This window comes from Triturus cristatus, chromosome 3_1, assembly GCF_964204655.1.
Source record: "Triturus cristatus chromosome 3_1, aTriCri1.1, whole genome shotgun sequence".
NCBI classification, from domain to species: domain Eukaryota; kingdom Metazoa; phylum Chordata; class Amphibia; order Caudata; family Salamandridae; genus Triturus; species Triturus cristatus.
In genome coordinates, this window is record NC_140583.1 from 511,531,567 (window position 1) to 511,819,924 (window position 288,358).

The 288,358-nt window shown below is 43.6% G+C and overlaps 1 protein-coding gene across 1 annotated transcript; it reads left to right on the forward strand.

Annotated features, from left to right (window-relative positions):
• The first annotated feature begins 31,773 nt into the window (after window positions 1-31,773).
• On the forward strand, window positions 31,774-206,186 carry LOC146860506 (aminopeptidase Ey-like). The gene is made up of 20 exons (XM_085644418.1): window positions 31,774-32,552; window positions 50,906-51,048; window positions 62,219-62,355; window positions 62,461-62,593; window positions 67,863-68,017; window positions 68,625-68,738; window positions 80,217-80,360; window positions 97,900-97,965; window positions 102,829-102,894; window positions 108,207-108,382; window positions 108,628-108,704; window positions 114,777-114,910; window positions 117,343-117,398; window positions 140,792-140,942; window positions 153,731-153,822; window positions 176,345-176,455; window positions 185,460-185,627; window positions 186,772-186,912; window positions 197,547-197,628; window positions 204,280-206,186. The coding sequence occupies exons 1-20, from the start codon at window positions 31,864-31,866 to the stop codon at window positions 204,439-204,441; spliced, it is 2,997 nt and encodes a 998-aa protein (XP_085500544.1). The 5' UTR covers window positions 31,774-31,863; the 3' UTR covers window positions 204,442-206,186.
• The last annotated feature ends 82,172 nt before the right edge of the window (window positions 206,187-288,358 follow it).

Here is a 288,358-nt window from a genome sequence, read left to right on the forward strand (position 1 = left end):
ATGAGTAGCCTTGAAATGATGTCTCAGGCCTGCCACCGCGGTGCCTGTGCACAGTTTGTTAACTGCCATGTCGACTTGGCAACTGCACCCACTTGCCAGGCCATAACCTTCACTTTTCTTACATATAGGGCACCCCTATGGTAGGCCCAAGGTACCCCCCTGGGCAGGGTGCAGTGTATGTCAAAGGTAGGACATGTACTGGAGTGTGTAACATGTCCTGCTAGTGGAACATTGCCAATATCGATTTTCACTATTGAACAGCTATCTTGCCCCGTAGGACAGAATGGGGAATACTTTGTGACATTTTACGAGCATATCTTCCTATAGGGATAAGATGGAAAAATTGAGTTTGCTATCCCTGAACTCAGGATTTAATAACACATCTTTTTAGTAAAGATGGTTTTTAAATTGTATGTTTGAAAATAGCACTTTTAGAAAGTGGCTATTTTCTTGTTCAACCATCCTGTGTGCCTCTGCCTGTTTGTGGATTGACTGTCTGGCTTTGAAGTGACTGGGGCTGGGGAGGTGCAGTGGCTCCAGGAGTTTGGATGGGTCAGCATTAGGCTGAATAGGCCTGATCTGCATTTGGAGTGGTGGGAGTAGTAGCACCTGTACGTGAATAGGGCTGTGCCTGCCTTCCACAAAGCTGGCTCCACCCCCCTGTGGTGTGTCTGGAGCCAAGGATCACCACCTTCTCTCTCTACCTCTTTCACTACTAGGAGAAGTCTAATCACCTCCAAATGGGCCTAGCCCAGAAGTTTCTTTGAACAGCCAGCTGGCCAGCAAAGTAATAAACGTGGCCCAGCAGAGTGGTTCTAAACCCAAATTCCCTAGGCCTGGTTCAGGGAAATATTAAAAAAATCAATACAAATTAAGCAATATAAACATAACTTCTTTAACATAGAAAAAGTCATGTCAATCACTTTTCTATGTTGAGACAAAGCAAAATTATTCTTAGTTCATATTTCATTTAAAGTGTAGCATGAAACTCCCACAAGTGCACAAATTACGTCTGCATAATCTAAATTCCTTGGGGCCAATTAAATGTGATTAATTACACAAGCAAGCGAGAAATGTTTTAAGCTCCTTACTATTGAGTCTCCCCACCCCGTGCCCAGTTCTGAATCTTTTTTTGGCCAGTTGTGGCACTTTGCGCTTAAGCTTTCATACCTTTTTTTCCTACAAGAAATAACTGGGACAAATTTGCATCCTTTTTTCGCCCCATTTCTTGGGGATTTTAAAGGTACCAAGGGATGTGGATATCTTTGGAAGGAACTAAGAAAAGAGCTAATAAATGTAGGAAAAGAAGGCATCAACAAACCATATACTATGCTAAGATATTCCTCTTATCAACTTTCAGAAACAGGCAAAATTTAGAAAAAATATTTTTGAAGACAGTTATTTTTTTTTTACATAGTGGTCTATTTTTTCTATTTTTTGTGGTTTTTCATTCTTGCAGGTTGTGGTGGAAACGGGTGTGAAACCCTTGTGTGAACCCAGAAGGCTATACAATTCTGGAAAGCAGACAACATTCAGAATTCAGCAAGGGATCTTTTGTGTAGATCATTTTTGGTTTTCCTAAGGAAATTAATCTTTGCAATCTAATTTAATGAAAATTATTGATGAAAATATAAATAGGTGGCACGGTTTCCATCTGTAAATGTGTGCTCCAGTGGCTGATTTACAAAAGTAATAGAAGGTTATACTCTTCTCATCACAGAGACATATAATGTTTATTGTGTTTTTAGAAACATGCATTTCCCAGTGCCAACAACGGAGCTACAGCTTATGATAGTTTTTCATTGTTTATCCCCCATGCATCAATTCATATGGATGGCAAAATCTAATCAATGAATAAGGGATATGAATAAAAGTTATCCATTTTTAGAACATGGATAAGATAGTGCGCTTAGGAATAGTGGCTATATGTGCAACTTGAATTTGGGGTTACCCATGCTCTCATGAACAGATGAAGAGAAATTTATGAAGTGCACAGATACTCCCAGGAGTGTCCCAGTGCTGGATTCGAGGCTACCTACAAAACACAGCTCACCTGTTAAGCTTTTTGCAATAGCCATGTTTTGCATTTTTTTAAATTTGATGAATAGAAAATTTGAAACTCATGGGAGTCCCACTTCATTTTGCATAATGTGTTCTTTATTGCACACTGGATATTATTTGGAAGCCAAAAATGTGAGACACTGATTTGATAATAACAAGTGTTCTCCAATACAAATGGTACACCGCCTGTGTGAGTGGACCTATCTTCCACGGAGGGAAAATCCCCAAAATGCAACAAGTAAAGATTTTACCTTGCAACTTGACCCATTCTGATGATTAAGCTGGGTAAGCTGTGTTATTTGGTCCCGGGCTCAGCTGCCACCCAAGGAAACCTACCAAACCTGGACTTTTCTGAAACTAGATACCCAGTAGAGGTCCGGGTGGGGTGACTTGTGTGTATCCAACTACATTCCATTCCATACAGTTTCTCGTTTGGAAGTCAGTATTATTACCACCTCAGCTAAAGCCTTGGTTATTAAATGACCAATGTCCTGCTAAGTTCCTCAACTAAATAGTTAAGTTAATACTTCTGGATATTCATTGAGGGTAAGATTTCACACTCCTGGAAAGTGAATGTAGTGAAGCTATTACGAAAAAAGCCTACGTTGGACCCTGATTGTGATTATTACTGTCCCATCTCACTCTTGCCAATCTTGGTTAAAATTCTTGAAAAATTGGCATTTTAACAACTTTTTTCTTTTATAGAAAAAGAAAAGTTATTCTGCGATTTTCAGGCCGGCTTTATGTGTGATTTGAGTACAGAATCAGTGGTCACATTAGTTCTGTATGAATTATGGACATATTGCAGACCATAAAGATGTTGGTACTCTTATTTTATTAGACCTCTCTGTGCCCTTCAACACCACTGATCAGACTAGAAGGCTTTAGGCAGGATACAGCAGGGAGAAACAATGAGATATTGAAGCACTGTTAGATGACAGATTAAAGATAGTCGGTTGGAGAGTGTAAGAAAATGGGTTACTGGTTGAGGGGGGTGAAACCCTACTCAAGTAGCAACCACAATCATTGTCATGGTGCAGTCACAAGCAAACCCCACATTGACCTTTGATCAACCCTCTGGTAGCTTGGTACAAAGCAGCCAGGCTTAACTTAGAATCAATCTGTAAAGTATTTGTGCAGCACTTCAAACTGTAGAAAAATAGAGTAAAATTGGACACCAAAACGACAATTAGTAGAACCGGAGATATGAAATTTTAAAGATTTAGGTGAAAATAGCACCAAAAAGTCCAGAGTGCCACTCGCAGTTATTTAGTGGTGCGAGACCGGGTGAAAGACACAAGTTCAGGCTAATCATAATGGAGCATGGATCAGATACATGGACCAGTTTGAAAGAGTTACCTCCAAAGTCCAGCACAACGAATTCTATTTGGGATGGAAAGTCCCGTGAGGAGCAAGGAAAGCATTGCAGATGGTAGTCAATGTCGCACGAAGAGCAGGCTATGAGTCACAGACAGTCATTGCTCTAGCACAAAGTTCCGGTTGGCATCATTGATGGCCCTTACCATAGTAGTGTCCGGTCTGCCTGCACTTTGCGTTGACAGTGGCTAGAACTTGGTGTGAACATGTGTGTTCGCGTTTGCAAAGAGCCCAGAAACTTCAGAGAGCTCAACTGAAGCCACACCAAGGCTCCAGGACCTGAGGGGAACCACTTGGGGAACAGGAACTCAATTCAGTAGAGGCCAGCAAGGCCCAAGCAAGGCCAGTTGCAAGTCCAGCAGCAGGTCAGCTGGGTAGTTGCAGGGAGACTCTGGAGCTTGTTACGTCCCTATTGTGCAGAACAGGAGGTCAGCTGGCTGACTCTTGGAGCTTCTTCAGCCTGGGATGAAGGGTGCATGTCCAATATTGCTTCTCAGCAAGCAGGGCAGCAGGCAGCAGACAGCAGAGCAGCAGAGTAGCAGAGTGTCAGTCCTTCTGGTAGCAAAGCATCACAGCAGTCCTTTTGTATCCACAGGTCAAGGAGTGTACTAAAGAGTTGGTGTCTGCGGTTCAATATTTATACCATGTGCCTTCTTTAAAGTGGAAAAAACTTCTAGAGGATTCCCTTTAAGTGCCTAGGTTTCCTGCTTCTCTGCCCAGCTCCAGATAACTACAGACGGTATGCAGTTCTTTGCAGGAAGAGAGGGCGCAGCCTATCAGGTGCAAGTGGGGCTGTGCCTACCACAGCACCACATTCTGCCAATGATTGCCCATTCAGGCACACCTAGGCTCTGCATTGTGCATGGTTGTCTAGGAGGAATATACAAAGACCAACTGCCAACTAAAGCCAGTCATGTGAGCCAGAGACATGCTGTATGTACTAAATGTCTAAGGCAGGAAATTACAACTTTGTAAAAGTGGCATTTTCCAAAATTGTAACCAAAAATCCGACTTCAGCATAAGAGGATTTTCCATTTCAATTCTAAAGAAGAATCCAAATGTGAACTGTTTACCTGTTCCTGTTTGGAAGTTACAGCTTATTAAATGTAATAAGGCAACTTCAATGTTGTCTTATGGGAGAAGCAGGACATGCAGTAGTAAAAAACGAATTTAGGAGTGTTTCACTACCAGGACCAGTGATACTTAAAATGGCATATCCTACCTCATAAGTAGATTGCACCCTGCAATGTGGCTGTTTATGGCATACCCTATGGGTGACTTATATGTATTTAAAAGGCAGGTGTGAGCTTGGCAAATGGTTTATTTCTGTCGGCCCAAAATGGCAGTTTAAAACTGCACACATGGGCTTCAATGGCAGACCTGAGGCATGGTTAAAGTTTGACTTAAATGGGTGGCACAATAAGTGCTACAAGCTCACTAGTAGCATTTAATTTACAGGCCCTGGGTACATGTAGTACCACTTTACTAGGGGCTTACAAGTACCTAAATGTGCTATTTGGGTAGTGAAGTACTGGGTATTTTAGACCCAGCGGTGCAGGGGCACACACCCTATGACTTCGGGGTTTCACCCTGTTCCGGACCTACAGAAACACAGAGTCTTCTGGGTGAAGTCAAAGAATCGTTTATTGGCTGCAGACCAATGACAGATATCCTAGAAGTACAACAGCGTGTATGTTCTCAGGAGACTGCTGAAAATCATAGGAACGGACTTCTCCTTAAGTACAAAATATCATGCTCCAGGCATACATTCCTTGGTTTACGATATGGTCATATAAAGGTATACATTACAAACGAAAGAGCAGAGTCATGATGACCATCCCACATTCCAGTTCGGCCAGCCCACAATGATTTACACAGGAAGGTTCAGATCCCATGTTTGAAGTAAATAGACCCCCCAATAAATATGAGCATCTCCTGTTTTGAGAAACAAGTCATAAAGCAAGAACAAGCAGGTGTGGAAGAGATTAGCCGGGGGATTGTGTAGAATGAAAGGGTTTTATGACGGGTCAAGCCCTGATACGAATCACAGGTGGAAGGAGGAAGGGGAGCTCGTGAGACCGGTTTGACCCGGGGCAGCAGAGCCAGCTGCCCAGGTCACAGAGAAGTCAGAGGGAAAGCCCGTGTACTGTGAGGCCCGTATTAACTCCATCATAGCCTATGTGAGGGCAATGACAAGATGGCCACTGCTTCCAAAATGGAACCCGCGTAGTTGAGCAGAATACGTGTACACAGTGCATTCGTAGCTGGAACGGCACATAAAGCGCTCGTACGTGCCGCATTTACCATTTGCGGTTCGCTAATACCAAAATAGACAGAGGTAGGGCCCTGTCCCCTACGCGGTTCCGAATACCAAAGTACGACAGACCCTCCTTTTGCCCTTACATAGGCAATCACTATACTCATCTTAATCCGAGTCTAGGTCAATGTTCACGAAGTCATGGAGATGTTGCTGTAGCATCATCCTATTACTTAGCTCGTCCCTCGATACAGGTTTCCTTACACATAAGGTAGCACAGAGGCCACATATCGCAGGAGCACACTGTATGCATAGACAGAACAGGAAAAGAATGGCTAAGATCATTCCAATGACCATCAGAACTTTCCAACCCCAGGCAGATATCAATTCCCAGAACCATCCCATCAGTGACCAATCTCCCTTATCCACGTGTATGGCTTCAGATATTTTATGGAGTTTGGAGATGGCTTGATACACTGTTGGAGCATTATCTGGTATGAAAATGCAGCAACTGGATTGGATGACCTTGCATACCCCACCGCGGTCTGCAAGAATAACGTCTAGGACCATGCGGTTCTGCAAAGTCATAAGGCGATCCGCTTGGAGCTCAGCTGTCAAATTACCAAGGGCACCAGCCGTTACATTGACGGTGGATTCAACCACACGAGTCAGCTGTCTCAGGTTCCTACTATTGACCATAGGTCCCCAAAACGGCAGGAAACCCAGGAAAAAATCTCCTGCTTCCTGACCGGCAGTGTCCTCCTTACTAATCACGCCTCTCACAACTCTGGTCTTGTGATAGTCAGAGGCGGCAGTAAATGTCGGCGGTAGCAAGTTCGCAATATAACATGTGCCCGAGAAATCAGGGGGCAACCATGTATATGCTCGGTCATGACAGATGAAATATGTGCCCTTAGCAGCCAAAAACGCAGGGGAAAACTGTGACGGGAAAGTGTACGTTTCGGTACAGTCACTTCTTCCCAGTTGAGCCCTAGGGTTCTGACCATTACCCTGTAAGCAGAACCGACCCAGGTGGGGTACGACCCAGATTGGAGATGAGATTTTTCGCTGTCTTTCACCCAGACTAATACTATACCCCGTCGCGTTCCATCCTACATAAGGTCTCAGCTCTTCTTTGGGAATGGACGAGTATGCATTAATATCCCTACTCATATCGGCAACTCCTTTCATCAAAGCCTTATTATTGGTGATGGGTCTGATGGAACGCGGTGGGCGAGGGGAGTATGTATCTAGGGCGTAGAGAAACATGGTTTGGAAGGCCCATGACGATCCATTGTAACTGTACGGTAGCACCAGGTAGGGAATACCCTTGTTAGTGGTATGGGGCATTAACCCACAGACCCAGCAATTGGTCGTATTCATTACCAGTTGGTGCTGGTGCAAGAGTTGGATAAACGAGTTATTTACGAACTCTGATCGTCTGGTCTGTTCGTGCTCAGGCAAAGGGTGAAAAGAGTGAGAGGAGGCAGTAGAAAGAGATATAGGCTGTTGAGTGGGTGCAATGGGTTTTGGAGCAAAGGAAAACACACATCCTACAATAAACATCATGATACTACACAGTGTAACAAAGCACAAAAAGACAAAACATTTACTTTTTACAATTCTACACATCCTTGTTTGAGAGTTCATTTCCTCAATCGGTCTCTCCATCCTACAAAACTCCATCCTCTACTCGGGCCGCTCGCGGTGGATGAGTTTCTTCTGCTAAGGAGTACGCCTGTCAGTCCAGGGAAACGCCCTAGACCAACCAGAACCGTTGACCTAACGTCTTCGGCCTGTACTCCAAAGTCTTGGCACCGCGACCCTGCGGCAGAACCCGGATGGTGGTTCGAAAAACAAAAATCAAGAAAGTCCTTCAGATGGGAGAGCAAAAAATGTCAAAAGGGAAATAATGAGGAAATCTTTATTTGTCCATGGGCCTAGGTCTCAAGTTATAGCGGAGACGGCCAGGTGCTGTTTGGTCTTGAAACAAAAGTTCAGGCTCAGTGGTGTCCAGTCGATTTGATGGCGGCACAGCTTCCTGCAGAATATTGTCACTCTCTTGGACTGAAGCTGTGTCTCTTAAGCGGGCGTCACTGAATGGTACAAAGCGAGGTACAATGTCTGTCTCTGAGTCGGCGATACCCTCGTTGACCCACTGGTCATATGGCAGAGGCAAGGGAACTACCTTGCAGTGAGTACCATGAATCCAGTGCTTCTTCCCTTTCACTCGCACTGCTGATCTTGTCGAAAGAAGAACAAGATGGGGGCCGATCCAGCGAGGTTCGTCGTTGCCCTTACGCTGGAAATTCCGGACCAGGACCCACGAGCCAGGGTTGATGGGGTGTCCAGGAGGTTCAGAGGCTTGGGGAAGAGTATCATGTACCTGTTGGTGCAAAACACGCAGTTTAACAGTCAAATCATACAGGTAATCGAGCAGTACTGGATGCTCTATTTCACTGAACTTCGTAGGCCTTGGCACACCCCATACGTTGGCCGGGCGGCCAAAGACTACTTCATAAGGACTAAGTCCCACTCGTGAGTGTATCGTCATTCTGGTGGACAAGAGTGCTAGAGGCAGAGCGTCAGGCCATTTAAGACCAGTGCTCGCCTGGATTTTGGCCAGCTTGAGCTTTAAGGCTCCATTGTAGCGTTCAACTAGTCCAGCTGATTGGGGGTGATTTGCAGCGTGGAATTTCTGCCTTATGCCTAAACCTTCACATACATTCTTCATCACTTTACCCACAAACTCACTTCCATTATCACACCACACCATTCTCGGCATTCCAAACCTGGGGAAAAACTCCTTCACAAGGGCTTTGGCTGTGGATAGGGCAGTGTTATCTTTCAGAGGATAAGCCTCTACCCATTTTGAGAAAGTACAAACAACCACTAGTACATATTTCAGGTTGTTGCATCTTTCCATGTGAATAAAGTCCAGCTGCAAAACTTCGAATGGACATGATGGGGGTGCAAAGTGACCAGCCGGAGTTGGGGTTCCCCTACCAGGGTTGTACTTCAAGCATACTATGCAATTCTTGACCACATTCTCTGCACACTTGGGAATCCCAACATTCTGCCATACTGGAGCCAACAACTTACAAATACCTTTCGTACTGATATGCGCCATTCCATGTGCCATAGTAACCACTGGAAGCACATATGCATCAGGCAACAACCATCGCCTATGTTCTGTCAGATCAATCCAACAACCATTCTCATCCAACTTACCCATACTCTCTCTCCACTTGCTTAACTCTTCTTCTGTAGCTTCAGCCTGAAGCGACTTCACACTCTCTATTGTGTTCTCACACATTCCCACATCATTAACCCATCTTGCGGGGCCTGCAACATACATTCTAGTCTTCACATTCTGTGCTGTTTCTCTCGCGGTCTCATCAGCAAACGCATTCCCACGTCCAACATCATCTGTGACTTTCCTATGCGCACTGCATTTCATGATCGCAACTTGCAAAGGTAGGGTCAGTGACTCAAGGAGATCATTCACCAACTTGCCATTCTGAATTTTAGCTCCATGTGACGTCAGGAACCCACACTCTTTCCACAAACGCCCAAAATTATGAGCCACGCCAAAGGCGTACTGGCTATCTGTGTATATGTTCACTCTCATTCCTTCAGACAACACACATGCTCTCGTGAGGGCGATCAATTCTGCTGCTTGGGCCGAATTATGTGGCACTCGTGCAGTTTCCACGACCGTATGTAAAGTCGTGATAGCATATGCAGCAGTCGTGTCACCATTAGGGAGCTTGAAACATGACCCATCTACCCATAAAGTGCCATCACATTCAGTCAGGGGAGTATCTTTGAGATCTACTCTCCCTTTCGTCTCTTCTTCTGTCCTGAACAGACAGTCATGTTGCTCAATCTCATCTGAGTCTGCTGGAATCGGCAATAATGTGGCTGGATTCAGCGTATTGCATCTCTTTATGTGTATGTGATTAGCTAACAGTGTAAGTTCATACCCTGATAATCGCGCACTAGTCAAGTGTTGTGTCTTGGTTCTATTTAATAATGTGTCTACAGCGTGTGGAACCATGACAATCAATGTGTTGTCCATTACCAGACCAGCAGATTGTCGGATAGACATCGCTGCAGCAGCTGTCGCTCTCAGACAGCTTGGCAATGCCCTCGCTACTGGGTCCAAGGTGGATGAAAAATACGCGCATGGGCGCGGTCTGTCGCCAAAAGGCTGTGTTAACACTGACAACGCACATCCATCTTTCTCGTGAACATACAATGTAAAAGGCTTGCTATAGTCAGGGGTGCCCAACACAGGTGCTGAACACAACGCATTGCGCAATTCCACAAAACTTTTCTGGCACTCTTCAGACCATGGGATAGGATTCGGTGTGTCTTTGCATGTTAATGCTAATAAAGGTTTTGCCAACAAAGAAAAACTAGGGATCCAATGCCTACAGTATGAGGTGATTCCTAAGAAAGCACGCACTTTTCTCTGTGTCTTTGGCACACTCAACTGTGCAATGGCTTGAATTCTTTCTGGGGTCAGTCTCCTTCCCTCCTTCGATAAGAGATGACCTAAGTAGGTCACTTCTTGTCGACAATATTGCAGCTTAGAGAGAGACACTTTGTGATGGTAAGCGGATAAATGGCGCAACAGTGACAATGTGGCTTCTTTACAGATCTTTTCAGTATCCGCAGCGATCAGTAAATCGTCCACGTACTGGATCAGGATAGCGCCACTAGGTAAAACAAGTGCATCAAGCTGCGCTTTCAAAGCTTGACTGTATATGGATGGACTCTCGCAGTAGCCTTGGGGAGCGCGTTTGAAGCGGAAGCTTCGGCCTCCCAGACTAAAACCAAAAATGTCTCTGCTCTCTTCTGCAATTGGGATGCTAAAGAAAGCATTCTTTAAATCGATCACTGAAAACCATGCAGCAGAGGCTGGAATCATCGTTAACAAGGCAGTTATATCAGGGACAACCGGAAACTGAGGCACAACAATCTTATTAACCTCTCTAAGATCAATCACAAATCTGTAAACAGGTGGCTGTGAAGGGTCCGTTCGTTTTAAGACAGGCAAAATCGGACTATTGCAAACGTTGCCTCTTGTTTCTTCAACCACACCCTTATTAATCAAGTCGCTGACAATGTCTAACAATGCTTTCTGGCCTTCATTAGAGATCTTGTACTGGGGAATACGTGGCAGTCTGACATTAGCCTTCAGAGTCACCACATATGGTGGTATTTCCAAGAGGCCCACATCATTGGGACCAGTAGCCCAAAGGACATCCGGAAGGGATGACAATTCAGGTGGCATCGTGTTTTTAGACAAATACATTGGAGAAACCACTTGCTTGCCTAATGTAAGTTGTACTCCTGAAGGAGAACAATACAGTGTAGCGCGCAATCTTTTCAACAAATCTAATCCCAGCAAATTCTCACCACAACCTGTTGTCAGGATCAGGGGCGCTTTCAGCTCGCAAGGTCCAACAGAAAGTGACATGGGACTGGAAATCGGGTTCCTAACTGGGGCGCCAGAAAAACCTACTGAAACATTTATATCGCCAGACAAAGGTGCGCCAGGGAGTTTGGAATGCATGATTGAACTCTTTGCAGCACCAGTGTCTAGCAGAAAAGGCTCCGTTACATTTGCTGTAGTCACCTCAACATACGGTCCACTCTGATCCACTGGCACTGAAACAACTCCCTCTCTCTGTCTATGGCTGTCCTAGTAATCATTATTCTCTGCATCACCATCTTCTGCATAATAATCATTATTATAATACTGGGCCGTATTGCTAATCGCATTAGCTTGCTGATCAAAGCTATTAATGGCGCTTTGGGGCGGAAGAGGACGCGCGTTTTGTGGAACACTTCCACGCCCTCTGCCTCTAGGAGCTTGCTGACCACCTCTACCTCTTGCGCCATACATATTACCGTTCCGTTGCATTAATTTAGGACAACTATATTTAAAATGACCTTCCTCTTTGCAGTATGAACATTGGTTGGGACCTACAGGGACACGTGGTTGATAATACCCATTCATTTGCTGATTAGTCTGAAATTGTTGGGGTTGGTGATAGACACCTTGGGGTTGTCTATAATTATTACCGCCGCCACGTGGTGGATAGGCCTGCTGTAAAAGGACCTTTGTCTTTAGTTCCTTCGTTTTCTTCTCCGTTCTATCTTTCTCGTCTTTATCTCTGTTTTCATAATACTGTGCAGTAGCCAGTATTTGCGCTGAAGAAGAAACGGCCCAAGAACTCTCTGAATCTTTCAACTTTTTACACAGGTCAGGAAGTAAATTCTGCACAAACTTATCCACAAACAACCGTTGGCCACCCTCAGTACTCATATCTTGCCCACTGTGGTCAATAAACGTTTCCTCAAACCTAGTAAAGAAGTCTGACACTGTCTCATCTTTCTTTTGCTTACATGCAGATAACTTGTCCCAATTTACGCGCATCGCAGGCATTATTGTCTTCATATACGTGATGATTCTACCAGGCAATTCAGCTACTAAAGGTTCTGGTTTCGCACCACCCGTTTGTCTAGCATCAGCAGCAACAATGTTAGCCCAGGTATCCCCTAGTTCTGCATCGTGATCTGCATTACGAATTGACCCCCATAGAGGCTGTGGAACAACATTACCAAACAACATGTCTATGTCGGCCAGATTCATAATGCATGACCCTGCCGTCTGTGACAACTCTTTATCATAACCTGCTGGGTTTTTACGGGGATCAGGCAATGTCTGCTTAAGCGCTAACACCTCAGAGCGCTTCCATGGAACATGCACCCAAACACGTTGGAAATGCGCTGGCACAGCGGGGTTATTGCCGACAGCTGCAACTGCTTCTTTCCATACCGGGGGAACTTCTCTCATAGGGTATTGTCGCGCTTTTGCCTTTTTCCCCACAAGGACCTCGTGTTCAAACAATGACTGTTGGCAATCGTCATTCCTTAAGGACAATACAACCGCAACTGCTTTATCTACTTCGCGGTCCACAATTATACCAGTTCCAAAATCGAACCTCACTCTACACAATTCCTGCGGGTTCGGATTTCTACCACTATCCTCCAATTCTTCACAGAGAATTTCGCACATTTTCTCGAATACATATCTCTGTTTCGGGGCATCCCATTGATGGAAAGTGTTAACAACCGATTCCACATCATACAGTGAAGGAAAAACGATCCATCTACGCGCCATGTGATCTATTACCTTTTTCTCATCGGGGTTAGGCAATTGGCTGCGCAACTGCTTACGCTGTACACCAGGAGTTGCACCAGATGACCCAAAGAGAGGCGACATTAATGTAGTAACCACATTAGCTAAACGCTGTCGCGCTGAAGGAGAAGCTGAGGCGAGAACAGGGGGAAAAACAGAGGGAAGAAAAGAGGATGTAGAGACAGGTACTGGAGTGGTAGAAGGAAGAGTGTTAGGGGAGGCAGTTACTGGATTAAGCAAAGTCGCAGGAAGTGCGGGGGTAGTTGGAAGCACTACTGGAGGCGCTTGGGAAGACTGCGCTACAGGAATAGGAACTGGTTGCAAAGCAACTGACGGTTGCGGCAAGGCTTGCAGTATATGCACTGGAGGTGGCATATTTACAAGCTGGGGAGGCGCCGTGGCAGTTTGAGCATACGGGGGTGGCGAACTCAACAAATGCGACATTAAGGGATCTTTCTCCTTTTCTTCTGACTCATCCTGCTTAGAATGTGGCAAAGCTGGGTAACATTTGTCAATCCCTAACTTACGCTGCCTGTGCAATTGCTCATTCATTTGCTCCTCTTCATTATCTTTAAATTGTACAGCTGCTTGCATTACTGACATACCTCTCTCTCTCTTATTCTTTTTCGCTAGCTTAATTTCCTTCTGTTTGGCTTCCTTTCGCCATAAGCGGAAAGAGTCAAACATCGCCGGCCGGGCTTTCTTCTTAAACAATTTAATTTCCAGATTATCTAAAATATCGGTATCAAAACTACCATTTTGGGACCATTTTAAAACACCGTCTTTCCTGGTGTAGTGGATCCACACTTCGTTATATGCAATGGGGCCTACGCCATGTTTCACATAGAGCTCATAAGTTGGAGTTCCAACCGGAGGAACCGGACATGATTCTTCCAGCTGGAAATCTTTTCCACAACCCAAACAGAATAATCTACCAAATAGTCCAGAACCAGGCATCTTCGCTCACTAGTCTAGATCCAAACGTCAAAGGATTATCGATTACGATATTCTCGTGAATACACGAGTCCTCTGGCTTTGGGGTTTGCAAACACCAAATCACCAATTACCAAATCAAATCAAACGATCCCGAGGGATACCAAAACAAATGGGAGACGCTCCACTTATACTTAACTGAATATTGCTGATCGATGACGTCACCAGAAGACTCTCTCGATTGTTTCGCTCTCTCAAACTCGTCAAGGGTCCAAAACAGGTCGATTAATCAGGGCAGCAGTCCTTCGTAGCCGTCGGGACGCGGAGAACCTCGCAGAAAAGACTTTCGGACCACGTCGACATGCAGGGGTCGATGAAGTGGCGGCCTTCCTCCGGAATTTCCACACGAAGCTCCTCACGAACCTCTGGCTTGGACTGGTACCGCTGAAATCGGCCCGAGTTGGGCGCCAAACTGAAGTACTGGGTATTTTAGACCCAGCGGTGCAGGGGCACACACCCTATGACTTCGGGGTTTCACCCTGTTCCGGACCTACAGAAACACAGAGTCTTCTGGGTGAAGTCAAAGAATCGTTTATTGGCTGCAGACCAATGACAGATATCCTAGAAGTACAACAGCGTGTATGTTCTCAGGAGACTGCTGAAAATCATAGGAACGGACTTCTCCTTAAGTACAAAATATCATGCTCCAGGCATACATTCCTTGGTTTACGATATGGTCATATAAAGGTATACATTACAAACGAAAGAGCAGAGTCATGATGACCATCCCACATTCCAGTTCGGCCAGCCCACAATGATTTACACAGGAAGGTTCAGATCCCATGTTTGAAGTAAATAGACCCCCCAATAAATATGAGCATCTCCTGTTTTGAGAAACAAGTCATAAAGCAAGAACAAGCAGGTGTGGAAGAGATTAGCCGGGGGATTGTGTAGAATGAAAGGGTTTTATGACGGGTCAAGCCCTGATACGAATCACAGGTGGAAGGAGGAAGGGGAGCTCGTGAGACCGGTTTGACCCGGGGCAGCAGAGCCAGCTGCCCAGGTCACAGAGAAGTCAGAGGGAAAGCCCGTGTACTGTGAGGCCCGTATTAACTCCATCATAGCCTATGTGAGGGCAATGACAAGATGGCCACTGCTTCCAAAATGGAACCCGCGTAGTTGAGCAGAATACGTGTACACAGTGCATTCGTAGCTGGAACGGCACATAAAGCGCTCGTACGTGCCGCATTTACCATTTGCGGTTCGCTAATACCAAAATAGACAGAGGTAGGGCCCTGTCCCCTACGCGGTTCCGAATACCAAAGTACGACAGTAGACGATAATTACATTTTACCTACTTAGAGGAGAGAGCACTATAGCACTGGTTAGCAGTGGTAAAGTGCAGAGTCCAAAGGCCAACAAATATGAATTCAGCTAAAAGGTAGAGGTTAAAGGCAAACATTTGGGGTTGACCCTGCAGAGGGCCAGGTCCAACAAAGGGGGTGTCAGTTGTGCATTCATATGGATAGGATTTTCCAGTAGACTATTTTAATTAGTTGCTTAAAGGCAAAGAAAGGGGTGGGTGAGTCTATGGGTTCAAAAAGTGTTCCAAATGTTGAGGGTGTTACATTTTTTCTAAAAGAGTGAGATACAGAAAGATCTTTAATTTTTACATCATCGATTTTGTGAGTCTTCATAATTGGATAGCTTTTGTGTGAGATATCTAGGTAAGGTTTTGTGGGTATTGCATACATTTCTTATGGTGCATATGGCATCAACCGGTAGCCATTTGATGAAAACTAGAAAAGGGGTAAATAGTTTACTTTTTTGTGTTGGCTACAAATCTTGTGCAGCATATAGATCAACTCTCATAAGAGTAGTCTACCTTCGTGGTGATCACCATGGAAGGCACATCCACAGTCAAGATAATAAATTACTAGAACATCAACTGCTGATTCAGACTTTAGACAGAGAATATATGCATTCATTGTTTTTTTGTGTTGCTTTTGATGTTGAACTCTTGCAGATTAAACAATGGTTTGCATGCCAAGGAATTACTTTTCTTGGACAATGTTAAAGAGGAAGGCAAGACTAGAAATGTGGTGGTATTTCTCAACCATGGAGAATCCAAGCTATATTTTTAGGGTGTGGTTTGACACATGTAGCCTTGAGGCATTGAGGCCTCATTTTGAAGTGATACGTATAATTAGTGATACTCTCTGGTAGTCAGCTGCAATGGGCCTGAAGGCAATTGAGTTCCTAATGTACACAATGCAAACAAGTCAGTCACTCATATATGAGACAATATTGTTTAAGGAGTCTGGCAATTAGTAGCATTATTGTTTTAATGATATACAGAACTATAATTGGGTAAAAGTAAATAACAGCAATACTTTTCTACTGAGGGGCTCAAAGTGAATACCATAGACAAGAGCAAAGATGGAGTTATCTGTAATGTCACTTAAAGCCCGATTTGAAAAACAATCCAGTTAATCTCTGCTTACCCATTAAGATTGAATTCCATGGATGAGCCCCAAAAATTACCTGCCACTGCTTAAAACCCCTACACAGAGGAGGTAATTTGGGGGTGGATACCTAACATGGCCTCTCTTCGTTGTCCCTCATGTAAAAAAAACTTGCCTTCTTCAACTCAACCCCACCTCCACCGTTGTTTAAGCATTGTCTCTCCCTTTCCTCCCAAAGCTGTGTTCTCTGCTTTCCATCAGAGTGTAGGACCAGCCTTATGAAAGCATCTTGGATGTATTTTGTTTCCGACTGTTGCTACATTTTCAAAGTGAATAACTAGATTTAGAATCTGGTACGCACACTAGTGGTGCTCTGTGACAGCCATACATAACAATACAAATAATCATACGATAAACAGTAATAATAACAACAATTTCATTGTGGTAGTATTTTTATGTGCACACCTGTATGATACTCCATTCAGTTGTTTTATATTGTACTGGTATTTGTATGGCACTTTCTGTACTCCTTGGGAGGAGTAAAGCACTTTATCGAACTATTGATTAGCTAGTCAGTTCAGTAAGCTTTATTCGGATTGTGTAGCAACCATAAAAGCACAGACACAATAATCCAATTACAGATACATAAAAGCAGCAGATATACATATACAATTAATTAAATGCAATTATAAAAATGTACTCTCAGTTAATAAATACATTAAAAAAACATACTTTTTCTAGCTTGAATTGATTTTAAAATGAATGTTGCAGCATAAAAACAGATCTCGGGCTCTCTAAGTGTAAACAATAGGCTCATAGCAGCATTGGTAGTTATAACATTATATTTTTTAAATAAAGGTTTTAGGTAAACAATTCTATAGTTCCGGTACAGGTCACATAAAAGTAGAAAGTGCATGGTGCTCTGCTTAGTATGCGCATCACATGGGCATGAGGTGACTGGTCGCTCTTTCATTACGGGGAATGCTACTAGATGATGAACAAGGCTTAATCTCATCCTTGTTAAAACAAAGCAGTGAGATGGTCTTGTAACTAGTGATAGGTAACTTTGAAAGCCATCAAAATCTATATGTGAATGGTAGTGCTGATATGTAGTTTGTTTCCCCATGATTCTCATCCTGCACTCCTTCTTGTGAGACGAAAAAGTGTTCTTTATCTCCTGTTTGGACAAGCCTAATACATTAATTGGATTTTCCAAGATCATAAGCTTAAATAAATCTCTGTTAACATTTGCTATATATTTTAGCCAAGGGATCTTAAAACAATTCTCCAATCGCAGGCAGTCCTTGATAATTGATTGAGTAAATATTGCCTCCTCTTTAGACCAATCGAGCAATAGGGGTCTCAGTGCGATCAAATCTGACAAATAGTTGGGTCCCAATTCACAATGGATTAACTCAGAGGATGCTGATGCAGGCAGGCACAAAAGCTTTTTAAAAAAAGAGTTTTCCTCTACTTGTAGTACTTGACTGGAATAGTAACCCCATACACCTGCACCATATAGTGCTATGGAGGCCCATCTAGCTTTATAGATATATGTCATGTCTTTAATACGATGGTCACCTAGTTTGGACGCAAGCCTAAAGACCCCATGCGCACTTTTTGATATTTTAACCCAGACATTTGACATTTCGCGTGACCATTTACCTTCACCAGAAAAGGTTAGCCCCAGGTAACAAAAATTGTCGACAGATTCCACTCTTTTTCCGTCTATAAAAAAAGATTTCATTTTCCTGGGTTTTATACCACAAACCATTGTATATGTTTTGGCTTTGCTTATCAACAACTTCGTCCCTTTAATACAATCTGCGAACCCATCTATTAGTCACTAGAGGCCTACTGGTGTTCTACATAAAAGCACAGCATCATCTGCATAAAGCAGAACTGGTACGTCCTGGCCCTCCGCTTGGGGGGCATCCACCTGTATCAACTTAAGAACTGTGTCTACTTCGTTAATAAACAAGGTAAAAAGCAAAGGTGCTAGGACGCAGCCTTGGCGGATGCCACATTTAACCTTAAAATTGGGAGTACATTCACCCTGTTGGCCATACCAGACTCTAGTTGATAATTTCCCGTATAACCTTGCAAGAAAGTAAATAATAGGTTCTGGGGCACCAAGGTTAAGTAGAACAGGCCAGAGTATAGCATGGTTCACTAAATCAAAGGCGCTGCTAAGATCAGCGAAGCATAAAAAGAGGCCCCCTTGTTTGGCACATGTATATTTTCCAATTAAAAGCTCTAAATTAATACACTGTTCTAACGTATATAGCCTCTTTATAAAACCAAATTGAGCTTGTGATAAAATCCTGTTATCTGCGGCCCACTCTTCTAATCTTACTAATAAAACCCTACTCATCACTTTTACTGATGAGTCTAGTAGGGAAATTGGCCGGTCATTCTTGGCTTCCGATTTATTCCCCTTTTTATAAATGGGGATAATAACTGATTGACCCCAAGTCATGGGAACTCCCTCTGTAACTGCAGCATTAAAAACTCTAGTGAGTATTGGGCCCCATAGTTCTGGCACCATCTTATAGACATCTATGAGTACACCATCCGGGCCCGGTGCTTTTCCCCCTTGTCTACAACTAATTCATAGGTCAACCTAATCAAGGGTGATATTTAGGGGGATAATGGGCCATTTGCTGGGGTTTGTAAAAGCCTCAGAAACTTCATCACATGGATTAAAAATGCTAGAAAAATATATCAACCATTCCTCACAACTAACATGGCACAAAAGTTCAGGATAAGATTCTTTTTTAAGAAATGTTGAATTAACAGTTTCCCAGAACAACTTGTTAGAAGTACCCGCAGCCATCGAACATTTATCCCATGCCTCCTCTTGGAGCTCCCTCTTCCTCTGTTTTAGGGCTAGTTTGTAATCTGATATTAGGTTTAGAACTAACGCTTTGTCCCTGGGTCTGCTGGAGAGTGCTTGTTTTCACTGATTCAGCGAGTTGGTACAGGTGTGGTTAAACCAACCCCTATTCTGTGTATGCTTCCTACTCTGTGGTATGGTTAATATCTAATCTATAGTGTCATTAATTTTACTAAAATTAATGAACATCATAGCCGGTTCAACCTCCATTTCAAGACTGTCATATATGTCCTTACCACATTCTAAAACAATTTTTATTTTTATTTTACAGAATTAGTACTTTTCCACCTGATTCTGGTACTGTTTGGTCTATACGGGATAATATTATCAATAACCATTTCTTGTATCACAAATTTATTGCCCCACACAACCATTGCCATAATAATACAATTGTGGTCCCTAAGTAACAATTCGGCAATCCATGGGGTAGAACATAGATGTACAATGTTTGCAGATACTAAAACAAGATCAATTGTGGTATTATCTTTTCTACCAGTGAAGGTTGGTATCTCCCTCCAGTACCCATCATGTGCGCAATGCATTATATCGAGGTCATATTTCGCCACAACTGTATTCACCATAGATGTTATGCTGGAAGTGCATACAATCATCCCCTTCATTACTCCTAAACCCACAAACTTTAGTCATAGACAGTGTGCAAATTGGGGTATTAAAATCTCTGACCCATATTATAGCAAGGTTTGTATTTACTGCTGTAACCAAATTATCTATTTCCTTCTCTAATTCAATAACTGCATTATGACAAGTTGAGTCAAAGATATTATTATAAAAGTTTATTAGTAGGACATCCCAGCCGCCTTTATGATGCAGCCACAATATCTGCGAGTGGTGTCCAACTTTGATTACCCTTTTGACTACCAAAGGCAATTTATTTGACAGAAGGATTAACAGCCCACCCTTTGCTCTGCCACCCATAGAGGGTGTAGCTAATAGATCATAAGAAGTAAAGCCTTCAAAATAAAAATGTTCTGTATTCCAAGTTTCTTGTAGACAAATAATGTCATGTTTATTAATAAAATCGACCCAGCCCAACGTGTCCTTTTTACTTGCCAGTCCGGCTATATTCCAAGTAGCGATAATAAAGCCGTTAACTGCGAAATTCCCTGTACTTTCAATAAATTGTTCACTTATGCACTTGCTAACGTCTACCTCACTAGTAAGGGGATTCAATACGGGCAGGTTCATAACTTTTTCCGTGGATTTCCCTTTGTTTCCATCTGAATGAACCTCTGTACTGTTTTCTTTCTCCCTGTTTAATGAGTATGAAACAAGCGGGTTTATAACCTTAGGTAGAAGCTTAGGCGAGATTAAATTAGGCTCAACAATGTCAAGTACACTTTTTCCTATCAGCCCTATTCCCGCCGACCCGATTTCTTCAGGTCCCACCTCCCCAACGGGTAGACGGGTGGTACTCTGTTAATCATCATCTTCAAGAGTGCTGAGTGCTTGAAATCTGTTAAATGTAGGTAATGTGTAGTATGGCTGCGCTGACACTGCCGGGTTAGTTCTACATAACTCCTGATTTCCTCCACTATTGGGTATAGGCCTTTGGTGTCTATAAAAAAAGCCTAGAGGTAAGAGAGATACATTAGAATCATTGTGTGATGTTGCAACCGCTCTTTCCAGGGAAGTCCTAGCCCAATTGGGGTTCCTAAAGTTAATAATTACGCAATCACCCTGCGATGTCTTTCTTAAGAGTCCAATCCAGTTTACTCTTCTGGTTAAGAGTATCTGGTCAGCGTGATCCACTGGGTAACCACAATTCTTATTTAACCGGTGCACCACTTTATTTTTTAGAGTATATTCCTTCTCCTTTTGGCCAGGCTCAAGTTGGGGTACATTCACCAAAACTGCCACATATGGGCAGAATTCTGCGGGCAGGTTTATTGACACACCAGTTCTTCCCTCTGGTACCCCCTTTTCCCTTAATTTAGTAGGGACCTGGATCAACTCTGCCTTTTCAATCATGTCCCCCCACTGGGGCAGGATTGATCACTCGTAGTCGCTTTCTGTCTAGGGCCTGTTGGAATCGTGTTGGCACCTGTTTTGGGCACTTCCGGATTGCTTCCTTGGCCCCCACAGTCCCTATTATCCCTATTGTTGGTGTTTAGGGTACTGGTTAATGTGTTAGCAGCAGTTATTCCTTGTTGTAGTTGTTCATGTTGTCGTCTCTTTTTCCCATTCGCATTCTCCCTTTAGTTTTCACTAATAAATTTTAATAATCTGCAAAGTTTAACAACTTCTCCATTATGTTTGTCTAATTTATCGTGGAGTGGTTTGAATGATGCTTCTAGTTTTTGGGTTAAGAGGGCTACGATATGATTAATTTGCACATCCGGCAAAGGCCTTATATCAGGGTTTTTTTCCAGTGCCTTGACAGTAGTATTCGGTAGTGGGCCTTTTTTACTTTTACTAATAGTCCCAGTTTTTACTTGACTTTTTCTACAACCCCTTTTCCTTTTTGGTGTAGGTGAACCACTTGGTGAATGCAATCATGGCACGTCAGATGATGCAAGTAAATCTGTATCAAGGTTCCCAGGACTCACAATTATCGGGGGGGGTAATTTCTTGCTTGTTACTTGGGGCGATCTCAGCTAAATTCTGTTGCATCCCACAATCTAACCCAGCTATTTCTTCTATCACCGTACCTGCACCTAGTGAAAGGTGGCGTTCCGCCCTATCTATTTCTTCATTAATTGCGCTAACCACCCGTACTAAGTAGGAATCGATGGTGGTACATGATGGGTCAACTGCAGCTTTATGGGTTTTTTGTAGTTTGCATTTCGACATCCTGCTATTTACTACTGTATCGCCGCGTCCTCAAAATAAAAGGGACACGGGGCAAGGTGTAAAAAATGCCCAGTACAAAGTATGCAGTGTGCAAAACTGCAGAGTGCAAAACTGCAAAGTGCAAGCAATGTAAAGTGCAAATCATGCAAAAGTGCTAAAGAATGCCAAAAAAGTGCAGGATGCAAAATACAAATTCAGGTACCGTAGAACCGGGTATAATAAATGGGCTAGGTACAAATATAATCAATAAAATCAATTAAAAAGAACCATTAATTCATACTAATCGTCAAAAAATATGCATCATTTGCAAACAATTTGATACACAGGAAATCAAATATAATATGCTACACAAATCCTAGTTAAATCTTATAGTGCCTTTCTTACAGATTTATCCAGAATTAAAACTTTAAGTGTCTCAGTCAATAAAAAAGAAAGGATTAATACTGCCAGATTAAGAAGGATATGTTCCTTCACTAATTATCTGACCGCCTTTCTGCTCTTCAGTGCTATTTATACAGCGGGCATTCAGATCATTCTACAATTGTTGAATATTCTTAGCCAATATCCAGACCCAAGGGCTCCCAGTCAAAGTTTTTTTAAAGGCCAAATAGGGTGGCCCTGCCCTGCCACGGTCTGGCGCGGACGAGCGCAGATGGGCCCGCACTTGGCCCAGGCTTTGCCCAGGCGTGGCTCGGGCATGCCCATGCGAGTCCCTCGCTGCAGAAGCCCGCCAGTGGTGAAGAGCGCCTCCTGGCGCTGCTGGCGATGACGAGCATGAAGCAAGGAGCGGAGGAGCCTGGGAAGTGGAGTCCGTCCGACCCGCTGAGTGTGGCTCTCTCACCCCGTATGGCCCGGGAGCTGGAGCGTCCCGCGCTGCAGGAGCCCGCTGGTGGTTAAGAGCGCCTCCGGGCGCTACTGGCGATGACGAGCAGGAAGCAAGGAGTGGAGGAGCCTGGGAAGTGGAGTCTGTCCGACCCGCTGAGTGTGTGAGCGTGACTCTCTTACCCCGTATGGCGCGGTAGCTAGTCATTCTGCATGTATTACTGATATAGTTAGTGCTTGATGAGTTACATCATTCAACTGTAACCAATTAATCTAAGAGAGAGGTTCTCTACAAAACCCTGTTAGTGCACAAATAAATTAAAGAATAAATAGCTAACAGAAATATGCCAGTATTTGCAGGTATGTTGGCATTGATTTTCCCACATGATATTTTAAACCTGTAATCTGCAGCCTCACTAAATCCTTTTTTTTTTATTTCAAAAGAATTTTATTATTTTAAAGAAGCAAATACGGACATGAGATACAAGCAAAAGTGATACAATTGATATCAGACAAAGGCAATAAATATGTTAGAATAAAATTAAATAATAGGAAATCAAATCATTGTCATTCATTAATCCGCAGATATCAGATAAATAAATTAATTAAGGAGAGACGAAACAAATTGATATCCGGCAAAGATAATTATCAAAAGTATCACCATCAGATAGCAAAATAGGGATAAGAAGAAAGAAAAGAGAGGAAGAAAGAAAAGACGGAAAAGATAGGAAAGAGATGAAGAAAGAAAAAGAGAGACAGGGAGGAAAAAAGGAAGAGGAGAGGATTTCCAAAGGATTCACCCGACACACAAGACAACACTAACCAGACAAATCAAAGGGATATTGCTCCACCAACCCCTCGGAGGCCAACACCATGTACGAATCTAAGGCTTTCCAAACACCAGTAGATATAGAAGGAGAGAGATGAGCATGGTCAACTGAAGTATGAGCACTTCGTAGAAAGGAAACCCAAGCCCACCAAGTATGGTAAGAGACGGATGAAAAGGATTTCCACTCCATGAGAATTACTTTGACTGCAATAGTCAATAAGAGATCCAGCAACTGTAACTCCATGGGATCTAAAGGCAGAGGGACTGGGGCCGCCAACGGACCTAAAAGGATTAATGGAAAAGAAAGTTGGAATTTAATATTAAAGATGAGCATGAGGTGTTTGTGAATTAAATCCCAAAAGGGTTGGAGAAGGGAGCAATCAAGGAACATATGTTGAAAATCGCCTGGTAAAAGCCCACAACTCCAGCACAGATTGTCTTCTTTGAGATTTAGCGAATACAAATGAATGGGAGTCCAGTGAAGAAGATTAATAGAGAAAAACTTAGACTGCATTAAAGAGGGGGCGATTTTGTTACGAAGAGAAAATTTACCAATATCTTGCCAGGTATCAGAAGAGATATGATCGGTAACACTATGATCAAAATGATGTAGCCATTTTTGCTGTGCGACAGTTTGAGAAGGAAGTGAAGAGGACGATAAGAATTTGTAAATCCGAGACACAACATGACCAGTCCTGATCCATAACTGAAAAAGCGTAATCATAGGGGAAGAAGGATGAAGGTGCTTTTTAGCAAGTGCTACCTTTATCTTAAGAAAGGTATAAAAGTCTAAATTAGATAAAGAGAATTGTTGAGCTAGGGATGAGAAAGGGGAAGGGTCATTGTTGGAATCATAGAGATGTTTAACAAGTGAGACACCTTTCCCAGCCCAGTAAGACATCAACTCTGGATCAATATTAATTTTAATTTTAGAATTCCGCCAAATAGACGACCATCTAGTTTTATGCAGTGGAATTGCTACTCTTTTATCAACCTTGCGAACCGCAGCAATAGTGTCTAAAATAATAGAACGAGAGAATGGAATAAAAAGGGTATTCGTGGTTAAAAAAGAGGCAGTCGGCAGTGGGGATGCCAGTTCCTGTTCTATTGTCAACCATGCTGGAACATGAAGAGATGGAGAAGAAAACCAAAGGGCACCCTGGGACGCCAGAAAAGCAGTTTGATACTTCCCCCAATCAGGAAAATTACAGCCTCCCATATCATAAGATTTCCGTAAAAATTTATAAGCAATCCTAGCCCTTCTGTCATTCCATAGAAATTTGGAGGTAAGTAAGTCAAGTTCATGAAAGAAGGAATCAGAAAGCCTTACCGGAAGCATAGAGGAAACAAAATTAATAATAGGTGTGATCATCATTTTAAGAGTCTGCAGTCGGCCCCACCAAGAAATATGCTTCGGAGACCAAGTTTCTAAAAGACGTCTCACCTTAAGAATAGTTTGGGATTCATTATAAGTAGCCGTAGCATATAGGGTGGAACAAAAATAGATACCCAGGTATTTTAGCTGTTTAGATTGCCACTTAAATCCCGCCGAACCCATATGAGAAGAGAAACAGTAAGCATTTAAGGGGAACATCTCTGTCTTATCTTTGTTCAGAGTGTATCCTGAAACTTTTGAAAAAAGAGAAATCGTGTCCGAAATAGCAGGGATGGCCAGTGCAATATCATCAGAAAAAATGAGAACATCATCTGCATACGCAGCTGTTTTAATCTGATGAGACCCAAAAGAGAACCCCTTAATACCTGGATGTGAGTCAATCATTCTAAGAAGAGGATCAATAGATACCAAAAATAAAAGAGGAGACAAGGGACATCCCTGCCTAGTACCTTGGCGAAGGTTAAAAAAGGACGACGTAGCTCCATTCACTCTTATGTTCGCTCTAGGTTGGGAGTAAAGAGACATAACCATACGGATAAAGGAGTCACCAAGATTGTGTGCACATAGAACAGCTCGTAGAAAAGGCCAAGAGACCTTATCAAAGGCCTTTTCCGCATCAAGGGCCAAGGCCGCTGCCGGAAGCTTGGAGCGCTTGGCAGAACCGAGAATGTGACAAAAAGTGCGGATATTGTCACGTGCAAGACGACCCTTCACAAAACCTGTTTGGGAAGGATGAACCAATAGAGGAATAAAGGATTCTAGACGTTTAGCTAATATTTTAGCAAAAATCTTAGCTTCCATGTTAAGAAGAGAAATAGGACGAAAATTTTTGGGATCCGAATGATCTTTTCCTTCTTTGGGGATTACTACAATAGTAGCATCAGCAGCTGAGCCAGACACAGAGCCATCTTTAATAAAAGCATCAAAGACGGATTGAAGCTGCGGCACAATCTCAGGTATAAAGGTTTTATAAAACAAAATAGGATATCCATCAGGACCAGGAGCTTTACCAGAGCGAGTTGCTTTAATTGCAGAAATAATTTCGTCAGAGGTAATCGGGCCATTTAAAGAGATATTATCTGCCTCCGATATAGTTTTCACCGGAACTGTCTTTAAAAACTCTTGGCATTGTTCAAAAGAAGATTGAGTAGAAGGGGTATATAATTTATTATAAAAATCTCGAAAGACCTCAAGAATTTCAGTAGTCTGAAATTTTTCTTACCAAGATGATCATTAATAGCAGAGATTTGGGAAGATTTATAAGAAGAATCTTGGAACTTTAATGTAGCCGCAAGCATCTTGCCAGCCCGGTTTTTTAGCAGCAACTTCTTAGATTTCTGAGCCTGAAGACCTATATGAGCTCTCTTAGTGACTATAGTATTATATGTATATTTTAAATTCTTAATAGATTGAAGGCAAGATTTATCTTTAGATTGCCGAAAAAGAGATTCCTGAGTTTTAATTTCCGCTGCTAAGTTCGTAAGTTCCTTTCTGATGGCAGCGTTCCTCTTTGACATACATTTAATGACCTGACCACGGAAAGTGCATTTAAAAGAGTCCCAAAGAACAACAGGGGAATCAACTGAACCCACATTCTCACGGAAAAACAACTCAATATCATGGGAAAACTCTCGAACCTCGGAAACATCATGTAATATGTCTGTGTTTAGTCTCCAAGATCGAGGACTCGCCCTAGGGGTGAAGGACAAAAGTGTGAACGTCACCGCGGCATGGTCCGAAACCAAAATAGGGTGAATAAGCGGAGATGAGGAAGATTGAACAAGAGAGGAGTGAACCAAAAGAAAGTCAATACGTGAAAAGGACGAATGAGGGGACGAAAAAAAGGAGAAATCACTGCCAGTGGGATTATGAAGACGCCAGACATCCTGAAGATGGATAAGAGAGCACATATTGAGCATTTGTTTATGTGATTTAGGGGGACGAAAATTAAATGCAGAATTCCTATCTAGGATAGGATCCATTGGTAAATTAAAGTCACCACCTACAATAAGATTACCAGAATGAGGTGTGTCATTTAGCTTTTTGGTGATTACTTTCCAAAAAGAGGGATCATCCTTGTTAGGGGCATAAATGTTCATGACAAAGAGATCAGCATTACCATCAGACAACTTAGATAATAACCAACGTCCCTCTGTATCCTGTTCAGAGGAAACAATAGACAAACCAGAATGTTTAGAAACTAAAGTAATTACCCCATTTCTTTTGCCACAAGCATCTGAACAAGCAACATCAGAAACCCATTCTTTCTTCAAAAATGACGCCTCCCTAGCAGAGACCTTCGTCTCTTGAAAAAGGACTAGATCCGAAGAAAGAGATTTGCAGTAATCTAATATCTTTAACCTTTTTACTGGATGATTTAAACCTTTCCCATTAAGAGAAAGTATATTCAATCCAGACATAAAACCAATAATAGGGAAAAATGATATTCTATATTTGATAGAGGATGTACAACAACCAAAAAAACTTGAAAACAAACACTAGCCACCAACACAAAACAGGAAGAATCCAAGGAGGAAATCCGAAGAGAGAAGAGGAAAGAAGAGGAAAGAGAAAGCAGGAAAGTAGGCAGAAGAAGAAAGAGAAGAATCAACAAGGAAGGTCTGAAAAAGACCAAATTCATACCAGGGGGGACATGGGAAGATGAGCAAGGGGACCATCGCGAGGGATAAAACAATCAGCATAACCAGCCCCAAAATAGTACATAACTGATTATACTTAACTTAGAAGGAAAAATATCTGATACATGAACTAGAACTAGAATTCATTAGAGTATTCTAAAAACTATTCATCATGTAAGTCTAGATCGGAACATGTATATACCAAAGTAATAAATATGTAACCAATACATTGTAACATAAAAGAATGGAGAAAGCAGAAGAGGGAAAAATGTCCAATGTTACAAATGCGGAAATGGTGAAAAACAAGCTAATAACTATCTCAAATATGAGAAAGCATCAAAACCGATACATAACTTATGAAGAGCAGGAAAGAATAAAGAAAAAGAAACGATTTCCACAGAAGATTATAAGGTGTAGTATGAAGAGAGAAGATGAAGCATAAGAAAGTAAAGGATGAAATAACTGACCAATATAACAGTCAATGAAGCTCTATGAAAGATAAATAAGAAAGCAAGTACATAGTAAAAAATGTAACATCTAAAGAAAGTTATCTAGTAAACTGTCCGCAAATACATAAACACTTGTTATACTTAATTTAATTTAAAGAGGCAAGAGTATCTTAAATATATAACTATATAAGTAAAATAGCAGTGGAATAAAATAGAAAAACTAACTATACAGACAATAAAGTTATCTCTATATATAGCAATTAATAAGTGTCTACGAAGCAATTTATGCAGCTAAACCATAAAACAATACAGATAATAATCAATAACGTACTCCATAGCGACGAAAACACCAAAACAAAAGAAAAAATACAACACCGCAAGAGTCAGAAATTGAAACCAGGAAGAAAGGAAGAACAAGAATGAACCGGAACCTGACACATATAAAAAAACAAGCAAAAAGGAAAAAGAATAGTATGCATGAAAAAAGCGAACAGGAGTGAGACCAACCTATCAAGAAACAATATCACGAAACAATAGAAAGTACATAAAGAAGAAATATCGAAGATATCGGTCCATTTCACCATAAAGATATGAGGTAGACCTGACAAAGAAACGGAGAAAAAACACAGGCCACACTGAGCTTACACCGTCACGCACGAGAAGAACAGCAACATCACACCAACAACAGCGGACAATAAGACCACCATGCAGATCTAAAAAAGACAAACTTAATAGATCTGGATAAGAGAAAACTCATTGCAGTTATATGTAACCACGTCAGGTGCCAGAGGAACCAGGGTCCCGCGAGGCCTCCACTTGAAGTTCCATCTGCAGCTCCATCTGATTATCCAAAAATGAGGCTAAATCAGCAGGTTCATCAAAAATTCTGGAACGACCTTTGAAGGTAATGCGGAATTTTGAAGGGCCAGAAAAAGAAAAGGGAATATTCATCTCAGAGAGACGCTTCCGGAGATTAAGAAAGCCCTTCCTCCTTATTACTGTGTCCCTAGCGAAGTCCTGAGAAATTGAAATGCGATGGCCATTCCATGAGACAGTTTTAACCTTCCGCATATGAGCAAGAATTTGTTCCGTATGTTGATGGCGCAGGGGCTTAAAAATTATCGCTCTTGGTTGCGTGGCAGATTTAGAGCGAAAGGTGGGAACACGGTGTGCCCGTTCCAGCTCAAAGTCTTTTTGAAAAGAAATTTGTAGCGTAGAAGGAAGCCACTGACATAAGAACTCAATCATAGCAGGGGCATCCTTCTCAACACCCTCCGGAAGACCAAAAATGCGCAGATTGGATCTGCGGTTACGATCTTCTTGTTCAGTGAGATCTCTCCGCAATGCCGCCATTGAGCGTTCTAACTGGCAAAGAGTCCTAGATTGCTTCTGCATAGTATCCTCTGCACCACTAATGCGAGATTCTGTGGCTGATACACGAAGGGAGAGAGCCTTGAAATCATTCCTAATGGCTGCCACCTCCACTTGCAGCAAATCTGTGTTAGTCTTGGTAGACTGCGCAATGTCGTGAACCTCATTAAGGCGCGTCAGAATAGTCTCAAGCGTGGAAGTGGTGTCTTTGTGAGGATTGTCCGGAGTAGGAGATATTTGCTTGGACCTCTTAAGAGAAGCTTTAGAGTCCTTTGCGTCTTTAGCAGTTGGTGACAAGCCCATATTTGCAGCCATAGAGCACACAGCCACCGTAGGCGCAAAATACAGCACCTCAGAGAAATGAAGGGAAGGAAAAAGCCAAAGGATACTAGTATATAATATATAAAAAAGAAATGAGCAAAAAGTGGAAAGCGCACTTTCAGCAGCCAACACAGGAAAGAACTAATGGCGGGCTTACATGGCAAATGAGAGGAGTCTCATGACAAAAATATAATGTTCTCCAGGTATCAAAAGAAACGCCTTCCGAACACAAAAAGACCAAGAAGCAGGGTGTCATAGAGCAGAAAAACACCAAATAAAGGCATCTGAGGCACTCTGAGGAGAAGTATAGTTAAAGAAAGTCCAAATATTCTCACCACAGGTAGTAATGCAGCGTGGGTAATGAACGAAGTCCAATATAAACATCCAGAACTATAAAGACAATCACCAGCACCTGCTTTCCATCATTCCTGGCAAGTTCGGAGAAAAAGCGCCACCGTGTTGTGGAGAAAAAGCATCTCCGTCAGATAAGAAAAAACAAAATGGCGGCCGCTCGTAAAAGCACCGAGCACAACCACAAAACGGCAGAAAAACAGTTATGGCAGCTCCAGAGATCGAAAATCCCGCTCAGGCAACACACGGCAACATCAGGGATAAAAGGCCACCTTTCAGCATGTATGGGGCAATGTGAGGTAATAAATAAGCCTCCGACGGCCCTCGCTCGGCACGGAGCTCAAGCGCGACCCGCCATCTCGTAGCGGCACGCAAGCCACGCCCCCCAGCCTCACTAAATCCTAAAGCTGTGACATCATCTGAGGGTCAGATGCTGAGATTTTTGAACAACCTTCACTTACACTTTTGAATCCTGGTTGGTCCATGCAGTTGTTCAGCCATCCTAATAGATTACCCCGCTAACCAACATTGAGGTGGAAAGATTAAAATCTCACCAGTTATGAAGCTGCAGTATGGTTGTGGCAAGCAATCTACAAAATCCGGAACTACACCATGAAATTGCAACAAGAATGATTACCTAGAAATCACTCTGCAGCATGGACTTCCTAAATAGTCTTCCAAAAAACAACAAGAGGACAGGGTCGAATTGGGATCAGAAAATGTCCCAGACACTCCAAAAAAAGTTGCCCATATTTGCGGATAGCGTATTTTTTATCAAAACACTGCTTCAGTGTTTTAAGTGTTATAAAAAGAAGGAGAGGGGTCTCTATAAAAGAGGTATGCTTTCTAAACTTCACCAAGATAAAAAAAATGCAAATGTTGTCAGGACTCTTTGTTTACGGATTAGTTCACAATGGTGAACCACACCTGAATGTAAGCAAAGCCACTTCTGCTCAAACGCCCCCCCCCCATCAATCCCCCCACTCCTCCTCAATCTGCATACACTAGTGGGCCGGTGTTCCGGGGAGACCAAATCGACGGGAGAGATCATCTAGTTAGAACACCTGCCCAGCGAGAAACCGGTAATGAGACCTACGTCCAGTTGGTAAAAGGGGAGTAATGTAGGCCCATCTTCCTCTGGAAAGGCCGCTCAAGCTCCACGGGGCCGCTGGCGGCATCTGAACAGCACAGACAACCCAAATCGGCCGCCCCGGTGGCAAAAAAAGGCGGCCCGCAGCTGGAGCTCGGACACGGGCCCATTGCCTAAGTGCCCCGTTACCAACCCGACCCTGCCACAGGACATTTTTCAAGATGGTAACATGAGAACATGGGCATCTAGGGTGCCACTGGGGGCCCCACTAAATAAAATCCATGCACACTGACAAAAGTCTTGGTTTGTGATTTAAATGTTAATCATTTACTGGTATTAATAAATGTGGCCGTAATGACGTAGCAGCTTTTAGGGAACTGCTGTGAGCTTCTTGGACCCAAGATAAGAAGAGATAGCAGTAACATCTTCCGCCCATGCTATCTAGTTAATCATAAACCATTGATATAAGTGGCAAGTTGACCCCCTTCTGCCTTTGTCAGGCCTATAAAAGGATAGCGCTGCAGGCATCCTTGCATTTTCCCCTTTCTGCACACATTGCCATCGCCGACAACAGCGAGAATGGGGAAGGGCTTCTACGTGAGTAAGCTGCTGGCTGGGGTGGCCATCGCCTTCACCCTGGCTGCCGTGGCCACCATCATAGCCCTGGCGGTACTCTACGCTGAGGAGAAGTCCAAAAATGTCACATCCGACCCTCCTGCGCCAAGCCCTACCACGGCGCCCTCCCCTGGAACAACGCCTGCAGGCCACACAGCCACTGGAACAGGCCCCTCCACTACTTCGGAAGCAAGAACAACGCCTACAGGCCACACGGCCACTGCCACAACCGGTTCGCAACAGAACCCCCCCTGGAAACAGTACAGACTGCCCAAAACGCTGGCCCCACAGCATTATGAGGTGACGCTGCAGCCCTACCTCGAGAAGAAGGATCAGGACCTTTATATTTTTAAAGGCAAAAGCACGGTGCTGTTCTCGTGCGTAACTGAGACGAACCATATCCTCATACATAGCAAGAAACTGAACTACACGAACGACGTCTCCGCGTTTTCCCTGAAGACAGCTGATGGTTCTGCCCCGCCAGCCATAACACGAACGTGGCTCGAGGTTCTGACTGAGTACCTGGTGGTGGAGCTAGACGGAAATCTAGCGGCTGGCAAACAGTATTTATTTCACACCGAGTTCACGGGAGAGCTGGCTGATGACCTGGCCGGCTTCTACAGGAGCGAATATATGGAAGGCAACGAAACCAGGTAGGAACGGCACCAGGCTTCCCTTTGTAAACCACCAGAGCAAGGAAGCGCGTGCGAAAGTGAGAGGGAAGGGAAGGGGAAAGCGAGAAAAGATAGAGTCCGGGGAGAAGAAACGGAGGCAGAGAAGTTGAAATCGGGTCAGATAGAGAGAACAGTGCACCGTGGAATTGGGTGAAAGTAGGGAACCAATGAGCGAATAGAAAAAGTCTGCGAGGGGGACACATATAAATATAAAAACATTTGCATTTACTAACTCCTGCAGTAACTAAGTACTGTGTTCAGGGCGTTTTGAGTGGGATAAAAAAAACTGTGGGGGTCTCTCATGGGGCGTGGCCAATGTCATTAAGGGCGTGGCTTAAAGCATGTAAGCTAAAAATCTGTGCCTAGCATAGTTATCCGCCCGACTTGTATTTTGCTGTTTCTGTCATTTCATCCAGATATATGATACAACAAGTAACATCATACCTACAAGTCAGGACTATTGGCTTTGTCAATGGTTGTTGCATAAGATAATTAAGCAGCAACTATGGCTTGTATATAATATTGAAAGAGCTTCCACTTACAGCCCTGGTGACACCACGACAATGTTGAGTTTCAAAAAGAGAAGTGACATCCAGAGAGAAAATGACTCTTTAAAGGATTTCCCTTCTCCTACAACGCTCACTTGGCATGAGGTCAAGTCGCAACTTCTTCCCTAGTGAGAAGTAAGCAGTGTGAGCACGCGCACATCGATGTGCCTGCTGTCACTGCAGTCCCACAAAAACAGACCACCTTTGCCAGGGCACAAAACAGAGCCCGATAGAGACCCGCTCCTTTAAAAAAAACTGCTGGTGCCGAGCACCGACGAGACCCGGCCCACTCAAAGCCCTGACTGTGTTCATATACACGGTTACTCTATATTGTATGTGGTGTCTGACATGCAGTATATGAAAGCACCCCAAAATACTCCAGTGAACCTGGTGAAACAACTCATGAGAGCCTGAACGTTATTTCAATCACACTCCAAAAGCATTTTAAAGTGGCGCGCGTGGCTGAATGGACTACTATTACAGAGTCGAGTCACAAAGCTCTGCTTGGAAATGTTGGAAGTTTTCTCATATGCCTACTCATCAATTTGAAGCAGATATCTGACTACCTTTTGGGAATTCACAAGAAATCCCAGCAGTAGTACCAGTGAAAACTGTACTCAAATGTCTCTGTTCGTGCTCTTCCTCAATTTCAAAATGTACCTAGGTGCAATTTTCATTGGATGAAAAATCATTATGAATAAATGACTCAAAAATATGCATTGGCACACTTAAGTTACTTTTGCTTCTAAAGAGAAACTATTTTCTCTCTGTGGGGAAACCACCTTTCCTATAGTCCAGGAATTATGGAACACTCCCATCCGTTTTCTACAGTGGAGAGCTGTATTCCTGTGTTTTTCCAGGAGTTGTTTCATATAGGTTTAAAAGATGTTTTTGAATACCAAACAAATGTATGCATTACTGACAGCCCTCTGCATTTGTGGGGCACAACAGTGAAATGCCGCCTTTCACAGAGCTAACCATAAACCTGTCATAGTAGTAACATAATCCTTTTGCATGAGGACATTTATACCATTAAAGACGTTTTTGTGCACAGAAGCTACATTTAGACGCACAAAGCAACTGAGCAAATTGATACCACTAAGCTTGAGTTGATTCAATAAAACGTACAGGATGAGTCACTGCCTAAAATGGATATGAGAGTATCAATAAACCTATGAGTTTGGGTCTTAATCAGTGTTACAGAAAGGTCCCGCTAAAATGCCCGAATATTCATCCCTACCCGTAGTGCATCAAGTGACGTTTAATTGGTAAAATACAGCCAGTCCTAATTCTATGAATCCAGATTGTGAATTTGCACTTTAAAATTATGGTTTTCGCACCAAATTGATTAGAAGAGAAGAGAATCCTTCTCTCTGGAATGTACTTTGCCGTGACTATACCATAAACACATATTCAGAACATGTCAGTAATTGCCAGAAAAAAGGACCATCAGAAACAGTCTATGTATGTAGAAGGAATAATACCCAATGCTAAACTCGCACCAATGCACTCTCACTACCCCGAAATAAGAACTTGGATCATTATAATTTTGTCGATTTGAAAAAAAAGAACATTAACAATTACATATAAAGTACATATCTGATTATGCATGTCCTATGACTGTCCACTGCCTGCCCATAGAAATTGTGCAGTTGATGCCCCTAAAGTTACCTCACTAAAACCTAAGTGTAGTGTCCCCATTGTTAGCTTATTATTGTATTGAATATTTGTTCACATATCAGTTAGGTCTCTCTCTCACCCATTGCTGTACCTCTCCCTCCTGTAGTTGAATAATAGTAAAATACTATAGCAACACCTAAACTTTATTTCTGACAAATGTGTCTGTGGTCAACATCTCAAAAGAAAGGAGGAAATGTCCTGCTTGTAGGTAATTCAAGTATGGAGGGAGTTTGTAAGACAAGGATTAATAGGCAAAGGTTCAACTACTTCTTCGTGTCTATCATTCCATACTGTAGCATCTGACTTTGCTGGACAGTTGGTAAAGTAGGTTGGAGAAAGGTTTTCTAGACATTGCACTTTCTGATGCTTTGGCATGGCAAACTGGACCAGGAGATCACTGTCATCAGCAGTGGTGTCAAATGTGGCAGCCTTAACCCCTTGCGTGCTCATGACGGAACCACTCCGTCATGAGCCACGGGCGCCGTGTGCTCATGACGTAGTGGTTCCGTCATACTGCGGCCGTTGCGGCCGCTCCGCCCACGCGGCGCTGATTCCCCGCCTGTGCGGGCGAATAATGCGAGTGGGCGGAGTCGTGACGGAACCACTCCGTCATGAGCACAGCGCGCCCGTGGCTCATGACGGAGTGGTGCCGTCACGAGCATGGCGGCGCCGCACTGACCCCGAACCCCCCAGCGCCGCGGCGGAATTCGTGCCGCGGCGAAGGGGTTAACACTTACCATAATGCTGAATAGACCTGACTGAGAGTGACCTTAATCTATCGAAGTGCACAATACAGTGCAATATTATAATGTGTTCATGCAAACTATTGAAGATATTGCAAGGATGTGCATGCCTTATCATGTCCCCTTTTACAACTCGTCAAGCTGCAGCCTGGACTTTCACCTAGGTGACCTGAGGTACTGATGCACACCAATAATTTAGGATGGAGGGTCCTAGAGCTGCCGCTGGTGATTATTTTCCTGCAGAGTATTAGGTGTGTGTTTTAAAGTTAAAATCTGACAACATACATTTTTGAGCAATCGTGGTATAAGCAATATGTCCGTACCTAAGTCACTGATGATTTTAAAGGTGCGCTGCAGTGCCCACCGTCCTGATACTGCTCTTTTTAGCAGTGCACCTCCTGTGCAGAGCTGCATATGTCACAATATTCCATGTGGCAAATAACTTTAGGTGTGATTTCACCTTACAATTGTTTTTTTATTATAATACTGCTTACATTTCCATTCTTTCTCCTTATTACACGATACTATCTTGGACTGATACCAAAAGTCATATATAATATATTTTACACTTCCTTCTTCTCGAGAGAATAAGAAGGGCTCAAAGATGTGACAAAAGTCCTGGATTGCGTACTCATGGGGCTTTACTGCTTTAGACTAATGATCCACTTCCGTGGAATTTGTACTTGTGAACTTGCACATAGTTCAAATGGAACTACATTTCTATAGGCTTCTGTACCACAGAAGTACAATTCTTTTTTTTGCTTTTGCAATAGTGGCATTTCCTCTCTCCCAGCAGAGGCATTGTGAATACACATTTGGTTTCTCTGTACGAGTTCCTTTTCAGGCCCATTTAGCACTTTCAATACCAGGCCACTTGACCACCTGTTGCCCATCAGTTAAACATACAGCTTGGAATCAGCTAAAGAAGTCAATTCAGTCTAAAAGTTTCGTACCCTTTCTAAAGCAAATGTTTAGATCGGTCAACTTTAGGGTGATCCTCCCCTGCACTTTTTGACTTCCTCCTCCATCTTTCCGCTTTTGTTTTGCTGGGTTTAGGACTCTGTGCACCTCACCACTGCTAATCAGTGCTAAAGTGCATGTGCTCACTCTTTAAAACATGGGTAACATTGGGTTTTCCCCAAATGGCACATTTAATTTACTTATCAGTCCCTAATAAGGTGGTACAACGTGTAGCCAAGACTTGTAAATTAAATGCTATAAATGGGCCTGCAGCACTTATTATGCCACAAGATTAAGTAACCCCTTTGTTGTATGGTTCCTAGTAATTCAGTAAGACTGTACGTTTGGGCAACATAAGCATCAAAACAATGGGGGACTGAGTCCACTCAAGCTATCAGACTAGGTTGACCTAGTTTCAGGCTAGCTCACAGTGTACCACCTGGACCTCAAAACCTAACAAGGTACTGGGTGGTGTCTGCAACCTCAAAACATGACAACCTTTATTCCCCAAAGGAAATCATGGGAACAAATCTACCCTTTTGTTGGTAACTCAGGCACGGGAGGCACAAGGAATACACACATTGGCATTTCAACCATTTATTAAAGCAATTGGATTCTTGTGTAAAATATGTGTGCTTCAATTAAAAAACCTGCCACTGCAGCCTGTGTGTGCAGGTTGTAACTGCCATGTCGACTGAGCTATATAATCCCTTTGTCAGGCTCAAGCCTTTTCCTTTTTATACACATAGGTCACAGCAAGGATAGGCCCTGGGCAGCCCAGAGGGCAGGTTGCAATGTATTTAAAAAGTAGGACACATATTTATAAGTTTTAAATGTCCTGGTAGTGAAACACTCTTAAATTCGTTTATCACTACTGCAATGCTTACCTCTTCCACAGGATGTCATTGGAGTTACTGTGGTATCTTGCCTTCTTCTCTACTCTGTCCTTTCTTTGTGTCCTGTACTTTGCTGCTCAGCCAGTCTCTGTGATGTCATGGAATGTTCTCTCGGTGTATGTTTAAGTGTATCTGTCAGTTTATGCATGAGGCTGAGCAGCAGGGTTGCTGCTCCCGGTGGGGCTTACTATGCTGTATCTTATTACTTGAACTATTATGCTGATTATCCTGCACCAACTCCTGTAACATCTACTCAAGAATAAACCTGGAACTTGGATACAGCTACTACTGAGTCATCCTATTTTATGGAATTTCCCAGTTACCCTATTATATTAAATGTAATTTCCTAATGGGAACAGATACCCAGTTCATGTATTGTGTCTCTGGAATTGTAATTTAAAATCCTAACTTATGGTGGTCTGATTTTAAATTCAATATTTAAAATGCCACCTTCAGAAATTTGGCATTTTCTTGCCTTAGACATTTGGTGCCTGTAGCCCATTCTTGTAACAAGGTGTGGTATACTTTTGTGGTGTGTTTTCACAGTGTTACATTTTAAATTATTGCACAAACACTTTATACATTGCCTCTAAGTTAAGCCTGACTGTTCGCTACCAGGCTTCCAGGGGGTTCAGCACAGTTTAACTTAGGGTTTGCTTGTGCCTTACAAGGATTGTGGTTGCTGCATGACCAGGGCTCCCACCCCAGTCAACCAACAACCCACATTCATACAGGATCACTGACATAATATCGATGACCAAAATACCCCCATGCACAAATATTGACGCAAAAATATCGTATTGCTAAAAAATCGACATCCTATCTATATAATGTAAATGACTAAAATATGGAATAAATAATATAGATGTAAAAAATATAGATGTACACAATATCGTTTTTTAAAAATAAAAAATAAAATAAAATTAATTAAATAATAAAATTTATTTTAAAAACATTATGTAGATGTAATGTACATTTTAACAAATATAATAAATACATTTAATAAACAATGTTTAAACATACATATACAAAATTGATATATAAATGTATATTTACTTTAAAATAATTAATAAACTAATAATTGTAATTTATTTAAATTTTTTTATAAATATATAAAAATGTACATATATATATATATATATATATATACACCTATAACATAAAAGCTAATAAAAAAACATGATATTATAAATTAAAACATCAAAATCTTTAATAATTTTTAAACAAATTTTGCACTCCATTGATTGCAACAGTAGGGAAAGTGTTGGATAGCGGAGGGGAAAATATTACTATTCCCACGGCAGTGAGTGCAACAGTAGGGAATGTGTTGTATAGCAGAGGGGAAAAAATTACTATTCCCACTCCAGTGAGTGCAACAGTAGGGGAAATGTTGGATAGCGCATGGGAAAAATGTACTATTTTCACTCCAGGGAGTGCAACAGTAGAAAAAGTGTTGGATAACGGAGGGGTAAAAATTGCTTTTCTCACTCCAGTAAGTGCAATAGTAGGGAAAGTGTTGGATAGCGTTGGGGTAAAAATTACTATTCCCATTCCAATTACTGCAAAATTAGGGAAAGTGTTGGATAGCGAAGGGGTACAAATTACTATTCCCACTCCAGTGAGTGCAACAGTAGGGAAAGTGTTGGATAGCAGAGAGGTAAAAATTACTATTCGCACTCCAGTGAATGCAACAGTAGGGAAAATGTTGCATAGCGGAGGGGAAAAATTCACTATTGCCACTCCAGTGAGGGCAACAGTAGGGAAAGTGCTGGATAGCGGTGGGGTACAAATTACTATTCCCACTCCAGTGAGTGCAACAGTAGGGACAGTGTTGGATAGTGGAGGGGTACAAATTACTATTCCCACTCCAGTGAGTGCAATAGTAGGGAAAGTGTGGGATAGCGGAGGGGTAAAAATTACTATTCCCACTCCAGTGAGTGCAACAGTAGGAAAAGTGTTGGATAGCGGAGGGGTACAAATTACTATTCCCACTCCAGTGAGTGCAACAGTAGGGACAGTGTTGGATAGTGGAGGGGTAAAAATTACTATTCCCACTCCAGTGAGTGCAACAGTAGGGAAAGTGTGGGATTAGCGGAGGGGGAAAAATTACTATTCCCACTCCAGTGAGTGCAACAGTAGGGAAAGTGTTGGCTAGCGAAGAGGTACAGGTTACTATTCCAACTCCAGTGAGTGCAACAGTAGGGAAAGTGTTGGATAGCAGAGGGCTAAAAATTAATATTCCCACTGAAGTTAATACAAAATTAATAACAAAATAACAACAACAATACAAAAAATGTTAAAAACAAAAAAAATACATAGAAATAATAAAATTTACAAAAGGTAGAAACATATTATAATGTTAAGAAAATCTAAAACATTACCTACAAACATTATTTTATACAAATGTAAAAAGTATTTTCAAACACATAACTATATTTAATAGAAATTAATATTTTTTATTTCCTACCCTATAACACCACACAATTCACAACACACATCTAAACTTCTAAAAAACTGTACCACTATAATTAAAATAATTTATTAACAAATAAACTAATATTATTAATCAAAAACCAAATTAAAACAGTTAAAAAATAATTTACTCACCAAACATTACCCCTATGAAACCAAAATCCACACACAAAATAAAAGTATACATTTACCATAGATATTTATCAATCAATAAATGAATAATAATGAACAGCTAATTATTAATTAAAAAAAACTAAAATTCTTCTTTCCACCCTCTACCCCATTAAATACCACAACACACACCTAAAAATCAATCAATACATTATCAATTAGCAACAACTTCTTAATTAATTGAAAATAATTTACTTCACACCCTTTACCACTATAAACCCCACAACTCAATCTCAAATTAATTACCCAATTGCCATATTTATTTTTTAATTCATTAATTACCATTATTTAACAATTAATTATTTATTAATTTTAAATAAATTACTTCACACCCTATTCCCCTATAAACGAGACCACCTATTCCTAAAAAATGACACAATCAACATAATTAATTACCAATTAATGAATTAATAAATATTAATTAACAAACAATTGATAAATAATTAGTAATACATTAATTCCCACAATTACCACTATAAATTATACATTAAATAAATATTAATATATAAAAATTATAATTAAAATATTAAAATTAAATTACTTCCCACCCTACTGCCCTATAATCCCACAACCCGCTCCTATAAAAGTGATGCAATAAACATAATTAATTATTAATAATTAACAACCATTTAATAATTAATTATGAATACATTAATTCCGCACAATACTATAAAATCTAAATAAAAAAATACTAATAAATACAAAATATTAAACAATTTTTTATAATTAAATTTCTTCCCACCCTATTCCCCTATAAACTCCAACCAGCTCCTAAACAAATCCCAGAATTAACTTAATTACCAATTAATTAATTAATCAAAATTAACAACCAATTAATAATTAATTAATAATACATTAATTCCCACAATTGACACTATAAAATCTAAATTAAATAAATAATAAGTAACAAAATCTAATTAATTTATTATTATTAAATTACTTTCCAACCTATTCCCTTATAAACCCACAACCCGCTACAGAACTAAACGCAACATTTGATTAACATAAAATTAATCACTACTAAAAATGTAACATATATTAAAAAACACAAGCAATACTGTTACTAAAAAATAGATCACATACTTTCAAAATACATACTAAAATTGTGCGTCCCTGCGGCTCGAGGCTCGGGTCAGGAGTCAGAGCATGCAGCAGTGCCCCGTGGTGTGGCGCGGAATTGAGAGTGGCAGGTAAACCACAAGTAGGAGAGGTGCCGGCCCAGGAGAGGCTGACAGGTGCAGCCAGGGCATGGGCACGAACCACAGTTGATGCCCGGCTGCCTGTCTCTCAGCTCCTGGCCCTGCCCCTGTTTACCGGTTGGCTCCCGGTTCCTGACTTCTGGCCCCCTGCCCTCGGTGAGGCCCACAGCTCACGGCAATGAGTGTACAGAGGGGAGAAGAAGAAGGAGAGAAGGAGGAAGGAAGAAGGAGAAGGACCAGGACTACCGGTAAGGCCCCTCTGGGGGAGCAGAGGAGGAGAGCAGCCCCCCCTCTTGATAGTCATCTTCAGGCAGTGCAGGGACAGTGTAGCCAATGCCTGACATTTAGCCCAATTACAGACCATAGAGTTAAACTATGTTAGCACATAGGCCAACCAAGCACTAGAATATGAGACATCGCACAAACTGGACCAGGTAAAAGAACGAATCGAACAGCCAAGGTGTAGGAATGCCACCCTTCTACATCCAGGACTCAATTTGTGAGCCAGGAAAAGGGCAACAAAACCCACTAGAGCCAGTCAAGGCTAGGCTCCTTTTAGAACAGAGGGTGGATAGGGGGCTCCAGCAAGGTAGCCGCAGTATTAGATCCTGTTGCGCGGGCATTGACCCGGGTGAGCCCTAGATCGCGGAGGCGGCCCAGATAGGTCTGGGTGTGGCCCGTGGCCTGGATAAGCTCCCTGCCTCTGCAGCAGACACCAACCCCTGCACCCTCCCAGCAAGACCAAAGCCCTCGACACAATATAGGAACTAGGACGGCAATATTACAAATGACACCAATTCTACCTCGGAAAGACAAAGTACAAAAAAAAAACTGAGCAAAAATTCTAGTTGGAAAACAAAGTAAGGGCTTTTACTCCACCTGTAAACTGAACTCAGATTACCGGTAAAGCTACAAGATAAGAAACGCTACAAGAACTATAAAAAAGCAGTAATACAACAGAGGCAGACAATGACAAAAAAGAAATCAGAGGACAAAGGAAAAGTTATGAGCACCGTCTACCCCTTGCAAGGATTAACGAAACCCTCTTGTGCTTGTGGCTAGTTAATACCCACAGCTCCTCTAGTCCCCCATGCTGCAACAATCACCAGGAATTTTGCCCCTACTGCACGGAGAATTGCAACGAAGGGCCAGAAACAAGATAACTCAGCCCTGCCCCGAAAGAACTCAGACAAGCAAGAGGCAGTCCAGGGCTACATCAGGAAGCCGCCTATGCACAGGAAGAACCAGAGTTTATTGAAATATCATCGGATCTGTCCTCCCTACAAGCCAATTCTAACTCCAAAAATAATGAATCACATCAAGGCACTGGTAGTGGTCTCCAGGAGCCATTCCTGGTACAAACACGTTCACTATCAAAGCTTTACGACACCCACTTTTTCCCTTCCACCCTGGGTTCGAAAGCCAACCGCATGGAGGGGGTTTTGGGCTGTTCACCGCTACTGTATATAACAAAGTACACACCCGCACCCAGGTATACCCAACAAAACTCCCTCTTATCTTCAATAAATGCAACTTTGGCAGGTGCCATTAACGCCCTCACATGGCAGTCACAAAAACTGGAGCTCCAAATGGACACGATGCAGGAAATAGCAACAGTTATTACGTGGATCGCAACTAAAATGGATATATTGGAGGGAAAACGAGATTCATTAAATCGCCATCAATCAAAGACATGCTGTTGCCTCCCTATAGTGGAGAAACTCAGCTCTCTGCCAGAAGTCCTCACAACCTTGATAACCAAGTTGAAACAAAGGTAATGGCTGATGGCAGACCAGAAGAGCAATTACATAGAGGACAGGGTTCTGGTACCAGCCCCGCTAGAAGGTTACTTCAACTTTACTAGCCCCCATAATAAAAGTGCCAATATACCAGAAAGGGACTCTCCACCCACCCTGTCTCAACTAGCCACATTAGGGAGCAGCAATTGGATCAAAAAGGATCAATCAGAAACTGACAAAACGACAAAATGCCGGTAAGGCCTTTAGGACGACACCAGAAGAGACAACTGGAATCAGAAACCCTCTATCTAGGAGAGAAAAAAAAACGTCTGAAGAAGAAAAAAGAAATAACAAGCAGCGCAGATGTACACAGGAATTTCAAACAGGGCTAGAGGCCTCAGCTAAGGTCGCCACTTCCACCAAGGCGATATCAGAACCAGCCCTGCAATTAAAGACATCAATGCCACAGAAGCTAGATATCCCTCATCAACTAAAGACATAGAAGAAGCTCTTCCCACTTTTCTTGACATCAAGGCCCATCATCATCCTGTATAATAAACTATCATGGAGCAATTAGTTCCACAGATACAGCCAACACTGTCTGAATGGTGCAGTATGGAGGAGGAGGGGCAGTCTCAAGCTACACATGTTTTTACCCCTCCCTGACCTAACTTAGAAGGAACAGTGATCAGATGGAGCAAACAAGTAGGCAATCACAAGTTCAAATGGGGTCATCAGCAACAAGGAACTTCAGGGGTCATATGTCATTCAACACAACACCAGCTCCATTGAATACAAACTGTCCAAAAAAGGCCAGCTGTCCACTGATGCATGTCAGCCCAAAAATAAACAATGTACAAGAACCAAAAAGGTACACACCCAGTATAAGGACAGGAGAACATACTATAAGGAAACCAGAAAACAATATTACGACATTTACTCCAGAAAAAAATATACATATCTCAAGGTAATAAGGACATTCTAAATAGGACAAAGATATTACACATTCTTCATCATATACCACAGTTAACCCATGTTAACACAGAAGGCCTACTGCATGTACAATTTAAGGCTTCAAGTAACAAGGCCACTAGAGAATCAACGTTAGTCACATTGAAAACCAGCACAATAGTGGAAACAGTTATAACAGCTAAGGACCAACTAGCTAATTGGGAGATATATGTCCAGGAACCTGAAGCAGACAGATACCCGTACATGTTAGTAAAACATCCCGAAGTAAAAGCAACACAAACACAAAGAAAATCTATATTAAAGGGTTCGCTGCCAACAACGGCTGCAAAGCCACATTCCAACCTAAAGATTTGCCTGGCTGCGACTGAAACCCTTTGTGGGTTGGAAATATCACCACGAATCAAAGGTTTTCTACTGAGAAGATATAGCCTTGAAAAAGTCGCGGGATAACCTCCTGTATGCGACGAAACACGTGTTTGCTGTTGGAGGCTGGTTGAATATTTACGCTATTAAACAACTGAGAAGAGAGAAAAAAGAATCTTTTTTATTTTACATTAATTGTGCTAATTAAGTACACTGCTTAATTGAAAGTTTGACTTATACTCGACGTGTGCAGGGGAATGCTAGTTGTTTCTGTTGCCCAGGCCTATCTTGGGGAGGTTGGTGGTTCTCCTCACCTTGCACCGTCACGTGAACTAATCATATCCTGATACTTTACTGTGCGATTCTTCTTAGTGGCACCATTTACCTAAACATAATACCACTGTCCGGATTCTTAACATCCAGGTACTAGTTAATTCCTATAGCCCAAAGCCCAAGCCCAATGTCAATAGTGCACTGAATAAACCGATTTTAAAGCAAAGTTTAACAATCTGGCTGATGATGCTTCTAATAAAAGACATAAGCACACATTGGAAATGCCTGGAGATAGTCACTGCCTGCAGATTGTGTAAATCAAATGATGAATCCTTGGCTCAGTTTCTTTGCATCTGCCCAAGTATGATAAATGCACGCCGCACTTTACTAAAAGCTCTATTTTTAAAATATGGCACCCGTACTTGCAAAGATGCAACGGAACTTCTTTTTAACTTAAAAACTCCAATGGAATTCGCTAGGCTAGCAAAATTTGCATGCCAGTTTCAAAATCGTTTAACAGGAGGCCCGTGACTATCGATGAACATTGAAGAAACTTGATACAGCTTCAAGTTGGAAACGCAAACTTAAAGTTGGAAACGCAAACTTAAGTTACAGTGACGGCTCATGAACTCTTTCTAGCCTTTTTAGAAGCAAAATGTGGTAACTAATAATGTGTTCATTTTAGTACGATCACGGTATGGTTTTGTAACAATATTTTAATAATTGAAACAAATACATGTGTTCAATCATGGGCGTGGGATCCTTTTGTGGTGTGTTTTCACTGTTTATCAGTCTGTAAAACCCAAGAAATCACCTTTACACAGCTGTTGTGTCTTTAGTGCCTGATTTAACGTATGGCAGGTGGGCCACTATCTGTCAGGGTGTCGGAGGTCATTACCTCCTTCACCCTGGTTGGGTTCCTGCCCACTATATATAGATACCACCATTGTCCCTGCGGTGATCTCTGTGCCTTCACTGGAGCAACCACCACAGCAGCTGCTGTGGAGACACAAAAAGATTGGTGTGCATCCACCATGTTTCTGACATTCACACACAAAACGTTTTTGTTTTCAAAAACATTTATTTTCAGAAACACAAACAGCGACAACTCGCCACCGTCATTTAGCAGAGCATCTCTTCCTGTACTTGTCAGCTGGTGGATGCACGGAGCACAGACAAACAAGCATTGGCATAGCCAATAGGTCTCACCTTTGGGACCTAATAAGTGTTTAGCCATGCAACAGTTGATGTTGTTGCACCAAGGATATTGTGCTGCATAACTAAATACTTCTAAGTTCCCAAAAGCGGACCTATTGGCTATTTTGTAGAGCGCAGCGGTCACCATAATAGGGTTTCTTGGCACTGATGTCAGCTTTTTAACATTTTACGAAATAACATCAGGTTATCTAGACTAAGAGAGGACAGAAAATGGCAGAATATTCCAGTGCCTGGCTGCAGCCGCAGTAAAGACCCAGTCAGTCATGAGGTGGGCCTTTGGTAAATTAAATGTAAACCAGATTTATGGCATTAAAATTGTGGATTGCATTATAACCCACCTAGGAGGCACATAGGACTAACCACTGGGTAGTCTAAGCTGAAATTACAACCTGTTGACTGAATATCACGATGAGGACTAGAGAGGTATGACTGACGTAAGGATGTCTGGGGTGCCATAGCTAGAAAGCAAGTTTACAAACCGTCACAAAGCTCACCCCTGTGTTGTCTAATTTTAACTGTTCATGTCCTGCAGAATGCCTCAAGGAAGGTCTTGTCGTCTGCACTGCCTCCAGCTCCTAATTCCCTGCATGTGTACCAATAGGTCCCAACCCCCAGCTCGTCGCCATGGAAATGAACACAGTAACCACCAGATGACATGGAGTTGTACTAATGACATGTAATTGATAAATTAGCAGTCCGTAAATGTAAGCAGAACCTCTAAGTAGCTGTTTAAATCCGCCTCTGGGGTTCTAATGTCTCAGGAAGTCGCTGAACGTCGTGAATCAATCAGGATGAAGGTTAATGACGTCTTATTAACTTTAAAAACAGCACAGAAGAAATTAAATAGTCGTGAGGTCCTTAGGACAGAGACAGCGAGAATAAGGGACACTGGCAGCTTAGCTACAAGGATTTCAGGTAGAAGCACAGAAAAATACAGTTGCGCTTACAGGACAGAAAGAATTGGAAAACGTGAAAAGTTCCACTGCACTCCTGAATTAGGCTCCCTGACCTCCTAAATCGCCCCATGTACGTCCATGATTAATACATCTAAACACAAAGGAGAGGGCATATCGCCTTACAGCATATGAAGTATCGCCTACTTATTTATCCACAATTGGTTACCTTATCAAGTAACTAACTTAAAAATCTCACAACACTAGACAGCTATGGGGGCGAATACATTTATCACCATGCTACTGCTGTTACACAAAACGGGGTCATAGTTTTGTAATATTTCTGTGGCTAGCAGGTAGAATGGAAGGAAGGTGGGCGTGCAACTTGCTCTGATATGCTCAGCTGAATGAATATTCCCCTCAATGTATTCAGATTACTAGCATTTTAACATGGGCTGTGATGTGGTTAAAATGCGTTTTGAGGTGCATTTATTCGGTCTCCAGGATAGCCGCCAACACACCTCACTTAAAAACAGGTATTGACAAGGTCAATCGATCTGGTATTGGTTGTAAGCCTCTTTACTTTGTCAAGTCTTGTTTTGTCATGCAGTCCAATTGAAAAACTGATCTTTCATTTGGAGTGCACGACAACACAAGCATTGACATTCACTTACAGTGAAGGTAGCCAATAGCATTTTCCTTTAACCCCTAGTGCTCCACGTTATAAAATGAAAATACATAGCCAACAGATTTTAATTCACAACGTTACGTAGGACCATAGAATGTCCTCCGTGTTTTTGGTGTAGATTTAAGAGGTTTAAGAAATGTAACATTATTTGTGAGTAGGGCAAATGTGCGTTTTATTACAGGCGTGCGAATATGTGTTTATTTTACGATTTGCTATGATGTATGACTAAGGCTGGGGATCTTCCCAAACTAGTACACACGTACATCCCACGCTCGGAAAATAGTTTTTGAAAGTTTTGTAAGATTGAGCCTCATAATGGGGTTGGTTGCAGCACAGCCCTGCTGTAGTAAATACACAAGCAGGTAAAGCAGCTCAGACAGGAATGCTAAAAAGACCACCCCTCCATGACACTATTTTAACTCTGCATGACCAAGCAAGGAAGACGCCTCACCCCGGGGCTTTTTATCCCCTCACGAACAATGCATTTCACATATCACAGCTACCTTCACCATAGGTGACTGTATTTTGGTCTTTCACTTTGCCTAAAAAAAAAAAAGGACTGACAACGCAGAGAGGCTGACAGCAAAGCCAGATGGGCTGGCTTTGCCAATGCTTGTTTTTAAGGTGAGGTGCGCGAGCTGATGTCTTGGAGTTTTAAGTCCACATGACGGCCACAGCCAATGTTAAACTACCAGTACTTAGCATCGCATTTTTAAGGGATAATATGCCATGGGGCCAAGTTCTACTGCACGCAGCGCAATTCAAGGACGAGACAGTTCAACAGCTTCTCCCCACTAAAGTATCGTTCCAAATATTTGGTAGGCTCTATCCATTTAGATTAAACCAACAATTCAAATAGCGAAATAAAGCGAAACATGAATGAGTCAAATACAGTACCTTAATATTTCCTCTTTTATTATATAAATATCAGTGTATCCTTTACTGTAAGAATATAAAATGTTTTAAGAGGATCTTTTTTGTACAAATTCACAAACAAGTACAATTCGCCTGTAGGGATTTGATGTGGGGAAACTTTCAATGGTTTGTGCCGTTACGGTTTACGAACACAAGTGGTGCGCACGCAGCAGCGCTCCAAGTGAAAGTAATCAGAAAGCTGGCAGCTATGCACGTTCACGCTTGCGTAAACTCAAGCATTTGGCCAGGAAAAGACGGTGGGAAGCACTTTTAAAATCCCACTTACAAAAGATCGAGCAACAGCGCATGCGCTGCTGTAGGCTCGACCTAAAAAGGATGGGCGGGGTTGGCCAGCCTTTAGCCAGCTCTGACTTGCCTGCAGACCCCATAGGAGCCCCGCCGGGGGGCGCTTGTTTTGTTAGTTTACGCCACCGCTCGTCTGTGCATGTTTCCATTCCTGATTCCTTTTGTGCTTTTTAAAAGCCAACGTGATGTTAACTGTAAACATCTTAAAATGCCATTGTGCATTTACTGATGGGCTAAAGCATGTGCTCGCGGCTTCCCCAGGGGTGTTTCACGCTATAATAATGTACAGGAAACTGATCCTCCTCGCCTCTGCTTGCAGTGCTGCGCTCCCGAGACACATCTCTTCTACTGGGGTTGTAATAGCACTTACAAACCTCTGACTTCTGGTTGCTGCAGGTGAGCTGCGATTGAATGTGTGGTCTCTTCTTTACTGAGGTATCCTAACTGGGAGGAGAACACATTGCATCACACTACCCCCCCCCCCTCATTCCTACCCCGCCACCCTCCACCCCCGAAGGAGAAACAATGACAATGGCGAGGAGTGTAACCTAACTTGCAGCAACCTGTGTACAAAAGTAGGTGCTGTGAGGAAAAAATTCAATGAAGAACTCCTTGTTTTAAATAAGTTATCAGCTGACGTTTAAATCCTTCCCATAATTCAACTATTTGTGCCGGGGAGCCTTATGCATTTGTTGCCTCGTCCCTTCCGTGCTCAATTTCTTTTTGTTCCGCTCACCGTGCTAGAACTCTCCATGTATTGCAATTAGTCTAACTGTTCGCCTTCCCACCTCCCTAACCCACCCCATACACTTAGGCTTAGTGGTCATGTCATGCCACCATGTGACTGCTGTAGCAACACATACCTTGCTGCCGTACCCGCTGAAGTGGGTGTGAGGTTCTTTTAGATTGGCCTGTCACCCTACACAATCCTGGCATTTTTTCTTGAGCATGTGCTGTTCCCTGGCATCATCTTCTGGTGGCATAGAGGCATGTTACTCATCAATGCGTGCCGCATAGACATATATGTGTATCCGGTCCGTGACCTGGGCAGTGAGCGAAGCTTTACTCAAGGGAGTGTAACAAGAGCTCAGTGAGTACAGCCCTCTGCAAAAGAACAGAGTGAATAGCCTGGGTAGGTGTAGGAGCACAACCTGCTCTGAAATGCCCTTGAAAGAGTTTGCTCTCATGTGCACCCTTCTTTCCCCTCAGCTGGGCGCCATCAGTACGGATGGCATGCATGAAAGCAAGTCTGTACATGTTGGCACCGCCTGTCAATTGGCACTGCTACTCACACCAAGTACTTTTTTGGTAATAGAGCCCAAACTCGAACTGAGAGAATTAGAGCACTTTACATGTGCACCTGTTACATTACACAAGGACGCACTCGTTTTTGGTAGGTACGGGAGCTTAAGGAATTTGCCCAGAATCATAGCATGCTGAGCTCACACTGAGGCTTGATCCTGGTTCCCCAGGTCCAATCAGGCAGCTCCCCTTTTACACCACATCCACTCTCAACTGCCTGTGTTGCCTGCTTGCTCGGACTGTCCTTATCACAGATACAGCGGCATAGCATTAGATTGCAGCTAGCAAGTGAATGAATGTTTCTGTGTCAGGGGCATCCACGTTGATTATGCCAACTTTAAGCCCTTATAGGACATAGTCTTCTATATTCTCTTTGCAGACATGGCTATATAGACAAGCATCTTGCTGACTCTATGGTGATACCATCTTTAATCTGATAACAGAAAAAAAGGACGGGCGATTCCCAGAAAAAGGTGTCATAAAGAGAAACTTCTGTAATTAAAGTACGTTGCAATAATATGTGATAATATGCTGCATGGCCAAATACTTATAAGGTCCCAAAGGCGAGACCGAATGCATTGCAAATGCTTGTTTCTAAATGCATCCCATCTTCCTTTAAGGAAAACGGGCTGCATTAGAGAAAAAAACTGCTTAATTGACAAAGCAGTCCCAGACATGGTGGTATGCTGACCCCAGCAGGCCACCATCCCTGGGAGTGCCAGCCATTCCCAATGGCGTCGCAAATTGGGACAGCCTCATTAATATGCACGAGGCATACAATTTGTGACCCCATTGGGAATCGCAAACAGTCTCTCTGACACTGTTGTACATTGATGTATGCGACTGGCAATTTAATGCAATTTGCGAGTTGCAAACATCAATGGTCGTACATTTGGCCCTGTTTTACTTCAAAGTTGCCTTTTGCGTGCATGTCATACCTATTGAGCTTCCTGTAACAAGATAATAGTTAACATACTCATATTTTTAATTTCAGGGTCATTGCCACAACACAGATGCAGGCCCCTGATGCAAGGAAGGCGTTCCCTTGTTTTGATGAACCAGCCATGAAGGCCACATTCAATATCACTCTGATCTACAAGCCAAACTTTGTGGCGCTGTCAAACATGCCGAATATCAGTAAGTGAGTCGCTCTTTTAGGAACTGTGTCTAGTTTACTGACAATTGTGCACTGTTGTATAACTATTGATGACGAACGTTAGAAAGGCCAATGTTATTGAGTTGCCCGATTCTTGCTTGAGGTGCAGGCGACACATCTCATTCGGACAGGAAACCTTTTCATGAGTACAAGAGGCTGTTGCTATCTCAATACATCCTGCTGCTGAAGTATAACGATATTACAAAATAATGATAAGCAATTATAAATAAATATAGGAAAACGTAGATATTAGGTGCTAAATTGTAATTGAGCAAGCAGGTGCCAGAGGGCTGACATTCTGAATCTGGTATCTGTCAGATGGATGCAGTACTTCCATGAAAAATGTGTACCTTTTCTCGGTAATTAAACAACGGTACAGGTAATACAACAGTATGTGTTTAGTTGGCTATGCTAGCATCTTATCTAGGAAGGACTTCTTCAAGACAATACCGCCATTTATGTTACGAAAACACGGGAAAAGAGGATTTAAATGACCATGACCACATAAATCTTTGCACGTTTTTCTGGTATCACTAATTGAGCCAGTCTCTCACCCTCTTTTTCCGGCATGGAAATGTAAATGACTGTGGCCAGGACCAGGCTTCCCCACACGCACTTTAATCCATCAATCACAGCCCACTACTTTTATATGAACATGCAAACAAAAAGCAATGCAAAGGCTATGTTCAGATATTTGAATAGGTAATGGTGGTAGTGGGCCTTGTCAGGACAATACGTTGGGCTCTCTATTATCTTACTGTTATTTGAAAGACACGAACTTACAGTTATCAAGAAAGTCCAAACAAGCATTGGCAAAGCAATTAGGTCTGGCTTTAAAATGTTGAAACTTCTTGTTATGTCTTTGCTGAATAGGCCTGTGCTAATCAGAAAAGTATAAGGGGCCACATGTATCAAGCTTTTTTACCATCATAATGGGCTCATTTGCAGAATTGGCTCGTTTGCAACAGGAAGAAAGCATTTTGGTATGTATCAAACAAAACTGCGATTTGGTAGCATGTTACCGAATCGCCGATTCGGTATTTGACAGGGGCGTCCGCGTCCCTTCCAAATACCGAATTGGAATGGTATGTATTAATGTTTTGCAACCGAATTCCAGTGACTATACTACAATGCATTAACCTTCCACAACCCAGCTAATTCTCTACCACTCCTTTGATTGACTTTGACCCTAGACAGTGCTCTGCTGCCTTTCGGCTAGGTTCACACTGTAGAAAAACTGTATACACACATAGTATCGGTTGACTAGACATGCATGATCTGCCTCTTTCCTCTTACTGGTCAGTAGAACTGAACTAATGAGGCCTGAGCTTCATTCATCACAGAATCCAGAAAGATGGAATTGGATGTGAGTACAAAAGAGACAGTTGAAAATATAAAAAGTAATTTACCCACTTATGACCTCTTACAGAACAGCAGACATAACTCGAGCGATTATTAGGGTGTTTGTGCTAGGACACTGCCACTTTCCTCGCACAGTACCTGTATTTATCCAGGCTACACAGAGTTGATGGGCAGGTGGGGATAGGTCAGATTCTGGTGCTCAGCAGATGTCTGGTGATCAGAGGATGACATGGCCTGCTTTCAGTGACACTTAAAGTGACATTTCAAACACACTGTAACTGATGAGAATGCTTTGAGGAAAAGTGTCAGGACTGGCAGGAGCCTGCCCCCTTCCCTGCACGACAGACTTTTACTTTGCAAGCTTAAAAACAGTCCTCCTCGTGGGAAATGATTATGTTTTTTAAGTATTTCAAATGATGAAAGGGAGAGTTCACACACACAGCACATGAATTTGTAGTTTCCACTTTATATGTGTTTTTTTAAAGATGAGCTTAAGGTAGCTGGAGACGAGTGGCAAAGACACATTAGGTGAGAAAAATGCAAAGACAGCTTAATGTACCTTTTACCTCTTCCTCAATGCACTCATGTCAGTAATATATCTTATGTGATAGTGTAACAAATCTGCCTTTTATGCAGCATCACCAACTTCCCCTTTAACTCGCATGCTGTAAATTGGAACTCCCTTTTTGGCCTAGTTTGCTTCCCTATAATTCCATTGTATATGGTGCCTTAAGTTCATTTACTGCATGGAAATTTAAATACCTTATGTGGGCTATAATGGGTATTCACAACATATTCATATATGGCAAAAACAAAGTCTGCAAAGAGCACCACTGTGCTTTGGCATGGCTTTTTAAATGACACATGGCAGGAAAAAATGCCCTTTCCATGTCAGAAATGCCTATTTTTATGTAGTCAAAAGTCACCCTGAAAGTGTGTCTTGTAAGCCCACAAGGCAGTGTGCAGATATATAATAATAGGGTATGCTACATATTACAGTTAATGTTCCCACACGGTGAAATAAAACCCAAAATCTATTTTACTATGTAGACCTGACTAGACGTTTCTCATACAGGACTTGGTGGAATTCAAATATTTATTATTAGGAAATGGCTGGAAAAATGTAGCTTTAAAAAAAATGTACTTTAGCTTCTCTGCACCAGAAAGAGCTCAAAACCAGTTCTGCCGCTCATCACACCCCCAGAGCTTCAATAAACTACCTTGACTAAGAGAGTTAATGACTCTTGCTAAAAGGACAGTGATGTGTGTCTGAGCCCTTAAAAGGCTAACAGTTTAACTGGTGACAATTTACGGTGGATTAGGTATCTGGGAGCGAACAGGAATAAACAGGAGCTTTAGGACTACCTCTTTTAACTTGGAGTTGACAAGGAGGGCTTTCCGTAGTCACTCCTAGGATCCCCCCTTCCCTATATAATCAATCATCATTCGGCCTCTGAAAATGTATCTTTTTTACTTGTAGTATGGTTCCCAGTATCACAAGGTAGGGTTTAATAATCCATTCCATCCACTGATCAGTTAGCACCAAGAAACTTCGGTGATTGAGCATTTTATGAATTCATGCCCATACCCATCTTCAACTTTTGTTAATCGTTTATGGATTTGATGTTGCACGTTATACATAGAATGTAATATGAGTATTTTGTAAAGTGTGCCTCAGTCTGAGAAATTGATTAGTGGTTCAATGTCTCCTGAGGGGTTCTTTGCTTTAATAAATACATGGGTGAGTCATTACTTCTATTGTTTGGTGTGTCTTCTTTGGTAAGCGGACATCCTGATGAAGTAGGACAGGTTGGGTACAGCCTAATGGATTGGGACGAGGTATGGATGAGGAGGTAATTTCTAGATTATTTATTGGTAATCCTAATTATTCTGATTCTTCCCTTCTAGTCCAGGATTTAAAGTCAGACATCCCACCCATCTTTTTTTGATGGCTTGAGAATAAACAGAATATGATTTGGGGGGTAGTTGGCCAAGTGAGAGAAGGAATGGAAACAAAGAGAAGAATCCTCAGGGAAGGGTGCTAAATTGGGATGAGGCCTTCAGGACTCTAGACGTAACTACAGGGATGAGGAACAGAGATTCGGAGTAATGAATATAACCAGTAAGTAATCAAGGTATCATTGAGAAACGGTGGGCCTGGCAGAAGTTCTGTAGTCTGAAATGGAAGAGTTGCTATTTGGCTAAAAACACATGGGGAAATACTTACTCAAAAGACCGTTATGTGATTTGAACATTACTTGTAACTCTTCACGATTTGTCTTCAAGAAAATGTTATTAGCATTTCAGTAACTGTTTAGTCTACATTCATATTTTGTTCCTTTCAAAACTCCGGCGGCAATATCTTCATCCATGTTAGCTAGAAATCGCATTTTTTGTGAAATATACAAATGTTGCAAATATGTGACAAATGCAATAAATTCATAATTAAGTGATACACACTGCAGTCACAGAATCGCATACATCCCCTGGCCTTCACCATTGTCTATTGTATCAACAATTTATTCATGATAGACAAACTTAAACTTTGAGATTTCAATAAGGGCTAATTGTTAGCTTCATATTGAAGAAAGCAGTATTTTCAAGCTAATTAAAAATAAATATCCCAATTGTAAACAAATAGAACACATTCTCAGGAGATAAAGCCAAGTGCAGTTTAATCGGTTACGCGTTTCGACAGCGTAGCTGTCTTGCTCACGCAGTGTACAATAAAGTTTTGAAACCTTTAGTAGCCTGAGTGTTGACATAGAAAAAGGCTAGTCTCAGCAAAGATACTGACATGGAAATGTCAAACGTGGCGGCCATATTGGAAATGTAAAATATAAACAAAGTCGTTATTTTAATTCATTATGTAATCACTGTAAACGATACGTATGTGAATTTCAAAAACTGAAATGAAGATTATACTTTTTCTTTCTCAAATAGCATGAAGTAATATGATACAGATATATATCTCTATGGATTAACATGATATCGATAACGGGATATAATCACGCAATATGTATGCGGATATATGTTGATACTATCATATTCCTAGTGTACATACCTACTAGTGGTAATGTATCAACATAAATTTATTGATGATACGAGTATATATACCTAATAGTGGTAATATTGGAAGATACATGTGATTGATACGCCAAAGTGGTTGGCCACATTAAATTCGATACCAATGTTAACTAAACTGTAATATGGTGACACAGAATAAATTAATTATCATTTCAAACCCAAGTTGGTTATGACATCTGCTATTTCGAATAATATACATACATATCTAAGTTTCTAATAATCAGATGAAAAACGACCATAATTACATTAGATCCACAAGGTCTAAGTTTGACAAGGTTTCTATATAACAAATAGTGGATGAAAAAAAAAAAAAGATTAAAAAATGTAAAGAAGACATCTTATCTTAATATAGTGTAGACCCAGAAAAGGAAGAAAAAAAGGGTAGGGAACCTATATCGGAATGGCCATCCCTGGATACCGGGAATCCCTTCCTTTCTTCCTGTGATGAAAAAAGAAAAATATTTTTACAAATAGGTAAAAATTCTCTTAAATTTCTATTGTACAGTACGTATTCATGATAATAGAAACATTATTAAAATAACTTCAATTATGGATGATACAGAATATAGAGAGGACTATTATTGGTAGCATAGAAAAGGTCTTAGTCTTCATACAGATGAGTACTCAGTTCCTCGTCGAGATTATGGCCCCCTGGGTACTTAGTTTCAAGCTCTAATATCTATTTAGATTCCTGTTTTCGCAATTTAAGCACTCTGATGCCTCCTCTAGAGTTGTTGTGTACCTGTTCTATAATAAAATAACTAAGTAGAGAGCTGTTAGAAAGGTGGAATTCCTGGAAATGTCGTGCTATGGGGTAATGGACATCTTTTTTATTTATAGCACGTAGATGTTCTTGTATTCGTTTTTTGCCATGAAAGTAGTACTTCCCACATATCTAAGTTTGCATGGACATTCCAAGATATTTATGCTGAAAGGAGTGCTACAAGTGAGGAATTGATTGATGCGTCTAGATCTTTCTTTGCCAGGTACAGTAAACTCTTGTACCATATGGCTATTATGGCATGCCCTACAATGTCCACAGGGAAAGAAACCTTTAAGATTATGTTCCCCTCTAGATGGTATTTGTGTGACATCATTGTGTACAAGTATGTCCCTAAGGCTTTGGCTTTTTCTGTATTTAATACTGGGTCTTTTTTTCATACTTTGTCCAATGATAGGGTCACTTGTGAGAATATCCCATTTGTCGGCTAAGATTTTTTGTACCTGTTTGGAACTGTCATTGAAGGTCATAATGACTCTTGTTTCCTGACATGTAGGATCCCCATCGGCTGCATTGTCTTCTCTTGTCTCCAATGTGGATGACCTATCCACCTGACCGATTTTGTTCAGTGCTTTGTTAAGTACCCACCTGGGGTAACCTCTGTTGAGAAATCTTTCAATCATGGTGTTCTGTTCAATCAAAAATGCTGATTCAGTACTGCAATTTCTTCTCGCTCTCAGCAGTTCACCATATGGAATACTCCATTTTAAGTTATCAGGGTGACTGCTGAGAGCGTGAAGAAGAGTATTGCCTGCAGTAGTCTTTCGAAAAAGACTTGTGTGTAAAGTGCCACCTTGTGCTGTTATCATAAGATCTAGAAATTCTATTTGATGATGATTCATGTTCAATGTCAGACGTATGTTGTAATTATTTCTGTTAAGTTTCTCTACAAATTTTGAAGCTGTTTCTTCGGTACCTGACCAGATTATAAAAAGGTCATCAATGTACCTTAGCCAAACCTTGACTTTGGAAAATTCTAGGGTCAAATCAACATTAGATCGAATTTCCTCCTCCCATTTTCCAAGAAACAGATTAGCAAAACTTGGGGCAAAACAAGTACCCATCGCGGTACCTCGTGTTTGTCTAAAAATGGTACCATTGAACATAAAAATATTTCTTTCTAGACATTGTCTCATCATTTGTGTAATCATTTTCGTGTGTTCTAAATATCTCAAAGATCTATGTTTTAAGAAATGAAAACACGCTTCTATGCCCTGGTCATGATCAATTATAGTATACAACGAGTTGACATCAAGAGTTATCATAAGGTCGGTGTCAGTCCAAGTTGTATCACTGAGCTTGCAAAGAAAGTCTTTTGTGTCTTTGACATAAGATGGTAAGGAAGAAACATACTCTCTAAAAAAAAATGGTCAACATATTTAGATACATTTTCTAAAGTGCTTCCAATAGAAGAGACTATAGGTCTCCCTGGTGGATCAATGGGGTCTTTATGCACTTTGGGCAACAAGTATATTATTGGCAACTTAGGGTAGTCTCATTTTAGAAAACAATATTCCTGCCAGGTTAAAAGGCCATCTTGTTCCCATCTCTTTAAGTCTTCCCATGTGTCAAATATGCTTTGATTATACATATCGACGTTGATCTTCGCATAAAAGTCTGAGTCATTGAGTTGACGCAATGCTTCATGGATATATGCTTCTCGCTTCCATAGTACAATGTTTCCTCCTTTATCCGCTGGGCGGATGACAATATCAGTGTCGTGAGCCAAAGATCTGATTACTTCTTTTTCTTTTCTAGATAGATTGAACTTTGATGGTGTATATCCTGATTTTTGATGTTTAAATTTTTGTAGCGACTTAATCACTACATCATGAAAACTGTCAATACTGTCATAAGGCAAGTTCGGATAAAAAATTGATTTAGGCTTAAATTTTGTGTGTGCCGCTTGATCCGTAGTAACATCTAATTCATATATGCTTTCCTGAGAGTCTACATAGGACAGATCATTTCTTGCTAAATCATGCATGAGTCAAAGAGTTTCAGCATCTTCTACTACCAGGTCATCGTATGTATTGATATAGGAATCAGTGATAATATCTTTTCTGATATTAGATCCTTTAAGTTTGTGCCATTTTTTTAATTTGATCTTTCTAACAAATTTGTAAAGCTTTATATGAGTTTCTGAGTAGTTGAAGATCTGAGTAGGACAGAAAGTCAAACCTAAACATAATGTTTTCTTTTCAAGAAAAGAAAGTGGACGTTCTGTAAGATTAATAATTGTTTTATTTACCATTTCTGGATCCATTATTGTTTGTTTCTGGAGTCTGTCAATTTGTTTCCCACGGACTCCTTGATGTTGTCGTTTTTGTTCCTGTTGTTTCTTTCGTTTCCTCCTCTGTTTGCTCCTCCCCTGCCTCTTCCTCTGCCTCTCTGTGCTCTTCCTCGTCCCTGTACTGGAGGTGTCGGTGTTACTCTTGATGTTTGTCGGCCTCTCCTGAGGACCCGGATTTCGTCTAAAAAAGTTGCTGTTTTCGGAACTAGTGGTCTCTCAGGAATTGAACTTGCTGTATTTGTGGATATATCGCTATCAGATTTGCTTGTTTCGATTATTATAGATTCTACTCTTGTGTGGACTCTAGTATCTTCTTCATTCGATTTTGGTTGTTCCTCATACAAATAGTCATATTTGTGGCTATATGTCAAAATGCACCCTGTTTCATAATCAACACAGTCTCTGTGAAGTTTGCGCTGTTTGCGATTTTTAATGTCTTCTTCATGGTGTTTTAATTTTGGTTTTAAGTCCTCTATGAATTTTCTGATGGTATCTTGTTCTTTGCAGTTATTTAATTCATCTTCAAGTGCTGTTAACTCTGTTAACAAAATTGCTCTATCTTCCCAAGCATATTTGATGAGAATATTAAGCATATTTCTTGAGCCACTTGCAGAATTTTCTGCCCAATCATCCAACATGTGTGGATTAGGCGATTCATAAGACGGCATGATGTATATACGCAAACCTCGTGGGACCATGTTTTTGTGTACATAGTCCTGTAAAGACACTGCTTCCCACCATTTGGCAGTTTCTGATTTTTTTTAATTTCTCTAATCTTCTTAGTTTTGTGTTTAGGGAAGAATCCCGTTGTTGTAATTGTTTTATTGGACTTGTAATTTTTCCAGGTGCTCTGGCAAGTAAAGTTTGGGCAGCTGCCCTCCTCTCTGTTTCTTCATCCATATTAAGTAAGCAAAAGAGCGGGTCGATAAGATTCCACAATGTTTGATTTATTGTAGGTACATCCACTGCTGTTACCATATAGGCTGTTCTCCCCCTCTTTTTAATATGAGGTTACTGTTGCCGCTAGTGTTGTAAAGGATTATGCAAAGCCTACCAGTAACATGTGTAACTGGAGTCACATTTGATGCCGCCTAAGGCGAGCGCCATCCAGAACCGCAGGGATTCTCCCCACGCGTGCAGACAGGAAGACTGAGACGCGTCTCGTAAGAAACAAACCCCAGCCTCCCGCCTCGCACACGCCACTAGGGAGAACACCTACCCCTGGGACGCGCTCAGTCTAATGGCGGAGCCTTGCAATCAAAAGTTCGCTTCCATCAAATGGGTAGCGGCCGGCCAACGGATCATCGTTTTCAATTTCAACAGAAGTTTGCTTCTCCGGATACCCAAGCCCGTAGACAGTTGGTGCGTTATGCCGGCGAAGCCCCTGGCCGTATTAATCAATCCCAATTGTAAACAAATAGAACGCACTCTCAGGAGATAAAGCCAAGTGCAGTTTAATCGGTTACGCGTTTCGACAGCGTAGCTGTCTTGCTCACACAGTGTACAATAAAGTTTTGAAACCTTTAGTAGCCTGAGTGTTGACATAGAAAAAGGCTAGTCTCAGCAAAGATACTGACATGGAAATGTCAAACGTGGCGGCCATATTGGAAATGTAAAATATAAACAAAGTCGTTATTTTAATTCATTATGTAATCACTGTAAACGATATGTATGTGAATTTCAAAAACTGAAATGAAGATTATACTTTTTCTTTCTCAAGTAGCATGAAGTAATATGATACAGATTTATATATCTATGGATTAACATGATATCGATAACGGGATATAATCACGCAATATGTATGCGGATATATGTTGATACTATCATATTCCTAGTGTACATACCTAATAGTGGTAATGTATCAACATAAATTTATTGATGATACGAGTAATAAATATGTGATATAAATTATGGTTAACAGGTAGCGTTAATATAGTCCTATATTACCATCTTGGGGCTCAGGGGACATTTACAAACCCCTCGAACTTCATCCTCATGGTTAATTATGTCACCATAATCCCTCACATACCCGTGTAATATAGTCCTGTTTTGCCATCTTGGGGCTCTGTTGACATTTATAACCACTTTGACTTTGGCTTCGTGGTTAATGATGTCACCAGAACCCCTTGGCTGACCACTATGTATTGTGTGTTATTAAATTTGAGAAATAGAGTTTTTCAAATATACACATTTAAGGCCAGATTTACAAGAAACTAATGCAGCGTGGTGCTGCAAGTAATTTTGCTGCCCCATGCTGCTTTAGTTTCAAAGCACAGGGATCCGACATATTTACAACAATATGTTGCATCTCTGTGCTTCCCCCTGCACTGGCACACAAACTGCTGCCATGCGCTAGTGCCAGTACCCTTGCACCATGGTGCAAGGATGCCTGCATCATAGGGAGATTGATTTTATGCAGGAAGGGATGCCAATTGATGTGATTTCCTCTTCCAATGTGTGCTGTAGAATGTGGAACACATTGAAAGAGAAACAAAACGAGGAGAAATGAAAACATTTCTCCTCATTACACCACGCTACTCCACCCATAGGGTGGCGTAGCATTCTGACGCATTTCCAGATTTACGATTGCTCGTAAATCTGGAACTGCATCAGTGGACATGGGTGTTACGTGGGAACACCCACAGCAAAACCCATGTCACTTCCCCAACACGCAAAATGTTGTGTGAAATGGGGCGATATTTACAAGCACAGGTAAAGTCACGCAGGGTGGCTTTACGTGTGCTTGTAAATAACACACAGCAGGTTGCGCCGCCGGTGCGTCACCCAACGTGACACACAGGTGGCGACAGGGGCTTGTAAATCTGCCCCTCAGATTTCAACTATAATATATAAATGTTAATTACCAAAGCATTTATCATTTATATTATTTTTATCTGCTTTTTGACAGAGCTGCTCAAAATGCATAGCAGTTGCTTGCCAGGCAGTCAATCTGGTTTGTTTGCCTGTATTCATTCCCATCCCTTAGATTCAGAAATTTCTTGAACTTTCTATCAGTTGCCCTTTGGCCCTTGCATTGTGAGAACCTTGCATTAAATATAACCAATACACAAATGTATGAAAGTGCTCCCCTTGCACAGAGACTTGATACACAATTTACGGTCCCAGTTTAGCACATTTCTTTCATTGTGACTATGCCGCTTTTGAGGACATTGCTGAATGTACTCTGCATTCAGTTCAAAGGTGTAATAAGGCACATACCTCTTAATTGTGGACCTCATGCACACAAGCAGTTGAAGTGCAAAATAAGCACTTACAGAAACTATTCCATTGTGCTAGAGACAGGCACTACCATGTGAACCGGTAGCTGGAATACCTGGCTCTGTCCGATGATTAAAGCGACCTCCAGAGGTCTGCAGAACCCTTGCCCTCCCTATATGACAGAAACTGCACTGAAGGTTGGTTCTAGTGTTTAATGGAAAGGGTTGACTACATCCCAAAGTCTAACTTAAGTCAAACTGTAGGTGGTAAAGTAGCAAAAAAGATGAAAAGTAATTGTGTTACACTGATAGGAATTTCAAGGGGAATACAAATAAAACAAAATGGGAAGTAAGATCAAAAATGTGTACGATGATGTTTACTATCACAGTCTATATTAATGTTCTCATAGGCACAACAACAATTCAGGAAGCAGGGTCAACATGGAGCGTGACCACGTTTAAAGAAACTCCAAAGATGTCCACCTACCTCCTGGCCTTTATCGTGTGTGATTTTGATTACATTGAGAAAGCAGACCCTGGTCAAAAGGTAAATGGAGTTTCATGTGAAAACACCTCACTTCTTCCTAATTATGCTTTTTATGAAAACAATGCTCCAAAAGCACCCATTCATTAACGTGTTGACCTCATTTAGTTTCAGGTCCGGATATATGGTCGTGAGAAAGCGATTAAAGAAAATCAAGGAGAATATGCCTTAAATGTAACAGGACCAATTCTAGAATTCTTTCAGAGTTATTACAATGTGTCCTACCCCTTGCCAAAATCAGGTGAGCAGATCTTGTATGCATCTTATTTAGTGCTACTGCAATGATTGAGTGTGTTTGAAAAGGAGATAAAAACACCAACAAGACTAAATGCAGAAGTAGAAATCTATAACTATTGAGAATTAGACAGGTCACAACATTGTTTATTATGCCAAACAGCTCATTATTTACGTGGTCCTACAAAGGCTATAAACCATACACTGCATATGATTTGCTTCAAGTGCTGATTTAGAGATATAAACCTCTTTTCTGATCTATAACCCTGAGGATGTATATTGACTCCACACTATTTTTTGATGATTGGTCGTTGTTAGTGAGGCATTCCACTGTGAGCTCCATTGTACGTGCCTGAAAGGAGAAAATACAGTGTTAAATTTACCAACATCTCTGTTTGTCTGCAAATCCTCAGTATGACCCAAGGGATTTGGGTATCTGAGGAATTCCAAAAATAAACCTTATCCTGAATGGATAAATCCGAATATCACTCCACACCACACCGCAGAACAGCATGCAACATGAAAGATCACATTAATAGTAAATGATGCCACGTGACTAAGAACCAGACCTTAGAAGACTACACCCTATCACACCATATAATGCCAAATGATGCTAGTCCACATAATATAACAACGCTTGCCATCGCACAACCATCAACCAATACTTCGCAGCAACACATCATCTTATCCCACCACTCATTTTCTTTAAAACACTATACTATTTAACTTCACATCATACTAAGCTACAAAACATCACTGCACACCATACACAGACCATGGTGATAACTTCTCACAGGAAAAGCGTTTTTTGATTTGCCATTATCTTTGGCACTGTTTGAAGAATCTTCGCGAAATTCCAAAAACTAATGGGCCGATCTAGTCAGCTCCTGTCTTGAAAGTTTCAGGGTGATTTGTCAAGCGGGGGCCGAGAAAAAAGGGGGGGTCCCAAAGCACGTTTTCTCCATGTTAATTTCCATTGTAAATTTTGGAACAGGCTACAGGTCGAACTGCTGAACGGAATTACACCAAATTTGGCAAAAAGGTAGCTCTTGGTTCAGAAAACGCCCTTTTTTTTAAATGGTGTAAACCCCTTTCAGTAGTTGCTGATAATTAAAAAAATAAAAATAAAGATATCTGAGCACAGAGGAGGAGTCTCGACTCCTCCGGAGCATGAGCTGATTTCAGATTGGCTGCCAACACTCCAAACCAGGAAGTGTAGGCAGCCATCTTGTGACTCTGTAACTGAGTCACAATAAAACAGTGGAAAGAAAAGTTAAAAAACAATTAAAGGGGGCAGGTTAGAAACACCCTGACCCTCTAGGCCTGCTCAGGGGGTCCCACAGGGACTCTCAGGGCCAAAAAAACATTAACAAAAAATAAAAAACAGCTGAATTCGCCCTGGGTTCGTGAATCTGTGCGAGAAAAATCGAAGCGCGGGCTCCTGTGGTTTCTTGTACTTAAGCCCCCGGGTGGGCCAGGTCCGGGGGGGCAATATGTAATTAATTAGCAGGGGCCCGCGAGGGCCCCCACAGCCCCAGGAACCGCCACCTTCCCGGGGCTTAGTTAATAGTGTGCGGGGGCATGTGGCTCCCCCACTGCCCTCGGGGACCGCCACCTCCCCGGGGCTTCAACAATAAACGCGTGGGGGGATCCCAACCCACCCATGCTGCCCGGGGACTGCCACCTCCCCGGGGCTTTTATAAAATAGGGGCGGGGGGGCCTTGTGGGACCCCCAAGCCCCGGGGACCACTACCTACCTGGGGCTTCTGTTGTTAATCAGGGGGGGCCACGTGGGCCCCCAAGCCCAGGGGACCACCACATCCCCAGGGCTTTGAAATGTGGGGAGGAGGGCCACACAGCCCCCCTCCTGGAGCCCTTGATGGCCCTGGGGACCCCGAGGGCCGCTCCTGCAATGTCCCAGAGAGCCCACCTCTGGGACATTTCTGTTTGCTATGGCAGGGCAGAAGCACAGTTCCCGCCCTGTCATGGCAAACTCTGCTTTGGTTTTCAGACGCAAGATTAGGAAACCTGCTCTTGCTTCCTAAAACCAAAGCAGAATTGCTTTTGCACAAGGGGAATTGCATGTCAGCAGCTCCCCTTGTGCAAACGCAATGCCAGGTCCCGCAGGAGGAGACGAGCCAGCGGGACCGTGGGGGATTGGGGCTCCCCCCACGGGCGCCAACGGTGGGGCCGGGCCCCGGGGGATGGGGTCCCCGGGGCAAGAAGTGGCCAGAGAGGGGCCCAACTTGCCCCCCTCCCCCACAATATATATATATATATTTAGAACAAACGGAAAGGCCGGCCCCAGGGGATGGGGTCCCCGGGACCAAAATTGGCCTGGCCCCCTCCAAAGAATTAAATAAATAAAAAAAAAGACTGGCCATGCCCTGGGGGATTGGCCTCGGGAGGGGGGCCATGTGGCCCTATTCCTGTTTTTTTATGTAAATGGGTTAGGCCCTGTGGGATGGGGTCCCCAGGGCCCAAGAAATGGTAAAAGAAGAGGGGCCACACAGCCCTCCTTGTAAAAAATAAAAAAATAAAAAACCTGGCATCTCGCCGGAGGTCCCGTCCCCTCCCTGCACCACTCTGCAAACGCCCCACCTGGCTCTTTGCAAGTTGAGGAATTAATTCCTCTTGAATACTGAGGTTCACTGGGGGCCAACTAGCCCACCAGGTACCTCCAGTATGCGCCACTGAGCTGTGTTGCAGAGAGGTGGTCCGAGGCCATGCCCCTTTTTACACCACTCTGCAAACGCGCTGCTTGTTTGTAGAGTAGGTGTAGATTTCTACAAGTGTATGTGTCGAGATTCTGTTCGTCTTAGGTTCAAAGTTCTGTCACCTCCTCGCTTTTTTTGCTTCACAATTTTTATGCCAAAGTATTTTAATTGTTGGCTATCACTCAAATGAAAATCAAAAAATTGTTTGCAATCGGGTACGAAAAGTCTTTATTTTTGATGTCCCACAGGTGTTGAAGGATTATTAGTTTCAATTTATTTATCGTACTTCCTACATGTTGCTTTCTGAAAGGGCATTTTAAAATATACACCACATATTTTGACTCACAGGTGATGTGTTCTTGAATAGGCTCAATTCTCCCATTTTGAAGTCTGTACGATAATTAATTTTGTCCATGTTCACAGGCTCTACATTTTGAGCATTTCCAGAAACCAGGAGTGTTTAACCAAGATGTTGTCGTTGGTTGCTTGATTTCTAATGGCTTTGTGTCAGGATTTCTCCCAGCGAGACGGTTTTCCTGTATGTAATACTTGGATTTGGGGACAATGTTCTCTTAAAGGTCTCATCTAGGGTCAATATTTTGCAATTTCTTTGTATAATTTCTTTTAGTTCTTTATTTTCATTGCTCAAATCTATGTTCACCATGTTATCTCATCTTCTTCGTTGTTTCCTTCTGTAACTTTTCATCGTGGTGTTAAAAGATCTTTTCTTGATTTTAATCTAACTTTAGTTTTCACAGTCTCAATAACTTCTATTGAATAACCTCTTCCGAGGCAGCGGTTACTCAGTTCAATGTCAGAGACTTCAGATCAGTTCTTTATATATATATATATTATATTATCTACTGGCAGTCACTAGTACATAGTTATAGTAAGGAGCTAGTTTCCATAGGAAAATCGGTTTTTTTCCTAATAACTTTGGCGCTGTTTGACAAATCTTCACAAACTTTTTAAAACTTAGCGGTTTCTCTGCCCACACTGGCACAGGCAGGGAAACCTGACAGGAAATTTAAAAATTCTCTGGCCGGATGGGAGCAGACTTTAGATATGTTTTCCTGCCAGCAGTGATGCGGGCAGGGAAAAAGGTTCAGAGTATTGCTCCCGCCTGCAAGGAGCAGCATTTTTAGTTAGTTGCTCCCTGCGCTTGGGAGCAATGGCAGTTCCTGCTGGGTGTGGGGGGCTGGCTGGGGTTGTGGGGGCCTTGGGACTTCTCCCATTGCCCCCAACGAGGAGATGGTGGGCGGCCTGGGTGGGCACAAGGGCACCCACTTTTTCTTTGCCAGGCCCTGGGTGGTGGGGTCCCTGGGGCCAAAAACAGCCCAGTTGGGGGGCCATGCTGCCCCACTCCCCCTTTAGTTAATGCTCAGGCTCTGGGTGCTGGGGTTCCCGGGTCTGATATAGGCCCAGGGAGGGTTTCTGCATGCTCACGACTCCTTATTAACTTTGACCGGGCCCTGGGAAATTGGACACCAGGGCTGGAAGTGGCCCAGGTTGGGGGTCGTGTGCCCCCTTCCCACATTTTAATAAGGCCAGGCCCTGGGGGGAGATGGGGTTCCCGGGGGGTCAGCTTGGCCTGGGATGGGGTCTGTGTGCCCCCTTCCCCAGAAATATAATGGTGATCTGCAGGGGATGGGGTCCCTGGGGCCAAATCAGAGCAGGAAGGGAACCACATACCCCCTAAAAAATACACCTGGACCTGGGGTATGGGGGCCCCGGGACTACATTTGCCCAAAACAGTGGGACATGCACCCCTAACCCTAAAAAATGCACCGGACCCTGGGGGATGGGGTTAAGGATGGGATCACTGGGGCCAAGCATAGTCAGGGAGGGGGCCCACGGGTTGTATGCATGTGAGGGGTTGGCCACGGGGCTGCGCCGTCGCCATGCACTGCTAATTACCCCACATATTACATTACTCATAACATCTTATATGACAACATTTTCTGTAAAATTATTGACGAGACAATTGTGCATGGCAGGGGTGCAAGTAATAGTTAAATTAGGGCTATGGGTAGTGGACTATGTTTGCAAAAATATCTTTCTGTAGTCACACATTCATTTTGATATGACCAGCATCTTCACACTTGCACTATTAGACTTTATGCCTCTCAGGGTGTGATAAAAGGATAGTAGTGACTAGGAACTGCCTATTCGCATTCATGAGTAGTAACTGGAGCAAATGCAGCAAAGAGTTAATCAGGGTTTCCTTAGCTATCGAGCGACAGCATGTTAGCTTTCAGCCAAGCATAGCACAATTGTGTGCTTAATGCTTAGGATTAATGCAATGGAATATATGGATTTATGATCTGAATCATTGAGAAGGATTCCCACAGAGGACAAACACTTAGAATATTCTGCATAAGTTCTGTCAGTATTTTTTTTACGAAGATAAATTTTAGGTCAGAAGAAGCTGTTGTTTTCTCTACATTGGATTTGATGTGATTCATATTTTTATCGGCAATACTCAAATTGTGACATCTTAATAAAATTGCCATATGAGTAGTTCACCACCTTCCTAAAAATGAATAACATTTGTTTCAGACCAGATCGCTCTGCCTGACTTTAATGCAGGGGCAATGGAGAATTGGGGACTAGTTACATACAGGGAGACGGCCCTGCTGTATGACCCGTCAGTATCATCCATTGGGAACAAGGAGAGAGTGGTATCAATAATAGCTCATGAGCTTGCACATCAGGTACAGTCAGTGTCTGAATTCTATTACAAACTTCATACTGCTGTGTACTTCTCTTATTTCTTTTTCCTTTGTTATATTTAGTAATTCTAAATATATAGACACGGAACTGAAAATAGAAAACCTGTACAATTTCTCCTGAAAGCTGCAGGCCTATGCTTCTGTATTAAGATTTACATCAGAGACACATTTTGTTTAAATAACCTGTTTAGTTCTTGAATTGACAACGTTTGGGTTTTCTGTATGATATCCACCGTAAGAAAATTACAGTGGATAATCCCTGGTGCATCATGTCACTTAAACAGAAAGAGCAAGCACAAACAAGGACAGTCACAGATATCTGCAAATGTTGTTCACCCGACAGCTAAAACTATTGTCTGCTTCTCATCCAGAGTAAATGAAGAATCCTTGATCCAGTGCTGTTGTCATCTGTTATTTACTTTAACATTATTGATTAAAGGTGAAACTTGATATTACTTGTATTTTCAATTGCGTTTCATGTCAGTAGTTAAGAGATAGACCAAGTCACATTTTTAAACTTTCTATAAACAGATTATGAGAGGCAGTTTTCATACCTTGCTAATCCCTGTGTTTTGTTTTTTCACCCTAGTGGTTTGGAAATCTAGTGACAGTCAGGTGGTGGAATGACCTCTGGCTGAATGAAGGCTTTGCCTCCTATGTGGAATATCTTGGAGCTGACAATGCTGAACCATCATGGAACATTGTACGTTTTCAGAAATAAACATCTATATCCGATTTCAATAACAAATATGAAATTCAGCTAATTTGATTTGTTTTTTCTGCACGGTGGACCCCATTTCTTTATTTCACCTCTTCATGAATTCTATTTTTGCTGGTATTAAGATTATGTGCCTTGTGTCACTGCTTATCATTGCTGCAGTGTACATGTACACAAAACTAATTGAAATTGTATTGATAAAGTTGGTTTCATTCAATTGGTCTATTTGACAATCCTATGAGACCCTGATAGATGGTTCAGAAAAGGCTCTTCTGGCATGGACGTTAAATGTCATGTGTGGGCTGCAATGTGTACTTAGACCACCCACATATATGACAAAAAATATACGCCAAAAAATAGTGTGTGTGTGTATATATGTATATATATATATATATATATATATATATATATATATATATATATATATATATATATATATATATATATATATATTCACTGAAAAAACCATGGGTTTCACACACGTTATAGTTAGGAATTAGCATTTAAAAAACCTTAGAAATTCAGTGAAAAAACCATAGGTTTCACACATGTTATAGTTAGCTGGACATTTTACTCGTAAAAAACCAATGAAATTCCCCCGTTATAGTTAGTTCAGCTAACTATAACTCGCGCGCCCGCAATGCACTGCTGATGACGTCACATATTACATCACTCATGACATGGTCAGTGACATCACTCATGACATCACTGATGACATCTCAAATGACATCACTGATGACCTCACTGATGACATCATCCAGTGAATGTGTGCTTTTCTGAAAATTAAATATGTTTTATATATGTATATCTCAAGGTCGATGGAAGAATAAATGGGTATATTACTGTCTAAATGGATGATTTCTTTTTGAAAAATTGATTGTGTAACTGACTGATTAAGTGTATCATAGTGAATACATGGCTTAGTGAGTAATGTTTAAATATATAAATATCTGTATCAGTCTCTCACTTTGTGTATAAGTGGCTGCATGGGTTGGAGAGTAGCTACATGGGTGTCTATATAGGTTATTAGTTGGTTTTTTGAGTATCAGTATGAGTGTCTGCATGGTTCGGTGGGGGGTATGACGTAGTGCATAGGTGCATGAATGAGTGACTCACTGTTTGTATGTGTTGAACAGAGCATGTGTGCAGGACTGCATGGGTGGATGAGTGTGTGTATGGGTGTGTTAGTGAGTGAATGACTGTCTCAATAGTGTCTTTATGAGTAACTACATATGTTTAAAACTAGTATATGTGACTATTGGTTTATATATGTGAGTATATGTGAGAGTGAGAGATTGAAAGAGTTCCTGTATGAATAAGTATGTATTTCTATAAGTAATTGTTTAAAAGACTAAGTATGTGTAAGTTTCCGTAGAAGTAAGTGTGGTGGTGTGTGTATAACTGTATATGCAAGTAAATGTATGTTTGATTCTTTATTAGCATGAGTGACTATGTGTGTGAGTAGCTCTATGGATGAGTGGCATTGTGTAACAGGATGTATAGGTGTATGAGTACATATGATAAGTGAGTACATGTATGAGTGACTGTATTGGACTGTTGGTGAATGAGTGGATGTGTATGTGGATCTTAGAATTACTGAAGAGGTTGTTGTAACTGTTATTGGTATGTCCATTGTTTTGTAAATTTTAGTCTCTATTTTTGAATGTGTGTATCAAAGGTTTTATTAGGGGAAGAGGAGGTCTGCCACTCTATCACAAGGATGATGTCATCAGTGAGGTCATCAGTGATGTCATTTGAGATGTCATCAGTGATGTCATGAGTGATGTCACTGACCATGTCATGAGTGATGTAATATGTGACGTCATCAGCAGTGCATTGCGGGCGCGCGAGTTATAGTTAGCTGAACTAACTATAACGGGGGAATTTCATTGGTTTTTTACGAGTAAAATGTCCAGCTAACTATAACATGTGTGAAACCTATGGTTTTTTCACTGAATTTCTAAGGTTTTTTAAATGCTAATTCCTAACTATAACGTGTGTGAAACCTATGGTTTTTTCACTGAATTTCTAAGGTTTTTTAAATGCTAATTCCTAACTATAACGTGTGTGAAACCCATGGTTTTTTCAGTGAATTTGTACGGTTTTTTAAATGCTAATTCCTAACTATAACGTGTGTGAAACCCATGGTTTTTTCAGTGAATTTGCAAGGTTTTTTAAATGCTAATTTTTTTTTTCTTCTATTTTTTCTAACATATTTTTATTTTAATTTTCTTACCTTTTATAAAGACTATGATTAAATTTTTAAAATTCTTTAATATGTTTTTTTAATATATTTTTTAAAATAAACATGTAAAATTTATTTGCAGTACTTTTTTAATTTTTTTATTATTTTTTTAGTACGCGTACGTATTCTCGGTGACTGCCTACACTCCAGCAAGGGCAACCAGCCTTAGTGATGCTGAATGTATTTGCATTACAGACTGAAACCTGAAAACCCCACTCGCTTGTAAATACTGTGCATGATTATACATGGCAAGCACATGGGTGTGTGCTAAGAGTCTGCCTCTTCCCCCAAAAATTCGCTCCCCCTTTCCATCTAATGCAACTGTGAAATCACCAGAGCAATACGCAATAAATCTCTACCTATAATTCCTCTCTGCACACAGAGTCATGTTTTCACATTAGTCCCAAAACGAAATTTCTTTGCCAATTTGAAAGCACACTTACTGCTCTTTTTTTTTTCGGGGCAAGTGAAAATCACTTTTACAGACTGACACATTATGAAACCACTTTTTTTGATTTATTTAAATGCACATGTCCAAACTGTTTTTTCAGACCACCACCATGTGTATTCTCGGTGACTGCCTACACTCCAGCAAGGGCAACCAGCCTTAGTGATGCTGAATGTATTTGCATTACAGACTGAAACCTGAAAACCCCACTCGCTTGTAAATACTGTGCATGATTATACATGGCAAGCACATGGGTGTGTGCTAAGAGTCTGCCTCTTCCCCCAAAAATTCGCTCCCCCTTTCCATCTAATGCAACTGTGAAATCACCAGAGCAATACGCAATAAATCTCTGCCTATAATTCCTCTCTGCACACAGAGTCATGTTTTCACATTAGTCCCAAAACGAAATTTCTTTGCCAATTTGAAAGCACACTTACTGCTCTTTTTTTTTTCGGGGCAAGTGAAAATCACTTTTACAGACTGACACATTATGAAACCACTTTTTTTGATTTATTTAAATGCACATGTCCAAACTGTTTTTTCAGACCACCACCATGTGTATTCTCGGTGACTGCCTACACTCCAGCAAGGGCAACCAGCCTTAGTGATGCTGAATGTATTTGCATTACAGACTGAAACCTGAAAACCCCACTCGCTTGTAAATACTGTGCATGATTATACATGGCAAGCACATGGGTGTGTGCTAAGAGTCTGCTTCTTCCCCCAAAAATTCGCTCCCCCTTTCCATCTAATGCAACTGTGAAATCACCAGAGCAATACGCAATAAATCTCTGCCTATAATTCCTCTCTGCACACAGAGTCATGTTTTCACATTAGTCCCAAAACGAAATTTCTTTGCCAATTTGAAAGCACACTTACTGCTCTTTTTTTTTCGGGGCAAGTGAAAATCACTTTTACAGACTGACACATTATGAAACCACTTTTTTTGATTTATTTAAATGCACATGTCCAAACTGTTTTTTCAGACCACCACCATGTGTATTCTCGGTGACTGCCTACACTCCAGCAAGGGCAACCAGCCTTAGTGATGCTGAATGTATTTGCATTACTGAGTCCAACCTCAAACCCTTAAACTATTCTTTTTTTTTCCAGTACACCTTAATTTATTGTGAAAACATACTCCATATTATTTTACATGTTCCTCACATTTAAATTTCTCCAAAAACAGAAAATGATAAACGCAACTACAACAAAAAGAATTTCCATTTCTGTTATTCATTTCTTAAGTTACCACATACATCCCCTCTCAAACTGTAAACTCACCTTTAAAATTAGTTAGTTGTGAAAGAAATGTGACACTCAAACAGCAGATTATCAGAGCCAGGATCTCTGTTGTGTTCACCTCTCTCCTCTCAGCAGAACCAGATAATGGCAAACTTTCCCTCTATTTTTCCACACATATACATGTAAGTTTCAAATCTCAGTGCTTCCCCCTTTTTTTCAAATGTAATCACACATTTCTATTGGTTGAAAACCAACCCTTTTCCAAAAGTACCCTTCCCCCAACTTGACTTCTGCCTAGTACCCTTCCCCCAACTTGACTTCTGCCTGCTACCATAGCAACAGCTCATGGAACATTGCTGTGTTGAGTTAGGTCAGAAGTTCGCCAAACAATGTTTCAATTCCACAGAGCAAGAGTGCTTGACTTTTCAAACCTAACAGCAAATCCATAGTACTGTTCTTTGGTTACACATTTTTTTGTACCAATACAAAACATGCTTCTATTAATTTACACACACAGCCTAGTTTTTATTCTAGAATGGTATGAAACAGCCAATCAGTTCTTTTTGTTTTGAAAAAAATATGTATGCCTCCATTTCCAAACTGTCTTTCTTTTCATATTGCCATTCTACTGAAAGACACCTCCTGAGTGCATCCAGATCTCCTTTGAAGATGTTCACAGTGTGGATTGTAGGGCACAGCTATGTCTTCTGGAGTGAAAAGTTTGCAGAGAAAACAGATATGGTGAGAGACCTTGCTTTGCCAAATGTAGACATTAAATGGATTGGTCAGAGAGGGTTAAAGTGGCACCAATTGATGCCATTGGTGAAATCCTTCATGCAAATCCAACACCCTGACCTCATAATAGTGCACTGTGGTGGCAATGACCTAGGCACTTTGACTGGGGTAGGTCTGGAAATGCTTATGAAGGACACCTTTGCACAACTGTTTTCTCTTTTCCCTAAAACTGCCTTTGTGTTTTCTAACATATGCCAAAGGCAAAAATGGAACTGGTCCAATCATTTCTGTCCGCAGATTGACAAAGCAAGAAAGCACGTCAACAAATCTGTTTCTGCTTTCCTCCGTGACTATGATATGGGTGCCATTTACCACAACAACTTGCGTTATGACATGCAAGACATTTATAGAGGAGATGGTGTGCACTTCAATGATGAAGGGAACAGAGTCTTCCTTTTGAACCTTAGACTCTGCATCGGTACTTGTAGGTACCACTAAAAAAATGACTTCATAAACACAACAGCTCTTTTTAGAGCTCCCTAATATCTAAACTCTTAAATCTGCTTTTCATTTTTTTTACCGTACGCTTACCGTAAGCTTACCGTACGCGTACCCCGTGATTTTTTAAAAAATCAATAAATGTTTTTTTTGTACTTTTCTGTCCTTCTTTGACCCCCTTACAAATGTTAGGGGGTCTGTAACTTTCCTCATTGCCCCCTTTTCTTGTTTTCACTCTTTTTTTTCAGAGTGAAATACACAAAATGGCGGCCGCCGCTTCCTGGTTTCGGCCGATTCGAATGTTTACTAAGATCTAAGAGCCAATCAGAATCGCGCTCGCGCACGCCACCGTACGCTTACGGTAAGCGTACGGTAAGCGTACCGTAAGCGGGCTCAGATATATATATTGATTTAAAGGCTATTTTCTCAGAATCTACTGAACAGATTTACACCAAACCTACAAAAGGCACTTCCTTGACCTAGGGACTACCTCTCTGCCAAATTTCGAGTAATTCTGTTCAGCCGTTCGGGCTGTAGCTCGTTCTAAAGGTCCTATGGAAAAATGCATGGGAAAAACGCGTTTTGGGACCCCCCTTTTATCTCAGCCCCCGCTTGACGGATCCCCCCGAGACTTTCAGGGTAGGAGCGGAGCGTAGCGCCCCACCTATTTTGAGAAATTCGCGAGGATTCGTCAACCGGCGCCAAAGTTATTCAAAATAGAATGTTGCGGATTTCCTATGGAAAAGGGGTCCTAACTATAACTACCTACTGGCGACCGCCAGTAGGTAATATATATATATATATATATATACACAAAAAACAAGTGAGCAGCTAAGATGCCATAACTAGCCTCGCAGTGCCGGTCCGGTGCCAGTGATGGCAGCAGCAGCCATTAATTATTAACAACAAAAACGCGTTTCAGCTAAGGAGCCTTTTTCAAGTTTGCACAACATTCTCCACTCACCCTATATATTAACGTTAACGTAATGGACAACAGAAGAATACTTTTGATATTCCAGGTTAGAAAACACCTGCAACTTCATACATTGCAAATTCCACTATTGCACAATGTACAATAAAAAAAGTGCAGGTTATATATATATATATTCACTGAAAAAACCATAGGTTCCACACACGTTATAGTTACGAATTAGCATTTAAAAAACCTTGCAAATTCACTTAAAAAACCATTGGTTTCACACATGTTATAGTTAGCTGGACATTTCACTCGTAAAAAACCAATGAAATTCCCCTGTTATAGTTACTGCAGGCAACTATAACTCACGCGACCGCAATCCTCTGCTGATGACGTCAGATATTACATCACTGTATTTAGACACTTATTTACCCATGTCTTCTTCCATTAATCTTTAGCTATACATATATTACAAATATTTATTTTTCAGAAAGACACATATGTCATCAGTGATGTAATATCTGACGTCATCAGCAGAGGATTGCGGTCGCATGAGTTATAGTTGCCTGCAGTAACTATAACGGAGGAATTTCATTGGTTTTTTACGAGTGAAATGTCCAGCTAACTATAACATGTGTGAAACCTATGGTTTTTTAAGTGAATTTGCAAGGTTTTTTAAACGCTAATTCGTAACTATAACGTGTGTGAAACCTATGGTTTTTTCAGTGAATTTGTACGTTTTTTTAAATGCTAAGTTATGTATTTATTTATTTAATTTTTTTTCAGGTTTTACACCGTGCGCGCACGGTGCGCGCGTATAGATATTGATATGCTTTTAAATGCTATTTTCTCAGGAAATACTGAACAGATTTACACCAGACCTGCAAAAGGCACTTCCTTGACCTTATGGCTACCTCTCTGCCAAATTTCAAGTAATTCTGTTCAGCCGTTCGGGCCTATGGAAAAATGCATGGGGAAAACGCGTTTTGGGACCCCCATTTTTTCTCGGCCTCCACTTGACGAATCACCCCGAGACTTTCAGGGTAGGAGCTGAGCGGAGCGCCCCATAAGTTTTGAAAATTTCGCGAGGATTCGTCAACCGGCGCCAAAGGTATTCAAAATAGAATTTTGAGATTTCCTATGGAAACTAGGTTGTAACTATAACTATCTACTGGCGAGACCGCCAGTAGATAATATATATATATATATATATATATATATATATATATATATATATATATATATATATATATATATATATGTATTTAAATTACCTGCTGGCAGTCGCCAGTAGGTTAGGACCAGAGTTTCCATAGGAAAAGCATTTTTTGTTTTGCCAATATCATTGGCGACGATGGACGAATCTTCACGGAATATTGAAAAGAGTTCCTCTTTTTAGTTCAGCGCTCTGTTGAAAGTTTTGGGGTGATCCATCAAGCGGGGGCCAAGAAAAAAGGGGGTTCCCAAAAAGCTTCTTCTTTTTGTTATGTCTATGGGGATTTTTCATTTTTTGAACATGACTACAGCCCGAACTGCTGAACGAAATCCCACAAAATTTGGCAGAAAGTTAGATGTTGGCCCTGAAAGTGTGCTTTTTGTGATTTGATGTAATCCGTTCAAGAGTTTCAGAGATATTACAGTTTTAAAAATATAGATATCTGGGGGCATGAGTCCTTGCAGTGGGCTTGTGGATCCCACTAAAATTTGATTGGCTTCCACCTCTTGAACCAGGAAGTGTTGGCAGCCATCTTGGGACTCGGCTTGACATCGAACCCCACATAAAAAGTAAAAAATAATGAAAAGGGGGCAGGTTAAGAATATGGTATGGTGGGGTGGTCCCACAGGGAACCCGCTGGGGCATGAAGTCCATTTTACTCCTAAGGGATATTAGGGGCCAAGAAACCCTCCTAATACCTCCTTTAAGCCCTACACAGTGGGATTCCTGAGAGCTGGTCAGAGACCCTGCCCCCTTCCTCCACCACTCTGCAAATGTGACTACTACTAAAAAAAATATAAAACTTCACTGAAAAATACCAAAGGTTACAGGGATGTTATAGTTAGAAAATGGAATAAAAAAAATTAGAAATTCACTGAAAAAGCAAAAGGTTACAGGGACATTATAGTTAGGCTCAGGTTTCACTTGTATAAAACCAGTAAAATTCAGATGTTATAGTGAGTGAGCTAACTATAACTCGTGCCCCTGCAATGCACTGCTTATGACCTCACATATTACATCACTCATGACATGGCCAGTGACATCATTGGTGACATCACTGATGACATCTCAAATGACATCACTGATAGCATCATCCAATGACTGTGAGTGTTTTAAAAGAGTGTTAAATATATATACCATGGTGAATCAGTGGGTATATGAGTGCCTGTTTGGATGATTCAGTGGGTGCGTGACTGACTATATAAGTGAGTGATTAGGTGTCTCAGTGAATGTATGGGTGATTGACTGATTGTCTGTATAAATCTGTCAGTTCATGTCTAACTGGCTGTGGGGAGTTTTCATTTTCTTAACATGACTACAACTCGAACAGCTAAAACGAATTGCACCAAACTTGACAGATATGTTGATGTTGCTCCAGAAAGCATGCTTTTTGTGATTTGGTGTTAATCAGCTGAGTAGTTTCAGAGATATTCGAGTTTAAAAAATATAGATATCTGAGAGCCCAACACCCTACTGAAATCCTACTAAAATTTAATTGGCTGGCTGCCAACACTTCAACCAGGAAGTGATGGCAGCCATCTTGGGACTTGCTTCAACGGAGTCCCACAAAAATATTTTTAAAAAACAAAAGAAAGGGGTCAGGGTAGAAAAATTCTGATCCCCTAGGACTCTTGGTGATGCGTCCCACTGCAGGGCCCCAAAAAGCATTTTAAAACATTTCTGCAGGATCCGGCTGAAATGTTTTTTTAAAAACAAAGTGCGGACTCCCACGCTTCATTCATTATTGACCCACAGGTGGGCCAGTACCCAGGAGCATTGTGTAAACATAGGAGGGGACACATGGGGCCCCAACCAAAGGTTATTCTAAGTCCCGGGGACGACCACCTCCTTGGGGCAAAATATATAAATTTCTGGCAGGGGAGCACTGAGGCTCCTCCGCTGCTCCGGGGACTGCCACCTCCCTGGGGCAAAATATGTAAATTGCTGGTGGATGAGCTGTGCTGCTCACTCGCTGCCCCAGGGACTGACGCCTCCCTAGGTAACACATATTTCTTTTTAAGGAATGCAGGGGAGTCCCCACGGCCTCTCTCACAGCCTTGGGACCGCCACTTCCTCGGCTCCAAATATGTAAATTACTGGTGGGAGAGCTGTACTGCTTCCCAAGGGACCGACACCTCCCTAGGGCTAACTACTTGAAAGAGAAGGGCCACGTGGCTGCCCTCGTGGAGCCGTACATGGCCCTGGGGACTGTCACCCCTCAGGGCCAGCTTCAGCCTTGTCCCGGGGAGTCCACGCCTTAATTACTTATAGAGAGAGGGAGCTGTATGTTCAGGAGCTCCCGCTGTCCAATGCTGGCTCCTGCAGGATGCGAGAAGCCGGCAGGGAAAATGGGGCCCTGAGACTCCCCCCATTGTCCCCATCTGTGTCGAGTGGGTGTCCTGGGTGGGACCAGGACACCAACTGCAGAAACTGATTATGGCCCGGGAGGGGGGCCCTCAGCCCCCCTTCCTTTGATAATGAAAAAAAAAGAAAAGGCCAGTCCGCAGCAGATAGGGTCCCCGTGGCCAAAATCGGCCTGAGAGGAGCACCGTCTGGTATGACTTGTTTTTTGGGTGTGTGAGTGGACGTACAAGAGGTTGTATGGGGTGTGAGTGGGTGTGTGAGTGGTCCTGTGGATTATGTAATCAGTGATGTGATTTCAGATGTCATCAGTGATGTCACTGACCATGTTATGAGTGATGTAATAAGTGGGGTCATAAGCAGTACATTTGCAGGTGCGTAAGATATTGTTAGCTCAGGTAACTATAGCTGCTGGTTTTGTACGGGTGAAATCTGAGCCTACTTATAACGTCCCTGTAACCTTTGGTTTTTTCAGTGAATATATATATATATATATATAATTTGTGGTAATGGCATGTGTAGGAAAGCCTTTGTGTTGTAAAAGCTGCCTCCCTAAGGGCATTGGGGAATTATTTTAGTAACAAAGCCACAGTAGGCTTTGTCGCTACCATACTATTCTATTTTGGCATGGAAGATTTTATTTACTTGTTCCGAGATTTTATTACTGTCTTCACAAATTTTACTGTCTATAACATGACTTGGTTTATCTTCCTCTTTGCTTTTTGGAGATATCCCTCCAAATTGAGGTTTATGACTGTAATCAATTCAAGAAAAGAATACTTTGTGAACTCTTTCAAACACTCACCATCCTTCTCAACTGGTAATTTCTGCTATCATCATTTCAAGATAGGGATTCCTTTTGTTGGGGGGGAGGTTTATATAGCGCAAACTCAAACCAAAGGTATTAAAGAGCTTTACATGAGGACCAGTTGTGTTACAAACAGACACATTCATTTTGTTAGGCACAGGGAGATTCAGTGATTTGCCGAGAATGACAGGATGTTGAGCGCCCCTTCTGAGACTCAAACCCGGTTCCACAGCTTCGAGGTCGACCGCTTTAGCCGTTAGACCACATCGACATTCATTGCGACTTCTTCCAAACATTTGCAATCTAACATTACATTTCAAGATTTCCTTCTTTGCAGGTGATTCCTCAGGCTCATGATCTTGGATTTTTCCATTGAGTTTCAGACTATGCGTTTCACAGTGGTATTTTAGATGCTCCATTGGACCTTTTATGGATTTTGGGAAGTGCTCATTCCCAAAACAAAGAAGAATCAGTAGCTCCAAGTTCACTAGCTAGGGAAAACCTGTGAAGATGTTTTAGGTGAGCTTTCTGAGTAGCCCACAGCATTTGACAATGGTCTACATTTTTTATATTTTGCATTGTTATTTTGCATTGTTGATGAGCACATAAATTAGTTTAAGGCATCACATCTACCAAGCAAGTGTTCCAGCTTTCATTCTACTGACTTTCAAGAGGGCCTGAGTGAGAGGAGGCCATCCCACCTCCTACGTACTGCTGCTCCTGCCACCACTAGCATCCCCAAAGATGCCTGTATGCAGAAGCAGCACTCATGAAGAGTCAAATGCATGTGAAGGCCCCATTGCTTCTATATGTGGGTATCTATGTTCAGCAAGGAACTCCTCCGCTTATTGTTCCCAACTCTGCTTTTAATGGCAGACAATTGGATATTTCTCTGCTACGCTCAAATAAAATATGAAGTATGAAGAATTCAAAAAAAATGTTGTCCTATGTTATTCCTTGGGTGACACCTTAAAATGCCCATTTTTTGCAGAAAGACCTGATTGTACTAAATGATGTTCACAGAGTGATGGCAGTTGATGCTCTGGCTTCCTCACATCCTCTGACGTCAAAGGAGGAAGAAATCAACACTCCAGCTGAAATCAGTGAAGTCTTTGATACAATTTCCTACAGTAAGGTAAGGAATAATGCCGTTTTTGATCATCCAAGTCAATGACAATTAGGACAGTATTGCTGTGACTTATTGATATGTTTGGTGTGAAATATTATGAGTCAGAATACAGTATGAACTTTGGACGTATGATGTGGGACAATTAGGGCAACAAGCATTGACATAGCCAATAGGTCTCGCCCTTGGACATATAAGTGTTTAGCAATGCAGCAAATTATCCTGGGTGCAGTGCCACCAGGAAATGTAGAGGTATACAATTGCTGCACATTGTGTACTCTTTAGAAACGAGCAATCTGCAAATAGTCTGATTTACCAATGAATTTCAAGGCAGGTGGTACTTGTAGCATCATCAGACACTGAATGTCAGGAAGTGGCAATGATATCATCGCAAGACCACCACTGCCAGGAGTTGGCAAACATGACATTCACTATCAGTAAGTAGCACAGGTAATTTCCCCAGTCATTCATTGTCAGCAAATAGAACTGTGAACCCCCCAAAATCATTCACAGTCAAATAGTACCACTTGTAATATCCCCAGATACTCATTGCCAATAAGTTTAAGACGCAACATCTTCCATTGCCAGAAATGGGTACTAGTAACATCACGCAGCACTCGCTGCCAGACTGTCAGAAAATGGCACTTATAATATCAAGATAATAAAAGCCAGAGAAGAGCGCTTGTAACATTACAAGAAACAACACAGGTCCGTGGAAATGATAACATCGGAAGAAATCAATTTTTTGAAAGTGCCACGTAAAAACACCCTAACACAGAGGGACAGGCAAAGCTGGAGACATTCATTGTTAGAAATGGGCACTGGTAACATCCTCAATATCTAATTTTGGATAATGCCCTGTACAGCCTCTCAAGGCATCGAGCACGAACACTTTGCACTTCAAGCTTCCTTAACATACATGAAATTACAGAACGTTTCATTCATGGCATCTAATCACCGAAAGTGACACTTGTATCACCCCAAAGCACTCACTGCGACAAATCAAAATGTGAAAAGAAAGCTGTTAGCCAATACATCTGTACCCACGAGAGACCCTGGAGCAAATATTGTGCAGGCGTGTGAGCTTGAATCAATGCATGGCCGTGTGCGGGTTCTTTATGGTGCACCAGCAGAAACACTTTGTTGGGGAAGGAGGAGCCTGGTTACGTATGGGTGCATGAGAGGGGTTTGGGCATAGAAAGGGAGTGCAGGTGAGTGAATTGTGAGGCCGGAGCAGGTGCTGACAATTAGCCAGCTAGGTGTTAAAATATATATTTGGGTTAAAGTTGCAATTTTGGAACATGTGATGGAGGCCAGAGCAGAAGAGAATACAAGGGACTGTGGAGAACAGAAGGTAATGACAGGCAAAGATTACTGGTGAGTGGGTCGGGCACATTATTGAGGGGCATATCAACAACAACCGGCGATAATTATCTCTAAGCGCACTTAGCGCTAGGATAATTATCGCCGGCTAGCGTGAATTTTCATCGCTGAGATAGCGTGCTATTAGCAACGCTTATCTCAATAGCGATAAAAATCCTCACGCTAACAGGCTAACGAGAGATTATCTCAGCGATAATCTCACGTTACCTTGTTGATAGGGACAGGCAAACTTAGCCATGATATCCTCCTTCCATAGGATATCATGGCTAAGTCAGAAAAATACCAGACTTAAAAAAGCAGCGTTAACCACGGTTAGCGCTGCTTTTTTTGTCTCTAAAAGGATTAGCGACATTCTTGATAATAGGAGAAATGTCGCTTAGCGACATTTCTCCTATTATTGTACTCTGGAACGCCCCCTTTGCATCTCATTAGAGATGCAAGGGGAAGCGTGGAGTAAAAGGGTGCTAACATGCAAATTTGCATGTTAGCACCCTGTTGTTGATAGGGTGCTAGTTTTATCTCTGCTTTTTTGGCTTTTAAAGCCAAAAAAGCAGAGATAAAGCCCTTGTTGATATGCCCCTGAATTCTTTATTTACCTGGATCACCCCATGACAGAAAAGTTGCACGGAGCTCAGAGAAGCCAGATTCAGATGTCAGATGACTACCTCCCTAAGCTCAGCGACACCGCCTGCGCAGCCTATCTCGTGTCTCCTTCTCTGCCCATCTCTGCAGTCCAAGATCACTAGCGCTTGTCTCTTCACCAACTCGGTAGCAGTATTTTTACCGATACTGCTGTTACCACCAGTTATTATCACCCCATGAGACTGAGCGGGCACCCAGATGAGAAGAGCCGATGGCTCGGCCGTTGCACAGGTCTCCCCAGCCCCAGGGCAGCAGCGGTAAGCAGCATGGTCCCTGACATGCCAGAAGTAGGTAATAAGATAGGACTGCGGAGAGTCACTACCCATCCTTGCTTTGCTTTTAAACAAAGCAGCGGTAGCCATTGTAAAACGCTCCATTTTCAAAGGAAATAGGGGCATATTAACGAGGGCTTTAAAAGCCAAAAAAGCAGAGATAAAACTAGCACCCTATCAACAACAGGGTGCTAACATGCAAATTTGCATGTTAGCACCCTTTTACTCTACGCTTCACCTTGCATCTCTAATGAGATGAAAAGGGGGCGTTCCAGAGTAAAATATTAGGAGAAATGTCGCTAAGCGACCTTTCTCCTGTTATCAAGAATATCGCTAACCCTGTTAGAGACACAAAAAGCAGCGCTAACCGCGGTTAACGCTGCTTTTTTACGTCTGGTATTTTTCTGACTTAGCCATGATATCCTATGGAAGGAGGATATCATGGCTAAGTTTGTCTTTCCCTATTAACAAGCTAACGTGAGAATATCGCTGGGTTTCCAGCGATAATCTCACGTTAGCCACTTAGCGTGAGGATTTTTATCACTATTGAGATAAGCGTTGCTAATAGCACGCTATCTCAGCGATAAAAATCAACGCTAGCCGGCGATAATTATCCTAGCGCTAAGTGCGCTTAGCGATAATTATCGCCGGTTGTTGTTGATATGCCCCATAGATTTTAAGTTCAAACAAAATAAACAAAGTCATAAGACCATCTTCTCGCTAGGAGTTATGGTAATTTCTAAGTATTACAAAGCATACGAACAAATGGGGAAAATAATTTATGGTAATTTTTGGAGTAATACATTTAGTTTGTTTAGCCAAAAACGGCACCCAAAACCAGTGAACAATTTAAAAGAAAAAATATATATATTTTCTTTTAACAACTAGTAGTGAGGTTACTTATGTGAACAATACATTGATGTTGTACTACACATGGGCGCTACATTTTAATACCGAAAGACAATGATGTAATTTGCCTCCCGTTTATTGTTTAAATCACGTCCTTGTCCATCAGCCTTGCCTTACCTCACGCAGCCAATCTGAGGCGAAAGAGGCACTGGGAGCCCAGCAGAGCCGGCAGTCGTTAGAAATGGCTCTTTTTGAATAAGACTCCCGGCATCCCTGGCTTATTGAGAGGGAACCATTCCTCCTGCTGCAGCCGTACTAAAATAGTGTACATTAAACTTTCAGAGTTTGGTAAGTTACCAGTGGTAACACAAGCATTTGCAATGCAATAAGTCTCGCATTTGCGAGAGTTGAAGCTTTTTGCATTGTAAATGGCAATGCCTTTTATATAGGTTTTAAAAACCAACACTTAAATAAAAGGCATTGTCATTTAACAATGCCAATAGCTCAAAGTCTGGCAAAGGAGAGACCTATTGCATTGCAAATGCTTCTTGTGCTTCTGCTGCCGTCTGCCTCTCGCCTCTGCTGCTCCTCAGGTGACCGTAGATAGTGTGAGGGGGAGTGGCGGGGCTGAGCCTTCTTCCAGCACTGCTGCTCGGTTTCGGCTTCGGTTGCTCCTGAAAGCACTACGCTGAAAAGGAAAAGCAATGAACTAAATACAAGCACAGGATTGGGCGCAGAAATGATAAATAAAAAAAGCCGGGAAAGTGAAAGTACGCTTTGCGCACTGAATGGTAAAAAAGCCACGTCCTGCCTGCAGTAGGGCAAACCCCATTAAAGTAAATAGTACATACAGACGTAATAAGAGGGACCGTGTAACATCATTAGTAAAACGGGCACTCGCCATGGGAGGTTACAAAAGCAGATAAGGCGGTACTAAGGAGGGACTAACAAGGCGATGAAGGAATCAGAAGCCAGTATTTAAGAAGTACAATGATACAAACCAATTAAAAAAATGGGCGGAGATTGGGCGCCCTAACTCATTACTACATGCCTCGCAGAGCTGCGCATGTGCGCTGCCCAGGCTCGACCTGAAAATTACCTGCATTCATGAAATGTTAATGGGAGCACATGGGGCAAGGACATTGCACCCACTTCTGCAATCCTACAGCAGTATGTAATACAGAAAGATGACTTTGGCAAGTGCTTGCATCCTTGTTTGGGTGGAGACAGGCCACATAGAATGGAGGAAACCTTTTTGCCAATGACCATGAGCATGCCACAGGTCTTCAAAGCAAATGTGCTTAATGTGTGCTACCCAGACGTTGGTGCACACTTAGTGTACTTCATTTAGGGGCACATTGCCTTGGTAAGGGGAGCCCCATGGACCATTTGGGGACCACTGTATGCACAACTCTAAGTGTGTGCAGTCACAAATGGCACATCTTTTGGGGAAAGTATCCCAGGTCTAATTATGAAAGCAGGCCGATGCACTCTGATTTGCTAATAGCTGGGTCCAAACTGAGGTGACATGGTGTGCAAAATGACAATGAACTGGGAAGCAGCCTGAGTAATTACCAGTGGCTGAGATTAATTCAAGCGTTCCATCCACCACTGTTTTGTATACTTTATTTGTCATACTGAGTGGTACAGGTATGCGGAGACGCGGGTCCCGTGCACATGGTCTCACTGGAACCAAGTTGTACCTGGCTGAAGAGCCTATAAATAGGGTGAATTCAGTCCTGGGTTGGTTGTGTTCTGTTTCAGGGAGGACCTGGCTTGGCAGTTCAGGCTGGACTGTTCCGATTGGAGCAGGGTCAACTCCTATTGAGCAATGGCAGATAATTCCAAGTTTCTCATTTTTTACCTAATTTTACCTGTTTTTTTAGATTTCCACAGTTTGACATGTAGTTGTAGAGAACGCTAAAGTGATTGAAAGAAACATAAACTTATGAGTAAGAGCTGTCCTTTACATAATCTTGTTGAGGAAATTGTACTGTAGATCTTTATGACTTACAGATTTAAATATTCAATCGCTCCATTTTTTAAGAGTTGCATTAACTGCGGCTTGTAACGTACAATGATTGTTGGTAATGTAAATCTAATCATAGGCATTTTCCTTATTTATTGCTCCTTTTATTGTTTTTCAGTGGCCACCAATGTCTTTTTTATTAAGGGAGAGAAAGAAAAAAGAGGTATATTAACTTAAGGAATCTTGTGTGGTTTTTTTCTAAAAAGAATCTCAACAGATTTCTGTATACATTTTTATTATACTTCCACATTCCTGAGCAAGTTAGTTTTCAGTAAGAAGAGCACACTAATCACAACGTTAACTATCAGTATCTTTAACTCACTTCGTTCATGGTAGAAGCTGAAGCGCAGCGCCAATCCTCTGTGGTCTCAGATACTTAGGGGCATATTTACAAGACCCTATCGCCACCACAATGTCACTTTTCACTACGTTGCAGTGGCAATAGGGGCTTAGCCTTATTTACAAGGCAGCGTTAAGCCACTTAATGCTATACTTAATGCTATACTTAGCGTGAAAGGTGAGGGCAATGGGTGTTGCGGTGGGCGTTTCAATGCAACACCCATTGATTTTGATGCTGCCCCATATTTATAAGAGGGGAGCTGCCAACACCAACCGCATCAGCCGCACCAGCCAACCACACCAGTTTCACCGGAGGAGGGGGACTGCAAGCCCCAGAGTCCTCAGCGCCAAGAGGCACCGCCAGCAGTTTCCCACGCCTGGAGGTGCATTTAGTCAGCTCGACTGAAAAAAGGCTATCCATTGAGACTGAGAAACTAGCACTGGGCACTATTGGTCATGGTTTAATACAGGAGGAAATCGGGGTCTCCTCAAGTGAAATGTGTTTTACTATACTTCCACCCACATCGTTGGAAGGCCCAACAGGTGAAATGGACCTAACTATTTGTACTGTTACATCTACCTTAATAGCAGGGAATGATCTAGCTGGCCCCCCACCCAAGAGAAAATGAGCCGGTGGAAGCAGAGTCCTGAGAAAGTCACCACGGACAAAAGCAACCCTTCCACCAGCTGAATTCAATCTGGATCTACTACTGGACAGCCTCTTTGAAAGGCTAGAGACTATGACCAAAGCTTTGTTAGCACTTGTAATTTCTAAGCTGGAAGGCATTGAGTCAAAATTAAATTTGTTTGCCTCCATACATAATAATTGTCCCTCAGGGCATGACATAGTAGTTGGAGGGAGAGGGGGCTCCTGTCAGGCATCTAGCGGCCCGGCCCATGTCCCCCAGGCTAATAGCTCCCAATGTATTGGGCAGGCAGTAGTCAGGCCCCAGTGGGTGTGTCTCATCTTAATAATTCTGATACCGACCACAATTCCGGAGGGGCAGTCACTGTATTTCAGATGGCACATCAGGAAGCACACATTCCCCACGTTGCCTCTAGGGATGGGCAGAATACTGTTAATGGGGGCCCTCTCCCTACACAACACACACCCTATCCCACCACAAAATGGTCATGACTGGAAATAAATACACACTTGATCTCCCACCCCAATCAGTGCCTCTAGTAGCTGTACTACTGGGGATTCCACCGCTCAAACTGGGTTTCAAGGAAACTTCGCTGGATCTAATCCATAAGACCGTTCATTGGTGCAACAATAATGTGATCAATCACCCTAATATCTCTTCTGATATCATCATGGCCAGAAGAGTGGGCTGGATTGGTCATGGGACTAGTAAAATGTGGAGGGGGAATGTATAATTATTAATTTTAGTCATCCCGCGCAAGCTAAAGCTTTAGTAGGTTGCCAATATAAAAATGGCACCAAAACTAAAATTAGAACAGTCTCCCTACAGACTTTTTATCTTGATCCATGATTGGCAGTTACCATTTAAAATGGTCAAGCCCTCCCCAAGTCAGAAACGTGAATACTATATTGCCCTTAACAAATCGATACCTACTGCTAGCTAACCCCCAGGGCCTTGATGAAACTGACTGACTTGTGACAACAGCAGGGACAACACAGGTTAGGAAGGCCCCGAGTAAGCCAACTATATCTGCTCCTATACTACAATATACCACAATATTGCCCTTTGAGAAACGTGGGAGTCAAAGGATTGTTTTTATCTGGATGGATTTATATCATTCTGCAAATTTGCAATCCCGTCAAACATGGGTAGAGCCAGGGGGGAGGGCCTTCTTTTAATGTTTAGCCTTAAACTTTCCTATCAAGCCTAGCTGATTGACTCCCGTTCACCCCAGGTGTTAGCTGTGGAATTGTCAGGAAAAAATCTCCCCACCCTGCTAGTGGTAAAGATTTATAACTCTTTCTCTAGAGCCCATGAGACTGAACATCTTCTGGCCCTAGAGGATCTTCTGGCAAGTTATGGGGAAGGAGGACAAGCCTATTATGACACGCTAGTCCTAGGGGATTTTAATACCCGCATATGCTCCCTCATTTGCTTCTCAATGTTGGAGGAGGAAGATGGCTCACAGGAGCAAAAGCATTTTGAACTCACACCGTCAGGCACCTTTTGAGAAGGTTTTCTATCAGCCCATAACCTGAATTGTTTACAGCAACCAGTTACGTCAGCTCCGGTTCCTACTTATACAGGCCATGGTAGCCCAAGTAAAATTGATCACATTCTGCTATGCGCTCTATTAACACCGGTCGTAAAGAATTTAAGTGTAACCTGGAACTGCCTTAGCGACCACAACCCTTTAATATTGGTTCTCTTCCTTCCAACTGCTCTTAAAAGGGGGGTCACTAGCCTGGTTACTAACACAAACATCAGCACTAAAGACCAAGCATGCAGACTAAGGTGGAAAAGGATTACCCCAGAGAGTTTCCTAGATAACTAGTATACCACCTGCGCTTCGGAGTTTCAAGTTTGTATGGACCAGGCACCTCATGATAGAGCCATTCTAGATGCCTTTGATACAATCACTAAGCAGGTTGCTTCTAACTTATCCACCCCAACCAGAGTGAAGTGTTCAACACTTAAAAGGGGATTTGATGACACATGTTCGGCTGCTCATAAGGAGCTAATGCAGGCCATTAAGCAAAAACTGAGGGACGCAAAACAAATCAAGAGTAGCAGGAAGGTCTATAAACTCGCAGTTCATGAGATGGAAAAACAGTTAAGGGAGCAGGCCTGGGAGGAGCTTAGCCAAACCAGCGTGCTGCTTAATAGCTCAAAAATTTGGTCTGTGGTCAATAGTCCTTTATTTTCTGACACGCCACATTCCAGCAGAGATTATATAGTCCCTAAGTGGGTCCAGCACTTTGGTTACATCTACAGTGATGCCAATTTAGCCGAAGCCGTGGGGCAAATTGTTCCCGGATTAGTAAATTCCTCCCTCCATTTTAACATAGATGAGGTTCATAAAGCCATCATTTTAACTTCAGGTAGAAAGGCTCCTGGCCCTGATGGGGTACCAGCTGACCTTTACAAGGCAGATCCTGACATCTGGGCCAAGATTTTAACACACGTTTTTAATTCAGCATGTGCCTGTGGTTTTCCCCAGACGTGGGCAAAGGCGGTAATCATCCCAATTTTAAAAAGGGTGCCTGGGAAGACCCAGCATGCTACAGACCAATTTCGCTCCTAGACTCTGCAGCAAAAATCATGGGGAAAGTAGTCCTGGACTGACTAACAGCCTGGCTTGATCACGCTAACATCATTTCCAATCTAAAATTTGGATTCGGGCTGGTGAAAGGGACACTGGATCAAATGCCTCAATCTCCATTTGGTGATCGGGAAGTACACTGTTGCTAAAGGGGGGGGTCTTACACCTGGCCTTTATGGACCCAACCTCAGCCTTTGACTTTGTCAACAGGTCCAAGTTCTGGTTGATCCTGCATGATATGGGGCTAGATGCTGAACTGATCTCTTTCCTGCACCCTGCCCATGCAAACACAGCGGCTGCAGTATGCTATAACGAAGACGGCAGCTTGACAGACTCCTGGGTTATAGGAAGGGGGGTCCAGCAGGGGTGCATCTTGGCACCCCTGCTGTTCACGCTATATATCAACAAACTGGGGGATTCTTTAACATCTTGCTGTACGCTGATGATGCCGTCTTATTGTCCAGAACTGCAAGGAGTTTGCAACAACTTTTAAAGTGTTTCATAGATTTTATGGATTCTGAAGATTTAATTACAAATCTCGACCATTAGTTCATAAAAGGCGGCTAAGGCCAAATTGTATTGTAATGGAGTCGAGCTAACTAAAGTGTCCATGTTCCCATACCTGGGGTACTTTTTGATGACCAAGGCTCTTGGAGGACGCAAAGCACACTAAAACAGAATGATTTAGTCAGAGCCGCTGGGGCCACCCTGGACTTTGCAAAGAGATTAGGGTCAAAGCCCCTTCCAGCACTTTTGAAGGTTTATAATGCGAAATGTATCCACATGGCCACTTATGGTAGTGACATCTGGGGCTACATGGATGTGAAGGGAATCCAAGGGGCCGAGAATAACTTTATGCGCAAAATCCTAGTGGTCCCTGTTGCTACCCCGATTTTTTATCTACATGAGAAAATCGGGGGTGGGTTACATCTCGGACCAGATCGCGGTTGCCCCGCTGCTACGCTGGTTGAGAGTCTGAGCCCAACCGACCGCAAATTTAAATCAACTCATAATTTCAGTTTGTATTGCACTGGAGGGGGCTCTACGTATTCTCTGGTCGAAATACATAACGGAACAGACAATATGTCATAGCTGCTCCAAATTGCTCCCGATCCCCATACCCCTGGGTAAGACCGGCATTAGAGCCTTTGAGCAGCAGTTCATAGACAGGCGGCAAGGCCTTAGGGAGGAGACTGAATTTGCCAAACCCTCAGTGAGAAGGCTTGTCACACTTAGCTTGGGTCATCAGGTGCAACCATACTTATCTTATGAAAACAAAGCATACCATCGCTTTGATTTGACGTGATTTCGATTGAATATGGTTCCCTGATTACTAGCATTCCCCAAAGGTTATTCAAAACCTGATTTACTAAAACCCTGCCCTTGTGACAATTTCTCAGAGCAGGACACCCTCCATATAATGTTCCTCTGCGCCTATTACTATCCTCTGTGCAGGAAGTACATTCTCCCCCTACTCAGAGATTGTCAATTCATTCAAGTAATGCCGGCCTTGCTCTATCTTCAAATGCTAGCCTCACCCAGAGTTTGTCTTGGGGTGGCAAGTTTTTTAACTGGGGTCATCAGACACAGGTCCAAGCTGCTGTTGCACTGGCCATCCTGGGCACTGAGTCAGTGTAAATATGTTCTCCTGAGCTATGCAATGCAATTTTATTAAGATAATATTTATGATCTTGGCGCACCGTTTTAGCCCTGGTGCACTTTATATTATTTAACTTTTGTGGGTTTTTAACGTGATCATTGTAGTAGTAATGCTGGATGTTTTTTATATAATGTATTTTGATGAAATGTGTATTCTTAGAAAAAAAACTGTTTTGCTTTTATGGCTCTTGGCTGCCGAATAAAGTATTTTTGACTTGACTTGACTTACAAGAGTGGCTTAAATATGGGGCAGCACCAAATTAAGACTAGGAAAAACCTGGTCTAACCCTGGCGCAACGAGAAGAAATGTTTAATTTCTCCTTGTTTTTGCTGTTTCATTGTGAGCTGTGTTATGCAGCACACATGGAAGCAGCAAAACTCAATTGATTGTTTATGTGCAGGAATGAGACCCTTCCTGCACATAAACGATCATTAAAAAAAAACACTTTTTGCAACGTCTATGTGTGCTGCATCAAGCTGCACACATAGAACTTACAACACTCCATTTAAATATTGTTTATGTGCAGAAAGGGTACCTTCCTGCACATAAACAATCTTCCCCTGAAATGCGTTGGCGCTAGGCAGCTACATTTAGCACCAGCGCAGGGGGAAACGTACGGCTGCACCATATTGTTGTAAGTATGGTGCAGCCCTGTCTTTTAGAAGTGCCGGAGCGCGGCATTAAGTCAAGAAGTCTAACGTTGTGCTCCGTCACTTTTATTGTAAATATATCCCCTAATCTTGCAACAATGTTGCCTGTCAGTCTGCATACGAGAAGAAACTAAGTTTAGTTCTTAGCGGCTTTGCATATTTAACACTGTACTTGAAACTGTTACTGCATCGCTTGCTCATGTACTTATTTTTCGAAGGCTTAATGAGTATTGTCCATCTCCACTTTTTCCACAGTTCGAGGCATATCATCAAGGAGGCGATATAAAATTATCACCGCTTTTGCGTCCGTTGTCGGACGAAAAGCGGCGATAATTTTATCGCCTATTCAGCAAGGTCATGCTATCGCGTGAATCCTTGCATTATCGCCTGTTTACTGAATGCCCAGCTTTGCATCTCTAATAAGATGCAAAGTGGGCGTTCCTGCCCTGACATAACTGGAGAAATGTCACAAAGCGACATTTCTCCAATTATCAATGGGCAAGCTAACCTGCAGAGTGACAAGCAAAGTAGCGATAACCTCTGTTATCGCTACTTTCCTTACGCCTGCTTCAAGACTGAATTAGCCATGATATCCTAAGTAAGGTGGATATCATGGCTAAGTATGCCTTGCCCTATCATCGAGCTATCGCCAAACTTTGTGAGATTATCGCTGGATTTCCAGCGATAATCTCACATTTGGCAGTTAGCGCTCGCAATTTTATCGCTTTTGAGATAAGCGTTGCTAATAGCACGCTATCTCAGCGATGAAATTCCACGTTACCCGGCGATAATTATCCTAGCGCTAATTGCGCTTAGTGATAATTATCGCCGTTCCTTGATGATATGCCCCTTCTTTGGTCTCAGATTCTCCCATGTTACTGCATTTGTAGTCACCTGGTACACTGATTTGAATGTGTTTAGTTTGCTGTTTTCTCTTTCTTTATGCAGATCTGAATAGTCACTGTACTTGAAACTGTTACTGCATCGCTTGCTCATGTACTTATTTTTTGAAGGCTTAATGAGAATTGTCCATCTCCACTTTTTCCACAGTTAGTTGGTCTCCGATTCTCCCATGTTACTGCATTTGTAGTCACCTGGTACACTGATTTGAATGTGTTTAGTTTGCTGTTTTCTCTTTCTTGATGCAGATCTGAATAGTCAAATGCTCAGTTGTATCGATTGAATACTAGTCATCGTAGTTCTCCTCTCCTCTTTTTTATAGATGTTTTCTTTTTTATTAAAGAATGCACTTCTGAGTTTCTGTGATATTATGAAATGCATTTTATGCAGCTACGCTGTCTGATGAAACAATTCGTTCTTTTCAAAAATTGAATTTCCTGCATGAAATATTTTCTGGGACGAAATGTTGAGGCCCTCAAAAAATGTTGTTCAGTAATAAGCAAAAGCATTGTGTCTCCATTTGGTATTTTCTATTTGAAATTCCATCACTTCCATTGTTTGACTACATGCCACACATGTGCCACATTTATGATGTCCTTCCAACGGAGTCAGATTCCAATTTTGTCTAAGATTAGTTTTCACAGACTTTGAGGGTATGAAGGCCCTGAGTAAGTGATTTCTTATAGTCGCATTTTTCTTTATTGCAAACAGTGGACATTCAAACCCACATTTTGATTTTGAAATCAAATGACAGTTTTGCGTAATTAATTTTTTTAAGTTGTTTGTTTGAGGACGATATGTGGAATCGTATACCAATTTATTCAGCTTTTTTTTGTTTTTCTTGACCAGGAGACGCTCTTTTTGAGTATCATTCTGAAAATAATCATCTTTCAATGTACAATTTCAACTTACCCTTAAAAATTGCCAATAAGGTAGATTTTCTTTAAGGTTGCCTGGGTGGAAACTTGTAAAATGTAGGGTGTTGTTTGTATCTGTTGGCTTTCAGTAAATGGTTGTAGTTAACTGGCTTTCTGCAGCCTTGACTTGAACATCTAAAATGCAATAGTTTTGTCATGTTTATTCATGTTGAATTTAATATCTGGTATTCTGTTGTTCAACCAGATATGGAACTGATCAAGGGTTTGTTCATCTCCCGTCCATGTACACCAAATATCATCTCTGAACCTTAGCCACTTCATCATATTATTATATAAAGGATTGTTGTTCTAAACTAATTTTTGATCAAATAAGGCCATATACAGTACTTCCGTTTCCAGCACAAAAGAACAACCCATGGCAGTCCGCTTAGTTTGAAAAGAAAAATCTGCCTCAAATTTAAAATAATTTATTTTTAAGGGCCAAACTTTCCAACTTCAGTATGAATTGTGTGGGAACTCTGTGTGGCCTGAGTCTTGCCTCCAAGTACAATTCAATGGCCTCTAGACCTTAATGTTGGTGAATTTGCATGGACAAAGAAACCATATCAAATGTAAACAGCAACTGCATGTTGAAATCAAATTGGTGCACTTTAATTTCATTAATGAAGTTCATCATAATCCATAGATATGCCAGAACCTATTAATACATGGTTTTAAATAGGTGTCCACATATTGTGACATTAATTCAAGGATCAAGTTACACCTGAGACAATAGGTCGTCCTAGGGGATTGTTTTCATCTATGTGCATCTTAGGTGGAAAGTACATTATTGGAATTTGAGGATTCACTTTTTTTAGGAAGTAAAATTCTTTGGGACCAATGTAATCATTATCAAATGCCTCCTGTAAAATAAAAGAAATTTCACCCTGGATGGTTTTGGTCAGGTCGGATGGTTTTTTGCTGTAAACCTCTTGGTCAATAATTTATCTGTGGCCTTCTTTAATGTACAACTACTGTTCCTCCTTATTCCACCTGTTTGGTGACAATTGTTATGTAACGTTTAAGATCTTGCTAAGCTTTTTGTTGATTTTTTGTAACTTTTACGATCTTACAAAGCTTTTTGTTGATTTTCTGTTATATTATTTTTGCTGAAATTGTCTTTCTTTTCGAGCTGGCGATAGCAGAAAATACAACTTGTTCAAACACAAGTACTTCTTTTGGAATAATATTTAGTGGTGGTCTGAAAGATGATTTGTTTTGTAGGCCTGATGGTTCCTCTGCTTGATGGTATTGATGGTTAGAAAAAATGCTTTTAAGCTAATTTTCCTAAAGAATTCCAAAGCCCCCGTCTTTAGGCATAAAAAGTCGATGTGTATTGAGGGAATAAAGGATAGTCACAATTCAAGGAGGGAATTCTCTTCTGTGGTGACGCTCTTAGATGACAAGTTTACAATTGATGATTTTATTGGTTCTTGTAAAACTGGCATCTTGTATGCATTTCTCATGGCTAATTTGTAGCTCTGTATCTTCCCCTGATTTTTCTCTTGCTAAAAAAGAACTCTGGGGCAGATTAGCAAAACCGGCGATAAAATGATCGCCGTTTTAGCGGCAGGAAACTGTCGCTAAAACGGCGATAATGGGCTTGCTAATATGTGTTATAGAATTTCAATAGAAGCCCAGGTTAGATGTGCAGGACATCTAACCTGGGCTTCTATTGGAATTCTATAACGCACATTAGCAAGTCCATTATCACGTTTTAGCAGCAGTTTCCTGCTGCTAAAACGGCGATAATTTTATCGCCGGTTTTGCTAATATGCCCCTCTGTCTCTTTCTGTTTGAATTTTGATTTAAAGATCCTACACCACTGTCCGATGTATCAGTTGGCTGCGAAGATTACGTTTATGAGAATGGAATACATTTATTCTCATATTTTCTTTGATATCCGAGAGTGCCCTTCTTCATTCTTCTCAAGTGTAGAAATCTTCTTTTAGATAAGGATAAACTATCTCAAGATTAAATGTCTCTTATTCTCTTTTTCAAATGTTGTGTTTTTTTGATTTATAGTCTAATCCTTGAATTCATTTATTTATTTTTCAATCTTCTCAAATAGTGTTTTAACTTCTAAAATTGTTTGATTGTCTTTTATGTCTTGTTCTAGTGCAAGAATTTCATCAAGTTGTTTTTGACATAGTGTTTGTGCTTCTTCTATTGAATGAACCATCCAATCATGGCTACATTTGGTTCCTATGTAGCTAAATCCTTTCCGATATTCCGGCTCTTCAGTGAAAATGATGGGCATGTTTCACACTTGAAGGCCCTAAGGAAGCGTTGCTGATTTTCTCTCCCCTTATAAAAAAGACATAGGTGGCCGGCGAAAATCAATAAAAGGAGCAATAAATAAGGAACACGCCTATGATTAGATTTACATTGACAATAATCAGTGTACGTTTCAAGCTGCAGTGAATGCAACTCCAAAAAAACCAGAGTGATTGGACATTTAAATCTGTAAGTGATAAAGATCAGTACAACTTCCTTCAAAAGATTACATAAAACTCTGCTCCTAACCACAGTTTCATGTTTCTTTCAGTCACTTTAGCGTGTTCTACAATTTAACAGAAAACTGTGGAAATCTACAAGAGAAGTATAATTAAGTAAAAAAAAAAGGATTGGCTTGGAGTTATCTGCCCTTGTTCATAAAAGGTTCTGATTTTTTTTTCCTTCCTTTTATACTTTATGAAGCACTACCCAGTCTTGGTCCAGAAGATAACCCCAAATCAAGCGTTTTTGAAATTGTCAACCTTGATGCATTAGGGAGTGGGTGAAACTTCATCAACTTAATTCAGGCAACCCTGAAAGGCACATCAGGGACCTATGTTTTGATTGAAATAATCGGTTACTACAATGCTCTGCCTGTGTTCAATTCTTAGGGGGTTTTGATCAGTGGAATATAATAGCAAAACTCCAGCATTCAGAAGCTGTTGACTGGTATATTATTCATGTTCAGTCAAAGGAGAAATGTTTATATGTTTATTATTTAGTGTATATTTAGTGTTTAATGTGCAGTTGTGTGGGCTAAAAAGTATACACAATTCTTTGGTCATGTTGTCCAATGGATATGGAAAGTGAATATGTATAATGATTGTGAGGGAACCAGATGTCCAGTAAATCATAAATAAGGTCAAGCTAATTACAATTCTTGATCTTTTTCAAAACCATTGTTGACTAAAAAATTATCAGCAAAGGCGTTCAATTATTGTAGCAATGTTCAATTATTGTAGCAACTTTCTAATAGTGGCATTTTCAAACTTGTAATGAAAAATTTGACTTTACTATTAAAGAGGGCTTATCATTACATTTCCATAGGTTCCAAATGTGATATATGTACCAGCTCCCAATTAGGAAGTACAGATTATTAATTGTATAAGGAATCCCCAATGTTCTCCTATGGGAGGGTTAGCCTCACAGTAGTGGACAATTAATATAGGAGTTTTTCACTATCAACATATGTAAAACTTAAAAAGACATGCCCTGTATTTTAATTACATATTAGCCTGCCCTATGGGCTACCTAGGGCCTATGTTAGGGGTGACGTATATGTACCAAAAGGGGAGTTGAAGGGATGACAAGGGGGTTTACATGCCATACTGACATGGCAGTGTAAGACTGCATTCAGGTTGCCATGGCAGGCCTGAGATATGTTTTAGAGTGCTACTAGAGTGGCACAATAAGTGCTACAGGCTCACTGGTAACATTCAATTTGCAGGCCCTGGGTATATGGTATACCACTTATAAGTAAATAACAAATGCCAATTAAAAATGACAATCAAATCATCTTTAGGGGATTGAGCAAAAGCACGTTAGAACTGGTTAGCAGTGATAAAGTGCACAGAGTCCTGAGGCCACCAAAAATTAATTTCAGCAAAAATTGAGGTAAGTAGGCAAAATGTTTGGGGAAAGACCACCCTAACTCTGACAGGTCTAACACTCACCTTCTAGAACCTATGTGTATTCAAGTAAAACTGCTTGTTGGCTTCCCATTAGAAAGAAGTACAGACAATATTTATATCTATATACAATGTTTGCCTGAGAGACAGAATCCTGGATACTGATGAAGAGTGACCTTTCATAGTTGTTACAGTATGTGTATCAGTGCACTTAGTGCCCATCATTAGTGTATGGGGAATGCTAAGAAAAGAGAAACCAAGGGGTTTGCAAAGTTATAATTTCACTGGAAATGTTTTAAAAAGGTAAGAACTTCCCCGCTTTATGAAGTTGTACATGTGTATTCTTTGGAAAATGTTACCTGTGAGCAAACATTTCCACAATTTGGAAATTTGTAGAATAATGTACATGCTAATTATTGTTTTCATAAAATCTACTTCTGGAAGATGTTTTGTAACCATTTTTAAATCTTTTGGACATCTTTGTGAGTTTGGACTGCTTGCCTTGCAGAAACCCATTGACTTTACATAGGAAGGCAATATTCATATTTTATTTGCCTGGTTCATACATGATAAATGAGCATGGTACCACTACGGTGTATAGTCCTCTTTTCTCTGTAGACATACCAGAGAGTTTTCATGAGCCAAATGCTTGTAAAGAAGTTAAAACCCATTATCAGGCAACAAATCGCTCGCAAAGGTATAACCATTTCTTTACTGGCCCCTCATGCTTTGTCGTATTGGCTCTTTCCACAGGGAGCTTCGGTTATTCGAATGCTGTCAGAGTTCTTGTCAGAGGACGTGTTTGTTAAAGGACTGAACGTAAGTAAATATTGATCACTAGCCATTGAAAGCGCTCTTTGGCGTACTAACAGTATGGGCTTTGTGAATTCAACAATTATTGTAAACATTGCTACTTAATCACGTTAGACTGATCATCACGTTAGTTTCAGGTTTTAATTGTTTCACTCTGTTCCAATGCAAACTCTTCACTTTGATTTGTTTCACATTTGACCTTATAACCTTTTTCTCTAACAATATACTTTTAATGAAAACATCGTCGTTTCCACCCGTGCTTACCATTTGGTTATTCTATTCTATTCTATTCTATTCTATTCTATTCTATTCGATTCCATTCGATTCTATTCGATTCTACTCTCTTCCATTCCTCTCTTTAAGATCTCTTAAACAACTGAAAATTCTATGATGCTTTAAAGCCTAAAACGAAAATTCTTCACCTCGAGAAAAGCAAGAGTTTTACCACTGTCCTAAACTGAAAATGTTTCTGCCCCTTCCTGAGCAGGACAAGATCATTCTACAAAAATGGAGGGCACCTAAAAACAAAACAATAACCCGCTGCTTTCTGTATATGAGCCTGTGAGCTAAATACTGTGATGTGTGAGGATGCAGGGCTCTTTTGAGGTATAAAGCCGCCCCTCATGCATAGGAATGCAAGAACCCCGAATGAGCGCTCCCAAGGAGTGCTTGCATTCCAAACACCACTAGCAGGAGGAGAGAGGGTAACACTCTGTGTATATGTTAATGAATTGATAACAATAGGTCCTTTAGACAGCTGCGCTGTCCAGCCTGAGCTGCTTTCCTGGCACTGACACTTGAATGTGCAGACCAAGGCAGTCTTGATAGCAACAAAGTGATAGCTTGTTTTCTTTTCAAAGACCAGGGCAATGTCATGCATTGAATTCTGTGCCAAACTCAACATTTTAAGTGACACTTAATAAACAGTGGAGGGCACAGATATTTTGGGATATCTGTTTCGAGGTGTGGACCCCTCGCACTAGGAAGGGAGCAGTGCATGAACTGTAGTTCACACTGACGATATGCTGGCCAAGCAAGAGTCAAAGAGTTGTTCCATTCGGTGGATGAGCCGAACATGCCATAGTGGCCGTCAGCCAACCCTCGTGATTTAGAGGCAGACAGATCTGTCTGCGACTAGAAGTTGAAAATAACTGGAAGAGAAGATGGCCTTATGAGTGAGGGGTCAGCTCGACTTCAGGGCCTAATTAAATTGCGGGATGCAACACCTGTTTTATAATGGGGTATATGATCTGTTCGCAAGGCCAAAAAAACATAGTCCACTTGACTAGAGACAACACGCATACCTGAAAGCTCTTACATGAGACCCAAAGGTCACCACCTAGCCACTGGAACACTTGAGTTTCACAGTCAGAACTGTGGTGGGCAGAAGTGAATAGAAGTAAAACAACTTCCTGCAGATCATCTGCAAAATAAGATTTCATCGAAACCATGCCACTTTTTAACTCTTTACACAAATCTTCTCGAGACGCTCTGAGGGGGTTACATAGTTAATGAATGTCTTTAAGACAACAACATTCTCAATGATCTCTAGTCACATTTAAGTTCGTACAGGGGTGCTTAAAGGTAAGGTGTCTGATCCATGGGAGGCTCGTGCCAGGCTCGAGCCTAAAGCCTGGCTCTAGCTCAGCTCCAGGTCCTGTTGGAAACTCGAGCCCACGACGAGCCGAGCTTTCATGTGGCTACTCCCTGCCTCCCTCCCTCCCTCTACACAGGATGTAGCGCTTAGAATAGAGATGCCTACTTTGTAACTGAGGAATCAGCCTCGAGACTCGGTGTCGGCTAAATATCCTGTGATTCTGGGAAAATCACTTAATCTGCCAGTGCCTATAAATACTGTGTAATATAGCATGTGCTCATTTAAAGCGTTCAGCCTGTGAGTTTATTTTAAAAACTATACTATGAGGTAAAAAACACAAAGCCTTAATATAAGGACAAGACAAATACTCATTTTCTGACTGATTTGTACAAAATGAAACCGAAAAACCTGGATAAATCATGGCTTCCCCGGTTAAATTGTGTGATCTTAGGCAAATAATGTATTTAAGCAAAACTCTTTTTTCTTTATTATCGTGTATGAAAGCACTTTCAAATATGTGGGTTCAAACTTCCACTTGTACAAAACTATCACTTTTAATAAGTACTTCTAAGTGCAGTGTTAAAATGTGCTCTATTAATGTCAAAGCTTCCACATGTTAAAGCAATACACCTTTTAAAATTTTGAAGAGACTTCATCATATTTTACGTCATGCTTATTGTAGGATTTTCATACCAAATATGTTCAGGGCTCGACTAGTGGACGAGACCTAAGATCCAATCCAGGCCATAGGCTCAGCTCTGGCTTGACGCTCTTTGTTAATTTGTTGGCTCACCCATCTCTAGGGGCACTAAAACGTTCTTAATAATTATTAGGGACAATTTACTCAAAATCAAGACATTGTCAGAACTGTGTCTCTATGCTCCATGGCCTATCCATGGCTTTGTCTTGGAGGACAGTATGATTTTCCTCAATGGTCCGAAGCGCCATTGTGGAAATATGGTGGTGAAAGTAGGTCTCGTCTTCTCTGAATTTTCCAAAATGACAAGTGATGTACCCAGGACTCCTGCCAAGCTATGAATGTTTCCAATGTCTATATCGACTATTCTCAACAGATGCAGCATCAGCTACCATGTGTGCTTCGATGATAACCCATAATCCCCAAAGGAAAACTTAGGATTGGTGGAAGTGCCAAATTGTCACAAAATACTTTTTTTGCGAATGAGATGTCGTTGATACTGCTTCATTAAAGCCAAAACACTAAACATGTTTTTAGACTCTTGGGGGCATATGTATGAACTAACCATTTTGCAAGTCCTTAATAGCGATTGTTAGCGAATCGCTATTAAGGACTCGCAAAATGGAATGTATGTAGGAATCGCAATAATAATTGCGATTCCTTAAATATTACTTAATTGTGAATCGCAATTTGTGATTTGCAATCAAGGAATACCTTCCCATTCATTCATTTGGACCTGAATGGGAAGACATTCCCAAATTGCAAGTACCCATTAGGTACCCGCAAAATGTGAAATGCATTTTCAAGGGTGCACAGTTGTCAAAAGGACACCCTGTTGCACCCCTGAAATATGTATGTGAGCACATGTGGCGCACATGCATACCCTAAGGGCATGTATGTGCGCCACATGGAACTTTCAAAAATGCAAAAAAGTGCATTTTTCAAAGAAATCGCAAATTACCACCAACTTGAATTTGGGGGTAATTTGCGATTTCTTAGGGCAAAATCGCACAACTTGGGTGCTTCCTGCATTGCATTTAAGGAATCGCAATTTGCAAGTCCTTAAATGCATTTGCAAAATAGGGAATCATAAATTTTGCGATTCCCTATATTGCGAGGGCCTTTTGGGATGATACATCCCAAAAGGCTTCTTCTTGTTTGCAAACGGGACGATTTTGAGAATCGTCCCGTTTGCAAACCGGAAAACCATTGATACTTCTGGCCCCAAATGCCATAATACACACCTCTTTTACTAGACACCTCAGATGGATATTTGCCAGACAAAAATTACATCATCTAATTTATCATACAAGTAAACAATATGACTAAAACGTCTGCTTTGCGATGAATGTTGTCTTTGTGAGACATTCCCAGTCTCTTTGACTCATCACCGAATATCCCAGTTGTCATCTAATGAAAAGACTACAGCAATGAAGTCTGTAGAAGCCTGTCACTGAAACGATGAGCATATAACTCTAATGCTTACATCTTCCTTCGCATTAGAACTGACTATAACATAGCTGCATTAATGTCGCAGGCACCCAATCAGGAAGAAGATTGAATTGATTTGCCAGTCCAAGAACAAAGCCTTAAGTAGCTCAGGGTAGAAACAAGCTTTGTAATCCAGATTGCCAGGAACTGGCCAAGAAGAGATGAAGAGCTGATGTCTTCAAGAAAGTGTCAGGATATTGACTTTCTGAAGCCTTACCGATTATTGTTAAGAAAGATTTTCACCACTTTTCCCACAAAAAAAGCCTTAGCGGCAGATTACAAAGCCCCTTGTGATACTTTTGTGCCACCGTTGCATCACTTTTTGTGATGCATCGGCGGTGTACACAATGCACCAGGTTATGGCCAATATACAACGTGACGCATCTGGGGAGATGCGTCACCTTGTAAAGCCCGCACCAGCCTCGTAGAAGTGGCGCAGTGAAATCTACAAGATTTCACTGCACCACTTCTAAGATGCCACTGCGTCAAAACCTTACGCCTGCTTGGAGCAGGCATAAGGAGTGATGCTGTGTATTAAGAATAGGCCTCCCTCAAGTTGCTTCATGCTTGCGACACAACTCCAGCAATGCATGACTTTTGCGCCGACAGATGCGTCAGAATTTCTGACGCATCTGTCAATCCTTGCACCATGGTGATGGTTAAATACAACATATCCATGGTGGCGCAAGGGTTTCTTTGCTTGGCGCAAGAAAACTGACGCATCTCTGCTCTAACACATAGATACTTCATTTTCTTGTAAATAAGCCCCTAAATGTTTTTCAAAGCTATAGCCCTGGAAAATCTTTCATCGTAATTTCTATTCCATCTTTCTGCAACTGCTCACATTTTTCTTGATTATCTGTCCTTGGAAACCTAAAACCTTATTTCCAAATCTATGGGCCAAAAAAGGCAAAAGTAAACATATACATATTCAATAACTGGTTCTTTAGATATAGAGCCTTATGTCTCGAATATGTATTCATAATATACTAAAGCAGAAACTACTTTGGAAAACAATTTCAGTGATTCACGTGACTGAGAAGTGTTTGCATGAAAATAAACATATATATATTTTCTTTTACAGTCTTATCTTAACGCATTTGCATATGATAACACCGACTACAATGACCTGTGGTTCCATTTACAAAAGGTATGTGCATCACTTTTGATTGGATAGTAGTCCATGCTCTGGAACTATTGCGACATTACTTGTTTTTATCTAATCTGGAACTATTGCGACATTACTTACTTGTTACTTGGTCTGGAACTATTGCGACATTACTTACTTGTTACTTAGTCAAGACAGATTCAGTATTCCGCTTGATTAGAATATTCAACAGGCAGCATCACCAACAAAATAATTATTCAATGCCTACTGTGTGTTGCCATCTTTCTAAAGTAAAGTAGCGTTATGGCTCTTTCCTGTGCTAATTACAAACTGCGCCCTCAGCTGACTACAGATTTACTATACAGCACACACAATTATGGGCCGTGACTGTAAGTTGCACGGTTCTGGCAGTGTGCAAACTCTACAAACGAAATTAACATTAGTGTGCGGTAACACCTCAGTAGTACCTTGCAATTAGAACTTAACCTGCACCAGAATGGGGAAGAACTGTGCGGACCTGGTATGACCACCATGCCGCATTCCGCAAATGTTCCTGATCTGGGAGTGTAACTCGCACATTTATCACTTGCCCTAAGTAGTGGTGGTAAATGTTAGTTGCGAGGAAGCTGGGAGGCCATAGAGAGGGAGGGGAGTTGTGAGATTGGGAAGGATGCCCTTGTGGTGGTGAGGGGTGGGGGGGGGGGGTTACTTGCTCCCTCCTTGCCTACAAAATGCTCGGTTCAGAGCAGGGACAGAGGCTTGGCTACTGTTGCAGCCAAAGTGCCAATCGATTTTTTCAATCAATTTTACTGGCCAGTAAAATAGCGTATGGTGTAGCCACACCCCCCGCAAAATCTGGGTGCAGGAACACCAGCCTACTTATGATAGGGCCCTTCCTTAAGATTATTATTGCTGTAATTTCTCCAACATTTAGGCAATATCTTCGGTAATATTTCACTAAGCGTGCTTCATGCAAGATACCAGTGGTGACATTTCACAGGTCCATTTGCCCTGAGTTCAGTCGAGTTAGAGTGTTTAACAGCCCCACTCCAGATATTAAGCCACATTTCCAATAATATTTCCATTTCTAACATATCTCTGAGTCTATTGGCAGTTTTTTGACTAGTGATTTAAATATGAAGGAGGCAAGGTCTGATATTAGGTGTCTAATCATGGAGTCTTTCAGTATCCTACATTTCAAAGGTAGACTTGCAGTGTTAATTATACTGAGGTAATGAATTGATGTAGAATAAATACTTATTTGAGACAGCCTTTGAAAGCCAGCTGTCATAAATTACTTGGGTAATTCTTTGCCCAGTTTCATCATTAAGAGAGCAGTTTTGTGATTAAGAGAGCAAATGGGGAGAGACAGATTTATTTATGCATGTTTATGATGTTTCTATATTGCACACCTAACGAAGAGTCAGGGTAGCAGTGCAAATGGTCAAAGACAATCTAAAGGCAGAAAGCCAACAAGTAATAGGAGTGAAAGCTGGGTTGTGATGCATTGTGATGCAGTATTGTTTATAGAGGTGAGCTTTCAGAGCTTTCCTAAAGTGGAGCAGTTTTGGGGAAGTCCTAATTCATATAGTGATGCTGTTCACGATCCTGGGTGCATAGATGGAAAAGGACTGCTGTGTAGCTTTTTCTATTTAACACATTTTTGTCTGCAGTCAGATGGTGTCCTAGCTACGGGTGTGCCAAGAGCTACAAAAGGTGGTGTGCGTGCATCCAAGAAAACAGTTATACTGTTCAAGATGGCTTGGTAAATTGTGCAGCCGGTTTTGAAAATTAAGACTGTAAGGGGAGCCAATGGAGTACTACCTGGATGGGTGTGTTGTGATCATATTTCTTCAGGCCCAGATGTGCTGCTGCATGTAGGATCCCCCGAAGGGGTGCCAGTGTGGAGTATGGCATTAGCACCATCCGGATGCTGGAGTACTCATCTAGAACAGAAGTTCTGAAGTTGCTTTAGGAGGAAACAGTATCTTTCTGTAGAAAAAATAAATGGTACCAGGCTGTTTTTGATTTTTTGCAATGTAATCCTTGAGGGTGAGGTTAGGGTCCAGGTTGAATCCAAGTGACTTGGCATTCAGTAAAAGCTAATGTTAGCAGCCATCAATGCTCATGTAATTGAGCCAGGTTTCAACTGTATCTTCTTCGGTGTTACTTGCAAATAATAGGAATTCTTGGTTGGGTTGAGCTTCATATAGGTGCTGGACATCCGGGTCTGGATGATGTGCAGGCAGAGGAGACTTTCCAGTAGAGTTATATATTGTATTATTGGCACATTGGTGAATCTTGATGGTATTTTATGTGACTAGAATACTAAGCAGCTCCATGTAAAGGTTGAGGATGACAGGAGACAGACTGGAACCCTGGGGGACTTCTCAGGGAATAGGGATTTTTGTGTGAACTGGAGGTGCTCACATGTTGAACAAACTGTTGGAAAGGTAGGAGAACAACTAGTGAAGGACATTGCAGTGAATCCAATTTGAGACTCCAGGTTGAGACGAGAGTAAGGTGATCGACTGTGTTGAAGGCAGCTGAGAGGTCCATTCATACCAGTAGCTATGGGTAATTTTCATCTTTGGCCAAGAAGACATCATCTGCAATGTGTAAGGTAGCAGTCTCCTTGCTGCAGTGTGATATGAAACCCGATTGGTAATCGTGCAGGAGGAAAATAAACTAATTTTTTATTATCTTACAGATAAATGTTAGGTGAGTGATGGGCTGGTAGTTGGCGAGATCATCTGGGTCTAGAATAGGTTTCTTAAGAAGTTGGAGGATCTGGCCTCTCTGGAGATCTTCTGGGAAGAAATCTTGGGTTAGGGAGTCATTGTCAATTAAAAGTAGGGGTAAGAGAGTGTCACATTGGGAGAGCTTTGATGAAGAACGATTATAAGACACGTTCATAAAAATTGGCTTTGAGGAAGAAGGGTATGTCAACGATATCTGCGAGAGATAGGGCTTTGAAGACTGACCATTGCAGAATTCTGCAGGAATGTGCAGTGGGAAGAGATGAAGCAGGCTTGATGTTTTCGATGTGCTGTGGGATCTTATGTATTTTTTCACTAAATAAGTGGTTGATGGCATTGCACGTTTATGTGGAGTGTGGAATAATTGGGTCCGACATTAGGTTTATGCAATGCTTGATGGCATTGGACAGCATTCTGTTTCTACTATTGGCTTCATTTGTGGTGTTAGTACAGCACTTTGCAATTGATTGATTTGATGAGTGGTCTAAATGTTGCATGGAGTGGAAACCATATCAAGAGGTCTTCAAGAGTTCTATTTTTCTTCCATTTTGTTTCCAGTCTGTAGATGGATCATTTATTGTCAGCAATGTCTTTAAAGTACCAAGGTGCTGAAAGGTTTGCCTTGTAATTGCTTTGTGTAATTGAGGCGTGGATGTTCACATAGCTTTCCTAAATATTGTTGAAGGTGTTTAGTGGGATGTTGACATCAGACTTGAAGCTGATAGGGTGAGAAATGAGTAGAGGCACTGGGAAATCTATTGAAAAGTGTTTGAAAGATCTGGAGGTTTCAGCTTCTGTTTTGTATTGACCTTCATTTGTTGGTGGGACATTAAGCAGAGATATAGCGATGGCAAGGTGGTAGTTTTAGTCCAAGGATATTGGTGGTTTGCTTGTTGGTGATGTTTCGAAGACAGGACGAAAGAGAAAAAAGAATAAATTCAAAATTTGTGAAATGCAGTCTCCCAATATAATTCTGAGGGGTTGCATTTGATAAGTAAAATTGTGTTATTTGCCAAGGTTAGAGCTAGACACCCGAGCTGGACTAGTGTCCACTGTATTTTGAGATTTCTACAAGCCCTCTGGAGATTTCTGTGCCTTCAGAGGAGACGCTGTAATGGAGGCTCCTTCGAAGGCACTGAACCTTTGTAGAACAGCCAATATGTTTTAGGCGGCTGATCAGCAAACGTTTTTGTTTTTCAAAAGCAAACTCCCAAAAGAGGACCTTGTTTCTGAAAAAAAAGCACAAAAAAAACTCATGACCCTGGGAATTTTTATTTTTTCTGTTGCGGGTATCTTTGGTTGCCCCAAACTGGACAAAATAACATTAGACCATCAAATTTAAATAAGGTGGTCTGTCTGCCTCACCCACGCCAACATTTCTAGCTCTTTCAGGCATCAGTGTGTAGTTTCTGATGGCATAGCTTGCTGAGGTACTACCTTCGGAAACATGACTGTTGCCCTGACTTGAGCATGTGGATCATCAGTTTAGCAGTCTGGTACTGTCTCTGCCAAGCTTTCAATCAACACCCATGTCTGTTTCAACTCCATAGATTTTGTGTCATGACTAATTTAAACCACTCTGCTATCAGTTTTTGCTTGATCAGCTTCCAGGGAGTCTAAGGATTATCTGTTAAACAACATGTCCTGCATGATAATTGTTTGGTAGCTTTAAACTTCTTACAGCGTGTAATACGCAGTGACTTAACTTTCTTCATGTCAGGTGCTAACACATTAGATCCCCTCCAATGACTTATTTACAGACTGATGAATATATACCCCAGCGAAGAGACACAATTGATTAAATAAGTCATATTCTAATAATATATGCCTACATCAATAAACCCTTTGTATGTGCATCTGTGAGTCTCCTAATTCATTTCTTATCAAGTATTACTGGGACCAAAAATGCTTTAATTAAATTTGCTGGAGATTGATCAGACAGAACATTACATCTTCAGTATATCCATTCATACAGTCCCTGGGTGATTAGAAATTAGTACAGTGTGGAGTAGGATTCATGTGGGTTTGATCAGGATGTGAAATATTGTAGAGCATACAATTATATTAATTTCTTCCCAAATATTGTATTCCTAGAATCATTTTTTTCTCTATCCCTTAATACAAACTACATATGAAAGTTGCAATTGTTCTTCCCCAAGATTACATTACTTTTGCCCTTGTGATGGAAAGGACACTGGTCTAATCCCCTCCAAAGGTTTCTAGCAAAATAGAGGATTATCAATTATCAGCTAGCTCCTGATACAGCGGTTTGTATTTATCATACCATTAATTGGTGTGCCTTTCTGTCTCTACTCCATAGGTTATCCGGGATATACCTATATCCAGAGTATTTGCAGAAGTGTCATATATAATCTGTGGGATATTCTATTTACTGTGCAAGAGGGCGGGGATCACCATAGCCCACTCATCTATAGTCATGAAAGAACTTTAAGACTGAACTGAATTTAGAGTCCAGGTACTGAGTCAAGTCTCAGTTTTCACATTGTAATTTGGGATGATGTTGGGCAGCTGTGAACAATATGGAACTCTTGGATTAGTTTCTGAACTGTCCATTATCTTCCACTGTCTTCATAGGCTGTGAATCAGAGCTCACCAACATTACTACCTAAAACTGTCAAAGAGATCATGGATACATGGGTACTCCAGATGGGCTTCCCTGTAGTGACTGTCAACACAGCAACTGGAGAAGTTAAACAGGAACACTTCTTGCTTGACCCAGACACACCTGTGACTCGTCCATCTGAGTTCAAGTATGTACTGAAACAAATTTGCTTTCCTGAGCTCTTGCAGTTTTTGCTTTCTGTGTCTGTATAAATACTCTCACAATGCTTTGCACACACACACACACACGCACACACACATACACACGTCCAATGTCTCCACATATACATGCACCTGACCTTTTAAAATACCAGTGCCATTTTTTAGGAGTTTGATAAATGCAGAGGGGATGCTGTTATTTCAGTATTACAATGTAGTATTTTAAATGTTGCAGCTACACATGGATTATACAGATGGAGTCATTGATTTCTACTGGTGCACAGGGAAAGAACTGGCTCCTACAAAAGTCAGGTACTGTAGTTCTACATTATTTTTTTTTTTTAATAATCCTAACAATGGTATTCTAAGATATTTTGAATTTTTCAAAAATTGTCTTCAGTTAAGGTGTCTATGAAATAGATTCTCAAACATAAAAATCAATTGAATGAATATTTATTTGGTTTCTGTTTATTAGCTTCCGAGCACAAATGTTTACATCAGTCAAAGTAATACCCTGTTAATGAAGTTCAAGTGTGTTGTGGTGAATTCCTTCTTTTATAATGTCCTCAGAGAAACTGGTACTCAATTCAGTCACCAAGACTGATGTTCACCTGATCCCTGACCTGTTGAGCTCATTGACAGGCTGGGCACTGCCAAGTTATCCAATACCTTCGATCTTACATCAGGCTACTGGTAGACTGCTCTAAGTGAGGGGACAAAAGATGGGTCTGCACTCTTGTCCCCAGAGGGCCACATCCAGGTTAGGGTGCTGCCCTTTGGCTTAAAGAATGACCTTGCTCGTGGACGATGCATTAATTTATCTGCACGGAAAGAACACCGTTCTACAGGAACTAATAGAGTTACTGGATGAGCATGCCCAAATATCTTGTATATGGGTCAACTGGACCAAATCTGTAGTAATCCCAATGAAACCTCTGCCTGCAGATCAAAGGAGTGCTCTTCCCCTCACTCCACTCATCTGGACTTTTGACACTTTTCAGTATTTGGGAGTCCAAATGTATCACTCTCCGGCAGGCCTGATAAAAGGCAATCTGGGAAAAGGAATAACTACAGCCCGAGCTGCACTTCAATTCAGGACGAGCTTTGCATTATTCCCTATGGGCCGAGTCGCCAACTCCAAGATGCTCCTCCTCCCTCGACTTTTCTACTTTTTTTCGACCCTCCCATACAGACCACCACACAAATCTGTTATGGCAGTGAAGTCACTTCTTGTGTCCCTGATTTGGGGTGGTTCCAGGTTCAGGGTGGCACTCCAGAAGTTATACCTCCCTCTATCTGAAAGGGGCCTATGGGCACCTAACTATGAACATTACTACGCAGCTGCACAGCTCCAATGGCCTATGAGATGGCTTGTGAGAAGTAACCTAGCTGAACTAGACTTCTGGGCGGTGACTCTATGAAAGCCAGCTGTGATGGGATGGCTATCAAGCTCCAAAACACCATTGCAGAAAAGCAGGGCAATCTCCTGATGTCAGCGGCTAGACATGGCTGGATGAAGTACGTATTACCTAATCACCAACCCTCACCATGTGCTCCAGATCCCCTCCCTCTCGAAGTGCTCCTGGGCCTTTATACCTACCATAAGCACCTGGAACTGGAACCATGGCGGACCGTGGGACTTGTTACATGTCGACTCAAACGTTTGCGACTTCGAGAGCTTGATGGGCCTCTGTCAGGGACATTGATGCTCTACGCAACACTGACACAGCAATTCCATCAGATATGGGGTAACACGCGCTCTGAACCCACTATATCAGTAGTACTGCAAACTTTGCTAACACATTTATAATATCTTCAGACCTGACTCAATTTCTCTGTTGTCCCCACTGCACGAGTACTAGAACTCGGCACTGGCAACTAGTATTACTGACAAGCAGTGGACACAATGTATAAGTCACCCAAAGAATATATCCACGAATGTTAGATTGAAATATAAGCAATTTAACTATCTCCACCACACGTATTTAACACCGCATAGGTTAGCGTGCATATACCCTACTTCCAACGACGTCTGCCCTAGGTGCCAACCACGGATGCCACATTTCCACATATGTTCTGGACCTGCCCCCGACTCGTTTTGGATTTACATAGCTGGGACATTGACAGATGCAGCGGGTACCCCAAAAGTGGCCCAGGGCCTTCACTTTCTACTGGGAATCACAGAACGGAACCCCTGTCATAAGGGCATTAATACATTTCTAGATCTGGCACGGAGTCTGGCAAAACACATACTCGCCATGGCCTGGAAGTCGCCAGAGGGCCCTAACATGGAGACATGGCTCCTAGATCTCCGTAGAGCGCTAGTGGCAGACCACGAGACCCAATTGACTAACGCCCTGCTAATGCCCCCACCAGCTAACCCCATGGAATGGCATGCTTATTTAACCACCATAGAATCAAAATTGAACACCACAAACCCAGTTTCATCATAAATCATTGACTGTACCACACACTTAATTAGTCATGTAAACATGCCTCAGGTCTCCAATTGCAGTCTTTATGTGCGGTTTTAAATTGCAAACTCGACCTGGCAAAATAAACCTTTTGCAAGGCCTAATCTTTCCTTTTTAATACATATAAGTCACCCCTAGGGGAGGTCATAAACAATCCATAGGGCAGAGTGCTGTGAATTTACAAAGTTGGACATGTACTTATAGGTTTTACATGTCCTAGTAGTAAAACAATCTTTACATTGTTTTTCACTACTGCAAGGCCTACCTCTCCCATAGGATAACATTTGGTTAACGTATTACATTTAATAAGTGATAACTTGCAATTGGGAGCAGGTGCGAATGTTGAGTTTGGTGTCTAAAGAATTGAAATTTGAAACCCTCTTTAATGATAAAGTTGGATTTTAAGCCTAAGTTCTGAAAATGCCACTTTTAGAAAGCTGGCCTTTTCTTGTCATAACCACTTGGTGTCTACTGCCTGGGTCACATGACTAGGTTTAGCTGACAGTTGGTCTTTGTGTATTGCCCCCAGACAGTGAGACAAAGGTATGATAGATATTGGCAGAATGGGCCATATCTGACTTGATGAGGGGGTCTATCACCTACCACACTTGCATATCACAAACGCTCTGCCTGAGCACACTCACAAAGGGTTTGACACTAGTCAATTGTGACCCCAGACTATCTGGGGTCAGGGCAGAGAGGCAGGAAATTCCAAACACCTCTGGGGTGGACACCTCAAGAACCTTCTCCTACTTCTGCTACAATGCTGCCCTGCTGCCTGAGTGTAAGGACAGGACCTGCATTTTGATCCAAGGACCACCAGAGTGAACCCCAAGAGCTAGTTGGCTGGCCTCCTATCAGAGCCTCAAGGACAGAACAGGCTCCAACAGCCTCCAACCAAGCACCTGTACTCTGCCTGCTGTAAGTCCTGTCCTCTCAAGTGGTGGTGCCACCGTCTGAACCCTTGGAAGTGGGCCTGAATGTGCAATGTCAGCCCATCTGTGGTCCCAGCAGAACTGACACAGCACGATGCACTGCCTCGCAAGACTCTGCATCAGAAATGCTGCTCGACACATCACTTACACAGGATTTCACATTGCAACCCACAGTCACTCGAACTTCCACTGTGTGATGTATTTCCATGCAGGACGTCTCATCGGCACCTCAGCACCTCGCTGTACTACACGTCTCCACACACAGACCTCACATCGCCTCTGCTGCGTGATGCATCCTCATCACGCTCCGTATCCAGGATTTAAAATCCCTGTCCTTGTAGCTGGCCAATGCTCCATTTCAGTCGGCCTGAGCTTGCGACTTTATCATGGTCTGGCACAACCAGATAACCACTGTTGGCACTTTGCACTGCTAGGCACTATTTTCACTTAAATCTTTAAAATTGCACATCTCTGGTTCTACCAATGGGACTTATTGTTGTTTTGTTGTCAAATAATTTATTAAGTCTAGCTCTACATTTCTAAATTGGTGTAGTATTTCTGTTGTGTTGCATTTTCATTTTATTACTGTATGAAGTGCTGCATAAAAAATTCTTCACACATTGCCTCTAAGTTAAGCCTGACTGCTTTGTGATGCAACCAGAGGGTTAAGCGCAGGTTAATTTGAGGTTTGCTTGTGTTTCACCTTGACAGAGAAAGTGGTTTCTGCTTGGGTAGGGTTTCTAACCCTCTCAACCTGTACCCCTATTTCCAACCGTGATATATTAATTATAGCATATATTTTTCATAGCATTTAAAAAAAATTAAAGTATTCATTGTTTTTATATACATTTTGCATGTTCACAAATACTTTCAAATTTGATGCCTTTACTACATAACATGTGACTTAGGCATGCTGTAGTTTGCAAACTTCTGCATGAGGTCACAAGACCCATGATTTTAATGATCTATTATAAAGTACTCTATACTGTAAATAAGTCACATGTGCAGTATTCTTTTGTAGTTGATGTAAAAAAATGTACCCAATCATTGATTAGTGCTGGTTTGAAAATGGTTGATTTTTATAACAAATTTAGTGTAATGTTTTGTATGTCTTTAGTTGCTAATGTCTTTGATATTTTTGTTACTATTGATAAAACTCACATGTGTGTTGTGTATTCATAGTGAGTATTGTAGGTTAAAATCAGGTTTATTTTAATTGATTGTTCTATGTAGATTGTTAGTGAGGTTTTTCTTTAGGTTTTCATGACCAGATATGACAGTAAAAACTTTCATGGGCAAATTTAAATGTAATAAGTTCCAATGTGGTGTTCTCTGTACAAGGGGATTTTCATTGGATGTGGGGTCTTTCTAATCTGTACTATGGGTTAGTGAGTCAATGTGTGTGTTTATAGGGTGTTTGAGTAGGGGTGTGGGTGTGTATGTGTGTATCATACAGAATTGGGGATCAAAGAATAGATACCCACACCAGTTCTGACATCCCTATGTTTTAACCAGAAAAAAGGTGCAAAAGGGCTTTAGACACAATCCCCTAGGTCCCAATGTGGAGAAACCAGAAGTAACCTACCTGGTCTCTCCAAAACCATACAACAGTCGATATGATCTTGCAATATTGAACTTCATCCTTTATTCATTTTTCTTTTAAAAGCGTTTTTTGCAATCGTCAACGTGTTTTGTCCACAGTCGGATAAATGTGTCGGTGAATAAATGCACCCGTCTCCGCACAATCGTCTGGCTCAACAAAGTGTTCTCAGGAATGGTGAGAACACTTTTTTGAGCCAGACGAACGTGTGGAGACGGGTGCATTTATTCACCGACACACGTTTATCATTGAAATTTCTGAAGTGACACAATTTTACTGTCCCGATATATGTATTTTCAAATCAACTGGTCTAATACAATGACAATGGTCATGTGAAAACGCACAAAGCATACACTGTGAGCCCTGAAGAAGTACGATTGTGGACGAAACGCGTTGGTGGTTGCAAAAACGCTTTAAAAAGAAAAATGAGCAAAGGATGAAGTTCAATATTGCAAGATCATATCGACTCTTCTTTGGGAAAACAGTTTTTTTTTAAACCTACCTTATTGTGTATTTTACACATTCGATACTTATAAGTGTGCTTGGCTGTTTTTCTGTGTATGTGTGTGTATGGGGGATGACGTTGTGGGTGTGTGTTTTCCGTTGAGTATTCATGAACACAAGCCATGGTTCAAAGTGCTGAGGTATACATTTCTATTTTTTATGTTCAAATGTGGTTTTGTGTTGTCTCTATTTTGTGTGTTTTTGCGTGTTTTCCTATAATAGTACATATCTGTTAAATGAAAAATTGATTTCCATCGGTTCCAATGTAGTAGTGTGTGTATGATGGGATTTGTGTGTGGGATATGTGTTGTATTTATTTCATTGATTTTGTTGTTTTTTGTAATTCGGACTGTGTGTTGGTGTACATTTGTAATATGTGAATATAAATTCAATAAGTTACACTATGGTGTTGTGTATTTGGGGGGATTTGTGTTGCCTGTGAGATGTGTGTTTTTGCCCCTTGTTTGTGTGTCTTCTTTTTCCTCTCTTTTTGTGCTTTAGTGTAGCTTTGGATTTGAAGCTATTAATCAGTGGCACAACGTTCTATATTTAGCTTTTCTTATGACCACCTCTCAATAGCCTCATAATTAAGACATTCTTTTAATGAAATGTCTTTATAATGCCTAGCTGAAAGCCCTAGTAGCTAATTAGGTTATGTGTTACTTCTGCTGGGAAAGGTGGCTGTTAAGAAGTATAGTTTCGAAGATTTATAATATGTTTTCCTAAGAAATAAAGCTTATCGTCCACCATATTGGTATTTGTTTAGGCTGAAGAGGAAGATAATGTTAATTGTGGGTATATTTCTAATGTGCTCTTACCGGCCAGCAACATTTCTGTAAGCAATAATACATTTTCATTTATTTTCTAATAGATATAATTTCGGATTTTAAGGTGACCGGCAATAATTGGTTATTGGTCAACATCAATGCAGTTGGATATTACAGGGTTAACTATGATGAGGAGAATTGGCGAAAGCTTCTGGAGCAGCTAGACAAGAACCGCACTGTAAGTTTAAAGCTATCCACAATGGGACTGGTTCACAAAAGATAGACAAATAGTGGTAATAATGTTTAGATGTAAAGTATTATATCTATTTCACAAGCTGACATAAGGACTTTTAACTATTCCTAAGCAAGTATACTGACCACAAAATATAGATTACACATGCTAAGTATTGAGAAAGGTCTACTGTTTCAACCTACTTCACTGGTTGTATATTTACATTGCATGTGCTATGGTCCCATCCCTAGTGGTTCCCTTTTTAGGTCTTACTGTTAGCAGCATTAACTGTTTGGTATACCTAATGTTACCAATACTTTAAAATGCACATATAAGAAGTAGTACATACAGAGTTGGCTTTGTGTCAGCCCCCTTCAGCCTTTAGCTCCTATGTAGTTTTCTAGGTTTGCCATTGCTTGGACAGGTATTCCAGTTCATTTTGTGGAAGGTTGTTTCCCTTATTGCTGCTCCCATAAGGTTTTGCTGATAGGGCAGAGTTTCATGTATCCCATCCTCCCCGTGTCTCCCAGGCTTCACTCTTATTTCCACTCACTCTATCATTTTCACTCCCCAAGGCCAATCACTTCCAGTAAGGGATCATGTCTCTCTCTCATTCACTACCACCTCCTTAGCCCTCCATCATCATGCCATTCATCCCTTCCTCCTTGCTTCCCCATCATCCCTGCCTGGACTCCAGCATCCCCTCCAGTCATGCCAGCCTTGCCTACATGATATGCCCCCTCCCAGTTTAATCCTGCCTCTCATTATTTGCAGCTATTGCATTGCGCAGCACACATAGAAAGAGGAAAGTGCACTAGTGGATTGTTTTTGTGCAGGACTGTGTATCTTCTTGCACAAAAACAATCCTGTTAACAATGCAGACACCCTTGCACCATGGTGTGAGGGTACCTGCATTGGCCTTAAGCAGCACATTGTGCGCCAGCACTGAGAAAAGGCGGAAATGTGCTGCATTATGTTAAATATAACACATTTCTGTCCTTTCCCTGTCATGCAGTACAGTGCAGCAAAGTGGCTTGCTGCGCTGTGCTACGTGACATTTTGATAAGTATGCCCCTTAGTGGACATGTACATCTATGCAGCATAACCTTGCTACCATTTATCTTTGATGTACCTGACTTAGTACACTAGCATTACCACAAATTATTTCCAGATTAGCAGCTAATCAAGAGCGTATATTCTTTCTATGTTAGGGTATGCAAAGAAAGCCCACTCACCAATCCTAAATTGCACATGAATCTGAAGCTGCTATTTTAGGCAGCATGATAGAAACTCACATTGAAAGGCTAGCAATCAGAAAGCGTAGAAGAACATGGTTTGGTCATGCCATTGCATACAGTGCATGAATGAGCAAGGGCTGAGTACTTCATAAAACCACACTTAACGCCTGTTTTTAACTGGTGGTAAAGAACTCTAAAGAATTACTACACAACCGCCCAACTAAATTGGGTGGCTGGACCAGTAGCTATATCTCCGACGTCCCTTACTCCCCAAGGCCCTCGGAGGAGATTAATCACAACAGAGCTGGGTAGTCTCTGCCATGATTAACCTTAAGTTCTGCCCTCATGTAAATGCGATGTGCAGACCATTGTATTGGCAAAAAAGGAATTCCGTTGCAACAGCGTACCCTCTCTGCCAATATATAAATCAGGCCCTTTCTTTCCTCTCCTGTCTGATCTCTATCTTCCTTTGGCTTTAACTGTGGGACATTCAATCTATAGTAATATGAAGAGGCCTAAATGGATGTAGTCTACTTAATACTTAGCATTCTCTCTCCATAGGACAACATTGCTCAATTATTTTAATCTTAAATAAAGCACAGTAGCTAATTGGATACGTGCTAGAGTAGCACCAGATCACACCAGAGGCTTTCACCTTTCCTTTTAAGCTTATTTTAATTTTCTTGCCTTCTCATACTGTAAATAAATATCTTTCCTGTTTGTGAGATAGGGCTCTCTGTGACTGTGTGTTGAGTTTATTGTGTTATTACTATATCATCAGTATTCGAGTTCTGAAACAACTCCCATCTCTTGCGATAAGTCTTGAGTGCTCAATCACACCACCTTTGGAAAGCCAGGAGTACAAAGGGCCGCAACACCACACCCTTGGGAAATGACAGTACTAACTTGGAAACTGCCCAGTGCAATATATTATTGTAATTATTTAATGCACACTAAAATACAATGCCTTATTTCGGACATAAGTTCCATAGTTTATAATACATCTGTGAAGTGGTAATAATGACAACTGACACTTTTTGACTTCAATAAAATGTGTAACTAAATCAGATGACACACCTAACAGGCTGCAACGGTTGTAATATTTTATGTATGTATTTAGTATTTTACGGAATGGATATTGTATCTTTCTACACACCCTAATATTTCTGTCTTACAACTGTACCCATTTGATTTTTGCAGGAGATTCCACTGATTAACCGAGCACAGATCATTGATGATGCGTTTAATTTGGCAAGGTGAGAAGTCTCCTTTCTGATTATCTCACAGGAAAAACTCTACGAAGTTCATAGTTAGGCAACAGAATGTGTGTTACTCTAACTTGTGTATTTATTTGTCTCATACAATTGGAACTCCTGACTGTATATGCAAAGAACCTCTCATGACAGATGCTTCTTCGCATTCTATCAATCAATCAATCAATCAATCAATCAATCAAGGATTTGTGGAGCACACTACTCACCCTCTAGGGTCTCAAGGCAATGAGTGGGTGGGGGATTCACACAGCTTCATCTCATCCGAAGAGCCAGGTCTTGAGGCTCTTTCTGAAAACTTGTAGAGTGGGGGTTTGTCTGATGCTGAGTCGGTGTTCGTTCCAGGCTTTGGCTGCGATGTAGGAGAAGACTCGACCCCCTCTCTGGCTCTTCAGATGTGTTGGATTTTGGCTAAGCCCATATCGGTAGATCTGAGGCTTCTCTCGGGTGCGTAGAAGATTCTTTCGTTGAGGTATTGGGGTCCGATGTTGTGGAGGGATTTGTAAGCGTGGGTGAGGAGCTTGAAGGTCACTCTCTTTTCGACGGGGATCTAGTGGAGTTCTCGTTGGTCTTGGGTGATGTGGTGTTGTCGTGGGATGCCAAGGACAAGACTAGCTGCAGCGTTCTGGATTGTCTGGAGTATGAGGAGTAGCGATTTGTTTTTTCTGGTGTGGTGGGCGTTCCCATAGTCCAGTCTGCTGGTTATGAGTGTGTGGGTGACTATCCTTCTAGATTCATTGGCTGTCGATTCAATAACATTGAATGCCCTTTTGCAAAAACTAGTCCATACACAAAAATATGCTTTGAATGAATGAATGAAAAAGATTTTTCAAACACCACAAATGCCAAAGGGCATCAAGGCACTAATAGCAGTTAGTCTGTGGAGAGGAGACAAATAAGAAGAAGCTGGCAGTTACAAGATGAACAGCCAGGTTTTTAAGGCCTTACGAAATAGGGCAAGAGATTGAAGACTGGAAATTGATTGATAAATTATTACTGGTTGCCACTGAAGAAAAGACTAGTTCTCAAATCAAAGTGCATTGTACTTGGGGTTTTTAAAGATAAAGCTCCAGATTTCTGGAACAGAATCTGGTGCTATATACGAGTCTTAGGGCTTAATTATTGGTCACCCACACTGGTATTCCTGGGGGCAAATTCCGGGCCTGATGATCAGGAGGCATTGTAAGCAGAGGCAAAGTCTAGCAGCTATAAGGTCCCTGCAGCACTGCAGGAAGCTAAACATTTTACATTTTAATTTGTCTTTATCTTAGGGCCCGGAGAAGTCTGCACAGCGAAAAATCTTACAACATTCCCAGGAGTACACCTGAAAACCTGCATTTGGTGCACCTTTCCAGGTGTACTTATGGGATTGTTTGTGAATTGGCAGAAAATTATTTTATAAAAAAACACGCAGGCACTTTTCTGTTTTGTATTTGTGAATAGACACCAATGTTTTTTTTTTTAAAAGCCCTCTTTGGGTTTGGACATTATTGCTGAATTTTGGTCACTTTTAGCACTCCTGCTCTTAAATAAACTGGTTAGGGATTGTTTCTCTATCAGCTATTCCATCACATCTCGTCTAACATATCATTAGTTGAGGTTCTGGTTGGGCAGTAGCGCTGAGAAGGTCGCTCTCTAGGTTATGAATGTTGTCCTCCATACTGAATGGGTAAACACTGCCTCCTGGATTGGGTAAAGCTCCGGTGACATTCGAAACAGTTGATAACCTGGTCTTGCTTGTGATCTTGAAGGCGTGAGTGGGACTAAAGAGGATTTGTTAGGCTCAATTCTGTTGTTTCAAAGCACAAATTCTAAGATTGTTAAGGTAAGGGATTCCTCTTCCCTCTTGCCTCTGTTACTACAGCCTATTTTAAATTCTGAACCAATCCAAACTTATTTTACACCTGCTGCAGGGGTGTGTAATTTGCTTTTCAAGTTCCTAGTATATTTGTGCCATGTGCATTACGACTGGGCTTACCTGCATATCAACCTTTTCGTAGACTGTGAAAGAACTATAACAAGTCTCTTCGAAGTTACATCAAAGGCAATATAGGGTGGTACCGCCACAGAGTTAAGATATATCTGTTCACTGGGGGTGAGGGCAAAAATGGAGAGCCTGATGTGGATCAGTCTCAGCACCTGCTTTTCAAAAACTGCCAGTGCTGAGCACCGGCAAGACCCGGACCACTCAAAGCCCTGCATATCGCTCCGCAGGAAGGAGTCAGGACAACAGAAACTTCAGACCGCATCTTCCTCTTGTCTTGATTGAAGCAGCGCAAAAATGCGGCATGTGTTTCTGCTCTACAGTTCTGCACACTACTTGCTCCATAACTTACTATTCATGCGTTTGCTGCCAGGAGATGCTAGACTGCGCCAATATCTCAGGAGAGGAGCAGCGGGAGACCAGAGCCATGGACCAGCTCTTCCTAGGAGTATCAGTGCTTGCATAGTGTTTCAGTAGTTACTGCTGTTCTTGCTGTACAGCTTGCCAGTCATAATGGAGCTGCCAAGAGAAGGTCTACCACACCCACCTCTCAGCAAGAGGAGGAAATTGCAACTAGAGCACTTGACCCTCTCTTCCCCCGACCTGCATGTATGACATAGACACTCTAACTCTGATATGGCATGTCAGTGCTATGATGTCACTGTCGAAGAGCCATCTGATGGAGGGCGAGGACCCCAGCACTATGCAGAGAGTATCAAGAGTATTCAAATTCTACCCTGTTATAAATCAGCAGGCCTAACTTTAACCCCTTCAGTGCCATGCCCTTTCCCCCTCCTGTGCCGGGCGTTGCATTAGTGGGTGGGGTTCATGACGAGATAGTCTCGTCATGGGCACAGCGCAACCGTGCTCCATGACGAGACTATCTCGTCATGGGCACAGAAGAGGTTAAAGTACCCAATGAATTCAAAAGATCTGGTGATGAGAGAAGTGACCTCTGCTAACAGGGGAATTGAAAACCGAAGATGATAAACGTGTTGAGCACTATCACTATAGGTTCTATTACGAACAGATTTTGTGCTGATAAGATCTCACCAAATTGCTGGCATTCCATGTCTATTTTGAAGAGCTATAGGAATGCCCCCTATATAATCCATTCTTTTCTATACAATTACATAATTCCACAACTGCCAGGATTCACCGCTAAAGCTTTTGAGATATTTAATTTTTAAGCACCAACAATGAATTTATTTGTGCAACCACAGCCTCATCTCACCTACATGAAATCTTTCAGTGATTCAGATATAATCTCCAGACCATGAATTACAATGTATAGATTTATTAATAAATGTAATCCTGGTTGCAGACCAACTATATGAATTCACAATACACCGCCGTCAATCCAGCTGACTGTACTCCTTGTCCATCTCCCCCACTAAGTGAGAGAAGTGTATTTGATGACTGTGGACCATCTGAACAGTTCTAGACTACTGGGAGTGGGGGCGGTTGGGTGGTCTGCCTTTGCACCAAAGGAATATATTTCACGTTTTGTGACAGTAAGAATAGCATACGGTGTAGAATACTATGGGGAGGATGATAGTGGCGTGTCCCATGAGTATCCCGCAGAGACGTACTCTGGCGGTAATTGAACAGATCCTGCTTAATATGGAATGGATCTACACTACCCCGATACATTTCATTTTAGAGTGTGCAGAAATTGCCTTAACTGAGAACTTTTTCGACTTCGAAGGTACTATATACCACCAGATCTCTGGTACGTCCATGGGCAGCACATTTGCACTGAGCATGGCATGCCTGTATGTACACCAGTTTGAAGAGAATTTTATCTTCAACCAGAATAACCCCTATGTGGCACAACTTAAGACCTGGAAGCGCTACATAGATGATATACTCATCATCTGGCGGGGTACAATGGAAGAAGCAATACTATTCACAAAATGGATTAACTCTAAGGATGAACACTTGAAATTCACATACTCTATTGATAAAAACCAAGCCATCTTCTTGGACTTGGATATCTCCATGAGCCCAGAAGGGATACGTACTAAAGTACATAATAAACCAACTGATAAAAACAGCTTACTGTTACATGAGAGCTTTCATCCAAGGGCACTACGACAAAATCTCCCAGTGGGTCAATTCCTCCGGATACGAAGGAACTGCTCTGATACGGACACTTTCAAAGAACAAACTAACCAACTGGAGAAGAAACTACTGGATCGGAATTACCCCGTGACTATGGTAAAAAAAGCAAAAAAGAGGGCCAGGAATAACCACCGAGAGACTCTTAGAAACCACCAATAAAGAAAAAACCAATAGGATAGTCTGTGTTACTACCTATTCTCCAGTATCAAATCTGGTCCAAAACATCATTAGAAAGAAATTGTCTATTCTGAACAGTGCCAACCAACATTGGGAACCCCCGCTCTTTCCATTTAAACGCAGCAGAAGCCTACGTGATGATCTGGTCCAGGCACAAACACATCAAAATGAAATCACAGACCAGATCACACTCTGGGGCCAGCCAAGACCATACGGACACATCCCATGTGGTAATTGCGTAGCATGCCCCCAGACATACACAACTAAAGAAGTTGACATTGGGACAGGCAACCCCTGGAGGTTGAGAAACGTCAGTAACTGCAACACTGAGGTGGTCGTTTACCTACTGACGTGCCCATGTAATCTCAGATATGTGGGTATGACCACTAGAAAAATAAAAACCAGAGTGAACGAACATCGCAGCACCATCCGATGCGGTAGGTCCAACACTAAGCTAACCAAACACTGCCTTGAGGCAATCCATAAAGACAGTGACATAAGATGGGTGGTCCTGGAGGTCATGAACAGATGAAAAACGGATCTGACAAAAGCCCTTTTTCAACGCTGGGTATTCCGCTTACGTTCTTGGGATGTTGGTCTGAATGATGAAATCCCCTGGCTTCAAATGGGACGGTAGCAATTTCAATATGGGCTTAATAACACTTGGGTATAAAAACAAAAGGGGACACCTAATCCCTTCAGTAAGTCCTGTTATGAGTCAGGCACACCCAATGAATAATTAGCCTTTCCTTCAACTCAATTTATTTAACTCTGCACGAGGCCCCTGCATTCCTTAAATGTACATACTGGAACAGGGACCCTGTGACCCTAACGCTCTTCCTACACCAGAGGTTTTTGTATAATTACGGCATCTATACACTGTCTATTTAAACTTACCATTATTATATTTTTTTTTTGAGAAACATCATGGCACTTTCTCTTTTGTGCACTATATTTATTCTGCCTTGCCTCCAGAGTCTGACAGTGTATTTATTCGAGGGCAGCCCCGTACCCCCGTAGTACTGAACCTGCCTGACTTCCGGTGTCTCCATTTTATGGGACAGAGACTTCCTTTAGAAGCTGCGCCCCATAGAGAGTAGCGTAGATCAGGCATACCCTGCAATTTACACAGAGGACGGCACGGACACCGGATCCTCTCGTAATGCGGAGCGAAGCATTACACGCAGGGTAGATGGGACAGACATTTTCTGTAGCCGCGCACGAATCAGAGCAGCGATAATCAGGCACTCCGGGCGCACTACACAGAGGATGGATTGGATACCGGATCCCTCTGTAATACAGAGCAACGCATTACACGCAGGTCAGGCCAATGCAGGCACCAATGTGGCCGGGCGCATTTCAGACACCGGATAACACACGGATGGGTCCAATCAATGATTAAAGCTGGCCCCTCCCTGTGTTTTACCAATCAAGGGTATTACTTATATGCCCGCCCCCTCCGAACTCATTTGTCACCGGGGAGGAGAGCAGTGTACATCTAGGTGATACCACGGAGAACGCACCTTGACGAAGTAAGGCTTTGGGGTATGAATGTACGATGGATGCATGTGCAGGAGGATGTCTCTCCCTTTTTTGTCTTTTTCGGTCAAATCATGCCGCTTAATGCTGTTCTACATGTGCTTACTTCTTCAGGGTTTGACTACAGGGGCTCTCCTTTACTTCCCCTTCCCATGAAGCACATAGGGTTAAGTCTGTAGGGTACTAAAGACCCCTAGACAGCAGAAAGTGACAAAGGTCACCCCACCGCAGGTTTTTTCTAACCACAGTGTTGGTAAGAGTGGAGCCCTATATGTATTTAAGTATCTAGGTCCTGATGAATGCCGAGTACCACTGTTGACACAAGGCAGAAACATGTCGACCCAGCTCTACATGGCGAGGGGTCAATAACTTTCTCCATTTCGCCGTTCACTTATTTTTATACACCATACAGCCACATAGATCATTAAATTAAATGAGGTAACTGTAATGACTTCACTCACTCACTTCGGGCCCCCACTTAGTTAGAAGTGCATCCCTGTCGTCAGGTGTATGCCCGCCCTCTATCAAACCGAGTTTTTAAAGGGCGAGAAATGGCCAATGATGAAGCATGACACCAGGTGGTGTGTGAGGCCAGTCCTAAACTTTTTGTGAGATGTCCACACTCACATACACATAAACACTACTGAGCACCCCTTAGGTCATTCTAATAGGAGCTGCCCCATTTGTGTATAACCATGAGGAATCCCTCACAGCTTATCTACAGGTTGAGCATTCCCATAAATTCCCCAACTGGTGGTGGTAATTAGTTTGAAATTTTTGGGAATGTAGCCGGTCTTCGCCACCACATGGAGAAACGCTGAAAACCTCTATGTATTTAACCCCTTGAGTGCCCATGACGAGATGGTCTCGTCATGGGCCGCGGTTGCGCTGTGCCCATGACGAGACTATCTCGTCATGAACCCTGCCCGCTAATTCTACGCCCGGTACAGGGCGGGGAAAGGGCGGGGCACACAAGGGGTTAAACCAACACATAATTATTATGCTCCGGAAAACCTGGTCCTATTAATCTAATGATCGGTAAAAATGTACAATGTTCATAAATGAAGAAATCAATTCTGGCAGAAATCACTCCAACATTTGGGTGTTAATAGCATTAGACCTTAATGAGATGGGTGCATTTGCAATGGGATTGATTAAGACCTGTGCAGTGTTAGTAATGAGACAAGATTTAGTAAAAAATTAATTTCACGTACTACCCAACAGAGTTATTAGCACCTACCTGCACGATATTTTGATCTGCTTGGGGAATTCAATTCTAATATCTCAAATGAATGCTAGAAAATAGTGATCCTAGATACAGTCTTGTGTTTAGCTACCTCAGTGCATTACAATCTTAACATCTCAATGAGTGGAGTAGAATCAGTTGATCAGTTCATAACACCTGACTTTGAGGCATTCCAGACTCTGCCCTGAATTTTACAGTGGTGAGCACTTGGAAAGGCACCATTATCCCCAGTGCTACTTCTTATCCATGAACTGCAGGGTAAATAATGGTTTTACCCTGGAAATTAAAGATTGTTCTGAATGAACATAAAAGACACTACTTTAATTAATGAAAACATGAAAGAGGTGTTGCCTTCTTCCTGCAGTGAAAAATATAATGTGTACATGTCTCTGCAGAAAAGAGCTTATTTCTCATATGCTTTATAATGCACAGAAATACTGAATCCTAGTAAGAGCAGATCTAAGCCGGCTTGGTTGGACTGTGAAGTCTATGACATATGACATGAAATGAATAACTCTATGCAATACAAATAATTTGGAGAATGATGTTGTATGATGTTAGCTCCTGCTTTCAGCATAAACAGCTCAAAAAATATTTAAAACTATTGAAATGGAAAAGCGTAAGCATGCAGAAAAACACTCGGACAACATGCGTAAAATTATTCACTGGCACAGAAACTGAGTGTATTTCACAAAGGTAAATTTTTATGTGCATGTTTAATCACATGTAGATCTACACCTCCACCTAGTTGTAAATCTCCACTCTTTTGCTACCCACTATTTTCAACTGTAGATTACATTTTGATATAGACTTCCATGTCTCCACTCCCTCAAATCAGGGGTGTAGGCTCCTACAACAGAATGTGCAGGTGTAAAGTTACGACAAGCAACTTGTCACCTATTGATAGAGATCTCCAACCCAGGAAAGAAAATATAGTCACTTTCACAGTCAGTCACTCACCCACACAGCCACTCACTCACCTACACAGCTACTCACACACCCATAAAGGCACTCACACACACATTCACACACAGATCCACAAAAGCGGAGAAAAGGCCTTACCGGGAAATTATCGTCTGGTGGCATTGATTGAAAATGAGGCAAAATAAATTGTGGCCATCATGCTGGAGGAACTTACAGCCTGGGCAGATGAAAATTAGATAACACTAAATCAGTCGAGATTTCACAAAATGCTTGACACAACAACAAACATCATGGCAGATGCAGCACAAACCTTCCACTACATCTCTGCTTTATTGATTTCAGCGCTGCTTTCGGAAAAGGTTGTGGGGGAAGCTGACTGGATGGAGCATTTCACAAGCTCTTTTAAACATGTTGATACTTCTCCACACAGGCATTTGGGTGCAGGAGAAATCGGGAGTAGGGACTCACCTCTCCATATGAGTACTAACAACCAAAAGCCTGAAGCAGGGCTACATGCTCGCTCCCACCTTGTTTAATCTATTCAAGGCATACTTGCCGTAAGAAATTAACACCTGCCATTCCCATGTGCCCAGGCTGGGAGGCAAAACACTAACTAGCCTCCTGTACGCTGATGATGTAGTCCTGCTTAGTCACACCCAGGCGGGACTGCAACATCTCCTCAACGAAATGCAGAATTATGCAACAGAGAACAACATAAAAGTCAACTACAGGAAAACAAGAACAATGACCATGAACAACAAGAGGAAACGGCAGAGGCTCTGGCACTTTCGCGACACACAAATAGAACTAGGAGCGGACTATAAGTATCAAGGCATCAGCATAGACAAAGAAGGATGCTTAACTTGACAGAAATTAGAAGGAAAGGGCTGGCATTAGCAATAACATTAAAAAACCTCACATCAAAACTGACAGGCCCACACTAAGCCCTCTCCTGAAGGTAGCACAAGCCAAAATTCATCCTATATAAACCTTCGGCAGCAAATGAATGCGCTGTAAAGACGCCAAATTATTGGACAGCATCTTAATTAAAGCATATAGAGTCATGTTCAGTCTCCCAAACTACACCTCACCAGCCCAGATAAGGCTGGAGTTTGGCCTATTAATACAATCCTTGGCCAGGCATGGCGTCTACATCATCTGCTGGAATAAGATCAGAACCGCCACTGCAAATACATTAAATCAACTATTATGGCAAGAACTCCAGCAGAGAGACAAATCTCCCACAAGAAGTTATCTTCTGGAATCCTTGGCAACCACCGGACTCTCTGATCTCTGAAACACACGGATCCACCACTCAACCTTTAAGAAACCGGTTTAGAAATCACTAAAACATCTCTCACTGGTGAAGGACAAAGATGCCTTCTCAGCGTTGGATGATATTGAATAATTACAAATCGCTTGCACCTCACAAAATCTTGAGGCACCGTCTGGGTCTCCTGTGCGCCCTGAGCCTCTCACCCTCGAGGGTGCAGACTCAAACTCTTGCTGCTTGTGGGACAACGGAACAGAAGACATTAAGCATCTACTCTGTATCTGCAAGGAGCTGTTGAAGGTAAGAAGACAGATACTAAAGGCTTCCTTCAACCAGAAGGGTAAGATTTTTATGCTAGCTAAACAAAAAATGCCACTAGCCTCTGACTAGGGAATACGCCAGGTCACTAGTTGAAGACACACTAGGTCAACTACTGCGGGGACATTGGATACTGAGCCTACTCAAATATTGAACCAAGGCCCAATAGCCGCACACATATACTTGAGAACTCAGTATCCACCACCTAATAAGCAAAAAGATGCCCCAACTGATATTTCAAACATGTAAAAACAAATCACTCACACGCAGATACACAGAGTCACACAGCCACTCACATAATATATTGGAAATAATATCACTCATTAGTAGCACAGAAAGTATACTATTTTAACTTTTGTAGTACCTTAGTATATATGTTTAACACTCATAATCGTTTAGAGAACACTCACACTCACTGGATGATGTCATCAGTGATTTCATCAGTGATATAACTGACCATATCAGGAGTGATGTAATAAGCAGTGCATTGAGGGGGCGTAAGTTATAGTTAGCTCAGGTAACTATAACTGCCAACATGTAACTGGTTTTTTACAAGTGAAATCTGAGCCTAACTATTACAACCCGGTAACATTTGTTTTTTTCAGTAAATTTCTAAGGTTCTTCAAATTCTATTTTCTATCTATAACATCTGTGTAACCTTTGGTTTTTTAAGTGAATTTCTATATTTTTTTAACTAGTAGTCATGTTTGCAGAGTGGTGGAGAAAGGGGGCGGTACCTCCAACTAGCTGTCAAGAATCCTGCTATAAGGGACTAACTGGAGGTAAAAGGAGGGCTTTTTGGCCCCCAAGGTCCCTCAGCAGCCAAGGGAACTTCATCTCCCAAACAGTACTGCAGCAGGAGGTGCGTTTGCAGGGTAGTGGAGAAAGGGTGTGTATCTGTGGGACTTACTGGAGGTAACAATATGGGTAGTTGGTCCCAAGGACAATTTGGAGATAAGGGGACTTCATCCCCCAGCCAGCAGTGTGCCAGGTGGCACGTTTATAGAGTGGTGGGGAAAGGGGACCTGGCCTCCGAAGACCTCTCAGCTGTCCAGCTGTGTGGGACTAACTGGAGGTGACAGAAGGACTTGTTGGCCCCCAAGGATCCTCTGGAGCAAAGGGGACTTCATCCCCTAACCAGCAGTGTGCCAGGAGGCACGGGACATGGTCTCCAAAGTCCTCTCAGCAATCAGGCTGTGTGGCACTTACTGGAGGTTAACAGGCGGGCTTGTTGGCTCCCAAGGACCATCAGCATCTAAGGGGCCTTCATCGCCCAACCAGCAGTGCACCAAGAGGTGTTTTCAGAACGGTGCAGAAAGGGTGATAGCATCCAAAGACCTTTCAGTAATCCCACTGTGTGGGAATTACTGGAGGTAACAGGAGGGCTTGTTGGTCCCCCGAGGACCCTCTGGACCCAAGGGGACTTCATCCCTCAACCAGCAGTGTGCCAGGATGTGGGTCTCATGCTCTCTATACCACTGGTTTCAAGCTAGCCTGGCTGATGAGGGATGATGTCCTGAAACGGTCCCAGGATGCAGGGAGTACCTGGACTGGCAGTTCGGGCTGGATTGTTCCCATGGGGTAGAAGGTCAAGCCTGATTTGCATATGGCTGAGTCCAAACTGGAATGGTGTGGTGAGCAAAATAATGTGGATTTAACCCATATCTGTGACTGGGGGTGTATGTTTGACAATGTTCAGAATTCCAATCATCATCTTTTTGTGTTACTTTTCACCCTAAGTGGGAAGGGTATGCTCAGACGGGGGTCCTGTGCTCGCTACGCCACTGGTTTCAAGCTATCCTGGCTGATGAAGGGTGACGCCATGAAACTGGTCCCAGAATGCTTGTGTCCGGTCCAGTGAGGACCTGGCTTGGCAGTTCGGGCTGGACTTTTCCCACATGGAACAGGGTCAAGACTGATTTGCATATGGCTGGTTGCAAACTGGGGTGGGGTGGTGAGCAAAAGAATAATGGAGTAAACCCAGATCCTTGTGACTAGGGGTGAATGTTTGCATTGTCCAACATTCCATCCATCAATTGTTTATTTTGCATATGTCGCCCTAAGTTGGAAGGGTATACCCAGATGTGGGACCCGTGCTCACTACACCACTGGATTCAAGCTAGCCTGGCTGATGAGAGGTGATGCTCCTGAACCAGTCCCAGGATGCTTGTTTTCCGGCCAGGGAGGACCTGGACTGGCAGTTCGGGCTGAACTGTTCCCATGGGGTACAGGTTCAAACTTGATTTGCATATTGCTGAGTCCAAACTGGAATGGTGTGGTGAGCAAAATAACGATGGATTAAACCCAGATCTGTGACTGGGCGTGAATGTTTGACAATGATCAACATTTCGTCCATCATCTTTTTGTGTGACAGGGTAGGAATGCTCTGATTCCTTTGGCCTCTTAATGGGGTTTCTGCAAAGAACCAGCCTGGGTCGAAAAACTTTTTGAAATGTTTCAGCAAAAGTCGCGGTGGATCTGTGGCTCCCACCTACAAAGTATGAAAAAGAAGCATGGGCTCCCGCGCTTCTGTAATGTTTTGACCCCAAGTGGGCCACGTCCCAAAGGCATGAGGAATTATAAAAAGCAGAGGGGTGCTTGGGGCCCCACTCCAAGGACTGCTTTTAATGCATGTGGTGGTGCCCATATGCCACCCCACGCCTTGGGGACCACCACCCCCCCAGGGCAAATGATGCTGAAGTTTTTCAGGGGGTCGCTTTGCTCCCTCCCAGACTTGTGGACCCTCACCTCCCCAGGGCACTGCTTTTAATATATGTGAGGGTGCCTATAAACTCAAAATTAATGTGGGACCTGAACGGCCACCCCACAGCCCCGGGGACCTTCACCTCTCTGGGAAAATGTATTCAAATTAAGCGGGGCACATGGCTCTCACCAAGCAAAAGCAAACATAACTCTGCTTTCTGCATGTGGAACTGTCAAGCAGTTCCGGCTTGCAGAAAGCAGAGTTTTCATCTTTTTCTCTGCACACAAATATGCATGCAGGTAAACAGAATAAAACATTGCTCCCACATGCAGAGAGCTGCATTTCCAGCAGCTCCATGCATGCAAGAGCAATGCTGGCTCCTGCTAGAGGCGGGAAGCTGGCAGGGACCGCAGGGGCCTTGAGGCTCCCCCCCATGGTCCCCGGGGAGAACATGGAGAAAGAGGCAACAAAAGGTCAGATACGAGCAAAAAGAGGCAGAAGAAGGGTCAGAAACGAGCAGAAAGAGGCAGAATAAAGGTCAGCATTGAGCAGAAAGATGCATGATTAAGGTGAAAAACAAGCAGAAAGAGGTAGAATGAAGGCCAGCAATGAACAGAAAGGGGCAAAATAATGGATAGAAATGAGCAGAAAGAAGCAGATTACAGGACAAAAATGAGCGAAAAGAGGCGAAATTTGGATCAGAAATGAGCAGAAAGAGGCAAAATAAAGGTCAGCAACGTGCAGAAAGAGGCAAAATAGAGATCAGAAAGGAGCAGAAAGAGGCAAAATAAAGATGAGAAATGAGCAGAGCGAGGCAGAATAAAGGTCAGCAACAAGCAGAAAGAGGCAAGATAAAAGTGAGAAACAAGCAGGAAGAGACAGACTAAAGGTCAGAAAGGACCATAAAGAGGAGGAATAAAGCTCAGCAATGAGCAGAAAGAGGCAAAATAGAAATAGACAAAAATCCCACTGTGGAGAACTTATTTGTGGAAACAAAAGGGGTTCTTGGCTACCAAACGGTCCTCAGCAGCTAAGGTGACTTCATCCCCCAACCAGTAGTGTGTCAGGAGGCACATTTGCAGAGTGGTTTAAAAAGTGGACAGGGCCTCCGATGAGGTCGAGCTATCCTGCTGTTGGGGCAAATATAGGGGTTCTTAACCCAACAGCAACCCTCAGCAGCCAAGGTGGGGTTCATCCCCCACCAGTAGAGTGACAGGAAGGTGTGTTTGCATAGTGGCTGAGAAAGGGGGCCGGGCCTCCAACATGGTCTCAGCAATTCCACTGTGGGAGACTTACTTGAGGCAGCAATAGGGGTTCTTGGCCCCCAACGACATTCAGCAGCCAAGGGGAGTTCATCTCCCAGCCAGTAGAGCACCAAGAGGTGCTTTATCAGTTGGGAAATACATTTTTTAAAAACCTTAGAAATTCACAGGAATAACCAAAGGTTACAGGAACGTTATAGTTAGGAAATACAATTTAAACAACTTTAGAAATTCACTGAAAAGAAAAGAAAGGTTAATGGGACGTTATTGTTAGGGCCAGATTTAACTCATACAAAACCAATGAAATTCAGTAGTTACAGTTAACTGAGCTAACTATAACATATGTCCCTGCAATGCTCTGATTATGACTTCACAGATTACATCACTCATGCCATGGTCAGTGACATCACTGATGACTGCAGCTTATTTTCCAGATGAATATTAAAATGGCCCAATACTGAGAAGACTGATTCCTGAAATGATAATTCCAGAAGTAAACTAATTTTATCAGAAAAGGCCATTCTAGGCCCGAGTGGGCAGTAGAGAATGAGTCCATTGAATGATTGAGTCTTAGTAAGCTAAATATTATAAATCATCACTTCAAGCCCATCCACTGAGGCTAGCCTGAACCTGGGCAGGAGATTGTCACAGTAAACAACTACCTGCCCTCCACCCTTGTTTCTGGTTCAATCTAAATAATAGATAGAAAAGTCGGTAGGGACAGCTGTGATAAGCTAAGGGCCTGTGGTGTAGTTGGTCCAGGTTTCTGTAATAAAAGCTAGATCTGCTCGCTGTGCCACCAGAAACCCAGAAAATTTTAACTGGTGTTTAATCAAAGACCTAGTATTCACAAGAATGCACTTATTGATAGAGAACTTTGGTAAGATGTTTACCCTGCCCTCAAACTGCGAATCTTCACAATCTGTACCACTTTCAAAAGGGCAAACATTAATGACTCTGACACTACAGGTCGGACATGTCTCCAGAAGTGTCTCAAAAAAGATAAAGGGTTCCATAATGGGTAAATATGATCCTCACCTTGTGGGCCCTCATTAAACAGCCAGGCAGGCAGGCGCTCGGTGCAATCTAGGCTGGGACGGGCACAGGCGGACTTGCCTTTGGCATGCCTGCTGCGCTCTTGCGCAGCCCATTCACACCCCTGCCTCCATTAAGTAGGGTGGCTTGCTCAACAACTGTAGCGACACCAGAGATGTGAGCACAACAAGGTGGAAAGCACTGAAGGCGGACTACCAGTGAGGCAGGGATCGGGCAGGCACGTCCAAAAAAGGACACCAAGATTCCCTTTCCCTCAGAATGTTAGCCGCTCAAAGTACATGTGCGTGGGTAAAAGCTTTCCCTTAGATACAAATTACATATTGCGGTCCATTATCTGACAGCACCGTATTATTCAAAACCACAAAAACAATTCAAGACTTTTAAAACAGCAACTTCAATTTTAGAAATGTGTTCCTCACTCACTGTCTTCTGATGAGCGTCCATGCCCCTGCCTCCATTAAGTAGGGTGGCTTACTCAACAACTAGCTTCAGGTTCAGATCCTACCTTAGGTGTATGTTCTGCTCGATTTTCTCGGCCTTCTTGTGAGGAGAGGTGATTGAATGTGACTTCAGTCTCTTACCATTCAAGTCTAAGGGTTAGAGTAGTGAATGGAGCCTATTTACTAGGCACTTCGACATGCTCCTGTGCTCTTCCCCATAGATCAGGGCTTGCACACATAGCCTAGGGGATAGATTCGTTAGTATTAGGGATAACCTGTCCTGTAGTGAGGGTATTTCATGGAGCCGTGCTGAATTCAGGCCTGGTAGGCCTCAAACGGGAGAGACTCCATCTTTCTTTCTGCTCCGGCAGCTTGGGATGCTTCTAGGTCAAATGTAATGTTTTAGTTATGAGGTGTTATTCGCTTGGAGAGAACCGGTTCAGGCCGGCCCTTATCGAAGGATTGTATTTTTCTTCATGCCGAAGACACTACATCAGGCCGGCCGGCTGGGAACGTGTCCTTGGTACGGGGAGGTACAAGAATTTGGTGGGCGGCAGGTTACGGGCCGGAATTTTCCATGAGGAAACGCACCTCTATATTAGTGAAAGTCTGAGGCAGTTACATGTTCAGTCCGTAGGCGGCATCTAGCCGTTAGCAGTAAAGCTACTACTTATTCCAGGGAAGACAGACGCCATCTTGAAGGCGGAGAAAAACCGAGAGCCAGATACTCTCCTAGCAGAATAGCCAGAGAGGAGAGAGTAGCCGATAACGAAGAGGTCCCAGTGACTCGGAGAAGGGTGAAGGGAACAGCGCATGGTGGTGCAGACGTGTATCCGTGACTGCGGAGGTGTGACTTCCAGGCGAGCTGAGGCACAGACGAGAAGGGAACCTAGATGACCACTGAGTGCAGGCTACGCACTACTAAGGTGATGTCGACCCTTTCTTATTAGAGTGTACAACTTAATCTTTCACTTTTCTTTGCAGGTTATGTGTTATATTGTGATGTTATGTGATTGCGTATGTAATGAGTAATAAAGTACCCAGTTTGTAGTGAACCAACATGTGCTGCGTGTTCTTGTATGAGAGGGTAGCCTATTTTTCTAGTCAGCTGCGGCTACATGAACAGATGTTAACCCTGATCAGGTAAGTGGTAACTGAATAAGGGAGAGAGGAGCCCCTCGAACCGGAGAACAGGCTATGCTCGAACTGGCAGTCCTTGTGTGATCTGATGAATAGTGAGACTGATTCCCTTTTTGTATGTTATGGTGATCATAGGATGAACTGCCGTCTGGGCAGAGAGGTCTGGATTCGTATGGGATCGCGAGGCCGCCACTTGTGCTGAGACTGTCGTATGGGCAGAGAGGTCTGGATTCGTATGGGATCGCGAGGCCGCCATTTGTGCTGAGACTGCCGTCTGGGTAGAGAGGTCTGGATTCTTATGGGATCGCGAGGCCGCCATTTGTGCTGAGACTGTCGTATGGGCAGAGAGGTCTGGATTCGTATGGGATCGCGAGGCCGCCACTTGTGCTGAGACTGCCGTCTGGGCAGAGAGGTCTGGATTCGTGTGGGATCGCGAGGCCGCCACTTGTACTGAGACTGCCGTCTGGGTAGAGAGGTCTGGATTCGTATGGGATCGCGAGGCCGCCACTTGTGCTGAGACTGCCGTCTGGGTAGAGAGGTCTGGATTCGTATGGGATCGCGAGGCCGCCATTTGTGCTGAGACTGCCATCTGGGTAGAGAGGTCTGGATTCGTATGGGATCGCGAGGCCGCCATTTGTGCTGAGACTGTCGTATGGGCAGAGAGGTCTGGATTCGTATGGGATCGCGAGGCCGCCACTTGTACTGAGACTGCCGTCTGGGTAGAGAAGTCTGGATTCGTATGGGATCGCGAGGCCGCCACTTGTGCTGAGACTGCCGTCTGGGTAGAGAGGTCTGGATTCGTATGGGATCGCGAGGCCGCCATTTGTGCTGAGACTGTCGTATGGGCAGAGAGGTCTGGATTCGTATGGGATCGCGAGGCCGCCACTTGTGCTGAGACTGCCGTCTGGGCAGAGAGGTCTGGATTCGTATGGGATCGCGAGGCCGCCACTTGTGCTGAGACTGCCGTCTGGGTAGAGAGGTCTGGATTCGTATGGGATCGCGAGGCCACCACTTGTGATACTGTCGTATGGGCAGAGAGGTCTGGATTCGTATGGGATCGCGAGGCCGCCACTTGTGATACTGTCGTATGGGCAGAGAGGTCTGGATCCCTATGGGATCGCGAGGCCGCCAATTATAAGAGGTCTTGGTATGTATGAGTAGGAATTCCCTGTCCTTAGGTGGTGGATATATGTGGTTACCTATTGTAAATAGGCCCTAAGGAGGGGGTAACGTGCTGGCTGGGTTAGTGAGGCTCTGATGAGCGGGTTCTATCTGATCTGAAAACCCAAGCAGAACAGTGTATTAGTGGTGCACTGACTGGGGCATTCAAAAGTGATCTTCAAAATTTATTTTCCGTGATGTTGAATTGCGAAATGTCCCCAGAGCCCCAGATTTCTGCTCAGAACAATCCCTCTCCCAGAGCCACTGCTCTGTAAACCTTAACAGCTCGGGATACAACCGTATTGGTCAATGCTTTATGTTTCCTAACAATGGATGCTGACCTATGGGATTGTCTGGAATTACTTTTTAAGAGCTGAAGAACTGAAGTGAGCCTGCCCGGGAGCCTAGCTCTCAAATAATAAAAGCTCCTAATCTGGTCAATACTTCCATCAGCAGTCATTATATTCCTGAATGTGTCATTAAGGTTTATGGCTATAAACTTGGATTTCCCTGTGTTGATCTCCATGCCCATGTGCTTGCTGAACCCCACAAAATGATTTAACAATTCCTGCAGACCCATTGGGGTACGTGAAGGTAACAGAGGTTCATCAGCAAAGAGCAGTACTGAGATGCAGACTCTTGCTATCTTTTCAGTATCTTGCTGGTACTTGTTTAATGCTTCCACCATGCCGTACAAAAACAAGGAGAACAGTGTAGGGGCTAAAATACAGTCGTGCCTCCCCCCTTGTTTAATAGGGCTCCTATGAGACAAATCACGTTGGTCATTCCCCCTGACCTGTGTGTACGTATCTGTATGTAATCTGACTAGGAGTGAGATTATGGGGCAAGCCGATGTGGTCCAGTACCTCCCATAGAGTGTGTCTCAGCACAAGGTCAAATGCAGCCCTCCCTCGTGTCCATGAAAGCTACATACAGATGGTCTTTTTTGATAGTAATATACTTCCAGCTGATGGTCATAAAGAGGGAAATTTGATCAGTCATGCCTATGTTCACATGGAACCCTGCCTGAAGGTGCGACAAGACCTGATGTTCCTGCATCTACTTATGCAGGTGGGTTCCAACTTGCTTGCAGATGATCTTCTGTGTGTTGTCAATACGACTGATGGGGCTATAATTTGAAGGTGTATTTTTGGCACCCTTCTTATAAATTGGAACAACCATGACTCTGGGATTTCCTCCCCCTTTTCGACAGCATTACTTAACATATTCAAATAGGGGGCCCAGATGTCTGGCTCTAAATGGAATAAAACTACAGGTATGCTATGAGGGTCGGGTGCTTATGCCTTCTTCATATGGGAGAGAGCAGCCTTAGTTTGCTTCAGTGTAAATACTATTGGGGGAACATTGGAGAAAAAAGGGAAGACCAAAGATTGAGTCATTCCATCATCAACATTGGGGCAGAGACCAGGGCTAAAGATATCCTTCTCTCCATATAAAGTTTTAAAATGTTCGACCCATATGTGTACTGGAACAAATACATCTGGGGTGGTGATTTCACAGCTACTACCAACAACAATGATTTAAAAGATGATACTATTTTCCCGCTTTCTAAGGGCATCTTGGCCCATAGCTCCTCAACCCATGTTTTCTTGGAGTTAGTCATCGTTGTCTCATAGACCTTCCTGCCTGATTTCCTGCTCATTTTGGAGCCCTCTCTGACGGCCTTAATCAAACCCCCCTATGCAATCCTAAACTCTGTAGTGCTCTAAGGGCACTGCGTGGGCTTACCTTGTGTCTTTCTAAATTGTTTTCTGAATAGGTGTTTAAGGGGTTTGAAAAGCTCAGAATATTTAGAGGAAAATTTAGAGGTGCTTCAGTTGGTATATTCATAAAATTCAAAATGGACCTCTAATGATTGATAGATTTTAGCCTTGGCAGGTTAATCATTGTTAGTGTTATCCCATTTAATATTCCTACAGTTGTTTGTGAGGACTAATGGAGTTAAAAAAGTATCATTAGCATAGTCAGGGGGCCTGCAGAAGAAATCTAGACTAAACTCAGTGACATGAGCTTTAAGGTCGCTATCTGCTAGCTCCCAAATTCACTTTTCACTACTGTGAGGCCTTCCCCTCCCATAGGTTAACATTGGGGATTCATTGTTACATCTAATAAGCTGTGATTACCAATTGGAAGGAGGTAGAGCTGTATTGTTTATTACTGATGGAATTCTAATGATACATCCTCTTTAATGGATAAGTCACATTTATCATTACAATTTTAAAAATGCCTCTTTTAGACAGATAAACATTTTCTGTTCTAAGCCCTGTGTGCCTGCAGACTGTCTCCAATACATGTCTAGGGTGGGTGACATCTGGGCTTTGTGCATTTCCTGTAGAGAGCCATACACAAAGGGAGCTTAGGTGTGACTTGATGGACTATCCAACCAAGATTGGCCATCCTGGGCAGGATGGGAAGGTGGAGCTGAGCATCGCCTCACACTTACACCTGAATAGGCTGTGTCCGGTCCCCACACAAAGGACTGCTTAGCCCCCTGTAGTGAGTTTGGAGCCAGGGCAGAAAGGAAAGACCTCTCTGTACTTCAAAGCCCTTCTTTAAAGTCTCCCTCTCTTCAAAGGCACCAATGGGTATAAGTACTGGACTTTTGACCCTACAACTCCAGTACACTTGTGTACTTGTGGATTCTCCGCAGGGAAAAAGGTCTGCTGTGCTGCTCAAGGACTGCGACTCTGCTGGACTGCTGCTCTGGAAGAACTGCTTTGTTGCTGGTCTGACCTGCTGCCTGCTGCATTCCTTGCCTGGGTGAGAAGGACTGGACTCACATCACCTGAACTCAGAACCAGAGTGACTCCAAGGGCTTTCTGGCTTGCCTCCTGTCTCTGTCCCTTAGGGACATAAAAGACTTCCAAATCACCTGCCTGAACACTGGGACTCTGCCATCTGTGAGTTTGCCCTGTCAATTCAGTCTTGGGCCCTTGGAAGCGGATTAAAGTGCTGCTCCAGCAGAATTCACGCATCGCCACCTATGCAGCAGCTCAAAACAGCGCATCTCTACAACTGCGGATGCATCACCGCTGTTGCGAGGATCGAATTCGATGCATCGCTGACTGTGCGGTGCAGTGACACCATTTCCAAAGCATTCTCTGACTTTGTGCAGCTCAGAGCAGACACCTTACCTTCACTCTATAGATCGACAATGACGCATCGCCTAAATCTGTAGATAGTCAACAACGCTTTACCTCCTCTGCTTCTCACATCTCGTCCACGATGTCAATGCAAACAAGGTACTTTTTCAGCGAGCCAAGACGAGTCCCTGTGTCCAACCCGCGCCCTTTGCGGTTGCCTGAAGTTTTTTATTTGACCCGGTCTAGTGCAACCAGATAGCCCCGGATTAGCACCTTATGCTTTTAAGCACTACTTTTCTGTTTATTCTTTAAAAATGTATAACTCTGGTGCTACTTATTGGAATTTTGTCATTTTGGTCTTATTTTATTCATTACATTAGGCTTTATTTTCCTAACTGGTTGTGGTACTTTTTTGTGTGGTGTTTTCACTGTTTGAAGCGTTGCACAAATACTTTACACATTGCCTCTTATGTTAGGCTTGACTGCTCTGTGCTAAACTGCCACAGGATATGCACAGGTTAATTTAGGGTGTTTTGTGAATTAGCATGACTAGAGGTATGTGGTTCCTGCTTGGACAGGGTGCGTACCTCTAACAACCACAAGCCCAATTTTTAACATGCAGATCCTATTCCTGCTAGACTCCGAGAATTCTACTACTGGATCTCTTCTTTCCTAACCAATCAGCCAGGCAGTCTATCTCGGAAGGGAAACATTAGCTAATAATTCCACTCTTTTATCATGCTGATTGGCAAATTAATCCAGGCACATTTTGAATGTGTGTATGTATACATGTATGTATATGTACATAGCTTTAATTTTTTAATACCCTCCAACTCTGAATCTTGTTTCCTGTGAAATTACTATGCAATTACTTCATGGGCGAGAGACTGTCCTTCTCATGCAGAGTATCTTGGTACTTGTTTCCTGTAGGTCCTAGGAGGAATATTAATTAGCTCTAGGCGAATGGGCATTAGCTCCAGGACAGGTTGGATTTAATATTATTGACTTTTACAACGTCAGCAACATCAAATCTGAGTTGAAATATTTGTGTTATATGTTTTCTTAACTTATCTAACTGTACCCTGTTATTCCCTTAGTACTCTTAATGTGTCTCATACCTGAACCATTAACCCCAAAGTATCTGTTAAAACTTCCTTTCCCTAGACCCTAAGAGCTCCTTAGTACCCCTAAATGCTACCCATCCCTGGAACCCTAAAAGTCACAGCTATCTCTTAATACTTCCAATCCCTGAACCCTACAAACACTTACTAACCCTTAATGTTACTCTTCCCTGGACCCTAATAACCTCCTACCAATTCTTAATGTTACCCTTCCCTGAACCCTAAAATCCCATCCTCCCCCTAATCCTACTCTTCCCTGTACTTACAAAATGCTTACTTCCCGTTCCCCAAATCTTAAAACTTCCCTAAACCATAGAAACCATTTACTACCCTTAAGCACTACCAATCCCGAACTCTAAATACCTTCAACTACCCCCAATGCTACCCTTATCTGAACCACAAAAGCCCCTTGCCATCCCTTAAACTTCCCTTTATTGCTACCCTTTGCTGAAGTCTTCAAATCCTTTACTACCCGTTAACACTAATGAGCCTTGAAAACATCTTACTAACTTTTACATAACCATCCGTGAATCTTAAAAACCCCTAACCACCCCTTAATGTTATCTTTCCCTAAAGCCTAAATAGCCTGTACTATCCTAAAACGCATAACAATCCCCTAATGCAACCAATTCTTGAACCATACTAACCCCATTAATACCTCTTAACGCTATCATTCTCTGAACTCTAAAGAACCGTTGGTGCCCCTTTACTCACCTGCCCCTGAAGCCTAATAACCCCTTACTATCCTTAACTCTACCCTTCACTGAACCCGAAAAACCCTTACTACCCCTTAACGCTGCCCTTCCCTGAACTCTAAAAACCTGTTAGTCCCCAAGACTGCTTACAGACCCTCCAAAGCAACCTTACATGGACGCATGGGCACAACTGCTTCCTTGCATGTGTGAGACATGGGAGAAGCCAAAGCTCCAGGCTCTCAGTGGATGAGTGTGACTGCTGTATTGACTGAGGTGAAAAACAAAACTCAAGCTACAGCTTCTTTACAGTACCCGACAGGAGATTAACATAGGACCGCGTGAAACTCTCTACAAGGGTCTGCAGAGGGCTTATAAATCATGTTAAAAGATATTGATGACTTACTTTATAGAATATGTGTAATGGTTTAATGAATTCAGATGACAAGAACATTTTAATGTAAATTCTGAAATCATTATTTTTAGGGTGTTGTTCTAAAAGGTTATGTGGTATGTAGTGAACTGAAGTAAAATATGACTACATAAAACAATATATACTGCACTTCCACTGTGAGAGGTAAAAAAAAAAGTGAAACTATTCAAAATGCAAATATATTTGGTCTGACCTTGGTAGTTCGTTTTTAAACTAATATTTCTGTAGCTATTTACACCACATTTCAGCATGTCTAAGCGTTTTAAATATGAAGTGTCACAAATAACCAATGCAAGGCTTCTCAATTTACCGACCTTGTGGAGGATGAAAGGCTGAGTCAAAATTACTGGGATTAGAAACCGTGACCTGCTCTTTACCAAGTTGAGGAGAGCATTCAGCCCCATTTGCTGAACACAGTACTCAGCGAGTTATTGCAAGGGAAATAGTAGAAACAAACAAAACTGTACTGTAGAGATCCATGTGTTTAATAATTATGGGGTTTGAGACGTATTATTTTAAAGGCCTAACATGCTTGGAAAAGTAGGACTCCAAAAGTAATTCAGATCAAAAAGCATATTAAAAATGTACTTCCGTTGAAATGTAACCCTTTTATGCCTATTTAGGGGTACAGTTTTATCCATATGTATTTTAAAGAACTATGTTTCTTTGTTTTCCCTTAGAGCTCAACATATTAATACAACTTCGGCTCTGGACACCACTAAATTTCTTGTAAAGGAAACCGAGTACATGCCTTGGCAGGCGTCGCTGAACAGCTTGAGTTATTTCACCTTGATGTTTGATCGCGATACTCTTGTTTTTGGAAATATGACGGTAGGATCCTTATTCTTACACTGTTATTCAACTTTTTGTGAAAATATTACCTTGCACCAAATAATCAGAAAGGTGTATGTAAACGCACTGGAGCTTGCACAGATTGTTGACTTTGAGATTTCTTCAAAACATTGTCAAATCGTGAAAGACTCTGATAGGTGTTTGGATAGGAGTGAAATGTGGGCCAGAGATGCTACCTACCTTGTCTACACTTAGACACTGGCATCTGTCATGGACTAGAGACTTTGAGACGCTGTCCTAATCAGAGGACCACCACAGGAGTGCAGCCTTTTGAATTAGTCTAGGAGTACAGGAGTCTGACTATAGCAGTCTCACATGTGGGCTATTGTGTGCACCATCACTGACATGGAGAACTAGCCCCTACTTTACAGGGATGGAAAGAAATGATTCATTTGTTGAGCTTCTGAAATTACATTTGTTGCTTAATTCGTGGAAGATAAACCCAGTTTCTCTGCTTTATAGATACGTTCTGTAGGCCACAACCAACTTTTTATATTTTAATTTTTTGTGGAGTAGATTAAACCTAGTTTCCAGGGACTGCACATTACATTAAATTGATGTCATTTAATAGGCACCAGGGGTCACAGTTGCGACACCTGATCTTCAGCTTCCAGTCTCAGGCCATGATCCTTGCGACCCCTGGTATTTATGACAATGAGGCGAACATTTCTGGTTATCGTCCTGCAGTGCTAAAATGGAGCACGAATCTATTATCACCTGTGATACCTACTCATGCTAGTTGGTGGGGTATGCTTCTTACACATGGACTGCTTCTCGGACATCTGCTGAGCGTGAACAACGTCCGATTCATTCTGCACCTAACCTGTCTGCTCATACCATACCAGTGCTCTATTTGTACAAAAGTAAGTGACGGCCCTTTCTCAGAAGGCCACTACAACCGGCAAAATCCATTCTCTGCCAGTGGCAGTAGTAACATAACACCAAACCATCGCACTCCTACAAGTGTGACAATTCCGAATATTTCAGACCACACAAAGCTATAATAATGGCATAAGAGACTGGCATTATTCATTTTCAATGTACCTGGACTCAATAAACAGGTTTGTTGTGCTCAATATTAAAAACACAGCGCCACCATGTGGGGGACTGTGAGTAGAGCCGGTGCAGGCAATTAAGGGCCTGCGCCGAGCACCGGAAATCACATGCACAAATTAAGCACTGTGGCATACAGAAGCTGAGACCCTGGCACCAGGCCTCTGCTGCTCACAACCTTGTGTGCCTTCTCAAGACCTCATAAGAACATCCTGAAGCTGTGCCTCCTGCCAAGTCCTTGTCTGGGACTTTTGACTACAGAGCCAGCCAGTCCCGGATTAGGAACATGAATGAAACGGAATACAGGGAAATAAAGGAGAGGTACAAAGGAGCATAGTTTTGAAGGTAAAACGACAGTTTGTCTTCACAATTATTAGATTGTTTGCAGTTAAGACTTACTGGTGGTATTCATGCAGACAGCAAGTAACATGTGAAGATCGGGTTTTTAGGTTTAGCTGTGAAATCTATTATTTTCAATATAAAGTTAAAAGGAGCTTACGTCCTCTTTTTCCTGGCTTCTCATTGGTTCCTGTGCGTGTTACTTTCTTTTCTCCCATTTCTATTGGCTGTAGCATGTTTTTAACACTTTATTTACTTGCCTACCCTTACTGGAGCAAAATGCACTGGTACCAGCATGCTGCACAGAAGATGGACACATTTGTTATGAGTGTTCCATTTTGCTGTTTCTTACACATGCACCTGGTACTATTTTCATGCACAAATACTATTCACTCTTTCCTTCACACCCAGTGTGGATTAATTGTGTAGTTCTTCAATACCTGGCGGCACAGCACCCAGGATAATGTGTTGCATGGCAAAACACTAATAAGGTACAAAAAGAGAGACCTATTGGCTATGCCAAGACTTTCTTTTTTACTTCAACCATGTTACACAGCAACTCAACTACTGTGCAGCATTTAAAAAAACATTGAAAAAGCCAATAGATTTCGAATATGCGAAACCGAGTGGCTTTGCCAATGCTTGTTTTCTGTGCCGCTGCACTATTTCTGGGGTTATATGAATAATCACAAAGCTCGCATTTATCAAGCTGTTATTAAGCTGTGTCAATTTCTGCTGAGACATAGTTGTGGAAAAAACATTATTATGCATTAGAGGTGGGTGAACCAACACATTAACAGGGAAAACGGGCTAAGGGTCTAGCTTGGCTCTAAGATCCCATCCAGATGCAGAAATCTAACCATGGAAACCTTTGGCATGTATATCATGCAACACACATGTAAAAATGATTAAACACTCAAAAAAGTGTACATCTTTTACTTGCTGAAACATTTTACCTTGGTAGACATAAGATATATTCATGCAATGTGAATCATTCATTGAAAGTAATTGCATTCATTACTCACCGTCTTTCCTGATGACAATGACATTAGTGAACTAAGAAGCAAGTTGTCTATCATCTACATACAATATGTGATTTAGAATTTATTATTGGCGCAACATAACCTGCGAAAGCGAACAGAATACAGTCTTTTGCACAGGGCACATCCTGAACTCTATGAGGCCAATTCACAGACCTAATCTGAGACAAAATCCTAAACTTACTACTTCTGGTATTCACATAAGGCACTTACGATTTTTGGTATTCACAGAAATCACTTACGACTCCTGGTCCCGATTCGCAAAAGTAATCTGAGTCAAAATCCTCACTTTACGACTTTCGGTATTCACAAAAGGCATTTATGTGTACTAAAGTTAGGATTCTTCACTTTTAATACTCCTAAATGCCTTTTGTGAATACTGAAAGTTGTAAAGTTAGGATTTTTCTCTGTTTAGGAGTTGTAAAGTTAGAATCCTAACTTTAGTACTCCTAAATGCCTTCTGTGAATACCGAAAGTCGTAAAGTTAGGATTTTTCTCTGTTTAGGAGTTGTAAAGTTAGGAATCCTAACTTTAGTACTCCTAAATGCCTTCTGTGAATACCGAAAGTCGTAAAGTTAGGATTTTTCTCTGTTTAGGAGTAGTAAAGTTAGGAATCCTAACTTTAGTACTCCTAATTGCCTTCTGTGAATACCGAAAGTTTAGGAGTAGTAAAGTTAGGATACCATAATTGGGATGACGAAAAGGAAGCAATCAGCACTACCTCTGCCTGTTCTCTCTTCAGCTTTAACATTAATTTTTTAATCAACGCAAAAGGCAGAAATGCATAATTGCTGACACCTTTCCAGTACTGCATAAATGCATCCACCACCTCTGTCTCTGGATCCGGTCTCCATCTGTAAAATCTGTTCACCTGCGCATTTACCCTTTCGCAAACAAATCCACCATAAAGGGGCCCAATCTGTTGCTCACTGCCCTAAACACTTCCCTGTTTAACATCCAATCGCTGAAATCCTTCAAACTTTTGAAATTCCTATTTGCCACCCTGGTGGTCATTCCCGGTATGAACTGAGCCTGAATCATGATCTCCTTGCTTAAACAAAAGTGCCAAAACTACTTCGCTATCTGCTAAAGCCTTTGACCGTAGTCTTCCCAACTTGTTGACATACTCACAGCAGAAACATCGCCCATCCTTAATAAAACACACATTTTACCTGGTGCCTGACAAAACTCTTCACCGCAAAAGATCCTGTCAACAACTTTGGATAGCTTTTTTTTATTTTAGAGTGTCACATAGCGCAAATTAGACTCGAGACATCGGGTATCACAGCGCTTTACATAGCACCAGTTTCGTTACAGAAGGGCACATTCATTTTTGTTACACACAGGGAGATTAAGTGATTTGCCCAGAATCACAGGATGTTAAGCGTTCAAGGTCGACCGCTCTAGCCATAAGGCTACATCCTCTCCAAAGAGGATATGAACCTCCTTCGTTTGCATTGTCCACTTTCCCCCCTGTTGTCAGGGAACCGCACCTTGCTCCCCAACCCTGAAGGCTGGCATTTGATTCTATCACCATATCCAGAATGCCACCCAAAATGGCTCTTACATTCCATGCTTCAAAGTTTGCTAAGCACTATTCCAACTTCCCCATTGTCTCTGCATCCACCTGTACCTTCTGGGAATACCGCACCCCTTTCCTAAGAAACCTGGCGTTCAACCTCTGCAAAGCTCGATAATGCAACGGGGCTGGAAATACTGCCTGAATTGACCCTGATAGCAAACCCAGTATACTCACGATCTGATGTAAGGTCACCCAATCGCTGGCTAACATCCTCTTTAACTCCCTGCAGATCTTCCACACATTCTCCATGGGTAACCTCAACATACATTCCAACGTCCAAATGTGAACTACTAAAAACACCTTTTCTGAATCCTGAGCTGGTTCCATACATGACTTCTTCCTGTTCATTACAAAACCCAAGATCGTCTATCTTTTACACTACCAACTCTGTGTGCTCCTGAGCTAATCTCTTGCTCTCTGCCATTATTAAAATGTTATCTAAACACACGATTAATCTGATGCAGCTTGTTCGCAAGCACGTCACAATTGGTCTCATCACCTTCGTAAAGCACCAGTGAGCTAACGTCAATCCAAATGTGAGGCTTTTGAACTTCCACATTACCCCTTGCCACTGGAACCTGAGAAAATTTCTCTGTTCTGTGCAAACTGGAACCGTCAAGTAGGCGTCCTTTAAACCCAATCTTGTTAACCAATCTCCCTTTCTCAACAGATTTCTCAACATATGAATTCCTTCCATCTTGAAAAGATTGTATTGAACCCACGCGTTCCACTCCTTCTAAATTTATTACAGACCTTATTCCTTTGTCCACTTTCTCAACTACAAATATATTGCTTATAAACCCCAGGCTCAAATTCTCTATTTTTTTCTATTCACCTTTTTTCTCTAGTTCTTGTACTTCTTGATCCACCATTCTGTCTTCTTTCCTTGAAAAAATGAGTGGCCTTGGCCAACTGTTCTGCACTGGTACCTCTACAAAATCTATCCAGTACCCTTGTACTGTTTGCAACACCCACAGATCTGCTGTAATCTCTTTTCAATTGGCTAAAATGTGGGGCAGTCTGCCACATAGTTTTACAGGGTTACACAAAGGGCCGCCTACACAACATACCTTGTTGACCCCTCGTCCTTCTATCTCCTCTGCGTTGTCCTCTTCCCTTTTGTCTCTGGGGGTAGAAGCCAGATGCTTGATATCCATAAGGCCTGAACCCATGCAAAAAAGACATCCACGTGATCCCAAATCCAGGGCCAGAGAATCGACCCCACATTCTCCCAGCCCACCAAAAACCTTCCATATATCCTTCTGCACTTTCTGAATTGAACTTTATGCCCATGCATACTTTGCCATCTCCTTTATGAACTCCTCTCCAAACTCAGCCCCTTTGCCTCCTGAGCCGATTCCTTATTAGCGAGCTCAGCCAACTTCAAATCTATTTTCATAAGAAGACTCTTCTTGCCCTCTGTGCACAAAGCTGCATTTGAGTTTCCCAACAAATACACAACTCGCTGCACCCATTGCCACAGCTCCAAAACACCCATTGCAGTCTCCTGCAAATAAGCTTCCTCAAACATATCAAAGATCTTTGTCATATGACCAAAGACATCTAATAAACGATCCTGACATCCTTTTAAGCCCTTATCGAGAACCCTTCTACAAACTCTTCCTGACTTATTCAGGAACGTGCACATTTTAGAGTCTAGCTCATGCTTAAAAGCCACCTTATTGGCCAAAGATGGCGTTGGACACTCAGACAGAAGTCTCGTCCTCGCCTCTTTAGGCAGTGCATGCCTAATACAGCATTTCATGTACTCCGCCACATGCCGTGCTGAAACCCACTGAGGTGAAAGAGGGTGCGGAATGGAATGTGGGTCAAACATAAAATCCCCCAAGGGATCCTTCACCTGATCAACCTGATCTTTACTCTCATTCTCTCTTTTACCTTTCTTTACTTCTATCTTTTCTTCATCAGTATCTCCAAAATCTACTGAACATGTGATGACTATGTCTCCTCTACCGGAAAGTTCATCACAGGCCACCGCCCTGTGATCAATCTTGCTGGCCACTAATAGCCTTTTCACACAACTCCAACAGAGTTGCCCTTTGTCTTTCATTTGGACCGTAATGTCCTTTTGCCTTAAATCCCATCTCCTTCGGGAGATGGTTCCTTTTCTGATTCACCTTACGACTTCCATTCGACCTGTCAGCTTCAATCGTTGCCTCCTCAACAGACCAAAACTGCTCATCTTCTGCTTTTTTCCACCATATTTCTGATCTCTCCAAACATTTGTCCAACCTTTTATTCAATTGGGTTGCCAAAAAAGAAACTGCTTTGAACACACACTACTGTACCCCTTTTATCAATATTCATCTGTGAAGCTTTTTCCCTCTCCATGCTCCTACTTAAATAACAAGCGATTCAAATCTAATGACACCTCCTCAAAAAGCAAAATTAATAAGCTCCTTCACCTGTTAGACTCTAGAGATGGAGCTTAATATTTCCTCAGAGAACACCAAAACCCAGCATTCCCTGTGAAAACAGCCTTACATGGTGTGAAGAAGCTGCCTAGAAAATCAACAAACTATTTTAGCCCAAAACATGACCGCCATATATTCTCTTAATAGAAATTCCTAGTATCCCAACCTAAAATAGCCACCATCTCCACGGCAAGCATCTTAGTTCAAATCCTTTCTTGGACTCCTCCCTTCTCCACTCATTCCCGGCGCACTGCACCAGCATACCCCAATGGCCTCAAGAGACTTAGGTAAGGCCCACGGCAAGACCTGCTGATTATACCCTTTCACATGTGTCTCGTTCAGAAGGAAATCAAAGCTTATTATGCCTGTTTTTTGGTATGCTGCGCACACCTCGCACGCACCCTGCTTCAAATATTTTACGGCCCATTTCAAACCAAGTAGCGCGAGCTAGAATGCCACGCACGCTTGCAAGCACCAGGCTTAATAACTCCTCACCACGACACGCGGTTCATGAGTAATGAGGTAGAGTGTTAAAGGAAGTACTGTTGAGTACAGTACTTTGTTGGTCCGTGCTCCAAGCAAGCGCCAAGTCTTCATAGTGAAGTGTATTGTGTTAAATTGGACCAGTCAGTGTGGTTTAAACTATGCAGCAGGATAGAATGTAATGGAATCGGGATGGTGTCATCATGTTCCACCGCCAAGTGCGGATGTAGTCATGGGGGAGATACCAGTAATGAGCAAAATGGGATTGCGCATGGTCTGGAGCATTGAACCCTTCATGCGTGCATGGTAAGGTGAGCATCTTCCAGCATATTCTAGATTGCGATTTAAGCCTACTGAAGAAGTGTTATGACAGAACAATAGGTAAAATAATGAAGGTACAGGAACTTAGGTAGTATTACCATTTTCATTACAGCAACCCTGTCTGCCATAGAAAGTGGGAGACGGGACCATCTCTTCAACTGATCCTCAAGCTGTGACGCGGCTCTACCATAGTCATATTGAAGCACCAGCTCAGGGACTTTACGGATCCAGATCCCTAGATATTTCACACAATCATTACTCCACTGCACAGGCACTTCCATTTCACAAAGCTTAGTGTCTTGGGTCAGAGGAAAAATAATAATTTTGAACTAGTTTATACCCAAGACCGAATAGCTTTGAACTGTATATATTTGCATTTTATAGGTGCTAAGTGAATGGCTGGGTCTTTAACATATAATACCATATCATCCGCACAGAGCGAGATGTCTGGGGCCGCTGGGTAAATTGTAAGTTTGAAGCTTCATGTCTCTGGCAAAGGATTCACGCCAGCAGTTCCAATGTGACCACAAATATTAGCAGGGAGAGTAGATATCCTTGCCTAGTGCCTCTATGAATAGACAGTCTAGTAGAGGTGAGTCTGTTAACTCGAACACAAGCAGTTGGGTCAGTGTAGAGAAACGTAATCCACTGCAAGAAGCAGGGGGGACTCCCATTCGCTGCAAAATTGTAAACATACATTCCGACTCAATGGAATCAAATGCATTCACTGCATCTAGTAGGACTGCCACCGCTTCCATGGAGGGATTCAACTGATGTAACAATGAGAATATTGTGTGCAAGTTGTGTGTCGTGGAGCATGTCAGTGTAAATACAGATTGTTCTGAGGAAGTCAAAACTTTAAACACCATGACCCACTTTGTGTAATTGATTTGTGATCTATCTTGGATGGTCTGAAATGGCTCATAGGATCTTGTCAACCACCAAATGCAAATGTGCCTCACCTTCCTATGTTTGTGGCTGTCTAGAGGGAATGCACAAGGTGTAGCTGTCACCCAGCCCAGATGTGAAAGCACACAGTTGTAAGCACAGAGAAACATCCACTTTCTAAAAGTGGCATTTCTAAAATAGTAATGGGAATCCAACTTCACCAGTAAGGAGGATTTGTTATTACCATTCCAAATATATGAAATATGAAAAAGCTACTACTCTCTCATTGGAAATTACAGCTTAAAAGTGTATGAAGGAATTCACAATGCTAGCTTATAAGAGGGGTAGGCCTCATAGTAGTGAAACACAAAATAGTCTGTTTGTCACTACCAGGATATGCAAAACATAACAGTACATGTCCTACCTTTTACTTACATGGCACTCTGCCCTTAGAACTACCCAAGGTTTACTTTGGGGACTTAGGCCTGGCAAGTAATTTTAAATGACAAATGTGAAGTGGTAGTAACTGTACACAGGCACTGTAGTAGCAGAACTGAGACAGGTTTGAAAGGCTACTTATGTGGGTGGCACAATCAGTCCTGCAGGCCCACTAGTAGCCTATGACTTACAGGCTCTGGGTATATGTTATACCACTTTACAAGGGACTTACCAGTAAATCAAATATACCAATAAGGTATACAGCAATGTTACCATTTTTATGGGCGAAACACATGCACTTTAGCACTGGTTAGTCCTAAAGCCAATAAAAACGAGTTCAGAGAAAAAGGAGGAGGAAGGCAAAAAGTTTGGGGTGACCCTTCAGAGATGCCCAATTTCCAACACCGCCTTACCATCTGTTTTTTTCTATTTTGCACCACTTTTGAGAAGAAATTGGTTGTATTTTAGATGTCAATATTTATTAACCGTAAAAATGTGTTATGGTGTTCTAAAGTTATGTTCAAGTGTTTGTATTTTATACATTTTTTTACAGATTATTTGTCTAAATAAACAAATCTTGGTTAGTAATAGTAAAGTAAAAATTGAGAGATCTTGAACAGTCTTCCACATTTTCAGACAAAGGTCACAATAACCATTGTACAGTTTCCCAGAAATTCTAAAATATTCATATTTGACTTAGTAATTTACTTTATTCAGAATATAGTTCATCACTGTATGTGGGGCTCACAATGCTTCTTTATGGGAGTTAACATGCAGAATTAATTCATTCTTTTGTGGAAAAGGAATTCAAATGTTTCAAAATCATGTTTCACAACTGGAAATCCATGTGTATTTTTAAGCTCATCCATGTCATCAGTGGTATCTCTCAATCACATAACTTGTTGTTGAAAGCATCGCAAATCATAATGGATGACTTCTGTTTGGATTATAACTTTATGATCTCCTATTGCCTTTTTCCCTTGTTTAGTAGATGCAGTACTTAGAGGGTGTGACTTACTCATGGAAATTGTGGAGTACATAAGGACTAGGTTATACATAACAAGAGCGAGCCATTGAAAATTGAGCCACTTAAGACTTGTAAAGTTTGAAAAATACAATCATTTTGGTATTGTTGTGGATGAGGATGAGTCACAGTAAATTTTGTCAGGTCAATCCTGCCAAAACGTCTTAGGAAAAAATGCCCCAAAAATACTGGGAGATGTCGATTGTTTTATGTGGTAGGCACCAAAATGTCATGTTGTGGGCCATTTTGAAAGAGTAAACTCGGAATAGGTGTTAATGATTGCATCTGTTAAATTCTGAATCTCGGGGTGTCAGATTGCAACAGATTTGATAATCGGTGCATAGGCTGAGTTCCATACTTTTCAACTGCAGGTAGCCAAGCAGGGTCCCTTTAGCATTTGCTTCAATTATAGATGTAGATTAGTTAGATTCAAATCAAAAATACCATAGGTGCACGCGGCAGTCCAGACGCTGCAATACTTCATAGATGACAAGCTTACGCAAAGGCAGTTAAGGCACAGAATTTGTAGTCTTCCACTGCCCAAAGACAGTGGTTGGTGGACAGCAGCAAAGGTACATTTGCATTCCTTGTGAACTCTCTTTTTGTACTTCTCTACATTTTCCTTCCATACTTCTTCCCAAATAGTAATGATGTACTGTATTGTGTGAAAGGGAACGAGCAGAATCACACCATGTTTACTAAGATATAGTAAACTTAGGCTCTTCCCAGCACTGGTGTGCTTGTGGGTGCCTAGCGCCAACGCAGTCAGTCTTGCTTCATATCACACGAGTGCCAGATTTGTGGTCAGGATAGAGTATGTGCTACAATGGCAGATTCCTGCATACAAACTATTTCATAGAGATGTATTGCTCTTTGCATGTGTGCTGCATCATGCATGATGCAGCACACATGCAAAGAGAAAGTAATGAGTATTAAAGAATATATTTCTCTCCGATACACAAGATTTGGGCAGGCGCACCATTTTGGTGTAAACCTAGGTTTACTGTCTTTGAGAAATCTGGGTTTTCGTTAAGGTACATGACATGGGTCAAAAGCACGGAAACGCCCATGCTTCACCCATGTAAATCCTCGCCGTTGCAGGGTAAAGCAAGGCAGCACAACGTGCTGCCTTGCTTTGCAGGTGAAAAGCGGCACAAGACTATACAAAATTTATTTGTGTGGCTTTGTAAATGTCACTTAAATACTTGCGTCGATGTGCATGATGTAAGGACAACACAAGTGTTTAGTAAATCTGGACCTAAATTTCATACTCTCCGCTGGCCTTTCCATTCACAAAATTCATCTCTCTTCTCCTAAGGAAGAGAAATGCTCCATCCAACTTCTCCTAATGTTCCCAAATCCCCGATCTCTCAACAGGTGGTCCTTGCTTAGAAGCTTTGCATAAACAATCCTAACTATTTTTTTAAATAGTCTCTAGCTGACCAGGGTTTCCTAAGCCTGAAAATAGCTTGAAATCCCAGTCTCATGATATTAATTCCACAGTATATCAACAGTACAATCTTTGTAAGCATCAAAGACTCAAAAAGAAAGTTTGCAATGCCCATATTTTTAAGATTTAAAAAACAATTTCTCAATCATATCCTCAAGCGACTTCTGAAATCAAAAGCATACGTCGAAATAATTTAGTTAACCATTTATGAAGTTATAAAATTGTTGCTTGCGATATCTATTTATACATATTTTCTAACATGTTCACTAATACGTGTACACAAATATAATACTTTTTACAACAATGCAACTCTGATTGTGCACCAGAAGCTCTCAATTAACGTCCCAGTTGTTTAATTTCTACAACTCCTAATAATTAAATAACATTTACAAATGTTTCTCTCCAAAAGGGGTCATCTGAAACATGCATTATTTCATTTTATTCTTACTTTTCTTTATCATTATAATTATTTTTTTTTCACGAGAAACACAAGATGAAATTGGTATTTATCTATGGAAGTCTCCATGAATAAAAAGGCTTTTGTGCCCATTTCGTAGGTCAGCAAAAATGTTTCTCACTACTTGTAGTCTTTAATTTCTTAGTAAATGTTTAGCAAATCCTATTTACCTAGGGGCATATTTATGAGAGCCTTGTCACATTTGCACCACACAAAGTGGTATATGTGTGATGTAAGGCTCGGAGTCAGATTTATGAATCCAGGCAAAGTCATATTATATGGCTTGAGTGGCCTTATTAATCTTGAGTAAGGAAAAGCAGGGCAAATCGCGACATTACCTTACTCTGCGCAATTCCCAGATTCCCAGATTTACAAGGACTTGTAAACCTGGGGATTTGTCAAGATCTTACGCCTTGTCAAGATCTTACGCCTCCCCTGGGCAGACGTAACGAGGAGAAATATTGTTATTTTTCCTCTTTCCATGTGTGATGCATTTTGCAGCACACATAAAAGGAGGAGAAAGCCTCTATGTATTGTTTTCGTGCAGGAAGGTGTCTCGTTTGCACAAAAAACAATCCTACCTACAGCACAGGCACTCTTGCACCATGGTGCAAGGGCGCCTGCGTTGGCGCTAGGCTGACGAAACGCTGCCAGTGGAGAGAGAAAGGACAGGAATTCAAGTATTTGATAATTACGGTGTATTCCTGCCCTTTCACTTTGACGTAGGGCAGCACAGCAAGGTACCTTGCTGCGCTGCCCTACGCCAAAACCCCACAAGCATTGGCATAGCCAATAGGTCTCGCCTTTGGGACCTTATAAGTGTTTAGCCATGCAACAGTTGCATAACTAAATACTTATAAGGTCCCAAAAGCGAGACCTATTGGCTATGCCAAGCGGCCGTGCGGCCGTGAAAGTGATCGCAATCAAACATCAAAGCGGCCGTGCGGCCGCGAAAGTGAAAGTACTTGCGGTAAAGCGCGGCACGCGTGCCCGCGCACATGCACTGTAGCTCTAGGCTGGCCTGGTAGCACTTTTTGGAGCCCTCTCAATAAGTATCGCCAGACCAGCACATGCGCTGGGTCAGGCGAGACCTAATAAAGGAAGCCTGAGTGTTTTCCAAAGTGTCACTATACGTATGACGAATTGTGAAATCTGACTTATAAAAAGTATGTCATTTAAAGCAACTGTAATCATGTGAAATGCACAATGACTGTTTTTCGTAATAACACAGAAAATTCATTTTTTATATTAACACAGCGATATCTTCAAAAACAAGTTCGACCTTTATTCGAATATTTTAGAAACCTGACTCTCGACTGGACAGTCCTCCCAGACGGCCTTATGGAACAGTGAGTTTTCTGACAATAATATGCCTGTATGTGCTGAATATGTAGTATTCTGGCCACAATCAGTGTGCAGAAGGAGGTCACTGAATAAATAGTTAAACCCTCTACATAGAGTGAGGTCTTAAAGAAGGAACTGGAAACATACAACCCTTTTGTGCTCATAACATCGAATAAGAAGTGAAAAATGTCAATATTTTACCTTACAGAAGAACAAGGATGTCCAAGAGACTAGAGATTGCATAAGCCCAGGGTGATCTCTCAACCCCAGTGAGTTAATAGATTTACTCCATGTCAAGACTTAAACCTTGAGTCCATGCCGGCAGGTAGTTAATTTAACTCAAAACTATCGTTAACTTCATTAACTAAATGTCATTATCCAACTCGTTGATGCTTTAAATGGGAAATCACATAGAATCTTTTAAGAGCATTCTGTCTGGATCGATTGGCCGATTAAATGATTGACTGTACACTTATGGAGCATACTTATTATCCCACCACGTCCTGGATCAAAATTAACTGAAAGGTTTTATGACTAGGAAGTAAACAAAACTGCTGAGATGTTTTTAGTTTGTTTCTTTGTGGTTTTTATTCAAATCAAACTAAATAAGCTCTCAACATTTAACATGTACAAACCAATGCAGCAAACACTAAAACGGCAACTCTAAAGTGCATCTAGAGCAAGGATTTACGGAAATGTATCCCATCTATTAATCTACATATTTGGGACATGTCAGAGATTTTAAAAACTATTTTAAAATAGAAATGGAATCAAAACCTACATTTTCACATTCTAATTAACTGTCTAAAAAAATCAAAATGTGATATTTGACCAAGAACGACTGCTGAAACACCTGCACACCATCATGTCACCAGCTTATGAGTTTTGGGAACATCTGCTGCAAGCATGATAACGGCCAGACAACACAGACATCAAGTTGTAACATCTGGAGTTAGTCACAGTGATGTGAATAAGGCAAGCAATGGAGTGCTGATGGATGAAATCAAAGGGCTCATCTGCTAAGCTGTACATTTTAAATAAGAAGTAACTATAAGTCTATCACAGAAGTTAAAAAGTACTCTATGCATTCACCAACATAAAGGTAAGGGATACCTCAAATGAGCTAATCGAAATCATTGGGAATATTACAAAACTGGGGCTTCACCCCAGTTAAGAGCTGCCCCCCCTTCTTTGAAAGAAAGATGCAGATAATCTGTATGAATAACTATCATAACGAGGTTCCCTTCAAACCACATCACTGCACTCTTGTTACAAGCACCCCTTATCCCTCTTCAAACTATTGCCCCTAGTACTAGTTATCCAGGCCACAGCAAAGATGAAAGCATCAGCTCTGCATGTGAAAGTTCTAAAAATGTCCTGGAGACTGCATTGAGTCCCTAAGGCCTAAAATGCTATGATAATCTCCATGACAAAATAAAACAATGGAATGGGCGAATAGTAGTTGATTAGCTGGAGCAGTGCTATTCTACCACCTTAAGCAGTGGTAATTTGTTGCTAGTCAAGGGAATTTTAAAGCGCCTGCTGTTTTTGTTTGGAAACATAGCTACATTTGCTGACATATCTAAAGTGGACTACGAAACATAGCACAATATCATACACAAAGCAACATAATACAATTAAAAAATACCAGGGCACAAGAAATACGTAAAAACAGTCAAAACTGAAGAAATACAATAACCATAGTTCAAGACAACATCATATTGCAATAATGTAGTTGAAAAACAAAGCATTACAAAAAAGCTAAAGATACCAACACCACAAAAATATACCACCCAATAATAGGCATCAACATTCGTGTCTTACATTATCAACTACAGAAACCTGCTTTCATACGACAGTAGCAAAAGGTGTGCAAACACTAAACTCTGCTTCTACTAGATGAAATAGGGTCAGTCAAAAATGGTTTGTTATCTGGCCCTAAGGAATCTTGCCAGTACAGCTCTAAACCACAAAATCTGTTGGTTCATTTGCCATTAACTTCTCTTAAGTACTTGCAAGTCCAACATTTATTTCTGCCTAATCCTGGAAAAATGTAGTGTGCACTTAAATATATTAGCTTTTGATTTACTGTTCTCAACTTGAACTACTTCTATTGTGATTTCTGTAGCCTATATAAAGGTGATGATAAACTCTTAAGCTGCTTTATTTGTCTTGCTATATTTTGATGTTTTATTAAATACGCTTGTTCATAAGAATATGGATTTTGTCAAATGAACACTTCTATAACATAAAATCAATTTCAAAGGTATCACGATGCAAAAAAAATGCAGTCAGAATATCGTGGTCCTTTATATTAAGTTTACATACTACAATGCAAACTATAAAGATATTGGGGTATATTCACAAGAACGTGTGCTAAACATCACCCAAAAATGCTAACGCACTTTACACATCGCAGCCTATTGCGGGAAAATAACCCTGTGTCAACGTGGAATTCACAACAAGGCGGCCCCATTCGATAGTTTGCCGAAACCGCGGCCAATGTCAGCGATACAACCACCTTGACGGAGACAAAAACACAAACCTCAATGCGAAAAAACCTGCTATGGGCTAAAGCGCGATGAGGAAATCCGCGATAAGCAGCGCCAGGCCTGCAATACACACATGGCAGGTGGGAAAAATCAACATAAAAGTAGAAAAAACACCCACACACAAAATGACCAACACCCAAGCACCATGGAGGCAGCCGGAGCAGGCACAGAGGACGAGAGCAACCCCACAAGCACCCCGGATGACCATCCCGGGACCTCGGGGACAGGGAAGGGCAAGGACAAGAAGAAGAGGAAGACGAAGTTCAGTCCACAGGATCATAGTCACAGAGGTGATGGAACACCATCAACAACTATTCGTCACCTCCAACGTGTCATTGGGCACCAAAAATGGAATATGGTGGAACATCGTTGACAAGGTGAATGCCGTCGGAGAGCACAAGAGGTCAATTGGGGGGTGCCGGGGAGGGTGCATCTTGGGGGTGGTGTCGGCGGGTGTTGGTGCCCTTTCGGGCCTCCGGGCTGCATGTTCAGTTGCCTGGGTGCATGTGTTGTTCTTTAAATGTGGCTCTGGGCTGGGCTTCCTTTTGTGGTGCAGGCTGTTTCCTGGTGCTAACACGCCTTTTCGCCTGTTTTGTGTTCTTATCGCCGATCTGGCTGGTCGTTGTGAATGTTGTGGAGTGGTGTTGTCACAGCTTTGGGCATGGAAACACCTACTCTGCGTCTCATTAGCGATAGTTGCCTGGGTCATCTGTGGCGATGTTTTTTGCGGCTGCTATCGCGGGTAAACTGGTGCTGTTAACACCAGCTTGTGAATGGGGAAATGTTTTTATCGCAACTTTAGCTGCGATAATGTGCCATTAACTCGGCGATAGCTCCTTGTGAATATGCCCCATTGTCTTCAAAATATTGTGGTCCTGAAAATTGAGATTACATAGGTAAGTATGTATATTAAAATGGATTTAAAATGTTGATGACTTTACATTTTTAAACATATAATTCTTAAAAGTACATTTAAACATCTATATATCTATTTATACAAATAAATACATAAGTGAATTTATTTAAACAAGTTATAACAAATACTGATAATAACACTATATTTTGTTAATCGAGTTTTATTTTAACACAAAGGAGGAACGTACACAGCGATATTTGTTTAGTAGTCCTTATCCCAATTGTATCACATCCTGTAGCTCTCCTCTTCAACTAGACAAAGGATGAGAAAACTGAGCAATTATTTCAAATACATAGATCACTCCTACAATATCAATTCATTCTTAGGTCTTGGGCCGTTTGGTTCGTGGGGCCGAAGCTGAAGTGGAATTATAAAGAGAATCAACATATTTGCAGTGTGGAGACTAGAAAGAAAAAATAAAAAAGAATAATAATGAGAGGAGGTGAGAGATGTAGGGAGAGAAGGTTAGAATACCTTTCATCAAGGGTTCTAGTGCCTTTGTATTCTTACATCCCTCAATATGTTTCGCTGCAGTGACTGACCAGGATTCTTCCTGGTTTTTCAGCTGGGTGTGTGGGGTAGTTTTCCCATTGGTTCTTGGATGCCTATTATAAAATGGGAACAGGTAAGTCAGTATTTTTAGCAAGTAGTATCCGTTGGTTGTGTAAAATTTCTCGGTTCATAGTTTTAAGTTAAGTGGAACTGGTTGCAGCCCCTGCCCAGTCATCCTACCCAGATGGAGGACTAAATTCAAGTCGCCTCCTGCAATGATTTTGCTATATGGGAGAAAAAGTATTAGTCTAGTTATGTTTCTAAAGAGAATGTGTTTATCTCCCACCAGGGCATATATCAATCCTACTATCATTGTTGTACATGTATTTTTAAAAATTCGTAGTGTCCACCACCGGTCTGACCTGGTTTGTGCTACGTCGAGTGGGAGTACATTGTGGATCACAATGGACACTCCTCTTTTCTCTGTGTTATTGGAGTCACGTTAGGGTCATGTGAGGGGCTTGCAGGTTTAGCTTATCGGTTTCTTTTGCTATCAAGTGCATTTTCTGTAGTAGGACTATGGGTTTGATAGCATTTTTTTATCTGTTTGATGTAGTGTGTGAGTTTGTTCGCATTCATTGAAATAATGATTAACTCTGTGATGTGGGCATAATGTTACCAAAAGTGTTCAGTGATAATTGACAGCCAGGTATGCGTTAGAAAGTGCTTTCAAGTAAGAGTCTGTAGAAGTGAGTAGGGGTACTCAAGGTGTGGAACAAAACTTGACAGATGTGGGGTATCTGGGGAGTCTTTCCTCTGGGTGGGGAAGGGCATCGTAAGAGGCGCTTCATTCGGGTGAGTTCCTTTACTTGCCAATTGGATGAGTCGGTCAGTGCACATGGATTGTGATTGATTGATGTGTCTGGTAGTGTAGTTCAAGGAGTAAGGATAGGCTTAGGAGTAGTTTTGGCAAAGAAGAATCATGTTGACTGGGATTTGGGGATCATTTGACTACATGGTTATGGTGGTATAATTACAGTCCTATGTCAGCAGTGAGTAGATGTCAGTCTCTCATGTCAAGGCATAGTAATACATTAGAGGGTCTAGTTCCTGTCACAACAGTTTTTTAGAAATGTAAATCCTCTTCACCCTCCACCTGTAGAGTCATAACATCGCCATGGGAGATTGCGATGATCTTCATCTTTTAACTGTGTCTGGCGGTCACTTCGGCTGCCTCTTAGAGATAGGAGTCTTCAGACATTCCAACAGGTAGTATTAATTTAGATCAGTTAGTTTCAGCAGGGTGGTCCTGCAATTTTGAGGTGTCTTGTTCTGTTTCCACCTTGAGCCAGGATCTGGATTTATGACTTTGTTGGGGATGGGGCTGGAAACAAGGATCTGGTGGGGCGCTGATACTTTCGTGTTCCTCAGCTGTCTATTATCTACATATTTCTTCAGAACTCAAGCATCTGTGAATTCTGTGGTGCGTACCTCGTATGTTAATAACATTGTGGATGTGTCCACAAGTTTGTATCTGATTTCCAGCTGTTTGAGCCTTGATCTGTGCACGGACAAGCACTTTTTTTTCAATATCTTGATCGAAAAGTTTTGTGCCACATAGTTTTAACGTCTCCGAATTGAAATGCACCATCGGGTTTATCTGCGTGAAGCATCTTCTAACGTTGTTGAAGTCTTAGGCAGCATACTATTATTTGTAGCAGGACATTGTCATAGATGTGCGTGTTTGGATTCTTTGTGCCAGATGAAAGCCTTCAATAGGGTTATAGATATTTTAAGTGCTGTAAATTCTTTCAGAATCATGTCAAGAGTGGAGTAGAGACTTTGATCGTGGCGTCTGGCATAAGAAGGGATTTCACAGTTTTTCCTGCTACTGCTTTCGTGAAGAGTGATTGTGTGACTGTCTTTGACATATGGGCATCAATTTGTGAATTTGCCATCATCAAAGGTTCTATTATGTATGTTATGTCGCTGTGTTCTTTCTGGAAGTTGCTGTCCCATAGAAGAGGAGGCGCAGCTATCAGGCAGAAAGATGATTGTAATCTAGTTGCATGAGGCATTGATTTGTTAGGCGGGGTTGAGCCCTTAATGTTCCTGTGAGGGGTGCAAACTGCATTGTTATAATGCCTTTCTTGCTCACCCCAACTTCATGGTTAGTGGCTTGAATTATGGTAATCATTGCTGCTGTGCACTATTGGTCCAGTGCAGTTCAGAGTCTATTTGTCCATGTTTATTTGCAGAACTATGTAGTTTTGATTGCCTATAAATTCTTGGGAGGGGCACAGGCTAGTGGGTTCCCCTTATCCTCCATGCACAAGGCAAAGGCTTGACTGCAAAATTTGTCTGAGATTTTCTGGTTGCTGTGTCTGGTTCTCATTTGTGTATGTTTTGCTCTATCACAGTCTTTGCACACTTCAGCAGTCTGAGTGAGTCGTCTATTATGGCAGCTAACCCCTATAGGTATCTTTTTGGTACCTTCCATACACGTACTCAGTTTTCCGGCTGCTCCGCTGCAAAGTACTCTGGATCCCATGACCATCTGCCATAGGATTATTCCTGTCTTTGTGATCTCCCTCTGGTCCCAGATATGAGTTTTTCCCGGCTGACATGCTGGTCTCATTCTGGCGTCTGCCATTGCAGTGTGATGCTCAGTGTCACCAGGGCCAGGAGCAGTATTGCCAGTGGTCGTTGTGGGCAATCCATTTTATTTGGGAGTCTGGCACTTCTTAGCAGCATTGAAGCATATCACAGCGATGTCCATTACTTGCCAATTCCATCTTAGGTCAGATTGAAGATTTAGCCATAGAAGTAACAGCTCATTGCGGAGCACACTCGAACTCCACCATCTTTCTCGGGCTTCAGGCTCTGCCCCCCCAATAACTAAATTTGTACATATATATTATACATTTATAATAAAAAATGAATGCAAATGAAAATTATACAAAATAATTATCAAATCATTAAAATTGCATTTTAAAAACCCATTGCTAAAATTCTTAATACTCAAAAAGGTACAAATAAAATATAAATATAAGATTACAATAAAAAATATACTGTAAAATAAAAGCACAAAAATATATTTAAAAATATAAATACTAAAACAAACATTTATAAAAAAATGACCAACTTTCAAAAAGTCTAACATAAAACATACTACGAGAATATAGCTTCAACAAAAATGGAAAAATGCTGTCAGTTCTACATGCAGTCATTTAAAAAAAAAAAAAATCCAGCAATTAAACTCTTTAAATTTTTTTTACTTTAACATAAATATGACAACATTGGCATTTCTAAGTCTACATAACGTTTGAAAATTGTACAAAAATACCTCTTTTTGTATGATCACTTGCATTTTTTTAGGCTGATGCTGCTTGTTTTTTGGCACTGTGCACTGGCACTCTGCTAACCAGGGCTCAGTGCACATGCGTTGACTACTAAAACATGTTGAAATTCTATTATATAATTTTATATACTATTTAACTTATTGTAGTATACAAAGCGTACCGAGGGGCCTATAATTTAAATGTCACTAGTGAACTGCAGCACGTATTGCGCCACCACTAAAGTGCAAAACAGAACAGCAGGCCTACGAGTGTAGCCTGTCTGTGCAGTTTTAAAACTGCAGTTTTGACCCGCTAAAATAACTCCTTTTGACAGGTGTAACACTGTTCTTTTAAATATTTATGCATCCTTTAGGTAACACCCTAATGCCCAATAAGGTAGGGTACATGGTATTTGTTAGAAATGGGGGTCTCTAGTTGGCAGAGGTAGGTACTTTTGTCCAAATCGGGACCCTTGCTTCTAGTCAGGGTAAGTGGATACACTTCTAAAATAACCCCTGCTCACCCACTTGGTAGCTTGACATGAGCAGACAAGCTTATCTCAGAGGCAATGTTTAAAGCATTTGTGAACACATACAGTAATACAGCGAAAACACTACAAATGAACACCACACTAGTTTAGAAAAATAAATAATCGTTATCTTAATCAAAACAAGACCAAACGCCAAAAATCCACAATACAGAAATAAAAATATGACTTTCAGATGGTAGAAATAGGTCAGTTCAAAGCAGATTGCAGATGCAACACTTTTCACACAAAGTACCTCGGATGCTTCACGCAAACTAACAAAACGGGCCTCAGGGAAGGTGATGCATCGGTTCCTTACACTTAGGGAAGGTGATGCGTCGGTTCTTGCTCCGGGGGAGGTGATGCGGCGGTTCCTTACTGCTGCGCAGAGGAGGTGATGTGTCAGATCCTTACCAGAGAGCAGGTGATGCGTCGGTTTCTTACTGCGTGGGGAGGTGATGCGTCAGTTTCTTACTGTGTCCCCCAACGATGCGAAAGACTTGGCACCTCGATGCGATGATCTGGTACGATGCGTAGATTCTTGCAGCCGCACAGCAGGGCTTGCATCAGAATCAGTGCAGTGATCTCGGACTTCGGAGATCGTTGCACTCAATGCAGCGTGCAGCGATTTCTCGTGCCGCGGCAGGCGCTGCGACGGTTTCTTTGGCGATGCTTCAGAAAGAGGTACGGATGCGTCATCCTTCTCAGTGTTGCGTTGATTTTCCAGCTCCCAGCGGAAAACAGTCTCTAGAGGTCCAAAACAAAAGCAGGCACCTCTTTGCAGGTCAGAGCTCCCAGCAAGGAAGTTGGTGGTGAAGTCTTTGTGTCTCTGAGACTTCAGAACAGGAGGCTAGTTCAGTTTCAAGCTCTTGGGGGTCTTCCTCAAGCAGTGGACACAACAAACAGCAAAGTCCTTTTTCCTTTCCTTGGCAGCAAGTAGCCACTACAGGCCAATCCCAGACAGCAAACAGCACAGGGGCAGTATTCTTCCTCAGTTTCTCCGGCTCTTCTACTTGGCAAAGGTTTCTCTTGATTCCCAGAAGTGATCTACAAGCCTGGGGTCTGGACCCATCTTTTTATACAGTAAATCTCTTTGTTCTCTAGTGCAGAGAGAGTCTTTGCCCAGCCAGAACCAGTTCTGTCCTTTCTGGTGCAGCTTCCTGGCAGGAGGTGGAGACAGCATTGTCAGAGGCAGACCAGGCCCATTCAGGTGAAAGGAAATCTCCTCCCCCTCCTCTAAATGCAGCTCAGATCTATTTAACCCAGCCCTGACTCATCCAGACTATCTGGAGACACTGCACCTCCCCAACCCCTGTCACCCCATAGCCAGACAGTCAATAAACATTCTAGCAGAGGCACACTGAATGGCTAAGCAAGAACATTCCTACTTTCTAAAAGTGGTATTTTCAAACACAGAATGTAAAAATCACCCTCATTAAAAGATGCATTTTAACATTCTGAGTTCAGGCATATCAAACTTAATTTTCCCATCTTGTTCTCAGGGATAGTTATGCTTATAAGATGTTATAAGCAATCTCCCCATTCTATCCTATGGGAACAGATAGCCTTGCAATAGTGAAAAACGAAATTGGCTGTATTTCACTATCAGGACATGCCACACACATCAGGGCATGTCCTACCTTTCACATACACTGCACCTTGCCCACAGGGGTACCTTGGGCCTACCTTAGGGGTGGCTAACATATAAAAAAAGGGAAGTTTGGGGCCTGGCAAGTGGGTGCACTTACCAAGTCGACATGGCAGTACTAGACTGAGCACAGATACTTCAGTGGCACATCTGAATTATATTTACAGGCTACTTATGTGGATGGCACAATCAGTTCTGCAGGTCCACAAGCAGCATTAGATTTACAGGCACTGGGCACACAGTGCACTGTACTAGGGACTGACAAGTAAATCAAATTACCCAATCATGGAACACCAATCCATAACAACAATTTACAAAGGGAGCACTTTCTCTTTGGCACTGAACAGCAGTGGCAAAGTTCCCAAAGCATCTAGACCAGCAAAACACACATCAAAAACACAGGAGGCAAAGACAAAAATACAGGGGATACCCACGCCATTGATGCTAGGTCTAACAGTATTTAACAGTAGGACATGTAAAACTTTATTGTAAAACATGTTCTGAACATAGAAAGATGTTGAAAACCATTTTTACTGCAGTAGGGTTAGCTGTTCCATAGAAAAGCTTTAGAAGGTAATAGTAACATTAAATAATATTATGTCCACATAGGAAATAGCTACAACATTAATTCTTGGACTTTTAGAAATATTTATGACAAGCCCAATTCATTATAATTCATAAATATATAGTAACCTTGACAATATAGTGGTAAGCGATGGAGTGGGCGCAATATCTTTTCAGGTCAATACTGCTAACCCCGATCAGGTGGGGGATTTAGGGTAGCTTACAACAAGGGTAAGAAACATATTTAAGCGGATAAGAGAATGCACTTATGTTACAGTTGCAGAATTTGTCAACAGGGCTGAAACTTGGATTTCTATTTATTTGCACATCTGCCTACACACATAAAAAAAAGAGTTGGGCCAAGATCAAGATATTAGTACCCATTGTGTAACAAGAACAGTCAAGGAGAACTACTTTTCCATAACTAGGAGTAGTCATTGTTTATTTACATGTTTTGAAAGTCACTTTTTTACAAGCACTGATTGCATTTTAGGCATTCCAGCTAAATGCCAATTAAAATAATGTATAACTGCCAGGAGTCACAACACTATTTATGTTTCAAATATGTTGCTTTTAATTACTGCAAAAATTCAGAATGTGAAATTATGGATTTGTTATTGCATGCTGGTTCATTACATCATTCTTCTATGATGTAAAACGCATTACTCAATTGACCTAAAAAGAGGATTGTCTTCTTTTGTAGTTGATGTGATGGTGCAAACATATAACAATAGTTGTCTGTCTCTAGTTGAAGACCTATAGAAAATCTTTTATTAAGCCGGGACTTTTTCCATGCCAAAGAAATTTTAAAAACAAATGTTTTGCTTCAACTATTGAGATCTTCAAAATAATAGCATATTTCACTCAGCATTGTTGGTGAGAAACTCCCAGATACAGTTTTATTAATGGTTTCATGAAACCACTATTAGCTGTCGAGGGACTGTATATGAAGGCAGGGTCATGTGATTTAAGTACTCTTATCCCCTGCACAGTTAAATAAATGAACTCTGGGAACAAGAATCTCTTCAGTATATCTGGTGTGGTCTGTTGATGAAAATGATCTTTTAACTTAGCGGTGCTGCAGTACAGTGATAAAAATAGAAGTTGGATATATCAAGTTTCTGAGAGACAAAGTTGTACAAGACCGAATAAAAAAATTATATTCTTATAGGGTATTCTTCACTTCAGAGTTACACATGTTGCAAATCATAATTGACAAATACATTAAAATACTAATCTACGGTTTGATGGACCATACTAAGTCAGTCAAGTTGATGGAGAACATTACATCCTCCTCCCTGATGGATTACCATCCACCATATTTATAGATCACCGCTGGCCGTTGGTGATTTCAGTACCTTGTCAAGGACAACAAAAATTGGAAGGTGGGGGTCATCATTTTTTTTTTTCTGTCCCTCACCCCCATGTTTTACCTGGTGCTGACAAACAGAAACAAGCATTGGCATAGCCAATAGGTCTCGCTTTTGGGACCTTATAAGCATTTAGTTATGCAGCACAATATCCTTGGTGCAACAACATTAAATGTTGCATGGTTAAACACTTATAAGGCCCCAAAGGCGAGACCTATTGGCTATGCCAATGCTTGTTTAATCAGTCAACATAGCAGCATTACCCCTAACCATGTTTCTTCCAATTTGACTGGTTAACTCAATCACCTTGTAGAAAACAGCTTTTGTAGTTTTTTTCTCTTTAGTCTAATCAAATGACAATGGCTTTTATTTATGTACGCTTTGTACGTATAGTTGGTGCTTGCAGGTTTTCAAAACATGTAAATAAAAGCCATTGTCATTTACAATGCCACTAGTTCAAACTCTCTCAACTGCGAGACCTATTGCATTGTAAAGGCTTGTTTTAAAAACGAAGGCGTTCCTAAATTTAAATGGTGCACAACACCTTAATAAATAAGTTAAGCTGTAAATAAATGTGTGCCTCTTTATTTAACACATTTCTCAACTTTACTGTGGAGTAGAGAAACAACAACCAAATGCTGCTGTTTACCAGAGGCCTGCATGGAAAGGTCAGGAGGGACACATGTGGCCCCCGGGTGGTACTTTGAATATCACTGCGTGAATCATAGGCGCAGGCTAGAAGTGTGCCAGGTCCTGCACCTGCAGTTCTAAAAAGCAGGTGCTGAGAGGGGTCTCTATCGGGCTCTTCATTTTTACCCTCACCCTCAGGATGAAAAAAAATACATCTTAATTCTTCAGCAGCACCACCCTTCACAGCCTTTGATGTAACTTCAAAGACACTCGCTATAGTACTTTCACAGTCTCATCATTTCAGAACGGAGGCATTTTCAATACTATGTTGTCTATTTATCTTATGCAACTAACAACCATTGACAAGTCTATAGTACTGGCTTGTTGTAGGTGTAACGTTACTTGTTGTATTACATGTCTAGATGCAATGACAGGAGCAGAAAAATATCAGTGGGGCAGCACCCTATGGTAAGCACAGATTTTTAACTTAGTTGTTTTTAAGCCACGCCTTTTATATCGACCACGCCCCTTTGAAAGACCCCTGAGTTTTTTCATCCCACTTAAAGCCATGCATAGGTGGATCTCTGCCCGCTAATCTACAAAAAATGTGCAATTGTGCCTCAAATGTGTAGTCCATATCAACAAAACTCCATATTGATCAATGTCTTCGAAAAGATTTTTGGATATGCGAGCAACAAGCTGTGCAATCCCCCACCCAAGGGCTGCCAGTACAGCTATCCTAAAGTCATTTTTGGCTTTAAAACCACAAGCTTCCCCCTCAAAGGTGTGTGATAACATGCATGGCGACGCTCCAAAATAAACTGTAAACAAGTCTGATTCGGCGCCGCTTTGCTCTTGAGGTCGCACAATGATCCCACTTCATCTTGTGGAGAGCCCCTTCGAGCGGAGGTTTAAGTTTGGCAGCAATCTCCCACGGAACAATGGCTACCGGCGCACACGTCAACGGTGAAGGGTATACGGATCACAAGGTCGTAACTCTTAGTACCCCCAGGGGCACCCCGCTTTTCCCCCTCCCCCAAATTAGGTTACCCAATGAAAACACAAGAAACAGTTGTAAGTGGGTAACAAATGCTGCAGGTTTATTACATAATTCCAGTATATGTAATAGGTGGGTTATCTTACGGGCGATCCAAGGGCAGGTGGCCATCTACTTCACCTGCCCGCCTGATGAGCCGGGCAGCACGGGAACGACCCGCAAGTGCTGCCCCCCAAGTGATTCTTTTTTACGATCACGTGCCGTTGAAATTCTACTCACACCCCCCCTCTCGGGGCGGAGCGTCGCATAGCAAGCCCCCGGTTGTTCAGGCCCACAACCGCCCTTAGGCCTAGCGGGGCGCCGACCGGCTTCCGGGACCTCTCTGGAGGCTCCTCGTTTTGGCTCAGGCACCACGTGGTGCCGCGCAGAGGTACCCTTTGTACCGGCCTGCTTCCAGATCGCCCTGTAACTCCGCCACAGCCCTGGAGGCGGCTAACCGTCGCAGCCAGGGCCCCCCACCAACCCGCTATAGTCTTACCTGCACCTCTCCTATCTAGGGCTTCCTGCAACTAGCTGGAAGGGAACCATCCCTGCAGACATAAGAGTTTGACATTCTGCCACCTCATGACAGTTTGACAGTGCTCGCGGGACTTGAACCCTTGTCCTGTGAGACCATTACAACCGTAGGCACAAGACTTATTGAGCTATGGCTCCTGGTTAAAGAAGAGTTTGAAATTTTGCCAACTTATGACACTTTGACAGCATTTGCGGGACTCGAACCCAAGACTTACCATTGAGCTATAGCTCCTGGTGTTGTAGATGGCCCCATCTAAGCCCCCAAGGCCCGAGACGCTATCCTAATCGGAATAGGGTCTGCTGAAATAAAGGACCCGTTGGGCCTGGGGAGATGTGCCAAGAACTATTCGCCCCCCATGCGGGCAGGTTACCCTCTTCACAATTCTGGGCCTGCCATCTTAGGCTATGAAGGCGAGAGGGGGTTCACTTAACCTTTGGCCAGCCCCCTCTGATTGCTAAACCTGGAGCACAGGAGTGCTCCTAGCTGCCAGCGCGTGGGCAAGGGGTGACTCCTGCCCCTGCCCACCATCCCCTATTCCTTATGGGAATTATGCCCCTACAGATCCCTCAGTGATGTAACCCCCTAGGTATACCAGCTTCGGGATTCTGTCTGGCTTAACATTGCGCGCCGTCAGTAAAGTTCAAGCATTGAGGATTGACTAAGTCCTACTACGCCCCTCCCATCATGCTCCTCAGAAGGAGGGTGGCGGGGGGGCCCCCCACCGCAAACCCAGAGCATCCCCAGCGGTGCCAAATTCCTGCTCCGTTGAAGTGGAGATTTAGTGCACCCTGGGCGTGTCAAATGTACTATTGACATACTGTCCCCTTGCGATTGCCCCGCCGACAGCCCAATTACTGGGACAGCAGCACCGTATGTTTGCTGGCAGCGCCCCTGGCACGGTAACGTGTCCGTAAACCCGGATCCCAGTCTCCCGCAGCTGTGGTACGCGACCAGCGAATCCGGTGGGGGATACCCCCAACCGCAATGGTCCTCTAGACATTAAGAAAAGCCCTATTTTACCTGGGCCTATCCTCTATTGATGGTGGTTTCACCCAGCTGTAAGGCCCGAGGCCCGCCTATGGAGCCTATTTAATTGTTTTGCTACTCGGCCCCTTTATGGGCAGGCCTCAGAATTAGTGCAACGTGCGTGCTCCCAGGGCATGGTGCTCCCTGTCTTTGGTTGCAGTGGAATGCCCCCCAAAGTACACCTGGACCTATTCCTATATGGTTCTTTCCGCTACTTCTCCTGCAGGCCTAACTCCTGGTTATGGTGCCCAGCTCAGTGTGCTGCAGGCTAATCGGCTTAACAATGAACAATCGGTGGATTTGAGACAGAGGTACACTCCACGACACCGAAATAACCACGGGTTAAAATCTGCTCGCGAGCGGCGCACCCGCAACCACTTGGTCAATCACGCCGGTAACCTATGTGGTGCTGAGTCAGTGAGTCCCCGAATTCAATGCGAATGGGGCACTGAGCTACACCCATATCTACACCCATCTAGAGGCTCAAACCAGAGGGGTGACCGGGGCCCCGGGGCCACTAAGGCGCCGACCGCCGAGTGGCCCCCTGCGGGGGCCGCGGTCAGCGGCATAGCCGCCGAAGAGTCCAACGAAGGCGGCAGAGGCACACAAAAAAACGAGGGCGGGGACCTCAACAAGCACCGCCCTACTGCACTCACTACTGCCCCAGGCTATCAAAGAGGTAGCTGGGCTGGCAAGGTTGTTCTCCGAGGACTAAGGCAGCCTTGCAGAACGGCCCGGTGGGCACGACGCCTGTACTGGACCCTTTGCAGTGTAAGCGCTCCAACCAGCCACACCATGGAGCTCTGCCTGTGCGACGTCTTGTGGGGCTGCGCGCTGCTCTACCTAGTCCTGCAACTCATCAGGTTTCTTAGGGCGGATTGGGATCTCTCCCTTCTCTTGGCTGAGCTCTTTGGAACCTCTCCAGGTAATAGTGGTTTTCAAGGTTTTTTACTGGGAGGAAGGTGCTTGGGAGCAGGGTGGAGATAAAAAGTTCCTCTTAGGTACTTCTTGTCACGATGCCCCGCTCCTGTCTCACTCGGTAACATTTTTGTTCAGGTTGTCAGGTATGATTAGTGTTTTTATGACCTTGTCAACAAAGGCAGTCGCTTTTCGTTTGTTTTCCATGTTCACATAGAGCTAAACAACTAACCTCGAGGCGGGACATCATTTCTAGTTTGTCCTGTGAGCTATTTATTGTTTGTGGGCAACGGGGCTGAGTGAGCAGTATCTGCTTTGCCCAGACCACTGCTGGGGGCGCAGTGACAGAGCACTGCCAGTTCCTCCGAGCTTCCCTTTGCTTAAAAGGGCGTCCTGGGCGAAACCCGTTTTGACGCTCCGTCCCACACTTTTCTTTGGACCGAAGTCGCAGCAAGGCTGCTTGCCTCTAGGAGCTCCAGAGATCCTCTGAGTTGGTGTCCTGTGGGCTCAGGACGCATGATGAGGTTGAGCCTTGCCTATGCTGCCCCTGTTACTGCAACATCTGAAAGCTTTCGGTGTCTCTACTCCGGAAATGATTGGTTCCGGAGTTTTGCAGTCATGTAATTCCTGACCTGGAGACGCGCAAAATTGCGAGTTGCATGAGTTTATCGCTGAAGCAGGTGAAATCCCATATGAAGGCACCAGAGCAACAGTGCCATGTAGGGTTGCCTTTGAGATGTTCACTTTGCAAACATATAGACAATGCAATGCATATCTTATAGGTGGGCGAGCTAACACATTAACTGGAAGATCCGAGCCAAGGGTCGACTGTTGCTCTAAGAGCCCGTGCATGAGTGAACCCTGAAAAGAGTTGGCATATAATCATGTGAGATCCATTTAGAATTCAAGCGTATGACCATTTTAAACATGCAGAAGTAAGTGTTTCCCATCTTAGACCAGATTATTATTAAACGTGATCGTTTTTAAACAGGAACGTGAAACCTCTCTGCTCCCTAGCGACCAGGTCATATTGAATTAAGTGTCAGTTGTCATCTGTACCCTCTATGTGCGCTAATTTCTTTTTTATAGGTGGGGCAACATTATAGTCAATCGAGCACAAGAGGTGTTCCATCATCGCTCACTCTGACTGCAAGTTTTTAAAGGTGCTGTCATGTTTGTTATCTAAAAACAAGCATTGGCATAGCCAATAGGTCTCGCCTTTGGGACCTTATAAGTGTTTAGCCATGCAACAGTTGCATAACTAAATACTTATAATGTCCCAAAAGCGAGACCTATTGGCAATGCCAAGCGGCCGCGAAAGTAATCGCGGTCAAGCGCGGCACGCGCGCACATGTACTGTAGCTCTAGGCTGGCCTGGTAGCACTTTTTGGAGCCCTCTCAAAAAGTCTCGCCAGACCAGCGCATGCACTGGGTCAGACGAGACCTAAAAAGGACATCAAACTATCCACCCTAAATTGGGCAGGCGGTGTAATGCCTACCTCTGATGCCCTCTACTCTGTTAGCATGAAACAATAAGAGAGAGACCCCACATACCAAGGGGACATGGATACGCTTAGTATTGAAATTGCAAATATTCCCCTTAGAGTATACACAAAAACCACACAAACCACTCAAACTTCACTATACATACACCCCAAATAAAAAATACAAAAAACATATTCAAGTACCACCAAAGTTTGGAAAAATATATTTAGCTTTAATACTTTTATAAAAATGTCTTTCATATTAATCTTCTCTGTTAGATATCACCTTTATAAAAAAACACATATACATTTTTTAAACAAGCTTAATTGGCATTTGTATGACAGTACAATCCAAGATGCGGGTCATAATCAATTACAGCAACCATTGCCAAGTTCTCAGTCTACATCACATCAACTCAGACCGCAGTACCCACTAAGGGGGAAAAAACCCTAGGAAGTTTGTCTGTCCCATCTTGGGGGCTCCCCAGCATCATCTTCGGCTCTGACCCAACAATCACCATCCATGTCCCCAACCACTTTCCCCCAAATGTCAAATCCCCCTACCCACCCTCCATGCAGTACCCCCCCACACCCCACTTGGTACAGTGTCACAGACCAGCACATGATAACCAAACCAGAGCCCTGAAGCACATAGAGTGTCAGGCCAGTTCCAAGGGAGTGGGTGAACCCAGCAGGGCAGCACAATATGGGTCCTGGCCAGTTGACCGTTTAACAGTTCTCCCCTCCTACTGTCCTATCCCCACATCAGCCCTCCACTGCCACTTAAATTCAGCCCTTTAACCCAGGATCTCCAAGGGCCACATTGTAATCTGCTCTTGCAAAGTGTATGAAACCTAGACTCTTTTTAAATCTCTCAGAAGGACAACATTTTCATAATCTGCCCATTGGACCATCTCTCGTTTCCACCCCTCCACGGTAGGGCCTACCGCAAACTGCAAATTTAGTGTAATTTGCCTTATGACGATGTCTGGTGGACCGCCACTGTCAAGCCGACAGTGGTGGTCTGCCTGACATCTAGGGCTGTGATCTGCCGGCAGATTATGATGCCAGTGGTTGGAGTGCAGCAGGAGGAGGGAAAGACCGCCACCTCAGACAGGCTCAAGGAACCCGTCGGGCGGTGGTTAGAGCCTATTCTTTACAAATGGGGCGGTGCCCGCGGAGGCACCGCCATAGGAATTAGGATGTCAGTTTTCGACAGCCTTTTTAGGGTGGTCCAACTGCTTGGCACCCGGTGCATGGATGTTTAAAAGCATCCCTTTTTCTATTTAGGCTTGTGCAGCACAAGCTGCAAAAGAACAAGCATTTGCAATGCAATAGGTCTCGCATTTATACGAGTTTGAGCTATTGGCATTGTAAATGACAATGCTTTTTATTTAAGTTTGGTTTTTGTAAAACATAAATAAAAGGCATTGTCATTTACAATGCTAATAGCTCAAACTCTCGCAAATGCGAGACCGATTGCATTGCAAATGCTTGTTGTTGAAGGTTCTGTTGTGCACAAAACCAATATGTAAAGGTGGCTTTGGGTCAGCATATTACTTGTGATTTGTTGACTTTATGTTTATCTGCCGCTTCATGACGCACACCGTACTCGTGTAGTGATGCAGGAACAAACATATGTCATCATGCTGGAGTCAAAGCCAGAATGGCCTCCACGTCATGACATATGCGTGTGCATTTTTGGTGTTGTATGTGTACATCATCATGCTTTGATCAGATTTGTTTTCTCTCATGCTATTTAGCATCTGCAACAAGTCTGTAACTCCGTTCAAAAGTGAGACCTATTGGCTTTGCCAGTGCTTGTTTTTCTTATTTTATGCCATTTTTAAGTAAGTTCAGTGTGCATTGGACAATGTTAAAATAGTATAGATTATTTTAGGTCACATTGGGGCATACTTTGGTTGTTTGGTTATTTCAGTTCTGGCCAGGTTAATGTACCAGGTTAGGTTATTGGCCGGGCCAATAGAATAGTGCGCAGGGGACGACCAAATTATGTGGCAGGGTCGACTACATTATGCAGCAAGATAAGGCAAGTTATGTGACCTATTGAGGAACATTTTGTGATAGTATTGCTTCATATTTTTTTCATGTTAACACAATCTGGTCAAAGGTTTCACCTCAGTAGTACCAGTTTAACAGCAAAAAAGAGTAATAGGAACATGACCAGTCAACCTTTGCATAGGGCCTTCCACTGCGTGGCAACATGGGTCGCTGCGTTTTCAGAAAACACATTTTTTGTATTAAAATCTGGAGATTATGCAGTAGATGATGGATTGTGTGGTTTATGCGGCAAATGTATTATTGTGCATACAACACTGCCGCCGCAGAATCACATAATTCCAGTGGTTCTGATTATTGGATATTTATTGAACTCACTATTTCCCAGCTTTTTGGCGCTATGGAATATGTATCAATTTAGTAGCAGCTAGAATATCTGTTCTGCCGAACTTTCGGGTGAACGATGATTGTACGCATTATGTAATAACGCAATAATGTAACTCGTAAATATAAGAAGCGCTACAATACCTTAGGGCCGAGTTCGCGCTAAATGAATCTAAAAACAAACAAGCATTGAAAATGCAATAGGTTTCGCCTTTGATTAAGTTAAAGTCATTTGCTTTGCTAATGGTATTATATAGCAAAGCAAATGGCTTTAACTTAATGGAAGGCAAGACCTATTGCATTTAAAATGCTTGTGCTGTGTTGGGGTCCAATTTTCCCCTCTGGAAATTGTATGAGGGGGTAAGTACAGTGGAACCCCATCCCTTTTTCTTGGGCCCTACTTGACAGATCAAGATCACCCCAAAAGTTTCCAGAAAGGAGCTGAGGTAGATTACTTTGTTTTGTCGAAAAAAAAACCTGCTTTTGGCATATTTGTTTGGTAAAACTGGGGAAACTTAGATGGTACTAGGGGGCTTATTTGCAAGCCCCTCACACCACCGGTGCATCACTTTTAATGGGGAAAGGTGACTTACGGGTGGTGCAAAGGGCTTGTAAATAAGCCCCTGGGTGTCCTCATAAACTTGTGAAGGGTTTCTGGATTACATTGACGACATGAGCCCCATAAAAGGTTTTAAAAGGCCTGGCTGTCAGGAAGCATGAAGTCAATCCAGAGTGGATGATGGACCTATCCCAGAGTGCTGATCTGGATAGCATAAATGCAGCTGATGAGATGATCACCTGTAGTCAGCACTGAATAATTGCATTCTAAACTAGTCAGCCTATTTACCTTTGATAACAAAAGTAATTGTACAATAAACAATTTTTTTGTGCGTAAGTGGCAACGTTTATCAATTCTCGTCCACCAACTTATTCATGTTACCATAGCATATCGTGTTGTCTGGAACGGACGACATAGAATAGTAATTATGTGTTTCCCATAATGCATATCGTCTCTTGGACCGCTTGTAGACCAATACTGAACATTTTATTTGGTGCTCCACTGTAATGTGAGTGAAACTGTTTTGACATGAAAAGTGTTACCCGCTTCTTCTAGGATTTTTTACAGTGAGAAGGGGTTTCCTTACTTCAGACCTGAATTGAAAATATGTTTTATTTCATGTACGAGTTCAACAAATAGGGGTTTCAACTTCAACCAATCAGGAAATCGATATGAAAAAGGCCCCTTTCCTGAAATGTGTGTGCTAGACAAGTAGCCATGAACAGCACGTCCGTGTCCTGATATAAGCTGAACACCGATTGGTAACATTTCCAGTAGAGGGCACCAGAAGACAAGCATAGAGGTCGGACGGTTGCCTTGACAAGAATCGTAAGAGATAACATGGACGACTTCCATTGACGCCAAATATTTACGCTCACCGCTCAGAATGAACGTCCGTTCAGGCAGCACGATGCATTCTGGATAATAATTGATGTAAACATGCAGTAGCAGAAAGATGATTAATTTAAGAAATTATGAAGTTCTACAGACCATCTTCATGAATCTCTTGTGTCAATGTGCAAGGGAGCTAAGGTGCAATTCAGGAAATATCTTATCCATAGGAAAACGGTAGTGTAAAACATTAGTTCAGATATTCGCACCCAGAGCGAAAAGGCTAAACGCATAATGAACAAGAAATGAGTGAGGAAGAGTAACGGGCAGAGACAGAAGGTGAAAGAATACAAATATATAGAAAGCAGAATGAGGAGCGAAAGGGAAACGAAGAGAGAACAAGAAGGGCTGGGCGAGAAGGGAGGGGGGAATGGCAGCAACAGAGGAGCCCGCGAAAGTGAAAGTGATCGTGATTACGATCGCTACGGAGGAAAGACACATGGCGCTGCGCGCGTGCACGTTCACGTGCACTGTAGCTTTAGGCCACGGCAGCACTTTGAAAAGCCCAGATATAAAATGTCTCTGAGCCTTTGGCTCACGAGACCTAAAAATGGATCGTTATGACCGCCTACACGGCGGTCGTATCATAATTGGGCTGTCGGGACCACCGACTCTTTGTCGGACGGTCTTGAGTCCGAAACAATGATGGTCATGCCCTAAGTGAGGATAAACCCTAAGTCCAAGAACTTGGACTTAACCTTGTGCTTAGCAGGGCATAGATAGTACCCCAATAGGCATGCCGCCTGTGCAACAGCTATAGTCCGACACATAACAGCATTGAGCCAGGCCAGGATCTAACCCCGATAAGCTGTGAGCGTTGAGCATTCTGCCCCTAACGTGGTCAAATGGCATTGGTCTGCAGAACAATCGTATTAATTCTGCCAGTGGTCAGATTCGCCCTAGTCAGAAAGTAGAAATTAATCATTTTAAACTATGCATGTCTAGACACTTTCGGTGTCTTTTCCAAGATTTATCCCACAGGCCTCTTCTGTAAAGGACGTTTCCAAGTCTAAAAACACATATATATCACAAAAAGATAATAAATAATATAGAAATCAATAATGAATGCAATCACAGTAGGGAGAACAATTAAGACATACTCATCAGTCTTCATAGCCCAGGGCTCTACTCTGTCAGGTCATCAGAAGCGTCGTTCGTGGCTCCATCAACAGAAAGCTGACAGTCCTCCTGCCCCAAAATAGAACAGGCAGACTGTCATTATGGCAGACAAGGTACTCTATTGCATTTGCAATGGAGCACCCTGTCTTTCAAACTCTAAATCATACCCTTAATCATCATTAACAAGGTAAATGCATTTCACTGATAGCCACTGTTGGGGGGAAAACAAATACATTTTTGTAAGAAAAGAAGAAATAATGGTAAAATGGATTAGTAAAATGATCATTAAGTGAGTAATATGGACAAATGCTAGTATCTTAACGTGGAAATGGCAATATGCATTCATTGCTGTGAAGATGCACTACATGAATACTAAACTGCCAAGCCTAAGAAAGCAGTGAGAATGGTCTGACGTTAAAGTATCTTGGATGGTGACTCATGTTTTTGCTTCTGTAACTCCTTTATAGTATTAAGATATTTATCAATGACTTAAGTCTTTACTTTGAACAAATAGGTATAACGAAGTTAATGCCATCAGCACGGCATGCTCTAATGGAATAAAAGAGTGTGAGACACTTGCTACTGACCTCTTTAAGTCATGGATGACAACTCCAGCCAACAACCCGTGAGTATGCCTTCAGTGAATCATAATTTTTATTTTTATTTGATATATTGCAAACTATCTCTAAGGTAAGTTTTATGGATAGCATCTTTAATTGCAAAACAAGAAGTGTTGTCTATCATATATGGAAGACAGTTGAGATCAGATTTTAGAAAACAGGATATGAAGTGAATCATGTGTGAGAACTTGGAGGCGTGGGTAAGCGCCGATGGAATAGGTTGAGAGTTACAATGTTCACTGGCAATCTCTGCCATCCAGAGGCCTCCCAGGCCATGGATGCCTGGATTGGCCAGGCAGAACATGCCTCATGAACCCACTGCAGGGGGGCAAACTCACACAGCACACCTGAGACAACATATATGACAACAATTCGGCCTGCACAACAAGGGACCAGCTAGGGCACTGGTATGGTTGTGCTCCCTGTGGCCGTGTGCAATTAAGGTACCCACCCCCTGCGGAGTGTACCGGTGGCTTGAATGGGTCACGGGTGCAGTGAACTATCTACCAGAGGAGCCATATCTGTGATCCCTGCAGTGCCTAGAAAAACGAGTGACCTCTGCTGGCCCACAACTTGCTGAGGGAACTGAGGAGCGGCCGATCCCGGAAGGGCAAAGAGGCCCTCAGTCCGGGATGTGCCCCTATCACCACTAGCCCTCCTGGACTTCGCAGACATCTCAGTACATACACAGCAGAGCCCCCTTTCTTTCCCCTTGAAATACTCCTTGCCCCAATCACCTACTCCTCCCTATGCACACAACACTGAGAAGTTGAGAAAAGGACTGAACTCGCCACAGGGCTAGTGACTTAAAACGCTTATCTACTGTGCTGCACAGTGCTTCATATTTTGAGGCGAAGGACGCCCGGCCTGATTCTATATATATGAGTATCTGCAAGGGCACTTACCTATTTACTTGGCTGATTGACCCTTCAACACTGATGCCCTGCTACTTCCGCCTTGCCTGCTGACTGGGCATTTCCCCGACCTGAAACTCATTGACTTATCTGCTGTACCTTTCAATACCATCCTGCCCGTAACTCTCCACGAGACACAATAATGGGCAAAAGCTCAAAAAAAGGGCTTTAACCACCCTGGTTCCTGCTAGGAACCGAACCCTACTACAGTGGATGCAATGGCTGTGAATACTTAGCCTTCCCGAATGGAAAAACAAGGTGCGACCCTGGACACAGTCCTTTAGGCCATCACTGCCTCTTGCGAGGCATTTGAGCTGAAGATCAACACTGTGGTCGCGGACATCGGACTAGTAAGGGATGATCACATATGGGTGGCTTAGAGAGTCACAACTATAGAGCGGACATTAGAAACCATCACTCTGGACATGACCCCTGTGACCGAACGGATATCACGCATGGAGGACAGAGTTAAAATACTGAAGAGTAGGGCAGAAGACTCTGAAAATAGGGCCAGAGTAAACAACCTACAAATTATTGGCCCACCTGAGCACATATAAGGCACCAGTAGAGACATTGCTATTTTTCTAGAGAAATGGCTTCACATTGAAGCGCCCCCCAAGGGTCTGTTTCAGTTCCACGCCCTCGAATATACCCACTGTGTACTTGTGTGCACAACTCTGCCTGGAGCGGCTCCAAAACCAGTAAGGGGCAAGCTCTTATATTATAGCGACCAAGACAGTATCCTGGATCGGGCTGAGCTTAGGAGTGATATCCTAGTGGAAAACCAAAGACTGAGGATTTTTCCAGACTTCACTAGAGAGGTCCAGAAAATGTGGGCCTCCTTCACTGATGCTAAGAAACTCCTTAGGACTATGGGCATAAACTACGCCATGCTGTTTCCCCGCAGGCAACGAGTGACCAATGGAGACGAGGTGCAGTCTTTCATCCTCATGCCAGCTCCCCCTGCAACAGTTCTCCTGTCCAGCTTGCCTGCAGTCCTCTACCCTCTTCTGCCTGTGTACCTGCTGCCCTCTGTTTGTGCCTCCTCTGCTCGTTTCTTGCTCGTTTTTTGCCTTTTTTGTCCTCTGTTTTGCCCTCTTCTGCTCTGTTTTGCCTTTACTGCTCATTTTTCTGCCCTTTTCTACTTGTCACTTCCTTCTTCCTGCTATTTCCCTCCTACGTTCACCCAGCGCCCTGCCCTCCCCCAGGACCTGCTTAATGGAGGCCCCAGCGCGAGGTCTCGTACCAGCTCCCCCTGCAACAGTTCTCCTGTCCAGCTTGCCCGCAGTCCACTACCCTCTGCTGCCTGTCTACCTGCTGCTCTCTGTTGGTGCCTCTTCTGCTTGTTCCTTGCTCTGTTTTGCCTTTTCTGCTAGTTTTTCTGCTCTCTATTTTGTGCTGCTCTGCCCTGTTTTGTCTTTTCTGCTTGTTTTTCTGCCCTCAGTTTTACCTTTCCTGCTCGTTCTTCTGCCCTCTGTTTTGCCTTTTGTGCTAGTTTCTTCCCTCTTCCCGCCGTTTCCTCAAGACCTTGCTTTTCAATAGAGACCTATCACGCCAGCACCCAGATACCCCCAGGGGTGACAGTGCTGCGCTCTACAAATGCTGAACGATTGACAGATCATTACTCCGGCTAAGCTCTGGAACTGGATAGATCGAATAGACCGTCTCCCCCAGACAGAAGAGTGCTCCAGAGCCACTCCTCCCAGGAAAAGGTGAACTGGCGGACAAGGGCGAGCCCACTCTCCCTCTCAGGACCTGCAGTAACGCCAGAGCAGTGAAAGTGGTGGCGGCTATCAGCGCAACTCAGTCCTGCCGCCCTTCTGTGGTTGGGGACAATAGCTCTGGGGAATCTGACTTGTAACACGCATCGGTCTCCTCCCACAGCTCTTGGAACTCATTGCCCCTGGTCACAACAGGCACATCGGACAAAACCATTTGACTCAATGGCTCCTCTCACGTGTGTTTGTGCCTGAATGCCATACCTGCACTGATGTTTGCCAGTAACTGGGCCATGATCGGGATCTGTTATGCTTGTTCCCTGCTGGATGGAGTGGATGTGAGGCCAGGAGCTGCTGTGGCTGGTGCAACCCCCCACACTGAAGTGGTGCGGGTGATGATTGCACGAGAGTTGAATGTTGGTTTTCAGGTTTTGTCCTGGGGTTGGAGAGTTGAGATGTTAGCTTTTGGTTATAGGAGTTTATTCACTGGAATGCCCCTACCCCCACCCCCACCCCCAACTACTGTAAAAAGTCAACACCCCTGCCCCCCCCACGTTAGAACTACATTATGCAATTACGATATGGCAACCCCCTTGACTTATACATTTATCAGTAGACCCTCAAGATGTATGGGCATACCGCACCCCTGTCTATGCTTAACATGTGTAACATGGACTATAAACTTTTAAGTAAAATATTAACTACCTGTCTCCTCCCCTGATGCCTGAACTAATCCATGTGGATCAGGCCTGATTCATCCCAGGGCGCAAGACAGCGCAAATTATCTGAAGGCTTCTTGTGATCCTTGATGTGGAGGTAATAGATAAGCACAAGACGGTGACCGTAGCAATAGACCAAAAAAAACAAGCCTTTGAAAGCATTCGCAGGGACATCCTCTACCATGTACTGGTGAAAATGGGCTTTCAGGGAAGTTCGTGAGGAATGGGGGATCCTAAAAGCTAAAAACCCTGTACACTTGCCCATGTTTTATATTCCACCATTTATTAATGGGTGGTGTAGGGGTGTTTAAAAGTAAATATTGGACATTTGAAACACCATTATGCAACATGTTTCCTATCTAGGTCAAGGCTTTCTTCAGGACTAAGATCCTGTATATCCCTTTATAAGTTCCATGTTACAGGCTTCAACACCCACTGAGTGTGCATGCAAATATACTATACCAGTTCCTAATGTCTGTATAAAGTCAATGATAGGGTCCCTAATTTTGGGACAGATACACTTCATGGAGGATTGGGACGAGGGGAGCCTTGTAGTCACACATTCATCAAAGGTCTCTCCCTGCCGCTAGCACCTATTTGTGCGTCAATCGATACGGGAATTTTACCATTTAATATCCCCCATTTCTCATAAACATCCCCGAATAGTCCATATATCTACAACGTGGGTCGGCCACCACTAGAGCGTTCTCTGGTGAGCGCGGGATGGCCAATGATGAAGCATGACACCCGGGGGTTGTGAGGCTAGCCCGGTTTATTTTTTGTGAAGTCCACCCCCCGGGGTCGTCACTCCAGCTAGTGGGACATGAAACACTCTGAAAGTGAATGAATGATAGATGTCTGGTTTTCATAATTGAGAGCCTGTTCTGGGTACGTTTGCTTTATTGTGGTTATCTTTATATAAGGGAGACTGCAAACGGTTACCCACATAATTTTCACTCTCATTCCCCCAGCCCTCCAAATGAAAAGGGTTTTGTGTATGTTGTCATTGGTAGAAAATGCAACATGGCATCTAAGAACACCAGTTTGCTGCAGTTCATTGCCACTTATTGTTCACAAAAAAAACTGCAGCAGAAATGTGGAAGATGTAACATCTTTCTTGACAGACATTAAAGGCTATTAAACACCACCACTGACAATGCCAATTGGTCTTGCTTCTATGTAAAGGTAAGCGAGACAGGTTGGCATTGCGAATCCTTGTTTTGCCCTAAGCAGCAGGTTCTTTCCGCACTGTGAATTGAAAGAGTAGCTAGAGGAATTTGATTTTCAAAACTTTGTGGAGCAGGAGAGGAGTGTATATCTTACAGCAACAGGAAAAATCTGCAAACAAAATGGTTCATGCTAGCCTGATGTGCAGTTGTTTAGGACAAAAGGGAAACATTGGGCATCTTAGCCTTGGTGGAGCAAGATACGTCTACTGCCTTAATGAATAGATTGTTTACTTTGACTATAGAAATGTCAGCATCACTCTCCCGCACAAGTATATCTTCATTTTCATTTTCCACGTTTCCCACCCTTGGGTGGACTTACTTCATGTGGTTACACTTCTAGAAAGTACAAATCTTTGCCAAAGACCTTCTTGGTAGTGATCTAATTGCAAAACATGTCCTCTTCATTTTGTCATAACTTTGGTATTCTCTCAAAACCCCAATCAGACACTGTGAATACTGTAGACCAGTGTTTCCCAAACTGGGGTCCCAGGACCCCCAGTGGTCCGTGGCACATTCCCAGGGGGTCCGCAGGCAGCAGTTTTAAAAGCACTGCAAAGTTCCTTGTAAAATTAGCAGTTTTCGAGCAACTATAAAAGTGTCAAGAAAATGCCAGTGATTTATGTACCTGCTGGAGAGAGATGAGAGTTTTGTCCAGTGGCAGCTTTGACTTATCTAATGTAGCACAGAGGGTTAATAAGCCTACTGCAAAGAACGTGTACAATGCATTTTAAAAAACTGTATTTTATGTGCATAGGTCAGTGGGTTACTGATTTTGTCACAGAGATTCTTTTGTCACTGTGCAATTCATAAGGGGCAATCGTAATCTAGCACAGTGTCCTATAAACTGTCAAAGAGCTGCTTGCAAACTGCACGGCAAAAGTTAGCAACATATGTTTATTCCCAGTCTATCATTATCCTGATGCTGCTATGTTCCCACTTCCTGCACATGAACAATGTTGTAATGCCTTTTTGTCACTTCTATGTGTGCTGCCTAATGCAGCACACATGGAAGTTACAAAACGTCATTTTTATTAAAGATTGTTTGTGTGCAGGAAGGGTCACCTTCCTGAACATAAACAATCAAATGCAAAAACAAGGAGAAAAAAGGCATTTCTCCTCATTTCACCAAGTTAAGACCAGGTTTTTCATGGTCTTAATTTTGGTGCTGTCTCCTATTTAGGCTGACCTTGTAAATAGAGGGCAGCGTCAAAATCAATGAGTGTTGGAGTGAAACGCCCACCGCAACTCCCGCTGCCCTCCTTTTTCACGCTAAGCATTGCGTGAAAGGGGGCCTTATTTACAAGGCAGCGTTAAGCCACAATAAGTGTCTTAACGCTGCCTTGTAAATAAGGCAAAGCCCCTATTACCACAGGAACATCGCAAAAAGTGACTTTCCCATGGCGATAGGGACTTGGAAATATGCCCCTAAAATCCTTAGTAATTTGAGTATTTGTTTTGTGTGCACATGTGTGTTTATTTTTTTCGAATTATTGTTTTAATGTTTGAAATTTAAACCCTATAAATTGCTTGGGGGTCCCCGGCTTCCAGTGGTGACTCAATGGGGATCCTCAGGAGTCAAAAGTTTGGGAACCACTGCTGTAGACATTTTGGTTTTCAGAAACAAAACCCCAATCGGGCTGACCGGCTGGCACTTTGCGTTGGCAAAAGTGCATGAGCTGCCATAAATGAAGTTTGAGCTGAGATATTCCCTGCATGTTAGCACAGATCTTTCAATAGAGCACAAACTCCTCTGATTAGGGCGCAGAGGCAAGAACCTCCACTGAACAGACGGGCATAAGAGCCAGGTGCCGAAGAATAATTGATCAGTTAGATATTCTCAGATAGCTTGTTTGCAGAACTACAAGTAGCCGCAGCACAACCATTCATGTTTACCGTCAGTCCTATATCATGGTTGAACAGCTCAACAAAGTAATCTGTGTATTGATCATACATAATGCTGCTACACGCATCCATTTTCTTGCTTCCACCAGGCACAGGCACCATGAAGCTATGGTGATTCCTGCTATGGCGAAGATGGTTGTGGCCCTGATTTGGGCTTCACATGCCATAGAGAGTGTGCGGGCCCAAGCTAATGACAGCCCCTGGCCATTGTTGTGATCGTTCTGAAGGTCTTTGCAAAAGTTAGATTTTGTGGAACAAGTTGTTAATTGGTGCATAGTAAGGCCTTTGCATCCTACATGCACTGTTTTGCCGTAGCCTTCTGTGTGCAATAGGTCACTTTCTTTGTTTCTAAATTTGTCACCATTTAGCTCAGGCTACTGATTGGGTGCACGAATCAGGTGCCCTTTCCACACTCCCATCTGATATAGTCCAGACTTTTCAGAGATGGAACACAACAGTAAATGGCAACACATACGCAGTAGGAGCTACTAAGTTCAACAAAGTGGATCGTTCTGTGGTGACGTCTCGGGTTGGTACTGTCTGAGCCTGGAAGGGTCTATGGCTAGTACCTCATGCTCACCTACACTCTGCCCAGTCATCTCAGATTATCTGGGAACTGCTATCGGTACTTCATTTTAGCTTAATTGGGCTGTATACCAGTGTTCTCTCTACATAATGTACTGTGCCATGTGCACCTTAATCCGAACATTCCCCACCCTTCAACCTGCCCATACACCTTCCATATTGTGCGGCTGCTTCGCCTCATATTTGTCAGTCTGCATCAGGGTACAACCTGTACTTTGCTTTGCTCTACCGACAGCCCCACTTCATCCCTTGCCATTAGTTGCACCGTGACGTTTTCAGACCGCACCTGGGTACCACCTGTATAATGCTTTGTGAATTACCACCTGCCTGTCTCTCCCTGGCACATATTTGCTTGTCTGTTCCTGTAACTGGGTGTGTCCAGGAAACAGCCCCTTCATATCTGGGCATTGCCTAAATGCCATATGTGATTGGAGGGTTCATTGAAGTCCCGGTTGTCACCTGCATTTCCCCACAGATTCATGACTTTAGCTCATCATTAATGTAAGGAACAGAAGGCCATGAGTCACCCACTACTAGTAATACAAGGCTGAGCAGATTGGGCTTCTAGTAAGCAATCAGTGTGGATACCCCTCTGCCTCCTCTTATCTGCTCTCATTGATCCTTAAACCACTGGCCATCATACCTATCACCTTCACATGCTCGCAAATCCTCCTCAGCAGTTACTCACATGCAGACCCTCAGTATCTGTACAACTGCTGACCCCTGGCCAGCCACCCCTCAACTGCATCCTGTTTGATGTTTTATGCTCGGGCACATGTCTGGCCCCATGCATGTCACATACACATAGCCATCTTCCCAGCCTCCACTCGTGCAGGTAGAGGCTTTTCGCCCCTCATCCATTGGCATGCTAGGACTGCCTGCCCAGTGCCTCACTATATCCCTTGCATCACACGCATCTGCTCTGCTTTGCTGCTGCATTCTCTCTTCAGCACAAATGAAGCTCCTCTCCTGAAGTCAAACAAAATACTCAAGTGTCCATACACCCCACTAAAGCCAGTGGCATTCTGTTCCATGTGTGCACCTGTGCTCCTGGCACAAGATAACAGTGTTTTGGGCCACACGAATGTCAATCAAAGCAAGGTCGAAACGGCAAATGCCGTGCACAAGGGTAGCTTGCTAACACTCACCGCCAGCATGTTCTGGCTAGAGCCACAATAATTCCTCACCTTCAGTGTGTGCGGAAAACGGGGTCACACTCTGTGCCTGTAATAGCACAGCTAGTCCGTGGCCTGAAGTCGCCCATTGTTAGGCTCAGTACAGCATTGGTTCACGCATGATCCTAGGCTATCGCATAACCCTTGATTCGTCCCCTTTAGTTTTCTTGTGTAGAGAAGGGCTCTAAGGAAGAAAACAAGAATTTGCATTCCTACCGCGTTTCCTCTGTTTTTTTAAGGAAATTGAACAATAGGCTACTATTCTGGCACTTTTGTGTTCAAGATGGAAGCTGTGCCTTGACAGAGACAGATACAACAGAAAGTGGAAGGACCAGGGATACCCTTTATAGCTTAAAAGGGGCAACGATCAAATAAAATACAATACAAATCTCTTTTTACAAAATCTGCTTAGGGCAGAATGTTTTGGGTTTAGGGAGTAAGAGGGTTTGCAGGCTCCAAAGGAAAGACTCATCTTCATAGTCACAGGTGGCAAGGAAGACTAGGGCTCAGAGTAATGAAGATTGCCAGTAAGTAATTGTCCATGAATGTATCTATCTCGCTATCATTTAGAAGTAGTAAACAGTGTGTATCCTGAGTATATCTGAGGATTGGGTGCCACGGGGCCTAATGTGGAACCTGGCGAGGCTTAGGAGAGGGCTGTGGATCAGGAGGAGTCCTAAGGCACAGTGAGGCGGAGGCAAATAAAGAGCAAAACAAAAGCCTAGAGATTTTACTCATGCTCACTGCTATTCTCTTTATTCTCTTAGAATCACACCAAATCTGAGGTCCACCATCTACTGCAATGCCATAGCAGCAGGTGGGGTAGCAGAGTGGGACTTTGCGTGGCAAAGGTTTACGGAAGCAAGCGTGGCAACGGAGGCTGATAAACTGAGGTCAGCAATGGCCTGCAGTAAGAATACAACAATCCTAAGCAGGTGAGTGAGAACAACTGTTAATAAAACAGGGGTTGGGATGGACTGGCAGCAGTGTACCCTCCCTTTATAAACTACAAAATCAAAGAAGATACTGCAGACATAGAACCTAGTCCTGCAAAGGTACAAATGATTGGGGGAGACAATTTCTCCCTGCCCGAGTGGTTCATTTAAAAGGGTGAAACCCTCAACCACCAACCTAGGTGGCATGCTACATCATCGGGTTAAATCAACACACTGAGGCAGGTATAAATTGTCTTCTCCAATCATTATAGAACGTTTTAGGGCTAGGTTCTGTGTCGATAGTTCATTTTGATTTTGGAGTGAGAACAACTGTGGTGTCAAACAAAGCAATATAAAAAGAGGAAGTGTCAAATTATTGGAGAGGTGAAAGGTCTTGGGTTTAAAGCCATGGATGACTTTTAAATACATTTCACTGGAGATATTGACTGTAGAATAAGGCTATCAAGTCTATCTTCTCCTTCTGTTCCCCTACCTGTTGAAACTCCTGCAGACCCCATTTTAATCTCAGCTTTAGTCGCTGACCTCGGTATTTCACAGGTGTTTTCAATGACATGTTTGTTGGCCATGGGGACCGTCATCAATGGGGAGAAGCATTTATTGCTTTACAAAGGGGACATTTGAATTTTAACATCTGGATCATCTCCCTAAGCCGTTGTTTATTATTTTAGTATAGCTGTGATCAGAGTCTGCCCCACAAAGCCCTTGCTGAAGCCTAAAAACGTCCACAAGCACAAAGGCGCCAACCCAGAAAATTCAACCCAGCTCCATGCCTAGTAGCCTACACCGACCGACACCTTTTCAAACCAAAGGCGACGCTGCAATGAGGTCCCCAGGCCTGCTGGGGGAGCCAGTGCTCCCCATAGCTATATTCCATTCAGGAGAGTAAGAGAACGTTTTAAAGAGCGTTGAGCAATATTTCTCAAGCGTACCTAATTTCAGAGAACAAAGTGAGCGACTTTTTTGTTAAAGACGTGACAAGCGTACAATTTTACAACAATTTGCCACATGTGTGGAAAACTATCATATACTAATTTAATAAAGTAATAATTGAACATACAGTCCTATAATTAACCATGTTCTCGTCCATCTTTCCAACTCCCTTTATTTCATTTTCTTTCCCTAGGTATCTTGAGTATACACTGGATCCAACGAAAATCCGGAAGCAAGACGCCACCTCCACCATCAATGCAATTGGAAGCAATGTTGACGGCCAGGACCTGGCCTGGACTTTCATCAGAGAAAACTGGAAAAAAATATTTTCTGAGTAAGTTCCTCTTCGGGGTCAGAAGCGATTACAATAGAGGGAGAAGAAATGACAGCTACGCTGGGAACCTTAGTGAAAGAAGCAGCCGGCCACTGTTGACCTACAGGCCCTCTTAAAATAATTTGCAATGTTTCATTTTACCAACTGATGCAACAAACATTGTCAGCACCAATAGGTCTTGCTGTTTTCAAAGAAGCAGTGGCATTCGGCAGTACGCAGAGCTTTGACACATAAGGCAGCAGAGAGCTGTGAGTGGCAGACAGGACGACACAGAGCCGTATCAAACAGCACAGCATGGGGCTGTGTCAAACAGCACAGCATAGGGCTGTGTCAAACAGCACAGCATAGGGCTGTGTCAATTGGGACGGCCCAGAGCTGTGTCAAACAGGAGCGCACAGAGTTTTGTCTGATAGGGCAGGCCATAGCTGTGACAAACAGCAGCACACAAGCGCACTGCTGCGACAGGGCAACAGAGGAAGGGTGTACCACGGACTAGCAGGGACAATGTTTAAATGATAGATTCTACGTTTCGCACGAAACAAGAATGAAGCGAAAGGGTATATGTTGCATCGTTCGCACCAGTGCAAACATTTTGGTAAACTGGTCTGTGACAGTGCCTGTTTGCCAACTTGCAGCTGCTTCAGAGTGCGTTGCAATAATGTGAACATTTTGGGGGATATCCTCAATGAAGTGGCGTGAGAGGTGTTAGCCTCCTTGGCTTAACGCCTCTCTCCGCCACTTCGTAAACACGTGGCTGCACCCTATTCTCAAGAAGGTGGTGCAGCCTGGTGTTTCCCCCTGCGATGGCGCTAAATTGCACGACTTAGCGCCAATGCAGGCACACTTGCACCAGATTGCAAGAGTGTGTGTGTGCAGGGGAGGGTTGTTCATGTATAGGAAGGTGCCCCTTCCTGCACATGAAAATTCCTGAAATCCCATTTTGCTTTTTCCATGTGTGCTGCACAAGGCGGCACACATGGAAAATCCAAAAACGAGGAGAAATGAAGCATTATTATTATTATTGGGCAGTTATTCAAGCATCTGTTCTTGCACACAGTCACACACCAGCTATTCATTCAGGTACTCACACTTGCACTCATGCCGCTATACATCCGCCCCAGACTCATTCTTGCATTCTCCCACTTATCTGTTCACAGTGCCACACCTGCAAACTCGCTATTCAATAAATAGGCCCTTCCACTCACAAGCCAGGGCTATTGGCATTGCTTCTAACCTTTAAGGGGTGTGAAGGGGGTTCCATTGTGTGTGACTGCTGGTCTGTGAAGACTGGGAGAGTGCTGCTGGTAATATGTGAATTGATAGTCTTTGAGGGGTTGAAAGTGCTGTTGGTAAAGTGTGACTGCTAGTCTGTTGTGAGTATGAAAGTGCTTCTTGTAATGCGTGACTGCTACTCTATAAGGGGTGTGGAATACTTCGGATAGTATGTGACTGCTAGCCTTCAAGAGGTGTGAGGACACTATCAATAGTATGTGAGACTGATGCTCTGTGTGAGGTGCAAGTGTTGTCTATAACATGACCGATAATATGGAAGGCGTGTGTGAGTGCTGTGGGTAGTGAGAATGCAACTCCTGAGGTGTGTGAGAGTGCTGTTGGTTGTGTGTGACTCTAGTCAGTGAGGTTTTTGTGTGTGCTCTCCGTAAGGTGAGGCTCCTAGTATTGTTCTGGTGTATGTTTAAAAAAAAGAGAACGCATTCCAAAATTAGGAGTTTACGAAATTTGCTTTCTTCTAATTACCAGAAATTATATGTTATTTTTTGAATAGCATATCACTCTTTTAGTGGTATATTTTAGCATGAAATGTGCTATTTTTTGGTGTATGAGTGCACTTCCTGCTAAAATGTAGTGTAAAAAACGCAAGTGCCGCAAACAAAAGCACTCGCCTTCCGGTTGTTTTTGTTGTTACCATGCTCCTGTGTTTAATTTTGCCCAGAAAAGCGGCATTATTATGTGATGTGGCATCAAAGCCTAATTTTGGGAACTTAGCATAACCATCGCAATGCTACATTCTCAAATGTCAGCGTCATTTAAATTTCACCCGAGCCTTTTCAAAAGCCTTATTTGGTACCGTGAAAGGTGCGGTAGAGCAAAAACAGCATTGAAGGTCGTCTGCAATACATTCTACTCAGACCTTGTCTGGTCAAAATAGATGTAATGCAATCAAGTGAATTCTCTGTTCTTCTTCAAAAGATGCAGTTCTCCTAAACGTGGACTATTGTGTTAATGTTTGAAAACTGGTGAAAAAAGTCAAACTTTTTAAGGACTACAGCTTTAAATTGGAAAATACCGTATAAAGCACTTTTCCTTCAAAAAGGAATTACTTAACAATGTGTCAGCCATTCAGGTTACACACGTTTGCAAAACATAAAAGGCAAGATAGGAGCTGAAACTAGCCATTCGGCAGGAATGTGGCAGGGCATGTACCATCTTCAACGCTCTAATGTGCTTCTCAATACCTGTGCGCACATTTTTGTCTCCAGCTCAGTTTTAAGAATGTAGTTCAATTAGGTGTTGAAAAAAGTGCTCAACATTTGAAAGATCATGCAATCTAAAGATTGAAAGAATCACATTTATTGTAGAAAGTGACGTTTTTCCTTCGAATTGGCTTCTTCGGATTAAAAAATCGGAAACCAATAGCAAACAAACACAAGCACAGATGCAAGACAGCCTTACAGCTGAATGTTTCAGTAAAAAGACTGCGGGCATATTCTCAAGGACTTATCACCTTGTTATCGGCACTTTAGCGCACCAAAAGTGGCGAAAAAATTATCACCCCATTCTCAAGCTGGTGCAAACTGTCGATATCGCCAGTTTTCCAGCGATACCTTCCGCAAAATACATGGCTACGGATGAGAACGACAGCTAACACTAATGATATGCAGAGTAGGCGTTCCCCTGCATAAACACACAAAAACACCACTTTGCGAAGTTCTCAACGACCAGCCAGATATGTGATGTGATCCAAAAACAGACGATAAGGCGCGTTAGCAGCAGGGATTTAACACCTGCCTTTTACTGGTGTAAAGCAGGACGACTACCTGCAGTATGAAAGGGAGCCCAGCCCAGAGCCACATCTGAAGACCAACACATGTCATGGAGACACTGATCATGCAGCTCGGAGACCCAAGAGGTCCACAACACCCACAACACCACCCCCATGCACCCCCCGGACCACACACCCCCGGACTACCACAGAGGCAGAGCAAAACAGGACTGCAGACGTTACTAACCTGCACAAGCCTCAGAGACTCAACGCCAGAGGAAGTCAGTGCCCACTACAGGCACAAAAGGACAACCATCCTCCGCATCCTGACCCACAGTGCCCACAGGCTGACGGTACCAACACAGCGGACAACCAACATCCCTCCGCAGACAAAGCTTCTGGCTGTGCTGCACCTGTTGGCCCCTGGTACCTCCCAACCAACAACTGCCAGAGTCGGAGGAGTCTCAAAGTCAGCCTTATCAAACTTCCTCACACATGTCTTGGATGCATGTCCACATTAGCATCGGTGGGCCCCTGTATCCACACCACACGACAGTTTCAATTCGTAGTGTTCTTGCTCAACCAACCCCAACTTCAGCCGTTGCCAGACGCCTCTGTGCCCCAGATCCAAGATTGTAGTTACTAAAATGGGGGGACGCACGGTCATGAAGTCCAGTAGTGCAAAAACAGTCCTTTATTACAAATACCCAAATAAACAATACGAAAAGCACAGCCAACGCCCAACGGGGAACTTCATCAGGGCAACGTGTGGATTCAAGTAACTGCATATGCTGCGGGAACTCCCCAATACAATTCCATACTCCGGAAGTCAGTATTCAGAAACCTGTTGGACAAATGGTGACAATGGTCAAGCGTCCGTATAGTCACAAACCTAATCTGGTACAGTGTATAGCACTTGGACAAATTGGAATGCTTACAGGAAAGACAAATCCTGCAAAAAAGGACCGTAACAGAAGTATGTATGGTCTTAACCTTCGTAGGAAAGAAAAGGAAGGTTATGGTCACACGAACGTCTGTTACGGTCTCATGATGCAGGATTTCTCATACCTGTAAGCATCACGGTTTGTATCAGCTTGATACCCATGCACTTTCACTCCCCCCACCCAGCCACGAGGGCGCCACCATGACCGGTGGTGCCTACGCGATCCTGTGCGCCTGCTGCACCTCAGCCCTGGTCCCCAGACCGGACTGCCGCCCAGCGATGACTGTCTGCCCCTGCGCACCCAGGCCTCAATGCTCACCTGTCGCCACCGGCGTGTCTCCCGGAGGGCCCACCACATGCCAGTGCAACCTCCGCAGCCGATTACTGGATTCCGTGCCACAGGCTCCCAGCGCAGCCTGCTGCACCGTGCTGCGGAGTCATGTCTGTGCAGCCTGCTGCCTTTGGCGTACACTGCGGTCCAGCTGGGCTCACAATTCAAATCGAATATTGATTGGCAGGACGGCGTATCGAGGCCTACGAATCATCGCAGGCTACACACCCGCTCAGCTGTGGTGCCACTAACTCAGTGCACCGCAAGTCATCGCCACCTGGCGGGAGGCCCGTGCCAGCCAAAGTGCCTCGGCTGCCACTAACTCTGTGTACCGCAAGTGAAAGTCACCGTCTCGTGGCGGTAGGCCCGTGCCGGCCAAAGTGCCTCGGCTGCCACCAACTCTGTGCACCGCAAGTCATGGGCCCTTTATGATTGAGTCTCGTGGTGCGGACGCCATCATGTCGCCTCCGGCAGTGGGGAATGTGATGTGGTAGGGCCCTAGGCCATCAGGCATAAATAATGACCACATGGACACACTCAGATAGATAGTGGAAATGGCCCGAGCACGTGCGCTCGGCCCATTTTATTGGCATGGTCACATGTCCTGTGACCCCTTTGCTGGATGGGTGTGGTGTGGGTGTAAGCTAGCCCTCAGGGAATGGCTGTGGCATGCTGACAACTAGACCTGTGATCAGCAGATCACTACAGGGAGGACCTGGGACATGTAGCATTGTTGCCCCCCCACTGTAAGCGTAAGCGGAGTGAGCTGGCCTGGCGTATGCCAGTCCAGCATAGGGGTGTGAACAATGACCCCGGGGCTCTGAGCCTGGTTCCGTTCTGGGCTGGACAAGGAAATAACTAATGCATGTGTCTCTGTTGTAGTGTCGTCGCCACCCGGACCGCAATCGGTATTGTTGCACCCTGTGACTCAAGTACCACAACATGAGCAACATGAACTTAAGGGGGAATCACTGACCCTACATTCATCCATACTTTCATACTTGAATGATCATAGACATGACACATATGTGTGAATTTGAATTTTTAATGCACATTCAGTGGAGTGTTGTATCTGGAGCAGTACAGGGTCATGCAAACCCCACTTTACATTTTTGGCCCGTGGATGGCCAACCAGAGTCCTTCAGGGAATGACAAGTACATCGGATGAGGAAGAGTTAAGTCCACAGTCTGATAGCTGTGTCATTGGTGACCAAACAGAATATGGCAGTCCATGTCAAGGTCCAAGGTGAGTGTCGCAGAGTGCATCGGGGGACAGTGGAAGGTGATGATGCAGAGGGCAGAACCAAGCAGAAACAGGTCATATGGCGGAGATGAATGCTACTGCTTCCTCCTTACCAGTAAGACAGAATCATCTGCATCTTCGTCCTCTGATGTTTCATATGCCTCACATGTCGGTGGTGGTGTTCTGTCTCCGGCACTGTGTGGCACTGACACATCAGGGGGCGGAGATGTGGATGTGGAAGCAGCAGCAGCATTCATCTGTGCCAGGCCTCGTTGTAGCAATGCCATGACGAGGATCTGCAGGGCATGGTAGATACCAGCTACATCATGCTGGTGTGCAGCTGTGGCAGTCATTCTTTCCGCTTGCACCTGCTCCATTTTCTCCATGGTCCTCCGCATGTGTCCCAACTCCGGGATGACACCGCTGGAGCCACTCTGACTAGACAGTTGTCCTTGTCTCAGAGTCAGGACTCCAGCGATGTGTCCATGGATCGTTGGAGAGCATGGAGCAGACTGTGGGTATCCGTTAGGGACTGTAAGTGGTCCCTGATGGGACTTAGACACCCACGTATGGCATCTAGTTTGGCTGCCATGAGGTCGAACCCCACCCGCACCTGATCAGCTGTCTTCTCCTGGCACCCTAACACACATCATTGGAAGGCCATGTGTTGTTCGTGTCGGTCCTGGAAGACAGCCGTGGTGGTTGGTGCTCCCTGCTGTGTGGTCTGTGCAGGGGGTGAGGTCTCCTGGATGCAGCTGGGCTGCCCTGCTCCTGGAGGTGAGGTGCCGAAGCTGTCCATGAGCTTTTGGAGGGCGTCAGTGTCGAAGGTGGGGAGGTCCTCTTCGTCATCAGTGAAGAGTTGTTGGGTCGGCTCTGCAGGAGGTGTTGATTCTCCCTCTGCAATGTGAAGGGGAGGTGCAGTTTAACATTGTGCTTACATGTATATTGACGCATTGTACAAGTTTACATACAGACTGCATGACAATGTACATTGTGACTGGTTTGGGAGGAGCTGCCTGTTTGATGTGGGACATTTCGACAACGTCATGGAAGTGTGTTTGTACTTGTACATCATCATCTCACATTTCCCTGCTATGGCAAATGTGAGTGGCCAGTTTCTACACACAAGCGGCAGCAGTTGTGTCCTCTGTTCTGTTGTGAACGTGTTGCGGTTTGTACCACATTGTTGTCAATGTTGATGTGCTTCTTATGTGTGTGTGCTACATTGTGGGAGAGTCACCCCTGCAGCTCTGATTTTGCTGGCCCATATCCCTTTCAGGTGGTGTGCCTTTCAATGCTGTGCTTATACAGTGCTGAGATGTTACAGACTTGGGTAAATTTGGCTCTTGGTGCTAGTTGGGACTCTTGGGCAAGGTTTGTCCGCAGATTAGGTGTTGACATCAGGGGTTGTTTGTGCACGTGCATGTGTCAGAGTGTGACCTGCTCCTTTACAGATGTGGTCCACACTCAGCCACCTCAGTGTTGTGGCGTGCACCATGTCATGATAATTGGACTGCAGCCATGCTAATCATCATGCAGTGTCACTTGCATTGTCAGTGTGGGTCACGGACCCGCAGCTTTGCTGGGTTCAACACATGTGCATGGGTTTGTTGTGAGATTAGTGATGTGTGGGGAGGGCCCCCTCTGGGCACATAGTCGACGGTGGCCTACTTGCAGTTTCTAGGTGTGCTACAGTGAGCCAAGGGGATCAGGGACAAGCTCCAGAGTCATTGTGGGTGTACACTGTGCTATGCTTAATTGTGCATGTGTACTATTGTGCCCATCTCCCCCCCGTGCCCCCAGTCCCTGGTCGTTACTCACCCTCTTGCTGTTGTGTCGGCTCCTGTCGAACAGTGTCCTGTCCCCCAACTCCTGCAACCGTCTCCACACGGATGACTGTGGACACATTTCCTCCATCTCGTCCAGCTCCTCCTGTGGCGCTGGACTCCCACCTCCAGTCTGCATTGCTGCCTTCGGGTTGTTGCCGAGTTTCTGCTTGGTTTTGCACTCCACATCATTCCAGCGCCTCTTGACCTCTTCCATTGTCCTCCTCAGCACTCCGATTGCATTCACCTTGGCCACGATGGACTGCCATATTACATTTTTTGTCACCAATGACACATTGGTGGTGACAAACAGTTGTTAATGGTATTTTATTACCTCTGTTATTAGGATCCTGTTTTCTTGTGGACTGAACCATGTCTTCCTCTTCTTCTTGTCCTCTGTTCCTGCTCCGGCTACCTCCATTGTGCTTCGTAGTTTTTTTGTTTTAGTTTGTGTTTTATTTTCTGCTTTTAACGTGATTTTTGTGTGAATTGCAGGCCTGGCACAGCTTATTGCTGATTTTGTCATCGTGGTTGGGCCCATCGCCACTTTTTTCGCGTTCTGGTTTTGATTATTATCACCGTTCCGGTAATGTTTTCACAGACATTTGACGCGTTATCGGGACACTATCCCATGTTACCGCTGTGTTGAGAATGTGACATTGACACTGAGTTATTTTCCCGCGATAGACGGCGATATGTGAAATTGCATTAACCTATTTTGGCGATGATTATCGCACGTTTTCGAGAATATACTCCTGCAAGTCTTAGCCAACTACATCATCTGTCTCTTTAACTAGCAGACAAAGACTCGAGTCTACCGAAGACAAGAGAAGTACTGAAAACTAAAATGGGGAAATGTATGTATGCCCTGAAAAGCCTACATTGGACTCTGAGAAACTATCCCACAAATGGTGGAACGTTAGTATCTCTGCATTTTAGAAATGATTTGTTTACGTTTGTAGATTATTTTAATATAACAACGTTGCATACAATTAGACAAATTAGGTTTGTATCTCACCTGGTGTGTGCTTGGTGTGTACAATTAATCTTTGTCTCTTTGTTGTGAAAATCGTTAGAACATAGACATGAATTGTGTAGTGATATTTACAGTTCTCCGTACAACCCTGCGGAGTGTTGACGCCTGGAAGCGCGTTGTTATTGTGAGACTAGGATGGTAGCAGTTTGATGCCATTCGCAATGGGACACGGCACTTAGGGCCTGATTACGAGTTTGACGCACGGGTTACTCCATCACAAACTTGACGGATATCTTGTCCACCGTATTCGAGTTCCATTATCTCCAATGGAACATAATGGAACTCGTAATACGGAGGACGGGATTTCCGTCATGTTTGTGGTGGAGTAACCTGTCCGCCAAACTCGTAATCAGGCCCTTCATGGTGTGGAGAAGGACATTTGAGAGATAGATGTGCAGATACAGGTCGGAGTTCAGCGGGTATAATTTACCCTGCAGGTCTCACATTATTTTGTGGTTTCCTTATACTTTTCAATCCAACTCCTATACCCATTTCAACAATTAGATCGAATACAAATGGTCTGCACAACAGCCGTTCTCAATGAGACTTCTACATCTGACAATAGCATCATATATAGGGTGCATGGAGCTGTGGAGGCTGTTAGAATAAGAATCATTTGTCCACAGCTATGCAATAACTGACATGCAAAATTATAATGGACCTGTACAATTTCTGTTTAATCACACTGGTCTAGTTATTGCAGTCCGTACAACTGCCTCTGTCAGCCTTGCCAAAGAACAGCAGAGGAGTCTGGGCAGAGCTGCACTGAAAGAAAGGCGAATAGAAATGATTTAAGTAGAACACAGGTTGAAGTAATCTCCAAATGAAGACTCCAAGGGGAGCTTCAGAATTCCATTCCTGTATTCCACACGGTAAGCAATGACGTTGGATAAGGCAATTGTTGGTCCACATCAGATAATGGAACAAGCCTGATCCATTACCAGATGACCCTTGAGAGCCTGCATTATTATAACACCTTTTATGTTGTGTATATTTGTAGAGTGCACAATCACCCACGAACGTGTGCGCTGAGATCTCCATCAAGGTGCTGGAAAGTCCTTATTGGTAGACTGATGGTCGGCCTCTGCAGCGAATAAGCCCCACATAAATCTCTCTTACTATTCAAGGCCTCCTTCCAAAGAGCATGAAAACCCCAGTAAGAGCAGTATAGAAATACTATTGAGACAGCGTCATCACAAAGCGACGTCGATCGTAAACTGAAGTCCACGTTTGTCTGCACTGTGTGTGACACTAACATCGGCCGCCTAAGCCTCTACTCCAGGATATCCCCGCAGCATGTGGTAGATGTCCCTACTGTCCTGTTCAGTTCTTTGTGGCATGTGGCGTGGACTATATCCCACTACATGATTCCCATGATGCACAAGGTATTGGATGGATGGTTTTAACTCTTCTACTCTGGGATTGTGCGAATAAATTGACCTCTTTACCACAACCAATTACCCAGGGAGAATAAAGTTTGGGATCAAAACACTGTGGGGCAGATTTACAAGCCCCTTGCGCCACTTTTGCGTCATTTTTCCCCATGTTAAAAATGATGCAAAAGTGGCGCAAGGGGTTGTAAATCTGCCCCTGTGTGTTAAATATAACTTTGTTTTATGCGAAATACAAAGATTTATTTTTGTTTAAAAAAATACATTTTTAGAAATAAAAAACGTGGCACGAATTCCAAACAGAAATCCAGAAAGTACTGTTTTACTCAAACTACAGGGAATATCTGTTTTCATTGCGTGTCTATGTATACATGCTCTCATGACTTGGTATATAGAGCATGTGTAGAACCATTGAAACGGACTGCACTCGCCAAGATTTTCACCTGCAGGCGAATAGGAAGAATCTAAAAATATGACACAGGATGTTGGGTTCCACTGAACGTCCAAAAATAAAGAGAAAAGTATGTTTATCGGCTGCCTGTACGGTGTACGTTTAGATTTCAGCTAATGCTTTTCTTCATAACCAGGGTGACCGTTTTCCATGGGAGAGTACGGTTTATAATTTAGTTTGGAATCAATTTTATTCGTTTATGTCTCTGGTAATAATGATATGAGCAAATCAAAGGTCGCAGCTTTAAATGTTTTTGATCATTCAGATTGGATTGTGAAGCCATCTACTTAACACATGCATAGGGAATACATTTTGCACATTTTATATCTTATATAAAAGAATGAACAAACAAAGAACAGTACAAAACAAATTTGAGGATATTCAAGACTGATACGTCCCTCTCTTTTTCTAGTTATGGCGGAGGTTCCTTCTCCTTCTCTGGCTTGATTAACAGTATCACAAGAAGATTTTCTTCTGAAAAAGAGCTTATGGAGGTAAGCAATTAGCATATCAACCCTGTTAATAACTAGCCAGATGACTCGGTGAGTTAAACACTGTAACAGTATTTGCTTTAATGTCGAAATACCAAGGAGGAAAAAATGATCGCAACCAAAAAATTGACTTCCAAATATTTTGAGGCTAAGTACAGCTCTACTACTCTGAACTCCACAACTACATACAGTGAAAAAAATAAATATATATATATATATATATATATATCGTATTCCAACCAACAGTAAAGTCAGCTACTTCCAAGGGGTTAAAACATATGGCCTAATGTTTTTCGGACACAGCAGTCCTTGCTCACAGGCCAATGAAAAGCGAAGCATCATCTTCATTGCAGCCACCTGTTTACCATTTAAATACAGTTCCGGCTTCCTGGGCCTCCAGTGAGTTTATCAATTGCATCATGGCACAGGTAGTTGAGCCCAAATGTAATTCACCCCAGTGGGCCTACCCTCGTTTTCTTTATATAGTTTTTATCCATTACCCTCAAGTCGCCAATCCTATGTTCCGTATACCGAAATGCTGAAAATTAGCGGAGTCTGCCAATCCCAGATTGACAGCACATTACAGTCATGCCAGATCTGCTGGGATCCGTGGTGGTGCTTCTTCACAGCTGCACGAGCCGTCATACACAAACATTAAGGAGTTGCTATTAGAGAAGATGCACTCGCAGACAGACTTTCAAGTTTTTATTCCGACCAACAGCAAAGTCAGTAACTTCCAAGGGATGATAGCACATGGGCTAATGAGTTTCGGACACAGCTGTCCTTGCTCACAGGCCAATCGAAAAGGGAAGCAGCAGCATCATTGCAGGCTCCTGCTTACTATTTAAATACAGTACCACCTTCCTGGGCCTCCAGTGAGTTCACCAAATGCATCATGGTACAGGTAGTTCTGCCCAAACATAATTTACCCCAGTGGGCCTGCCCACACTTTAATTATATGAAGTTTTTATCCATTATCCTCAAGTGGGAAAATCGGACACAGCTACAGGCAAAAGGGCTGAACTGAATGACACAAAATTTGGCAGAAAGCTAGATATTGTTCCAGAAAGCATACTTTTTGGCATTTGATGTAAATCCATTGATTTATTTTTGAGGAATTAAGGTTAAAACATATCCATATATATCATGCTGCAGAGGATCCACTAATCCAACAGATCAAAAAATTCGATCTGATTGGTTGCCACCACATCAATAAAGATGTGTCGGCAGCCATTTTAGGATTCGAGGACTCAGTCCTCTGTCTTCTATTAAAAAGAAAAAAACACATATGGGGGTAGGATAGGGATTATTTTTTAATTGGCACCACAAATCCACAGAGATTTGCAGTGCAGAGAAAAAAAGTGGCTTCCTATGTTTTTGAAAATGAGCCCCCCGGGGAGGGCCAGGTCCCTTGAGGGTGGCTTTTTATGTATTGGGTTGGGGCCTCCCCATGCCTCATTGAGGCCCCAAGTACCCCATCTTGAAAGCCAATACTGTTAATTATGGGAGGAGGCTTGGGACCCACCTCCCCTAGCCTCATTCAGGCCCCACTGACCACATCCTTTGAGCCGGTATTTACATTTTTGGCCAGAAAGGTATGGACTCCCTCACTGAGCTCTTGATCAGCCCCGGGCCCCATCCTGCATACTATATGGATATGCAATGTCCTGGGGATACTGTAATTTTCTGCCCTGTGTCTGCCCGCACTGGGGCAAAGTAACTGAGCCAGGTCCTGCCAGCACCACAGTGAAAGTTGACTAGGGAGGTTGAATGGCTGCTGGAGCATTGGGCTTGTCCCCTTGGCCCCCAACAATTACCTACATTGGGGGTGTCTTGGGGGAGCTGGCTCCTGCTAAGCTGCTGGCTGAGGAGGCGGCAAGGGGTAGGGGCTCAGGGACTCCCCTGCAGCCCCCGACTTTCAGAATTGTGGGTGGCCCAGGTAGGTACTGGGCACCCAATTTAAAAATAAAGCTGCTGGTTCCTGCCTGCACCAGGTAAGGGTTCCGGCTGGGGCTCCAGCAGGGGCTGCAGGTGCTGCAGGGGCTGCAGGTGCTGCAGGGGCTGCAGAGGCTCCCTCTGCGGCCCCCAACTATTAGAAAAAAATATATAAAGATTTGTTTTATTGAAAAAAGAGCAATAAATGAGCAGCTGGCGACGTTCTTTTATTATTCACAGATCCAGAAGGGTGTGCCCCATAGTGCCCTGGGAGGGCTTTTTAGTTCTATTTTCAAGATCCTGGTGGTTCTCCTAGAAGGGCTAGGAGCACCACCAAGACTTTTTAATTAATGTTCTGGAGGCTGGACGGAAATGGCTGGTTGAACGTGCCCTAATCTTTGTGTGAATCTAGGTTTCAGGTCAAGTGGTCTTTCTGTAATATCTTCATGTGACACCTTCAAGACTGGCAAAAACCTCGAATTCCATGAGGAAGGACCCACGTTTGGATGGCTTTTGGTCATAGTATCATAAGAATGTAAAAATTAGGAACAAAAAGAGAGAAATAAAAAAAAATATTATGTTAAACTCTTTCATTTTTCCCCAACAAAGGCAATTTGTTACCATGCCTCTAACTTATTTTATGATTGCCCAATTGTTAGAATAGGGGGTTTCTAGTTGGCACAGGTAAGTACCATTGCCCAAGTAGGGACCCTTGCTTCTAGTCAGGGTAAGGGGGATATACTCCTAAAATAACCCCTGCTCACCCCCTTGGTAGCTTGGCACTAGCAGACAGGCTCATCTCAGAGGCAGTGTGTAAAGCATTTGTGAACACATACAGTAATACAGTGAAAACACTACAAACGGACACCACACCAGTTTTAGAAAAAAAGCAAATCTTTATCTAAACCAACAAGACCAAATATGATAAATATCCAGCATAAAATACTCTTGAAAAATAGTACTTGTGCAAAAAAACCTTTAAATTGCAGGAAATTTGCGAAAGAGAATGGGTGGTTCTCGCTTTTCAGTACTTGGCCCTACACTTTCGAATTCCTTGCCAATAGAAATCAGACTAACACCTGAGTACCCCAGTTTTAAGATAAAACTGAAAACTTGGTTGTTCACCCTAGCCTACTGACAGAGCCCCTTATGATAGTTCTCCCACTCCTGACAGCGCCAAGAGACCGTTGGTATACGAGCGCTTAATAAATTCTCTAAACATAAACATAGATTCAATAAAACACAGTTCTCCCAACTCGGTAGCTCCTCCTGGGGCTACGGCGATACTGAATACAACAGAGTCTAACATTTCCAGCCGCCCGCGTCGATACGGGCCAGCTAAAGCATCGGCAGACTCAGATACAGTACCTTTCTTGTTGCGAACAACACGCCGGTGTGAGTCGGTCGGGGCAAACGTTGCGGTCGCGTTGTGAAGCAGAGCGTTGCGGCAGGTGATGTCCTCACAATGCGGGGCAGGCAGCAGCTTGTTGATGGAGTCAGTGAGACCAGGGCTTGCATTGAAGGGTGAGATGGTGCTCGCTGCAGTGCTGGTAAGTCACTATGCGGCGACGGGGCCGGGCAATGTTCGGGTCGGGCAGCGACGGAGTCGGTGATGTCTTTGCAGCATGTAGTGAAGCATTGCTGAGTGCGGTGCCCTCAGGGCGCGGCACAAGCAGTGACTCGTTGACGGAGTCAGTGAGACCAGGGTTGCGTTGCGAAGCGAGGCGTTGTTCTCGGCTGTGTTTTCAGGACATGGAATCCTGTGACGGATTTGATGACAGAGTTGGTTACCCTTTCCTTCTGCAGAGATGATCGGAGACGGTGTCCAGAGACACGGTGAGGTCTTTGCTGTTCCTGATACCTTTAGAACAGGGGGCAAGCTCAGTTCAAGCCCTTGGAGATCTTCTCTTCAAGCGTGGGGGGACAAAGCAAGCAGCAAAGTCTTTTCTCCTTTCCTGGGCAGCAAGTGACCACTGCAGGCCAACCCCAGACAGCATACAGCATAGGGGCAGTATTCCTCCTCAGCTTCTTTGGCTATTCTCCTTGGCAAAGGTTCCTCTTGATTTCCCAGAAGTGATCTAAAAGTCTGGGGTCTGATCCCCTCTTTTTATACACACAAATGCTTTGTTCTCTGAAGGCAGAGAGTGTCTGTACCCAGCCAAAACCAGGTCTGTCCTCACTGGTGCAGCTTCCTGAAGGAGGTGGAGACAGCATTGTTGAAGGCTGACCAGGCCCATTCAGGTGAAAGGAAATCACCTGCAGCCCAGGTCTATTACGCACAGGCCTAACTCATCAGACTTCTGGAGCCATTGCCCCTCTCCAGCCCCTGTCATCAAAAAGCCAGACATGATAGGCAAGAAAATACCTACTTTCTAAAAGTGGTGTTTTCAAACACAGAATGTAAAAATAACCCTCACTAAAAGATGCATTTTAACATTCTGAGTTCAGGCATACTCAACTTAATTTTTTTACCTTGATCCCAGGGCCTGTTATGTTTATAAGATGTTATAAACAAACTCTCCATTCTGTCCTATAAGAACAGGTAGCCTTGCAATAGTGAAAAAACGAAATTGCCAGTAATTCACTATAAGGGCATGCCACACACACCAGGGCATGTCTTACCTTTCACATACACTGCACCCTGCCCATGGGGGTGCCTGGGGCCTACCTTAGGGGTGTCTAACATGTAGGAAAAGGGAAGGTTAGGGCCTGGCAAGTGGGTGTGCCATGGCAGTACCAGACTGCACACAGGCTCTGCAGTGGCAGGCCAGAGTTACATTTGCAGGCTGCTTCTGTGGGTGGCATAAACAGTGCTGCAAGCCCACTAGCAGCATTTGATTTACAGGCCCGGGCACACATGGTGCACTGTACTAGGGCCTGACTAGTAACTCAAGTAGCCAATCATGGAAACACCAATTCATAACAGTAGTTTACAAAGGAAGCACTTGCACTTTGACACTGAACAGCAGTGGCAAAGTACCCAAAGCTTCTTGACCAGCAAAACGGAGTCCAACACGCAGCAGAAGCACAGGAGGCAGAGGCAAAAAATACAGGGGAGACCCACGCCAATAGTGCCAGGTCTAACACCAATGGAAATCAGTGCTCTTTCTAAAAATCATTAATCGAAAGAGTTAGAGTTTATGGTTTAAATCCTTTTATTGAGTAATGCAAGAAACAAGTGTGCATCAGAACGGGCCACGCAGAGCCCCACCGCGTATACTAGCAATTGCATTGATACAGCAAAGAAACAGTAAATAACTGACACAGTTCCACCTGCCTCCCAAAGAAAAAGAAGAGAAAGAGAAGGAAAACCGCAAAGAGAACCCCCTCACCCCGCCTGTCCATTACCTTCTATGTGTCGATGCGCAGCGCTAGGTATCGTTTGTGAAACCAGGCTTGCCTATGTAGAGGGATCCAGTGTGGTAAGACGCAAGAGGCGTAAGTACCTGGGGCAAGTCAGCTCCCAGAAATCTTGAGCAAGCAGGGTCAGAAATGGCTGTCAAAGGGCGCTAAAAGTTGACCCCTTCCCAGCCAGAGTAAGGGAAATCTTTTCCATGCCCAGGACATGCCACAATCGCTAAAGCCACCCTGTGTGTGCTGGAATTCGTGGGGATCTCCAGTGTATCAGTATGTGCTGGATGGCTGTGCCTAGTGCGTTTGCAATCTGCCTCCCTCTCCTAGATTTCAGAGAGTAGGTGAGCGGGTTTGGTACCCCCAGTGGATCATATGCAGGAAGCCGGGGAAGCTCCATGTCAAGGTGCATGTCAACATCGTCGAGTATTTGCATCCAGTAAGTCTGTAAATGTTCGCATTACCACAAAAGGTGAACCAATATGCCCCTCTTCCCACGTCCCCTCCAACAGTCAGGACTCTGAGTAGTGTCAGCGTGGTGGAGTCTCTTCGGGGTATATTACCAATAGTATACAAGCTTGGTGAATGTTTCAGTAAAGCCTACATGACTCGCTGTGTGATGTGCCCTATAACATGCTCTCTCCCACGCTTTGGGACTAAGACTATGGCCAAGTTCCCTTTCCCAGCACGTTTGGCCCACGTGATAGCTGTGGGTATAACGAGACAAGAGCATGTTATACAGATCAGAAGTCAACTTCTTGTCCAAAGACCGTGTGATGAGTCATCGTTCGTAGGGAGTGTGGAGCCTAGTCGCCGGTTATAAGGATGCATGGCCCAGTGTCGCACCTGGAGGTAGTGCAGCTGTTCGGATTCTGGGAGGCCATAGTCGGCCCTGAGCTGTGAGAATGGAATGATATCCCCTTTATCAAATAAGAGGCCCAAGGCTCGGCACCCGTCCTCTCTCCACAACTGAAAGGATAGCGAGCCCATCCCAGGGCTAAAGTCGGTGTTATCGAAGAGAGATGTGAGCGGGGAGGGAAGGTCAAGAGTTAGAGTTTAGAGCAAATGGGTACCCCATCACAAACATTGTGGATATCCTGGATATTCATCATGTTTGTGATGGATTAATCTGCCCGCCAAACTCTCAATCAGGACCCAAGTCTTGCTGGCAGGCTATCACTTTATAATGCACAGTACCCTGAGAAACTTGTGGTTGAGTGACACTTTATAAAAACGTGAACTAAAATAAAGTAAATGTTCAATAAAAACACTAATCGGTTCATACGACTGAACTAAGTAAAAAAGCTAAATTGAAACAAATGCAAAAACTCCATAATCAGTTCTTCTACTCCTCTTTTTGAATTGCAGCTGGAGAATTTCAAGAAGGACAACGCGGACATCGGCTTTGGTTCTGGCACCCGGGCCTTAGAGCAGGCCCTGGAGAAGACCAAGGCAAACATCAAATGGGTGACTGAGAACAGGGAGTCTGTGCGGCAGTGGTTCGAGCGGGAAGCACCCATCACACCATAAAAAAACTCAGAAATATCCTTCAATTTCCAAAGATGCTTTGAAGGGCAGAAGAACTCCGGCCGCTGATCGACAAATGCCATTGTCTTTTACAAAAATTACTGTGCTCACTGCGACTGAGATTATCAAAATTGAGTAATGACCGACACCAAGAACGAAGTCATTTACTCTCCACTTTGTGTACTTTTGGATGACCATGTTTCCATATGGAATCCTGGTGTCCATGAAGTCGTCTTCTTTGAGCACTGATAAGTACTTTGCTAATGCAAATTCTAATGATAGTGCACATTTTAGTACAAGCTGAGAAGCTGTTGGAATAAGGTCCATTTCTGTCACCTTCAATTTCTATTGTGCCCTGATAAATACCCTAGCCATTACTACGATATTGTTACCAAAAAATGGCTAACATGGACACTTTGGGCATATTTATGATCCCCTTTGCGTCACTCTTGCACCACACAACGTGTTGCAAGAGCGACGCACATGCAAAGTGAGATTTATGATTTATTCAGAACAGGTAATCCTGGAAATGCGGCAAAAAGATATGCCTAGCCAGTAGAGGCATAACGAGGAGAATTATCTTAATTTCCCCTCGTTTTTCCTCTTTCTATGTGTGCTGCATTCTGTGGCCCACATAAAAAGAGGAGAAAGCCTCTCAGGATTAATTTTGTGCAGGAAAGTGCCCCTACGTGCAGAAAAACAATCCTGTCTACAGCACAGGCATGGTGCAAGGGTGCCTGCATTGGCGCTAGGCTGCGACAATGGCACCAGCACAAGAGAAAAAGGGCAGGAATGAGCTGTATTTGAAAAATGTGGCACATTCCTGCCCTTTCCCTGTGACGCAGCAGTGCAGCGCGGTGACTTGCTGCACTGACCTTGCCACAAAAGTAATAAATATGCCCCTTGGTCACCAAGACTGTTTGCGCCTGATACTGGTATCGACAGTGAGCATGAGAGCCATAGGTTTTAACCTAGATACGTGCATATCTAGGTGCTACTAATAAAGCCATAACATTATAAACAAATAATTTAATGTATGACTTTAAATATTTCATGGAACCTTCATGTGCAGTGATTGCGAACTTAAACCAATAAATCAATCAAATCGTGAAAAGGGCACCTGGTTTTTGGCCTCCAAAGAAACAAGTGGGTCATTTCCAAAGGCCATTAACTGCACTGTGATTGTTGTTCGAGTAGTCTCTTGATAGACCGTTACTGCACATTTCTGGCAGTAAGATGGTTCCAGTTCAATAAAGGGTTAGGTCTCTTGCATTCTTGCATCGGTCGATTGACAGTGTCTGTGCATTGTCAGGTCTCAGTGAAGTCACACGTTTCTTTAGTTCCATATTTATTTAGGGACTGCTTTCACCACTGCTGTTGTGTGCACAACATAAAATATAGCATTGTTTTAGAAACCTCCCATGAACAGTGTCATGACGAGAAAAGGCCGTCGAGAAAAATGGATTCAGCTGAAAACCAAGGGTGGATTTTGGATAACTTTGTCTATGCCTCTCAATTTCTGATTGTATCCTGTTCTCTTCTGGCACTACCGAATATGACATCTCAGATTGATAATTGATACATGTCTGTATATATTTCAATTGTAGAAAATATAACTGTAAATAAAAAAATGTTAATTTGTAATTATTTAAACAATAGGTAAAAGTGAAAGAATTAACACTTTTATTGTATATTTTGTAAACTATAATATGCAGAATTTCAAAATGAAATAAAGGCCTATCGGCGAAGCATAGTTTATTTTACTATGTACATTTAGATGAGGGCACATGCACGTGTTTCTCATGCACCGCTTCTGTTTATCCCTCTGGGCCATGAGACCCTCTGAGGGGCTTATACGACCCCCAACATTGTTGCAGTAAGGCATGTGATAACGCTGCAGCTTCAGGCAAGTGGGCTATTTATATCATTTTAATCGTATGCATTTATTCAATTCTCTATTTTTTATGTCCTCTTTTTACACACATACCATTTTTTTAATGGAAGCGTTAGGAAAGTCACTCTCTATACCGGTGTATCTTCCGGCTGTCTCAAATCAGCAAGAGTAAGACATCTTGTAGAATATCTGATGCATAAGCCCCCTTGTGAGTATTCCTGTCCTCACTTCACAAGATCGAGAGGACACAGTTTGAAGGCCTAGGCACTTCTGGCGCCTGCCATCATGGCTTCTGATTGACTGCAAGGTCTCTCAGTGATTCAGTCCAAGGCAGCTTTACGCGGACTGTGCTGGGGCTTGTCACGCCCTTCCCGGGTCTATAAATTGTGGTGGGTAAGAGGGTTCAATCTGAGGGATTGGAATGCCACAACAGCAGTAGCCTATTGCTTAATTCAGTAGGGTTGGCAAGTATGCAGTCTTGGGGGAGGGCTCACTACAGCGGTCGCTAGGTAAGGTGATTGATAGTGGAGGGTAAGTCACGTATTAGTAGATGTAGGTGGTGGTAAAATAGTTGCAAGTAATTCGAGTCTGGGCAGAGATAAAACTTCTGTTTGGCATTCTTCCACTGCTGTCAGTAAGGCATGTAGATCAGCAGCTAGCCAATGTGGACTGGGAGCAGCTAAGAGTAGCATGACTATCCCTTGAATGTGATAGGGACTTTGGATATGAAGATAAACAAGTGAAATGAGTAAAAGGCTTCTACTTCGTTTCTGAATTATAGTTATTCCAAGGCCTTGAAGTTGGGCTGGAGTAATAGCTGTTATGCAACAGCTGTTGCATCCCAAATTGCTATTCTTAGTTGAAGGCTTGCTTGAGTAGTTTAGTTTTAGGTCTTAACATCAGCCCATGCAGAAATACTGTTTTAATGATATTCCCTGTGAAGGCACTTTATTGCTGGGTTGGTAGATCCTGTGTATGGTTCTAGTCTGAATGAATGACAGTTGAATGGTACGGGTTGAAGTAGACCTATACATCAAATGAGACCTAGGATGAATGCATGATATACTCTGGATGTTGGGTAGAGCAAGGGTTCACAGAGACCTTGTTGCCTTCAGCCAGGAATAAGGCTCGGAATGTTTCTGGGTTGAAAGAGACCCTTTAGCATTTAAATAGCGGATCACAGGTTTATTACGCCCTGTTGCCTTTATTCCAAGTGTGCAAGATATCCTGAATGAGAAAGCACAAGTTGATAGAGTCTCTGCAGCATTTATTCCAAGTGTGCACTATACCCAGAAAGCATGAGTTAAAAAAGACCCTGTAGTATTTAATCCAAGTGTGCAAAATAGCCTGAACAAGGGTGGGAATGGGGTGAAATTTACCCTGTGACATTTATTTTAAAATATGTAAGATATTTTACATTCATTGAGCAGAGTCCAAGATAACTTAAGCAGGTGATACCAATTCCTGACAAGTGTTTTTTGTGGCACCTTCCTCGGAGTGTGTTTGACTGGCAGGTGTAGTCCAGTGACTGTGTTGTTTTGTTTTTTTTTAGGTTTTTTCTGTGTGTGTGATTCTTTCATGTAATTTTAGTGTCACCAGGGCTGAATTGTAAGTCACATCAGCTCCTGATGGGATCTTCTGTGTATTGACTCAATCTAGGATAAACCCTCTCATAATCAACATCTTGTCTATTTGTTTATTCACCAACACTCATTACAACAATTACATGATGCCCTACCACTTAATATCTGCATACTCACAATGACCCAATGCAACATTTATGCACACAGGACATACAGTCATAAACATGCAACAGCCAGGGCACAAAACCCATTGGCTATCATAAATAAAGGGTTTTCGCGTCATCCCTAAGTCTACACATTCATGTCACAAACAAAACAAAAAACAAATGTTTAACAATTCATCACCCTAGCTCACAATTTCCTTGACCAGACTCTAACACAAAACCTATTATAAACAATGCTCTCAACGGCTGACCATAGGTTCAGCACCTCAATCCCTAACGCATTCAATTTATTGTCATGTGTATCTACTTCCGGCACTTGCCTCCGTTAAGTGCCACTGGAATCCAGAAAGGGCAAAATACTTTTGAGTGGAAGGTGCACCAGAAATGAAGTCGGGGTAGCAAGTTTATTCCATCATTCTTCTCTATCTATAATTGAATTAAAATCAGCCATCAGCCAACGTGTTTCGTACTCTTTGTATAAGGAACTTCATCAGGGCTGAAACATCACATAAAGCACAATATAAATCATCACACAAAGACACATATAAAAAGACACACAACTTTACATATATACAGAAACATAAATAACCAATCCATATTTGTCACACAGAATTCACTGTGTTAGGACATTGAGATGACGCACACTGGATTCTATGTCAAAGGGTCACACTGAACGTAGTCAAGTCACTAGACAGCCCCCAGAACATATATGTGATCAAGTCCCCTGTGAGGGACGAAACGCGTCATGGCTACTGCGATCTGTGGGGAGCAGTAATAAAATAGCAAAGGAACAAATTCCTGTGGGCCGTGCTCTTTCTTTCGCATGGAGGAGAAGGCGAAACGAGAAGGAGTGTTTCTGGATATATGTATACATATATATATATATAAAACACACAACCTGTATTCACAGATACACTCATACACAATGTCCCCAGACAACCACCTCACATTACTAAACTGCACAGGTGACAAAGACACAACAACTCTCCCACTTTCTCCATCTTCCATAAGCAACACATAACTCCGGAAGGACAACAAAGTCTACCACAAGTGAAGCCCAGGACACTAACATACCAAACACCTAGTCTCACGAACTGTCCAAACCAACATGACCAAGTCGTAGGACAAAGAAAGCACTAAACCTGCACCCAGAATTACACCTTCCAGAAACCGCAAGAGAAAAAATTGAGAAGTCTTCAGAACACTATTGACATAACACAGCAATCACACACTAGAGCAGTCCAGCAATATAAACATTGAAACCATACCACATACATAGGTAAAAAAGTACAAACCTACAACAAACAAGAGCTACATCAAACACCACCATTTGAACACAACACTGAGTCCATTATGCACAAACAGAATAAAACAAACCACAACACAAACACAAATGTACTTCACCCCGTAACAGATTCCTGGCAAACCTTTCCATTTTAACAGAATGATGACTCAGGTGAAACATATCACTATCATACACAAAACCACAGGGTAATACTCTCGCCCACATTTTCACTCCATGTGGTACTTCAGCTTGCAACCACTTCTGGCATAGTACTTCTGTTCTACCACATTGCAACTATGGGGTATTCTCCATTCAGATTCTCATGACAGGGTACTAACTATTCCCCATCTTCACATACCATAGGTTGTTCTTCACATACAACCATTACCAACAGGCTGCTAATGTTATCCAAATTTGCATACCATAGGGTACTCACCCATACAACCTCTATCAAAAGGGTACTACTATTTTCCCGCTTTGCACCAACACACAAGTGTACGCTACTCTTGAGATGGGGTACTACTGGTCCCTATATGTGCAAAACCTGGGCATGCACAACCAGAATGTAATTACAATGCAATGTGCAGATGGGTACAACACTCTATTCTCCAAACTGCTAACTAGAATCCACATGGAGTTAAATAGATCTCAAGACAACCTACAGGGGGATAAATATTTAAATGTTCCAACCTGTCTTGCAGTACTAAGCATCCAACACAACACAGCTGTTAACATAAACTTGTATTCCAAAACAACTAAAGCCAACTTATACAGAAAATGTATCAAGCTGACACATGCATTATCAAAAAGATGTGTCTAGGACGCGCCAATAAATATCAACCAAACTGTTCCCAACCTAATAGACCTCACAATTAGTGAGAAACAATGCATATTTTTTTTTAACAGAAGCACATAAGATAATGCAAACTTTATGAATGTCAAAAAAGGCGCAACGATTTATTAACTAAAAGTTGTATTTTAACATCGTAGTTAGACAGTTGCGAAGCAAGCGATGCTTTAACTTCCCATACCTTCAGGATACAGTATAACCTCAAACAATGCAGTCACATTCATATCTCTTATGTCCTTAGTGACAGTCCTGTTTCTCTTTCTAACTTATCCAGGAGGCCTTGGAGAGTCTACGTCATCTCCAGACTTGCTCTAATCAAACAACTTCTTATTGCTCTCCTTCATGATGTTAAAGTCTACGTAGCCAAAATCTAAATTCTAACATGCTGATCTGGAATCCAAGACATTGGTTATGCTTTCTAATGAACAAGTGCAGCTATTCTCAAACACCACACCCTCTTCTTCCAGGACTGACTAAGTCTCACTGGAGAGGAAGTCCCGATCAAATGGGTGCTGCACATTGTCACAAGACCATTGTTCATCTCCTTGGCAACCAAACACACAAAAAGATCTAGGAGACAAGAGAAGTACACAACACAAGTAAAGTGTGGCACACGCGTTGTTTAAAAAAAAATTGCCCTCATCCACAATTTTGGCATGCTTCATCATTGGGCTTGCTAACAACACATGGGATGGAGCAAAAGGGACAATACAAACAAATAATATCAGGGGTCAAGGAAGTGATATAGTGCAGAGATTAGGTTAATACTGTCTCATGAATGTTCACTCTATGTTTTATTCCTGGACTTCCTGGCCAAGAATAAAATGTATATAATATAGGATGGTATTTGCATCTGTCTGTCAACATATTTCAGCCGAATTGATTTAGCCCAAAGTGAGTCTTCTGGCTTTCTTCAGGACCTAAGACCCCCTATTTCCCTACTCTCTAACCTTCCTTTGTTGTTAGATTAAGGTCTGACCCATTACGTACTGGGGGCTTGTGAACATACTGCGGTAATACCTACAATGGACATTTAGCATTCGTGACCACAGCATATTAAATATCTGAGAGGTTAGACTCTTAATATAAAACACAAGACAAAACACGATACATATGCTTCATTAGAAACGTGACACAGCCACACATTCTTTGTTTCCCTTCGTGTACCACATTGTAGTCATGGGTCTCTAATCACTTCGTTCAAGTGTACTTCAAAGCGACCCTACAACACCCATAGATTGATCGTAGTGCAATTCACAATGCTGCGTGTAGTGGAGACCACACTCAGACTCACCGCCAGTGTCATATTTAAAAACAGGGTGGGACACCCATGGAACTTCCAACATGTATTAAACTCTTACCAAGTTTCACAAGAGTAATTGCTCGTATTGGTGTGCAAGTGGTAGCATATCCCTGTAGTCAAACACTGATGATGAGAAAAACAAGATTTTAGAAATTATTTTGTTTCTACCAGGCATGCCCTGTGCCCAGGAATACATAAAGCAGGTTTCATGGTCACCTCTTTGGGCGTCACTCTATAGACCTTGTGTGGGTATGTTAGGTCCTGCCAAGCACGGGCTCCCCTCCCCCATCTCCTTCCTTTGTCAAGGTGAGACCGCCACGGCCGCAAGTCTCTGCACACTGTGAAGGTGCAGGACAGCTACAGCGGCCTCCTTCTTGTATGTTCTGGCTGTGACCACGTGACCACACGTAGTGGTCACATGGTCATAACCCCCATAGTTGTGTCTCAGGAAATGTACGTAATAGCGTCCCTGTCTCTCCGACCATACACTAGTACAACCTTAGTTTATGAAACCCTCAGCTGGCTCTTTGTCCTTGCCAGACCTTGCCCATCCTCCTCACTGGGGTCCTTCTGTCAGCCTGAGCTGACAAGACTTGCCAGTGGATTTGAGGGTGGGCAACCCCAAACTAGTCCTCCATGTTTGTATGGTCATCTTCTTGTCACAACGGACTCCCCCACTACCAGAAATGGATTCCAGTTTCCACCAGAGCATTTTACACAAGTACATAACTAATCATCATCAAAATCTCCTCCAGCCCCTGTCATCCAAAAGCCAGACCTGCAATACACAAACCTAGCAGAGGCACACTGGATGGTTAGGCAAGCAAATACCTACTTTCTAAAAGTGATATTTTCAAACATAGAATGTAAAAATCACCCTCACTAAAAGATGCATCTTAACATTCTGAGAACAGGCATACTTAACTTTATTTTCCCATCTTGTTCCCAGGGTAAGTTATGTTTATAAGATGTTATAAACAAACTCCCCATTCTGGCCTATAGGAACAGATAGCCTATCAATAGTGAAAAACAAAATTGGCAGTATTTCACTATCAGGACATGCCACACACATCAGGGCATACCTTAGGGGTGACTAATATGTAGAAAAGGGAAGGTTTAGGGACTGGCAAGTGTGTGCACTTGCCAAGTCAACATGGCAATCCCAGACTGCACACAGGCTCTGCAATGGCAGGCCTTAGTCAAATTTTACAAGTTGCTTCTGTGGTTGGCACACCGGTTCCCCGGCATACCTTGTGGGCGGTTTTGGCTGAGATGGGGATGCCCGCCTGCCTACTGGGGATTATAAAACGGCTCTACAATGACAACTTCGCCCAAGTAAGGTGTGGCAAGTGGGGCAACTTGACTCCAAAGTTCCCTGTTAACCGCGGTGTTAGACAGGGATGTGTCCTGGCTCCTACCTTATTCTCTCTCTATACCAACGCACTAGTGTCCCACCTGAGGGGAGTCAAGGACATTGATGCCCCCAAACTTAACAACGAGCAGGTGGTCGCACTAATGTTTGCCGACGACATCCTCCTGGTGTCAAAATCCCCTATGGGGATCCAGCGTGCCCTCGATAGTTTTTCAGAATTTTATTCCCACAGAGGACTTGAGGTTAATTCCTCGAAAACAAAATTTATGGTATGCAACCCACCCAAAAAAAATGCCCCTAATCCGTCTCTTAATGGAGTTACCTTGGACAGGGTTTTAGTGTTTGAATATCTAGGCGTCACACTCTCGGATAGGATGGATTGGGGTCCCCAGCTAGCAAAAGCTAAATTACGACACACGAAGACTTGCGGTGGGATCCTTAAAATTCACAGAGCATCCATCTCCAAACCGATAGCACCCACCATTGAGATATATAAAGCACAAGCTCGGGCTGCAACTCTAAATGGGGTTGAACTATGGGGGCACTCTCCAACTGGAGATATCGGCAGATCTGAGAATTTGTTCCTAAGGTCGTTACTGTCCCTACCACCTAGCACCCCCCCTTATACCACTCAGAATGGACCTGGGAGTTAATTCCATCCAAGATGAAATTGCTTTAAGGCCTTTATTGTACTGGCGTAGGTTGTGGGCAACACCGGACCTAGCGAATTATCAAAACGATCTAAAAACATTATTGACCCCCCGCGGCATAGATAACACACCGTGGCTACTTTACATTAGAAGGGAGCTCATTAGATTAGGGTTTTCTGCTCTATGGCACCATCCTGAAATAAATGCTACAAAAATTTCTAGAGCTGAATTGGTAAATGCATTTTGGTCTAATAATAAAAATATGATGCTTATCAATAACAAATTGGGCTCACTGACTGTGGACTTTTTTAACACTAAGATGGAACCCAAAATGGAGCCAGTTTTGGACATAATCGAGCCCAATTTTTCCAGAAAACTATACATGCAATTCAGGTATGGAACTTTGCCCCTGAGAGCGTTTACAGGAAAGTGGTCGGTAGACAATCCTTTTGATTGCCCATTCTGCGGTGCCACAAGCGAAACTGACTTACACGTTCTCTTTCTTTGCCCCACATATAAATCTATTAGAAAACGTTGGCTCCTTCAATTATGTAGGAATCTGGGGACTACACACTGTAAAGTTGCCTATAGAATCTTGAAGAATGACACAGCATTACCTATAGTCTTCTCGGTATCACGTTTCTGGCATGCTGCGTGGCGAAGGAGATGTTCCCTTTTATTGCTTAATTCATAACCTTAACCAAATAGTTATCAACTCTGTGTACCACTGTTTTTATCTACACTTTTAACTTTTTATTCTTTTAACTACTGTTTTAACGAATTAATCATGAATTTATGTAATCTTTATCGTACATACCTTTTATGAACTGTAATTCCTTTTTTATTGCAAAACATGTATGTTCCTGTGGACTGTTTATCTTTTATGGTCTATGACCGAAATAAAGATTACTTTGATTGAGTGCTGCAAGCCCACTAGCAGCATTTGATTTACAGGCCCTGGGCACACATAGTGCACTCAACTAAGGTCTGACAAGTAAATAAAATAAGCCAATCATGGAATCACTAACAATACTTTACAAAGAGAGCACTTGCACTTTGGCACTGAACAGCAGTGGCAAAGTGCCCAAAGTATCTAGACCAGCATAAATGGAGCCCAACACACAGCAAAACGCAGAAAGTAGAGGCAAAAAATGGAAGGGAGACCCATGCCAATGGTGCCAGGTCTAACAACTGGTCACCAAAGTACTGGTTGCAAATTAAGGTCACTTTTTTGCAAGCAGTGTTTCGGACATCCAGCCTTTAGTTTTGTATAGTCACACTCTTAGCCAGACTTCACATACTCCGACAATGGAGCATAATGAAATCCAAGCTTTAGCAATGCATTCACTACATGGGGTGTTAAGACACATGACAGCTATGACTGCTGGTGAGCCTCAATATAAAAACAATTCCTGTTCTAGCCAGCTTAATTTCGCTTTGCTGAGATTGACAAAACAATTAGTCATCTGTACTTGCTCACTAACTAAACTTTTAAAATTCATCTTCTTCAAATCAGATGGTAAAATATACCTACAAATTAGATCTTTAATGACGATACTGAAAGAATTCAAGTTATGAGTTTAAATTTCGTTTTGCATCAATGCCTCAACTGATATTTCTCTTTCAAAATTGCACATCTCAGAGAAAAAACATTTAGGGGCATATCAACAAGGGCTTTATCTCTGCTTTTTTGACTTTAAAAGCTAAAAAAGCAGAGATAAACCTAGCGTCCTATCAGCAACAGGGTGCTAACACGCAAATTTGCATGTTAGCACCCTTTTACTCTACGCTTCCCCTTGCATTTCTAATGAGATGCAAAAGGGGTGTTCCAGAGTAAAATGATAGGAGAAATGTCGCTAAGCGACATTTCTCCTATTATCAAGGATCGTTAACCCTGTTAGCGATAAAAAAAAGCAGCGGTAACCACGGTTAACGCTGCTGTTTTACGTCTGGTATTTTTCTGACTTAGCCATGATATCCTATGTAAGGTGGATATCATGGCTAGTATGTCTATCCCTATCAGCTTTGGAGATAAGCGTTGCTGATAGCACGCTATCTCCGCGATAAAATTCAGAGTTGGCCGGCGATAATCATCCTCACGCTAAGAGTGCTGAGCGATAATTATCGTCGGCTCTTGCTGATATGCCCCATATTTTTTTTATTTGATTTTTAATTAAAGATAATTCTATAGGTCATACATGAGCCAAGTAAATCGGAGCACTGCACAGGACAATTTACCCAGTTTATGAAAAAGGTTATAAAAATACAACAGTGATATAAAGTAAAGATAATAATCATACAGTAAATGATGTACATTATAACATTGACAGAAGCCGAAGTTAACAAGCCAATATCTGTGTAAAAGCAGATTTGGACCATCAAGAAATCTACACATCGACTAGTGATTGTGAATTCGAGTAGATCACCAAGAAAGCTCTAGTTGGGCTGCTTGCCAGATGGGAGGAGGCCAATGAAAGAATTGAACCTCATTGTAATTTTCTGGGGAGTGCGGGGATACCAGGCTGATCAGGATGGCCTGTAGAAGGTGGAAGTTTATAGTGGGAAGAATCTGTTCACGAAAATTGCTTTGACCTAGCCCTTAAATATAGAAGTGAAGGTGTGAGCTTAAGTTCTTATTTACTTCAATCGTGGTGCTTGCAGCAGAAGGGAGTTGTGTTGGGAGTGACTGCCTCCAGAGATAGTGAGACTGCACACTGGCACATAGTAAGGCTGTTATAAATGGGATTCCTGGTTGGCTGAGGTATGCACCCAGGCAGGAACCACCACTCTAGTCAGGGTGAGCTAGATACACACTAAAATATAACCTGCGCTCACCCTCTGGCAGTTTATCTAAAGAGGCAATGTGTGAAGTATATGTACAATACACACACACAGTAACACAATGAATACACCACAAATAGACTCCACACAGGACAAATAGATTATTATATTCTGAACAAAACAAGACCAAAACGACAAAAATCCAATGTACAGAAGTTGAGATATTGAATGTTAAAGGAATTCATGCAGTAAAGCGCTTAGATACAAGTAGTGCTAAGAATGGTTACTTTAGGTCGTGCTTGACTGGGCCAAAGTCAAAGCCCTGGCTGACCACGATGCAGTGCTGGCCAGCTACAGGACCCACTCAGGCCCCGGTGAACAGAATACCTTTCCTGGTCGCAAACAGCAGTGAAGGCGATGCATCAGTTACAAAGACAGGGGCCAGAGTGGAGAGGTGTCGAGCTACGTGCCAGTTTCTGTCATGCAGTCAAAGGTGATGTGTCAATTTCACCATGCTGCAGCTGCAGCGATACGCTGTCTGATGAGTTGATCTCTAGAGGCAAATCACTATCTCCGATGCAATGCGCTGGCCGGTTCTATTACAAATAGAAAGGAGATGTGTCAACATCTGTGTTGCAAGTATCTGGGCCTTTTCCACTGTGCCAGGCACAGGGGTAGAAACTTTGATATCCCTGAGTCTCAAGCAACAGAAGGGAGGCCAACAAGCCCTTGGAGATCACGTAGAGGGAAGGCAGGGTCCAGCTCTCCGTCAGCTGAGTCACAGAGCAGCAGGTAGCAGGGCAACACTAGAGAACAGCATGCCTTCCATGTCTGCAATCCGAATTTGAGTCCTTTAAGCAGAACAGCAGTCCTTCTGATAGAGATTCAGTTCAAGATCCAGAAGTGTCTGAATTTAGGGAGTGAGAGACCCAGTAATTTTACCCAAAAGTGCCTTTGATACGGGAGGGGACATCAAAGCAGTTTGACCTTCTTGTGGAGACTGAGTTGAAATAGAGCACTGTTTGTTGATGTGCTGATGTGGGGTGGAATGTTTTAGTTGTTATTTAATGTTATCCCTGGGGATTTACTGGGTGATTCAATGATGACTGGTGTGCATTTGAGGGCATCTATGTGATTGAGCCACAGTTCTACGGGGGAAGCAGCGAGATTGAGAGATGAGGTGGAACTCAGTGAGTTCAGATTAAGGTGATTCCAGACACCCCAGACTTGGACCTTTGCCAGAACTCTGTTGAGATGAATAATGCCATTCAGAGAGGATATTTGTAGGCACAGTTAAGTGTTATCTGTGTACATGCTGTACTCAAGATTTGAGTGATGAAGAATTGCAGTCACTGGGCCCGATTCACAGAACTAACTTAAGACAAAATCCTTAACGAAATGAGTAAGTGCCTTCTGTGAATACCAAAATGAGTAATTGCCTTCTGTGAATACCAAAATGGTAGTAAGCTTAGGATTTTGTCTTACGTCAGTTCTGTGAATCGGGCCCACTGGTTTTATGTAGAGGGGAAAGATTGTGGGAAAGATGGTGAAGATAGGCAGCCCTCTATTTTGATTGGTTGTGAGGGGTTATGCACATAAGAAGAGAACCAGTTGAAGATATTTCCTGCAAACCCCATCCTCGACTTAAACGTCTTCAGAACATTGACATGATTGACAGATTCAAAAGCCGAAGACAAATCATGGAGAATGAGAAAGCAGAAGTTAATTTGGTCGAGGATTTATTTTCAGGACATTGTCCATGATGTGTAAGATGGAATTTTCTGCACTGCATCTTGATCTGAAACTTGAGTGGAAGTTGTTGAGCAGATCGTTTTTTCCAATCTGGTAACAGAGTCAATTAAGTGCACGTATTTCCACTCCAGTACAATTCTTAGAAAAGGGAGGTTACTTGCTTGATGAACGTTGTTTCGATTTCTTGGTCTGCACCTGTGTTTTTCAGGAGAGGTATCACTTGCCCAATTCTCCGGCTATCTGGGACAGTGCTTTGAGTAGGACATACATTGATGATCTTGGTCTAGACAGAGGAAAGGAGGCGTTAGACCTTTCAGCCTTAAGGTGGTCCTTCCTCCAAATCTTTTGCTTTACTTCTCCTTTTTTGCTGATCTAGTTTTTGTTGGCTTTAGAACTCTGCACACTTTACCACTGCATACCAGTGCTAAAGTGTGTGTGCTCTCTTCTTTAAAACTTGGCAGAATTGGCCTACACCCAAATTGGTACATTTAATTTACATGTAAGTCCCTAGTAAAGTGGCACTATATGTACCCAGGGCCTGTACATTAAATGCTACTAGTGGACCTGCAGCACTAATTGTGCCTCTTATTTAAGTAGCCTTTTAAACATGTCTCATGCCTGCAATTACAACTTGTGTGTGCAGTGTTAAACTGCCATTTCAACTCGGCAAGCCAAACCTCATGCCATGCCCAAAGCTCCTCTTTCAATATGTGTAATCCACCCCTGATGTACGCCCTACACAGCTCAGAGGGCAGGCTGCAGGCTGTATTCTGGGTGACATAACTAGGTGTAGCTGGCAATTGGTCTTTGAGTATTACTCCCAGACAGTGAGATGAAGGGGGATTAATGTTGGCAGAATGAGCAATCTCTGACTTGATGAGGGGGCTAAGTTGTCACCTATCACACTTGCACATCGGAAGTCTTAGCACACTCACAAAGGGGTTGGTACTAGGTCTATTTTTTTAAAACCGTTGCTTAAATCATGGGGATTACGTTCATGTAAAATGGCCTATCAAAAATTAAAAACCCTGGAAATGCCTTTAGCCTTGGCAGCCATTTCATCCTATCTGAAAATGGCCATGAGGCTGAGGACATCAATGCAGACCTAAGCCGACCTATATCTTGATGCTTTGAACGTGTATCTGACTTTTTATTTGATCTTAACTATGTTACAAAATAACTGAAATTTTTATTGTTTTTAATGATTTTTTATATGTATGCACTTTTATGATATTGTTTTTATACATATCGAATAAAGTTCATTATCTATCTATCTATCTACTAGTCTTTTATGACCCCAGACAAGCTGGGGCCATGGCAGGGAGGCAGGAAATTCCAACCACCTCTAGGGGCGGAAGCCTCTAGAAAATTCTCCTACTTCAAAGTGGTCACCAGGTGCAAATGTTGAACACTCAGACCCAACTCTTTAGAATGACTAAGACTCAGAAGGTCTGCTCAGCAAGAAGGACTACTACCCTGCTGCCCTGCTGCTTTTGTGAGAGAGACTGGTCCTGCATCCTAAACCCAGAACCACCAAAGTGATTTCAAAGCCTAGTTGATTGACCTCCTGATCAGAGCTTCTGGGCAGAAAAGGCTTCAATTACCCTGAACCCAGCACCTGTGCTCTGCCAGATGGGAGACCTGGATCTTTCCAGCCCAGCTGGGGTCCTGGTTACCCAGTGCATTGCTCTGAAGCTCCTCGGAACTGCAGCTGCATGACCTATCTTGTAGCAAGGGCTCGCATTGCAGTCCCTCAACTCCTCAGAACCGCCACTGTGCAATGGATCGCGACACAGGACCTCACATGACAGTCCATCAAAATCACCCCTGCATGACACATCCTCCTCATAGGACCTCACAACGCTCTGCAACCTGAATTTAAGGTACTTTGTTTAGCGGGGCAAATTTTGTCCCTGTATCTGGTCCTCACTCAATTGTGGTCAGCCTGAACGTATGACTTTGCCCTGATCCGAATTGACCATATAACCACATTTAGTGCTTTGTGCTTTAAGCACTGCTTCCACTTAAATCTTTACAATTGCATATCTCCGGTTCTACTAATTGGACTTTTGTCATTTTGGCCTTAAATAATTTATTAAATTGTACTCTATTTTTCTAAATTGGTGTGGAAATGTTCTTGTGTTGTGTTTTCACTTCACAGAAATTGTGGTTACTGCTTGAGCAGGGTTTCACTGCCCTTAACCTGTAACTCAATTTCCTACAAGAGGTGACAGATCTTTGGTGAGCGAGGAGGAAACTGGGACAGTGAAGTGTGCGGTGGGTTTCAGTAATGATATGACCTTCAGAATATCGACTCCACTGAGGGTTTTGAATTCACTCCATAAAACATTGTTTTTGGGCTTTAAGGGATGGTTGAGAAGTAGAACCAACTCAGTTAACATGTATTCTGGCTGGAAGACAGGCAGGTCAGTCAGCGAAGTCAGGTTAGCTTCAAGTTCATTAGAGATTGAGCTGTCAATTATTTTCATCTAAAAAAAGGTTGAAAACCTCTCAAAGGTGCTATGGGAAGTGATATTAATCATGGTAGTGCCAAGGCAGATTTAGTACTTGATGATTTTAAAGAGTTTGCCCAGACAGTGTTTGGAATCGTCAAGTGTTGATCTGAAGAACAAATGTCATAAATGTAGCCTGTACTAACCTAGAGACAGCAGGTTGACTAGATTACAGCCTTTATCACACTCTTAAAACATTTTATTAATGGATCTCAACACATTCATTTCAAGGTACCATGTTCCCATTGCACAAATTAGTCCTTATTTTTTCTCTAAAAAGTTTAAAATTTAAGGTGGAGAAACAGCTCAAGGTGAACCATAAAACCTTCTATTGCCAGCCCCCTATTCAGACATGCTTAGGTCTCAGGTTTTCAGTTTGATTCTTCCAGCATATCCTATTATCACAAGTTATTCCTAGGTATTCATACATTACTTGAAATTAAGTTCATAGACAGGGGGGTGTCTGTGGTCCCTGCAGCCCCTGTGGTGCCGGGGGACAGGGGGTGCCGGGGACTCCCTCACTTTACATGTTAGAGAAGCCCTTCCAGCTCTAGCAGGCCAGCTGCAAATAATTAAATAATAAAAGAAATTCAACTTCAAAAAGTTGCCTATAGAGAGAAGCCGGGAAAGGATTTTTATATGTGGTGATTGAAAAAAAGAACAATAAACCAAGAAGTCTATCTATTTGAAGTCTTCGAGGAGGTGTGGGCATGGGCTAAACAGCTGCCCTGCACAGGAGCTTTAGTCCTACTGTTTCTCTAATTCGCAGGGTAGGGTCTCAGTGCCCAGCATTGGAGAGGAGCTGGAAAGCGAAGTCCACAGAAATAGTTTGCAGTGATGGTTTTAAGACAGGCCAGGTGTGGCACATACATTCCAGCATTTTAGAAGAGGTAACTGGGAGATTTACAAAAATAAGTGGGAGAATATATTTCCTCAATTTACTTCTATTGGAGCAGAGACAATTTCAGGTGGTAACAGCTCAAATAGCACCATTTTGGGCTTTAAAAATGGAGAGTTTCCAGTTAAATCGGTTCTTTTAGCACGTTTTGTGTCAACTGAGTCATTTTCAGTTGTACAGCAGGACCAGGGGCACCAGGGCCCAGCGGGTAGTGGACCATCAGTTCTGTATTATCTTTTAATGTCTGCCTCCCCCAGGGAGTTGGCTCTGTAATTTTATTTTTTGAACTGAGTGATAACCCCACTGCCCAAGGCAATAACAGAGCAGTGCTTCTTTTAGAGTCTACAATTGTAGCCTGTATTCCCAGCAGAGTCATAAATCAAAGTGCAAATAGTAAGAACAATATATCAATGTCCAGCCAAATACTTGTTTTGACAAGAAAAAGTGGTATTTTATTTCTAACCCTACACATGTAAAAGAATGTGACATTTAGAAGCAAAAGCACAATCCCACTTCATGTCGAGGTTCTAGTAGTTGTCAGGCATATCCCTGTCCCATCCTCCTTTGTATAACGTGTTCAGGGTTATTCCCCATTCACTGGTGGCTGCATCAGGGAATGCAAAGTATTAGTCCGTACTCAAGAGTTTTTCCTTCTGACTCTTCAGAATCTCAGTCAAAAGGGGCCATGGTGCCACAAAACCTTTAGCAGCAAGTCCCACTGGGGCCAACGGGTTTTCCCCCAGACGTTTCGTTTTTTGACCTCATGTTTTTACCCTGTTTTTGTGGTTTTAGGACACTGGACACTTTACCACTGCTATTCAGTGCTAACGTGTATATGCTCTCCAGGTAAATTATGTTTATGGATTGGTGTTTCTATGATTGGATTATTTGATTTACCTGTAAATCCCTAATACAGTGCACGGTCTGTGCCCAGGGCCTGTAAATCAAATGGTGCTATTGGGCCTGCAGTACTGGTTGCAGTACTGGTTGTGCCACCACACAAGCAGCCCTTCAAATGGTTCTCAGACCTGCCACTGCAGTGTTGTGCGCAGTTGTGACTGCCATATCAACCTTGCAAGTGCACCCACTTGCCATGCCCTAACCTTCAGTTTTCTTACATGTAAGGCACCCCTAAGATAGGCCCCAGGTACCCCTGTGTGCAGGGTGCAGTTTATGTGAAAGGTAGGACATGTACAGGTGTGTCCTGATAATGAAACACAGTGTATTTCGTTTTTCACAATTGAAAGGATATCTGGCCCATAGGATAGAATGGGAGGTACTTTGTAACATCTATAAGTATAACTTCGCATTGGGACAAGCTGGAGAAATGGAGTTTAGAATGCCTGAACTCAGAATGTAAAAATGCATCTTTTAGTAAGATTTTTATGTTGGGTGTTTGAAAATACCACTTTTAGAAAGTGGGTATTTTCTTGCTTAGCCATCCTGTGTGCCTCTGCTGGGTTGTGGATTGACTGTCTGGTTTTGGAGTGACAGGGGCTGGGGATGTACATTCACTGTAGACAGCCACTGGGGGGGAGGGGGGATCGAGGTGTGGCCTGCCTTTCCTGGATGAGTCCGGGCTGGGCTGAATAGACCTGGCCTGCATTCAGAGTAGTGGGAGGAGTTTCACTAGCACTTGAATAGGCCTGGTCTCCATTTAGTGGGCCCTGTCTCCCTTGCACAATGCTGTCTCCACCTCCTGCCGGGAAGCTGGGCCAGAGAGGACAAAACTGGTTTGGACTGAGCTGAGAGACTTTTGTCATGAGATAACAAAGGAAAATGTGATATAAATATTGGGGCCCAGACCCCAGGACTTCAGATTTCTGCTGATCTAAGGAACCTGCCAGGCAAAAGAGCTGGAAAAGCTGTCAGGAGGAACTGGCAATTTGCTGCGTGTTCTGCTGTGTTGGCCTGCTGATAAAAGACTTCAGGGAACTTGGTTGGATCAACAAATCTGACAAGAAGAAGAGCTGGAAGAAGTGCCAGAGGAGTACTGCTCCTTTGCTGTGTTGTTGCTTTGCTGGGTTGGCCTGCAGTTGCTGCTTCTGCCTTGGGCCGCGAAAGGACTGGACTGATTTTTTTTAACTTGTTGCTGAGTATATCCAAGGGCTTGAAATAGAGCTTGCCTTCTGTTCACGAAGTCTCAGGGACAGCAAAGACTTTACTTACCTCTGGGTACCACCTCTGGAACCATGGGTTTCAGTTGCCACAGAGGGGGAAAGCAGTTGACACAGTGACCAACACCGCTGCGGGCTACATGTCCTGAAGGCACAGCAGAGAGCACCGCCGCACTTCACACCACCACCCTGGTCGCACTGATGTCGACTGCCGCTGCCACCGAGCCGCTGCTTGCACCACGACCTGTGGGCACTGCACTCCGTACCGCCTCACTTTCCTCTTCCGCCCTGCTCTCCCAGACTGTGGAAATGTGCCTAAAAGTGGGCACACTGGTGCAGGGACACCCTCTTGTCCACGGGTCTAGAGACCAACAAAATAGAGATCGGCACTGGAGTTGGAATAAATAACAAGTTTATTAATCAGTCATGAGTGGGACCACATCCACACAACACTCTCAAGTGCTGCAGTAGGTAGTACACTGGATTCACAAACCATTGTCTCTTTGATACCATTTTGCTGCAATGTAAGCATGTGAACAGAAATAGGAAGAACAACTTTTAGAAATAGTTATCAGCAAACAAGAGCAGATGAAAGACTATATGGTCAGAAAAGTGGGAGGGGGAGCAGGAATGCTTATGGCAGCAGTAAATGGTCGACAGTTAACATTGAGACCAGGTGCACTGGCTGCTACAAACCCCCAGCACATACATTGCTTAGCCATGTCAGGAGGTCAACTAAAATAGATAACACAAGCAGAGTGAAAAGACGAGCAGCAGAGGACGGAAGAATGACGAAGGAAACAAAATGGACACCACAGCCAAAATGGCTGTCGCTTATGCTAAGTAAAATATTACTCATTTCCCCAGATGACCCTTTTAGCATTAGCCAAGACATTTTCTTATGCTTCAAAAGGGGTACGATAAACATCATGTATATCAATTAACATCATATCGCTGACTTCTCGGTCTATTGCTAAATGGACATTTACATTTTGGACATTCGTTTTAGATAGTAGACAAGTAGTACAAGTGAAAATACATAGGGCACAAAGCATTGGCCCGCATTGGATACATTAACAACAAGAGAAGAGAACTGCAATAATTATGAATAAGACCAACAATATTTTCAGACCCCATACAGAAAATATGTTCCAGAACCATCCAGCCCAAGTTCATGTTCCTGAGTCTTGATGTATCTCAGTAGCTATTTTATGCATTTTGGAATCATAATGTATACACAGCAACTACTGCCGATAATGCGACATGCTCCACCACGATCAGCTAGAATAACGTCTAGCACCATTCTATTTTGCAAAGCCACAATTCCCGTAATTTGAAGTTCTTCTGTAATATTTCCAAGAGCCAACAGTCAACATATTGCTGTAATGCAGTGTCAGTTTGATCCACTTCATCATTATTTATTGTTCTTTTTAATTGGTTCAAGGAAATGTCATTAAACAGTTTCTGATCTTTATGATAAGATGCAGGTGCTAAGAACACAGGAGGAAGCAAGAAGGACACATAACATATTCCGGACCATCCGATTGGTAAATGATAGTAACCTTTACTTCCACAAATGAAGTAAGTGTTGTGTGAGCATAAAAAACTGCTGTTGTTCATTCCAGTAATTATCAATACTGTAGTACAGTCACTTTTTCCCACTGGGATACTACCAAAACTGCTCACACAGAGATTTGCTCGGGCTCTAGTAACAGCGATAACAGAAGGCCCGTTACCCTTGGCCGTTCGAGTGTTGGGGAAAACATAACGTGTGGAGGAAATTCCTTTGCGTTACTCCTCCATTTCCCATACAGTTGCTTTGGCTTGCGGGTCCCCTTCCTCATCGGGGTAACAAACTTTCTTAAGTTTTGCATTAAGTCCTCCTACATCAGCTAGAGTAATATTAGCAATTTTAGAGGCCCACAACAGTGAGAAACAGGCTCTACAGGAGCCATTATGTGAGAATGGCAAGGGAATAAAAGGCATTCCTCCCTTCTTCTGATGAGCTGGCATCATTCCACATACCCAGCAGTTGGTAGTGTTCGTAGCATTATGAATATGATGAAACATTTGTATGAAAGTGTTATTGAGATACGACATTCTGTGCTTCTTTTCATGATAGGGAAGAGTAAAATAATAATATTCACTGGGGACAGGAGTCATAGCAGTCAGTAAGTTTCAAGCCGGAGCTACTTCCTCTACAACCCACATTATTACAGCAATGATGACAACAGTCAAACTCAGTCCAGTAACAAACATTGTATATTTGATACAGATTTTTTCAGCATTCGATTTCTTTTCCGCATGTTCATCTCGTCGGTAAACAACAGAACAGATGGTGCCTTAAGGTCCGAGGCAGGCGTTGGTTTCTTCAATAACGTTGAGCCGAGTAATCGCTAATAGGCTACCCCCCTTTGTAGTCAGTCTTTAAACCCCAGGACAGTGGCTCAAACAGTCTCTTTCTGCGATTAAATGTCTTTCTTCCTGGATGGAAGCAGATATCTAGATGTACCAGGGATGGTGTGGTCTGCGAAAACTACCTCAGGTCTATTGCCAGCCCCCTATTCAGACATGCTTAGGTCTCAGGTTTTCAGTTTGATTCTTCCAGCATATCCTATTATCACAAGTTATTCCTAGGTATTCATACATTACTTGAAATTAAGTTCATAGACAGGGGGGTATCTGTGGTCCCTGCAGCCCCTGTGGTGCCGGGGGACAGGGGGTGCCGGGGACTCCCTCACTTTACATGTTAGAGAAGCCCTTCCAGCTCTAGCAGGCCAGCTGCAAATAATTAAATAATAAAAGAAATTCAACTTCAAAAAGTTGCCTATAGAGAGAAGCCGGGAAAGGATTTTTATATGTGGTGATTGAAAAAAAGAACAATAAACCAAGAAGTCTATCTATTTGAAGTCTTCGAGGAGGTGTGGGCATGGGCTAAACAGCTGCCCTGCACAGGAGCTTTAGTCCTACTGTTTCTCTAATTCGCAGGGTAGGGTCTCAGTGCCCAGCATTGGAGAGGAGCTGGAAAGCGAAGTCCACAGAAATAGTTTGCAGTGATGGTTTTAAGACAGGCCAGGTGTGGGACATACATTCCAGCATTTTAGAAGAGGTAACTGGGAGATTTACAAAAATAAGTGGGAGAATATATTTCCTCAATTTACTTCTATTGGAGCAGAGACAATTTCAGGTGGTAACAGCTAAAATAGCACCATTTTGGGCTTTAAAAATGGAGAGTTTCCAGTTAAATCGTTCTTTTAGCACGTTTTGTGTCAACTGAGTCATTTTCAGTTGTACAGCAGGACCAGGGGCACCAGGGCCCAGCGGGTAGTGGACCATCAGTTCTGTATTATCTTTTAATGTCTGCCTCCCCCAGGGAGTTGGCTCTGTAATTTTATTTTTTGAACTGAGTGATAACCCCACTGCCCAAGGCAATAACAGAGCAGTGCTTCTTTTAGAGTCTACAATTGTAGCCTGTATTCCCAGCAGAGTCATAAATCAAAGTGCAAATAGTAAGAACAATATATCAATGTCCAGCCAAATACTTGTTTTGACAAGAAAAAGTGGTATTTTATTTCTAACCCTACACATGTAAAAGAATGTGACATTTAGAAGCAAAAGCACAATCCCACTTCATGTCGAGGTTCTAGTAGTTGTCAGGCATATCCCTGTCCCATCCTCCTTTGTATAACGTGTTCAGGGTTATTCCCCATTCACTGGTGGCTGCATCAGGGAATGCAAAGTATTAGTCCGTACTCAAGAGTTTTTCCTTCTGACTCTTCAGAATCTCAGTCAAAAGGGGCCATGGTGCCACAAAACCTTTAGCAGCAAGTCCCACTGGGGCCAACGGGTTTTCCCCCAGACGTTTCGTTTTTTGACCTCATGTTTTTACCCTGTTTTTGTGGTTTTGGGTCACTGGACACTTTACCACTGCTATTCAGTGCTAACGTGTATATGCTCTCCAGGTAAATTATGTTTATGGATTGGTGTTTCTATGATTGGATTATTTGATTTACCTGTAAATCCCTAATACAGTGCACGGTCTGTGCCCAGGGCCTGTAAATCAAATGGTGCTATTGGGCCTGCAGTACTGGTTGCAGTACTGGTTGTGCCACCACACAAGCAGCCCTTCAAATGGTTCTCAGACCTGCCACTGCAGTGTTGTGCGCAGTTGTGACTGCCATATCAACCTTGCAAGTGCACCCACTTGCCATGCCCTAACCTTCAGTTTTCTTACATGTAAGGCACCCCTAAGATAGGCCCCAGGTACCCCTGTGTGCAGGGTGCAGTTTATGTGAAAGGTAGGACATGTACAGGTGTGTCCTGATAATGAAACACAGTGTATTTCGTTTTTCACAATTGAAAGGATATCTGACCCATAGGATAGAATGGGAGGTACTTTGTAACATCTATAAGTATAACTTCGCATTGGGACAAGCTGGAGAAATGGAGTTTAGAATGCCTGAACTCAGAATGTAAAAATGCATCTTTTAGTAAGATTTTTATGTTGGGTGTTTGAAAATACCACTTTTAGAAAGTGGGTATTTTCTTGCTTAGCCATCCTGTGTGCCTCTGCTGGGTTGTGGATTGACTGTCTGGTTTTGGAGTGACAGGGGCTGGGGATGTACATTCACTGTAGACAGCCACTGGGGGGGAGGGGGGATCGAGGTGTGGCCTGCCTTTCCTGGATGAGTCCGGGCTGGGCTGAATAGACCTGGCCTGCATTCAGAGTAGTGGGAGGAGTTTCACTAGCACTTGAATAGGCCTGGTCTCCATTTAGTGGGCCCTGTCTCCCTTGCACAATGCTGTCTCCACCTCCTGCCGGGAAGCTGGGCCAGAGAGGACAGAACTGGTTTGGACTGAGCTGAGAGACTTTTGTCATGAGATAACAAAGGAAAATGTGATATAAATATTGGGGCCCAGACCCCAGGACTTCATATTTCTGCTGATCTAAGGAACCTGCCAGGCAAAAGAGCTGGAAAAGCTGTCAGGAGGAACTGGCAATTTGCTGCGTGTTCTGCTGTGTTGGCCTGCTGATAAAAGACTTCAGGGAACTTGGTTGGATCAACAAATCTGACAAGAAGAAGAGCTGGAAGAAGTGCCAGAGGAGTACTGCTCCTTTGCTGTGTTGTTGCTTTGCTGGGTTGGCCTGCAGTTGCTGCTTCTGCCTTGGGCCGCGAAAGGACTGGACTGATTTTTTTTAACTTGTTGCTGAGTATATCCAAGGGCTTGAAATAGAGCTTGCCTTCTGTTCACGAAGTCTCAGGGACAGCAAAGACTTTACTTACCTCTGGGTACCACCTCTGGAACCATGGGTTTCAGTTGCCACAGAGGGGGAAAGCAGTTGACACAGTGACCAACACCGCTGCGGGCTACATGTCCTGAAGGCACAGCAGAGAGCACCGCCGCACTTCACACCACCACCCTGGTCGCACTGATGTCGACTGCCGCTGCCACCGAGCCGCTGCTTGCACCACGACCTGTGGGCACTGCACTCCGTACCGCCTCACTTTCCTCTTCCGCCCTGCTCTCCCAGACTGTGGAAATGTGCCTAAAAGTGGGCACACTGGTGCAGGGACACCCTCTTGTCCACGGGTCTAGAGACCAACAAAATAGAGATCGGCACTGGAGTTGGAATAAATAACAAGTTTATTAATCAGTCATGAGTGGGACCACATCCACACAACACTCTAAAGTGCTGCAGTAGGTAGTACACTGGATTCACAAACCATCGTCTCTTTGATACCATTTTGCTGCAATGTAAGCATGTGAACAGAAATAGGAAGAACAACTTTTAGAAATAGTTATCAGCAAACAAGGGCAGATGAAAGACTATATGGTCAGAAAAGTGGGAGGGGGAGCAGGAATGCTTATGGCAGCAGTAAATGGTCGACAGTTAACATTGAGACCAGGTGCACTGGCTGCTACAAACCCCCAGCATATACATTGCTTAGCCATGTCAGGAGGTCAACTAAAATAGATAACACAAGCAGAGTGAAAAGACGAACAGCAGAGGACGGAGGAATGACGAAGGAAACAAAATGGACACCACAGCCAAAATGGCTGTCGCTTATGCTAAGTAAAATATTACTCATTTCCCCAGATGACCCTTTTAGCATTAGCCAAGACATTTTCTTATGCTTCAAAAGGGGTACGATAAACATCATGTATATTAATTAACATCATATCGCTGACTTCTCGGTCTATTGCTAAATGGGCATTTACATTTTGGACATTCGTTTTAGATAGTAGACAAGTAGTACAAGTGAAAATACATAGGGCACAAAGCATCGGCCCGCATTGGATACATTAACAACAAGAGAAGAGAACTGCAATAATTATGAATAAGGCCAACAATATTTTCAGACCCCATACAGAAAATATGTTCCAGAACCATCCAGCCCAAGTTCATGTTCCTGAGTCTTGATGTATCTCAGTAGCTATTTTATGCATTTTGGAATCATAATGTATACACAGCAACTACTGCCGATAATGCGACATGCTCCACCACGATCAGCTAGAATAACGTCTAGCACCATTCTATTTTGCAAAGCCACAATTCCCGTAATTTGAAGTTCTTCTGTAATATTTCCAAGAGCCAACAGTCAACATATTGCTGTAATGCAGTGTCAGTTTGATCCACTTCATCATTATTTATTGTTCTTTTTAATTGGTTCAAGGAAATGTCATTAAACAGTTTCTGATCTTTATGATAAGATGCAGGTGCTAAGAACACAGGAGGAAGCAAGAAGGACACATAACATATTCCGGACCATCCGATTGGTAAATGATAGTAACCTTTACTTCCACAAATGAAGTAAGTGTTGTGTGAGCATAAAAAACTGCTGTTGTTCATTCCAGTAATTATCAATACTGTAGTACAGTCACTTTTTCCCACTGGGATACTACCAAAACTGCTCACACAGAGATTTGCTCGGGCTCTAGTAACAGCGATAACAGAAGGCCCGTTACCCTTGGCCGTTCGAGTGTTGGGGAAAACATAACGTGTGGAGGAAATTCCTTTGCGTTACTCCTCCATTTCCCATACAGTTGCTTTGGCTTGCGGGTCCCCTTCCTCATCGGGGTAACAAACTTTCTTAAGTTTTGCATTAAGTCCTCCTACATCAGCTAGAGTAATATTAGCAATTTTAGAGGCCCACAACAGTGAGAAACAGGCTCTACAGGAGCCATTATGTGAGAATGGCAAGGGAATAAAAGGCATTCCTCCCTTCTTCTGATGAGCTGGCATCATTCCACATACCCAGCAGTTGGTAGTGTTCGTAGCATTATGAATATGATGAAACATTTGTATGAAAGTGTTATTGAGATACGACATTCTGTGCTTCTTTTCATGATAGGGAAGAGTAAAATAATAATATTCACTGGGGACAGGAGTCATAGCAGTCAGTAAGTTTCAAGCCGGAGCTACTTCCTCTACAACCCACATTATTACAGCAATGATGACAACAGTCAAACTCAGTCCAGTAACAAACATTGTATATTTGATACAGATTTTTTCAGCATTCGATTTCTTTTCCGCATGTTCATCTCGTCGGTAAACAACAGAACAGATGGTGCCTTAAGGTCCGAGGCAGGCGTTGGTTTCTTCACTAACGTTGAGCCGAGTAATCGCTAATAGGCTACCCCCCTTTGTAGTCAGTCTTTAAACCCCAGGACAGTGGCTCAAACAGTCTCTTTCTGCGATTAAATGTCTTTCTTCCTGGATGGAAGCAGATATCTAGATGTACCAGGGATGGTGTGGTCTGCGAAAACTACCTCAGGTCTTTCAGGTTATGCAGCTCGTCCTTTCTCGGTGACCAGGATGTTGCGGTGATCTGTCAACGCAGCTGGGCTCACAAGGGCATGCGGAACCTTTCGACAATGGGTGGCATGCACCCAATTTTTCCGGTTGGTCACTCGCACTGCAGTTCTGGTAGCCAGGAGGACTTGTTCCGGTCCACGCCAACAAGGTGCCAAGGATCTGGTCAGCTGGAACGACTTTGTCAAGAGAAAGTCACCAGGTCGCAGATCGTGGCCCTTACCCTGTGACCTGTCTGGAAGGGTTTCCCGTACCTGCTGATAAATAGAAGACAAACTGTCAGTTAACTGGAACAAATAGTCACTCATCACACATGAGGTACTTAATGTATAGGGCAAGGCTTAGGGATTCCCCAAATATTCATGGGCCTCCCAAAGACTATCTCATGCGGCGTAAGGCCAGATCGTGTATGTGGTATTGATCTGATAGAAAGTAGTGCTAGTGGCAGGGCATCAGGCCATTTCAAAAACGTGGAACCTGTATTTTAGCAAATTTCAATTTCAGGGTGGAGTTGTGACACTCCACCAAGCCTGCCGATTGTGGGTGAAAAGCGGCATGAAATTTCTGCATAATCCCCAACCCTTTCATGACATATTCGACAACTTGCCCAAAGAAATTAGGTCCGCTGTCACTCCATAAGACCCGACAAATACCAAATTGTGGAAAGAACTCCTTTAGGAGAACTTTCGCTGTTGTGAGAGCTGTATTATCATTCGTAGCATAGGCCTCCACCTATTTACTGAAGGCACAAACCACTACTAGGACATATTTTAAGTTATTACAGCGCTCACACTGAATATAGTCCATTTACAGGACCTCAATAGGTGCAGTTGGTGTTGCAAACCCTCCTGTTGGAGTTTGCGTTCCCTTTCCAGGATTATACTGAAGACAGACCAAACAAGACTGGACCATCTTTTTAGCAGTGCCGGCAATATCAGGATGATCCCAAACCTGCATAAGTTGTTTTGCCATTGAGGATGCACCAACAAGTGCCGGCCCATGTGCCATGTGAATCATGGGTCTTGGAAATGGCCCTTTTTGCAGGGTTATCCCTAAACTTTTTGCTTTTTCCTCCTTTTTTTCCTGACCTGTGTGTGTTGGTTTTAGGACTCTTGGCACTTCACCACTGCTGGTCAGTGCTAAAGTGCATATGCTCTCTGTGTAAACTGTGTTTTGATTGGTGTTTCCATGATTGGCTATTTGATTTATGTGTCAGTCCCTAGTAAAGTGCACTGCGAGTGCCAGGGCCTATAAATCAAATGCTGTTGGTGGGCTGCAGCACTGGATTGTGCCACCCACGCAAACAGCCCGTAAAGTGTGTTTAAGGCCTGCCATTGCAGAGCCTGTGTGCAGCCTGGGGCTGCCATGTCGACTTGGCAAGTGCACACACTTACAAGTCCCTAAACCTTCCCTTTCCTACATGTTAGTCACCCCTAAGGTAGGCCCAAGGTATCCCTGTGGGCAGGGTGCATTGTATGTGAATGGTAGGACAATTGCCTGGTGTGTGTGGCATGTCCAAATAGTGAATTACAGCCATTTTCGTTTTTCACTATTGCAAGGCAACCTATTCTCCATAGGCCAGAATGGGCAGTTGGATTGTTACATCCTATAATTCTAACTGATCCAGGGAACATGGTAGACATTTTAGTTTAGTATGCCTGAACTCAGAATGATAAAATACATCTTTTAGTGAAGTTGGTTTTAACATTCTGAGTTTGAAAATACCACTTTTAGAAAGTAGGAATTTTCTTGCCTAATCATCCAAACCTGCCTCTGCTAGGTTGTGTATTCCCTGTCTGGAGTTTAAGTGACAGGGCTTGGGAATTCCACGAGACAGGGTGAGTCCGCCCAGTGGTGAATAGAGAGATCTGCATCTAGATGGGAGGGAGGAGTTGTACCTGGGACCTGAATACGACTGTGCCTGCCCCCCACAGTGCTGGCTCCACCCCCGTGGTGCGCCTGATGTCTCTGCCCTGCACTGTGAAAGGAGAGACGGAATCATGTCAACAGAGTGCTCCAGGGCTGTGCCTTTCCTCCACAATGCTGGCTCCACCTCCTGTGGGGTGTCTGATGTCTCTGCCCTGCACTCTGAAAGGAAAGAAGGAGTCATGTAAACAAAGTGCTCCAGGACTGACCAGAACTGGTTTGGACTAGGCAAATGCCCCTCTGCCCTCAGAGGACAAAGGATTTTGGGGTATAAGTAGTGGGACCCTGATCCCAAGAATTTAGATTACTTCTGAACTGAAGAACCTGTGAGGAAGAAGGACCGGGAAATCTGGAGGAGGAGTACTGCCCCTATACTGTGTGTTGTGGGTTGGCCTGCAGTGGTTGCTTCTGTCTTGGATAGGGAAAGGACTGTACTGTACTTTCATCATCCTGCTGTTAGAATTTTCTCCAAGGGTTTGAAGTAGAGCTTGCCTCCTGTTGGAAGTCTCAGGGATAGAAAAGACTTCACAGATTTTGCTGGAATCAAGGAAGCTGCCAAGACGAAGAGCTGGAAGAGCTGCCAGGAGGAGTACTGCCCCTTTGCTGTGTTGTTGCTTTGTTGGGTTGGCCTGCAGCTGCTGCTTCTGCCTTGGGCAGTGAAAGGACTGGACTGAACTTTCTCTACTTGTGCTGAGTATTCCCAAGGGCCTGAACTGAGCTGGCCTCCTTTTAAGAAGTCTCAGGGACTGCAAAGACTTTACCAACCTCTGAGTACCGCTCCTGGAACCGCTGTTTCAGTTGCCACAGAGAAGAGGGAACCGCGACCAACTCCGTCACCGACTCCGTCGCTGGCCTTGTGTCCTGAAAGGCACCGCAGGCCGCACCGACTTGCCCTGCACCGCAAGCGTTGGTCTCACTGACTCCATCACCGAGCCGCTGCCTGCACCGCATTGAGAGACACCGCAACCTGCATCGCCTCGCTTCACTTCGCTGGCCTGGGCTCACCGACACGGTCGCTGCTGGCTCGACACCCGTGACCAACTCGTTACGCACAGCTGTCCGACTCGGCCAGCGCCAATTCCCGCCAACCGGCTCTGTCGCTTGCATCTCAACTTGCCAGCACCGCATCGAGCACTGTCTCACCCTGCACCGTAAGCCTTGGTCTCTACGACGCCGTCTACACGATCGTCACCAAGCCGCCGCTCGCACCGCATCGAGGGACACCGCACCTTGCACCGCTTCCACCTTGCACCGTGACCGCGAAGAATGCCACAACTGGCTCTGTCACCTGCACCGCAACCTGCCAGCACCGCATCGAGCACCGACTCGCCCTGCACCGCAAGCCTTGGTCTCACCGACGCCGTCTGCATGATCGTTACCGAGCCGCTGCTCACACCGCATCGAGTGACACCGCACCGTGCACCGCTTCCACTTTGCATCGCAACACCGCGACGGACGGACGCCAAGACCGACTCGCACCGCCGTGTGGGTCACACTAAGAAAGGTACTGTGAACGAATCTGTCCCGCTGTTGCTGGCCCGTACCGACGCAGTCAGCGGAAACTGTGAGACTCTGTTGTTTTCAGCATTGTGGTAGGCTCGGACCGAGCTACCGACTCGTACGAACTGTGTTTTTCAACGTATTTTGCAACTTAAAGACATTTTGAGAAGTAACTATTTCTGAAGTACTGTATGGTGGTTATTTATCGTATTTGGTCTTGTTTATATAAAAATATTGGCTATTTTTCTAAAACTGGTGTGGTGTCAGTTTGTAGTGCTTACATTGTATTACTGTTGGTTTTGTGCAAATGCTTTACACACTGCCTCTAAGATAAGCCTGACCGCTCGTGCCAAGCTACCAAGGGGGTGAGCAGGGGTTATTTTAGGAGTGTAACTCCCTTCTCCTGGTGGTTTCTGCCGGGCTTGGGTGCAAACCTTAGCCAACCAGAAATCCTATTTCTAACAATGGGGTATAAATAGGCTGTGGGTAGCTTCCATTAAGTCATATCTTTATTCCTCCAACCACCCTCATCATCCAGTGCTCCCTCCTTAGACCATTAGTCTAGTTCATAAGCGGAGGCAGATTGTTGCATGTCCAGCACCTCTTGCCTGGCATCATGCCAGCATTCAGCTTATACATGGATGTGGGACTTCGCTGCATCGCGGTCTCACGGGCTATGTGATCTGCAAAGGCATTACCTTCTCCTATTATATCAGTCACTTTCTAGTGTGCACTACATTTAACAATTGCCACTTTCTTAGGAAAGGTTAGAGCAGTAAGATGATTATGTACTAATTCTCCATGCACTATCTGTGTACCATGTGAGGTGAGAAAACCCCTTTCTTTCCATAAACAACCAAAATTGTGTGCCGCCCCAAAAGCGTACTGGCTGTCGGTAAATATATTAACAAGCAAATCTGTACTAAACTCACATACTCTCGTTAGTGCAATCAGTTCGGCCGCTTGGGCCAACTTCTGTGGGATGCGAGCTGTTTCCACTACTGTCTGAAGAGTTGTAATCGCATAGGCAGCAGATGTAATGCCATCAGGCATTAGAGAAAAGTGTATCTTGTAGGTCAATGCAGCCCTTTTTTGCTCTTCAGTGAGGAATATACAATCATGTAACTTTTGCGACTGAGACGGAGTAGATGGAAATGGCAATAGTCTAGCAGGGTTTAGGGTCAGACATCTTTTCAGCATAATATCAGGGGCCAAAAGTGTCAATTCATATCCTGTCAAGCAAGCACTAGTCAAATACTGTGTTTTCGTTTGATTTAACAAAGCATCAACAGAATGGGGTACTTTCACAGGCAATTTATGTGACAAAACTATTACTTCACTCTGACGTATTGATACAGCCATTGCTGCCACCGCTCCGAAACATCCAGGCAGCGCACGGATGACTGGGTCAACGACAGCTGAAAAATATGCACAAGGACATTGCTTATCACCGTGTGTCTGTATTAAGACTGAGAGGGCACAACCTTCCCTCTCATGTACGTAGAGTGTGAAAGTCTTAGTGTAGTCTGGAGTTCCTAATACTGGTGCAGAGAAAAGACCTTGACGTAGCTGTTGGAAGATTCTGACATTCAGTAGTCCATGGGAGGGGCATCATAGTGTCTTTAGTCAAAAGGGCCAACAAAGGTTTAATAATGTGCGAAAAACTGGGGATCCACTGCCTACAAAAAGAAGTGAGGCCAATCAGTGCACGGAAATCCTTTTGAGTACGGGGCACAGGAGCATCTAAAATGGTCTGAATGCGGTCTGGTGTAAGTGCACGTCCCTCCTTAGACAGGAGGTGTCCTAAATAGGTAACCTGCAGTCTACAATATTGCAATTTCTTTCGCGAGACTTTGTGATTGTGAGAGGCAAGACATGATAACAATAACAGTGTTCCTTCTTCACACTTCTCAGGGGTATCTGCAGCCAACAAGATATCGTCGAATATTGGATAAGGGCCACCCCTTTTGGTACAGGAAAATAATCAAGCTGGCTTTTTAATGCCTGACTGTAAATGCTAGGACTCTCTGTATAGCCCTGTGGAGCTCTACAGAACCAAAATTATCTATTTTTCAGGGTGAACCCAAACAAATAACGGCTGTCTGGATGAATGGGTATCGAGAAGAAAGCATTCTTCAAATCGATCACCAAAAATGTAGGGGGGACCATAGTGAGAAGTGTAGTGATATCAGAAACTACCGGATATTGGGGCACTACAAGTTTATGAACTTCTCGCAAATCAATAATGAATCTGTAGATTTTAGTGTCAGTGTCTTTTTTCAAAATAGGAAGGATAGGGCTATTGCAAGTGTTATAGGGGACCTCTTTCACAACCCCCACTTTAATCAAATGCTGAACAATGAGTGCTAAAGCTTCTTCACCTTCTCGGGATATTTTGTATTGGGGCAGTCGAGCCAATGAAACACCCTCCTTTACTTGACTATGCACAGGTGGAATAACCATTTGATCCACATCAGTATCTGATTTAGCCCACAAAGTAATAGATAAGGATGCCAGAGCGACATTCTCATTGATAAGACAAGATCTTTCAACCATTGGATAAGTGTCATTCAAAATAACACGCACACCTTCTGGAGAACAACGTATTGTTGCACGAAAATATTTAAGCATATCGATACCCACAATGTTGTCTGGTGTGGTAGGGGAAAGCAAAAATGGACATGCTGCAGTGAATTTATCAAGTCTGAATTCAAGTGGCTGAGAAAGTGGGCTAGGTGTAGGTGCCCCATCGAATCCTATCGATATTATCATTGTGCAAACAGGGGGAGCTCTAGGAACTAATTTTTTAAACAGAGCACTACAGGTAGCCCCTGTCTCAACCAGAAACTGATCAGTAGATCCCAAGACGTTAGCTTCAACATATGGACCCATTTGATCGACTGGCACCTCAACCGGTTCCTTACCCCATCCTAGGCATTCCTATGCATAATCGGAATCTGCAAGGGCATCAGCAGAATAATCAGACATTTGATATTGATTTCGTCTATCAAAAGTATTAGAGTAATTTGGTCCTTGTTCAACTGCTTCAAATCTGGGGCGAGCTCTTGTGCCTCCCCTGCTTCCTGAATTCCCTGGGCATCCTCTCATACTTCCCCTTCCCCGCTGGTACTGCTGACCTCACAAAAGAGGGCACTCTGAGCGCCAATGCCCAGTCTCTTTATAATAAGCACACTGAGCAGGGGACACATTTGCTCGAGGGAGAGGGGGTACCCCAGGTGTATACATTGGATGTCCGCCTCTTACACCTCCCATAAATGGTGGACCATATACTTGAGCCAACATAACTTTTGTCTTTAATTCATTAACCTTCTTATCCTCTCTGCCTTTTGCTTCCTGTTCCTGTTGTTCATAATATTGGGCCATAGTCAAAAGGGAAACTGGGGAAGACGTGGTCCAAGAACTCTCGCTGGCCTTTAAGCGACTAGCTATTTCTGGTAACATATTAGCAACAAATTTGTCAACAAACAAAGGCTTTACCGTATCATCGGCCACTAAAATCCTGGACTGTTTCTTCAAATCTTGAAAAGAAATCAGAAACTAATTATTCCTTTTCCTGTTTACAGGACGCTAACATAGTCCAACTATTTTCTTAGGAGGTATGAGAGTCTTTAACTTAGTCACAATAGCTTTAGGAAGATCTAATCTCGCCTTCTGAGGATTTTGCGCAGGCTCCCTTTCCGCATCTTTTTAATCTAAATGATCCCAGGTATCACCATAGGCTACATTATCATTTATTTTATGGATCGTTTTCCACACATCAGTTGAAAAATAAGCCAGAAGAACATATCAATATCTGGCATGGTCATAGTGCAGGAGCTAATGGCTCCTTCTATCTCCTCATAGAAGGCGGCAGGATTTTGCCGGGAATCGGGCAAAGCCGCTTTAAGAGCCATCACATCAGCTCTACTCCAAGGAGTATAAACCCAATTGTATATAAAATATCCCTTTGCATCATCCAAAGTTTTATCATCATTCGTTCCTGCACCATTCGGAGGAACATACAGGGGTGCAGCTTCACGCATAGCCCTGTGGAGCTCTACACAGTAACTGTGCTTCTACTGGGTGCAACCTCATCCACCGGAGCATCTACGTTCTGTGCTTGAGTTTGAATTGCTTCTATACCTCTCTGTTCTAATTCTTGCTCCTTTCGTAGATGCAATGTTACGTCTCGTATTTTAACCACTCGCCTAATCATATCAGATAGGTCCAAAAAAAGAAAAATCCCCTCTGTTATTCGTTTATTATCAGTATTTTTATCAGCTGGCTCTAGTTCCTGAGAAATTTGTCTATAATCAAATATTACCTCCCAAGCAAATTTCTCTACAAAATAAAATTGCTCTGTATTTTTCCACTGTTGAACCATAGTTACAATGAGCGATGCAGCGTGAGGCCGACGAGCCTTCTCTCTGGCGGCGGTTTTTAATTTATCTTTTTCTGCCTTAGTCAAAGTAGAGCGAGTCTGTCGCCCATCTCGCTTATCTTGTTCTTTGTCATCTTAAGACAAGTGCTCGTCGTCAGAAACCGCATCAGGTGCACTTGGAGTGGGAAATTTATTCTGGGGTGGGGGGCGTTCTAATGGGATGCCATCATCCTTAGACGTATCAAGTAGGAAATAGAGAGGGTGCCTAATAGGATACTGGCCATTTACCTCTAATCAACGTTCCCTATCTTCTTTTTCTATTTTTTCCTTCTTTTCTTTATTTTTTAATTCTAGCGCTTTTTGATATATCGTTTTTCGTTGTTCTTTTTCTGCTATGGCTTGTGCTCTCTTCGCTCTCTCTCGTACTTCTTTCTCCCAAATACGCACACAATCAAACATGTCCTGTCTACTTTTTCTTTTAAATAAACACTGCTCTACATATTGAACCTTTTTAGAATCGAATGACCCATTCACTGGCCATTGCAGATCGGAATCTTTCTTTGTGTATTTGTTCCATAGTGGACCGTACGTTATGGAAGAAATACCATATATGACATACATGTCTCTATTAGGTCTCCCTTCTGGGGGAGCAACTGACTTTGTTCCAAGCTTACTTTGTTACCACCAGAGCAGCAACACGACCTACGGAGTGTGCTGAGAATAGGCATGTTTGTAAAATATTACTACTCCAAACAAATATTCCAAAAGGAGAAAAATATCCATATTACCTGTCTTCAAACTTTGCAAAGAATGAATAACAAATCTAAAAAAATAAGCTAGGCAAAACAAATCAAGAGTGCCGCTTTAGCGACCTTACCAAACAGAAGTCTCCAACTCCCACCTGCCGATCTCTGGTCGACCTAATAGTCACTGCAGAATTATGCCAAAGAAACACCAGTCGAGACTGGCCACCACCTGGAGGGTCTAATCGGGAAAACCGGAAAAGTCAGGTCAGACTGCAAGGACAAAGGTCTCCTCGTGCAGTGCACTTCCTCAGTAATATTTCGATCCTCCGTTGAGACTCCACGTGTCGGGCGCCAACTGTGGAAATATGCCTAAAAGTGGGCACACTGGTGCAGGATCACCCTCTTGTCCATGGGTCCAGAGACCAACAAAATAGAGATCAGCACTGGAGTTGGAATAAATAACAAGTTTATTAATCACTCATGAGTGGGACCACATCCACACAATACTCCCAAGTGCTGATGGATGACTACGTGGTCAGCAAAGTGGGAGGGGGAACAGGAATGCTTATGGCAGCAGCAAATGGTCAACAGTTAACATCTGAGACCAGGTGCACTGGCAGCTACAAACACCTAGCACGTACATTGCTTAGCCATGTCAGGAGGTCAAATAAAATAGATAACATAAGCAGAGTGAAAAGACGAGCAGCAGAGGATGGAAGAATTACAAAGGAAACAAAATTGACACCACACCCAAAATGGCTGTCGCTTATGCTCAGTAAAATATTACACATTTCCACAAGATGACGTCACTGACTGAACTGCACTGTGGTTTGGGGTCACCACACGTAAGTTACACAATGCACCGCCCCGTCCCAAACCGCAGTCTGGCCTGACCAGCGCCAGCTCCTCCCATCAACTGGCACTGTCGCTTGCACCGTGAAATGTCAGCACCGTGAAATGACAGCACTGCAACGAGCCTCACTCCATACCGAAGCCCTGGTCTCACCGATGTCGCTGGATGTCTGTCACTGAGCTGCCACCTGCACCGCGACTTGAAGGCACCGCATGCCGCACCTCTATACTTCACATCGCTTCCGCAATGGTAGCCATGACCGGCCCGCTCTGACGCGGTTGGCAGGAACCAAAGGTACTGTTTACGGGTCTGCTGACACTAACCCCAGTCCACACCTACACGGTCGGCTGGAACTGTGGGATTTTGTTGTTTTCAGCACCGATATAGCACCGGATGGAGCTACCGACTTCAACTAACTGCATTTTTAAGTCATTCTTGCAAAGTACCTATTTTTGAGTATTGTATGTTGATCTTTTATTGTTTTGGTCTTGTTGGCATAGAAAAATATTGGTTATTTTTCTAAAACTGGTGTGGTGTCGTTTTGTAGTGTTTTCACTGTATTACTGTTGGTTATGTGCACATGCTTCACACACTGCCGCCTGCACCGCGACTTGAAGGCACCGCATGCCGCACCTCTATACTTCACATCGCTTCCGCAACGGTAGCCATGACCGGCCCGCTCTAGCGGTTGGCAGGAACCAAAGGTACTGTTTACGGGTCTGCTGACACTAACACCTGTCCGCACCAACACGGTCGGCTGGAAGTGTGGGATTTTGTTGTTTTCAGCACCAAGATAGCACCGGATGGAGCTACCGACTTCAACTAACTGCATTTTTAAGTCATTCTTGCAAAGTACCTATTTTTGAGTATTGTATGTTGGTCTTTTATTGTTTTGGTCTTGTTTGCATAGAAAAATATTGGTTATATTTCTAAAACTGGTGTGGTGTCCTTTTGTAGTGTTTTCACTGTATTACTGTTGGTTATGTGCACATGCTTCACACACTGCCTCTGAGATAAGCCTGACTGCTTGTGCCAAGCTATCAAGGGGGTGACCAGGGGTTATTATATAGGAGTGTATCCCCCTTTTATTGACTTGGAGGAAGGGCCCCAATTTGGACAATGTTGCAAACCATTGCCCACAGCCTGGTTCTCGTCTTACCTACTCTAGTAGCTCAGCAGAGGTCAGCGATGCAGGTGGCATCTTCATCATCCACCCATGAGTCCTGCCTTAGCTCTTAAAGTAGGGCTGCTCACGGCCTTCGTGACAGCTCTCAGTAGCATAGCATCTCTTTCCGGCGTGACTGTAGGTGCTCAGATGTCACAGCAGATTTCTGCTTACGAAGAAGCAGTAAGTTGGTTTGGTGCAACGGGTTCTCGACTGGACCCAGTGAGGATGTCATCTACAATATCTCCATACAACTCCTTACTTGTTCATACCCAGTCAGCATGGTTTTCTGGTCATACCATTTCTTCGCAGTACCAATTGCATCATCAGCAATTGGCTAGTGTAGGAAAGTGGGTTTCTTTTAAAGTAACCCCCCAACGTTTTGCCAGACTACTGATGCACTTCCACTTGATGTGCCCTGGGTCCTTGCCAATCAGGTTCCCAGGGCCTGTGTTCTTTCCCCATAACTAACCTTCCCCATAACTAACCCAATTGGGAGCTCTGGCCACAGGTCAGCCCCTGGTAAATGGTACCACAGGTACCCTGGGCACTGTGACCAAGGGAGGCCCCCAAGGGCAGCAGTACTTATTGTGCCACCCTTAGAGGCCCTGTACCTTTACACACACACACTGCCTTTGCATGCTGCGTGTTTTGGTGCAGAACAAAGTGAAGAGTCAGCATGGCACACATCCCTGTGTGCCATGTCTACAACCCACTACCCTGGCATTGATTAGTCAGCCCTGTATCTGGGTGCCCAGTGGTGAGGGTACAAGTGCATGAGCCCTGTACCCCTACAGTGTCTAAGTCCATTCTTAGACATTGTAAGTGCAGTGCTGCCATTAAGAGTATATGGTGCTGGGATTTTGTCATTACGAACTCCACATCACCATAATGGCTACACTGAAAACTGGGAAGTTTGGTATCACATTTCTCAGCACATTAAACCCACACTAATGCCAGTGTGGGATTTAATGAAAAATACACACAGAGGGCATCTTAAAGATGCCCCCTGAAAAACGACCAGCCTCTGGTGGGTTCCCTGACTGGTACACACCAGGCTGTCACCACTAGACATGTTTCTGGACCCCTAGGGTGGGAGCCTTCGCTCCCTGAGCCCAGAAACAAAGCGTTCACACCTCCCCCAGACCAAGAAGAGCCATCTGTGGCAGGGGATCTTCAAAGGCCTGACAGCATTTGTAATGCGACCCCCAGCCTCTCCTGCGATCAGGAGCAGGCCCCCATCCTGTCTCCCCTCCTTTTCGGCGGGAAGACATGCAGGACAAACTAGCCAGCCCAGAAGGTGTGCCCACCTCTGCCAACTCCACCCCTCAGGTGGGGGAGGCGAGGTGAAGCCCTCTCTTCAGTGCCTGCCATCTTGCAGACATGACAGGAGAATATCCCACTTTATCCTGAGGGTCTCTGGCAGAGTTCCTGTCATGCTCATTAGTGTCTTGTTAAACTGCTCCACCAAACCATCGGTTTGTGGATGGTATGCTGTGGACAAGTGGTATGACACACCAGCTTGTGCCCACATCTCTCTCATATAGGAAGAGATGAAGTTGGTACCCCGGTTGGAAACTACCGTCCTTGGAAATCCAGGAGAGCTCTCACAACCACCTTTGTAGTTATGCTCCTCAGATGTACAGCTTCAAGGTGGCATGTTCCATCACAACCCCAGAAGTACTTGTTGCCTGACTTTGTGGGAGTTTAAATGGACCAGCAACATCTATTCCCACCTACTCACAAGGAACACTTACCACTAGTAGAAGCACTAACGGTGCATGTGTCTTCCCTCCTGTCTTACCACTCATCTAGCAAGCTGGACAGGTTCTACAGAACCTCTCTATGTCTCTGGCCAGTGGAACAGAAAGTTGAACATATCCTGGGTGTTTCTAATCCCTAGGTTTCCTGCTAAGGGCACTCCATGGGCCAGTGACATCAGGAAGTTCCTGTGCACTAAAGGAACTACTAGCCTCTTGCTAGTACCTGGCTCAGGGTTTATCAGTTTACTATATAGTAGACAATCCTCCCAGCCAACATGTTTACCTACCACTCCTTTCCTGACTGGATCCTGGGCTTCTTTCCAAAGCCCCTCAAGTATAGTGCACTCTTCCTGTGCCTTGTATAATTCTTCCCGGTTATGCCCACCACTAGCTAACAAACCCTGCAGCTGTGGAAGTCGCCCAGGCTCCAGGAGATGGTCGACCTCGGGAGCCTCTTCCTCCTCTCCCTCTGGAGCAGAAGCGATGACCTCGACAGCCACTGCCTTCCCGAAGTCTGTCCTTTTCTTTAAACTACCTTGTCCTGGTCCCTGTAAATCATGGAGTGATCTCAGCCTCATTCTGGGACTACAGTGCAGCCTGTTCTCTGGTCAACACAGCTGAGGTTGTTCAAGCTATAAAGTTTATGGTCCTAGCACCAAGTCAGGGCAATCAAATTATCTAGCTCATTACTTTTCCCTCACCTTGACATCAATCATGGCCACCTTGCCATTGAGCTCAAACTCAACCCTGGCAAGAAGATACTCCATTCCCTCTCAAATTCGCTTCCAATCTTTTTTTTTATTTTAGCAATATAAACAGAGAAACCGTGGAGAAACCGTGGATTCACGAGTTATACAGAATGCAAAACATCATCAAATTATTTAGGACTTGAAGAGCGGCGAAGGTGTTCCCTAAGAGAAATATATATATATAAATCGGCCTTCATACATTTACAGTGAATGAGGGTCACAAATGAATTATCTTCCTCCATCAGCAGTAGGTGGGGGTCAGTGGTTATCATAACTCTATCACTGATCTATCTTTTATCAAACCGGTTCCATCCTCTCCATCTCCAATTTCTAGCCCGCAGTAGTCTATCCATGGTGCCCAGAACTTTTTGAATTTCCGTCGGTACCCCCTTACTTTATATGTTATTCTTTCCACCACCAAATATAAATGTAAACAGGCTCTGCATTACTTAAGTGTGGTAAGTTGGTGAATACCCCAGTATCCGGCAATGTCCCTCTTGGCCCCTACTAGTCCCAGATTGGCCAGCGTGAGCTTGCTACGTGGTAAATCGATCTCCGTGGGGATACCCAGTAGAACGTATTTGGCCGTCTAGCTCATGTTTTGCTCCTAATATGTCGTTCAGTTCCCCCAGTATCTTGGTCCAGTATACTTTAATTTTACTGCATTCCCATAGAGTATGTATAAATGTGCCTTGTTCTTTTCGGCATCTAAGACAATCCGGGGTTTCTGCTCTTCCTATGTTGTGCAGCCTAGCGCTGTCAAAGTAAGTCCTATGTGAGATCTTGTATTGTATGAGGCGTAACATTTGCTTTATCGCCACTTCGCATGGATGCATGAGGGCAGCCTCCCAATTAATGTCTTACATTGGACCCGTAGTGAGCTCCCATTTGGTTCTAAGTGGACCTAATTTGTCGGGCATATTGTTAAGCAGTGTTCTATATGTCAATGAAATGACCTTGGTTGGCATTTCATCCTGTAAAAGTCTGCCCTCTAGGGGGGGAAATTCTGGTAATACAGTGGCATCTAGTTCCTCTACCTTCCAGGCATGTCTCAATCTGAGAAAAGCATAGGTTTGAGTGTCTTGTAATTGATACGTGGCTTGGAGTTTACTAAAGGATTTACTTAATTTATTTATTTAAAAAGGTTTTATATAGCGCTGTCTCCACCTTGGGGTATCAGAGCGCTTTACATAGGAGTGACGATAGTACATGAAATACAAAACATTGGTATCAAACGCAACATACAGACAAAATTGACTTAGAGAAAACAATAAATAAAACAACTTGAACAGTACAGGATGGGTTACTAGAGGGTGGGAGGGCTGGAGTTTCATGGGTAGAGTATAGCCAATCTGAAAAGGCAGGATTATGGACCCCAGTATTTGTTGAGCAGGTGTATCTTAAGGTCTTTTTTTAAACTGACGTATGAAGGGTTAAGTCGTAGATCTTTAGGGAGGGCATTCCAGATGCTAGGGCTTTACCAGATAACGAGCGAGATTGCGCAGGTATCTTTTTTAAAAGAGGGGCGACGATGAGGAGGGAGTTGGTGCTTCTCATCGGTCGGGCACTGCCTGCTTTAATGAGTTTGTTTGAGAGATCAAGCTGGGTCTTATGATGAAGGGCTTTGTACGTAATGCATGCGATTTTATAGGAGGATCTGCCTTCAATAGGAAGCCATTTAAGAGTCTTAAGTGCAGGTGAGATGTGATCAGATCAATTGTAGTCAGTAGTAAGGCCTGGCCACTAGGTTGAGTACCAATTTGAGGGGGGCAAGGGGAATTTTGGGAGATCCGGCAAGTAGGGCATTGCCATAATCAATTTTTCGAGAGGACTAGCGATTGGACCACAGATTTGAAGTCTTCGGATGGAATGAAAGGCTTGATTTTTTGAGATGGTGGAGCGTGAAAAGTGCTCCTTTAGCCGAGTTTTTTATATGGGCATTGAGCATTAACTTTTTTTCAATGGTGATACCGAGGGATTTTATTGATTCGGACTAGGAGAGTTAGCAGTTAAGGGCGTTGAGGTCAGTCATCCATGTTTGTATGGGAAGTGGGTTGTTTTTGAGGGAGAAAAGGATGATTTCAGTTTTGCTTAGATTGAGTTTGAAATGATTGGAGTAGAACCAGGTTTGAATATTATTCAGGGCGGTGTTAAGGTGTAGTATATCTGCATGGGATTTGATTTTATAGTACAGATGGGTATCGTCGGCATAAAGGTGATAGTTAATACCGATCCTTGAGGGACGCCAAGCGAGACAGGGGTGGGATTAGAGAGGCAGCTTTGGATTTTGATTTGCTGGTTTCTGTGTTGGAAATATGAGGTGAACCAGTTGAGGAAAGTGCCATTTAGGCCAAAGCGAAGTTTAAGCGTGTTGAGTAAAGTCGAATGGTTGACAGTGTCGAAGGCCGCAGAGAGGTCAAGGAGAATGAGTAAGCAGGCCTCGTCATTTTCTAGGGTGTGGCTGATGTCATCAACTATATTTAGTAATGCAGTTTCAGTGCTGCAGCCTTTACGGAAGCCGGATTGTAGAGGGTCAAGTAGGTTGTAGGTGTCAATGTGTTTATCCAATTGAGACAGTGCACATTTTTCAAGGGTTTTTGAGAGAATGGGGAGGTTGGAGATGCGGCGGAGGTTATTAGGACTGTTAGGGTCAGCCAAAGGGTTTTTGGGGATGGGCGTGATTTGTCCGAGCTGGAGGGAGACGGGGACGCATCCCGAGGAAAGGGAGGAGTTGATGTTTGTCCAGTAAGGGACAATGACGTGCTTAAGGTCTTGGACGAGAGAAGACGGGAGAGGGTCTTTAGTGTGCGAGGACGGTTTTAATTTGGACAAGATGTTAAAGACTTCGAGTTCTGAAACTGATTGGAAATTCTGCCAGGAGGCATTGTTCTTGAGCAGTGTGTTGTCGGGTAGGTTTCAGGAGGGTTTGTGGAAGGATGGTGTGGGGAGGAGGTAAAGGGGAGGGTCGGGGGGTGTTGAAGTGGAGCCAAGGGTGTATTGGGGGTTTGGAGGGGACATAGTCAGAGTGAAGGATTGGTCACTTTTGGCGATTTTGTCGGAGAAAAAGTTAGCAATTTCTTCACATTTGTTTGTGGTGGCAGTCAGGTTGGGGGGGCAGGGGAAGTTTGGTTTCTGACAATTTTGAATAGTTCTCTGGGTCTATTTTTGGCCCAGGCGAGTTGTGCACGAAAGAAGGAAGCCTTTTCAAAGAAAATGTGCTTCTTGTAAGTAGATCAAGCAGTTCGGAGGCAGACGAGATTAGAGGGGGAAGGGTGCTGTCTCCAAGTTCTTTCAGTCAGTCTAAGTACTCGTCTTTCATTGTTGAGGTCCGAGTTAAACCAAGATTTGGTAGGGATATTTTTTGTGTTTTTAGTTTGGAAGGAGCAAGTGGATCTAGGACCTCGGTGATAGTTTTATGATAGTGCTCGGTGAGTTCATTTGCATTAAGAGGGGGGTGGGGTGCAACAAAGTTGGGCTTGGAATTTGGTCTCCAATACACCCGGGGGAATAAGATTGAGTTTTCTGGTAAGTATTTTGGTTTTGTTGTTCTTAGGTGGGGCTGGTGGGGCTGAGGGAGAGATTGTAAACAGTATGAGGTGGTGGTCAGACCAGTCAATAGGGAGGATGTTGGATAGGGGTGCCAAGTTATTGTTTGCAATTATGATGTCAAGGGTAGCCCCTTTAAAATGGGTTGGGGAACAGCAGAGTTGAATGAGATCGCTGATCTCAAGAAGTTTATTGAGAAGTTTGATGGTGGGGTCCTTGGGCACATTCCAGTGGAGGTTTAGGTCACCAAGCAAGAGATTTTGAGAGCTAGACAATGAAGATTGGGTAAGAAGGTCAGATAGTTTCTCAGTGATGGGAAGAGGTTCGCCCGGAGGGTGATAGATGTTGTGTAGTTGGATTGGAGGAGCGCCGTGAATCTTAAGTTCAGCCCCAAGGTATTCGAAGGTTTCGAAGTCTGTGTTTTTGATTTGGGAGAGCTGAAGTTCGTTTTCAAAGATTATTCCTAATCCACCTCCTATTGGTTTATTTTTTCTGATGATGGAGTAACCGGAAGGGAGAGTAGGTCAAGGACGGATGATTAATGATCATTGAGCCAGGTTTACGTGAGGAATGCGATGTCTATGTCTTTTTTGAGGATAGTTTCTGAGATTTTGGTCGCATGTCGGACCGCCGAGCGGCAGTTCTCAAGCATGCAGACCAGGGGTTTAGGGTTATTTTTGGGGGTGGAACAAGAGTGGATGGCGGTAAGTTGGGAAGGTGGTCTGGGAGAGCATGGGGCTGGGATGATTCTGCTGGTCCCAATAATGACAGGTATGTTGAAGTGAAGCAGGACTGTATTCTTGTGTGATGTTTTTGGTGTGTAGGAGTTGCAAATGCCAGAGAGGACAGCGGTGGAGTAGTCATTCACGGTGCGTATGGGTCTTTGCATGCGGTTGTGAAGCGGTGTGGTTTTCCAGAGTTTGGGATTAGTGAGTTTAGGAAAGCCAGTGCGTGGTGAGATCGACCTAGAGTTATGAGGTCCTGGGATTTGAAGTCTTTGAAATCCTCTCTAAATCGGGCGAGTTCGGATACCAAGGAGGAAATATTGCAGTCAATGTTGACAAGTGTCTGGGTTAGAAGAGTGAGTTGGGCCTCAGTTGAGACAAGAGAGGGGGTGGAGGTATGTTCAGAGTTCGGTGGGGATGGAGGTCTGGTCTTCGGAGAGTGCAAGTGGTGTGGAGTGGGGGGCGAGGGAGGTTTTGAAGCTGAGGCTGTGGAGGGGGTTTGTGGGGGGGAGAGGGGAGTTCCGGCCGATGGTGGATGAAGTGGGGTGATTAAGGATGGGATGGTTATGGAAGTAATAATAATAAACTTCTTTATTCGGTTTTTACAAATTGTAAAACCATAAAAGGTACATTTCACACACAAAAAATATACAAATATACAATAAAAATGATAATCATGGGAAATAGTTACACAAATCCAAAGTCAGGTGTTTTACAGAAAGCAATTCTTATGTTTTCGATGGCATTTTGTCTTACAGATTTTTCCTGTGTTTTACAATACATTTTAGAAAATTGAGAACGCAATAACAGACCAGTTCAGATTCTAGCAGTTGAAGGCGTAACATGGCTGGACGACATTGTCTAAATCCCCACTGCTTTAATAAAGGAAGTAGCCAAACCCTCCTGTGTGGGTGATGAAATTTACAGAACAAATATGGAAGTAGTTGGGGCAGAAGGGGGAGGGGGTATGTTTGGGGAGGATCTGGTGCAAGTGTCTGGTGTTTGAAGAGGGTGAGTGGCGTGGGCGTTGTAAGTGGGGTACAGAAGCTGTGGTAAAGGGGAGGCCTGAGGGGGGAGAGAGGTGAACTGACAGTGTGAGGGAGGGGCAGGTATTGAGAGGGATGGGACAGTTATAGGGGTAGGGAAAGATATAGGAGGATAAGAGAGGGTGTAATGGGTGGGGGAGAGGCAGCATCGGAGTTGGGGGTGGAGGGGAAATTTGGAGAGGGGGGAGTGTGGGCAGGGGGGGTGTAGTGGGGCGGGCTAGGGGAGTAGAAGGATGCAAGGGTACCTTCCTCTAGTATGTCCCCCAGCTTAGAGATCCCTATCAAGTCCCATTGCCCAAAGCCTCTGAGCTTCCCAAACTCGGGTAGTCTCGCCCCTTCCCATAGGGTGGTTTCTCTTGTGTGTTTCATATCCCATTTAATCTGTTTCTCAGCTTCTTTCCATGCTTCCAACACCCTTTGGATAGCTGGTAGGAATCGACTAGTACCTTTACATCCATATATGTAATGTAGTTGTGTGTGATGCCGGAACTGGAGCATTTCAAGTGCATATGTGGGGTGATCGCTTGCAACATGGTTCCATTCGCTGATTACAACTAGGTGGGCTGCTCTCTAGTAGGCTCTAGTTTCTGGTAGGGCCAGACCCCCATTATATGGGTTACGTTCCAGCATTTGCAACGCTACTCTTGGGTGTGCCCCATCCCGCAGGAGTACACGTAGTTCATTATTTAGGAGTGCAAAAATGCTCTCTGTGATTTTACTATAGGTGTTTTGCAATATATAAAGTCTCTTGGGGAGTGTAACCATCTTATACTTGACGGCTCTGTCCATTATCATCAGGGTGAGTTTCCTCCATCTCTTGACATCTTCTTGAAAGTCTAATAGAACTTGTTTGATATTATGGGTTAGGCTAGCGGTTTCGTCTGTGGTAATGTATAGGCCAAGGTAACGGAACCCTTCCTGAGACACTTGCAAGCATCTCGGATATTCCCAGGACTCTATGGTGTCTCTCACTGAATATAGGGTAAATTTACTCCAATGAATTCTGTAACCTGCATTACGACCGCATTCATCAAATATCTGTAGGACCTTCGGGAGTGTTGCGGCTGGGTCCGTAATATATAACAGAATATCATCTGCATAATGGGATATGCGCTCTTCATCTAAAAGTTGTTTCTCGTCTATAAAGCCACTCAGTCCCTGATGGGATCTGGCCACACATGCCAGCGGCTCCAGAATTAGGTTGAACAATAGAGGGGACAAGCGACATCCCTGTCTAGTGTCTTGCTGGACGGACCAATTTGAGGAGGTCACTGCATTAACTCAGACTTTAGCCGCAGGTACTGTGTAAATAAGTGCCAGCCATTCCAGGAAGGTCGGTCCGAATCCAAATTTTTCCAGGGTGTGTCTCATGAATGGCCAATGCACTGTGTTGAATGCCTTTTCGGCGTCAAGTGAGAGGAGCAGGTGCGTACTGTCTCTAAGTTTAACCGTGTCAATCCATTTGGCCAGCCTACGCAGATTAATTTGTGTGGCTCATTTCAGCATGAAGCCCAATTGGTATCTGTGTACCAGGGGGGTGATAAACGCCAGGAGCCGCGTCGCCAAAATAGTAGCCAGTATCTTTGTCTTTATATCAAGCAGTGATATGGGTCGGTAGGACCCACAATCCTCTGGGGCTTTCCCCGCTTTGTGAATCTCCACCACTGTGGCAGTTCGAAGGACACGTGGTAGTGTCCTTTTGACGCTAGGAACATGTTTAGTAAAGGAGGACACTGTAAACTGCTGTTTTGTTAAAAAAATTACCCAGGTAACCCATTTGGACCTGGAGTTTTTCCTGATTTTTGTCATCCAATAGTCTCCGTCACCTCCTCAAGGGTCAAGTCTTTGTCTAACATATCCCGCTCCTCCTGGGAGAGTGTGGGGACCTCTATTGTTTCGAGGTAGCTGGCAAATTGTGTCTCAATAACCTGTGTTCTGGCTCTATAGAGTTCCGCATAGTATAGGGCGAAGGCAACCACTATGGGGCAGATTTATGTTGCACTTGCGCCACTTTTGCGCAGCCTTTGCGTCACTTTTGTGATGCAGCAGCGGCGCAAATCCTGCGCCATTGTGCGGGGTATTTACAACGTGACGCATCTGGGAGATGCGTCACGTTGTAAAGCCCTGCGCCACATGTAGGCGTTCCAGGGCAGGTGGGGGCGTTCCGGCGCAGGAACGCCTCCTAAAAGTGGCTGAGTGAAATCTACAAGATTTCACTCATTCACTTTTGAGCCCATGCTGCGTCAAAACCCTGCGCCTGCTTGAAGCAGGCGTAAGGATTGACGCAGCATTGTGCAGATAGGGCCCCCCAGAGCCTTGCTGGAGCTGCGTCACGCTTGCGACGCAACTCCAGCAATGCGCCACTTTTACGGCACAGATGCGTGACGCATCTGTGCCGTTTTTGCCCCATGGTGCGCCGCATTATAAATGCGGCGCATTCATGATGGCGGAGCTGGGGCGCAAAATAACTGCCGCATCCCTGCTGATATGCAGGGATGCGCCAGTTATTATAAATCTGCCCCTATGTCTTTAGGTGTTGTGTATATTTATTATTATTATTATTATTATTATTATTAGGAGCTTATAAAGCGTACTTACACCCCAGGGTTTCATGGCGCTAGAACACTGAGCATCCCTGGAGAACGAGGGCCTAGTCCCTAAATAACCAGGTCTTCAACCCCCTCCTGAAAGAGAGGAGCTCCTCCGCTTTCCTAATATGCGCTGGAAGGCTATTTCAAGCAGTGGCCGCGCCATATAAAAACATCTTTCCTTCCCAGCTGGCCTTTTTTATCCAGGGCACAGCTACCAGATTGCTTTCAGCGGAGCGCAGTACTTTCCCTGGCACATACCACTTGAAGCACTCCATCAGAAACTCTGGGCCACTGCCTTTCAGTGCTTTGAATACCATGCACAGCGCCTTAAATTGAGCTCGTCTGTGTACCGGCAGCCAGTGCAGTTTCCTTATTCCTTCTCAGACAGAGGCATAACTGGGAGTGCCTGTTAGCAGTCTCGCTGCCGCATTTTGTACCATCTGCAGTCTGTACAGATTTTTTTTTTTCAAATTAAGGTACAGACTGTTCCAGTAGTCCAAACGCGACAGAATAAGTGCTGAGACTGCTAACCGGAAACCATCCGTGGGAAGAAATATTTTTACTTTCCTCAATATCCTAAGGATATGGAAACACGATGAAACCACTCCACTGACCTCTGCCACAAAATCCAATTTCTGGTCCATAATCGGGCCACATATCCGGAGTCCAGATGTTCGGATTGTTCCCGAATATCATGACCTCGGTCTTCCCTGCATTTAGTTTAAGGCAGTTCGAGGCCATCCAGCTCGCAATGTCTTTCAGACAATCATGACACCTCGCCGCCATATCCACTTGGGACCCTCTTTGAATAGATAACACGATTTGCGTGTCATCTGCGTATGAGGTGAGTTGCAGGCAAAAAGATCTAATCAAGGCTGCTAGCAGGCTAACATAAATGTTAAAAAGAGTGGGGCTCAGGGATGAGCCCTGAGGAACCCCACAGGGGAGGGCAAAGGGTTTGGACCTATCGGATCCCAGATCAACTGTCTGGATTCTGTCGGGCAGAAAATATTTCAGGAGGCTCCAGGCAGTGCCTTCCACCCCTGCCCTCGACAACCGGTCCATCATCACCCCATGATGGACCGTGTCAAAGGCTGCCAACAGATCTAATAGAATAAGAACTGCCTCACCCCCCTGGTCCACCACTGCTCTAATCTCCTCCGCGGCCTTAATCAGGGCCAGTTCCGTGCTATGTCCAGCACGAAACCCAAACTGCATAGGATCGAGGGCCTTAGTTCTCACCAGAAAAGAACTTAATTGCCTATTTATAGACTTCTCCAATAATTTCCCTGGAAGCGGGAGCCGCCAAATTGGTCTGTAGCTATTTGGGTCACTTTTATCTAGACTGGATTTTTTTATTAATGGGAGGATAGAAGCAACTTTCCACCTCCTAGGATAAATACCTGACTCAATAATGGAATTAAACAATGGGGTAAGCGTGGTGGCAATGACTTCGGGACAGCTTTTAAGAACCGCCACCGGACACGGATCACTAGGTGCTCCTGACCGAGCAGCCAACAGAAGGCCAGTGACCTCCTCCGTATGTGGTGGACTAAAGCCCCTTAATCTGTCCTGAGACAGCGCCAATCCAGCATCCAAGCTCAGTGATGCATCCCCTACCTCACCATAAGATTTGGAAAAGGTGGAGAAAATCCCTGCCACTTTACTCTGGAAAAAGGTGGCCAGTGCTTCGCACAGTGCTGGACTAGTCGGAGTAATAGGTTCAGAGGGAATCGTAAGCTTTGTTATGGTCTTAAACAATTCTCTGGAGGACGAGCTGGCCAGCTTTATGTGCTCCGTGAAGTATGCTTTTTTGGCCTCACTTATTTGTTTTTTATAGGTATTGAAGCTCTCTTTGTATTTTTCTTTATTGGTGGGACTATACCCATTCCGCCATAGTCTTTCCAGCCTCTTACAGTCAGTTTTAAAAGTCTGCAGAGATTCTGAGAACCACGGGGCCGAGGGCTGAGCCCGCCTGTGCGTAAAGAATTTAACTGGCGCAAATTTATCACAGGCCCTCTCAATCCACTTTGAGTACAACTCTACTGCTTTGTTTGCATCCGCTGGAATACAGGGGGTATTTGACTTTAAAAAATTGCCCATCTCCAACTCATCTATATTTTTCCATGCCCGGATAGCAATCTTATCCCTTGGCTTGGAATCAACCTGTATCTGGGGCCCTAGAGAAAGTGTAAAAATTATCGCAGCATGATCTGTCCAAGGGAGTGGCAAAATTTCCACAATGTCCAGACCCGAGTTGTTCGTAAAAATGCCATTCAGGGTGTGCCCCGCAATGTGCGATGGTCCCACCACCCTTTGATCCAGCCCTCCTCCAACCATGAGGTCCATAAGTTGCTTATTGTCTGGGTCTAATATATCATCCAGATAGAAATTAAAATCTCCCAAAACGGTAGAAGACTTGGCACAAAGTCCATCCTCTACCAAGGTGCTGAACGAATCCAGGAACGCGTCTCTGGGCCCCGGTGGACGATAGGTCAAAAGTGCTTTAAAAGTGTTATGGGGGAGAGGCAGACACTGATAGATAAAGCCTCACACGCTTGGTTGGAAGCTGTAGAAAATGAAGGCTCCAAACTGTTGTGATAAATCACAGCGAGCCCTCCCCCTCTTCCTGAGGGTCAGTTCAGCGTGTAACAGACAAAATTTACTGGGAGAGCTTTCACAAAATCAGGGCCTGAGGCACTATTTGTCCATGCCTCTGTAACAAAAGCCATTTTAATCTGATGCTCTTCCATAAACAGACTGCATTCCAGGCTACGCTTAACCAGTGGCCTGGCGTTCACTAGTAAGCATTTCCACTTCCCTGTTCCTGAATAGATGTCACCCATCTCGCCTCCATCTGTTTCCCACTCAACTAGGTCAGGAGTTTCCCTGTTCTGTCTCCCGTGTCGTACAATCGATGTTGGGTGGCTAGTAACTGAGCTTTTATTTTTTGGGTCACTAATGCTTGATACTCCCTTTTTGTTATTTCTATCTGAGGGAGGGTACGGCTATCTGTTTCAGGTTTCCCATTATTTTCCAGGTCTAATAATTTATTTTCCAGGGTTTCTATCTCTTGGGTTTCCTTTCTCTTTTTGTGTGCGATAATATTCTGCGCCCTATCTCCTATCACTGCCTTGAATGCCACCCATAGGGTGGCCCCTGATGTCATAGAACCTTCCTTTTCTTTAAATATAGTTCTGAGTCTACGCAGATTTCCCATGTAACTTCTATATCCTGCAAGGCCCATGCGTTTAGTCTCCAGTTCTTGCTATGGTCCCTGTTATTTCCTCCTGCTGCCAACCAGAGTGGCAAGGGGTCAGATATGCCCCTCGCTAGACACTCCGCATTTTCTATAGTCTCCACCTCTCCTGCTGGAGCAAACAGGTAATCCAATCTGGAAAGCACCCTGTGGGCTCCCGAGAAGTAGGAATAGGCACGCATGTTTGGGTGATGTCGTCGCCATAGATCGGTCAGTCCGAGTGCGTCTTGAAATTTAGCCTAATGTGTAGGCCCACGTGTCCCAGGATTTACCTGTGTATGATCTAGATGGGGATTTATCACATCATTAAAGTCTCCCCCTATAATGTGCGTGGTGTGTCCTGAGTGCAAGAGTATCCCGGCAATTTTGTCTAATGTGCGCTGTTGTAGCCATGGGGGAGCATAGACACTAACAAGCAGGAACTCCTTGCGATTCCAAATCCCCAACACTGCCACAAATGTCCTGCAGGGGTCTGTCCATTGTTTGATGACACAGAAGGGGGGCAATTTCTTAATTAGAATCATCACTCCCCTTGTGATGTACTGCCCCCTTCCAAAGACGGAGCAGTGGGAGCCCATCAGGTGTGTTTCCTGTAGGAAGACTACATCAGGTTTTAGTCTTTTGAGATAGTTAGTTACTAGCCCTCGCTAATTTTATTCCGTAACCTGTTGATGTTCCACGTCATTACTGTATGATGACTCTCATCCATTTTGGAGTTGTTTGCAAGTCACCGCTATTCTGGTTCTTCCCACCAGTGTCCTCGTTGCCTCCCATTTCCATCCTAATTTCGGTATCCATTCGAACTCATTCAGAATAAAACTTCTCCTGCATTAAACTTGTCCCACAACAATTTTTATTTCCCAACTTGCCCCCCCCTAAGCTCTTCCGTTACCCCTACGGCCGCCCAATTCATCAACATGACAACTACAGCACAGGTAATTCACAAAGAGGTCCGTATCCCTCCCTTCCACCACAATTAACTGTGTATTGACATACTATATGATCACAATGAATGTCCCCCGTTGGGCCAAAAGTATATAAAGTCTACAAGGCCCTGGGGATACCTTACAGTCTCTTGGCGGCCATCCGGCCCCTGCATCTCATTCCTCTTTGCCATTTTTGGATTGTTGCTGCTGGTTACTCGAAGTTTGCACAGTCATGTGTTTGCATATTTGATCTCTCCTTTTTGTCTCAGTTCTCGGAGTATTAAATCACGATCCTCAAAATGTAGGAAACGAGCAATTAAGGGCCTCAGGGAGGCCCCTGGCGGAGGGTGGACATTTGGCATCTTGTGGGCCCTCTCTATAATGAAGCATGGTGAGAACTGGGTTTTGGGGAGGGAATCCTTTAACCATGATAGTAGAAATTGACCTGGATCTGTTCTTTCTGCGCCTTCTGGAAATCCAGTAACTCCGAGATTGTTACTGCGGGCCCTATTTTCTGCATCATCGACTCTCCAGGCTACTTCTTTCATTGAGGCTAGGATTCCCGTCACTTCTTTATGAATGGTATGAGAGGTATCTTCCTCCTCTGAGATACGGTGTTCAACTTCTGTGACTCTCTCTGAGACTTTTCTCAGGTTGTGGCATAATCCCTCTGAGCAAACCTCCACCATTTTCTCCTCTCTGGATGCGTGGGTCACCTGCTGTATGGCTGCATTGTCAGGGAGAGATGTATTATCTCCTCCCACCCCTGTTGTTGTGGGGAGCACTTTGGTGAACCAATCCAGTTTCCCCTGCTTCGTCGATTTAGGCTCTTTGTCTTTTGCCATTGTTGTCAGTTCGATAGAAGTTCTCAGTTGGTTGCTTCCCCCCTCAACCTATATCTGTATTTGTTGTCTACAGTTGAGTTACATTTTTGCCTTACCCTTTGTCTCAGCTCCTGGGTCCCAGAGGTTCTTTTCTCGGGCCATATGGCGGTGTCTCTTTTGGCGCCTTCCTTCCTGCCTCACTGGGATGATTTGCACCCTTAGCAGCAGTGCCTCAAGTCTGTAGAGGCACGAACAGGGAGGTCCTCTTGTTGCTTGTCATCGCAAGTTCCTGGCAGCTCCCCTCACTCCACCCTGTTACTTCACACCGGGAAGTTGCCAATTGTCCCGGCCCAGCATTTGTCAGAGTTATGCCTGAACTATGTCTGCCTGTGCATTATTGGCAAGTATATGGTCTCGATTACTTGTGGTTTCCTGTTGCTACACAACTCAGGCCTCCTATGCCACCTCTGTGCTGCATCCCTTGGATTCTCTCCCAGAACAGGCAGGTCCGTCGTCACCCACGCTGTCTGGTCGGACCCAGCGGGGTGGGGGATTCCGCTATTTCTCCAGAGGGGTTTACTCCTTGAAAGGCTCTGGAGCCTGTAGCTCCTGTGACTGTTCCTCTCTATCCCATTGGTCGCTGGGTATTGCACGCGATTATCAATTTTGGGTGGGCACCTCTGTGTGTCTCCTGCACAGGATTTAATTACCGCTCTCCCAGGTCCCTACGTCAGAGTAGTTGTTGTCTGTCTCTTTCTGCCCATCTTGCCTCTCAAGGAGTCCGTCTTCGTTAGAGACCACCCAGGGCTCACTGAGACCTTCACTCTCTGGACTGCTCTCCAAGGCACCTGCTGTGAAAGCGGTTTGGCTCTGGTAGCTTGGGCGGTATCAGCCTCACGGAGCTCCGATCCGTACTTGGGCTCTATCTGCCACCTTGATCTTCCGCTTGGGGCACGCAGCTTTGCACTCATGCCACCGCACCGTCAAAAGACTCCGCTGGGTCATCTCGTATGGCCGCCGGACACCAGGAATACTCTCCCGTCAGGTCACATATATGCCCTTTGCCCCGTAGTGCTCCAGGGGTGCACTTCGTGCCGATGAGCGCACCGGAGTCCTCACTCGTCCGCTGCTTGTGGCGGGCAGTCTCCTGGTGTGCCTACCCTCCATCGCCCCCGGGTCTCCACCAGAGAGCTCTCTGTTCTGTACAGCGCTCAGTTCCATCGGAGCAGCGCCATATTGGATATCCTCACTCAAGTTTGTCGCTCAAAGGGCTCTCCTCATTCCTAAGGCTTTCGCCTGCCTCACGGCTTATTACGTACCGACCACAGGGTACGTTCCGTTCACTGCTCTCAGCCGTTTTGGGCGTCGAAGGATGGGATTAGGTATCAGGATTAGATCGGGGCTGGTGGAGCTGTCGAGGAACATAGCTATCCGGCCATAATGTTGGCCACGCCCTTGGCTTTCAATCTTTTATCTATATCTTCAGGGAGTCTCTCATCAGATCTAAGGTAGTTCCACTCAATCAAAGTGCAGACGACTCCAGTAACCCTCAGGGCAGGGACTTTTTCTCCCACTGATTCTAACTTTCTACACAAATCCCTTTGGGGCAGATTTATATCTGACTTGCGCCACTTTTACGCCGCCGTTGCGTCACTTTTGTGACGCAGCGGCGGTGTAAACCCTGCGCCATGTTGCGCCCCATTTACAACGTGACACATCTAGGGAGATGCGTCAAGTTGTAAAGCTTGTGCCACATGTGGGCGTACCTGCACAGGGGGGGGCGTTCCGGCGCAGGAACGCCTCTGAAAAGTGGCTGAGTGAAATCTACAAGATTTCACTCAGTCACTTTTCCGGCCATGCTGCGTCAAAACCCTGCGCCTGCTTGAAGCAGGCGTAAGGATTGACGCAGCATTGTAACGATAGGGCACCCCCGAGCCTTGCTGGAGCTGCGTCGCGCTTGCGACGCAACTCCAGCAATGCGCCAACCTTCTGCAATCAGATGCGTCACGCATCTGTTTATCCTTTCGCCACGATGCGCTGCATTGTAAATGCGGCGCATCTATTGTGGCGCAAGGGTAAACTTTCGTGACGCATCTTTCCTGGCGCATCCCTGCTGATTTGCAGGGATGCGCCAGGAAACATAAATCTGCCCCATTGTATTTAGATGGATGGACTCAGAGTATCCAGGTCTCTTTCCCAAATGCCATATCTTCTAGGTTGAGCGCAACCGGTCCATTTCTGGTACTTTCAACCTCATATAGCATGCTTCCTATCATGGGTATCACTGTGTCAAGTTCCTTCTCTTGACATTCTCTCTTGACAGTCTCTTTTGTATCGCCTACCTCGTGACACCCAAAACAAGTCATCACATTGCACTTAGAAGGGCTTCCTACTTTCCCTTCTCATGATATTCCGTACCGGACACACCATTACTCTTTCTGGGCCCTCCTCGAGTCCCATGAGAATTAACCTGGCCCTTACCCTACTTTTTAGAATCAGTCTGTGGAGAGTTCTTCTCCCCCTTTGGCTCAGAGCCATGCTGTTTCAGGACTTCGTGATCCCTGTTAGCCAACCACTTATAAGCTAACACAAAACGTTTTGTTAGATCCCTCTCCCTCAGATCAGACAGGTATTGCCTAAGTGGGGGTAGAGCACTCCTCGAGTTGCTCTGTCACCATGAACTAGTTAAGGGACTGAAAATCTTTGGCCTCCATCCGTCTCACCCACTAATTTCAATCATGCAGTACAATATTAATCCATGTTTCTAACGGAACGCCATCCATTCCTTGCCAGTATTGAGCTGGCGTCTGCCCAATCCTCCTACTGAGAGCTTCTTTAATTCACTCATAGACCATTTGGACTGCCACAGGCATCCTCCCAATGACGGCTGTCCATTCCAAAGGCATGCACCCCATTAATGCAGCTGTCTTAGACACCTTATTGAAGGCCTATGCTTTACAAGGTACCTCAAAGCTCACAAAGCATTCCAAAATACCCTGTCCTTACGCATACACATGCACAAGATCTTTTGGAACCTTGGCCACAACCTGGCCCGAGCTGTTAGTACGGTCACTTAACCCAGGTGGAGTTGTCATTGATGACATCCTAATTTTCTCTCTCTCCAGAGCCATTGTTTACTTTTTCATCTCTATTTCCTTTCCTTCTGTTTCTCCTCCCACTCTCTCTGTTTCTCCTCTCTCCCTTTTTAAATTTTTCATCCCTGTCCGACTCCTCCAGTTTTTACCTCCTCCTTCCCTCTTGTTCCCGGTGAGCTACTCATAGCTTCTCCCTCTCAAACTCTCTGGCTTTCTCATCTTCCTCTGCTTTAGCTTTCTAAAGTGCCATCTGCAAGCTCAGGGTCTCTGCTAGACCCTACCTACCCAAGTGATCTCTTCTAGACCCAACCCACCCAAGTGGTTTACTCCTGGAATTGTGGACAGTGGTATTAGAGGTGTTGTACACACCTGAGGTATTCTATAAACTAACGGTAATGAGTGTCTTGGTGAGACTCCAGAAAATGCATTAGGGGACACACTCAGCTTGTCTCTGGGAGATGCCTGTGCTAAGGGGATCCTTGAGCCTAAGTCCACAGCACTCTCGTCTTGGGTTGCTACCATGGTTCTGTCCCCAGAGTCAGCTACAGCTTCCTTCCCTTCACCCATTATTGCAAGCTGGTCCCTAATAAAACTAGCAAAGACCTGTCTGTCCTTACCCCTGAAAATCCTCTACCCTTTGTCCATACATAAATTCTTCATCTGATTTATGAACATGGTGCTGAGGTCAATTTCCCAACCTGTGTTCTCCATTGCTTATGCATGTCACCATTGTATGTAGAAGAAAAAAAACCTGGACTTATTGGAGTACTGATGCAAATTGGAAATGGACAATGACAACCCTTTATCTTAGGCTCCTATATGTTAGGTGCCCCACTGCTTGCCGCCAATTGTCAGAACCCCTTACAGAGGGTCACTGGCCATGCATGGGCTACTGGGCCCCAAAGTGGTTACTCCTGATGTACCAGGCCTGACCTTCTATAGATCCTGAGCAACTGGGCCAAGTACCAGCTTGTCTTTAACAGCGGTGGGGGAGTAGGTCGCAGGGGAGGGAATAAAAAAAATGAAAAACTCGCCGCCGCTACCGCTGCCCACTTCCAGGACTCACGGGCAGGAATCACCCCTCTCCCAGGCTCTCTATAGCCAATCAAAATGCTTCAATGCAGGGTTGTGATTGGTCTGAGTGCCATGGTTCAGCGCTTAGCCAGGGAATGGGAGCCTGGGCATGTTTTTCACCCAGGCTGTAATGCAACCTGGGTAAAGAACATGCAAAGTGCGCATGTTGCTTTGGCCGGCTGGAGACAGGTGCATCACGGAATGAAAACTATTAGGCCATACTCAAAAGTTCTCCCTTCTGCTCTTCAGAATCGCAGTCAAGAGAGTGTATAGTGCTGCAGCACCTTTAGCAGCAAGTCCCCCAGGGCCCAATTGGTCCAGTTCTCAACTTAACTGCTCTCACAGCACAGCAGCTCAGCGATGCAGCCGGCACCTTCAACACGCACCCACGAGTCCTTTGCTCCTCGGAGAAGTCAGGCTGCTCAGCCCTTTCTCTGCAGAACTCCGCAGGGCAGGCTCTCTCTCTGGATCGGCGTGGTCTGAGGTCCCTCAGAAGTCAGAGCAGCTCTCGGCTCTTGAAGAAGCGGTAAGTTAATTTGGTTCAACAGGTGTAGGGAATCTTTTCCCCAGCTCTGGATTGTAGGCAGCAAGGATGCAATGTTGTCCACCGTGTCCCCAGCAGTCCTCGTGGGTAGTCAGGGGCAGACCCCTTACAGTGCAGTCCAACCCGCAAGTTGCAGCCTCAGTCTCTCTTTCCTGCAAGTTGCAGCCTCAGCCTCTCCTTCAGCAGCATTGGTCTTGGCAGCCTCTCCTAGCATATGGAGTTGCTGTGGTATGTGATGATATGGGGCCAGGCTCTTCCATCCTCAGAGCCCCTGCCCGTCACCAGTCTCGACAGTCCTGGAAATACTTTATCAGTGACCATATGTGGTTACTGCAGCGCTGCTGTTGGGGTGTAGCAAGACCCGCACATTGCTCAACACATGGCTTAGTCTAAGGTGGCCCTCCCCTGGCATACGGGGGTTGCCAAAAACAGTCTTGCTTAAGGACTATGACCCAATTAGTGCACAGCTGAATTCTCACACCTTTTACCGGGATTCCTCACAGTAGAGCTTCCATTGGACCTCGCTACCTCCAACACTCTCTTCCCCCTCACAGGACACACTGGTCTAGGCAAGAAGGTAGGCACTGGCTCCAGGCTCCGCACATGTGGTCTTGGTTTCCCTTGGTTGAAAATCCCCTCACACAGCAGGGAGACTAGCAGGCCTTGGACCTAAGTCATGGTCTTGCAGGGCTTCCCCTTGGCACTCAGCCCATCTAGTTGCTAGGCAAATTACAGGTATTGGGGACGCAGCCTCCCCTTCTTATAATCCTTTTCGAGACACCAAATATAATATAGTTTCTTGGTCTTTGAAGTTTTATGTTGGGGTTTTGCTTCCTTTGAAGTTGGCACTTCTCCTTTTCATCTTCCTTCAAAAAAGAGGTCTGCCACAGCAGACAATACTCTGAAGCTGATTGTTCACTGTAGGACTTGGCCCTTTTTAGCCAATTCGCCAAACTTTTTGCTTTCCCCCTAGACCTTTTTTCTGAGATTGTGTTGCCAACTTAGATGCTTTGGACACTTTGCCACTGCTAAACAGTGTCAAAGTGCAAGTGCTCCCTGTATAAAGTGTAATGGAAATTTGTTGTCCATGATTGGTATGTTTGTCTTACTAGCAAAGTCCCTAGTAAAGTGTACTATGTGTGCCAGGGCTGGTAATGCAAATGCTACTAGTGGGCCTGCAGCACTATTTGTGCCACCCACAAAAGTAGCTTTTAAAAGGGAACTCAGGCCTGCTATTGCAGGGCCTGCGCGCAGTTTGTTAAACTGCCATGTTGTTCTGTCAAGTGCACTCACTTGCCAGACCTTACCCTTCCCTCATCAGAAACCCCTATGGTAGGTCTAGGGTACCCGTTGTGTGCTGGTGTGTTGTGCACCGTGAGACTTCATGAGGATTTGCCTTGTTATCGTGTGCACCAGAATCCAAGTGAGTCTCAACGCCGTTCTGTGTGGGTGCGTTGTGCACAGTGAGACCTTTGTGAGGATCAACCTTGTTATCGTGTGCACGGGATGAAAAGTGAGTCTCAGCAACACTGTGCGCATGATTTTCGTGCAGCCTGAGGCCTGTGTATGGAGTGCCCAGTGATTGTGCACCCGAAGAGTAAGGAAGACTCAGCGACGCTGTGTGTGTGTGCTTTGTGGCAGCCTGAGATCTTCGTAACTGAAGCGGCCCGGAACGGCAGTCACGGAGGAGCTGAGTTGTCGGCCCGAGCCGCCGTTGCCATTTCACAAAGCTGCATTGGAGACCCAGCTGCTGGACGAGAAGAGGAGAGTGAGTTCGCTCCCCCAGGTAACGTGTGTCGACTCCTGGGGCAGGGCGTGGGCTCAGAGGGAGACGCTCTTGCTCTCTCTCGTGTTGGCAGCGCGAGCCTCTGCTTCGGCTCATATCGCGGCCCGTATTGCTAATGGAGTGGTGGTACAGGGGCTGGAGTGCAGAGCTGCATGTTTTGGATTACACTGTACTGTGTTGGGGGCAACTGTGAAAGGCTGACTGCAAGTCAGAAGGAGAGGCGGAGAGTGTATGAGTGTATTACGCATTATTCCATTTCTTAGGAATGGAGTAACTGACTGTTGTATTTCACATTGCATCATTTCCCAAAAACAGAGATAAAAAGTTTGGGTGTCTGGTTGGACCAAGATCTTTCATTCAAAGTTCAAGCCAGAAAAACCACCGCGCTTTGTTTAGGCTTGCTCAGAATGATCCGCAAAGTTCTGCCACTATTACCAGATCAAGCTAAAAAAACCTTGGTCCAAGCGCTCATCTTATCAAGGAAAGATTATGGTAACGCCCTCTATTTGGGAGCCCCTCCAACATGTCATCTCAAAATTGCAGACTGTGCAGAATTCTGCTGCAAGACTGCTTACGGGAACCCAATACCGAAGTTCTGCAAAACCGGCACTACGCATGCTCTATTGGTTACCGATGCAGGAAAGGATCAACTTTAAGGCCCTGTGTGTCGACCATAAGTCCCTAGGTGGAAACGACCCTCCTATTATCAAATCTTTGATCTGTCCTTACAAGACCAACAGAAGCCTTCGCTTGGATGAGATGTACCTTGCATTGGTATCAAGGGTCAGGAAGGCCAGAAGTGGAGGCCTGCGTTTCTAGTACAATGCGTCCAAGCTGTGGAACAGCCTGCCACTGCAGCTGTGCAGTCAACCCAACCACTAAGCTTTTTGTAAACAACTTAAAACCTGGCTCTTTCCTTAGAAGGTAGGCCCTACTCTACTGACCACACAGTGCTGGGATGCTTCCGGGTAGCCATGCGCTATATAAAAAAACCTTCTATTCTATTCTATTCTATTCTAGAGAGGGAAGAGAGGCAAAGTAGAACCATTAGGTCCCAGAGTAGTGGGGGGGGGGGCATGCGGGCTAACACCCTGTCTCAAAGGAGAGGGAGGGAGTGTGAGCAGCACCCCCAGAGGTTTGCCACCCCACCCCAGAGACTGGAGAGTTCCTTACAGGAGAACCCAGTGGGAGGCCTAGCGCCTACTTGCCAGCTGTGCGAGGAAGAACACCTAGAGTCAGGAGGGCGTAGGGCATCTGTCACCAGAGCTCCCCCAGTCCTGCAGTTTGTGGGTGCCATTCCTAAATGACACAATGGCTCCTGTGGAATAATAACCCAATATATAATATACGAAGCACAATGGCAATATAAAGGGTTGAAAGTAACGTCAGAAAGAAAAGTTGACTATACACATTAGAAACTTGGTAAGAAATAATATTCTTTGTATTTATAATGAAAACATTTTTGGGGGCAATATCATAATATACATTCAAAACAGAATAACAATTTTAACAAACAATTCGCTACAACATTACGCTACAACAGAGGAACATCTTTCACTCCGTGTCGGAGTGAAAGATGTTCCTCTGTTGTAGCGTAATGCGGAACATTCAGACACCGTAACGGCTTCGAGATAGTTTATCGAAACCCTCGAGCACAGTAAGAGCCAGAACGCGGCCCGCTGAATTGTTACTTTTGTTAATCCCTCAGCCTTCCCGCTACCACATCCAGATTTTTTCGCTTAGAAATTACTTATTATGATGCAAGCATAAGATAAACAACAATTTGGCAGTTGTTTTTCCTGATTCAATCCTCACAAGGGCACCCGGCTGGGTAACCTGTGAGTTATTTCTTTCACATCTAAACACGGTGACACTGTCTCTACACGTTAGGCAGCTTTACCACCGTTCAGGTGTCCCTACATTAGAATGTCCTGAAGAGACCCTTTATTTCAAACAGGGTCGAAACGCCGTTGACACAAATAGAGGCGAATCGTTATTCAACACTTACGACGAACAAGTGTTGACAATTACATTGCACTATCCTTTATGATCGCCTCTATATTGAATAATTGAAACCTTTCACTTATGTTGCACTTTAATGTCACTTTTTTAGTTTAGGTTTAATCACTTTTTTCACTGGGACACCTTCCAGAATTGTTTGTTAAAATTGTTATTCTGTTTTGAATGTATATTATAATATTGCCCCCCAAAATTTTTTCATTATAAATACAAAGAATATTATTTTTTACCAAGTTTCTAATGTGTATAGTCAACTTTTCTTTCTGACGTTACTTTCAACCCTTTATATTGCCATTGTGCTTCGTATATTATTTATTGGGTTATTATTCCACAGGAGCCATTGTTTCCTTTTAAAAATTAGCACCCAGGCTCCATGCAAGTAGGGTTCCCTTGTTCTTTGATCATATTCCTAAATGACAGGCACATAAATCTAAATGGGATGTTAAGAGAGGGAGGTGTCCCTCAGTGGGAAAACCAGTGGAACCGTGTCCAGCCAGTAGGGCTGACCAGGGTACACCTACATCTAACCTGGAGGACAGAATAACAGGGAACAGTGTCCTGACTGATGGTTCTTCCAGGGATACTGCTCTAGGTGGGGGTTGGCAAGGGGCCAGCACTCCTAGAGAGGCCCCAACTGTCTGGACATGCCCATGGAGTGGCATAGTTGGCCCAGGGAGTAGTGACCAAGAGAATCCCCTGGGGTCAGGAAAGCATAGAACCAGAGGGTGTCCCTGTGGTAGAGGGCCTGCGTCCATGTGTTCTATCGCCCTAAGCAGGGGAGTCAATTAAGGTAGTTGATTGGTCTACCCTGGCTTTTGGCTGGGATGGGGTTGTGTAGGATTGGGCCCTTTTTAGCCAATTTCCCGAACTTTTTGATTTCCCCGCTAGACCTTTTTTCTGACATTGTGTTGCCAACCTAGATGCTTTGGACACTTTGCCACTGCTAAACAGTGTCAAAGTGCAAGTGCTCCCTGTATAAAGTGTAATGGAAATTTGTTGTCCATGATTGGTATGTTTGTCTTACTAGCAAAGTCCCTAGTAAAGTGTACTATGTGTGCCAGGGCTGGTAATGCAAATGCTACTAGTGGGCCTGCAGCACTATTTGTGCCACCCACAAAAGTAGCTTTTAAAAGGTAACTCAGGCCTGCTATTGCAGGGCCTGCGCGCAGTTTGTTAAACTGCCATGTTGTTCTGTCAAGTGCACTCACTTGCCAGACCTTACCCTTCCCTCTCTATGCACATCAGAAACCCCTATGGTAGGTCTAGGGTACCCGTTGTGTGCTGGTGTGTTGTGCACAGTGAGACTTCATGAGGATTTGCCTTGTTATCGTGTGCACCAGAATCCAAGTGAGTGGTTGTCCATGATTGGTATGTTTGCCTTACTAGTAAAGTCCCTTGTAAAGTTCACTATGTGTACCAGGGCTGGTAATGCAAATGCTACTACTGGGCCTGCAGTAGTATTTGTGCCACCCACACAAGTAGCTTTAAAAATGGAATTCCAGCCTGCCATTGCAGGGCCTGCGCGCAGTTTGTTAAACTACCATGTTATTCTGTCAAGTGCACTCACTTGCCAGACCTTACCCATCCCTCTCTATGCACATCAGACACCCCTATGGTAGGTCTAGGGTACCCCCTGGGCAGGGGTTAGTGCATGTGAAAGGTAGGACATGTACTAAGGTGTGTGTCATGTCCTGACAGTGACATAATCCCCATTTCGTTTTTCACTGTTGAAAGGCCATCTTGCCCATAAGACAGAAGGGGAAGGCTGGGTAATATGTTTTCCAGCCTATCTTCTCAAAGGCTTAAGATGGAAAGGTGAAGTTTAGTATGCCTGAACTCACAATGTAATAACACATATTTTTATGTAGGTGGTTTTTGCTTTGTGTGTTGAGAAGCCACTCTTTTAGAAGTGGCTGAGTTTTTGTGCTCTAACATTTCTGTGTGTCTCTGCCTGGGTGTGGATTGACTGTCTGGATTTAAAAGCGATAGGATCTGGGGAATGTCTTGACCCAGGGAAGGAGGTGAGACAGCCACAGGCTGACCTGCATCTGGAGTGTAGGGGGAGTAGACGCCCTTAGAGGTGAAGAGGCCTGGGCTGCTGCTATAAAATAATTGTCCCATCTCCTGCTGAGTGATTGAGAATCCAGACCCTACAAATTAAAGGAAGAGAGGTGTCACTGGCAGGGAGGCACCCAGAACTTGTTTGAACAGGGGCCAGTGCCCCCTGAATACAAAGACTTCAAAGCCATTGAAAGTTATAACTAAGAGAGCTGAAGCCCCTGAACTTTGGAGAATTGCTTGATCAAGTGTGAACAAGACTGGAGCTACCTCGTGGTCAAGCGGACCTTTGCCAAGGAAGAAACAACTGAGGAGACTGAAGGATAGGACTGCCCTTGCTGTGTGTTCTGGGGCTGGCCTGCAGTTTGCTGTTTTAATCAAGGAAATCCTAAAGGGACTTTGCGGTGTGCTGTGTCCCCCTGCTTGAAGGACTTTGCTGTGTGCTGTGTCCTGAAGTAACGTATCTCCAAGGGCCTGAGGTGAGCTGGCTCCCTGTTCAGAAACACAGGAACACAAAAGTTTCCAGGAGAGTGTCAGCGGTGCTGTGTGAGCGTGCCTGTTGCAGTCTGAGACCCTCTTAAGAACTGCCCTGTGATCGTGGGCGCCTGGTGTCCAAGGGAGTCTCAGCGACGCTGTGTGCTTGTGCTTTGTGCAGCCTGAGACCTTCATGACGATTAGGGGTGGGCGGAATTTGCGGAATTAACTTCCGCAAATTATCGCGAAAATGCAGAAAATCTCCGCAAACACGCCGGAAATATCGCGAAGACGCGGAAGTTTTTTGCCGCCTGTTCGCGGTATTTTTTGCGTGATCGCGGGTCGCCAACTTACCCATGCGGTTGCTCAGGGGCGCGGCCATCTTGTTTTCACTTCTCCCGCCCTCTCGCGATGCTTACTTCCTGTTCCGGGTCGCGCAATGCATGTTCGCGCCTGTTCGCGGTCGATATTTCCTGTTCGCGACCGCTTTTACTTGATCGCGTTGCTTTTTGCTTGCTCGGGGAGAAAATATCGCGCGAACTTGCGCACGTGGTCGCAATGGGCGCGGCCATCTTGTTTTTCACTCTATTGCATGGTTCTGGGGCCTGATTTTCAATCCTCCCTAAATCTTTTCAATCCTTTGTTTATAGCCACTTTTTTTGGATCTTTATTACTTATTATTTCTCTAACTATTTTCCTGCTTCTATATTTTTGGTTTTTGTCTACTTTTTTTTTGTTTTTTAGCTACTTTTTCACTCTTTCTATTGCCTATTTATTTCCTTTACTTACTTTTTAAATTTTATTACCTTTTCTTTCCCACCCCGTCTCTCATCCCCAGAACCATGTCAAAGGGTAGGGCTCGCCGCAGCCAGAGCCGCGACCGCCTTCCATGTGGAAGGCGGCGCCCACAAGGGGTGCAGGCACGGGCCTTATTTGGGGAGGTGGAGTTGGCTGCACTCATTTTCTTTGTGCAGCGCCACCTCCCCTCAACCCTGGCAGCAGGTGGCAGGCCTGGGTCCAGGTACGGCCTCCGGGAGCGTCGGCAGCGGTGGGGGAAGGTGCCCCAGGCAGTGTCGCGCATCTCTGGGGTCCGGCGCACCCAGGCACAGCTGACGCACCGGTGGTCCGACATCCTGGACCGTGAGCAGGACCTGCTGGACCTGCTAGGAGTGGAGGTCCCGGGGCTTGGTGAGTACCTATTTAATTTATTACAACTTTGTGTCTGTTCTTCTGCTCTATGTTATATATTGCGAATATCTTTTTTTCCTTCCAACCAGCTAGAATGTTGCAGCTTACAATACATTCCAGGTTAAAAACGTTTAAAAGTCTTCTGTGATTATGACACAGGTGCTCTTCTGCGCTACTACTAATCTTACTTGTTTGCAGCTTTGCGTTTGCGCTTGCTTAGCGTGATTCTTTACGAGTTTATTTTAGAGAAATTAAGTTACGTAATGCTACAGTGACTCACGTCCACTCCTTACTTTGTCCTGTCACTAATAGATGGGGGCGGATTGATACTTAGGTTTAGGTACTTTGTAAGGACCTTCTAATTGGTTAGTGGTATGCGTGATGCCCCCCTCACTCAGTTACGTGACGTGCTGCTAGTACGGCAGTCTTTAGAACCTTTTCTAGTTTGTTCAATGAGTGGAGGTAGGCTTAGCAGTTACTTAGCAGTAGCAGATCAGCATCAATCAAACCAAAATTTGGTGTATACAAAAAATGTAGTCATGTTCATGTGTCCTCCATGATTGGACCATACGCATTGTTGAGGAATACAGTGGAAATGCATACTTAATGTACAATTGGCATGCCTGGAATAGGTGGGCTAGGTTGGGTGGTACGTTGTACTACTACTTAGGCTTAGTTGTAACTTAGTTTTCTTTAATCAGAATGGAAGACTGGATTACTGTTGATAAATAGTAACTTAAGTAGTCGAACTGCGAATCCCCCGATATTACATGTTGACCAGATGAGATCGGTCAATGTAGTTATTGCAATTGTTGTTTACATAAGTGTTTTTTGACCGTTATTGAAAAATATTGTATTTGTTTGACACCATCCATCAATGTTTGTCTCTTTCTTATATCTTTCCTGTCCATCAGCACCCAGGGGCAGACCGACAGGGACTGGGCAGTCGGCGGGACAGGAACACCACCAGGAGGACACCGCTGAGGGCTCCTCTGCTGGCCCCAGTAAGTCTTCTTGTTTTTAATAATATTTCTTATTCCATAACTTTTACTGCCCCATTTCTCTCGAACTATAGTGTGTTTCCAAATGCTATTTTTTTACCACCAATTATCCTTCGATCTGTACGGTTTCAAAAATCTTATCCCTGCCTCCGCTATGATGACTCTGAGTACTACTACATCCTATCAATCTGTCTGTACTGTAGTAGCTAGTCTTGCCCAGTTGGCCAGTGCCACTCTTTGTGAAAGGTTGTAATATAAAACTCATATTCACCAGTAGCTCGTACAATCCGTTCGGTCGTTGTCTTGTACTACTTTTACTCTTATTGATGTTGAGGCTTTGAAAATTCACAGCAACAGCCCTACCAGATTTCTTAATATTTTGATATGATACCCTATAGGACATACCACTGTTGTAGGGATCTTGCACATACATTTGCACCAGAAAAATAGGATGTTGGTGATGGTAGGTTGGACCTTCCTTGCACACCTCAATCAGAAATTCCACACCCACCACAATTCCACTGCTTGACTATAGTACTGTCTTGTCATACCTATTAGGTCTCGGAACCCTCCCCCCAAGATACCCAACAAGTAGACAACCCAGAACATAACACACCCAACCTCTGTCGTGGAAGCAATTCACATGCACACCCTTACTTTAATTTGCTCACTCGTGTAACTTAGTCCACTCCACACCAAATACCACGAAGTCTATGTAAGTTTAAAATGTTTATTTCAATTTGAGAAGGTCTGTACACTGTTTTCTTAGCAGCACCAACCGGCAAATCAATAACATTAAAACAATATACATTGTTACACTTATACAGTTGGGAATTAAATCATGATAACTGAACAGTGGTGGAAGGCAGCACCACCATCCCATAGCAATTTAGTTTATATACATTTATAAATGAAGATGTGAGTGAATGGACCCCTCACCTCAGAAGAACCTAGTACTGGTAGTTGGTGCATCATTCAGAAGCTCTGGTTCGTAGAAGGGAATCTTGCGTCTGTAATGCGAAAAAAGAAATGGTGTGCGTTAGTATATTGCAACTTGCAAGCATTTCTCAGCCGTGCCAAAAAGTGTAGCATCTATGGATAAGCAATATGGACTAACAGTAACAGTAGTACACCAGTTCTTCCTAAAAAAGTGGCTTGTTAATGTTTGTTGACCGCTTGTACGCAGCGCGTAGACTAGACAGTAGCAGTGTGAGGCATGTCATGTGGGCTCAAAGGTGTCTTAAGAAGCTGCAAGGTAAAGGTAACGTCACATGTGCATGGCTAGGGCTAATCAAGCAAGGGCTACAATGATCATATAACTATTAGTGTCTACTCTACTACTACCTGATTTGTACTAGTGATGTATGTTAGTATTAACTCATTTTTCAACCTTGCTACTGATCAATAGGGGGGAGGTGTATATGACGCCTAATAAATGTGTAATGTTTTCTAGGCGCACTAACGACCACCATTGCTGGGGCCAGCGAAGGCGACGCCGAGGGCGAGGATGCGGCAGTTGCAGATAGCAACGGAGCGGTAGGGGGAGTGGCAGCACCAGTGGCAGGCGGTGGTAAGTTAGATTCATAATCTTTAACTATTGTTGAACTTGACAGCACACTCACTGCAAGGGTGTACTGTATGTATATGTATACTGTACAGTTGTGACTTAGGGCCCCCATTAGGACGGTGGGCGTATTGCCCCCGCCGGGCCAGCTGGAATTCACTGCCGTCACCGCAGGGGCAAACCTCCCGCCATCCCTGTAGAAAATATTCAGACATGTCCAGGCGGAAAAGGGTTCAATATGGCAGTGGTGTCTCTCTCACCACACCGCCAGCCATATAATCTGCATTTTGGAATGCCTTTGCGTGGCGGCATTGCCGTCCGCCACGGAAAGGCATGCACACATTGCAGAGTATGCTTGGGGGCCCCCATGGAGGGTACCTACCGATGCTATGGTACCCCCCCCGACTTTCAAAGCACAACGTGACAGGCTCCGTGCGGGGCCCGTCATGTTGTGCTTGGAAAAGCAGCACAACATTTTAGCATTGCTTTCAGCAAAGCCAACCAGAATTTAAATTAAAAAAAACAGGGTGCGCCCGCCACTGTGCCGGGCGAATCATCCTAATTAATTGTCCCCACGGGACCCCCACCCTTTTTAGCAGTCGGATGGCGGGCAGACAAAGTCCGCCCGCTATCCGATGTCGTAAGTAAGTATGAGTTCTTGGGGATGTTTGAAGAGTGAACTAGAAGACTAGAATTCCCTTTAATTGGTATAGGACTAGGAGCCGGAGTATTGAGTAACCAATGGCCTCATCTATCTGATTTGAACTCCGCTTTGAAAGTTTTATGGAGAAGAGCACCTGGTGCACTGTTCAACTAAAAAGTGTAAGACAGGTGGAAGGAAGAAGGACGGGCGCCATTTAAAATGTTATGTACTACTGTGCTTTATTTTATAGTGCTACTCTACCATGCCACTATGTGTATAAATAATTACCTTGTCCTACTGTTTTATTAAGACTATATTTTACAATTGTCTTGTTTTTTCTTTTTGATACACAGCAACTCCGAAACTCAACCGGAAGGAGTTGGCCGCCAAGGCACGGCGCCGGAAGCTGGAGGCAATCCAGCATGAATACCGGCGGCTGGTGGTCCTAGCCGAGGAGGAGGAGGAGACTGCAGCAGCTATTGAAGCCTCCTCCAGTGCCCCGGGCCCCAGCCACCGCCCTCCAGCGTTACGGCGCCACCGCCTGGCGACTGCCCGCCGCCACCCTGTCATCTCCGGTGCCCCCCCACTGTGGCTGCAACTGCCGCGGCCTTAGACGCCGCGTCGCCCATTTAGAGGATGAGATGCGCCAGATGCGTGTCCTCCTCCAGTCCCGCCCCACCAGTTAGTCCCTGTCACTGCCCCTTTTTAAATTCCTGTTCTTTACTCGTTTGGCGTTTGACTTTTTTCTACTGTGGACAGTGGTTGGGGTTAGGGAGGTGGGTGGGTCAGCTTTTGTGGGTTTAGTTTATTTGTTAGGGTAAATTAAATATATTTTTCTATGTTACATGCAATGTTGTTAATGTTTTGTAGGTGGGGTAACTGTTTTACATCACACTGTTTCCTTGCTGGTGCATGGCCGCCCATAGCCTGTGTTTGATTTCAATAATTTGCTGACTGTATAAGACACAAACAGATAGATGCGACACACCTCACTCATTGACTGGTCCTTCTAGTACTTTCAGTCTGTCCTCTAGTCTATGCATTCTTTGGAGTGGTGTTTGAAAATGAAATCATTGACAACATGTCCATTATTAATTCTGCCTCCCCCAAACTTCTCTCTTACCGGTGCTTGATGTTTATGTCCAACTGTGGCACAGCACTGGCTGCATGGTGAAGATGGTTTCCTTTTTCATACATGCCATGATTGGGGTGGTGGTAGTATAGTAGTAGTAGTATACACTGGCAGGGTGGCAGCATTTCCAAAAAAAGAAAAGGAGATAGTCAATCGCCTTTGAGAGACTGTTAGAGGAGTAGTTGAATGAAGTACATCACAGAATTTACCGAGCAACAATTATATGCTCAAATATTTGACAAAAAAACTGAATGGTGGTTATTATGAGGATAGCCTACTAGACAGAGTTACAAACTATAGTTTTGTCGACTCGAGTCACTTGACTATGCCTACAGTCTAACAGTTAGTGCTGTATATGAGGAATGACAACAAACAAATCCAATCAATGCCGGCAATTCATGCTGAGGTATATGTTCCTTTGTTAAATAAAATAACCTCTGAAATATCCTACTCATGGGTGGGCAAGCAGAAGAAGATCATCGCTCTGCATTGAAATTGAAGTAGTGTTGCTTTCACCACATCCGCCCCAGCAAGTGTGTGATTAAGTATTGGTGTACATTTAATTTAGTTACACCTCGACAATAAGTCACACAGCCCGGGGGAAGAGGGTTAGGGTTTGTTGAATGGATGGGAAGGGGGATTTTGGGAAAGGTTTGACATAGAAAAACAGTATGCATACATAGACAAACAAACGACAATCATTGAAGACTACCATACCATATCCATTCCATATGTTAAGGGAGAAAAAGGCAATGCATGCATGATGATGAGACCCGGATTACATACACTTCTATTTCTTGTTCTGTTCCTGCCTTAATACTTTAACAGATAGCAAATAGAAATTTTAAATATTGGTAGTGAAGAATCGTAAACACAGAGCAAACGTAATGATGATTGATAATAACAACTCCAAGAACACACTGTTGTAAAGATTGTATACAAGATATTAATCAAATTATTGAAAAGAAGTTAAAAGTGGATACTGTTACTGTCTTATCCTGGTCAAAAATGTGGACTGGTTTTTTGCATCTCGGCATTCCTCTTGCTTCTCTCGTCCATCAATCTTGGGTGTGTCGCCTCGCCACTCGCCACTGCCCGGCTGGAAAAAAAAGGTGATTGATTGGTAAGGTAATTAATATGCATTGTAATGTTTTACAAAGTTTTGGCCAAGGCCCGGCCTGTAATTTTAAATTGAAAACCAAAGGGGATATTGAGAAAGAAAGTGAAAACAAATGCACAAGTGATGGTGTAGTGCAACAAGAACACTTTCCGAGGTGGCATGTATGCATATGCATCATCTCTACTCTAGTCTGTTTCCAGCATTGACCTTCAACAGTAACAGGAGAGATCAGGCCCACAGTGCTTACCAATTTAGCACATCCTACGTTAACACTTTAGAGTCCTTTTTTTTTCTCTCAAAGAGTTGGACAAACGCAAAGCACATTATCCATTCCAAACATAGCATTTTACAGTTAAAGTTAGTAAAATCAATGCACTGCAGTCATCCCACCGCTACACTCTATTCAACTTCTACACAGACATTTGGGTCTGCTGTGGTTGTTGTTGACAGGTTTACCTTTAGGCTTTTCCGTTTTATGCCACTCCTGAAACATCCTCCTCTTGACTTCATCATCATCTCTGATACTTTTACTGACTGAAGATCGGCCTGCAGTACAAGTATAATTTTTATGAATCACCCAGAGTAGAAATATAAATATTACTGACTTGAGTCATTCTTTATTGTGTACAGAAAGATAGATTACTACTAGTACACTTTGACATCACTTTGTGCACAACAAACAACGCAAACACAAAGACCAATAGCTCAGAGTCAGGTGTCCAATGCATGCCATTAATTGTCATCATTCATTACCTGTTCCTTCTCATCTTAAGTTAACGGGCCGTCTCTTTCGCCATCATCATGATGGACGGTGCTGTTAAGTCACAGTCATTTGCATTGCGCAGATTGAGTGAGTCCCCTTCCTGTATTGAATTAAAAGCAATGTATCACCAAGATGCAGGAGAAGTACACATTTCTTGTTTGCAAGAAGGGGAAAATTAGTAGGCCTGGGCGAAGCACTACGCTACGCTCGCGTAGTTTGCGAAGTTCGCGCTACTTCGCGCTACGCGAACTGCACATAGCACAGTGCGAACACGCGTAGCGTAGTGTTGCGTAGTGCTGCGGTCATTTTTTGCTTGCTCGCGGTCCTCAACGTCAAGTTGGCGACCGCTAGCAAGCAAAATGACATCCTGGCGAGACTTTTTCCTTGTTCGCGATCGCGAGCATGGAAAATAAACCTCCCGGCGAGATTCCCAACGCGAGAAGGTCAGGTTTCTCATTGCGAGGGGTCGCGTATGCTCGCGACCGCTCGCGATGAGAAACTACCAGTTCGCGTTGAGAAAGCTGCAGCTCGAGTAAAAATCTACTCGAGCAGCAGAAAACTACAGCTCGCACTGTGCAAGATGCCATTTTCAATGATTGCACAGTGCCGGTTGCTTGTCCGCACTGTGCAATCATTGAAAACAACATCTTGCACAGTGCGAACATGTTACTTCGCAGTTCGCGAAGTGCTACGCGTAGCTCGCATAGTGCGAACTTCACTTTGCGTAGATTCGCGAAGTGCTACTTTGCGAACTACGCCCACCCTTAAAAATTAGTGTGTTCTGTAGAAAGTTGATTAGTGGCAGTGCACAATTACATCAATTCATGCGCAACACACACAACAAAATCTACATCATTCAGTCTGCCATTCTGCGGCCAATGCATGGCATCAATCATTACCTGTTGCATCTCATCTCGTTAACGCTGCAGGCCGTCTCTTTCGCCATCATCATGATGGACGGTGCTGTTAAGTCACAGTCATTTGCATTGCGCAGATTGAGTGAGTCCCCTTCCTGTATTGAATTAAAAGCAATGTATCACCAAGATGCAGGAGAAGTACACATTTCTTGTTTGCAAGAAGGGGAAAATTAGTGTGTTCTGTAGAAAGTTGATTAGTGGCAGTGCACAATTACATCAATTCATGCGCAACACACACAACAAAATCTACATCATTCAGTCTGCCATTCTGCGGCCAATGCATGGCATCAATCATTACCTGTTGCATCTCATCTTGTTAATGCTGCAGGCCGTCTCTTTCGCCATCATCATGATGGACGGTGCTGTTAAGTCACAGTCATTTGCATTGCGCAGATTGAGTGAGTCCCCTTCCTGTATTGAATTAAAAGCAATGTATCACCAAGATGCAGGAGAAGTACACATTTCTTGTTTGCAAGAAGGGGAAAATTAGTGTGTTCTGTAGAAAGTTGATTAGTGGCAGTGCATAATTACATCAATTCATGCGCAACACACACAACAAAATCTACATCATTCAGTCTGCCATTCTGCGGCCAATGCATGGCATCAATCATTACCTGTTGCATCTTATTTTCAGTTAATGGCCAGTCTCTCTCGGCTCTGAAGGAGGATAGCTATAGAAGTCATCAGATTCATGGTCCACTTGTTTTGGAAGGACGAGGAAAGTTTGAATTTGTTGTTACCATCATCCAATCATCATTCATGAGGGAAATGGAATTGACCAGGAGATGCAGTATGATCGAGCGGAGGAGCTGGATTCTGAGGACTGTAGTGTCAAATGGCAGACACCTGAAACTTGTATCTTAAATTAGAAGAGTAGAAGACGGTGATAATGCATTTGTTGCGATTCACAAGTTTATAACCGGAACGACAGACACAAACAAAGGGGGAAAAAAGGGAGGAAGACAGTAAGTGCGAGCCTAATTGTCAGGGAAGTATAGCTCGTCCTCAAACTCTGGGGGATCTTCCAGTAGTAGGTAATCATCTGACACAATACTTCCGTCACCTGAGCCGCTGTCCTCATCTTCCTCTGTTGATTCATGCATTGTGTAATTCGGTGGTATGAAGTGCTGATTCATTTTGATCATTGTTAACCTCTCCACGTTTTTGGGAGATAGACTGGTCCTTCTCAAGGTTACAATGGAACCAGCAGCACTGAAAACACGTTCGGAAGAGACACTTGCGACAGGGCAAGCCAGATAGCTTATCGCCAGCCTGCTGAGCTGTGGCCAATCAGACCTTTTCCTATACCAATACTGCACTGGGTTTTGATCAACGTACACCTCTGTTGGGTCGTCCAGATAGGCCTGGACCATCCGCTCAATGTTCAGGGTTGCTGCTGGTAAGCTTTTGTGCTGTTTTTTCTGTGCATCAGCACTGTGCTTAAGGCCCATCTTTACATACCAATCTGATAATGATTGTACTCAGCCGAATGATCCAGTTATTGTTTTTGTAGTCGATGGTGAGTGTTGCGATTGTGAGCCAACCGCACTGCCCTCAGCCGACGAAGTTGCACTTGATTCTGCATGGCCTGCTTCAGTATCAGTACTTGTTGTGGGTTGATGTGGTGGGCTTTTAATTAGCAGCCCTTCGTTTTCAAACTTGATGGCTGCTTCAGCTATACAACTTTTGTAGCGGGCAACATCATTGTCGGAAAAAGAAAGGAATAGTCCTAATTTTGCACGTGGATCCAGAATTGTGGCACAAATGTAATGTTCTTGTGACAAAATTTTATTTTGTATCCTTACATTTTCTGATAAGCGCCTGGATAAGCTCTCCACCAAGTCATGGGCTTGCCTTCTGTCCTCTACACCTTTGTAGGATTCAGACACATTATTCAGCTCATGCTCTAGCATTTGCAACAATGGGGTAGCTTGACCCATTGTACAGTCCTCCTTGCTGACTTCACGTGTGAAGACCTCAAAAGGAGACAGCATCTCAGTCAGGCATTGAATTAGGGTCCATTGCTCCCTCTGAAGGGTCATGCCTTTAACACTAGCATCACTGCTTCTGTACCAGACATATTCATTGAGTGACCTGTGCTGTTCGTACAGACAATCAAGCATGTAATACGTTGAGTTCCAACGTGTTGCCACCTCCTGGATGAGTGCCTTGACTGGCATCCTAAGTTCACGTTGGATGATCCTCAGCTGCTTCCGAGCTTTAAAAGAATGGCTGAAATGAGTGCATATTCTTCGGCAGATGGCCAGTAAATTGCTTACTATGGGTTATTTTTTCAGAAAGTCTTGCACTATAATGTTTATGCAGTGTGCCAAACACTGAACCCTGAAATAGGAACCAAGTTCCATGGCCTTCAGTACATTACTGCCATTGTCTGTGGCAACAAAGCCAATACCAAGCCCTCTGGGCCGCAGCCATTCCAAAACCTTGGTGCGAAACTCTTCTAAAATGTTTTCAGCCGTATGAGATTTCTCCATGGCAAACATGGCTACAGTTGCATGTTTCCGAGTACCTTCAAAAATCGCAGCTGTGTCAACAACACCTCGTGCAGATAGTTGATCTCTAACCCCCACAAAAGAGATCCAGTGTGCAGTGATGCACATGTAATCTGTGGCTTGGCAACTGCTCCACATGTCTGTTGTCAGGTGGATATTGTGCACAGCACTCTGCCGCAAACCATGACCAACCAATTCCAGCACATCATGATGTAGTGCCGGAACAGCAATTCTTGCGAAATAGGACCGGCTGGGAACTTTCCATTTCGGGCAGATAGCAGCCACAAATTCAAGGAAACCCACCCCTTCCACAAATGAAAAAGGAAGAAGGTCCAGCGCTAACATTTTAGCCAGCTTCGCATTGTACAATCGTGCCATTGGGTGGTTGCGTTGGAACTGCCCCTCCAACCTAAACATGCTGTCAATGGTAGGCTGGCTTACTTTCCTTAGTGGTGCTGTTTTCATTAACCCACTAAGGCTCAACGACACAGATTGTCTCATTGAGGTACTCGCCGGTCGCCTTGGTGTCTCACCCACACTCTGAGTATGGCTCTTACTGCGGTGCCACTCTGATGTTACTGAGGAGGATGTGGGCGTTACCACTGCAGTGACTGCACTACTGGAGACAGGGCTAGAAATGCCTCCCTGTTCTTCACCTGCCACCACAATAATATTGCTCCCTGATTCCTGACCAACTTCAAAGGGTTTAGTTTTTCTACTTTCTTTTAACTTACGTAGGTGATCTTCCCACACGATATTGTGGTGTATTTTTAGATGACTTGCTTGTCCTCCGGTACCATAGTTTGTACCAAGCTTACCACGCCGAACACCTTGCCGACAAATTGCGCATATAGCAACGTTCTCCTCCTTGGCGCTAACAGAAAAGAAGTCCCAAACTGGGGAGGAGAACTTTCTGGCACTGCTGGATGTGCCACTTTCAACACCAGATGAACTTGAGGGGGTGCTTGAAAATATGTGACCCTGTCCACCTACACTGTGACTTTTACTACCACTTCCTACTGAGATGGTTGAGCTGGATGTAGGTCCCTGCCGGGCCTTGGAAAATATGGCAGCTGGAGGTAGTGGTGGTGTAACCTGTGTTGGTGAGATCCGTGCTACATCCCGCTCAGTAGCAGCCTTTCTGGATAGGGTGAGAATGTCGGTCTCCAATCCCTTTGGGGCGGGAGTAATGTGCGTGATGACTGGCTCGTCTTCATCAACATCATCACCCCCCTCTTCTACATCTACCTCCATAACTCTAAGTTTTTCTGGGACCTTCCTTTTCAGAAGCAATGTCTTGTGGCGTACTTCACTCTCAGACCGAGCTGGTGGGACCCAAGTGTCATCACGATCATCAGAAGCGGGGCTTGAAGAAGAAGATGATGGACTAAGCCTCCTTTTCCTTGCTGGTGGTCTGGAAGACAATTGATCTTCTGAAACAGTGGTTTGACTTCGCTCCACTTTGTCTGCAGGAAGCTCGATTTCCTGAAATGCCCCTACGTCAGGAGCAACAACTACTATGGTGGGCTGTTGCGGCGGCTGCTGCTGTTCTGGTTGCGGCGGCTGCTGCTGTTCTGGTTGCGGCGGCTGCTGCTGTTCTGGTTGTGGCGGCTGCTGCTGTTCTGGTTGCGGCGGCTGCTGCTGTTCTGGTTGCGGCGGCTGCTGCTGTTCTGGTTGCGGCGGCTTGACACTGATCTGCTGAGTTTGCGCCTGCGTTGAACTTGATTGTGTACTACTTTGCGGTAATGACATTTCTTCAACATCGCTGCTCGTTAGTAGACTGGCTACCTCTGCGACACTAAAGCCCTTGGGCCTAGGTTGGTGGGGTTGGACCGCTGTGCTGCTCCCAGCTTGGTTCCCGGACAACGCTTTGGTGCCAAAAAAAACATTGGCCGGCACACCACCAGTCGTGGTTAATGGCACTTCCTTTTTCTGTTCCTTCTTCTCACCGGCAACTTTCTTGGTACTGGACCTGGTACCTTTCTTTGGGGCCATCTTCTTCAGATGTCAGGAAGGAGGCAGATGCACAACAAGTTCTGGTCACACGTGGGCGTGATGCGCAGCAGGACTTCTGTCTGGCTGGCAGTACAACGGGTAGCCAGGTGATGCCGATGACACCTCCTACTCTGTCTTTTGTGCACCTAAAAGCAAAGAATACAGGAGAAGAACATCAGTGAAATGTTGCATTTGTTTTTGTGGTTCAGTTACTTAGTACTGTACTAGTGCAAACAAAAGATAGTCTAGCTATTTATGACTATTTTTTTTAACTAGAGCTATGTTATACTACTAGTACTGTGTACAGCCACACACTACACTCTCAGGAAGGATAGGAAAGTTAATAATAAACAACAAAATAAAAAACTAATGGAAGTGGGGTGGACCATTGCATTATTTGAGCATCTCAGCATCCATGGAGCTGCTGCTGGCAAAGGGGGTGGATGGATGGAAGCAGTAAGCCAATAGGAAAACCATGCAGGCCTATATGGCAAAAGCAGGACACTAATAACTCCCAACACAAAAAAAGGCCACCAGCCACATGGACACTCACAAATCACTAACAAGCAGGGGGCCTGGGAAACACCAGGAGCTGACAAAAGGCCTATGAAAGTCAGGTAAATGATGCATGCTGAAGCACACTGCTCTGCCTTTTTAATGCAACAAAATGCAAATACGAACATTCACAGGCCCCAAAAAGGTCTGCAGGGAGCATGCATCGCACACCAACACTCACCAGACACACGCAACAAAAGCATGTCTTTAAGACAACCAACATCAGAAAGCCCACCCCAAAAAAACACACTTCCCCAACTCAATCCAATGCCATCCATGCCCTACATGATGTCTAAATTCAACAGAGCACACAGAAAACAGTAGATTAATAAAGCTGTGGCTACCTGCTCTGGTCCTAGTGGATGAAAGCAGGCCTGTTGGCAGACAAGGCCAGGCAAGCTTGCAGGCCTAGGCCTCAAAATGGCCACCAGCCACATGGCCAGGCCCAACAACATCAGCAAGGCCACCCCAAAAAACACACTTACCCAACTCAATCCAATGCCATCCATGCCCTAAATAATGTCTAAATTCAACAGAGCACACAGCAAACAGTAGATTACTAAAGCTGTGGCTACCTGCTCTGGTCCTAGTGGATGAAAGCAGGCCTGTTGGCAGACAAGGCCAGGCAAGCTTGCAGGCCTAGGCCTCAAAATGGCCACCAGCCACATGGCCAGGCCCAACAACATCAGCAAGGCCACCCCAAAAAACACACTTCCCCAACTCAATCCAATGCCATCCATGCCCTAAATGATGTCTAAATTCAACAGAGCACACAGAAAACAGTAGATTAATAAAGCTGTGGCTACCTGCTCTGGTCCTAGTGGATGAAAGCAGGCCTGTTGGCAGACAAGGCCAGGCAAGCTTGCAGGCCTAGGCCTCAAAATGGCCACCAGCCACATGGCCAGGCCCAACAACATCAGCAAGGCCACCCCAAAAAACACACTTCCCCAACTCAATCCAATGCCATCCATGCCCTAAATGATGTCTAAATTCAACAGAGCACACAGCAAACAGTAGATTACTAAAGCTGTGGCTACCTGCTCTGGTCCTAGTGGATGAAAGCAGGCCTGTTGGCAGACAAGGCCAGGCAAGCTTGCAGGCCTAGGCCTCAAAATGGCCACCAGCCACATGGCCAGGCCCAACAACATCAGCAAGGCCACCCCAAAAAACACACTTCCCCAACTCAATCCAATGCCATCCATGCCCTAAATGATGTCTAAATTCAACAGAGCACACAGCAAACAGTAGATTACTAAAGCTGTGGCTACCTGCTCTGGTCCTAGTGGATGAAAGCAGGCCTGTTGGCAGACAAGGCCAGGCAAGCTTGCAGGCCTAGGCCTCAAAATGGCCACCAGCCACATGGCCAGGCCCAACAACATCAGCAAGGGCACCCCAAAAAACACACTTCCCCAACTCAATCCAATGCCATCCATGCCCTAAATGATGTCTAAATTCAACAGAGCACACAGAAAACAGTAGATTAATAAAGCTGTGGCTACCTGCTCTGGTCCTAGTGGATGAAAGCAGGCCTGTTGGCAGACAAGGCCAGGCAAGCTTGCAGGCCTAGGCCTCAAAATGGCCACCAGCCACATGGCCAGGCCCAACAACATCAGCAAGGCCACCCCAAAAAACACACTTCCCCAACTCAATCCAATGCCATCCATGCCCTAAATGATGTCTAAATTCAACAGAGCACACAGCAAACAGTAGATTACTAAAGCTGTGGCTACCTGCTCTGGTCCTAGTGGATGAAAGCAGGCCTGTTGGCAGACAAGGCCAGGCAAGCTAGCAGGCCTAGGCCTCAAAATGGCCACCAGCCACATGGCCAGGCCCAACAACATCACAACGGCCACCCCAAAAAACACACTTCCCCAACTCAATCCAATGCCATCCATGCCCTAAATGTGCTTGAAAATGAAATATATTCAAAAAACAAAAGGAACAGTTGCTTCATCATGCACACACACACCCATGAGGCCATGCCCATGGCTAGCTCGGGCCTACTACTACAACCCACAAAATTAAAAAAGAAAAAAAGGAATGATGATAATTAATTAACAAAAATAAATTGTAGTTACACAACAACTGCAATGCCCACAATCAAACACAACAACCACTTACTTGTAAAATATCCTATTCCAAAAATCCTGAAATCCAATTGCAATGATGCAGCAGACAAAAAGAGTGATCTTTCCAGCTCCAAATCCAAAGGCAGAATGAGCAGGAGATGGACAAAGCACTGGGAGGAGCCTGCTGGACAGGAACAGGAAGTTGGAGATTCTGTGTCACTTCCTCCCTCTCTCCACCTTGTAAAAAAATGACTCCTTGCACAAAAAAGGAAAGCCAAATGTCAATGTAAGGAGTTCTTTTCATCCAAAATCAGTATTTGCAGATGGTTTCATGCTGCTAGAGCCGATATTCCTCTCCAAATTGTAAATTTTACGTTGTTGAGTTCTCGAGCTTCACATTACTTCCGCCGGCGTGTCGAAAACGATATGATCGCGTTCTCTTGTTTGTCCCTGTCGCGTTGGATATGACGTGTTCGCTGTCTCTTTCTCCTGTTCGCGTTCGATTTCACGTGCCCGCGTCCTCATCCTCTGGCTCGCGATGTAGAATGACATGTTCGAGATCTCAATCTTCTCATACTCGCGCTGTGCATGATCACGAGAAGAAAGACGTGATCGCGCGACAAATGACGTGATCGCGTGAAAAATGACGTTAATGCGGCCGCGAACTTTCGCGAGACAGCGCAAAATGGCTACCAAAATCCAACATCTCGTGGAGAACGCGACCGGGTCAAGAAAACTTGTCGGAGAACGCAGGGATTCAGGTAAGGCGATCGCGCGCGCGCGAGAATGTATTATTTTACAGCGCGAGCAAGAAAGAAATTATCGCTAAGCTGCGGAATGCGGAAATTTTGACATTTTCGCGCTTTCCGCGGAACGCGAAAATGCCAAAATATCGCAATTTCCGCGAACGGAACGGAATTTTGGCCCAGGCCTAATGACGATTGCCTGTGATCGGGATGGGGGGGCACCTGGAGTCCAAGCAAGGATCAGCGACGCGGTGTGTGTGTTCTTTGTGCAGCCTGAACCCCTTTGTGAGGATTGTCCAGTGATCGTGTGCACCGGAATCCAAGTGAGTCTCAATGCCGTGTGTGTGGGTGCATGGGGCACCGTGAGACCTTCGTGAGGATGCCTTGTTATCGAGTGCGCCGGAATCCAAGTGAGTCTCAACGCCATTGTGTGCAGGTGCATTGTGCACTGTGAGACCTTTGTGAGGATTTGCCTTGTTATCGTGTGCACCAGAATCCAAGTGAGTCTCAATATCATTGTGTGCGGGTGCGTTGCGCACCATAGAACCTTCGTGAGGATTTGCCTTGTTATCGTGTGTCCCGGAGTAAAGTGAGTCTCAGAGATGCTGTGCGCTTGATCTTCATGCAGCCTGAGACCTGTGTGTGGAGTGCCCAGTGATCGTGCACCCAAAGAGTAAGGAAGACTCAGCGACGCTGTGTATGTGTGCTTTGTGGCAGCCTGAGATCTTCGTAACTGAAGCAGCCCGGACTGGCAGTCCCGGAGGAGCTGAGTTGCCATCCGGAGCCGCCGTTGCCATTTCACAAAGCTACATTGGAGGCCCAGCCGCTGGACGAGGAGAGGAGAGTGAGTTCGCGCCCCCCAGATAACATGTGTCGACTCCTTGGCCGGGGAGCAGGCTCAGAGGGAGACGCTCTCGGCCTCTCTCTCGTGTTGGCAGTGTGAGCCCCTGCTTCGGCTCGTATCGTACCCGTATTACAAATGGAGTGGCAGTACAGGGGCTGGAGTGCGAAGCTGCACTTTTTGGATTACATCGTACCGTGTTGGGGGCAGCTGTGAAAGGCTGACTGCAAGTCAGAAAGAGCGGCAGAGAGACCGCCTAAGGCTCGGTGATCGGGCCTGAGTATATTACGCATTATTCCATTTCTGAGGAATGGAGTAACTGACTGTTGTATTACACGTTGCATAATTTCTGAATAATGGAGTACCTGATTAGAGTATTACGCATTGCATTATTCCTGCATAACAAACTACCTGATTAGTGCATGACACTTGGCATTTTATCTGCATAACGAACTATCTGATTTTTGTATGACGCATTGCCTTGTTTCTGCATAACAAACTACCTGATAGTGTATTGCGCATAGCATCATTCCTGCATAACGAATTACCTGATTAGTGTATTATGCATTGCCTTATTTTTGCATAACGCCATATCTGGTGGTTGTGTTACGCATTGCATTATTTTACCTTGCAAAGTGCCTGATTGTTGCGTTACTCATTGCATTCTTTTCATTGCAGAGTGTCTGATTGCTACGTTACGCATTACAGTATTTTTACATTGCAAAAGTGCCTGATTCTAGCATTACGCCTGTATGACATGATTTTAGGAGTACAGGAGAATGTCTAGAAGTGCTCATTGATGTCGCCAGAACTTACAAGGGCTGGCTGGCCTAACAACCGTCCAGGAGAAATATTGCACAACCTCATATGTTGGTTTAATATCGTGTGGTCTTTTCGTATATCTTTTTACATTAAGTTTATACTTGTTTTTATAAAACTTGTGTGGAGTCTATTTGTGGTGTCATCATTGGATTATTGTGAGCGTGGTTGCAAATACTTTACACATTTTCCTTGAAGATAAGCCTGGCTGCTCGTGCCAAGCTACCGAGGGGGTGAGCGGGGTTATCTGAGAAGGTGACCTTCCTTTCCCTGACGTTGAAAAGCGGGTCCCTACTTGGCCTAAGGTACCTACCTCAGCCAACCAAGGATCCTGTGTCTAACATTCACAATGTAATTCATGGGAGAGACCAGAGTTTATACCTGGATGTCAGCCTCAATGACATGTGCATCAAAAGGTTAATCCCAGACCCTAGTTCTGCTCTTTATGATTCTCTTTTCAGGCCCACCTCCCTTCTTGAGATGTTTCCAGGCCCCTTTCCTGTTCTCTATCACAGAATCAAAGAGCAGTCTTTGAAATGCAAAGGGAGTCTGTTCTGTTCTGCATATCCCCACAAAGATCTCAGCAATGCAGCAATCCGCAAACCTGACTGGAGGTATTCTCCTCCTTATGTCTTCACCAGGCATGCCTGGGCTTCCCGAAATGGAACCAGTGTCCTTCCTACATGTAATGTACCATTGCAGGCACCCACTCAGTGTACATTCAAAGCACACATTTCGGTTTAGCAATAAGACCTCTATGCATTGTATCCTTACATGCACAAAAGCATTCAGTACACACACTCCATCTGTTGCTCACTGTGCAGCGCTGAAGCCTTTCGATCTTTAACCAGGGTGTACCTATTTTAAAACACACTCACTGCCAGCACACACTTACTATGTGTGTGCTACACAACTTGTCAGCCTTCATGTACTGTAATTTACGCAAGCACACATACAGACGCTCAGCACATTTGGTCCCTGTGCATGCACTGCCCAATACTACATCTCTCCTGTAATGTAGTCCTCTCAGGCACACATACACCCATCACATGTCCTAACCACACATGTACCGCACAGTACTGCACCATCCTTGTACTGTACCATTGTCAGGCACACATACAACAATTGTAGAGTGACTACTCCTGAGCTGTGCACACTTCACATCTACCTGATGTAGGCCAAGGGTGAGTTAAGCCCAAAGCTGCAGAACTTTTTTAAAATGGTGAGCGAGCCTGTTGGCCTCACTCCAGTAACACAGAGTAAAACGGTCCTGTTCACTACTACTGATCACTACACAGTATGTTGCCACCACCGCAGAAGTGCTGCTTAACTTCTGGTGAAGTTGGCAGCCCTCCACCAATATGAAAGTAACTCTTTGGGTGCCCCTCCCAGTCCAACAAGACCGTAATCCATGAGACAGGCCTATGTCATGGTGCACAAGCATGGTTCATGTTTGTCTATAACAAATAAATTAGCATTAGGGATCCAGACAACAGCACAGTTGGGCACTCAGGGCAGGGGTACATGTTTCTTACCATGCAAAGGACTTTTCTATCCTAACATACAGCATCAGTCATCCGATTACAAAGCAGCTCAGCTCGAGCTGAAACTAGCATTGAGGGGCTAAGCTGGAGCCCTATGGAAGGATGTGAGATCAGATAAGGTGGCTGGTGGCAGGCAAGCCGGGCAGTAGGCCAGGCCTGGAGGCAATACAAAGGCATGGGAGAAGTGACCCTGGTCTGGAAAGTGTTGCGCACTAACAGGGCCCTTCCATTCCAGTGTGAACCCTCAACAGGCGCCCTGCAGAGCAAGATATGGCAATAAACTATTAACTGTATAAAGTGCTCTCTTTAGTGAGTCGACAGGAGACACCGAACACCTTTATATATATGAGCGCAATTTAATGTGAACATCCTCACTTTTATGCATCACTGCAATTTAAGATATGCAAGTTGGAATGTGAAAACCCGCTTTGTTTGTGAATATTTTCATCAACTTCACTGATGAAAGTGGAGATGTCATCAGA

Coding starts and splice junctions, on each gene's coding strand:
- LOC146860506 (XM_085644418.1), top strand. CDS start 31,864: ATGGGGAAGGGCTTCTACGTGAGTAAGCTGCTGGCTGGGGTGGCCATC. Junction 140,943..153,730: donor TTGTTTTTGGAAATATGACG/GTAGGATCCTTA, acceptor ATATTAACACAG/CGATATCTTCAAAAACAAGT. Junction 197,629..204,279: donor CTGAAAAAGAGCTTATGGAG/GTAAGCAATTAG, acceptor TTTGAATTGCAG/CTGGAGAATTTCAAGAAGGA.